Source organism: Arachis hypogaea, chromosome 1 (genome assembly GCF_003086295.3).
Source record: "Arachis hypogaea cultivar Tifrunner chromosome 1, arahy.Tifrunner.gnm2.J5K5, whole genome shotgun sequence".
Taxonomy (NCBI): domain Eukaryota; kingdom Viridiplantae; phylum Streptophyta; class Magnoliopsida; order Fabales; family Fabaceae; genus Arachis; species Arachis hypogaea.
Genome location: NC_092036.1, coordinates 102484581 through 102772938, shown reverse-complemented (window position 1 = coordinate 102772938; position 288358 = coordinate 102484581). Strand labels below are relative to the sequence as shown.

Sequence of the window (288358 nt, the reverse complement as noted above, 5' to 3'; positions counted from 1 at the left end):
TTTGTTCTTCGCCTTTGTAAACTTCCTCTGTGAACTTCCTCTGTGAACTTCGACTTCCTCTGTGAACTGACTGAACTAAGATTTTAGTTTAATTGTGAACTTCCTCTGTTTGTTGGTTAGCATGACTATCAAAAAAATCTGTTTGTTGGTTAGCATGAGAAATAAATAATCTGTTTGTTGGTTAGCAGATTTCTGGTTGTTGGTTAGCATGAGAAATAAAATAAATAATATGAAAATTAACTGGCTGGTTTACAGATTTCTGTTTGTTGGTAACTTGGTTTACAGCTCAATTTTTGATCTTCTTCTTCAGTCTTCTTCTTCTTTACTGATGGCTCGTTCCCTCTGTTAGTTTATTACTCTGTTTTCTAATTGCTCAATGGCTCGATTGCTCTGTTAGTTTACTGATGGCTTTGTTAGTTTGTTACTTTGGTTTACTAGTTGCTGATGGCTCCTAATTTTTTTGTTCAAATTTGCTAATGGCTTTGTTTTGTAGTTGCTGGTTTTGCTGGGTGAAGATTTAGTGTTTTGGAATGTTTCATAATGTGCTAAATGCTTAATGGTGTAGGCAGATTTTAGTGTTTTGTAGTTGCTGGTTTTGTTGGTTTTGGAATGTTGAAGGCTGGTTTTGCTGAAATGTTTTGGACACTAGAGCTTCTTTGATAAACTTCTGCTGAGAATATGCTAAACACAAGTCTATGATCAGAGAATCATGACTTCCCATGAACATAAGATAATTGGTGAATGCCTCTCCCATGCCATAAGATTCTATCACACCTTGAGAAAAAATGCATGCATTATTTTGATTGCTTTGTATTTCCATTAACCACTTATCTGATTGATATAGGTGATGGTGGTAAGAACTAAGAACACTACCATGCTGGAGTTCTCTTTTATTTTGAATGTCTTCTATCTCTTGCATATCTGCCTGAGTTGTTTGAATACTTGTATGGTGGAGGGAAGTATATTTTCCCTTACTCGACCTTGCCTCTGCTCTATTCGCAGCTGAAAGCAAAAGATATCAAATGGTAAGGTAAGTTTTGAGAAAGGAGCAAAAGGGAAAAAGAAAGCAACATACTTGGTCATTCTCTAACAAGTCCTTCCAAAGACTAATGATAGATATCATAGAGGTGAAGAGTTACTCATGTTCCAGAATTGTCTGAGGTGAATACTGGTTGCTGGTGCCTTAGACAAGGGAAAACCTTGTCTTTCTCAGAAAAAAAAAAGAAACTCACAAGAACATCTTGATGTTTTGATAATTGATAAATCTTTATGTTGACATTTAATATTTGAGTTTTCTTTATACTATTTAACTTGAGTTTGTATATTAATAAGATTATAAGAATTTGATTGATGACATTTAATGTAGTTTTTTAAATTTAAAAATTATTTTAATATTTATATTATACTATAATTATATTTTAAGATGTTTATTTATAATTTATTTATTATTTTATTTTAAAACAGTTTTTTCGATTGAACCACTAGTTAGACTGGTTGGACCAGTGAACCAGTGAACCAGTAGTTAGAGCAGTTTGATGACCGGTCCGGTTTTTTGAACCTTGGTTTTTCAGATGCAGGTCCTGGTGCTCAATAGTAAACTGGATTCGTCTGGAAGGCGGCAAAGTTTATTTGACTCTGTTTTGTACTTTTAGAATCTCTCCTGTTTATTTTGAAAAACCTTCAATACGATGTATATAAATGTTTATTTTGTAATTTGCCTATAGAGGCGATAATGTATCTTTGAGAGAGATAAGAAATACTATTGTCAAACTAGTTTTAAATCTGAAACCTAACCGGCCTAAACTTCGTAGGTCACGACTAATGGCTATTTACTTATGTTACCCATATATATATATATATATATATATATATATATATATATATATATATATATATATATATATATATATATATATATATATATATATATATATATATATATCTTGGCTTTATCTTATTCTTATCATTTTTAGAAATGCATTTTACCTTTCGTTTGTTATCTATATACGGGAGTGTTTTGCGTTCACGATTTTATTTTATTTCTTTTCAGGCTTTTGTTTACTAATTCTTTCATTTAAACACACACACACATATATATACTTACTAATATTCTACCTTGAGTCGTACCACTGTAATATCATTGACTTATGACTCGAGTATAAGGATTTGTACACACACACACACACACACACACACACACACACTTACTAATATTCTACTTTGAGTCGTACCACTGTAATATCGTTGAGTTATGACTCGAGCATAAGGATCTGTATATTAGGGTGTTACACCGCTGGCAAAGAACGACCACAACCGTAGACGTGATTCTTGTAGGGCTTAGAGGTGGTCTTGTGCCAAACTCTAGCAGGATCTACGTCTAAGACATCAGAGCCAAGATCGTCCCCACTAGGTTGAGATTGCTGGATTGCAGCCTCCAATCTCTGCTTGTAGTCTTCCTGTATAATACACGTGATTAGGATGACAGTTAATTGACTTTAAACCGAATACATTTCAAATTTAGAATTAATTGAAACTCACATAATGAGTCACATACCACTCACCTCTCCATATTAGCCTTCAATGTATGAGTATACTTGAAGGTCTCCGCCAATGTCGCATCATGCTCCAACGACTTAGACTGCACATATTGAAACCAACTAGTAAAATAAATCGAAAAAGAATTAATTCAAGTAATAATTAACAAAGATGAGCAAACTACATACCATCCCACTCTTCGTCTTTATGAAAGTCGTCGACCCACCAGTATACTTTGATGACCTCAACGATGCCCTATTAGTTTTGTTCGTCAGACAGCAATGCTTAAACCTCTCATCAATACTAAAATAAATGTCTAGCTCTTTCTTAATATCTAAACAGAGTCAAATCGTGAGGTGGTCACGCCCCTCACGAACGTCCTGTATCATCTGTTGAAGTCATCTAGCTATCTGGTGGTCATAGATCTTCTTGATCAAGAGATCATGTTTCCTATCCCATATAAATTTCTCATGCACAAAGTAATTCAACATTATTAGTTAGTCGAAATAAAATATAGTTAAAATATAGTTCATTCATCAACAACATTGGGTTCTTACTGTCCACTTCTAAAACCATCGCTCTTTGGTCTCAGCAGGGATCTTTGTATAGCTCTGCCATGGGTTGTCATTCATGGACTTAATCACATTGAAGATCTCCTGTGTGCATGCATTATTGTTTGGTACAAACATATCAATAAAAAACTTAAGAGTAGCAAAGATATAAAAATACATAAAACTTAACAAATTCAAAATAGATTGCGAATAAAAGATATTAAATTAGTACTCAGGCCTACATGTCATCATGCTAAATCCTCATCCGTATGACGGACGGTGGTAGAGGAGTATTGATATACTCCATTTTGAGGGTTTATCTTGTGTTGATTTCAGGGGTTTTATCAATAATTCCACACGCTTTCTATATGAAAATACAAGACTTTGTGTTCCTTTCCTAATTTTGCCTCATGGATGAAAACATGCTTATTTTGCACTAAATTAGATACATTTCTAATCTTCTCTTGGTGCCATTCGATGCCGTGACCTGTGTGTTAAGTGGTTTCAGAATATAGGGCAGGGATGGACCGGAAGAGAGAAGGAGGACGGGTGCGAAAGAAGGGAGCATGAGAATTGAACTTTGGAAATCTCAGCATGGGCGCGTGCGCGCACTTGGCGCGTCCGCGTGAATCGAGCAGCTAGAAGTCGAAGCCAAGAGCCAAGCCACGAGCCGGCTTGTGTAGCGGCTAGGCCATGATCTTCATGGGCGCGCACGCGTACATTACGCCTCCGCGCACATTACAAGATGTCTCGGTGGCGCGCACGCGTACATTGCGCGTGCGCGCCGATGTTCGAATGTGATTTTTTAAAGAGCCACGTGACTTAGGCGTGGAGGCAGTTGTGAATCCCATTTTGGGGAAGTGCCCTGGCGGGAAAAGCTTAAGAAGACCAAAGGAACAAGGGTTAAGGGACTTTTTAGCTCATTTTCTAGATTCTAGATATTTTTTGGGGAGATAGTTAGTTACACTCTTGGAGAAGGAGAGAGATTCCAAGCTCTCACTAGGGTTCATCTTCATCCAATTTCTGAATTTTCATTCACTCTTGGGTGAGATCCATTGCAATTCTCAATTCATTTTGTTCATGTCATAGATCTTCTTCTCCAATCTCAATTAGTGTTTGTAATTTCTCAACTTTCATAGATCTTAGATTCAACTTGTAGTTTTGGATTTAATCAATTCCTTTAGAATTTCATTTCCATTGTTGTTCTTTGTTAATTGTTGTTAGTTCCTTGTGTTGGAATACTTTTAATTCTACTTTCTTCTCAATTTTACTATGACTTTTACTCTTGCTCACCAAATGTTTGATGAAATACCAACACTAGTTATGGAGTAAAAGTTTCTTACTTAGCATAGGGTTTAGGCCATTAGAAGAAGTTGAATAGTTGTGTCAATTGTTGATTTGGAATTAGGGATTGCTAATTGACTTGGAGTGCACTAAAGCTAGATTTCCATAAGGTAAAGCTAGGACTTGTGACTTAAGTTGACTACTCTCATTTGACTTTCCTCTATGCCTAGGGGTTAACTAAATGAAGCAAGGCCTAATTGTTGTCATCATTGAAGGAACTATAAGGATAGAATTTCTAATGCCAACCCTAAGCCAAGTCTTTTAAGGATTGATTGTTTGTTTTCTATTTTGCTAAAACCTTCAAAGAATCATAACAAGGCTTCCTAATCAATAAGATGCACACTCTAGCAATCAATTCCAAGGGAGGACGACTCGGGAGACTAGTACTCTCGGTTATAGATTGTAGGATTGTTTGGTGCAAAGTTTAAGTGTCGATTAGACTATACTCACGATCATATTCATCATTGAATTCTAAGTCGACATGCTAAATTTCGTTTATCAAGTATCTGGATAGGACACATTAGAGGAAATTACCAACTGCAGTCTCTGTCACTGAAGTTGGAGGGGGCGTGGCAGAACTGCAGAAGGAACCACGTAGTTGGGGTTCGGGACCATAATGAACTGTTGGTCCGGTGGACCCGCCTGTGACATCACAAGGTCAACAGAGTAGTCGGGGCAGAGGGCAGGACTGAGAAGTCACTGGGGTACCAGTGGAAACCCTCCACGAGACTGACTCGTGACACCTCTGCTACCTGTTGTCATGTTTGCAAAGAGAATACCAATTAACACTAATAAGTATATATACAACACAAATTCTTCAATATTTATATTATTTCAAAAAAAATTAACATCACCTCCCTTAAAATTAGACATATATCTACCTTTACGTCTTCCATAAATCTAACTAATCTCAATCCACAATATCAGTCAAAACTCGGTTAAATCCACAACATCTTCAACAGAATTTATGAACTTATTTTTACTATTGTATATATTTATAAGGACATTATATATATTGATATTTAAATATCAAAGAATGTTATTATATGTAACGTTAATTATTATACATTTATTTGAAAATACAGGGAATTAAGTTAAATTTCACCAAGATTTACAAAATGAGTGTTAATTGTTGCCTTAAAATAAATAATTTCTTCAATAACTATACATATGAATGATAATAATCCTAAAAATAATGCACTTACATTGACATAGTAAATGTGTACAACCTAAAACTTTAAATCTAACCTATCTTAACAATTTAAATCCCAAAATTAAATCTAACTCAACCATAATACCAATTATCAACTAAAACACAAATTAGACATAGAAGCATATAATTGAGTACTTAGCGTGAAAAATCATCAAACAACAAAAAATTGTACAACCAAATATTCCTTCAACATCAATTCACACAAATCAACATTAATGACACAACAATCAGCAACACATTGCTGAAATTCAATAGAAAATCAATCAATTCAGTCAAAATAAATTAAAATTATATATAAACTAACAGTAATTCTAATAAAAAAAAATCCTAATCCGAATCTAAATCTTCTAAGCGCCAGAAAATAATGATAACCAATTTTACTTACTAACTAGAAATTGACATATAACTAAATTCTAAATTAACTAAAACAAAGAAAAAGAATGATAATGGAACCTGAGCTTCAAACTGAGCAAGAAGAACTCAGGGGAGGGATATGTAATGCCAACGATAGCCGTTGCTGGTGGAGTGCCGCGGCAGTGCTAGAGGAAGCTCTGACGGCATTAGAGGAAGCTTTGACGAATAGAGAGGGAGAGAAGGTTTCGCAGCTGATGCTGGGTTTTGAAGGGGAAAGAATGAAAGAAGGGGTTGGTTTCAGTGAGGGGGAGAGGAGGCGGCAAAAGGTGGTTGCAAAAGCGCTGCCGACGGCGGCGGGTCTGACGAAGCAGTAAGGAGAGAGTTAGAGAGAGAGAGAGAGAGAGAGAGAGAGAGAGAGAGAGAGAGAGAGAGAGAGAGAGAGAGAGAGAGTGTGTGTGGGGGGGGGGGAGAAGAGAAGGTAGAGAGAGAGAGGGAGATTCGAAATTAAGAGGGAGGGGGTTCGTGCTTTGAATTTTAGGGCTAGTTACCGTCGGATTTACTAGCCGATAAATCCGACGATAACATTGTGCAGGTGACCGAAACACTGCGTCACACTAAATTGAGTTACTGTCGAATTTATCCGCCAGTAAATCTGACTGTTACTAATTCACACCAAGTTTCCTATTTTCCCTTCAATTATTATCAGCGACTTTACCATCGGAATAGTGAATCTGACGATAAAAGTTTGACACGACAAAATAGTTTGCATTTTTGCCTGTAAATCCAACAGTAACACACGACGCTAAATCTGTTGATAAATCCAACGGTACTCAGCATGTTTGTTGTAATAAAACCGGTTTGATGATTTTCTCGGATTCCAAAGAATATGTTACAAAGAGGATACGAATTCTTCATAACTCATTCTAATGCCCAATAACTCAGTTTTACGAGGTTAACTGTTACATTTTAACCATCATTCTACTATTAAAGGAGAATGTTACAGCATTGACCATATATAAGCCTAAGAGTATCATGTGAAGGGGAAACCTCAATAAAACATCAAGCATCTTATGATGAGGGTAGTTCATGAAAAGAGCAACCCGCATAAGAGAACCTTGTAACATCATAACCTCATAATATATGCACTATACCAAATACGTGCACTCATGTATGATCTCTAACTTAGTTTTTCTTGTGACCCAAACTAACTTGAGCGTTGGAGTCTTTGCAAGAACACCCCCACCATTGAGAATGACGAACTCGGAATAGGAGGATGACGGCAATATCGTGTCTCCAACCTACTCTCTATAATTTTGTTTAGGTAACTTCTAAACTCGGAAGAGAAAAAATACTTCTGAAAGATACTGTTAAAAAAGATAACAAAGACTTGTAGAAAAAATATTTGTATATATTCGAGTTGTATAAGATAATACAATATATAAGGATATTTATAGATATTAAGAAAAATGAAATAACAAAAACATCATATCCTATAATAAATATTCAGATACGCTAAATAATTTAGTGAATGTTAATTGATCTTAATATATTCTAACATTTTTCTGACAACTTGAGTTTGAAACTTATTTAAAATAATGGAATAAGGAAAAACTGCAGAAGCTGATAGAACGGGTGCATATAGTACTGTTAGAACAAAGCACAGATAGAACTGTCAGAAGGAGCACAGACAAAACTGTAAAAAAGAAATACAAACAGAACTGCTAGAAAGAAGTATAGACAGAACTATTAAAAGAGTGACAAATTGCTAAAAAAATGACGAATTATTGAGAAGATGGTGAACTGCTGAAAAAATGTCGAATAAGTAGTAAACTATGAAGAGATGGCATATTTGCTCATTTGGCTCTACTCGACACAACAAAGAGGATGGAATGGTTGCTGATGGATGAAAGCGTCAGAAACTGACTCAAAATGCAACTGAAAGAAGCACGCTAGTATTGGAGATAGACATAATTTTTGGCGGCGTGCGAAGGCACATGTAGCGACGGATGATAATAGTGTTTGCTTCATTAGACTTGAAAAGACAAGACAGATTGGAGAGGATGGGATATAAATCCAGTAAAATTAATAAATAATTAGCCAATAAATCAATTATTATTCAAAGAAAATAGAAAAATTAATTTTTATAATTTATAGGATTAGAAATATTAAAAATACAAATTTTGACACTAGTTTAAAGATTTTGGCCTAAAACCGGGACAATGGACTGAACCAGTTGGACCAAGCCCAAATCAGCCCAAAGCTCAACCTATAAAATATACATCGAAGCCTTCTCTTTCATTTTTACCCAGGTGATGCACTGAATGAGAGAAGAGCTTCGATAAATACCGTAACCCTCGATCCAATTTTAATTCCACATAACTTTCAATCCGGAGTTCCAATTGACAAGTCGTCAGCGATCACGTGTTCATCTCAGAATCCTCTTCAATTCTATTTGAACAAAGTGGTAGAAAATTATCATTTCTCCCCCAGTTCTCCCTCTCCTCAATTTTGTGATTTTACGGTTTGGGTATTGAGGAATTGAATGATTTTGGTGGTTTAGGTGAACTCTAGCAGCGGATAATAACTGGGTTTTATCCAATTGATTTGTGGGTAAGGTAAGAAACTATTGAACCCTGGTGAAATATTAAATTAGTGAATCCTATGATGATTAAAGTGATATTGTGTGAAATAGATTGTGTTCTAGTTGATTTGGAGTTTAAATGGGCGGTTTGAAACGAAATTCGAGTAATTAGGTTTGAGAAATTGATGTTTGGAGGCTTGGAGCTTGTGAAAGGAGAGGTTTTTGAGGTGTTCCAAGTTTAGAGAGGAATTGGCAAAGGTATGGTTTTAGTTTCTCCTAGTTAATGTTTAATGCAATGTGAAAGATTAGGCTAGAAGGTCTTAAGATAGGAATGAACTGAATGAATTATTGATGGATTGTGAAAATGTTATATGATGTGTGATTTGATTTTGTGAACAGTTTGTTATTAGAGTTTGTTGATTTTTTTAGAAAATATTTAATATTGGAATTAGTTTGGTTTTGAAATAATTTGATACTGGAAATTATTTGAATGACTGAGAGGTGTTTAGTTTGGTGGTTGGGACTCTTAAAGGGTGGCAAAAGTTTGAATTTTAGAGGAGGTGCTGCCGAAGTTTTTATGGAATTAGAGATTTTATTTGAAGTGGTTATTTAGAAATATTTGGGTTTAAGGATTTTATGATTTAATTTTTGAGTTATTAAGAAAATGATTATGTTTTGAGTTTGATTTATTTAGAAAAGAATGAATTAGGTTTTGAGTACGAATTTTTTATAAATGATGATGATATTGAGACTATTTGTTGACTCTCTGTCGCAAGATGTGACCGGGCACTTTAACTCCCCGGATTCTCCCATGGACATGCGTATATATATGGATATTGAATATTACATTTGAGCTTGGAGTTTGACTCAATGGAATATTATTGAACTTGGAGTTTGACTCCATAGAATATTATGTTATTGAGCTTGGAGTTTGACTCCATAGATATTATTTTTGAGCTTGGGGATGTGCACATAGAGGGACTGTCCAATGGTTAACTACCAGGACATGTCGGGTTGGCTGTATAATCGACAGATAGGGGTGCACATGGGGCAGGGTGAAGCCGTGTTCGCCGTGACCTGAAAATGACCCTAAATAATGACCGGGTCTATTTATAAGACCCTTATCCGGCCCTAGACCCGATAAAATTGTGTTACTTTCGGGCCACACTAAAGCCGGGTCTAGACCGAGTGAAGTCCGGGTCTTAATCAACTTTATCACGACATCACCAAAGGTTGGATTCTACATCTTTTGAACCTCTAAATTTTGAAAAATAATTATTCCATAAAAGTGCAACACATAATAATAATTTAGAGTCTAATACTAATAATTTAAAATTTCACAATAATAATTATGTCAATTATACACTAAACATTCAAAGTTCAAAAAACAATTAAAACAAAGTTAACAACCAACACAAGATTAACCTAATAATAATTTATAGTGTCATACCAACCAATAACAACAAAATATTAAGTAGCAAACAATTACAGAACAAAATTCATTTGATTCGTAGCTTGCTCTTAAGGTTGTGAACTTGATTCTTGTTGTGTGGATGTCTTAGTAACATCTGCAAAACATAAAAATTAGTCTCTCAAGATTATTATATGAATTAAATTAAATAATAAAAAAAAGAATAAAGACATCATAAAGTAAATATACCATTAACAATCTTGTCACTACCGTCAAATTAATGAAACTCAAGTTCTTCAAATATCTGCTTAGAATGATACAACCAACTTTGAGTGCAGATTAAAGCTTCTGCCATTTTTGGTGATAAAGAACTGTGGTAAAGATCAACCATACGCCGACTGGTACTAAAGCATGATTCAGATGCAACAGTTGAAATTGGAATACCAAAGACATCACGGACTATGGGAGAAAGAATTCTATATTTTGATCTATTTAATTTCCACCAAGCCAATATATCAAAATTCTCATCTTCCACGTCCACAGGATCTTCGGCCAAATATTTCTCAACATCTGATTTGCTATATGTATTAGCTTTTTCCTTCTTTTATTTTTTCCACAAATTCACTCTATTTGCAACAACACCCTTAGCACTAGACTGACCACTATCTTTATCATCCAAAACAGCTCTAGAGGAACCGCCACCATCATTAAGAACTTTATCATCTACAATTTCTTTTGAATAAAATTTGTACAATATCTCCAATGTAAATTTCACAAAACTAGTCATACTAGTAGCCACTTCCTTATCATATACATCCTCCAAACACCAAAAAAGATAATCAAGTTTGTATCGAGGATCTAAAACAATGGTAACAAGTATCAAAGGATTAAACTTGTCAACTGTTCCCAATATTTATCGTATTTAGTCTTCATAGAGCATGCCATAGTTTCTAATAATTTATAATTGTTGTGGCTCCAAGATGTTAGTTGAGAATTTATAGATGCAATTTTCATGAAAGCATTTGTTTGAAGTAACATGTAAAGAAGATGAGAAACACAGTAATCTCATAGAAGATTCTCAAAAAATCAATGAATAGCCTAGCATGTTGCCCATCAAGTGCCGTGGGTAGACCAACTTTCTTTTTACCCCCACTATCCTCTCCAAACCATCTAAAAAAAATTGGTTTCTTGATCATAAAGTTTAGCTTTTTCAAAATTTTCAGCATGTTCCAACATTAGATAGGTGAAATTCCATCTAGTTAATTGGAACATCCAAACAAACAAGACTTTTAGACTCTATCAACTCAACCTCAATGCATTCTTTAAATTTTTAATTCTTTGGGGAGAAGATCTAACATACCTAATAGCATTTTGAATTCCTTCAATAGAGGCATGTTGCTCTTTAATTCCTTCATTCATTATCAAGTTGAGAACATGAGCACAACACCTCATTTGCAAATATTTTTTTTCGCACACCAATCTACCCCTTACAGCTAATTTTCTTTGAAGGTAAGTAATAGCCGCGTCATTTGAAGATACATTGTCTAATGTTATTGTGAAGACCTTTTCAATTCCCCACTCTCTCAAACATGTCTCAATTTCTCTCCCTATTGTTTCTCCCTTGTGGTTCTCAATCAAGAAAAAGTTGAGAATTCTCTTTTATAGCTTCCATTCGTCATCAACGAAATATGCAGTTAGACTCGTAGCTAAGATTTTGATTTGATGTCCAACAATCTGATGTCAAACAAACTCGAGCACATGACTTTGCCAACCAAGCTTTAAGTTTTTACTTCTCATCTAAATAAAGCTGAAAGTAATCTCTTGACATTGTCATCCTGGATGGTACAGTGAATCTTGGCTCAAATCGATTAATCATTTTGCGAAACCCAATCCATTCTACCACTTTAAAAGGGTGTTCATCAAGTATAATAAACTCAGCCATTGTCTTCCTACAATCTTCCAAGCTATAGCCATTGACTTTGAAAGTTTTGCCGGCTTCACCTTCTTCACCAACCTTAGGCATATAGCCATAAAGTGTCCCATTTTCGTCTACTTTTGTAAATATCCACTTGTGAAAAATTTTCAAGTGTTTATTCAAAGAATTTGTGCCATGTCTAGTTGGATGACATAGATATACTTTTCGATAGTGATTACATTTGGCCTTATGCTCTCCATTGGTCTCGCTAAATGGAAGCTGTTTAAAATGCGTCCAAACATAAGACTTTTTCCCCTTGCGAGTAGTCTGCTGTCCCTCGTTAGCCTGCTGTCCCTCGACAGCAGCAACCTCATGCTCTATGTCCATAGTTTTGTTGTCCTCGTTACTTTGAACTGCAATACAACTAGGATCTCCTTTTCCCATTTGTGTTTATCTAAACATAAAAAAGTTTCATATAACAATATGTCTGAAAAAACTAAACATACTTAAACAACTGAGCATAAATACAATATATCTAAATAAATCTGAGCATACTTAAACAAGTGTTCAGTCTCATCATTTAACAATAACAAATGAAAAGAGAATTAAGTGTTTAATTTACTAATCCAAAAAAGAAAAACAAAACAAATAAGAAAGATTCATAAGTATCTCAGTCTCATTCTTATTCTTGTAAGACTTAAGTGAAGTAAGGCATAGATAATAATTGAATGTAAGTTGAAATGCACGTGAAGATAAAGGCAAAGCAGCTAGCATTACTCAATACTCACTAAAGTATTACTCACAATAACATAAAGTGCACAAATCAGAAAATTAGATTTTTAAATGACAATCAAATTTAAAGTGGAAGGGATCAATTGGCAGTGCAAATTATAAAAATAAAATTATTGTTCCTACTTCCAATAATTTGCTAAGGCAGCCAATAATTATAATTGCAAATTATTGTTCCTACTCCCAATTCCTATGAATTGTTAATTCCTATTTCTAATCAACAACTTCTTCCTACTTTCGTGTAGTCCGTAATTCTCATCATTGAAATATTCAAAATACAAACCAGAAAATTAAACACAAAAAAAATCAATTTTGTTAGTTTTTTCAAAATTAAACCAATTATGGCAAGAAAAATATCAACAACTTCATTAGTTCTCCCTAAAAAATAACAAAACAAACAAAATAGGTGAAATATTTAGCACCCAATAGGCCAGTAGTTGCAAGAAAAAAATAAAAATCAATGGTTTTTTTAGCAAAAACAAATTAGCTGCTCTGCGTCTTGCGATGAACATTGCGTTGATGAGAACTTTGAGTCTCTGAGAGGTGATTGAAGGCGAGTTACTGGTGCGCGCGGTGTTTTACGGTCAGCAGTTGTGGTGGTTGATCAGACTTGGTGGAGAAAGAGGAAAAAGGTGAAAAAAGGGACAGCGAAAAAATTAAAGAAGATTGGTGATAAAGGAGAGAGTGAGGTAAGATTAAAAAGCACAAATGGCATGGAGGTGTGAAGGAGGAGCTCTCCACTAGTCGTTGGGGTTGTGGCGCTGCGTCTCAGAAAAATGAGTTTGAGTGAGAGATAGTGTGTGCTGTGCCCTAGCCCCTGTATATTGTGGGCTGCGAAGTGTGAAGCCTGAAAAGTGAAATTGTGAAGATTAAACAGAAACACAAAGGCAAGAAACATAATGCATATTTTTTATTTTTTTTGCTACACGCCTACACGGGTCCAACGGGCCAAGGCCGGGTGACCCGAGGCTTGGTCCGAACCCGATTGAATAAATAACCGGGTCCATCTATTAAAACCTCGGGTCTGACCGGGCCATAACAAATCCAGGCCAAATTATCCCCGAAGTCACCGGGCCCGGTCCGGGTCTTCGGACCAGACCGGGTCTTGTGCACCCCTACGATAAGTGAGGCTCATCAGCCATAGGACATGTATACTGCATACATCATATGCATTTGTTTGTTTTGTTTGAGTGTGCATTGTTTTGGTTTGCTTAACTGTTTAACTCTACTTATCTGCTACTTGTTCTATTTGTCGTAATTGCATCTCTATCTGTGTTTTTCTTACTTGAATTGTATATGTATATTTTCTGAGAAATTCCTCTTGGCAGAGGTGTGAGGGGGGGGAGTTGTTCCACTGGTGATTTGGAGGGTTGAAGGAGACAGAAAGTGAAGTGTTAAGTTAAAGTTAGATTTAGAACTTAAATACATTAGATAACTCACCTAATTTCTGGTTTAGTTGGGCCTTTAAGCTGAAATCTGAGTGTCGGAGTTCTACGAATGTCTCTGGCTTTTCCGGGGCCTTTTATATTAACTATGTGGGCACCTTTACCATACTGAGAACCTCCGGTTCTCATTCCATACATATTCTATTGTTTTTCAGATGCAGGTCGAGAGGCACCTCACTAAGCATCTGGAGTTTTCTGTGCAACCGAAATTTGGTTATTTTTGGGATGATGTATTTTGTATTTATGCTATGTATATATGTAAATAGATTCTCCTTTGTATATATTTTAAGTTTTTCCCTCCTAGAGGTGACTTGGAGAAATAGGTGTTTATTATGTAGTTTGAGTTTTATTTTGGGTTGTATATATATAATTATATACTCTGGCCGGCCGTAGCTTCGCAGGTCGAGTCTGGAGCTTGATATATGTGTTTTTGGAACTCTTGGTTTGTATATTATATTTTTAGCCTTCTTTTGATCTCACCTATCCGTTTTACGATTAACCTTGCGAATGTGACACAATTTTCTGTTTTCACTTTTGTTTAACTTATTCTTCAAGGCTCCTAAATATGAATTCTTTCTACTATATTTATGTATGTATTTTACTTTTAGAAGTTGTAATACCTCGCCACCTCTACTTTACGACTTAAGCGTAAGGCTTTGCGTGGTAGGGTGTTACATAGGCTAACCAGTAAAGTGAAAAAACATCAAAGCATTGATAAAAAAAAATAACACGAAAAGAAATGTAAAAAATATAACAATTTTTGGGAAGAAAAATAACCTATCTTTTCCAAAGTGAATAGTAAAATACCATGACTTTGATATTACATTAGAAATAATAAGATATATATATATATATATATATATATATATATATATATATATATATATATATATATATATATATATATATATATATATTCCATCATTCTCTAAAAAAATGTTGAAAACACACGCGCGCGCGCGCACATATACAAATTAGATATTTATAGAGTTAATATTCAAAGTGGTCTCTGAACTTGCAATCGAATTTTAATGTTGTCCCTGAGATACTTTTTGGTGATGAAATGATAATGTGGATGGACGCTAGCCACACTGAACTGGTAAAACATCACCGTTTTATTTTTGGCGCCCAAATAAAACATAAACGACATCGTTTAAGATATTTTGAGGGGGTTTAACATATTGGAGTTATTGTTCTTCACCTCTCACGAAGTCTCTTCTTTTTCTCCTTATTTTCTTCAATAATGCCATTTTGAAGTGGGTTTTCTCTGGCGTTTTGTCCGAAGGAAAGCAATCACACTAAAATCTATTCCATCTCAATCATCATGATATTCATCATAAGTATCATAAACCCTAATAGTAGGACTAGAGTTTGCCAGACCTAAAGAAAAGCCACTTTAAAGCGAAAAAAATAAAGAAAAGAAAAAGAAACTTTGTGAGAGGTAGAGAATAGTAATTTTAACATGTTAAAATTGTTCAAAATATCTTAAATAATATTGTTTATGTTCTATTTGAACGTTAAAAATAAAACGACAACGTTTTATCAATCTAGCGTGATTTCTAGCATAATTTTTGTTTAATTACGTCATTATTTCATCATCAAATAGTAGATTAAAAACAATTTTTTTGTTAAATTAAACAACAAATTTAAAATAATTTTAAGTTAAAAAATAATATTAAAATTTGAGTGTAAATTCAAAAATTACTTGGAGTATTAACTCATGTTTATATGAAGTCGTATCATCATTATTTTTATTTTAATGACAACTGATTTAACATTATCTTGGTAGAAAACAATGAATGTTTTATTCATTATTTGGTGGAGCTTGACATTTTATATAAAACCGATGCCCACCAATTTTAACTTTTAGTAGCATATGTACTGAGAATATCTGTCCTCTGTATATCAGTACTATAACAATTAATTTCAATTAATATTATAATATGATGCATGAATGTGTAAATATACAATAATGCTAAAATATCAGTACTATAACAACTAATTTCAATTATTATAATAAACTGTTAAATAAGTCTAATTTAAAATTATTAAAAATGAGTTTTTGTTAGATTTAATTTTTATTTTTTAATTATATTTTGGATGTTCTTATTTTAAAAAAATTCAGATTTTTTTACGTTAAATATTAGTTATAATGCTAGTTCTTAAATTTTTTTTATAAATATTCATAGCAATTTTCAATATCACGTGTATTCGACTTGTTTATTTGTGTGATCGATAGAAGTACCTTCTTAGAAGTAATAAAAATAGAAACAGAAACAAAAATTAATTTGTATTTTTATATATTCATAGAAGTACTTTTTATTAAAATCACAAATAGTTAAACTATATATTTAGATACAACAAATATATAAACATTGTTTTGTATAGAATTATAATTACATTCATGAGTAAAAAAAAATTATTCTACATATAACATGGTCTTTTTAAAAGGTATAATTATTTTATTATATATTTACTTATTGGTAGAAAATAAAATAATGACATAAATTTTTAATAAACAAATAGATATGTTATTTTCTAATGTTATATATTTTAAATAAGAATGTTTTATTTTAATATAGTGATTAGGGCTTTATATTTTTAAATAGATATATTTATCTTTTTAAATAATATGAGGATATATAAATTTATAACATTAATTTTTTGCAGATTTTCTTCCTCTTAACTGCTTATGTTCTACTTTTTCCCCCTAAAGTTACAAACATATAATTCAAAAAACAAAATAGATTATTCTTGAAAATATTGGTGAGTCAAACATTTTTTTTTTCAATTAATTAACTTATATAAACTAGCTAGTGATCATAAATTCATATTGTTCGTTTTTTTTATCAACATAACTTTACATATTAAGAAAATAATTCGCATGTTTCATATGGCTAGAAAATTTATGTCCAACTTTGTCATACTAGCCCATAAAAATTGATTTAAAATAAACAATGATTTATTTATAATCATTATTATTATTGTGTTTTTTGCTAAGTCGCTAACAGTGCCCCAGGCATGGCTGGCCATCACGTGGTTTGCTTGCAATCCCCTGAAAACCTTTGTTCCACATGCACATATTTCAATTTTTTTCCTTATATATATTAAAATTAATTATTGAACTATATATATACAAAAATCAAATTTAGACACTAGCTAGCTAGTTTCATTTTTTATTAGTGATTATTGGAACACATGCACGCTACATGTTTTTATTATTATAAGATCAAGTGAAAGAATTATTAGAGAACCCCGCTCACTTAATATGTATTTTTTATAACGAAAATATTTGGCAGAAAAAATTAGTAAAAAATAGTCTACAAATTCTTTTATTAATTTTTTTTAATTATAACACACATATTTATTGTTTTTCTTCTTACTCTCTTTATTTCTTTTATTCCAATAATAATAATAATTGAGTAAGATATGCATTAATTATTATATTAATAATGATAATAAAAAATACATTAATAATATTCAAATTGCTTTATCAACTATTATGGCAAAAATATTATCTACTATTAATAATGCTACTAGATTTGGTGGCCATATCTCTGCCAATTTTTATCGTTAGATCCTGTTATGCACATAATTTTTTTAATTTTTTTTTATTGTTTTCTTTTTTTTTTTGGTTTCTATGTAGTGAAAGTAATTAAAATATTTTTAATTTAATATCTATAATTTTACACATAATATTTATAATTTCATATTTTACATCTATATTTTTATGAATAAAATTTTACATTCAAATTATAACACTAACTAAGTTCAACAAAGTATTTTAAATTTATGCACGTATGTTTCACTGCCGTTACTGCTGCTTCTTCTTCTCCTTTTTTCGTTATTTTTTCCTTTGTTATCGTCATCATCAACAATACCAACATTTTGCTAACATCTTTTTTTGTTCTGATTTTCTCTGGTGGCATCATTACATAATTTCGGTTCATTTCTTAGTTTATTTGAGGTTCATTTGGATCTAGAAATGAATTCGATGTATTTTTGTTGATGATTGAGTCTTTTTGACCACTTGTTCAAATCTAAACTAATTTCGATTCATTTGTGAATTAATTGAGGTTCACTTGATGCTGCTGATAAATATTGACCAAAATTTTTATTCCTTAAATAATTTCGATTCATTTTTTAGCTTAATTGAAGTTCATTTGGATCCAGAAATGAATTCAATGTGTTTTTGTTGATGATTGAGTTTTTTGGCCGCTTATTCAAATCTGAACTAATTTCGGTTCATTTGTTTGTTAATTGAGGTTCACTTGATGATGTTGATAAATATTGACCAAATTTTTTATTCCTTAAGTAATTTTGGTTCATTTCTTAGTTTAATTGAGGTTCATTTGGATCAAAAAATGAATTCGATGTATTTTTGTTGATGATTGAGTCTTTTTTACTACTTGTTTAAATTTGTATGTTAATTGAGGTTCACTTGATATTGCTGATAAGTATTGACCAAATTTTTTAGCAAAGAAGAATGAAATTATTCATTATCACTTTATTCAATTGCATTAGATTCCATTCAATTTGTCTTGAAAGTCATCCCAATTTTTGGGACAAATTATTTATTGACAACACATCTAGACTGGAAATGAACTGAAATATTATGATAACAACACCATTGTGTAATAACAAATGAATAAAAAATTGTGCATTTTATAAACTCAGAAACTCCTGTAATTTCGGTGCATTTCTGAGTTAATTGTGTCGCAATCACTACGTAATTTTGGTGCATTTGGTCTCGTTATCCTGCATAATTCAAAACTCTTCTTCCTCCTCCTCTTCATTTTCTGCTTTGTCTTCTTCTTCTTCTTCTTTTTTATCTTTTTTTTTCTTCATCTTCTCCTCCTTATTTTATTTTTTTAAAATTCCTTTTTGTTTACTGTCTTGAGAAAAATAAAACCAACAAAAAATATATATATAAAAAAGAATAAATAATTGCAATAATATGAAAGAGGAGGAGAAGAAGAAACAAAAACAAAACGCAACAACAACATCACTAATAGAAGAAGAAAGAGGAGGCGCACGAAGAACAAATGCAAAGTAAGGCGGGATTTTGTTTGAGTTAGTGAAGCGCGTGTGTACACGCTATGTATAATAAAAATAATTTTTGTTGAGTTAGGCTAACTTGGTTAGACTTAATTGCCAAAAATATTTGAATGTGTAGCAGCTCTCTACTTTTATACATATAATGTTCATAATAAACGAATTTTTACTATTAATATTATCCAATTTTGAAATATATATTTTTTGAATTATCTTAATTACATTGCTTTAATAGATAATAATTTTAAATTATTTTAATATTTTTTAGTTAATATATATATATATATATAAAAATTTTAATATGATCAGTTAATAACTATATTTAATAATTTATTTCATAATTTTTTTATATTTTATTTTTATTTTTTATTTTATAATATACCATCTATATATAAAAATGAGTTATACAAGAAATTATTAAAATATTTTTAATTTCATATCAATTATTTTATATATATGATATTTATAGTTTTAAACATATAACACGATCCATAATTCACAAATTGAAATTGATTGGTTATTATTTATTTTTTATTTTGCAAGTTATAAATCAACTATTTTTTTTTATGTTTTTTACTTTTAATAAATTGAGAGTAACAAATTGAAGGTTTTAAATTGTTTATGTAATAAGTTAATAATAACGCTTAGATTTTTGGAATTTAATGAAGTCTTATTCTCTCATAAAGTTAAGGGTTGCTAGTTTTCGAGTCGACATGTGGATCAGTTTGCCAGCTTTTTAGGAGATAGTGCTCTATTTAATTTAAAGACTATAGGGAGACGTTTTACTTAGTATAGGAGAGTGAAAAATAGTATTGAGGTGGCAAAAAAACTTGACCGAATTTGTATTAATACTGGATGGCTATCTCTTTTTCCTGAGGCCTATATAAAATTTTTTGAATAGGCTGCAGTCTGATCACTGTCCTATCTTGTTGCGCTGTAAAGGCCCTCGCAGCTAAAAAGGAACAAACTATTTCGTTTTATGGCGGCGTAGACAATTCATCCTAGGTACAAAGATATTGTGAAACAGTCTTGGTGCTTTGGTTTTAGAGGATGCAAAGCAAGCTCTCGGAGGTACAGAAGAATTCTCTTGAATTTAATTCTAAAGTGTTCGGTAATATTTTTGTTAGAAAATATAAACTGGAGCAACAAATTAATTATCTTAAGAAGTGTTTGGAAGAGAGGGAAGACTCTTACATGTGTCAAAGGGAGCAACAGTTGATTGAGGATTATAATAACACTCTTGTGCAAGAGGAACTCCTTTGATTTCAAAAATCCAGAGAACAGTGGGTGAAATTTGGGGACAGAAATACCAGCTTCTTCCATGTTCAGACTCTTGTGCGAAGGAAGAAGAATAAGATTCATGGTCTTTTTCTTAAGGACGGCGTGTGGGAGAGTGACCCAAAAATTCTTAGCAGGGAAGCTGAATCTTTTTTCAAGAGCTTATTTTGTCAGTTGGAGAATGTTGATTTAGGGTGTATGGATGAAGTTCCACTTCCTTCTTTGAATGAGAAATCCTGTTGTAAGCCTGTAATCTTACTGCACCTGTGACTATGAAGGAAGTTAAGACAGCTATTTTTAGTATGAATTCCTTTAAGGCTCCGGGTTCAGATGGATTTCAAGCTTACTTCTTCAAGGAATACTGGGAGATTATTGGGTCTGATGTTTGGAATATGGTTAGGGAAGCTTTTTCAGAGGGTACTATTGAGTCGAGGATGATGGAGACTCTTTTGGTTCTAATTCCTAAGGTGGAGTCGCCGGTATCAATGAAGGATTTTAAACCTATTAGTCTCTGTAATGTGATCTACAAGGTCATCACTAAAGTCCTAGTCAACAGACTCCGGCCTCATCTCTCAGATATTGTTGGCCCTCTCTAAGGGGGTTTATCCCAGGAAGGGAAGCTCCAGACAATATCATTATAGCATAGGAAGTTCTTCATTTCATGAAAAAGACGAAATCGAAGAAAGAAAATCTGGCGTTTAAGATTGACTTGAAGAAAGCATATGACAAAGTCGATTGGAGGTTTCTGAATCAGATACTCTTGAAATTCGGTTTTCCTATCCCTACAGTCAAATTAATCATGAGCTGTGTCACTTCATCCTCATTGTCTATTCTCTGGAATGGTGATAGATTAGATAGTTTTAATCCTCGTTGGGGTCTTCGGCAAGGTGATCCTATGTCACCATATCTTTTCGTGTTGAGTATGGAGAGATTGTCCTGCTTGATTAGCCATCAAGTTGATATGGGCCGGTGGAAGCCAGTTGCTATCTCTAGAAGGGGTATGAGAATATCACATCTCATGTTTGCCAATGATTTGCTTCTCTTCTGCAAAGCAAAGAAAAGTCAAGTCCAAAATGTGATGGCATGATTGGAGAGATTCTGTAAAACTTCTGAGATAAAGATTAATTTGGAGAAATCTAAAGCGTTATGTTCCTGTAATGTTTTCATAATAAGAAAAAGAAACATTTACTGGGATGTCATTCATCAGATTTGTCCAAAACTTAGGCAAATATCTTGGAATTACTCTTAGTCATGCTAGGGTGACCCGAGCATCTTTCAATGAGGGTTTGGATAAAATCTAGAGAAGGATAGCCAGTTGGAAAGGGCGTTTACTCGACAAGGAAGATAGGCTCTGTTTGATCAATTCGGTGGTGGCTGCTATTCCTACATTCTGCATGCAAGTCTCTTTATTTCCCAAAGGAATAACAAACTCTATAGCATCCATGATGAGAACTTTTCTCTGCAAAGGCCATGCCAATGGTCGGGGGCTAAATCTTGTTAGCTGGAAGGTGTTGGTCACCCCTAAGAAGTTTGGTGGTCTGGGAATTAAAGATCCGTTTTGTGCTAATGTTGCTCTTCTTGGTAAGCTAGTTTGGCAACTCTTTCATGACCCTCACAAGCTTTGGGTTCAGCTGCTGGCAGATAAATACCGTTGTTCTTTGGTGACGAATTCAGCCAGGCGTCTGAAGGATCTATTGTTTGGAGGAGTCTGTGTAAAACTTGAGATATTCTGAAGAATGGGTTTGAATGGTGCATTGGAGATTTGGATCAGAATTTTTGGTATTCTAAATGGAGGAAAGAGGGAAAGCTTTGTAATGATATGGATTATGTTTACATTTCTGATTCAAATTTTCGGATTTTAGATCTTTGGTCGGCTGGAAAGTGGTAGCTTGAGAAGGATTATTCTCCTCTTCACCAAGTTTTGCATGATAACATTCTCTCTTACAATTCAGATGAGCAAGCGGTTCAGTGGTAGACTGGACTTGGTCTGGGGTGATGTCTAAGGTTTATGATGCTCGCAATGGCTACCTTTGGCTCTGCAAGAAAGTGTTTGGATGGGAGGAGAGAGGGAATTGGTTTTGGCTTTAGCGTCAGCCTATTCTAGAAAAGATCAAATTCTTGGCCTGGCTTTGTCTTAGAGAGGCACTGCCTACTGTTGTTTTTCGTTTCAGAAGAGGCTTGACTCTTTCAGATAGTTGCCCCAATTGCTTGAGTTGCCAGGAAATAGTTTTTCATTGTATTCGGAATTGTCCAAAAGTCAAGCTTGTTTGGCAGTCTCTGGAGATTTTCTGTCAGTCTCTGGATTTCAAGAACTGGTTCTTGATCCACAGCAAAGAGCATCCTTTTAAATTTTTTTTCTAGTCTTTGGTGGATTTAAAGAGTTAGGAATAATGAGATTTTTAATCATCAGTAGCCTTGGACACCCTTTAAAGTGGCTCGTATGGCGTTAACCTTGGAGAAAGAGCTTCGGAATGTTTTTGAATTACAACGAGTTTCTATTCCTTCTATGATTAGTAGCTCTTGGGTTTCCCCTTCGTTGGATACTTTTAAGATCAATTGTGATGCTAGTTATCCTGGTTTTGGTGATTGGATTGGTTTTGCCTGTGTTAGCAGGGACTAGAAGAGAAACTGGCAAGGTGGTTGCTTGGGAACAATTGAGAACTGCAATATTCTTCAAGAAGAGTTGTTTGTTATTTCGCGAGGATTTCTATTAGCTTGGGACTTAGGGCAAAGAGATGTGGTTTGTGAAACAGATTGCCTGGAGGCTTACAATCTTGTTACTAATTCTCATGACACTGCTGGTTGTATAGATCCCTTGGTACTTAAAGTCATCGATATCATGGCTTGGAAGTGGCGTATTGATTTTCACTTGATCCTGAGAGATGTAAACACTGTAGCAGACATTATGGCAAAGACGACGATGAGATCACACTCTCCGCATATCGAACTTTCAGTGCCTTAGAAGGAGTTTGAATTGAATATTCAACAAGACCGTCCTATATCTTTTTAGTCCTTTAGGACTTTTTCTTTTCTTTTCTTTTCTGTTTGTTTAGTTTTCTTGTTCAGTCACAAAAAAAATTTAATTAAAGAAGAGTGATCCATATTTTGTTAATTGAGAATGTTATTAAGTATATACATTTTTATATATTATTTATATTTTTTTTGTAGGTGTAGCATTACTTACTCTTTTTGTAAGCTCTAGAACTAGTTACATTGTTAATGTAGGGAATGATCCTTTCAATTTTTTTTAATAATTAAAGAAGTAAAATGTAATTTTTTACTATTAATTTTATAAATGGGACCAAAAATAACGAGAGAGAGCAATGAAAGGTTAAAGATTACACTTTACACTCTCAATTTTTTTTAACAATTAAAAGGATCCATTCGCCGTAAATATATGCAGATAGCACTCTTGAATATAAAGAAAATCTAGGGCTAGCACTTTTATCAAATTTTGGCCAGCATTTAACCATAAAAAAATAAATAATTCTCCACCATTAGATGTAATCTCATACCTTTAAAAATACTATTAATAACTAATTGAGAACTACAAATCACAAAATTTGCTATAGCCTAGGAAGCACCGATACGACACACAATACGGACACGACGCGATACGGATATGCCGACACGTTTTCTTATAAAGAATTGGATACGATACGTTTAGGATACGTTGCGAATTAAAATTTAAATAATATGTTAAATTAATAAAATATCATATTGTAAATATAAGAGTAAATATAGTTGCATAAAAAAATCTTAAAATTATGCAATTATTAAAAAAAATAAAAAACTTTAATCTACTCTTGCCATCTCGCTAACAGAAAATGTATCAATTTCTTCTCCTCCAAGTCCATCATCCGCAAACACCACAGCTTCAAGTCCATCATCCTCTGTATCTTCTATTCTTCTTCTTCAATATAACGCAGAGAATCAAGAACGGCTAAGCTAGTGAGTAGGAAAAGTCTAGGGGCCAGCAACTTTATTAAATTTTGGCCAGTATGTAACCAGCAAAACAAAAATGAGTAATTCCACACCATTAAAAATATCATTGATGGCTACAAATCACAAAAGTTGCTGATCCCCTAACACTCATCAAGTGAGTAAATAAACCACCAAAAACAAGCGGTAAATAGATTTAGGTTTTGATTTATTAATTATTTTATTTTTAAATTTAAATTTTGATTTGTTTTAATTTTAAAATATTTTAAAATAAAAAATTAGGTTAATTGGGTATAAAATCACAAAATCAATTACAGATTTACAGCCCAACAAAAATATTTGTCTGCACCGCAAAAGGACACGCCGTCGATACGCTCATTTGATGTATCCATCGCGTGTCGGCGTCGGATTCGCGTCCGATACGAATACGCCGGCACCATGAGCAAATCCGTGCTTCATAGGCTATAGCTGACACTCCTCCTCAGGTATATTGGAAATCAAGCCGGTGCAAGCTAAGCACAAGAGTGCGATTAAGAAAGACGAGCACGGAACATTGGTGTCAGCAAACAGCGTGGGAATATACCATGACCACTTCTACATTTACCATCTTGACCTTGACATTGACGGCGTGGAGAACTCTTTTGAGCAGACTAACTTGAAGACAGTTAAGAGTAACAGACAGAAGCTCCAAGGGAAAGAGTTATTGGACCGTTGAGACCAAAACCGCCAACACCGAATCGGACGGCAAGATCACCATCGGTATGGCCCCTGCTGAGCTGGCAATTGTGAACCCTAACAAGAAGACGGCAGTCGGAAATGACGTGGGGTACCGTCTGATTCCGGGAGCGACAGCTCATCCCCTTCTGACGGAGGATGACTACCCACAAATCAGAGGCGCTTTCACAAACCCCAATGTTTGGGTCACTCCCTACAACATATCCCAAAAGTGGGCCGGTGGACTTTAGGTTGACCAGAGCCGTGGAGAGGACACCTTGGCTGTTTGGACCCAACAGTATATAAGCCTTTTCATTATCATTTTATTATTAATTTCCCAGTATGAATCGATAATCTTACTCCTACTCTGTTCTTTAATTGCAGGAATAGAAATATTAAGAACATGGACATTGTGTTGTGGCACGTAGTGGGAATTCATCACGTTCCGGCTCAAGAAAACTTCCCAATAATGCCATTTCTGAGCACCGGATTTGAGCTGAGGCCAACCAATTGCTTTGAGAGGAATCCGGTTCTTAAGACCCTCTCTCCCAATGATGTTACATGGCCTGGCTGCCCCAAGTAGAATTGAAGAAGCACATGCTAATTGAAGATCTCAATTACCGTGCTAGCTATAGAGCCTAGGGACACATTGTTATGGGAAAAAGTGTGAAATCTTGTTTGTTTGTTTGTTTTGCATGGGAAAATATTAGAGTCACTAAATATCTTTTAAATATTGTCTTTTTTATTCAGTTTTCACAAGACATAGAGAATAAAAAATAAATAACTTTTTTAATTTTTTAAATAATCGATACATAAAAATAGATATTTAAATTTACTAAATAATAATAAATTCTTAAAAAGGTTAACTAAAGGCTGAAAGTTAAACCACAACTATTATTTCGAAAAATAACGCTTACTTAATAAAGTACTCTAAATTGAATATCTTTTTCGAATTGAGGTATTTTATCAAATATTGTTTCTCTTTGAAAGGTCATGTGTTTATGTGATTTTAGAGATTAAATTGTCAATATCATCACTAAATTGGTGGTTTATACTTCAATCGTCATGCATATCCTCGAAAATAAGTTTTTAAATTCTAATAAATGTATGTTGGGTAAGCATAACCAATAAGACAATTACCATCAACAAATACATACATCATCAGCTAGTTCACGGAAACTTCTTAAACCAATTGGCTTCCAGAGTTTACTTGTTACATTTAACTATTCATAAAATTACGACTTTGAAACCTTCAAATTTCAAAGTCACCGAGAACAAGTTTCAATTGAAGTATGTGAAGCCTTGATAATGAATTAATGATCATAACTTCTTTGCTAAGTTTACTCCTCCAACACAAATCCTTCTTGCTCCTTCTTTACTCTGATAATGTTGGTTCTTCTTCTTAAACTACTTGCATTCTTGGTAGTAAATATATGGAGTTTGTTAACGCGTTTGATCTTCAACACGATCGCTCACACCATCGTGCTTTTGATCCAAAGTCTCAAAGAATCTGGTGAGGACTCACAAGGAATATTTCAACAAGTTGCAGAGGTCACTAAGGCATGTTTGGATTTCATCCTCAAGCAGATGGTGAATTCAATAAGTTATCTAATTTCTAAAGCATTCGGTATTCTCAAAGATAGCGTTGCAGGGTCAGTGGCAGTTACCGGATCCGTGGCTGGAGGACTTGGAGAGAAACTTAAAGAGTCACTGATGAAACAGGTTCAAGAGCTAATTAAGCAAATTGCAAACATGGTTTCTAATATGGTTACTGATTTGTGGAATAATTACAAGGATGCTGTGGGATATGTTGCAGAGAATGCTTGAATCTTCATTGTGGTTCTAGGATTTGTCGTTTTGTAACCGTGTAAGTAAGTATCTTTTAAATATAAAAGAGAAAATAAAAAATAAGTAATTTTTTTTATTTTTTGAATATTTAATAGATAAAAGTAGATATTTAAATTTATTAAATAATAATAAATCCTTAAAAAAGTTGACTAAAAGTTAAAAGTTAAAAGATAACTAGTATATTTTGAAAAATAATTATTGCCTGTGCTTAATGCTTGTGTGTTTTTTTTATAATTAAACATGTTTAATGCGTGTGTTTGAATATACTTCACATGATTCCATAATTAACAAAAAAGTATCGTTAGACGCGATTTTTCTTCTTTTCTTTTTTCGCACTTCTTCTTCTCTCATGCACTTCTTTTTTCAAATTCCTCCTCCTCCTCCTCCTCCTCCTTCTTTTTGTTCTTTGCGCACGCAGATTTTTTTTATGCTTTTCCCCCTCCTCCTCCTCTTTTTCTTCTTCTCTTTCGTTATCGTCATTACCAATAACACTAACATTTTACTAATGGATTATTTTTTCAATCGAATTGAATGGAATGCAATTGCTAAATTGAATTGAGTTGAATTGAATGGACGCAGGTGTTCTGAATTGAATTGAATTGACAATCTCTAAATTATAATCACAGGTGTTTTGAATTTGATTTTATATAATGGATAATGTTCCGTTCATTTAGTACTATACAATTGTTTCACCTTAATGAATTGAATTGAATTGAATTGTTTTAAATTGAATGAACGCAATTGTTCTGAATTGAATTGAATTAAATTGATAATCTCTAAGAAGGGAAGAAGAAGAAACTGCGTGTGAAAAGGATAATAACGAGGAGGAGGAGAAGGAAAAAGAGAAAAGCGCGTGATTTAAAAAGTTGTTACAACAACTTAGATAGACTTAAATAAAGATTTTGCTTGGATGTAGAGTTTTATTCTTAACAAAAAAAAAATCATATTTCAGAAAGTAAAAATCAAAAGGACTATGTTCTTTATTAATGTTTGGTCTTGGTGTTTCAACTCGTGCACTTTAGAATCCAATTACACTATTGATGTTGGGCCTAAGCCCACACACTTTTCTAGTTGTCGAAAATGAAAAAGACTACTTTGCCCTGCTGCTTAATAGTTGGCTACTCAGTTTAGTCGGTTATAATAACTATCCACATATCTAGTAAAATAAACATTCAGTAAATTTTATTATATCTACTTAAATCCAATTCAAATTAAATAAACATCCACTTTAGAATAAAAATAACTATCTACATACTTAGTAAAATAAATATTCAGCAAATTTTATTGTATATACTTAAATCCAATCCAAATTAAATAAATATCAACTTTAGAATAAAAATAACCATTTGTATACCTAGTAAAATAAGCAACAATTCAAAGCGACAGTCCTGGAGTCGTGAACAATTTATTCACTCTGTCTTATGTTGCAATATTTGGGAGAAACCAATCAATCGATCTCATTAGAAAGAAAAAATCAAAATAAAAAAGTGAAAGCTTGTTGTCGTCGTTGATCAATAGCGTCGAATCAGCAGTAGGAAAGTGCGAAAAAATCGGCAAAGAATAAGGTAGTGTTCACTAAAGTGGATGGGCGGGTGAGTAGAAAGTGCGTTGGGCTAAACGCTGGAAGGAGAGACACAAGTGGAAGCTTGTTGCAGTCGTTGATTAATGGTGTCGAATCAGTAGCAGAAAAGTGCAGAAAACTCGGCGAAGAGAAAGCCAGTATTCACCAAAGTGGATGGGCGAGTGGATGAAAGACGTGTTGGGTTGAGTGTCGGAGAGAAAGGCGCGTCGGGCTAACTGATGGAGGTGTGTCAGACTGAACGACGGATGAAAGGATTATCGGGATGAATGACAGCGTGAATGAAAGAGAAAAAAGAGAGTTGAGATAGAATAGAAGAAATTACGTTGTCTAATCCTAATAATTTAAATTAAAAAATTAATTATTTTAATAATTTAAAAATTTAATTTTAATAATTAGTTTAATTTTTTTGTAAATAGTTATTTAGGTTGTTTAATATTTACATTGTTGACATGTACCATATCTCATGTCATGTCCTCAAATAAAGGTTAAAAAAGTTAAAGGGATGTGATATTTATAGTCCCTGGATGAAAATCATACATTAGACAACCAGTTGTTTTAAGACAAATAAACAAGGTGCGGGGAAAGAAAAAACTGAATGCGGCCGAAAATTCTGAAAGCAAATTCTAGATTGGATTTTTTTCCTCCTCATTCTTGCTTTTGTCGTATGCTCATGGAACTTTTGAGGTTCTCACAGGATCCTCGCTTGATACATGTATTTCTCTCAGCTTATCCAGAGAAGAAAAATGAATAAAGAAAAGAACACTGTGGCATAACTGTGTTGGTGCTCAATGATGCATGCTTATCTGATCTGGTATACTATATTAGTAGCAAATTACCAATGCTTGTCATCCTCTAGTGGATGAAGAGTCAAATAGTGAGTGATTTGAACAAATGGCATACTCGGTCACCGCCACTCAAAACATCGAATTCAGTTAGTGGATAAGTTTAACTTATCTCATCCATTATCACAGAAAAATAATCCTCCAAAAAAATCAAAATTGTTGCTGTTTTTTAGTTTGATATTATCATTATGTAGTGTGTATCCAATTACAGTTCATTAGGTCATGATGGGAATATCCCTTCCTCTGTATATTTAACCTAATCTTTATAATTCCTTATTCATCTATAAATATGAATCTCTCAGTGATAGAAAAGTGTAGAAAAATGAACTCATGGCATTGATCAATGATCACTAGCTCATCCCAACAGTAGAGTCTTAATTACCAGCATTATCACATTAAGAATCAAACTATGTCTCATTCACCTAATCAAGTTTCACTGCCACCACTACCTTTCATCCCTGATGAACTCATTGAAGAGATTCTCTCGAGGCTCCCTGTGAGGTCTCTTCTACAATTCAGGTGCGTATGCAAGTCATGGATGTCACTCATTTCTGACCCTTACTTCGTAAAAAAGCACCTTCAATTGTCAGCACAGAGCACCAACCTCACGCGCCATAGGATCATACTCACTGACACAACCGCAGAGTTCCACCTCAAGTCTTGCCCTTTGACTTCTCTGTTCCATAACCCATCAACCATATGTGAGGACCTTAACTACCCAGTTAAGAACAAGTTCCGCCATGACGGAATCGTTGGTTCCTGCAATGGCTTGCTATGTTTTGCAGTTAAAGGAGACTCTGTTCTTCTCTGGAACCCTTCAACTAGAGTCTCCAAGAAGTCACCACCTTTGTGTAATAACTGGAGGCCAGGGTGTTTTACCAATTTTGGCCTTGGTTATGATCAAAAGAACGATGACTACAAGGTGGTGGCTGTGTTTTGTGACCCTAATGTGTTCTTCGCTGAAACTAATGTGAAGGTATATAGCATGGCCTCAAAATCTTGGAGAAAGATTCAAGACTTCCCTCATGGTGTTACCCCCTATCAAAACTCGGGAAAATTCGTGAGTGGCACTCTCAACTGGGACGCCAATTATGCTGTTGGTAATTCAAATTCTTCTTTGTGGATCATTGTTTCATTGGATCTACACAAGGAAACATACAACGAGATTCTGCCACCTCATTATGAGAAGGAAGAATGTTCCACACCTAGTTTGGGTACGTTAAAGGGATGTCTGTGCATGAATTATGACTACAAAAAAAGCTATTTTGTGTTGTGGCTGATGAAGGACTATGGAGTAAGAGAGTCTTGGATAAAAATGGTGACTATTCCTTATTTGCCTAATCCTGAAGATTTTTCATATTCTGGGCCATACTGCATTTCTGATAATGGTGAAGTCTTGTTAATGTTTGAGTTTGATTTAATTTTGTATGACCCAAGAGACCAATCATTTAAGTATCCAAAAGTTCACAGTGGGAAGAGTTGGTTTGATGCAGAGGTATATGCTGAAACGCTGCTATCACCAATCAAGCATTGAATGTGTGCCAAGTGTTTTAAATCGCTGCTCATATCCTATCAATCAATATTCATGTATAGATGGTCATAAACTATAGATTCAATAGTAGCTTTCATTTCCACTAAGAGTTGAAGCATATGCTTTCTTGTGGCATATTAAGGGTTAATAAACAATAAATATAAACATAAATTTAACATTAAGGATAGAAATATTCTTAATATATAATATATAATGTGCATCTCTGAAAAAAAAAATACATATATATATATATATACATATGATAAATAAGTGAAGATTTGAATCAAAATCTTCTCTTGTTCACAAGAAGCTAATAATTTAATTTATTAATAATATATAAATAATATTTAATATTATAAAATATATAAAAAAAACTAAATATTATATTTAAGTAAAAGTAAATTTATTTTGTAGAATTAGATAAGATTGAATTGAAAAATTTAGAGTACAAATAGAGTTTAAATTGAAAAGTTTAAATCTACAAAAACAAAGATGTATGTAAATTTAAATATATATTTTTTAGGTTATAAATATGAGTTTAATTTTGATGTACTGACATATAGTCATACAATTACAATTGTTATGTTGGATAATAATTTAGGTAATTGATATAAAAGATAATTATTTTTATTAATATGACTTTACGTAATTAGATGTACGTATAAAGTTACTTTGCAATAACTAAATTGGGTTGGTCTAGTGGTTAGCTCACTAGTCCGCTTAAGCAAGTGTGGGAGTTCGAATCCTGCCTGCTGCATGCAGCAACCCATTGGCCAACGACAAACTTTTAAATGGAGTTAGTATTGCAGCAGATTAGTCCTTGATCTGTCAAGTCCAAAAATACCGTGGAAACAAAAAAAAGTTACTTTGTAATAATAATACATCAAAATTAAATTCCATGAAATGTATGAATATGATGAACCGTATAAGATTGCATTGGCGGACTAGCATCAGTAGTAGCATTAGCTTCCAGTTTGTTCGCTTTGTTTTTTTTTTTGGACGTGGTTAGCCCATTTTTTATACACTTGTTGTTGCATGTTGGGCTTAATGAAGAAACAATAAAAACCAACAAAAACGATTTTTATACACTTGTTGTTGCATGTTGGGCTTAATGAAGAAACAATAAGAACCAACAAAAACGATAGCGACGTGAGCAGGCATAGTTACGAGTTATGACCGTCGATTATGTTGGTAATATAATCGAACGTGTTGGAGGCATCGAGAAGTATAGAAGTAAACGTCGGTCATCGCTAGCAACAAACTTTCCGTTGTGTTGATCCTTTCATTCGGTGGAAGAGTAGAAGAAGAAGAAGAAATCCGAAATGCGTGGTGAGCAAGAGATGCACGGTTACACGGCGGTGAGCACCGGCAAGCGGGAGGATTACGACGTCGAGTCAGGGGAGACTCTCTACCCAGGTCTCAGTGTCGGCGAGAACCAGCTCCGCTGGGGATTCATCCGCAAGGTCTACGGGATCCTCTCCGCGCAGATCGTGCTCACCACCATCGTATCCTCCATCACCGTCTTCTACACTCCCATCAGTGCTCTCCTTAGGGGCAGTCCTGGCCTCCTCTTCTTCGTCATCTTCCTCCCCTTCATATGTACGCTTCTCTCTCTATTTTCCACTTCAATTCTGATTTTAGGGTTTAGAATCTTCTATTCTGTTCATTATTAGAAGCTTCGGGAAAACAAATTAGAAAATAGATATGCTGATCTAAGCTTTTGTGATAAACATGAAAGGGATCTGTTATTGCAATTTGTAGGACCATGTTCTTTACCTATGTTTCTGTTCTCTTGCTTGGATTATTTTGCTGATCTGTTGTTGCAAATCAATTGGGAATTTTGTTGCAGTCTTGTTCCCTCTACTCAAGTACCAGCAGAAGCATCCCCACAACTACGTCTTGCTTGGGCTTTTCACCGCTTCAATAAGTCTAACTGTTGGAGTTACTTGTGCCAACACAGATGGTTCGTATCATTCTCCTCCATTCATGTAGAATAACATGTTTCTATGCCTTTTTTTCCCCTTTGGTTTCATATTTGTGTTGAGTAGTGAGGGTTTGTTTGTTGACATGTGCTGCAGGTTACTTTTTTATGCTTTGTTTATACTGATAAAATTATATCTTTGACTGAATGCTTGCAGGAAAAATTGTCCTTGAAGCTTTGATTTTGACCTCAGCAGTGGTTTCCTCTCTAACTGGCTATGCCTTCTGGGCATCCAAGAAGGGCAAGGATTTCAGTTACCTTGGTCCATTTTTGTTCACCTGCCTCTTCACTCTGTTCCTGGTTGGCATGATGCAGGTTCGAATTCTTAATTCATCATATGATAAAGCACTACTTTCTTATCTAGTTTTCCAAATTTCAAGATAAGTGCACATTAATATATCTAGGACGTTTGCAAGATCTATCTTGTTTAAGACTTGCTATTTTTTCATGCAGATGTTCTTCCCCCTAGGCTCAACAGCAAATGCTATCTATGGTGGAGTTGGTGCCATTATTTTCTCTGGTTTTGTTGTCTATGACACTGAAAATCTGATCAAGCGATTTACCTATGATGAGTACATTGGAGCCTCGGTCACTCTTTATCTTGATATACTGAACCTGTTCCTGGCCATCTTGAGGGTGCTGAGACAAGGAAATAACTAATTTTTCATACTCCTGTAAATTTGATATTTGAGTAAAATCAATGAAAATAACTACTTTTACTTCTCAGTAATACAGTAAGAAGCTGGTATATGAAAATACCCTTGTCCTTTGACAGTAATGTGTTGACAAGGAAGATGGTTTGTTTACTATTGGATAATCAATGTGATATTATTATGTGTCTTTTATAGAATTGTGTTGCTGCTGCTACTTGCTTTCTGGTTGCTACATCTTTTGACTTTTGAGTGTATTATTTCCAATTAAGAGCTTTCTAATACGGAGTTGTATGCTGCATGATCTCGGATATCATTTGTTGTTCACTCAGGGAGGATGGAAGGCTTTATGGTTCGCCTGCTTATGCTGGTTTTGATGGGATTGGTATCAGAAGAGCATTGGTTGTTCTTGCTCGATTTCCAGTCATCTTTGTGATAAATCAATCCTCTTTTCGCTATTGTATTTGTCTTTTGTTTAAAATCAGTATTATTGGATTGGAATGTCCCAATAACAGGCACGTTGAGTCGATTTGAAATTGACTAAATATCTTGGTTGATGGATTGATAAGGGGGAGGTTGTGATGGCTAGATATATCAGTTACCTATGGTGCTAGGAGTGGAGAAGAAACTGGAGTGGTCTTGACCTGATTAAGATGATGTTTGTTTGAATGTATTAGAAGAGAAGGTTGTTACTAATTTTTGCCGTGATTAAAATGTAGTGTTGAATGAATTTAACATTTTATTTTGTTAAAAAAATTTAATTCAAAATTAAAGTATATTTAATTAGTTAGTAGTTAAAATAATTTACGGTTCGGAAATCATCTCCGAGTATAGGGTTCTTGTTGGTTCGAAGGAGAATTCAATATTCTTTTGTGATTTTCTTTCGATATCTTCTCTTTAAGAATTCATAAATCATTGCATTTTAATTTTCAGTTACCTTGGTCCATTTTTGTTCACCTGCCTCTTCACTCTGATCCTGGTCGGCATGATGCAGGTTCGAGTTCTTAATTCATCATATGATAAAGCAGTACTTTCGTATCTAGTTTTCCAAATTTCAAGATAAGTGCACATTAATATATCTAGGATGTTTGCAAGATATTGAACCTGTTCCTGTCTATGTTGAGGGTGCTGCGACAAGGAAATAACTAAAATGTTGATATTTGAGCAACTCCAAATGAAAATAACTACTATGCTTCTCACTAATACAGTGTGAAGCTGGTATATGTAAATACCCTTGTCCTTTGACAGTGCTGTACTTACAAGGAAGATGGTTTGTTTATTATTGGATAATCAATGTGATATTGTATGTCTTTTATAGAGTTGTGTTGCTGCTGCTGCTTGCTTTCTGCTTGCTACATCTTTTGAGTGTATAATTTCTAATTAAGAGGTTTCTAATATGGAGTTGCATGGTGCATGATCTCGGATATCATTTGTTGTTCACTCTGGGAGGGAGGGAGGCTTTATGGTTCTCCTGCTTCTGCTGGTTTTGATGGGATTGGTATGAGAAGAGCATTGGTTGTTCTTGCTCGTTTTCCGATAATATTTGTGACAAACCAATCCTCTTTTTGATATTGTGATTGTCTTTTGTTTAAAATCAATATTTACTGGACTCGAATCTCCCAATAACAGGCACGTTCAGTACATTTGAAATTGATTAATGTCTTGGTACTTGGTTGATGGACTGATAGTGGGGGAGGTTTGTGATGGCTAGATAAATGTTACCTATGGGGGCTATGGGTGGAGAAGAAACTGGAGTGGTCTTGACCTGATAAAGATGATGTTTGAATGTATTAGAATTTAGAAGAGAAGGTTGTTATTAATTTTTACTGTGATTAAAATGATGTGTTGAATGAACATTTTATTTTGTTAAATAACTTGTGAGAAAGCAGCTTGGGGGACCAAGTCTCCCAAGTATATGGGGTTCTTCTTGATTTTGAATGGGAGGATGAATTCAATATTTTTTTTCTTGGTTTTCTTTGTAGATCTTCTCTTTGCCTCTTAAAAATTCACAAATAATTTTATTTTCAGTTTTATTCATTTAAAAAATTTCCAATATGAAAAACATACAATTAATTCAAATTACATCCGAAGACCCTTTTACCGTATAGAAACTAAGAGAGAAAGCGACCACACAGCACAAAACTCAAGATTTTTCCCCCAAAGATTAAAACACATGTCAGGTCAACTGACGGGTGGCACCACCCACATAACAAACAAATACTTAAGATTTTTCCCCCAAAGATTAAAACACATGTCAGGTCAACTGACGGGTGGCACCACCCACATAACAAACAAATACTTATTGTGATAAAGATGATAATATGGATGAGTACTTATGACTTGGACGGTTTAACTTTTTTATAGTAAAATGTTATGTTAAGAAGAAAACTTAAATTTAATAAAAGAGGATAAAAAAGATTTTGTACATATATAAATAAGAATTTATTTTAAAGTAATATATATACAATAATAAAATAATTTTCTCTTTTTATGTTATAAATGTATTGAATACTTCTTTCTTTTTTTATATATATGTACATTATAACATATAATATTAATAAATATATATATGAATTATCTCTATTATATTTAGATAGTAATTATGGTGAATATTAATACTAAAATTATCTAATTATACGTTTTTATTTTATATTTATTATATCTTTTTTATTTATTTATTTTACGACACGTTATCAATATAAGACTCTGATAAAATTTTAGAAAGACTCAGGTAATAAAATTTTGTTATGTCAAAACTCTCATCTTGAATTTAATACTCTTGATATATTTGGAAACAGCTACTTATTATGGATACTAGATGCTGAAATCCATCTTGATTCAATGGATCTTGGAGATACCATTAAGGCTGAAAATAATACATCTTAGAAGGACAAAGCCAAAGGCATGATCTTCCTTCGTCGTTATCTTAACGAAGGATTAAAAAATGAATATTTCACATTAAAAGATTCTGCAGATCTGTGAAAAGACCTTGAAAAAAGTTATAATCATCAAAAGACAGTGATACTTTCTCAAACCCAATATGAATGGATGCACTTGCGTCTACAGGATTTTAAATCCATAAATGAATATAATTCAGCAATATTTCGAATCATCTCACGAACGAAATTATGTGGGGAAAAGATAACTGATAATGATATGTTAGAGAATTTTCTCGACCTTCTATGCCTCGAATGTGCTCCTGCAGCAGCAGTATCGAGAAAAATGATTTAAAAAATAGTTTGAGTTAATTTCTTACCTTCTTGTTGCTGAACGCAACAATGAGTTGCTTTTAAAAAATCATGAAGCACGCTTAACTGGTGCAGCTCCATTCCTGAATCAAATGCGGCAAATCATTACCCTAAAAGAGGTAAATGGTAAGGTTTTAGTAACAAGAAAAATTATAGAAAAAAAAATTATGTTCATAAGAAAAGATCTCACCAGAAGTGGAATAAAGAAAGAAATACTGCCGCATTTACCTCTTCCTTCTATTAAAAAAACTCATTATTAGTCAAAAGAATTGGAGGTTGATAAAGCAGATATAGCTGCTAGGATAAAAGAATTGGAGAATGAAGTTTATGAAATATTTTCTTAAAAATTTGGCCGAGCTGTTAGTCAAATTAGACTACTTGAATTTAAATTACAACCCTTAGTTAAAAGATCACTCAACCAATTTAAATTAGCATTATTCTTATCTATAAATGACATAATATCTCTTAAACTTTTATCAATTGCTTTAGTACTATAGGCGCTTCATTTCATATGATAAGCTTTGTTTACTTTAACAACTTGGCTAGTTTACTATTTTGTTTGAAATTACATACAGAATCTTCATGCATCGTTAATGGGCTAGCTGCTCAGCTTTTGGATATCTTTACTTGGCTAGTAAGAGGATTTTGCTGACAAAGTAGACTTGGTGTTGAGTCGTTCTTGTTTTTGTAACAAGAGCCGAACTTATAGCATGATTAGAGACAGATAAATACAAGTAGAGAGGTTTACCGAGTTCAGGTTTTTGAAGTATTGGAGGTGTCGATAGTAGTGTCTTCAGTTCCTAAAAAGACCTTTCACAATCTTCATTGCATTGAAATTTGTTTCTATTGCGAAGTATTTAAAAAAAAATTGTATGATCGGTTTACTATAGTGGCTAGGAAACGTGACAGAGCTGCTAGTCTGCCTGTTAATTGTTGGACTTCTTTTGTTGTCTTTGGACTTGCATCTATAATATAGCATTGCATTTTTCTGGATTTGCCTGTATACCTCAGGAGGTCAAGATAAAATCGAGGAATTTTCCTCCTTGAACGCCAAATGCATAGTTTTTAAGGTTTAGTCTCATATTGTATCATCGTAGTTGTGCACATATCTCGGCTAGGTCAGAGTGATGTGAGGCTCCGTTGGGTGTCTTGGCGACCATGTTCTGTCCTATCTATTGTTGGAAAACCTTGTCCATCAATCGCTTATATGTGGCACCTGCATTCTTAAGGCCAAACAGCATTATTTTATAACAAAAGTTTCCAAACTCAGTTATAAAGGCCGTTTTATCCTGGTTAGCAGGATGCATTAGGATTTGGTTATATCCAGAGTATGTGTCCATGAAACTCAAATTGTTAAAACTAGATGCATTATCTACGAGCTTATCTATGCAAGGTAATGAATATGCATCCTTAGGGCATGCTTTGTTGAGATTATTGAAGTCGATGAACATGCGCCATTTACCTGGCTTTTTCCTCATCATTACCACATTTGAGAGTCAAGTGGTGAATCTAATTTCTTTTATGAGTCCTACAGCAAGTAATTTTTTCATTTCTTCCATGGATGTTGTTTGCTTCTCTATTCCCATGTTGTGCTTTTTTTGCGCTATAGATCGGATGGTAGGATCGATTGCTAGCTTATGGCATACAATCCTGGGGTCAATGCCTAGAATGTTTGCTAGTGTCCAAGTGAAGAGGTCGGCATTGGCTTGTAGTAAGGAGATTAATTGTACCTGATCACCTGCAGGGAGAGCATTTCCGACATATGTATAACAGTTTGGGTCATTGGTTGGAGGTACCTTTTGTAGGTCATCCATGGGCAATGGCCTATCACAGAGGTCAAGTTCGGGGATCTAGTTCCGAGAGCAATGAAGCTTCTTCTATATGATATACATCCTGAACATGTTCTATGTGAGTAGCTCTTTGGGTTTTGTTTGAGGCTCGCATTGTAGCATTGTCTGACTTCTTTGTGGTCAGCGTATACTATAGCAATTATACCGTCCTGCACAGAGAATTTAACACACAAATGAGCAGTAAATATTATTGCACCAAAACAGTTTAGTGATGGTTTGTTGAGAATTATGTTATAAGGATTGATGCAATTTAAAACCAAATATTGAACGTCTACTATTTTTTATTCAGGTTGATCACCTAGTGTTGTTTTCAGCCATACATACCTAAGGATGGGTACTCGTTCTCCCAAAAATCCTACCAGTTCACCAGATGAAGGTTGCATGACCTTGTCACTTAGCTTCATTTTGAAAAGTAGAATAAAACAATATGTCAGCACTACTACCTAGATCTAATAAAACCTTTCTTACCAAAAGGCCGCTAGTTTGTATTAAGATGACCACCGGGCCATCTATGTTCGGATTGGATGAGAGACGGTCAGATTGAGTGAAAGTTATAGTAGTTGTGTCACAGTTCATCGTGTTTGTCAATTTTGTTCCCTCTACTGGTAACATTGCTCAGTAGCCTCGTTTTCTAGCTAGCTTGTGCTATCACCACCTGTGAAACCTCTAAACATACAATTTATTACTCCTCAGGGTTGTGATGGCGGATTAGGGTTCGTCCATTTGCCCTTGTCTTTAGTTGAATTTGATTGGTTATTTCCCTCGTGTAATGCCATGTCTTCCTTTTTTTATGTGTCCATCTACATATTTGTCCAGAAGCCCTTGGCGAGCTAGCCTTTCAAGTTAATCTTTTGCAACTACACACTCATTAGTGGTGCGTTTGAACTTTTGATGAAAGTGCAATTTTTTTATTTATCCACATACTTTTGATCATGATACATTCCTACCTTAGTCGGAGGTTTAATTAGCTTGGAGTATAGGATTTCTTCTATGATATCTTCTCTCTTTGTGTTGAATGGTTTTCTGTTGTCTCGGGCATTCTGGGTTTTGTGATATCTTTCGTCTTCTCTATGAGGTTGTTGTTGTTTTTCTGTCTTTCGAGCTTTACGGAGTTCTTTGATTTTGATTTGACCTGCGGATTTTTTCCTGAAACTCATCTAAGGTCTTTGGTTTTGCCATTGCTATGGTTTCTTGGAATTTCTCAGGTTGCAAATCGCTCTTTAGCACATGTAAATGAACGTCCCGATTGAGACCAGGTATCTTCATGGCTTCTTGGGCAAATTTGGTCATGTAGTCCTTCAGACTCTCGTGATGGCCTTGTTTGATAATGTTGAGGTAATTGGAGCCATGCACGTATATTTTATAAGCAGCAAAATGGTTGGTGAAAGCTTCGACAAATTCTTCAAAACTCGAAATGGAACCTGCAGAAAAGTTAGAGAATCAAAGCAAAGCAGCTCTGTCTAAAAAGGTAGGAAAAGATCGGCAAAGTATAGGATCAGAGGCTCCGTTCAAAAACATTATAGACTGGAATTTGGTGATGTGAATATGTGGGCCACCAAGTCCTTTATATAGCTTTAGCGTGATGGGTAGAGTAAAGCCCTTTGGCATTTGAAACTTCATGATATCCTCGGAAAAGGGGTTGGATATTGTCAAATTCATTTTCGGAAGGGTTGGATGATCTTCCGAGCTTAGGCTATTGGCATTCTTGTGGTTTTTTCCGTTGTGCTTTCCGTTCTGGTGTTGAGCCAGGAGTTCAGCCATTCTTTAGACCTTGGCTTCAAGTTCCTCGTTCCTCGCCACTAGTTGAGTCGGTGACATCCGGGGTATACCGTACTTGATGCGTGAGCATCTTTTCTATATTTTCTTAGTATTTTAGATATAGATTTACTAAGTTTTTATGAGATTTTAGTGTTTTAGGCCTGTTTGGCTGCTATTTTGATGCGCATTGTGGTTCTATTGATTTTACAAAAGATTCAGGTAAGTTTGACAGAGTTCGTGCAGAAGAAAAAGGATATAGGATGCTGTCAAGCTAGCGATGCTGCTACTTGGCGTTTAACGCCAGGCACCTCGTACTTTGTGCAAGCTTGTTGTCAAGCTGACGCTAAACGCCACGACTCGGCGTTTAGCATTAGGTGCATCGTAAAGCGTGCCCAGAACCACATGCTAATGGCATTGAACTCCAACCCTGGCGTTTAGCGCTAGGAGGACAGTAACTTCAACAATGCAGCCCAAACCTGGCATTTAGCGCCAATAGCACGTTTTGGAGTTCCAAGGAAGGCTTCGTAGCTTTAGTTTCTTTTTAGTTTTTATTTATTATTTATTTTTTATTATTATTAAACAAAACACAATCTTTTAGGTTTTAGAATTTATTATTTTATTTTATTTTCAAATGAATTAGGTTAGATATAAAAGGAGAAAAGATTCAACCCTTCGGGCTCTCTTCTCCTCTTCTTCCTCATTCCGCACTTTACAAAATTTTAGAACCCTAGTTTTTCTCTGAGCCATGAGCAACTAAACTTCCTCTGTTAAGGTTAGGAACTCTGTTTATTTTGATAGATTAATACTATTATCATTCTACTTTTATTTAATGCATTGATTTAAATTCAAAGATTGCTTTTGTTCTTCATCCTAGGAATTATAGTATATTAAAAGATAACTCTCTTTCTACTTGAATTCTTGTTGAATCTTAAAAAATTTAACTCACTTGAATAACATCTTGAAAGTAATTCCTCATAATTCTCTAATTACATGGACTTAACGTGATATGTGACATATAATCATCTTATCTCTGGATATTTAGGGTTTGTGTGGCTAATAAATTAGAATTGGACTTAAACCTTTAATCTAATTTAAGAGAACAAGGAATTGGCGGTTGATTAGGTTAGAGGAGATTAAATCACTAAGGAATTAAGGTTTAATCAAATAAAGTTTGACATGAATTGAATCTTGCATGATTAAAGTAGTTAGTAAGAATTGTTAATCTGGAAAAGTAAATATCTCCAAAACCTTAACTGTTTTCCCATATAATTTTCACAACCTCTTTACTGTCTGCTTTCTTAAATTCTCTGATTACTGTTTTATGCAATTTTGGACTCAAAATACTCCTTTTTGCTTGTCTGATTAAGTTAATCACTCAATTATTGTTGCTTGATCCATCAATCTTCATGGGATCGATCATCATTCACTTGAGGTATTACTTAGTACGACCCGGTACACTTGTCGGTTAGTTTGTGGTTTTCAAAATTCGCACCAATATCGTTATCAATCATCTCGACTGCACCTACAACAGAAAGGTGAGAGAAAAAGAAATAATAATGGTGAGATAACTTCCATGCCCCACGGTGGGGGCCAAATATTCTGGTCATGGAAATATGGCCGAGCAATAACGCCTCCTCGCTAGTCACTGATGGATCATTGAAGAGCTATATGTTGGCCTGGATGGGCACATGAAGCCGAAACACTTGCAAAAAGCACTCCAATGGTCAAGTCAGTGTATCAAAATATATTAAAAAGGAGCTTGAGATTATTAAATTATTGTTAGTGATCGACTTGACTTGCTTGTGTCCTCTTCCTTGCTTTTATAGAGAGGGATTGAGTTTAATTAATGGACTTAAGCTTTTTCCTTGATTTTTGGTAGGTTCTGTTACTGTGAATATTGCTTATTCCCTTCTAGGTTACAGTATCGTTTGTTTTGACCTAGTCCATTTATGCTCCTTATATCCGAGTTTGCTGCGCTAGTGGCCGTTGTGATAGGGATAATGGCCGAATTATAACGCCCATATCACCACTCAATGCAACAGTAAGATTAATAATTTTTTGTGACCTTAAAAAAGAAGTCAAAATTGTCCAAAGATAGGTCTTACCTGTTCTTCCATGGCTATATACAAAGAATACTCCACCATTTTTTTTAGAAATTGTTTTCATAATTTTCTAAAAAAAAAATATTATTAATGCTTCTATTAAGGATGAGAATAATTTTTGAAATTCATTTTTTAAGGTGTTCTTATCATAATTCAGCTACTTAGAAACTAAACTATTTTAAAATTTTAGCCTCACAAATACATGCTGAAAAAGGCATAGGAGGATATTCCTTTAAGCTCTTGCTATTACCTTACAATATCATCTAAATTTTATATGAGCATCTTGTTTTTAGCTGATCATAATTCAAAAGTAAATATGTAAACAAAAAGAACAAAAATATAAGGACAAATAAAAAAAAATATAGAAAACAACACAATATGAATCATTGAAAAATAAATTTTTATTAGAATCAAAGAAGAACCTCAATTTTTAGATAATTTTTTTCTCATTATATAAAATATCATCAGATAGAAACCTCTAAGTTTTTTCTTAAACATATTCTGGTCTACTCACACTATTTGACATCAACCTCATGATACAAAGTTTTTTTAGATAATCACCTAAATCCCAACTTGAAACTTTTTTGATAGCTTCAATATATTTTCATTCATCCTTCAGTAATCCCAAAGTAAAATAAGCATCTCTAAAACTATTGTGAATACCATCATTAAATAATCCAAAAGCAAAGCAAAGCATCATTGGATATGTATAATGGATATGAGATACTAATTACTACCTGATTCTTGGCTATAACATGGTCCAGGTAAAATTATAAATCGAAATTTGCTTAAAACTAAATAAACACATGCTACACCAAGAGTACGTGGAGTACATGTTTTGATCTTCTAACGGGCTTATTCTATAAAGTCAAACATCACTGAAGAGCCATTATCATATAAATAGGCTAACATCCTCAACAGCTCCGCAATATTAGGCCTACTGAGTAACCGCCTGTAACTAAGGGTGTAAACAGGCCAGGTCAGGTCAGGCTTTGCTCTTAACAGGCCTAGCCTGTCATGTAGTTAATTGGTCTGGACCTGGCCTACAACCTGTTATAGGCTTTTTTCAAAGTACTAAGCCTGGCCTGTTATTCAATCTGGCCTGGCTAGTAGCCTACTAAAAGAGCTGAGAATTTTTTTTTACAAAAATAAAAATATTATTTTAAAAAATTATTTTTAATAAAAATATTTATATGTAATATGTCATATTCAATATTTATAAGATTTTTTAAAATTTTAAAGTACTTAAAATATACAAAAGTATTTATGATAAAATATAATAAATTTAAAATATCTAATAATTGTGTTAATAATAAAAAATAATTTATATATTTAATTATGTTTTAATAGAACAGGCAGGCCTGATAGGCCAATAAGGCTAATTAGTGAGTTTGGACCTGGCCTATTAACATATTAAGACTTTTATAAAGGACAGGCCAAATACAGGTCAGGCTGCAGGCTCCTGAGAAGCCGCCTGGCCTATTTCCATCTCTACCTGTAGCATAACAACTCTATAAATACAAAACCTTAACTGCGCAAAGAGATACGTTATTTACTTTGAATAATATCTATATCATCCTGTATTCATTCTGACTTGAGCGTTTGGAGTACCTTTGCAGGTAGTCACCGCTGCAGTTCTTGGAAGAACCGACATATACTTTATCCCCTCCAAAGAGAAGCGAGTTCAAGCTCTGAGTAGAACGAGCTATATCTTAGAATCGACTACCCACACAGGAACATTTGATGCCCATCGTGGGGCCGAGTAAACTAATTTCTGCCCCACCGAGTGAAACAACAAAATACAAAACTACTTCTTATTCATATTGACATGTTAATAAGTTACATTTTTTCTTATTCTTTCTCAATTGTTTTAATGTATTATTGAAAACTTTCAAATACATGGTTGAACGCACCTTTATTTATTTATTTACTATTTATTTATATATTTTGCTATCTATTGAAAGTTTATAGAATTTTAATAAGATCTCATTCAATTAGGTGATGTATGTCAAACCCAAACTGCTACTTATTATATGTTTTTAGCGATTATAGCTCCATTTCACACATGAAGTTTTTTTCGATTTTAAAAGACTTTTGCATATATGAAATTTTCAATTTTTCTCTTTTAACTTTACTTGTATGTAAAACTAAAGTATTTCTATTGCTTTATAATGTAACCAAACAATTGAATCGACTAAATTTTACGATGATTTTTAACTTTCTTGTTCCATTGCTTGTTTTGTCTTTAATTTATCCTTTATGTAGAAGAACAACAATACTACTACTACTACATTACTTTGTTATTATACTCAACCATATTTCTCGTAGAAGAAATCGTCATTATCATTCATAATGCCATAAGTTGGAACTTACCTAATCCAAATCTACGAAAATAAATGCCCGACTTTAGCGTTACCCCACATTTTCTTTATCCACTTGTTATTTTCTCTTTTTTATAGGACATCGATCATGGGTGGTGAGCAAACTTAACCTCCTCCTCTACCAACTCAGATCGAGTTATAAATTATGAACGTTGACCTATAAGTCGAGGTCCAGATGATGACCAACCTATTAGCTCAGCAACAGAATGCAATGAAAGGCAAATGACCTCAACAAATTAAATTACTAAGTCATTTCTACCTCGCTAAAATCATGTATATGCATAATCTAGTTCGCTTATATAAACTTTTTATGTCAAATTTTAATACATTATAACTTCTTATGAGATATTTATTACTTTATATACTCGAATTGCTTCACATTATTTATGTATCTTATCATTTCATATATCAAAATCAATCAATTAATCAATCCAAAAAAATAACTTTTTACCAATCCAAAAACAAACTCAATTAGCAATTATCGTTACTTGATATATGGGTGATTAGCGGCAAACCCTTAAATGGAGCTCAGTACCGCGACGGATTAGTCCTTGACCTGTCGGGTTGGGGAATACCGTGGGAAACCAAAAAAAAAACTCATTCTTTTTATTTTTATATTTTACAATAATTTATGCATGTTTACTTTCAACACATTTTATTTATGTTACAACATCTTTATTTTTCACTTAATATTCAATAATTAATTTCTTTGAGTAAGAAATTCGTCAATAAGTTGTTGTGGATTGGAGAATTCTCAAGACAATTGATCATTATATTCTGTCAAATAAATACATATTTTCGAACTTTTCAGTTCGCGTCAATCAAATACTATATGCATGCCATAAAAAATTATTGTTGAGCGAAAAAGTATCTCCCACACAATTATATTGATCGAATAACTCTTACTATTCAATTGGTTTTTGAATAAGTGTCAATGTAATAATTGACTAAGTTTGGGGGGCTACCACTCATTTCATAATTGATTAACATATGGACATAACTATCTCACTTTCTAATCTTTTTTATCCATTTTATTTATTTATTTGTTTATCTATTTTATCTGTTCGATCGTTCACAATATTTCAATATAACTTTTTCACTACGAATGTTTTCCTTTTTATTCTTTCTTTTCAATCCAAAAGTTGAGTTTGGGGGCTATTATAATCACAATTCCCATTTATAGGTCGAAAGCTCAACATGTTTAATTGAAAACTTTCACAGGTCAAGCTTGGGAGCTGTGATCATTGGCTATAACCCGGCCCAGGTAAAACTATAAATCGTAATTTGCTACATCAGGAGAAAGTGGAGTATGTGGAATACGTATTTTTCTCTTCTAACGTACTTATCCTATAAAGTCAAATATCACTAAAGAGCAATTACCACATAAATAGACTAACATCTTCAACAACTCTGAAATATTTGGTCCACTGAGTAATCGCGTGTAGCACAACAACTTTATAAATACAAAACCTTAATTATGCAAAGAGTATTATTCACTCTAAATAATATCTATATCATCTTGTACTCATTCTGACTTAAGTGTTAGAGTACATTTGCAGGTACTCACAACCGTCGTTCTTGAAAGAGTCGGTGTATACTTCATCCATTCTAAGGAGAAGCGAGTTCAAGCGCTGAGTAGAACAAGTTATATCTTGAAATTGGCTACCCACACAGGAACACCAATGACGAGGAAGGACATTGTTCCTATTGAATACTTCAAACAAGTGAAGCTCTACCATCCCTAGTTTATGCATCATTAATTTTGTTTTCTAAATGATTATTTTTAGCCTACTGCCAATATAAAATAAATAAAAGAACAAAGCAGTAATTTATTTTTGAATTTTTTTTAAAGGAGAACGAGAAAGAAGTGCATGGTGAAATGATTGGATGATATGAGTAAGATGTTTATTACGGTTTTTAAAAGTGTAGTGCTGAATTATTAAAAAAAAGTTAAACAGTTAATATTTTATTTAAAAATATAAAATTTAATAAATTTTAAATTGGTTCATCCCTATTATCTCGGACAACAATGTTACACTTTAGAACAACTTTTTTTATTTATAAAGAAAATCTCGGACCTCAACGGAAGGGACCAAGATTCTCGGAACATAAACGCTAAGATCGGTTCCATCACAACAAGAAATAGAGAACAAACATAAGTAACCAGATCATTAAATACCGAGAGAGATCCCCACTTGATAAGTTTGGTTTTTTAAGATTTAATACTGACTTGAGCTTCAGAGTCTTTTTTGTAGATCTCTAACTTCGGTTCCAACGTCAGACGGATAGACTAAGAGATCATAGCTCAACTCATAGCAGGAAGCTGGATAAAGAAATGCCCTCTGAAACGAGCTATATCTCAGAATCTCATATCAGGCAGGAACATTAGTGCCCACCGTGGGGCCCAATTTTGAATAACCCCACATCGAAGACTATATAACCCGATTCGCTAAAGTCACCATGAAGATCCCGGACCTTAGTCTCGATGTGCACCTACACGCACTTAAAAGCGGCCTCCGCCCCAGAAAATTTCAAGAAACTATAGCCGTTACCAAGTCGAAGACATTGGCAGAATTCTGAGAAAATGCCTCAGGACAAATGGAGATCGAAGAATTTGGTGAAGCTTGGGGTATGAAAAAACAACAACCGCGTCGAAATGAAGAAAGGTAGCACATGTCTCAGTGTAATAAGGACCTTAAAAAGTCGTTCAAGCTGACACCAAAGTTTGACTCCTACACCAAATTCAATACGAAGAGAGAAGACATCATCAAGGAGATCCTCTATACAAAGCTTATCAAACTACCCAGTAAGGCAGGAACCTACCAGGATCAAAATGTATGTTGACAGAACAACCATTGTGCTTTCCACCAGAAGTTTGGGCATATCACTAACGAATGTATGGTGGCCAAAGACTTACTGGAGCACCTAGCACGGCAATGATTGTTGGACAACGATGCGTGAATATCTTGTACCCCTTTTCCCTTTATTTTCTAGTTGCTTTCAGTTAAAATTTATTAAGTTTTGTTATGTTTAAGTGAAAAAATTCTCTTTGAATGCTACTTTGAGTTGTGTTAGTGTTTTTAGGATTTCTAGCGAAATTCGGAACAATTTAGCAGAGTTTGGAGAAAAAAGCTAAAGATTTGAAGTATCCCTTTGGGCGCTAAACGCCAGCTTAGCGTTTAGCGCCATCAACCCTTACAAGACAGCAACGCTCCTGCCCTCATTGGGCGCTAAACGCCCAATTGGCATTTAGTGCCAGGCAGTCCGAGTTGAAGGCCCACTCTTGGACTATCTCTAGTAGGATTTAGCTTTTATTAGTTATCTTTTTATTCTTGTAATTTTTATTTACAAACAATATATTTTAGTTTCAGGATTTAATATTTTATTTTATTATCAAATCAAATTAGACTAAATATAAAAGGAAAAAGATTCACCCTTTAGGGGGCATCTTGAACCTTCGGATCTTCTCACTTCCGCATTTATGCCTTTTTCAGAATTCTTGTTTTTGTCTGTAAGTCATGACCCACTAAACCTTCTTGTTTAAAGTTAGGAGCTCTGTTTATTTCTATGGATTGAGTCTATTATTCTTCTATTTTAATTTATGTACTTGCCGGTTCAATTGTGAACATTCTCAAAATTCGCACCAGATAAATATGTAAGCGGTCGGATACAAAAAATGTTATAGTCTCGATGGTATGAGATCCTCGGCACACAACCCTGGTTACCAATAAAGAGCAATGGCCCACCTCTAGTCAATCTAATGCAACATGAAAAATAACTACATATCAGGAGGATTCGCATGTGGTGGAGAGACAAGCTCAGCAAGAAAAGGAGTTATAGGTCCATGCTCACATTAGAAGGAGAAATAACACAACAATAGCCGACTTTTACTACTCCTAGCATAACTTTTAAGAGCTCGGATCTACAATCACAAAGTGCTAACCTCAACGACCCTGTAGTAATTTCAATAACAAATGGAGACATGACAATCCGAAAAGTACTTATGGACCCCGGGAGCAGCACAGACGTACTCTTCTTATCTAATTTTAAGAAGATGCAGTTAAACGAAAAAGCACTCTAACCATCATCTGGGGAGCTAGTCAGTGTCTCCGGAGAAAGAGTCCCAGTAATAGGTTATGTATGGGTGTGGACCACCCTAGGGGAGTATCCTAACTCTAAAACTTTAGACATTCAATATTTGGTAGTTGATTGTATTAGCCTGTATAATATCATACTAGGGAGACCCTCCCTGAATTCTTTTGGGGCTATTGTCTCTACTGTTTACCTGTGTGTTAAGTTTCATATGCAGGATGATGTTATTGCAACTATCCATTTTGAGCGAAAGGAGGCAAGACAGTGCTACAATGCAGGACTTAAGATCAAATAAACCGATGGACCCATTTCGAGGATTAACTCGGTCTACAATACAAATGACATGCCAAAGATAAATGACCTAGACCCGCAGCTAAATGAAGAAGAACGACCTTCACCGATCGATAGCCTTCGAAAGGTAACACTAACTGATGATGAACATCAAAACACTAACATCAGTTACGTTTTGAATGTAGATGAAACACGGAAGCTTATTACCTTGCTCAGAGAAAATTCCGACCTATTCGCCTGGACTCTAGCTGATATGCTTGGAATAAGTCCAGATGTGATATGTCATAAGCTCTCCGTAGATCCAAGAGCTCGTCCAATCAAATAGAAGAAGCGTAGTATGGGATGGGAAAAGAAAGAAGCTACCAACAAGGAAACATAGAAGCTGCCCAACATAGGTTTCATTCAAGAAATAAGGTTCACATCATGGCTAGCAAATCTAGTAATGGTCAAGAAAAGCTCCGAAAAGTAAGGAATGCGTGTGGATTTTACAGACTTAAACAAAGCATGCACGAAAGATTCCTATCCTCTATCATGCATTGACAAATTAGTGGACAACATGTCAGGCTTCAGAGTGATGGGTTTCATGGATGCCTACTCAGGATATAACCAAATAATGATGCACCCCGACGATGAAGAGAAATATAAATTTATAACCGACCAAGGGAATTTCTGTTACAAATTAATGCCTTTCGGCCTTAAGAATGCAGGAGCAATTTACTAGAGGCTTATGGACAATGTTTTTCAGCAATAAATCAAGAAAAACATGGAAGTATATGTGGACAACATGGTGGTCAAAGCGGCGAACGGAAGAAAACAGCAAAACCGATATTTTGGAAGTCTACGAACAATTGAGAAAGCATAGTATGAGACTCCAAAAAATTAAGGAGTTTCATGCTAACACACCGCGGAAAAGAAGCAAATCCAAAAAAATGTCAAGCCATAATAAAAATGAAGTCGCCCACGATGATCAAGGAGGTGCAACAGCTAACAGGAAGATTGGCAGCCCTATCACAATTCTTGCCAACATGGCAGCAAGATCATATCATATCTTCAACAGCTTAAGGAAATCCAAAGATTTCACATCGTCAGAGGAGTGTGAAAAAGCTTTCATCGAATTTAAAGAACTCATCGCCTCTCCACCTATATTACATAAACCGATGCACAGTAAGCCTTTATATTTATACCTATCAGTATCTAATCATATAATTACTATTGTACTTGTCACAGAAATAGGCAAAGAACAACATCCGATATACTTTGTGAGCAAAGTCCTACAAAATGCATAAACATGATACCCAGACATTAAGAAGCTAGCTTATGCCTTTATCATAAAAGCAAGACGTCTTCGCCACTATTTCAAAATCCACGAGATCATTGTCCAAACTCAACAACTATTACAACAAGTACTGACGCGTCTTGACCTAGCAGGGAGATTAATCAAATGGTCAATCGATTTATTTGAATATGACATCTTATACCAAGTTTGACGATCATTAAAGTCTCATATCATTGCCGACTTTATTTCAAAATTTACTATGGTAGATATACCTTATCCGAAATGGGAATATACATCGATGGAGCCTCCAACGAAGACGGCAGCAGAGCCGGGAACATCCTTAGAGACAACTCGGGAGTGTCAACCGAACAATCAATAAAATATGCTTTCACGGCAAGCCATAATCAATCCGAATACGAAGCTTTGTTGGCCGGACTATGCCTAGTTGATGAAATTAATGCCAAACATTTGAAAGTGTGCTGTGACTCATTGCTAGTCGTCCAACAAGTAAAGAAAAATTTCCAGGTATAATATCCTTTGCTAGAACAATACTTAGATAAAGTAAAACATTTAATACAACAATTTAAATATTTTCAAATAATACATATACATCGAAAAGAGAACCAGAGAGCAGATATTTTATCTAAATTGGCTACCTCAAGAAAAATAGATATTGCACCAACATTATCTCAATTAACATTAAAAGAGCCTAGTATATTTGGAATGTTTGTTTTGAGTTTGTCACAGAAAGAAGAATGGAAAACACAATTCATCATTTATTTAAGGCATGGAAGCATACCACCATCAGAAAGCAACCCGAGGCTTTTTCGAAAAAGGGCAAGCCTTTTTACCTTAACTGGAGATGACTTGTATAAAAGAGGGTTCTCCGAGCCACTTTTAAAATGCCTTAGGACAGAAGAGGCTGGCTTAGCAATATCTGAGGTATATGAAGGTATCTATGGCACAAACATTGGAGGATGTAGCCTGGGTGCTAAGATTTTACGAGCAGGGTACTAATGGCCCTCCTTGAAGAAGGATTGCATGGACAAAGTCAAACGTTGCGACAAGTGCCAGAAATGTGCACCAACAATTCACAACCCAGTAGAGCTATTACATACTACAGAAATCGGATGGCCTTTCCACAGATGGGGGCCGGATATCTTTGGACCGTTTTGTGTTTCAAAAGGGCAGGTAAAGTTCTTGCTAGTTGCAATCGATTATTTCACAAAATGGATAGATGTACAACCCCTTGCAAAAATCACCTCAGACAAGGTAAAAACTTTCATTTGGAAAGCTATTATATGTCAATATGGAATACCCAGAGATATCATTTTTGATAATGGTAGGCGATTCACTGATAAGAAAATTGCATCTTTCTTAGAAAATTTAAACATAAACCATCATTTTTCATTGGTAGAGCACCCACAAACTAATGGGCTTGCCGAAGCTTCTAACAAGGTCATTTTACAGGCACTAAAAAAGAAGCTAACAGTAGCCAAAGGTCAATGGGCCGAGGGGTTATAACACAACACCCCGCTCAACAACCAAAGAAACCCCCTTTAGGTTGGTATACGGAGCAGAGGCGATGATCCCAGTTGAGATCTCTCAAGGATCATTGCGGACCGACAATTTTGACAACAACATCAATGAGAAAGCACAAAATTCCGAACTTGACATGATAGACGAGGATCGCGATAGCGCCAAACTTTGCCAAACAGCAATGCAAATTGTCATTCAACGCAAGCGCAATAAAAAAGTGAAACCACAAAGCCTATGTGCAGGCAACCTTGCCCTACAAAAGATCGAAGATGTCAAGAAGCCACAGGAACGGGAGACGTTAGCTGAAAACTCTAGAAGGAACCGACCTACCAAACACTTAGAATATGTCATCGTTACAGACATATCATAGCTAGTCAATTGTAACAAGTGAAGGATGGGGCGGTACGCTTTTACCTACCACCGGGATTTTTTCCCACCATGGGTTTTACTCGGGAGGTTTTAATGAAGCCGACCACTTCACATCATGCACAAAACGTCAAAAATAAATCAAAAGTTGCATGTTCACCTCTATTATCTACTTGTCATGAACAGAATTTGGACAAATTTTTTAAATTTCAGATGAAAGTATAAAAAAACTACAACCGAATATCAACTGTTTAGCAAAACAACATAACTACCAAAGTTCACAAAATAAAAATACAAATCAAGGCATTATCAGCCTTTCTTGCCGGCTTCTGTAACGAATCAACTTATAGCCTGTCATGACTAAGGCTAGCAGCCAGGCACTAACATTTAGCTGACTTTAGATACTTTAGACTCTATATTAAGTGTATACATATGAGCTTGTAGCGCTAGTCGAGAATCGTGTATCTAGTTGCGCATATTGGAATAATTATAAATTAAGCAGGTAATACAAAAAATGAAAAAAAACATAGCACAGCATACTCATATCATACATGAAACTCCCGCCGGCTTAATTCATCACAAAACCCAAGTTCATACTTAATTACAAACTTCATCTTTAATGCTTACAGGCCCCGACTCACAAGAGCCATCCTAAACTGGGACCCGATCTACATTATTAAATAAATAAAAGAGCTAGCTTTCTAAAAAGACTATTCAAAAGCAATGACAAGGACCACTATTATTAAGACTACTACCATTACTACTACGAGTACTACTACTACTGCTGCTGATACTGGATCTCTAGAAACTGCTATCACAATATGCTGAAGTAAGGGAATTACTCTGACGTGCCAGTGATGTTGCTGCTCCTTGCATCCTCTATGGAGTCCTCTTTTTCGGTCTCAAAAAAGTTAAAGTACAGATCTGCCATCATCTGGCCAAACCAGGCCTCTGAGCTAAACTCGGTTGAAAATGCAAAACCAGAGCTTTCAGGAATCCCGAACCCGTCTAATCCTGGCTCGCCTACAGGGGATGGTGGTAGAGCGTCGGGCATAGGTATGTCAGGAACTACTTGGTCCTCTTCAGGGTTGAACCATGGTAGATACTCGGGTATGTCAATGATCAGAGACTCCGGTATTAGCTCTGCCATGTTCAGAGGGTAAGGCTAAAAAGGGTAATGGCCTCTATCGGGGTAAAGCTTGGATAGCAGTGTATCGTAAGGCATGTTAGGGTCAAACTCTTGGCTGAGAAGAGGGTAAGAAAAAGGACGGTTGGGATTTGGGAAGATAGAAGGAGCGTGTACGCGGACTACCCCAAAACACCGCACTCCCAGCTGCAAGATCCACATATCTGCCGTGCACCGGGTACTCAAAGAAGATCACGCCGGTACCCATCTTCGAAAATGGGAAAAGAGGTGAGAACCTAAGGTTCCCAGTAGCATACTATATGAAAAACCTAAGGAGGTCTGCAGCCTAAATCTAATCGTTTATAATGTCACAACAGTAATCAATCATACAAATAGATGGAATCACAAGTATATAATATTATAACAGTTACATATACAAGTAAACAAACACAAGCAAGGAAATGAAGCAACCAAGTATGATGCATGACTAGTTCTACGCAGGTCATGAGCTCATGCGTCGGTTGGCTACCCGCAACCCGACGTTACCCAGCCCAAGTCCGGATATGGCTACTACACTGGGTCGGTCGCGCATCGGTGCCCGAAATACAATCATGGCACTAATAAAGAATGGCCCAAAAATACAAGGTACTCCTAGTGAGTAGCAGTCCATATGGCGGGCGTCCCCACATTAAAAAGTCTCTGGCCAGGTGGGATGGAAGTCCGCTCTGCCAGGTACTTCTTAGCACCTTGGGGTTTACAGTTTCTTCTTCCACGGAACATCTCAATATAATTTATTTCTAAAGGCCTTCTCCTCACTTCTTTTATATAAACTTGTGCCCGGCTTTTTCTTAAAATGTCTTAGCCTTGTCACATTTTACCATTTTGCCCTTTTTATTTAACTTTTTTTTACCATTTTCATTAGGTTTTTAATGACGCTTTCACCCATAATATTATTTTACCATTGTATCTTCATATTTTTTCTAATATACCTTTTCTCTTTGATTAAGTTAATTATTCATTTTTAATTTGACTTTATGCCTGAAATTACTAATATGCCCCTAAGTACTCTTGTTTTACTGTTTAACCTTATTTAGCATTAAAATTTCACCGCATTAGTCCTAATAGTTGCCTATGATTAAAATTATTCCTAATATTTTTATTAAATGCCAAATTTTACCATAAGGAATCTAAAACCAAATTTATCTTTTATTAATTTATTTACTTATTCAAGTTACCGCTTTTTACCGTTTTATTTTTAACTTTTACTAAAACTTTTATTTAGGACTGAAATTTTTTTATAATTATAATCTTGACCCAAATAATTTATATAATTACTATTTTACCCTTAATGATACTAAATTTAAAATTTTACTTATTTTTTATTTAAATTATATTTTTAACTCTTTTTTTATCCAAAATGACCATAACACCCTTTTTACCTTTCCATCTATGTTCCATAGGATTAAAATTATTTTTCTAACTATTTTTTAACTCTTTTCTATCATAATTTTTGTACTCTTAATGACTGAAAATTTCAGAGGTGTAGTTTTTATAATTTTCTTCACTTTTTGTGACGTTTAAAGCTTGAAACTTAAACCCCAAGCGCTTCTATGCTTCCGGCTGTTTTCATACAAAATTCAGAGGTAATACAATAGTATATTACACATATTTAGCAAGCCAAAACAGTGATAACTCACAAAATTTCCAAAATCAAAACAAGCATAAATTTACCACAATGTGGCTCACATAAGCACAAAAAACAAGCACAACCATACTCTAATTAATCCTAACCCTTACCTCTTAGGTAATTCAGTTAGTAAACCTTTCTCACACTAGAAAACGTGCATACACGGGCAGAAATACAGCTGGTGGAGGTGAGTTTTGTTTTTGGGCCTAAAGTGTCGCAAAACGTCGAAATTCAACCACTGTGAGCTCGAAACTCCTTCACTCCTTAGGCGTACTCCATGGGTGCTTCAAGAGGAGTTCTCTATACATGGAGGAGAGTAAGGATTCATCATGGCAACTATTTTTTTTTAAGAAAAAGAAAAAGAGAAAGAACAAGAGTTTACCTAGCCGAAATTCGGTATAAACGCAAAGATTGGCAAAAACGGACAAGAGTTTGTGCTTGTAAGGTTTGAGTCCTTGAAGAACACTTGAAGAATAGTGTATGAATGGTGATATAAGGGGCTGAAAATTGAGGTAGTATGTGTAGAATTTTCTCTGTTTCTCCTCTCTCACTCACGGTTCTTATCTCTCTCTTTATGGTAAAATGTTATTGAATTTTTGCTAATTGTCTTAATTCAAATTTGAAGTCTAACCTAAATAAATGTGGTAAAAAAAGGCTGGAAAAATTAGAGAGAAATGGGCTGATACCAACAGAAAAGGGGGCGTGATTTCGAGAAAACACAGTCAGCATCATAATGACGTGTTTATCTACAGTTAACCGCGGTTAATTACTCGTCGTTAATTACCCTCCTAAAGCCAAGTTTGACCTCGTAATTCTCTTTCTCTTTTTAATTTTTTTTCAGCCAGAAAAATCTATTTACCGAAAATCTGGTTCTTACAGCTTCAGCCGCATTCTCATCTTCAATTTCATCAGCATCATCATGCACAAGTTTCCGCCTACAACAATCTTGGTAACTTCAAGTTTGTTGACATTGAAATTCGGTGAGAAAATGACAACCTAGTTCTCACAACGGTCAAAACCCGCGGTGAACATTTCTGTTCTGACCTGTTAATGCCGGGCTTAACCTTGTCCTCCGGAATAGGTCGGATGAACTTCTTGTAGTCGAGCACAAAACACGGTGGTTGGAACCGAGGAGGTGGGTACCTGCAGAGGCACTCCGACGCTCAAGTCAGTAAGGGAGTCTTTTAAGTATCTCCTTATTCTCGGATTGAAACGACTTACCTTTTAAGTTTCTGTTTTCCGCCTCTTATATGGTCGGCCGCAAATGACCGTTCTTCAGATAACGTCTGATCATTAATTCGTATATCCGACGTTATGAGGGTGAAGTAAATGCCGACTTAATTAGAACGGTTAGCTGTGATTATGAATATACGTTACCGATCTACAGGAATATGCGTTACCGAGCTATAACTCGTAACCGACTTTTTATCCTGTTCGTACCACAGCCCCCAAGCTTGGCCTGATCTGAGAAGAACAGGTTGAGCTTTATTTGGCGAGTAATAGCTCGGTGACGTCAGCCCCCAGGTCAACGTGTCGTATCAGATTTGCCGCTTGGCACATGAAAAGTTTTATTACTGATATATATTTTTTATAAATGAGTAACGGTTTGCTTTATGGGTAAGTGAGTTGATTTAATGTTTCATTTGGTTCAACTTCTAACGCACATCTTGGACCGTTGGGGATTTTAGGAAGTTGTGGTTTGGATTAAAAGTTGGAACTGAAAAGTAAATTAAACTTGTTGAAGTTGAAGCATTCATAAACATTTTGCTTTAAGTTTGAAGGCAGCAGTTTTTAAGCAGGAAATGAGTAAAAGAGGTTAGCGCTGTTCTTTCTTCTTCCTTTATTTCTTGTGATTTGCTTTTTCATATCTGTAAAAAGGAGAATGAGTGAGAAAAAGAAAAGTGTGTTACCGTCGAACGAGAGTTCTGGGAAATATGACTGGGTTGATAAGGATGTTCAAATACGTGCGTCTCTATTTTCTGATTCTGAGAGTGTGGGTAGGATTAATCTGGGTAGGGTTGTGAGGAATGGGTTTCGGATAGAGTTGCTACCATGCAGTCGCTCAGACCGCGTTTTTCATAGATTGGATGATTTTGAATATTTCTATGTTTATAGCTGTCTGATTGAAGAGCTGAGAGTGAAATTACCGTTTTCTGATTTTGAGTGTAGCGTGATGAAACAGCTGAACTGTGCTCCATCTCAAATCCACCCAAATGGGTGGGCCTTTATCCGTTGCTTTGAGGGTTTGATGGACTTTCTGGAAATAAAGCCTGATTTAGAATTGTTTTTTACTCTGTTCCAAGCTAAAGGTGTTTGGAAAGGTTTATGGATAAATTTAAACAGTACCCCTGGGTTTTCTATTTTTAAACTGTACAAATCATCCTTCAAGGATTTCAAAGAAATGTTTTTGAAAGTTAAATCTGTAAATGAGCAGTTTCCTTTTTACCTAGACGAAAATTTGGGAGAAAAATTCCCGCTCTATTGGTGTTGCCACCCGCAGCATATTCTGGGTCCTGAATTTATCAACAGTCGCAATGAGTGCATAATCTCATTTTTGATTGAAATGGTCGACAAAGGGGGATTAATTTCTGTTTCGGACCTTCTCTCGTGGGAAGAAAATAAAGCTGTAGTGGTAGAGTATTTCGGTGAGGATTTTAGTGGTTATCTGTTATGGAAAAAACTTGTTTTAATTTTGCTAACTAGTTTTTTCATGCATGTGCTCAGGTGGTAGTTTTCCTGGAGTGACTGCTTCTAGTTTGAGGTCTCGGTTCAAAAGTAAGAATTTTGAAGGATCCTCTTCAAACGTTGAAAAAGCGGATGGTGGGGGGAGGTGGATCAGCCCCCCAAGAAGAAAAGCATTGTTTTTAAGAAGAGGAAGTCGGATGCTGTTACAGAAAATGAGGGACCGGAGGAGGAAAGATTGCAACTTGACGACTTGCCGAACTTAGTTTTAAGGCAGGAGAAGTTGCATTCTTTTGATGAGGATGAGGAAAGCTCCTCTGTTTGGTGTAAGAAATTTCCTTTTACTGCTGTTGCCGATGAAGTTGTTCAGTCTGAAGTGGATAAGAATCGTATTGAAGCGGTGGGGGATCTGGGTGTTGATCAGTATTTGCAGGTGATTTTCGTTTTTGTTTGTTGTGTGTGTGTGTTTTTTTTTTTTTGTAATGATGATATTTTGATGTATTCAGGTTTTAGGGTTTCGATTGGCGTGTATTGGCCGTAGCCAGGAGAAGAAACATAGGAAAAGTTCGTCCGAGGTTTCAAGTATTGCCAAACTGAAGGAGGAATTGGCCTCGAGTGAGGCTAGTGCTAAGGACTTGAAGAAGAAGTTGAGTGACATGGAATCTGAATTTAAAGTTGAAAAAGAACGCCATGAAAGAATTTCCGAGCTTTTAAAAGAGAAGGAAAACGACCTGTCAACTGCGAAAGAGCGGCTTACCGACTTATCTTCAAAGATGAAAAAGTTTGAAGAGAACAAGCAAGGCGATATTTTAGATGCCTTTGCTGAAGGCTTCATGCGAGCTGTTAATCAAGCGAAGTTTCTGTTTCCGGAGAATGATTTTGGTGCCATGGACCCTGCTAAAGTGATTCGAGATGGTAAACTCGTGGATGACGAGGAAGTGTCTGAGAATGACGACCTTGCGGACTGACTTTAGTGTTTTGTCTTTTGTTACAAGTTTTTGTATTTTCTGGATTTGGACTGGTTTTTTGAATTTGTGAACTTGAAAGAATTTCGTTTGAAATTGGTCGGTTAGGCCTTTTATTGCCTAATTAGCTTTTTTGATGCGGCCGATTTTAAGGCTCGAGCGACTGTTATTTTTGCGCATTCGTTTGATAATGCGACTTATTGTTTCCGTCAGTTACTGCTTGTCAGATAGGAATCTTATATTTGATAAATGGTAAATAAAAGCATGTATGAAAAAAGATTTGCATTTAAAGTGAATGATACCTGTACAGGTTTGTTTCAGTTTTAACCAGCCTCGTTAAAACCCCCTATGAGCAAAAAACCCCTTACTGGGGAAAAAATTCTCAAGGTGGGAAAAAGAGTACTGGCGAGATACTTTTCTTACTTAACTGAAATATTGTTTCAAAGAGTTTACGTTCCATGTGCTTGGAATCTCTTTGCCGTCCATTTGCTCGAGCTTATAAGCTCCTCGGCCTAGAACTTCGGAAATTCGGTACGGGCCATCCCAATTGGCAGCGAGTTTTCCGTGAGAAGGGGGTCGTCGAGCTTGTTCAGTTTTCCGAAGTACTAAGTCTCCGTTGTTGAATGTTCTTGGAACCACACGCCGATCATATCGTCGGCCCACCTGTTGTTGCAGGGCTCTGTGCCGAACTGCTGCTGTTTCCCTAATTTCTTCAATTAGGTCTAGCTCTGTTTGTCTTGATTTGTCATGGTCTTCGGCTGATGTCCGTATAGAGCCTTGAGATATTTCAATGGGAATCATTGCTTCTGATCCATAGACCAACCTGAATGGAGTTTCCTTGGTCGTTGAGTGGACTGTTGTGTTGTATGCCCATAGAACTTCAGGAATAAATTCGGCCCATAAGCCTTTTGCGTTGTCTAGTTTTTTCTTTAGTGCCTGCAGGATGATTTTGTTTGCTGCTTCTGCTAGACCGTTGGTTTGCGGGTGCTCCACAGAAGAGAAGTGGTGCTTTATTTTTAAGTTCTGTAAAAATTCTTTGAAAGTACTGTCAGTAAATTGCCGACCATTATCTGTGACGATATGGCCGGGTATACCAAACCTACAAATGATATATTTCCATACGAAACTTATCATTTGTGATGAGGTGATTTTTGCAAGTGGCTGAGCCTCGATCCATTTAGAGAAATAATCTATTGCGACTACCAGAAATTTTACCTGCCTTGGAGCAGTGGGGAAGGGGCCGAGTATATCTATTCCCCATCTGTTGAATGGCCAACTTACCTCTGAATGGTGAAGATGTTCGGCAGGCATGTTAATGATCGGTGCATGCTTCTGACAGTTGTCGCAGGATCTGACCTTATGTTTACTGTCTTCCCATATTGTTGGCCAGTAGAAGCCCGCTCGTAGAGCTTTCTGTGCCAGGCTTCGAGCCCCTGAATGTATACCGCAAATTCCTTCATGTGCTTCTGCTAAGAGAAGGTCGGCTTCTGCTCTGTTTAAACATTTCAACAATGGTCGAGAATATCCTCGCCTATACAAAGTGTTATTAATTAATGTGAAGAAAGAAGCTTGCCTTCTGAATTTAGCCTTATTCTCAATGCCCTCTGGAATAGCTCCGTTAAGGAGGTATTGAATATAAGGTTGTTGCCAACCGTCTTTAGTGAGGGTGTTAAGAATCTGTTCTGACTCAATGCTCGGCTTATCTAAGGTTGACTGTAACAGTGTGGCCGTGTGTGCTTGTGTTGTTGCTAGTTTAGATAGAACGTCTGCCCTATGGTTCTGTTCTCGGGGTATGTGAGCTATTTCTATGTGAGAGAATTTGCTTAATAAACTGTGGACGATCTTTAAATATTGTGAGAGAACTGGATCTTTTGTTTGAAAAGTTTGATTTGTCTGCTGCACAATTAATAAAGAATCACAGTAAACCTTTAGATCAGAAATGTTTAAATCATCAGCTAACCTGAGCCCAGCTATGAAGGCTTCGTATTCGGCTTGATTGTTGCTGGCTTTAAATGTGAACCTGAGAGAGTGTTCGAGGATTACACCATCCGAGCTTTCTAGTAGTATTCCTGCTCCTGCCCCTTTAGGATTTGAGGCTCCATCGACGTATAACGTCCATATCTGACCTGTTCCTTCTGGTGGAGTATTTGTAAACTCGGCCACGAAATCGGCTAGGGATTGAGACTTGATGGATCCCCTTGGTTGGAATTGTATGTCGAACTCAGAGAGTTCGATTGACCATTTGGTTAGTCGGCCCGCCAGCTCGGGCTTGGAGAGGATTTGCCTCAGCGGATACTCGGTGCGGACGATGATGGTATGACTTTGAAAATATGGTCGGAGGCGTCTTGCCGAGAATACAAGTGCTAGAAGGAGCTTTTCAAGCTTTGGATATCTGAGTTCTGCATTCTGTAGTGTCTTGCTTACAAAATATACTGGTTGCTGGTCTTTTCTGTCTTCTTTAATAAGAGCCGAACTTATGGTCAATTCAGTGACGGATAAGTAGAGGTATAAAGGTTCGCCGAGCTTTGGTTTCTGCAAGATTGGTGGCTTGGATAGGAAGTTTTTCAGTTGCAGGAATGCTTCTTCGCATTTTTCGTCCCAGGAAAAGCTCTTTGTGGTTTTCTTTAGACATTGGAAGAAGTTGAAGGATTTTTGAGCCAAGCATGGTAGAAACCTTGACAATGCTGCTAATCTTCCTGTCAACCTTTGGACATCTTTCGCCGTCCGTGGACTGCACATGTCAAGTATTGCTTGACATTTTTCTGGGTTTGCTTCGATTCCCCGACTTGTTAGAATGAAACCGAGGAATTTTCCCCCTTTTACTCCGAAGGCGCACTTTTCCGGGTTTAGCCGCATGTTATACAACCTGATTTGATCAAATATTTCCTCGAGGTCTTGAATGTGTGACTGGCCGACCTTAGTTTTTGCGACCATATCGTCGACGTACACCTCGATATTTCTGCCTATCTGTTTGTTGAAAATCCTGTTCATCAATCGTTGGTATGTTGCCCCTGCATTCTTTAGACCAAAAGGCATAACATTATAGCAATAATTTCCGTATTCAGTTATGAAAGCTGTTTTTTCTTGGTCAGATGGATGCATAAGGATTTGATTATAACCCGAATATGCATCCATAAAACTCAAAGTATCATATCCGCAAGAATTATCTACTAGTGTGTCTATGCAAGGTAAAGGGTAAGCATCTTTTGGGCATGCTTTATTTAAGTCAGTAAAATCGACGCACATGCGCCATTTACCGTTATTCTTTTTTACCATAACGACGTTGGCAAGCCAGGTTGTGAATCTGATTTCGCGAATGAATTTTGCCTCGAGGAGCTTATTGACCTCGGCCATGGAAGCTTCTCGTTTCTCTGTGCCGAGGTTTCTCTTCTTTTGGGAGATTGGTCTGGCCACTGGACTAACAGCCAATTTATGCGTTATGACTGATGGGCTGATCCCGGGCATGTCCCCTGAAGTCCATGCGAAAAGATCGGCATTTGCATGTAGAAAATTTGTTATTTGCATTGTAGCTTCCTCGCTTATTGATGTTCCGATGAATGTGAATTTTGATGGATCATCGGTCAAGGTGACCTTTTGGAGCTCTTCATTTGGCGTAGGACGTTCGAGGAAATCGGCCCTTGGGTCCAATTCTGTCAGGATTGGTTTCTCAGACTGAATTGAGTTGATCCGAGCTTCGGTGTTTCTTTTGATAGGCTTCAGGCTCATATTATAGCATTGCCGAGCTTCTTGGAGGTCACCGTGTATGGTTGCGATTCTATTATCCTGCACAGGAAATTTAACACAGAGGTGATATGTTGAAACAATAGCAGCAAACTTATTTAGAAATGGTCTCCCTAAAATAACGTTATAAGGGCTGAAACAGTCTACGACTAGGTATTGGATATCCTGTGTTTTGGATAATGGCTCTTCACCCAATGTAGTTTGTAACCATACTGAGCCCAGGACGGGGACCCGCTCTCCTGAGAATCCGACGAGATCTCCTGAATATGGCTGCAAAATGTTAGTGCTCAGTTTCATTTTTTGAAATGTTGCAAAAAAAAGTACATCGGCACTACTCCCTGGGTCGAGCAATGTTTTCCGAACAATGAGGTCGCCTAATTGGATAGAGACGACTACAGGGTCGTCGTAGTTGGCGTGTCTGGAGTTGAAGTCTGCAGGGCGAAATGTCAGCTCTGGAACGTCCGGAACTAGCTCGGAGCTTTGATCAGCGCTTTCTACCATTAGCATAGCTCGGTATGTTCGCTTTCTGGCCGAACTTGAATTTCCACCACTGGCATAACCTCCGGAAATACAGTTTATGACCCCTCGTGGTTGAGCGGGGGTTTTATCTTTTTCTTTTGATGATTGGCCCGCCAAGGGTTGGTCGGAACGCGTCGCTGCTCTTTTTTCCATATGACCTGTGATAAACTTGTCGAGATGACCTTGGCGAGCTAATCTCTCGAGGAGATCTTTGGCAATGACACACTCATCGGTTGTGTGCCCATGCTTCTGGTGAAATGTGCAGTACTTCGACTTGTCAATGTTTTTGGGCTCGGGGTAATGTCCTGCCTTGCGGGGCGGTTTGATCAGTTTAGAGTTCAGAATTTCTTTAATGATGTCGTCCCTCTTGGTGTTAAACTGAGTGTATGATTCGTAACGGGGGACCGGTTTGAAACCCTTCTTGGTATCCCGAGCTTTTTCGTCGTCTTTAAAGGTAGGCTTCTCTAACTTGCGTGCCTGGCGAAGTTCTTCGATATCTATCTGCCCCTTGGCCTTTTCGCGGAACTCAGCTAACGTTTTGGGTTTAGCCACCGCAATAGTTTCTTGGAATTTTCCTGGTCTGAGGCCGCTTTTAATGGCGTGAAGGTGCACTTCTGGATGGAGATCTGGGATACTCATGGCGACCTTGGTGAACCGAGTTATGTAATCTTTCAGGCTCTCCTGCGGGCCTTGCTTGATGGTTGTCAAATAATCTGAATCATGGAGGTATATGGCCGAAGCTGCAAAATGGTCCTCAAATTGTTTGGCCAGCTCCTGAAATCGTGAGATGGAATCTGCAGGCAAAGAACAGAACCAGTCAAGTGCAGGACCATCTAAAAAGGAAGGAAAACATCTGCATAAAATAGGATCAGAAGCACCGTTGACGATCATGATTGATCGGAATTTTTTGACATGCTGTTTAGGGTCTCCCATTCCGTCGTATGGGGTTAGTGTGGTCGGCAGGGTGAACTGTCTCGGTAACTGAAAATTCATTATCTCGGCTGTGAATGGTCCAACAGAGTTGTCGGGCTTTTCCCCCTTATCCTCGGGGTCTTCATTATGTTGCTCTTCGTCATCTCCATGTTGTGGTGTGTCAGAAACGTGGGTGGGTAATGATCGTCGTTCGTCATTCCCGTGTTCGCGGTTATCATTATTATGCTCCAAACGAGCTTGTTCCAATTGTGCGATTTGATTCTGCATACGCTGGTTTTCCTCGGCCATTCGCTGGTTTGCTTGTTGAAGCTCAGTCACCATCCTCAGAAGTTCGGATGGGGTAGGAGGAGGAACATCAGCCATATGGAGACTAGACGGCCTTCCTTCTAGCGCCAAATGTTCTGACCTGTTAATGCCGGGCTTAACCTTGTCCTCCGGAATAGGTCGGATGAACTTCTTGTAGTCGAGCACAAAACACGGTGGTTGGAACCGAGGAGGTGGGTACCTGCAAAGGCACTCCGATGCTCAAGTCAGTAAGGGAGTCTTTTAAGTATCTCCTTATTCTCGGATTGAAACGACTTACCTTTTAAGTTTCTGTTTTCCGCCTCTTATATGGTCGGCCGCAAATGACCGTTCTTCAGATAACGTCTGATCATTAATTCGTATATCCGACGTTATGAGGGTGAAGTAAATGCCGACTTAATTAGAACGGTTAGCTGTGATTATGAATATACGTTACCGATCTACAGGAATATGCGTTACCGAGCTATAACTCGTAACCGACTTTTTATCCTGTTCGTACCAATTTCCATGACCTTCGTTTCAAACTCATGAACACACATTTTTCCTTTATCAACATCTGTCTTTTTAATTTGCCCTTGCAAGACCCGAATTTGATTTCGTAAAGTCTCCACTTTTTCCTCCTGGTCCTTCACCTTTTTTGTAATTTATGTGATCACTGTATCCTTCTCCGTTAGAGACTTATCCAATCCTAAAATTTTTTTAGTTTCTTTTCTTTCTTCCACCCCCAACAGCTCCGTGGTACGACCTATACATAGTATCCTTGCGGCAATCACCTACACAACATCGCTAATAGTAAGGCAACAACCACACAAAAATCAACGAAAATAATATACAAATTATTTTACCTACAAAAATTGCCCAACGGTCTCCTTTCCTACACCCTTCAGTAAATTCACATCATCTAGATACTGAGCTACTTTTTCAGCTAATTCCGGAAGTGAAAATCGGTTACTCCAAATATATCTCAGGTCGAAACTATGAGCAAACCCATATAATTGCATTTGTTTCGGTCTTTCATATTGAACACCAGAGCTGAGATCGACATTCGCGGCAGATAGCACCTCCAAAAACTTCTCCGACCCAACCTTTTTCTTTTAACACTTCCAGGGCAAGCACTAGACTGAGCCGCCTCAAGGATAATAGTCTTCTAGGAGCCATCTTTATCAATTTTTTCTTTTCCAAAAAAGACCTCATATGAGCTGAAGACAAGCTTGGAACTTTACCACCTGCAAGGAATAAAGGATGTCCCAGCAAACAACACTTAGAACGAAAAGTCTACACAAATGTCAAAAAACACTACCTATGTATCTTGCCAAGGATTCCTTATCAAACTTATTGTTTAACATCTCAGGAATCGAAAGCAACTTTCCAGATGAAAAACAATCAATGAGGTAATCTAACACCAACTCCTCATCGTGAGTCCTAACCACAGCATCCAAAATCTGCATGGGCTCCGGACACCAGTACAGTGAAAATTTTTCCGATAGTTCTTCGTCCAAGTAAAAAGGATATTCAGTCTCTTTGGAATGAACTTTCATAAACATCTCTTTAAAATTTTTAAAGGAGGACTTGTACAAAACAAATAAGGAGCTACCTGGGTAACTACTAAAGTTTACCCACAAACCATTTCGCACCCCTTTCAATTGGAATAAGGAGAAAAACAAGTTAAGTGACAGATTAACTTCAAGAAATTTGATAAGACATTCAAAGGCTCAAAGAAAAGCCTAAGAATTAGGATGTAACTACGACGGAGTATAGTTCAACTGAGTTAACACTTGGCACTCGAAATCAGTAAAAGGAAACTTCACATGAAGCTTCGTCAATACACAACTTTAAAAATAAAAATATGCTCAATCCCTTCTTTTTTTTTTGCAAACTCTCTCTTAACCATTACAGGGAAGAAATTCAACCCCGATATGATTCTCTCCCTTATCCAACTAGGCCTACTCAGCACAGCTAACGACTCCATATTCTGAAACAAGGACGCACGACACTTAACGTCTGCATGAACTTGATGGTACCGGTCATCTTTTACCTCAACCACTTTGTCTTTTTCCATTTGAAGCTAAGTAAAATGAATACGAAGTGAAAAGAGAAGGAAGAAGTTACAAACCTTTGGATGTCATTTTCTTGGATAAATTAGAAGCAACAGGGAGGTGGTGTTTTTTCCTAAAAATAAAAGGAAAAAGGTAATAACCAAACCAAATAGTTCCACTACTGCACGATGGAAAATGGAGAAGCGATCAACACCATTTGATCAAACAAACGTTTCAGTTACAACTCAAAAATCAACGTGCAAGATGCATTCTTGAAAAAACCAATTGACGGTAATTATTACACGAATTGCGGTTTTCGAAACACATCTTCTAAAAGCATTAAAACTTTTTCTTAACCCAAATTCGAAAAAGATGCCACGTCCGCAACTTAAGCTTTGGGAGCTAGCAGGACACAAACCGAAGTATAACATTAATGTTCCTAAGGAAAGCTTAACTTGCTTTCACGGCATCTATATCAAGTCAAGCTTGAGGGCTCTGGTCCATCTCTATTATCTCGTACCACAATGTTACACTTCGGAATAGGTTTTTGATTTGTAAAGAAAATCTCGGACCTCAGTGGAAGGAACCACAATTCTTGATACACAAACACTATGATCGGTTACATCACAATAATAAATGGAGAATAAACATAAGTAACCGGATCATCAAATACCGAGAGAGATCTCCACTTGATAAGTTTGGCTTTTTAAGATTTAATATTGATTTGAGCATCAAAATCTTTTTTGCAGGTTTCTAGTTTCGATTCTAACGTCGAACGGACAGAGATCATAGCTCAACTCATAGCAAGAGGCCAAATAAAGAGTTGCCCTCTGGAACGAGCTATATCTCAGAATCTCATATGAGGCGGGAACATACATATTAAGATAATTTAGATAAAAATTAGACATAAACTAATATATACTATAAAATTGACGTATGATTAATCAATACAATATATTTTACATTAAAAATAAGCAACTAAACGAGAGGTATGGATATAAAACTAAATATTAAAATATGAAAGTTCATATTAATAAATAGATAGTGATAGATTTGTGGATTAATTTCTTTTAAAAAATGCTATTAATACATCAAAATTAATTATTATACTTGGTTATTAATTTATTTATATATAAATATATGTATGATTTAATTTTTTTTATATTTTAAAATATATTTTATATAAGTGATTGATTTTGATGGTTAATTTTAGTGTACCTATCATTCCCTTTATCTGCTTTGATGATCAATCCTCATGCTTGCAATCTCTCAAACGTTTAAGCTCATCAATCAAGGCTGTGAAATTGTTAAAGGATGAGCCACCTTCTTGAACAGCAACTCTAGCCTTCTTCCCAAGCTCTTGAGCGCGCACTCTGATTTCTTGGGATTCATTGCCACCATCCATCAACCTCCTTATAGCCACCTCTATGCGACCTCTTCCCACAACCTTCTCTCTTTGGCCATAGCCAGTTGACCTCCATTCGTCTACACCAACCTCCACTCCAACCCCGCGCACCTCAGTTATCAGTTTTTCATTATAGAACTGTTCCGAGTGCATTGGCCACGTTATCATCGGAACCCCAGCACTGATGGCTTCCACAGTAGAGTTCCACCCGCAGTGAGACAAAAACCCACCCACGGCGGAGTGCCTCAATATCAAAACCTGTGGGGCCCACCCTCTTATGATAATTCCCTTCTTTGAATTCCTCTCCTCAAACCCCTTTGGCAGCCACTTTTCTTTCATTTCTTCCTCCTCCTCTTTCCCCTCCTTCTCCCGTACCACCCATATGAATTCACAACCCGATGCTTCCACCGCGCATGCTATCTCGTACAGCTGGCAATCCGGGAAGCAGCATAGACTCCCAAAGCATATGTAGACCACAGAGTTTGGATTCTTAGAGTCGAGCCAGCTCATGCACTTCTGAACGCTCAACACGCTCTTCTGTCCTCTCTCCGCTTTTTCTTCAGCGGTTCCGTGAAGAAGACACGCAGGGCCAAGATGCCAGACCTTGTGCCCCGTTGTTCTCTCGTAGTACTGGACGTACTCTTCTCCGTCGAGCTCCACGAAATTGTTGAGGATGATGCCGTGGCTTCTGAGCTCTGCCTCAAGCGTCGACTCTAGGACCTCCCTTAAAAGCGTTGGTGGGGTTGCGTTCATGGTGACAGTGTGAGGGAAGTCATGGATGAGAAACGGAGGGGAAGCATCGGGTGGGACGGGGTGTGCCCTGAAGGACTCGACGGCGCAGATGGCGAAGAGGGAGAAGCCATTGAAGACCAACCTTGGGACGCGGAGCTTGTTGGCCAAGTCCTCCACCCACGGGAACATGAAGTCAGCGACGATACAATCGGGTGGGTGGCGGCCCAGAAAGTGTTCAATGGGCTCACGGAGAGTGTCCATACCGTTGAACACCTTCATGAAGGTGTCGTCGTCGAAGGTGTCTGAGAGGTTCTCGATGCCGTCGGGGAGTCCTAGTTCTTGGGAGGGGAAGGGGACAGTATGGAGGAGGAAGTTGGGATGGTGGGGGGTGGAGGTGCGAATGATTTGGGCGTTGGAGGGGGTAGTGATGATGGTCACGTGGTGGCCACGTGCGGCGAAGACTCTTGCTATGTCGCTGAGAGGGAGAATGTGACCGGCTGCGAGGAATGGGATGAAGTAGATTCTTAGTGGCTGCTGCCTCTGTTCATCAAGATAAGGAGAATGACTTTCCATGGTGAACAGTTGAAGCCAGCAATACCCACCATGTAGAAAATGCAAATAAAGTACGTTATGTTATGAAATAAATAAAAGATATATAAAATAGAGGGCAACGGATTTCTTGCTCCATATTTTATGTGAGAGTATCATTAATCCACTTCAAAATAATTATAAATTGAACCCCGTTTTTTTTTTGAAAAAACTAAAAATTAGAAATTGACCTCTGTATTTATTAAGTTTTACACTCTTCCCTTTTTAATTTTGATCGCAAATTCAACGTTGTAAACCATTTGCTCTGATAGGGTTTTGCCCTCTTTCAATAGTGATTGACATGGTCTCTTCCTCTTCCTCTGCCGTCTCTCTCATCCGCTCATCTTCGCCATGTAACCCGCTTCTGCAGCTGCCTCGCAACTTGCTTCCGCTTCTACTGCGCCGCGCAACCCACTTCCCCGCCGTCGCGCAACCCGCTTCCCCGCCGCCGCACAACCCGCTTCCCCAGCTTTCTATCAGGTAACATTTTCACCCTATCTCTTGTATATATATATTTTCTTACTTCTTTCCAAACTCAGATTCTATTTAGTTTATTTTGTTTTATTGCTTTTTCTATGGTAAGTTTTTGGTAAATTTGAATGAAGTTTAATTTCAATTTGTGTTTGATATATGTTAAAGGAAACTTTGTTTCAATTGTTTATCAGTGATTCTATTTTTCTGGTTCATATGTGTTGTTTCTTCTTATTTATTGGTAACAACCTTAATTTGATTGACTCTGTATGTGCATATTAAATTTGATTTCTTACTAGCTAGCTAGCTTGCTATAGTGATATGACATTATTATTATGCACAGCTTCTTATTTAGGGCTTAAAGAGTTTTTACCACCATATTTGGATCCAAATCTCACAAATCAAGAACTCATCACAGGAGTCAACTTTGTCTCTGATGGTTTTGGTTATGACACACTTACACCAACTCCTCAGTGTATCTATAACACTATTCTCTTTCTTTATCTACATCTTATTTATCACATGCATGAAATGGTTATAATTTTTTTTTTTCCTCAAATATATGTTTCATGCCTAGCTTTAATTTGTCAATTTGGTTAAAAATATTTTTGTACAAAATTACTTACCTAAATCCTCTTTATGTATAGATATAGATGGATAGAAGTATTAAGTATACATAGATTGGTTAATTTTTTTGAATTTGCATTAGTCTCTCTATTCATTGCAGAATGTAATTTCAATTCGAAAACAGTTGGAACATTTAAAAGAATACAAAAATAGGTTGGAGAGGATTCTTGGTAAACAGAAGATCATATGAAGAACGCTATATTTTTCAGAAGTGCAGGGACAAATGACTTTGTTATTAATTATTTTACATTGCCAATACGAAGAAAGACAGAGGATAAGTTATTGTTTGGAACGGTGTAGAATTGAAGGAAGTAATTGGTATCCAGAGGAAGAGAAAGAAGAGGACAGAGGATAAGTTATTGTTTTGCAGCATGAAGCAGCAGCTACCTGGCGTTGATGCTAAATTGCAGAAGATTACAGAAGATAAGAGAAGAGAAGAGAAGAGAAGCATTTCTGCTAGGGTTTTTCATTCAATTTCATTCAGCGCCATTCTCTCATCCTCTTCCTCTACTGTATCTCTTGTTCGCCAATCCTCGCCGCCACATCACGCTTCAGACGACGCCGCAACCTGCTTCCACCGCCGCCGCGCAAGACGCTGCCTCAACGCTTGGAGGTTAGTTAATCATTATGCCTTTTCAATTCATCATTTCGTATGTTTTTTTCTTTTTTGGGTGATAATAGTGATGATATTGCTGTGCTACTCAGTAGTTAGGAGGAATGTTATTGCCATGAAAATGAAACAAAATTGAGGTAAAGGCCAATCAAATCTGAACTTTGAGCATAAGGGGATCAAATCCTTGTTGAACCATTCCCTTTTCAACGTCAAAACCTCAACTAGCAAAGTAGATGACTGAATCAAAGAATTTTACCTTTATAACAATAATGATTTCATGTCTATATAAATTTGTTTCCAGTAAAGTTATAATTAAATTCTTGTGCAGATGTGTGAATGTGATTCCATACAAAATAATAAATTTTCTTTGTATAATTATGGCCTCATGTCCATTTTAACCCCCTTCTTGGCTTTTTGCACTTTGCTATTCCTTTTTTCTTGCCTTTATTGCAAGTCCATAACCATATGATATGATATGAATGTCATTTGATAATGACTTGGATGATCACATGAACATTGAAGATGACTCACTAGTAAGTATTTTTACCAATGAATTAAGACAAAGTCTTAATTGCTGCCTATTAGCTAGTACTATTGATATTATATTGCTTATATTGTAGGTATATGATGAGAATGCTTCGTACAGTAGCAATGAAGTGGTGTAATATGGTATAGTATTTTGGTTTAAGGTTGTGGAATCCTTTATTTCTGGTTTAAGATGCTAGTTAGGAATATTTCATGTAGATTTATTTACAAAGGCCATGTGAAATGCGAGATTTAACTTGAGCATTAGACCATACATTAGGTTCCAAAAATTGACTCCCATAGAATTCATTGTAAACATTTTCTCCCTTCCCCCTTTCCTTTTTAAATCCTGTTGTAATTTCAATTAAAATTATTCAATATGATATGGTTAATTTTGATCTTACCTGTAATTGTGTGACAGTTCTGATCTGAAATTAGCAATAGCCTTGCAACAACAGGATATCACTACATTCCAAATATGTATAAGTCACTGTCTTTTCACTTTCATCTTTCTTTCTGGTTAATTTTTATGAATCTAAGATGAGTTTGTGTTGTGAAATTGGATTCTGAGTTTTCAGATTCTAAGTTTTCAGATGGCTTTAAGATCAAGGAATGCAGGACTGTCTACTAACAGCAATAACGCAGAATGGATTGAACCATGATCTTTAGGGCAATTGCTTTTAATGCTATATCCTTTGGTGTGTCTTGTTGGATTTATCTTAAACTAGGCTAATATCTTTGGTCCTATATGAAGTATTTGGTCAAGAAAACTACTCTTACCAACATTTTTAATTCTCCCAGTTGCCCTTACTAACATTCATCTTTCATGTTCATGTCATTTGGAGTTGGTTTTTACTTTTTACCATTAAAAAAGGAAACCGGCATTCCTTCTGAAACCATCTACACTCACATTTTCAACGTCTCTTTCCTAACTTTTTTTTGTATGGAATTTCTAAAAAATATTTTTTAGGTGAGTACTATTGTTACTCTTAGAACACTAAAATAAATATAATACAGATCCTAGACATGGAGTGCTTATCAGTTTCTAGTATTGAGTGGTGTTTGCATCTCCCTGATTATTATCAGTGCTGTTTTAATTCATCATATTCTATATGTAATCGATGTGGTGGTGAATTAAATTGACTTTCAGCAAGGAAAGATTCGGACTGCGTCAAGCAGAGACTTGATGGTCAGAGAACCGGGATAAGGTATACAAAAGGTACAATGTTCATAGTAGTGCAGTCAAGTCTTCCAACCAAGCAGGGGCACCGCATAGGACAGAAGGTGCTGGTTCTATTGAGGGACACCGCACAAGGATTCTGTTTAAGAGCAAACTATAAAAAATATTGATTTTATTTTATAGTGTTAGTTTGAATCACACTTTTGTTTCTTATAAAGGTTGATAATGCTCCCGTGAATCGCACTCTTCTGTCTATCATTTAATTATTTTTCCTTTATAATATCCCATTTTTATATGGAGGGAGGAGGATCCAACGTGGAAGTAACATGGAAGCATTTTTTATATTCTTTCTTTTGCTTCTTTTCTTTTAACTTTTTCTAATCCAAATATGTATAGCAAGAGCCATTTTACTGCGTGATAAGAGCTAAACACGAGCTCATCTCTCTTTTTTTGTTTTCAATAATTTTTTCTTCTCTCTTTGATTCGGTGCCTATCAAGAAAGATTTTTTCTCGATTGCAAAAATGTAAATATATTAGTTTTAAAAATATTAAAATTTAAAATTTTATTTAAAAATGAAGAAGATAAATTTAAAATTTTAAGAGTAAAATTTTACTTCGGTCTTTAACCATTTACGGGACATAGTGTAATTAGTGAATAGATCATTATTATCTAAATTTCAAATAATTTTGTACTTATAGTTGTAAAATATATATTATACAGTTTATTTTTTTACTTTAAAAAAGATGAGTTCATCATAAAAAAAATTTAAAAAAATAAGGTAAATAAAACTGATGATTTTTAGTTTTATCCAGAATTATAAGTAAGTTTTTAATAGGATAATGTAAAAGTGATACACAATGAGAGAGATAAAAAAATAATCATACAAATAATTGATCTATCTTAAGTTATATAATACAATATACTTCATACAAATAATCATATAAAACTACAGAATACAACATCAATCATAAAATAAAGTAACACAATTATTATTCACTTGAGGGAGGAGGAAGAGGCAAGACTTTTTTAGAAATATTCTAATATTGCATCACTGTCGTGCACATATCATAGCATATTGGTCTATGCTACAAGGATTCGCAAAGTCTTTGGATAACAGCTTATATGCACTCTGGTTGTAATATTTAAGACAGAATTCATCATTGTTGACATTGAGCCTACAATCATCCATTTTCCTTTAAAAGAAAATAGAACTGAAGTATAATCTAGCCCGTAGGTACATTCATAGAACTGAAGTATATCTCATGAAAAGTAAGAAAAGTAAGAATAATAGAAAAGACTCAAAGAAAAGTATATCTCATGAAAAGTAAGAAAAGGCTCAAAGTGGTCGCAGCCTTGCAGGAATAATCTAAGCCCGGAGGTACATTCATAGGTTGAGGGATACGTTACCTACAATCAAATCATAACCAAACTTAGTATAAAAAAGGCTCAAAGTTTGACAATAATGTCAATTTGCTTATATAACTGGAATATACAAGTATCAATATATAGGAAGCAAATTTTATCATAAGTGCTGATAAGTTGTCCTTGTGAGTTTCTGCGGCCTTTCTCAACTCTGCAATGTTAATGTTACCCTTAGGGTTGCTGCACATCATAGTTTCCTAATGCACATCATACGTTTGATGCTTTAATTCTAGTTATGCAATTGCCTAAGACAGCTGCATGAAATGAACCATTAGTTGACACTCATTCCTTTTGATATCATCTTTGAACTTTCTACTATTAAGCATTACTTCATACAGACTAATTTATAATAATAGAACAGAAGTAAGCATTATGCCATTCTAATCACTTTACTCTATCTAAAGTACAAAAACCACCAACCAGGAGACAATGATATCATATTTGATCTACTTTCTGAGAAGAAACTAATGCCATCTCAACAGATTTATTATGACAGCAAAATTAACACAGACTGAAATTCGAGACAGAGCAGATGGTGAGAATTTAATTACCTTTGATTTTTGAGTAATGTTCAATGACATCATCAACAAGACCATCAAAACTAGGGATATAGCCATGGAGGCCTTGTGAAAGGCCAAATCCAGGATAATCCATGGCAAAGACCCCGTATCCAGCTAATGCTATCTTCCTAGCTATGCCTGAAAATAATCCCATGACACGTTTGAGTTGCTAATTCACAACATTACTGCTCTAGTTAATTGCAGATACATGTTACTAATACCAGGAACATGCCTTCAAAGAAAAAAGTGCAGATGTCTCCATATCCATCACAGAAAAACACTGTTGCTTTTGGCTTGGATGCCTCAGGAAGCCAACTCTTACAGAATATTTCAATGCCCCTTGAATTCACCTCGTATGACTGTTAAATTGCATATCAGATAACCATCAATCATCTGATGACAATAACTAACTTCGTAGAATCTGCAATCTTCTGCAATTTAGCATCAACGCCAGGTAGCTGCTGCTTCATGCTGCAAAACAATAACTTACCCTCTGTCCTCTTCTTTCTCTTCCTCTGGATACCAATTACTTCCTTCAATTCTACACCGTTCCAAACAATAACTTATCCTCTTTCTTTCTTCGTATTGGCAATGTAAAATAATTAATAACAAAGTCATTTGTCCCTGCACTTCTGAAAAATATAGCGTTCTTCATATGATCTTCTGTTTACCAAGAATCCTCTCCAACCTATTTTTGTATTCTTTTAAATGTTCCAACTGTTCTCGAATTGAAATTACATTCTGCAATTAATAGAGAGACCAATGCAAATTCAGAAAAATTAACCAATCTATGTATACTTAATACTTCTATCCATCTATATCTATACATAAAAAGGATTTAGGTAAGTAATTTTGTACAAAAATATTTTTAACCAAATTGACAAATTAAAGCTAGGCATGAAACATATATTTGAGGGAAAAAAAAGAAATTATAACCATTTCAGGCATGTGATAAATAAGATGTAGATAAAGAAAGAGAGTAGTGTTATAGATACACTGAGAGTTGGTGTAAGTGTGTCATAACCAGAATCATCAGAGGCAAAGTTGACTCCTGTGATGAGTTCTTGATTTGTGAGATTTGGATCCAAATATGGTGGTAAAAACTCTTTAAGCCCTAAATACGAAGCTGTGCATAATAATAATGTCATATCACTATAGCAAGCTAGCTAGCTAGTAAGAAATCAAATTTAATATGCACATACAGAATCAATCAAATTAAGGTTGTTACCAATAAATAAGAAGAAACAACACATATGAACCAGAAAAATAGAATCACTGATAAACAATTGAAACAAAGTTTCCTTTAACATATATCAAACACAAATTGAAATTAAACTTCATTCAAATTTACCAAAAACTTACCATAGAAAAATCAATAAAACAAAATAAACTAAATAGAATCTGAGTTTGGAAAGAAGTAAGAAAATATATATATACAAGAGATAGGGTGAAAATGTTACCTGATAGAAAGCTGGGGAAGCGGGTTGTGCGGCGGCGGGGAAGCGGGTTGCGCGGCGGCGGGGAAGTGGGTTGCGCGGCGCAGTAGAAGCGGAAGCAAGTTGCGAGGCAGCTGCAGAAGCGGGTTACATGGCGAAGATGAGCGGATGAGAGAGACGGCAGAGGAAGAGGAAGAGACCATGTCAATCACTATTGAAAGAGGGCAAAACCCTATCAGAGCAAATGGTTTACAACGTTGAATTTGTGATCAAAATTAAAAAGGGAAGAGTGTAAAACTTAATAAATACAGAGGTTAATTTCTAATTTTTAGTTTTTTCAAAAAAAAACGGGGTTCAATTTATAATTATTTTGAAGTGGGTTAATGATACTCCCACATAAAATATGGAGCAAGGAATCCGTTGCCAAAATGGAGATGTATAAATAGAAGACTCTATTATTAATATAATTAGTTCAATAATAATTTATATATATATAATAATATTATATGTTGTAATGTGTATATATATACAAAGATAGAAAGAAGTATTAAAAATAAAGAGAGAGAATTGCATTTGTTTATTGTTACTATCTCAATATAATAAAGATGGTTAATATTGCTATTAATATTATATGTAAAGAGTAATAGAAAATAGAATTTAAAATACTTATAAAATAAAAGAAGAGAAAGAATTGTAATAGTAATATAAGGAGAAGGGTATTTGATTGCAACATAAAAGGGAATCGATTTCTTATTATTTGGTTGTGTTGTTGTTGTTTTTGTGTGTGTTTCTTACTGAGGTTTAACCTCTATTTATACATGCAATGAGGTTTATTTTTCCACGTATCATTAAATGCAAGAGTTTTGGTAACATAGCATTTCAGCATGGAAAATATGAGCCACTCATGGTCATTCATTTCATACTTATCGTAACACTCCCCCTTGAATAACCATTTAGGATTATGCCTCGTTAAAACCTTACTAAAGAAAACACAATGGGAAAAACTTTAGTGAAGGAAAAAGAGTACAAAAATCCTTTGTGATGGGGACTGCCTCATTAAAAACCTTGTCGAGGAAAACCCAATGGGGAAAAAACCTGACCAAGGAAAAAAGAGTACAGTCTCCCCCTCTTGCCGACATCATTTAATGTCTCGAAATCGGCGCATCCCAATCTCATGTACCAATCTTTCAAAGGAGGATTTTGGGAGTGACTTTGTGAATAAATCTGCCAAATTGTCATTTGAGCGAATCTGTTGGACATCAATTGTCCCTTGATTTTGAAGGTCATGAGTGAAGAAGAATTTGGGAGAAATATACTTTGTTCTATCACCTTTGATGTATCCACCCTTAAGTTGAGCAATGCATGCTGTATTATCTTCAAACAGGACAGTTGGAGCTATCTTATGATTAATCAGTCCACATGATGATAGAATATATTGAATCAGACTCCTCAGCCAAAAACACTCGCGACTAGCTTCATGAATCGCCAGTATTTCAGCATGATTAGAGGATGTTGCAGCAATCGTCTGTTTCGTGGACCTCCAAAATATAGCTGTACCACCATATGTGAACAGGTATCCTGTTTGAGACCTCCCTTTATGTGGATCAGACAAGTATCCAGCATCTGCATAGCCAACTAGTTGTGACTTGGATCCATAGGGATATAGCAATCCCATATCAACCGTCCCATGAAGATATCGAAAGATTTGTTTGATTCCACTCCAATGTCTTCTGGTTGGATAGGAACTATATCTTGCTAGTAAATTCACAGCAAATGATATATCGGGTCGCGTATTATTAGCAAGATACATTAGTGCCCCAATGGCACTAAGATATGGTACTTCATGACCAAGGATATCCCCATTTTCTTCTTTAGGACGGAATTGATCCTTTTTCACATCCAAAGATCTTACGATCATTGGGGTACTTAATGGATGTGACTTATCCATATAAAATCTCTTCAAGATCTTTTCTGTGTATGTTGTTTGATGAATAAAGATCCCGTCTTTTATATGCTTGATCTACAGGCCGAGACAAAATTTAGTCTTTCCAAGATCTTTCATCTCAAACTCTTCTTTTAGAGTTTTTATAATTGTTGGAATCTCTTCAGGAGTCCCAATGATATTTAAATCATCAACGTACACAGCAATTATAATGAACCCAGATGTAGTTTTCTTTATGAAAACACATGGGCAGATGTCATCATTTTTGAAACCGTTTTTGGCCAGATACTCAGTAAGACGGTTATACCACATTCGTTCAGATTGCTTTAGACCATATAAAGATCTTTGCAATTTGACTGAGTATAACCCTTGCGAATATTCCTTGGATGGTTTAGATATCTTTAGTCCTTCAGGGACTTTCATGTAGATATCCCGATCTAATGAGCCGTATAAATAGGTTGTTACCACATCCATTAAATGCATATGCAGTTTATGATATGCAGATAAACTGACCAAATAACGCAATGTTATTGCATCCACTACAGGGGAATACGTTTCTTCATAATCTATACCGGGCCTTTGTGAAAAACCTTGTGCCACAAGTCGGGCTTTATAGCGCACAACTTCATTTTTCTCATTTCGTTTTCTCACAAATACCCATTTGTATCCAACAGGTTTTATATCTGTAGGTGTACGGACTACAGGTCCAAAGACTTCACGTTTTGCAAGTGAGTCTAATTCACCCTTCATGGCTGCTTCCCATTTTGGCCAATCATTTCTTTGTCGACATTCTTCAACTGATCTTGGCTCAAGATCCTTATTTTCATGCATGATATTCAATACCACATTATATGCAAATATTTCATTGACAATTGTCTTATTTCGGTCCCATTTCTCTCCTGTAAAGACATAATTTATCGAGATCTCGTCATTTTCACAATTTTCAGGTACCTGAACGTCTTCTGGCGTTAATATTATATCAGAATTTCGGACAACTGCAGGTGTCTCTACTATGTCTTTTTTAACAGGAATATTATTTACCTCTTTTCTCTTTCAAGGATTTTTGTCTTTGGAACCGACAGGCCTGCCACGCTTCTGGCGTGAATTTGCTTCAGTGGCTACTTGTCCTACTGGGACATTAATTCGAATGGGGGCATTTTCCGCTGGTATATAAGATTTGGTAATCCTCTTTGTATCGAAAAATGCATCAGGCAATTCATTTGCTATTCTTTGCAAATGTATAATCTTTTGAACTTCTAGTTCACATTGCCCTGATCGAGGATCTAAATGCATCAATGATGATGCATTCCAGTTAAGTTCCTTTTCAGGAAGCTTATTCTCTCCCCCTAATGTTGGAAATTTTGATTCATCAAAATGACAATCCGCAAACCGGGCTTTAAATACATCTCCAGTTTGTATCTCAAGATACCTCACTATAGAGGGAGAATCATATCCAACATATATTCCCAATTTTCTTTGGGGTCCCATTTTGGTGCGATTAGGTGGTGCAATGGGAACATATATCGCACACCCAAATATTCTTAAATGGGAAACATTTGGCTGCTGGCCAAAAGCTAATTGCATAGGAGAGAACTGATGATAACTCGTTGGCCTCAAACAAATAAGTGCTGCGGCATGTAAAACAGCATGCCCCAAACCGAGGTTGGGAGATTTGTTCTCATAAGTAAGGGTCTAGCAATTAATTGGAGTCGTTTAATAAGTGACTCTGCTAACCCATTTTGTGTGTGAACATAAGCTACTGGATGTTCAACACTTATTCCATTAGCCATACAATAAGCATCAAAAGTTTGGGAAGTAAATTCACCAGCATTATCAAGACGAATTGCTTTGATTGGATTTTCTGGAAATTGTGCTTTTAATCGAATAATTTGAGCCAGTAATCTCGCAAACGCTAGGTTGCGAGAAGATAATAAGCAAACATGTGACCATCTCGAAGATGCGTTTATCAGGACCATAAAATATCTAAACGATCCACATGGTGGATGAATAGGTCCACATATATCACCTTGAATCCTTTCTAGGAATTCAGGGGACTCAAATCCAATCTTTACTGGTGATGGCTTTAAAATTAATGCAGCACAACAAAATTCACTAGTTTTAAGAATCTTCTGGTTCTTTAGTGAATGTCTATGAGAGTTTTCAATAATTCTCCTCATCATGGTTGTTCCCAGATGACCCAATCGGTCGTGCCAAGTTATGAATTCATTTGGGCTAGTAAACTTTTGGTTTACAGTGGCATGTGATTCAATTGCACTAATCTTAGTATAATACAACCCAGATGAAAGTGAGGGTAATTTTTCTAATATAACTTTCTTATTTGAATCATGAGTTGTGATACATAAATACTCATGATCTTCCTCATTCATTGTCTCAACATGATATCCATTTTAGCGAATATCTTTGAAACTCAACAAATTCCTCAGAGACTTGGTAGATAATAGTGCATTATTTATTATAAATTTTGTTCCTCCAGGAAACAAAATTATAGCTCTTCCGGAGCCTTCAATCACATTACTTGAGCCAATAATAGTATTAACATATTCCTCTTTTGGCACAAGATGAGTAAAATATATATCACTTTTGAGAATAGTGTGCGAACTTGCACTATCCGCAAGGCATACATCTTCATTACATATCCTTGCCATTTTCTTCAAAAAACAAATAATAATAAAATGAGTAGTATGCACAGTTAAATTGAATACTTGATCAGAATTATTTTTCTAAGAAATACTATACATAAAATAATGTCATATACTAAAATTTTATTTTAAAACATAACACATTTAATGATTTCAAAATTCATAAACATTAATATTTCATTATTTATGTACATCACATTTGAAACTTAAATACATAGAAAATAAAACTTAACAATAAGTTCTTTACATTATTTATTTACATAGATACTTCACAATCCCACATATTAAACTATTCCATCATTGATCAAATGACCAATATTTTCTTCAGGATCCTCAAGGAAATCAGATACATCATAATGAGTGGTGGAGTTCTCAGCCTCATTTGAAACAAAATTTGTTTCCTTTCCTTTGTCGTTCTTTTTCAAAGATGCCTGGTAAAGATCGACTAGGTGCCTTGGGGTACGACAGGTACGAGACCAATGGCCCTTTCCACCACAACGGAAATATTTCTCCTCGGTTGATTTATTCTGCCCGATATTCCTTTCTTTTTCCCACTTCTGGTGAGATCCTCTCTTTTGAACATAATTCTTTTTCCTTTCATAATTTTTCTTGTTATTAAAAGCTTGCCATTTACCTCTTCTGGGGTAATGATTTGCCGCATTTACTTCAGGAAATGGGACGGTGCCAGCTGGGCGCGCTTCATGATTTTTCAATAACAACTCATTGTTGCGTTCGGTAACAAGAAGGCAAGAAATTAACTCAGAATATTTTTTAAACCCTTTTTCTCGATACTGCTGCTGCAGGAGCACATTCGAGGCATGGAAGGTTGAGAAAGTTTTCTCCAACATATCATGATCAGTTATTTTTTCCCCACACAATTTCATTCGTGAGGTGATTCGAAACATTGCAGAATTATATTCATTTATAGATTTAAAATCTTGTAAACGCAAATGCGTCCATTCATATCGGGCCTGAGGAAGTATCACCGTTTTCTGATGATTATACCGTTCTTCAAGGTCTTTCCAAAGATCTGCAGGATCTTTTAATGTAAGATATTCATTTTTCAATCCTTCGTCAAGATTACGACGGAGAAAAATCATGGCTTTAGCTTTATCCTTCTGGGATGCATTATTTTCAGCCTTAATGGTATCTCCAAGATCCATTGAATCAAGATGGATTTCAGCATCTAATATTCATGATAAATAATTGTTTCCAGATATATCAAGAGCATTGAATTCAAGATGAGAGAGCTTCGACATAATGAAAATATTACCTGAGTCTTCCTAAAGATTTGATCAGAGTCTCGTGCTGATAACGTGTTGTGAAATAAATAAAAGATATATAAAATAGAGATGTATAAATAGAAGACTCTATTATTAATATAATTAGCTCAATAATAATTTATATATATATATATATAATAATATTATATGTTGTAATGTGTATATATATACAAAGATAGAAAGAAGTATTAAAAATAAAGAGAGAGAATTGCATTTGTTTATTGTTACTATCTCAATATAATAAAGATGGTTAATATTGCTATTAATATTATATGTAAAGAGTAATAGAAAATAGAATTTAAAATACTTATAAAATAAAAGAAGAGAAAGAATTGTAATAGTAATATAAGGAGAAGGGTATTTGATTGCAACATAAAAGGGAATCGATTTCTTATTATTTGGTTGTGTTGCTATTGTTTTTGTGTGTGTTTCTTACTGAGGTTTAACCTCTATTTATACATGCAATGAGGTTTATTTTTCCATGTATCATTAAATGCAAGAGTTTTGGTAACATAGCATTTCAGCATGGAAAATATGAGCCACCCATGGTCATTCATTTCATACTTATCGTAACACATTATATTGGATAAATTAAGAGTGATGATTACTGCCCGAGTGCCCGTATAGTTTAGGGAACGGATCCTCTTCCGTGGAGAAAAAAATTCACACTGTCCAGTAGAAGATTCCAACCTTTAATAAAATCAACGGTCCTAATTAGGAAACGGATCTTTTTTAGTGGAGAAAAAAATTGACACTATCCAGTAAATAATCTCAACCCTTAATAAAATCAATGTTACTTTCCCAAATTTTGTAAACACTTCTTCTCTTCGATTTCACTTTTTACGAATCTATTCTCTTCTTGCAGTAACAACACCAAAAAAAAGCTCTCTCTTCTCAAATTTTTTAAACTCTTATTCTTATCTTCACTTCCACATTTCACTCGTCCTATTCTCACTCGTCCTATTCTCTTCCCCAACAGTAACAACAAGAAGAAGAACCTTCATTCCTCGTCTTCTTTCTCCTGCTTCAACAGTTTTGCGAGTACAATTTAAGGTTTGAATACCTTTTCACGTTCTTCTTTTCCTCTCTCGATCACTAAATTCCTAAATTAATAATTCTTATTAATAATAATTGGTTTAAATTTGTGTGGTTGGTCATTTGAGATATAAATAGTCTTATTACCGATGTGGATGACAAAATGAAAAAAATTAGTTTTATTTTTCTTTGAATTGCAATAGTTTGTGTTTGCTATTTTACACAATTTTACTCAATTCGTTTGATTTTTTTTCTTATTTGTGTTTGCTTCTAAAAATGTTGTCTTTTTTTTTTCAAACAAAATTATTTTTAATATTCTGTTTTTTGAATTAAGCATTTAGTGTCACTTTAAAATAAGTAAAAGAGAGCAATGAGGTTCTGGATGATATGTGTTGTAAGTTCTGCAAAACATAAACAATTTTATTGTTCCTACAATCATCTTATGGTTTAATAATTTAATTTATAAAAAATTTGAGGACTTTACTTATCTGTAATGTTAGCCATTCAAGTAGTACCCTGTTTTCATTATTTAGACCTTAATCATATTTAATGGTGATGATTAATTTTGATTATATTATTTTGTTATGTAAAATACCCATTGCTTTTAATTGGTATGACAGAATCTGAGTCTGTAATTTTCAAATTCTGCAGATAATTGTCAATTTTGTAGATTATTGCCAAAACAAATGAGTTAGCGAAAATCCAATCAGTTTAAGCGAATGCTTTTGTGAAGAGTTCTACCAAAAAATTATAACACTTAATTATCCGACTCTTATACAAATTCTGATGTTGAATATGAAAAGTATGGAAAGAAAATATCTGTTCAAAATTATAATAGGATATTGAGTACAAATTGATTTGGAGATAAATTTATTGTGCATAAATTTATTGTTCAAAGTAATTGTATATGTTCTGTAAATATCAAGGTTGCGAGAACCGAACCGGTCAATGAACTGGCCAAGTGACTGATTCAATAGTTCAATGGTCTAACCGGGATCAGACCGGGGTCGGACCGATTTTATCAAATATACATTAAAATTATTAAATATTTAAATTCAATATTTTTAAACTAATTTTAATTCAATTACAAATTTCAAATAAGACAAAATTCAATTCTATTCAATTACAAAACATAATTGTAACACAACAAAATTCAATTCAATTACAAATTCCTAAATTAGCTGAATATAAGACCGCCAAAGTATATAATCATATTTTTTTTGGAATTCTAATCAATTAGTTTCATCAACATGTTCTCATTTTAGAATCCAAACTAATCTAAAAACACATCAATAACAAAAGTAATTGAATGAGTTCGAAGAGTGTGAGACAGAGTTACCTAAAATTAAATTCAAAACCAATACAACATTTAGCAAATTGAATTCAGAATCCATACTCAGAATCACATCAACATTCAACAAATTAAATAATCCAATTTCAAATTCAGAATACAGAATCAGTTCAGAGAGCTCAAAGAGTGTGAGACAGTATTACCTAAAAATAAATTCAGAACCAATTCAAGATTAGGCAAATTGAACCAGAATCCATACTCAGAATCACATCAATATTCAACAAATTAAATAATCCAATTTCAAATTCAGGATACAGAATCAGCTCAGCATCTTCAAAAATTGGAAAAGAGATGAACGAGGATGACAAAATGAGCTCGGAGGGTGTGACACAGTTCGTAAAATTAAATTCAGAATCAATTCAACATTCAAGTAAGTAATTGAGGAAATAACATTTGCGAAATAATTGTTATCAATTTGGGGTAAGAGTGAGAACCATATACAAGAAAATCCAATCCCCTCTGTAGTGTCACTGTTGCGGCGGATTTAGACGGAATTTCAGAAACAAATTCCATTGACTCCACCAAATTTCTGGCATTCCATAAACCCTATTCTATTGAATTATAAGTATAGTTTACCGTGACAGAGCGCAAATAGCTTGTCTTCAATTCAATAATCCTAGCAGGTTTGGTTTAACATTCAACAAATCAAATACATAATCCAACTTCAAACTCAGAAGTTGGAAAAAAGATGAATGGTGAAGACAGAATGAGCTTGGAGAGTGTGAGACAGAGTTACCTAAAATCAGAGGAGAAAAGAAGGGGCGACAGCCAAAACGGCGAGGGAGCAGCAACGACCCACGGCGAGGGGTGGAGCAACGACGACCCACGGCGAGGAGTGGAGCAACGATGACCCACGGCGAGGAGCGAAGAACAGCGACGGCGAGAGAGCTCGAAGAGGGATCTTGAGCTTGAACAAAGACAAAGAGAGAGATAGAGAGAGAGAGCGCTTGAAGACGACACCCACGGTCTGTCCCGCCGGCGGCCAAGGAAAGGAGATCAATGATGGAGAAGGTGGTGGCTAGGGCTTCTAGTAGGTGTTTCTCTGGTAGGGTTCAATTTGGGATTTGGGTGAATAGTGAGAGAGAAGGGAGAGGGGGTGCGTTTTGCTTCTGCATATGGGCTCTTTTTTTTTTTAAGATCAAAACGACGCCGTTTTGTATCTTAATAGAGAACCGGCTCTCTAAAAAAACCGGCCCGGTTCATCCAGTTCACCGGTTAACCACCGGTTTAACCGGTTTTTAATCGGTTTTTTGCAGATTGATTTTATACATCAACCGGACCGATTAGTTGACCGGTTTTTGGTTAATCCGGTCAAACCGATCGGTCCGGTCCGATTTTCAGAACCTTGGTAAATATCACTACTCCTCTAAAGTGATTAAATCCTGCAAATACAGCCAAAGGACTACAAGCATTATAAGTACTATATGTAGTGTCAAGAGTAACCACATCACCAAAATATTCATAATCCATGATCATTTTTGCATCAGCCCAAAAATTATTCGTTATTTATTCTTCTAGATCTAACTGAATAGCATGACTGAATGATGAATTTTTTAGAGATTCTTGTTGAAAATATGCTAACAAGCTGTCTGCCTCCCTGTATGCCATGCTTTTCATTCTTTTGGTACGAAGATATTTTTTTGGTCTAAACGTGTATAACCAATATTTTCTCTTCCACCAACTTGTCTACTCATCAATTCAAATGAAGCCCGCTCTGTGATTCCTGAGTCATCTGCCATTTCAATTTCTTGAGCTTGAACCTGAGATATTTTTTGTTGACATGCTAACATGTGAGTTGTCTGTGGAAGATGCAAAGGATGATTATGCTCACTGAAAAATCATGAATCTCATATTTTTCAATGCCTTTAATATATCTGATTCCTAATTTTACATCACAATTAGTCCTTGTTTCAAGTCTAAGAATGACCGTCAAAGAATCCCTTTTGTCTGATTTACGAACACCTTCTTCGACACAGATGAACCTAAGACTTAGAATTTTTCCATCTGCATTTTTGTTAGAATATTGCTTGCGAACACCAAATTCCATCCTCCCACCATAATCAATCCAAAATTGCCATGCTTCTCCGACAATGTTAAAAGTTTTGCCCAATGTAGGTAGCCAATCAAATTCTATATCCATATTTCGGGCATTTAAGAATCGTTGCACATCCTAAAATGAAAACCAGAATGAAAAGAAAAAATATTTAAAAAGTACGTTTTTTAATTGTTAACAGAAAAACTAATTTAAAGATTCAATTACAAGAACATGAACATTAAAAAACAAAAGTACTCATATAGCACAATTTGTTAATTTTCAATCAGAAAACTGAACGTATTATCACATGATTGGAAAAAAAGACTTGAGTAAGGGAATTAGATAAAAGAGAATGAGAATGAGAATGAAAGCACAAAACCTCAATGTTAAGGAGAAGAACTGTTATCTTCAAAATGAGTCTGTAATGACCTTCTATTAGCATCACAAGACATTATTAAAAATCAACTACTTAAAAAGAAGAATATAATAGAAGTTCAAAAGTTTAATTTTCCAGAAAAGATGGTGAAAAGAGAATAAGCGCGGGAAGATAATAAAAATGAAAGAAGTTGGAACGTGAGAATACTAGAAAAATAAAATAAAATTATAATTATAATTATAATTAGGACCGTTGATTTTATTAAAAGTTGGGATCTTCTACTGAATAGTATCAATTTTTTTTTCACTAGAGAGAATCCGTTCCCTATAGTTTAACCCTTAATTGTATTTTTTTAGAGAAACATTAAGTAATTAATATCAAATTTACTTTTATTTTTAAATCTGAAACGATAAATTAGTAATATTTACTGAGATATTAGTTAGTTTGAAAATTAAATTAAATTTAATTTGAAAATATTTTAATAAAAAACTTAATTTAATAACTTATATGTAATTATATATATAATTTTTTTAATTAATAACTTTTTAGTAGTCATAAATTTCAAAATTTATGTTTTTCTAATAATTGGAGATGAAAGTTTCAAGTATTAAACTACAATTAATAAGGTAATAATTAAATAATGCCATAAATTCAAGTGGTGAAGTCATTATGATAAGAAGAGGTAAATAAATAATTATATTTTTAATATATTTTTTATAAGAGTTTTTTGTTTTTATATAAATTTTACATAAATATTTTGTTGTCTTATGTTAATTTTTTTTAAATTAATAAAAATTAAATTTTGAATTTTTAGATTATAAAAAATTCTTATATTATATTATGATATTCTTTTTTTTACAAATTTAAGCTCATAAGAGAAATTATCTTAAAAGTTATCAATGGATAAAAGAATAAGGATTGAATTTATGACGATTTTTAACTTGATCACAAAAATAGATTGAATTTTAGATGTTGGAGTCTCTCCTAAAATAATTATACAAGAGATATTTTATTTTTGTCTCACAAAACCAGAATAAAATTAAGACAGAATAGAGAAGAAAAACTTGTCACTACAAGAAACACACTGAATATCGTCGGATTTAACGGCGACTATTGCCCTCGGATTTAGTGGCGTTTTTGCATTAGATACAAGCAAGATTTAGTTTCTTAAATTAGTTACCGTCGGATTTTATGTTCCGACACTAAATCTTACGGTAATCATTGGCGCGAAATTTTATTTCAGTAGCGCCAACTTTACCCATGGATCTTCTGTCGAATTCGGACGCCGATATATCAATTTAATGAAACGTTGTGTTTAGGCAATTTACAGCCGTAAATTTTTGCCAATAAATTTGACGGTGAAGTTGGGGTAAAATTCAAATGTGAACCCCCTCTGCCTCACTTCTACAAACTCACTATCTCTCTTCTCTCTCGCTCCTCTCGTCTTCTCTCTTCATCCTTGAAGCTGCTAGCGTCACCGCCACCTGCTAGAGTCTCCACTGCCGCCGTCGTTGTACATTGTCACTGCTGGAGCTGTCGGTCACTGCTGGAACCGTCGGGAATGCGGTCGCTGTTCGCGTTTGTGGACGCTGTTGTCGGTGATGGTGATGTCGTTGTCGTCACTACCGCCTCCTGTCACCACCACATCTCCACCATCCTACAACTACTATCAAAGGTAATTTTGGCATAGTTCTTTTAATTTATTTTAAGATTTTTTTATGAGTTTAGGATTTTGTTAAGTAGTTTATAAAATTATTGATTAAATTAGTGTAATGAAGTTTGTTATTAGGATTTGGTATAGTCTTTTTATTATTTTCAGATTTTTTGTGAGTTTAAGATTTTGTTCGGTGTTTTATCAAATTATTACTGATTAAATTAGTATAATGAAGTTTGTGATTAGGGTTTGGTTTAATTTTATTATTTTTTCAGATTTATTTGTGAGTTTAGTATTTTTTTAGGTATTTTATTATTAAATTATTGATTAAATCAATGTAATGAAATTTGCGATTAGGATCTCTTATGTTAGTTTAATGTAAATAGAAATTAAATTAAGTTAAGTTAAGTAGGGTGAGATTAAGAGTGCTTGAGCTCTTGGAAGATTTTGCTTAGTTTGTTGAATTAGTTTCCCCTTACGAATTTAATCAGTTTTCTTTTTTATAGGAAGGTACTATTTTTCTGAGGTCAATTGGAGTTTCCTTCTTTCATATTCTATGCATCCGTGTTCTAGGTAGGTTTTCTATCTCTAAATATAATCAAGGGTTAAGTACGATTTTGGTCCCTAAGGTATAGCCCGAAATTTTTTTCGTCCACAACCTTTTTTTGCATACAAAATTGTCCATAAAATTTAACTTGGTTATAAAATCATCATTACCTTAGGGACCAAAATCGTACGAAGGTAGCAGCGGAAGTAGAGGCAAAAGTGGATCGTGGATAGCTTCTTCTTCTTCTTCTCTTTTCCCTTCTTCTTCGTCCTTTTCTCTTTCACAAGAGTAGAAACACTCTCTTTCTCTTTTTTTTATTTTATAACTTTTTGGTTATAGGTAATTTAGTTTAAAATATTAATATCTAAGTAAAAAGGACCATTTTAAAACTTAGTTTTAAACCTTAGAGATGATTTTGTTGCAAAAAAAGGTTGGGGACGAAAAAAATTTTCAAGCTATACCTTAAGGACCAAAATTGTATTTAACCCTATAATCAATTGTTTAAATTTTATGCCAAACTTACTTTTCTTAGGATAGCATTTTAGGACGAAAGTGGGAGAAGGTCGCGTAAAGGCGCCTTCTTAAAACCCTTGTTTGTTGAAAAATTGTGGAGTCATAGGTTGTGCACTAGAATGGTAAGGATTTGATATGTTATTAAATTCATGTTTATTCTAATTTACGTCTGCATGCCTTTTGTCTGTGAAAACTGTTACATTTATTTGGTGAATATTTCTGAATTTAGAAAAAATTCTGCTAAATTTTGTTTAAATTATTTAAAACATGTTTGGTTTGTGAAAAAATGATAATCGAATTTGGTTAGAGATTCTAATTATAGGAAATGTCCTGCTGAATTTTCTAAAAATTTTAATAAATTGTGTTGTAGGATGAATTCTAGGGTGTTTGTTGAAATATGATTCCAAGTCATCGTATGTGGATGTATGATAGGAATAACAATGGATGGAAGGTTTAAAACCTGAATTATTTGAGGGAGTTGATACATTTGTTGCTTATCTCTTTAACATAAAACCATTTAGGTCTTAAGGGGTATCTAGATGTCCGTGTTATAAGTGTTGGCTGACTAAGTAAAGAAGTTAGTTTTAAAATTGGGTCTAAATTCGATAAAAAGTAATTGTTATTTTGTTTTTGACGTTTTGTGTTTAAATTTTAAGTTTGTACTTAAATAAATTTATAAGCCTTTGATTGATGACCATTTTTAATGTTTTAAATTTAGTAGACATCTTAAAATTTATATTAGACTAAAATTATATTTTAAGATATTTATTTATTATTTTATTATAACAGTTTTTTAGTTGAACTACATTGAATCGATTAAACTAATAAATCAATAAATCAATCTAATTAAAACGGTTCAATAATCAATCTAATTTTCAGAACCTTAGGTTTACCAGAACACTACTATTAGGTAGCGTTTATTTTGCAGTACTGGGACAGAGACTGAGAGACTAAGACACAGTATTATGTTTGTTGGTTCAGAGACTGGTACTAAAATTTCTGTCTCTGTTCCCAAAATTTCAGTATTTCAGTGCCTCCAAAATGTAAGGACACAGGGGACTAATATTTTTAGAAACAGAGACTGAAACTTTAATAATATTTTATATCTAAAATACTCTCATTTTAATTAATTAATTCCAATTTTATCCTTTGTGCAAATTAAATTAGAGTTTTATTCTTGTTTCAATTTTTGTCTCTCACTTGGCACCAAACAGAATACTAAAACTTATTTCAGTCTCTGTCTTTTAATCCCTGTCTCTCAGTCTCAGTCTTTAGTATCTGTCTCTCCACCAAACGCTACCTAAACGGATCAGATTTATGAGTCTGGCAACCCAAAATACCGTGGAGCCCTTAGCTCCATAGTAGGCCCAAGGTCGAAAACCTCCTATCAACTCAACACAATTTTATCATATTTTTAAATTCTTAAGATTCCTCATATTTTAACTAACTAGAAGATAGGGTTAATGCTCAAATTCGTCCCTTAAAGATCACGCGATATTCATTTTCGTTCCTAAATGATTTTCTTAATCAAATTAGTCTCTGAAAGATAAACTGTTAGTCAAATTAGTCCTTCCGTCAATTGAATGATGACGTGTCACATTAAGTGCCACGTGGCATGATGACGTGACATGCCACGTGGCAGAACAGTGACAGGTCAGTGACACGTGGCATGTCACGTGTTACTTGACATATAAAAAAGTTTTCTATTAGTCAAAATAGTCTTTGAAAGTTCAGACGTAAGTCATTTTCATCCCTTAAATTTTAAAAATTAGTCAAACTAGTCCTTATATAATTTTTTTTTCTTCATAAAATTATCTCTCTCCTTTAATTCTTCTCAAAATTGAGAGATGGGGCACAATATTGCTTTATCCTTTTAACAAATGAAACCCATTCCTTTGATCATGTTACTGCATGCTTCAACGGATATCACTTTTACTCTTTGGTGGAATCCAAATTTTATTAATTGGAGTTATTGCAGACCTTGGAACAATAAGAGAGAAAGTGTGATTGACATGATGTTGATCATCAATGCTACACGCTACTCAACCAAAGGGAAGTAAAAGCAAATCATTTTAATTAATTTATTCAAACACATTTAATTGGTTTTCTTTCTTCCTCTCACTTCTCTCTCTACTTGCTTCTCTTTCGGTCATTTCACTCAGCAACCATGGAAGCTACAGCAAGCTACCATAGAAAAGAAGAAGCACGCCTAAAGATCATCACTATGATGGCACAAAAAAGAAAACATAAAAAATATAGTGGCTGAGATTCTTATCACTTATGGTAAGATATGGTGATGAGATCTTGACTTCTCCATACCAAAAATGGTTGAAGAAGATTCGGCCAGTAAGGTGAAGATCCTTGGAGGGATGGCTTGTCTCTGATTCTGCTCAACCACCACAGGAAGTAGCTAGGGTGGCTACGTGATGGAAGAGGCGAAAATTGAAGTAGATGAAGCTATCATCATCATGAAGCATCAAGGGCCAGAAATTCATCTTGGAGAGCAAGTCAAGGATGGAGCGCTCGGATTGATGAAGACTGATGACCAAGGAACGACTAGAGGTAATTGCATGTTGGGTTTTGCATGGGTTATCCTGAGCTAACAGTTTTTCTTCTCCTTCAATGTATTCTGTGGGAATCTCCTTGTATGTTGGGTTAGCACTTTATAGTCTGTAATCAAAGAAGATTATAGTGAAATTCCATCATTGTTGTGATGGAGACTGGATGTAGGCTGCACTGCACTTAACAGCTGAACCAGGATATATCTGGGTGTAATATTCTCTCTCTTCTACTTTATTTTTGTTTCTACTGCACAGGAGATAAAAATGAAAAATATCTCGTGCTAAGTGACGAGACAAAAATAAAAGTCTCGTGGCTAGGGACAAGACAAAAATCAAATAGTCTCCAAAAGTTGTTTCAAAGACCAGCAAGTGTTCAGAGTACGAAAAAGGGGCTAAGATTCAATCCCCATTCTCTTAGCCACTGAAAATCATCATATTCTAAAACATTTTTCTTACATTACTACTTTTTGCTAGAATATACATACATACATATATATATATATATATATATATATATATATATATATATGGGTTAATGCTCAAATTTATTCCTGAAAGATGTAGTAGAAAAAAATAGTGGTATAACTTTGTTTAGGTTAATAAATATATACATTTCAATTTTGAATATATATATATATATATATATATATATATATATATATATATATATATTCCAACAAAATGTAGTAATGTAAAAAAAATGTTTTAGAATAAAAAAGAATAAGAGAGATTTTGAGAAGAATTAAAGGAGAGAGATAATTTTATGAAGGAAAAAAATTATATAAGGATTAGTTTGACTAATTTTTAAAATTTTAAGGGTTGAAAATGACTTACGTCTAAACTTTCAAGGACTATTTTGACTAATAGAAAACTTTTTTATATGTCAAGTGACACGTGACATGCCACGTGTCACTGTCCTGTCACGTGGCGTGTCACGTCATCATGCTACGTGACACTTAACGTGACACGTCATCATTCAATTGACGGAAGGACTAATTTGACTAACAGTTTATCTTTCAGGGACTAATTTGATTAAGAAAATCATTCAGAGACGAAAATGAATATCGCGTGATTTTTGAGGGACGAATTTGAACATTAACCCCTAGAAGATAAGATAGATGACCAAACTTATATAAAGGAGAGCCGAGTACGTTTTTGGCACACACTTATTTCTATAAATCCTATTTCTCATATTCATTCTGATTTAAATGTTAAGAGTGTTTTTGCAAGTCATTCTAAACTGAAAATCATAAACTTATCAATTCAAAAAATATCAAATCTTAATATTTCAGATTGGTCACAAACAACTACTAAATACAATATTTTTTTTTGTCTTTTTGTACTATGTGATCTGGTGTATTAAACGTACTTAATTTAGTTATATAAATTTCATAAATAATTGTTACAAATTTATCTATTAAAATAGAAACAAGGAACATAAAAAATGTTTTAATCAAGAAATAATACACTTACATAATAATATCATTAGTGGCGGAATTTAACTAAGGCAATGAGACTATAGTCTCCCCCAAATGTTTTATAAAAAAAATTAATAGTAGTTTTTAAAAGAAATAAAGAGTAGTTCAGATATTTTACTTCTCATTCTAAAATTAGGTATGTTTATTTATTTAATTTAATATTATTTTATATATCACTATTTATTTAATTTAATTTTTTGTATGATAAAAAATATTAGAATATTTAATAAGTATTGATATTATTGTATTTGTATAAATTGATAAAAAAAATCAATCAATATTATAAATTTTAATATTTATCCTTCTAATTTTTTTACATATTTTACAGGATATATATTCAAATTTTTATACAAAATAATGATAAAAAATCAAAAAATTCATGTATTTTTTAAGAAGAAGACTAATATTTAAGAAGGAGAACATATAACTTCTATAATATCAACACATATAAATAGTTCTTCTACTTTAATGAATCACAAAAAAAGTAAGATACAACTTTCAAAAATTTAAAGAATTGTATTAAATGAATTTGACCTTAAATTTTTATATTAAATTTTTTGCCTCCAAAATTTTATTTCAAGTTCCGCCACTAAATATCACTGTATTACTCCAAACCTGTTGATCCAAATAGACCAAGGAAGACTTGTTTTGACTTTGGTTGGTCAATATCCTTGCTTCGACTCTACTAACATTACAAGCAGGAAAAGGAAAGATCTGCATGGAATCCACTTGCTTCTTGACTAGCCATACAACAATCCGAGGTGACAGAGCACATATTGGATTTTGCTTCTTAATGTGTGGTCCTATTAATAATGACAAGTTTTTGGACTGATGAGTGGAGAAAGAGCACCTTGGTACCTATCTACAAGAATAAGGGGGATATACAAAGTTGCGGAAATTATAGATGGATTAAGCTTATGAGTCATACTATGAAGTTATGGGAAAGGGTGATAGAACGGAAGTTGAGAAAAGAGACACAAGTAACAGAGAACCAATTTGGATTTATGCCAGGCAGATCTACCACTGAAGCGATATACCTATTAAGAAGGATGATGGAGAGGTATCGTAGTAATAAAAGGGATCTACACATGGTGTTTATTGATTTGGAAAAAGCGTATGATAGGGTACCAAGGGATGTCTTATGGAAGGTTTTAGAAAAGAGGAGAGTAAGGATCGCATATATTCGGGCAATTAAAGACATGTATGATGGGGCCACAACTAGTGTGAAGACTCAAGGTGGTGTGACAGAGGAATTCCCTATTGGTATAGGATTACACCAGGGATCATCCTTAAGTCCATACCTTTTCACATTAGTCTTGGAAGTACTCACAGAGCACATCCAAGAGCCTGTGCCATGGTGCATGCTTTTTGCCGATGATATCGTCCTTATGGGAGAGTCAAGGGAAGACCTAAATAAGAAGTTGGAGTTATGGAGAGAAGCTCTAGAAGTGTATGGTCTGTGCATAAGCCGTAGCAAGACGGAATATATGGAATGTAAGTTCAGTCTGAGAAGGGAAAACTCCAATATAGAGGTGAAAATTGGAGAGAACACCTTACGAAAAGTTAAAAGTTTTAAGTATCTTGGGTGCATCATACAGGATAATGGAGAGATTGAACATGATGTAAATCATAGGATCCAAGCAGGTTTGTCAAAATGGCGGAGTGCATCTGGTTTTATATGCGACAAAAAAGTGCCTTTAAAACTTAAAGGTAAATTCTATCGCACCGCTATAAGACCGGCTATGCTGTATGGTACGGAGTGTTGGGCGGCTAAAGGAGAGCACGAACATAAGCTGAGTGTGGCAGAGATGAAAATGTTGAGATGGATGAGTGGTCACACGCGATTGGATAAAATAAGGAATGAAGATATAAGGGAGAGAGTTGGAGTAGCACCCATTGTGGAAAAGATGGTTGAATCGCGTCTCAGGTGGTTTGGACATGTGAGAAGAAGACCGATAGAACATCCAGTCAGGAGGGTGGATGAGATGGAAGATGGACAAAGGGCGAAAGGCAGAGGAAGACCTAAGAAGACCATCCATGAGGTGGTCAAACGAGATCTACATGTAAACGGTCTCTCTGTAGACATGATACATGACAGAGCACAATGGCGTCGTTTGATTCATGTAGCCGACCCCACTTAGTGGGACAAGGCTTTGTTGTTGTTTTGTTTTGGACTTTAAAACCCAATCAAAAATATATTTATCATCATCAAAATAATGTTAGTGTTTCCTAAACTCAACGTACTTATATTTTTAACAATATATATAAGAGTAATTTGATAATGGTTTTGTTGAATTAAGGAAAATATAATAATAATATAAAAGGGAAAAATTAGAAATGAACATTTTTTTGCTAATAATATATATTTTTTTCTTAAGTTTCTTTCTTCTTAATTTTGTTTAACTAATACTTTGTTGATTGATTGTTAGTTGAAAAAATTAGTTCTATGATAAATTTGAATATATAATTAAGAAGATCAAGACACACTAGGTGAAGTTATTATAGCATGAACCCAAAATATCGTTTCTATATTGTTTATTCCCGTTGCCTCTAAAAATTGCTTGTCTCTTAGGCGTCAGGTGAGTGAACTGCTCTAATTGATTTCTCGATAAATAATAATTATTTTAGGTCAATTGGTATTTGATTTACAATTTTGTTTGACTCGCTTGATACAGTTTGAAACTAGCATCTGAAGATTTTGATTATGAGACAAAATTTTATATGTTGTTTAAATTGAGTTATGATGCAATAGTTACATAATTGGAATAGATATATTGTCTGAATAAATATAAAATCACATGAACAAAAGAAGAAAAAGGTAAGAAATAGACTGAATTCAATTCTTTTACGAAGCTCTTAACACTATTCAAAGATAGTAATATACACTGATTTTAGACTCAGAATGTCTGTGACAGTGACAGACATTCACACTACTGTGTTATATAATATCGAAGGTGTTGCTTTCAGACCAGACGTACCTAACTACCTATGCCTTGATGGAGCTAATAATGTGTACCCATGCTTATGAAAATTGGATCAGACCGGTCGACCGATTAGACCGGTCTGATCATGAACCAGTGACATCAACAGTTTGATTCATCATTTGAAACTGTTCATTTTAAAATTGAATGTGAACCATTGAACTGGTCAAACTGAAATTAAAATCGGTTGGTTTTATTAAAATGACCGGATTAATAGTTAAAATAGTTCTTGAAAGAAAAGGTATTCTTCAAATTCATCATTAAATGATTTTTTCAATCAAATTGATCCTTCCAAAATTGCGAATTAATCATATTTGTCCTCCAGTCACTCTAATAACAATTTTCTTCAAAGATTGATGTTGTAACTATTAACTTATCTTTCAAGGATTAATTTAACTATTAACTCTAAAATGACCCGTTTCAATAAGCTTTTAAAAAAAAGGGAAAGAAAGATGCTAGCCTTGTGCCCCAGCCCCCAACCTCCAGCCCCTTCCTTCAGATTTGAGATATCAAAAAGCAACAAATATGAGCTACCCGCAACCCTAGCCTCCATCACCGTTGTCGCAAGGAGTGAGCCATTGTCGCCGTCCATTGCACTTGGGCTTCTCTCTTTGTCCTATCGGCGTTCTCCAAGTCTCCAACCCCTGATCGCTCTCAAACTCACCAATTGCAGGCGCGCAACGTCTTCCTCGAGCGTCCGTTGTCTTCGTCTGCTCGTCGTTGTCTTTGTCTGCTGACTCTACTCACTATCATGTTCGTTGTCTCAGACCTCTTAATCAAGCCAGAAGTGAGGGGCCAGAAAGCATTGATTTCCAGGTCTATTATACGTTATTTCACCGATGCAAGTGCCGAGTTGTTTTGAGTCTCAAAATGGAGTCTAATACACTGGACAAGAAAGGGAGAAACTGGGCCGACGAAAGAATACCGCCCGTCCGATTTTTTCGTCCGATTTTATTTTACTTTTTATAGATATTTTGTTTCTAAGTAGTTTGACTTGGGGCAGTGGTGATTTAGTAGCAGTGGTGGGCAAGGTTGTTGTGTTACCTATTCCATTAGGAACTGCAAATTTTTTGGTTCATCACATTCATGCATTTACAATTTATGTAACAGTATTGATACTCCTAAAAGGTGTTCTATTTGCTCGTAGCTGGGTGCCTAGGTATCCACCATAACTCTTTCCTCGTTTGAACCTCGCCCTTAACTTGAGAGAAGTAGCAACCGTGGACCTAGCTCACAGAAGAAGGGGACTGATTGCGACAGGAAAGAGGGAACACTGAAGGTCAGTGCTCACTGCTCACTTGTTTGTTTTTTTATTATTTTTTTAATGTTCTATTCGAAAATCAAATTACATGATGATTAATTAATTATTGAATGTTTTGTGATTTTATTGATTAATTAATTGATTATTGATTAGTTCTGGCTATTCTACTGTATTGTTGCATTATTGTGCTGATATTTTGTGATTTCTTTGCGTAGTGATATACTGCTGAATACTGAATTACTGCTATTTTGTATGTGTTTGTGTTTGCGTTTTATTGTTTTGTTACTTAATTATACTTAGATGGTAACTGTCTTCATGATTTATTGATTTCAGTTATGTAGGATTTTGTGATTTTCTTGCAATTTACGTAGTGATGTGCTACTAGAAATTAAATTGCTATTTTGTGTTTGTGTTTTATTATTTTGTGACTTAATTATGCTTAGATGGCGACTGTTTTCATGATTTATTGATTATTTCAGTTATGTAGAATTTTGTGATTTTTTTCTTAGTAATGTGCTGTTGGAGACTGAATTTATGTTTGTGTTTTACTATTTTTATGACTTAATTATGCTTAGATGATAACTGTCTTCATGGTTTATTGATTTTAGTTATATAATAATGTTCTGTAATTTTTTTGCGTAGTAATATGCTGCTGAAAATTGAATTGTTGTTTTGTTTTTGACTTTTTGTATTTAAATTTTGAATTTGTACTTAAATAAGTTCATAAATTTTTAATTGATGATATTTTGTATAGTATTTTAAATTTAGAAGACATCTTAAAATTTATATTAGACTAAAATTATATTTTAAGATATTTATTATAATTTATTTATTATTTTATTATAACGATTTTTTTAGTTAAACTATATTAAATTGATTAGACTAATAAATCAATGATATAATAACTAGAATAATTCGATGACCAATCTAATTTTTAACACCTTAGGTTTACCAAAATACTACTATTACGGATCCGATTTCCGAGACTGACAACCCAAAGCGCTGTGGAGCCCTTAGCTTCATAGCAGGCCCAAGGTCTAAAACCTCCTGCCAATTCAGCACAATTTTAACCGATTTTTTAATTCTTAAGATTTCTCCTATTCTAACCAACTGGAAGATAAGATAGAGGACAAAACCTTTATAAAAAGGAGCTAAGTTGTTTTTTAGTACAACTTTATTTCTAAAAATCCTATTTCTCATATTTATTTTGACTTAAACGCTAGAGTATTTTTGTTAATTATTCAGAATCGAAAATCATAAAACTTATCAATTTAGAGAATATCGAATCTTAATATTTCAGATGAGTCACAAATAACTATTAAATATAATATTTTTTTGTCTTTTTTTATTATGTGATCTGTTGTATTAAACGTACTTAATTTAGTTATATAAAATTCATAAATAATTGTTACAAATTTATATATTAGAAAAAGAGACAAGGGAACATAAAAAAATGTTTTAATCAAGAAATAATACACTAACATAATAATATCACTATATTACTCCAAACCTTTTGATCCAAATAGACCAAGGAAGACTTGTTTTGATTTTAGTTGGTCAATATCCTTTCTTCGACTCTACTAAGTACTAACATTATAAGCAGGAAAAGGAAAGATCTGCATGGAATCCACTTGCTAGTTGCTTCTTGACTAGCCATACAACAATCCAACGTGACAGAGCACATATTGGATTTTGCATCTTAATGTGATGTGTGGTCCTATTAATAATGAAAATTTGGCACACAATAATTAAGGTGTTGTCTTACAGCATCTCAACCGTTTAAGTTCATCAATCAGAGCCGTCAAATTATTGTAAGACGATCCACCTTCTTGAACGGCAACTCGAGCCTTCTTCCCAAACTCCTTTGTGCGCCCTCTGATTTCTTGAGCTTCATCGCCACCGTCCATCAACCTCCTGAGGGCCCTTTCAATGTCTTCTCTTCCAACCAACTTCTCTCTCTCCCCAAACCCAACAGTCCCCCACTCATCCGCCCCAACCTCCACGCCGATTCCACGCACATCACTTACCAGCTTCTCATTATAGAATTGTTCACCATGCACCGGCCACGTTATCATTGGCACCCCAGCACTAACGGCTTCCACGGTGGAATTCCACCCACAGTGGGTAACAAACGCTCCTACAGCAGGGTGTTCCAATATCAGAACCTGCGGGGCCCACCCTCTTATAATCATTCCCTTCTTTGAATTCCTTTCCTCAAACCCCTTTGGCAGCCACTTCTGTTTCTCTTCCTCTTCCTCATTCTCCTTTCCCTTCTTCTCCGGCACCACCCACACGAACTCGCAACCCGATGCTTCCACCGCGCATGCTATCTCGTAAAGCTGGTTATCCGGGAAGTAGCAGAGACTCCCAAAGCATATGTAAACCACCGAATTTTGTTTCTTGGAATCGAGCCAGCTCATACACTTGTGAGCGCTCAACACGCTCTTCTGTCCTCTCTGCGCTTTTTCTTCAACGGTTCTGTGAAGAAGACACGCAGGTCCAAGATGCCATGCCTTGTGTCCCGTTGTTCTCTCGTAGTACTGGATGTACTCTTCTCCGTCGAGCTCTGCGAAGTTGTTGACTATTAGTCCATTGCTTCTGAGCTCTATCTCTATCATCGCATCCAACACCTCTTTTATGTTCGTTGGCGGCGCTGTTTTTAGAGTGACAGGGTGAGGAAGACCGTGGAGGAGAAACGGTGGAGAAGCATCGAGAGGAATAGGATGAGCTTTCAGTGATTCAATGGCGCAGAGGGTAAAGAGGCAGAAGCCATTGAAGGCAAACCTTGGGATGCGAAGCTTGTTAGCCAAGTCGTCCACCCACGGGAACATGAAGTCGCCGACGATGCAATCCGGTGGGTGGTTCCCCACGAAGTCCTCAATAGGGTCGCGGAGCATGGTGGTGGCTTGGTAGACCTTGTAGAGGTTGACCATGTCGGTTACGGTGGAGAGGCTCTCAAGGCCGTCGGGAAGGCCTACCTCTTGGGAAGGGAAGTGGACGGTGTGGACGGCGAAGTTGGGGTGGTGAGGAATGGAATTGCGGATGATTTGGGAGTTGGCAGGGGTGGTGAGGATGGTCACGTGATGTCCACGTGAGGCAAAGAGTCTTGCTATGTCGCAGTGAGGGATCATGTGACCGGCGGCCAGGAAGGGGATGAAGTAGATTTTGAGTGGCTGCTCTTCTTCCATTATTTTCGCTACGGGAAACTTCTTCCAAGCTCTCTTAGTTTCTCGTTCTTTTTTCAATTTCGCTTTCCCTTCAACTTCAAGTCGAAGCAACCTTGATGCTTAACAATTAACATATATACCATATGGATTATGGAGGATGACGTTTTTATCGAGATTGGAAAATTTTATATTCTCAATTATTTCCTATGATTAGTATAAGATTTCATATATCTATATATTTTTGTTCAACATCATTTAGGGTACAGCATTTCGGTGTTCATTATTATTGTTGAATAATTTTATAACAAAGTAATGTGTAGTAAAAAGGAGGGTTACCAAGTCAATAAGTTTTGTAATTTATAGTATTTAATTAGTTATTATTAATATTTTTAATAATGCGACATTATCTCTAATAATATAAAATTGTTTATTTTTTTTTACTGCTGGTTACATCAACTTTTTCATGTAATAAATTTGGCCTTCGTATTTTTTAAATCTACATCTCAAATTTACATTTCTACCTTGTTGTTTTCTATTTTTATATTTTGGAAGTTAACAGAAAGACAAAATGCATCATTATTCATAGCCTTTAATAAGCAACATAATATAGTGTTAATTATTTTACTAATTACTATTATTTTCTACAGACAGCAGAATCTGAAAAAAACAAAAGCAACAGCATAAGTTTGAAAAATGTGTTGTGTTCAACGCCCGTCACAAAGCATGACAATTTTGAATGTGAAAAGACAGAGCAAATTAAAACGTATCAATTTTAAAGTTGGTCTGTCGGGGATTACAAGAATGATTATTCTAATTGCCTAATTGGTAACGAAGATTTCTCAGAAGTAAATTAAAGTGTAGCATCCTAAAATTGTTAAATTAAAGTGTAGCATGCAGCTAACAACAATATTAGTGTTGAGGTCGGCTAATTCAGCTAACATAAGACTTTATTAAGTCGGAAATTTAATACAATCAGTTATTCAGTTTTTTTGTTTATAGTTTAAAAAAAATGAATGGCTACTATGCATAGATTATTAAAGGTTTAATTATTATGTTACTTTCTATAGTTTTGTTAAATTTTTAATTAAATTTTTGTATTTTTTTAATTAAATTTTTATATCAAATTTTTTTTAATTGGATACTTACATTTTTTTATTTGAATATTTATACTAAATATCTTTTTTTAGTTAAATTTTTATAAAATTAAGTTAATTACTATCAAAAGGACCTAATTAAAAAAAATTAGTGTAAAAATTCAATTAAAAAATATAAAAATTTAATTAAAAATTTCGCAAAATTATAAAAACGAACAGAGTAATCAAACTATTATTAAATTAACTTTCGATTCTGATCTTTTGCACGTATATGTTTGACATCCAATTGGCGGCAAAGAGTTGAAGCACGGTTTAATTTGAAGCATATGTCTCCCTCGGCGGCACTTAAGTAATTATTTGTTTAATTATACGACGGAAACAATATTTTACCATCCATGGATAATACAAATCGTTAACAAAAAGTAAAGCTAGCGCGGTTCCAGTGAATCAAAATATTATAATCAAGTTACAAACATGCTTGTGTACTCACTTAGCTTGGATAAGAGCGAGAAAAACAAGTCATAAAATTCAAATTAAATTACAGGAGGGTGTTACATTACTGTTTGACATATTTTTAGTAAATTTCATTAGTTTGATATTTTAATAGTCTGAGAGTAAAATTTATTCCTGTTGTGAGTACTAATTTTTAAAAGGAAAAGTATGAGGAGCTAATAGACGATGGAGGTTTAGGGAGTATTAGAGATATAACTATTAGTGTTATTTTTTTCTATTAGTTGAAGTTTTGGGATGAGTGGTATCATGACATGGTATTAAAATTTTAGATCCAAAAGGTTAAAAATTCAATCATTGGTGAACTCAAAAATTAGTTTAAGATTTTGAGAAGATATTTATTATCTTTAGTACTCGGATGGTTATTCTAGATAGTATTCTCTCTAACAGGACTCTTTTTAAAAATACATCAAAGATTTTATCAAATGACTTTAAAATAAAAAATAAAATACTGAATCTTAAAAAAAATTAAACTTGTTGAAAAGATAAATTTGCAAAAAATATAAAGATTACAAAAAGTTTTAAATGAAAAGTAAAGATAACGAAAGAAAACCTATAATAAAAAACTCTAAGTAGACTTATAAATTCACTGAAAATGTAAGTGTGCAAGAATTTTTTTGATAAGAGATTCCAACTCCTGTTTTTTCAATTAGCTTTACTTATTAATTTCTTTATTTCTTTAATTACTTCACTTTTTTCAATGAATCTTCATCAATTGAAGTTCACCCTTTTGTTCGATACGCCATCTTCATAAACCCTATAGAACAAATTCTTACTTCAAAGCTTAAAACTTATTTATTTTTGACTAACAATTACAATTTACGAATTTCAATTTTGCAAACAAGTGACTGAACGAGTATATTGATATAAATGTTTTGTTTAATTTCCACAAAGTTAAAAAAGATGCTTGCTTTCTTTGTGTTCCTGATGTTAACATGATGTATAAGACTAGTAAAATTGTAAATATATAATTTTATTGGACCCATTTCAAGTGCTCCAGGTACACCAGTTGTTTTAATTGTTGATTTTAATTAATATATATTATATATATTTTTTATAATTTAGATCAACAGTTAAAACAATTGGTGCACCGATACTCCTGGTGCACTTGAAATGCTTCCAATCTTATTACTTGCTATATGTCAATGTCATGCCTATGCTAATCCATTCAATTTGGTGTTTGGTGTTTAGTATTTGTCATCTCTTCCAGTATCATATCATTCCATTATTTCATACCAGGAAAAAAAACTGTGCACTACTGCAAGTTGGCCCATTATTAAAATTTCAGATTGAAATACTGTATATTATATATCTTTTGAAATTATATTCCATGTGTTACTAACCCGGTCGGGTCAAATTGCTCATCATATATTTTTCCCATTTTTAAATTTGGATCATGCATGCTCCGCGACTGTATTTCCTTTTTTGGTCGTACAACATGCTCACTCACACATAAGACTGGAAGTGAATTAAATTAGCTCGTGAGCTAATCGAATTCGATTCGTTAAGAACTTGTTCGATAGGTTGGGTACCGGACGGTTCGGGAGGATCCTTGGGTTGATAGGTGGGGTGTAGTCTGGAACCAGATTATGAGAGTGAAGCTGGAGTAGCTGATGTTCCAAGCTCTCGATGTGAAGGGGGGTGTCACCTGCAAAGACACTTCGACGCTCAAGTTAGTCAAAGGTGCAGGCGAAAAAGAGAGTAAGGTAGTGTGTGTCGTACCTTGGGGAAGGGCAGAACTTTCCCCATATATACCTTGTCAAAGGTGGGCCCATCAAGGACAGGCCCACCTGCCTTGATGCTTCCTTTACACAGTTGCAACGCAGCTATCAGGGACGTGTGTCTGGGTCGGAGATCGAGCATCTCGTCCCGAACTGTCCGGGTCGGGTGGTATTCGGGTCGGCCCAAACCGCTGGTGGTTTGGGTCAGGCCGTAACAATGCCCCCAACGCGCTAACAATGATCATGAAGGAGGTTGGTAGCGCGTTATCTCTGATTCCGTGTGTTGTCGCCAGGTCGGCCACCCGTGGAGGGGACGTGCCTCTTGTGAGCGTGTCTGTTTGTTGCTGAGGTGACCGTTTGTCGCTTCGTTCCTCGTGCGGAGCATTAAATGCTCATAATGGGTTGGAAAACCCTGTACGCAAAGATCATTTTGCCCCCAGCACTTTCGCGCTCCCTTTACGGGAGTTTTAAACAGTTTTTGTATTGGTTTTTATTTCTCACTCTTGCTTCTCACATCTCCTCCTTCTGCATTCCTTAACATCCAAAGTCTCATTCCAGTATTCATGCGCATCTCTTTCTTTTCCAAGTTTTCGCAGTCAATCCAGGTAAACATCGATCCCTTCTGTCTTCTGCTTCAATGCTTTCTTACCTTTACTGTTCCCTTCCTTGTATGTTTGCTGTATGTGCTTGCTGCTTGCTGTTTGTTTGGTTTTTGTAGGATAGATACCTTTTTAATGTTAAGTAGGTGCGTTAGGGGGGTTACCATTTCGGGATAGGCTTTGTTTGGGTTTAACTTCAAGCATGCTTAGTTTGAGTTGTAGAATAGGCTAAGTGTAGTTTCTGGGTTTTTTCGAGCTCCCGACCTCATAGACTAATCGGGTGGTGCCCCCACTGTAGGTATGGCTCGTATTGTCGCCGGGGCTTCTACCTCCGACGCGGGTTATGACCCGTATGCTTGGGTGGTTTCCGACCTCAGGGACTCCCCGAACCAAATGGGTGAGGAGGAGCTCACCGAGTTCCGTCAGGTCGAGTACCTATGTGGGGTTACTGACGAGGAGGCCAATTATGACGTTTACGTTCCTGCTCCTCATGAGCGGTTATACGAGCTCAACTTTCATGCCCCCCGGGTTGCCGACTGGATTTGGTTTTATAAAGCCATGTTCACCCAGGTGGGGATTCGCATCCCATTTTCTACCTTTCAAATGGGGCTTCTTGGTCGGATCTATGTGGCGCCATCGCAGCTGCACCCGAACAGTTGGGCTTCAATCCGTTGTTTCGAGATGATGTGCGAGTATTTGGAGCTGCCAGTGTCCGTCGACTTCTTTCTTTACTTCTTCAACCTTACGAACCCTTCTAAGGAAAGGAAGGCGAAGAAGGGGTTTATGTCCTTTCGATCTGCTCAAGGGAGGAGGATATTCGGCTTGTTCGAGGACTCTTACCATAGGTTCAAGGACAAGTATTTTAAGGTTCGACCGGTTAAGGGTCGTCACCCTTTTTGGTTATCGTTGGAAGGAGAACGCCTCATCCCGACATATTAGAGTTTCAGGGCGAGATCCAATGCTTTTATCAAGGTTACTTACAAGGGGATGTCGGCTGTGGACCGAAAAATAGCAGACGTATTATAGGCTGTTTTTGGGAGAAACCATGTGAATCCCCACCTACTCATGGGTAACCGGGAGGTCGCCCGGGATTATATTCGCGAGTCATCTACGTCGCATTATTTTTTTATGGTTGCTTGTTTTGCCTATGCTGATTACTGATTAACTTGTTCATTTCTTGTTTGCAGTGGGGATGTCTGTCAAAGTGACCGATCTCGAGAACTTGTTCAAGACTTTTTTGGAGGAAGATGTTGGAGAGAAGGCCGAGGAGCAACCAGTGGTGCCTCCCGGGAAAGAGGGGGAGCAAGCGGCGCCCACTCCTCCTGACGTCGTTATGTCAGATAAGCTTGTCAGTGCGACGCGTGATTCCTCTGTTCTTGAGGAAGTGGCGGGTACCGGGCACTTCTCTTCTGCTCATGAGGCTGAGGATGAGGAGTTGAGGGTCATTCCGATGCCTAAGAGACAAAGGTCGCATTCTAGCCCAGAAGGGGTCCTTACCGTGATGGAAAGGAACTTCGATGTCGGGACGTTTATAGACTCCCAACTACTTCCCGGCACGGAGGAACATTTTCACGGTACTGACCTTTTGGGACAAGCACGATGAATGTATCGCAATCTCCTTCGCGGCGCAGCCATAGCCCGGAAAGCTGAGTTCGAGTTGTCGGGAATGGCGTCATTGCGTCGGAAGCTCGAGTCTGCCGTCACAGCCAATAATAAATTCAAAGTTCAAGTTGAATCACTCCAAGGGCAGCTATCCGAGGCGAAGGAGAAGATTAAAACTGCCGAGGAGAAGGCCATGATTGCTGAGGAAAAGTTGAAGGTTGATGATGCCTCCGTGTCTCGCTTGACTGAGCGGGAGATGACCCTGGAGAGTCAGCTGAGTGTCGCGCAAGGTCGAGTGGTCGCCCTGGAGAAAGAACGGGATACGACTGTTGCGGTTGCTAAGACTGCTCGGGATGAGGCTGAGGAAATCAAGAAGAAGCATAAGGAGGTTAGAGAGCAAGGAAAAAGTGCGATCTTCATGATCGAAGAGGCTCTCAAGGCTCAGGTAAAGATCGTTGCTCCGGATTTCGACACATCAGCAATCGGCGTTTTTAAGACGATTAAGGACGGCAAGATTGTTGACATGCCGAGGAAGTGATCTCTTGTACCTTATGCTTTTTGTGGGTTTGTTGTACTGCTTTTTGAAACTTTGTCATACATTATTAGCCGTTTGATCGGTTTGTGGATATATTTTCCGTTTATATAGTATGTTGCTTCCGTTTGCCCGTTGCTCGTTTGTTCGTTTTACCGTTACATTGGTATCTTTGGCGAGGTCGCGTTGTGCCTTTATTATTATCGGGGCCGTTTATTATAGCTTTCTAGCTTGTTTGGCTCCCGGGATGATCAATCCCAGGGTGCCATGTTGTTGTCCCGCTTATTGTTCGTTATGAGGGACGTGTTGTCGTCAGGTGCACAGTTGAGTAAAAATGGAAGAATAGATTTGTTAAGTAAACATTAATCGGCATTTAAATAGAGATATAGTCATGGTAAGTGCTTAAACGATAGTGAATCACTAAACTCGTCGAGCCGCCAAGTCGGCGTGCTCGAGCTAGGAGTAAAACCTTCTCAAGTTACCTATATTCCAAGTTCTCGGTATATCCCTACCGTCGAGCTTTTCCAACTTGTATGCACCTTTGCCGAGCACCTCTTTGACCCTATAGGGTCCTTCCCAATTCGCCGCGAGTTTTCCTTCCCCTTGTGTCGTAAGCCCTATGTCGTTGCGTCGCAGGACCATGTCGTCTTTTTCAAACTCCCTTTTGAGCAATTTGGCGTTATAACGCAGGGCTATTCTTTGCTTTAGTGCTACTTCTGTCAAGTGGGCCATCTCCCTTGCCTCCTCTAACAGGTCTTTCTCCACCGCTTCTTCTACTCCCTTCAGAAGTAGTCGCAGGCTCGACTCGCCAATTTCTACGAGTATCATTGCATCAACTCCATACGTCTGGCGAAAGGGAATTTCTCCCGTGGTGGATTGCTCGGTCGTACGGTAAGACCAAATAACTGAGGCGAGTTCGTCAGCCCATGCGCCTTTCCTATCACCCAGCCGCTTTTTTAAGCCCTGTAAGATCACCCTATTTGCGGACTCGACCTGTCTATTTGTTTGGGGGTGCTCTACTGAAGAGAACTTCTGTTTTATACCCAGGCCGTTGAGGAATTCTATGAACTTCTTGTCTATGAACTGCGTTCCGTTGTCTGAGATGACGACTTCTGTGCCGAATCGAGTTATCACCTGTCTCCACATGAACTTTCTGCAATTGGCTGAGGATATGCTGGCTAGCGCTTCGGCCTCTATCCACTTGGTGTAGTAGTCGATGGCGACTATGAGGTATTTAACTTGTTCCTGGCCCACTGGGAAGGGACCGAGGAGGTCGACTCCCCACTGGGCGAAAGGTCGGCAGGTCGTGATTAGGCTTAGCTCGGAAGCTGGTGCTTTGTGAAAATTGGCATTCTCTTGACACATGGCGCATTTCTTCACAAACTCCTTGGAGTCTTTCATCATTGACGCCCAGTAATATCCAGCTCGGATGAGCTTCCTTGCTAGGGCTTTGCCCCCGATATGGTGGCCGCAGCACCCTTCATGGACTTCCCTGAGTACGTAATCCGTTTGCTCGGGATGTAAGCACTTCAATAAGGACTGACTGAGTCCCTTTTTGAACAGTTGTCTCTGTATGGTTGTGTATTTGGCTGCCTCTCTTCTCAACGCTTTAGCTGCTTTCTCTTCGTCAGGGAGTCTGCCGCTTTCGAGGAAATCGACGATTGGATCCAACCAGGAGAGGTTTGCCTTTGTCAGGTGGAGGGTAACTTCCGGTTCTTTTAACATGCCTTGGATGAGAGATCGGTTGCCTACTCCTAGTTGTGCTTGCTAACTTGGATAGGAGATCCGCCCGTGTGTTCTTTTCCCTTGGGACGTGTTGGATCGTGACTTCTTCGAACTGGTTACTCAATTCTCTGACTTTTTCCAAGTACTTTTGCAACAGCGAGTCTCTGGCTTGGTAGCTCCCATTTACTTGCGAGGTGACGACATGCGAGTCATTGCACAGCTCAAGCTTTGTCGCCCCGACTTCACGAGCTAGGGTTAGGCCTCCCAAGAGGGCCTCGTATTCTGATTGGTTGTTTGATACTGGGAACTCGAATTTAATCGATTGCTCGTATACGACCCCGGCAGGACTTTCCAAGATCACCCCAGCTCCTCCGGACTTTTGGTTGGAGGCTCCGTCCACGTGGAGTCTCCACCGTGTACCCGGTTCTTCGGTGGGGTCCCCCGTTACTTCTACTAGAAAGTCGGCCATTGCCTGTGCCTTGATTGCATGCCGGGGCTCATACCGCAAGTCATATTGGGAGAGTTTGATGGCCCAAGTCATCATCCTTCCCGCTAGGTCGGGTTTTTGAAGTACTTGGCGGATTCCTTGATCTGTTCTCACAACGATTTGGTGGCCTTGGAAGTATTGCTTTAGTTTGCGGGAAGAGGTCAAGAGTGCCAGTGCCAGTTTCTCTAGTTTGCTATACCTCGTTTCTGCTTCCTGTAGCGCTCTACTCACGAAGTAGATTGGCTGTTGGGTCCTTGCTTCTTCCCGTACTAAGACTGCTGCGAGCGCTCCTTCCTTTATGGCCAGGTATAGGTAAAGCGGTTCCCCGTTTTTGGGCCTCCCGAGTACGAGGGGTGCTGCTAGGATCTCTTTGAAGTGTTGGAATGCTTCTTCGCACGCAGGGGTCTATTTGAACGCCATTCCTTTCCTCATTAGATTGAAAAAAGGGAGGGCTTTTTCTGCCGACGCTCCGAGGAAACAGGATAGCGCGATGAGTCTTCCTGCCAACCTCTAGACGTCTTTGATACATCCTGGGCTTTTCATTTGTAGTATTGTTTGGCATTTTTCAGGAGTGGCTTCAACCCCCTTTGAGTGATCATGAACCCCAGGAATTTTCCGGCCTCTATGGAAAAGGCACATTTGAGCGGGTTAAGCCTCATGTCGTTTTGTCGAAGGGACGCGAACACGTTTCTCAAGTCGCCCAGGAGATCCTCTGCTCGGGTGGTCTTAGCAAGGATGTCGTCTACATAGACTTCTACTGTCTTACCTATGAGATCGCTGAATATATTGTTCATTAGTCTCTGGTATGTGGCCCCCGCGTTTTTCAAGCCGAAGGGCATCACCTTGTAGCAGTAGATTCCTTTTGGTGTTATGAATGCTATCTTGTCCTTGTCAGGCCGGTGCATCGGTATCTGATTGTAGGTGGAGTAGGCGTCCATGAAGCTCAGATATTGGTACCACGCCGCCGCATCGACAAGGGCGTCAATGTTGGGAAGGGGGTAGCAGTCCTTGGGACACACTTTGTTGAGATCGGAGTAGTCCACACACATCCTCCATTTTCCATTGTGCTTTTTTACCAGGACCACATTCGATAACCAAGTCGAGTAGTCCAGTTCTCGAATAAAACCTGCTTCTAGAAAGCTGGCCGTTTGCTTGGCCACCTCCTCTGCTCTTTCTTGTGACATATTCCTTCTCTTTTGAGCCATCGGTCGGGACTCAGGTTTGACGGCCAGGTGGTGTGACATGAGATGAGGGTCTATGCCTGGCATATCGGCTGGCGTCTAGGCGAACAAATCGCCATTAGCCCTGATCATTTCTACCAACGGTTCTTTCAATTCGTGCGGGAGATTTCTATTCACGAACGTGAACTTTTCCTCCGTGTCTCTAACACTGAACTTTTCTAGGATCCCTTCTGGTTCTTATCTGGGGTTATCATCTACCCGGGCATCCAGGTCGGCGAGGAACACCCCTGATACTTCTTTGGACTTTTTCCTCAAAGAGAGGCTGGCATTGTCGCAAGCGACCATCGTTTCCAACTCTCCTTTTATGGACCTTACAGATCCGTTGTCCGTGACGAACTTCATCACTAGCAGCTTTGTGCTGATTATGGCTCCGACATCGTTGATGGTCTTTCTCCCTAATATGATGTTATAGGCCGTGGAGTCTCGCAGAACTACGAACTCGGCCATGACTGATCTCCGTCCCTGTTCTCTTCCAATGGAGACCGGCAGGGAAATTATCCTGTCAGGCTTGATGAAGTGATCGTCTAGCCCTACGACACCGTGCTGGTGAGTCGTCAGGTCGGCGTCCTGCAGTCCTAATGCATCGAAGACGTTGCGAAACATAATGTTTGAGTCTGCCCCTGTGTCTATAAGGATTCGTTTGACGAGGCCGGTTCCCACCCTGGTCGTGATGACCATGGGAGGGTTTTCCAAGATCTCGTCGAACCATCGGTCTTCCTGGCCGAAAGAAATGGATGGGGCCCTCTTGGAGCTTTGTGAAGAGGAGGAGGAGGAAATCGCCAAGACTTTGGCTTCTTTTCTGTATGCTGATCTCGATCTTGGGGCTGTGTTCCTCGCGGTCACTACATTCACTATGGTAAGACCGTGGTCCCCGTCCCTTGGCTCTTGCCGTCGCTTTGCCGTTCGGGACTTGTCTTCCCCATCTTGGTCGCGACCCCGTCTCCTCGATTCCTTGATGAGGTGAGAGAATTCAACTAGTTTCCCATCCCTAATTGCTTGTTCCAGCGCGTCTTTTAGGTCGAAACAGTCTTGCGTTTTGTGTCCGTAGCCCTTATGGTAATCGCAGTAAAGGCTCTTGTTACCGCCAGTCCAGTCCTTCAGTGGACGGGGCTTCGACAAGATTTTCTTCTCAGCTATCTGTTGGTAGACATCTATGATGGGGAGAGTGAGGGGAGTGTAGTTGGTGAACTTTCCCACACAAGGAAACGGTCTATGTGTCTTGCTTGGGCCGTCGTCTTTGGCGTGCTCCTTCTGTCTTTCTCCGTTGCCATGTTGCCTGGGCTGAGTATAGGAGGGCTGCTGCTTGTTGGCAGCCACCACTCGGCTGACTTCCTCATCATTAATGTATTCACGGGCTACCGTTTGGATCTCTTGCATCGTCCAGACCGGCTTCGTGGTGAGATGCTTTCTGAAGTCCTCGTTAAGAAGTCCGTTCGTCAGGTAGAGACTCGCCATCGAATCTGTTAACCCCTCTATTTCCAAGCATTCATCATTGAAGCGATCTAGGTACTTTCGGGTCGTCTCGTTGGCTTTCTGAGTGACGTCGAGTAGATTGATCGGGTGTTTGGCCTTCACAATTCTGGTGGTAAATTGGGCTAAGAAAGCGCGGCTGATGTCCGAGAAACTGGCCACGGAGCCCTGCGGGAGGCTATTGAACCACCGTATCGCAGGGCCTGCCAGGGTGACCGGGAAAGTGTGGCTCCTTACTTCGTCTCCCACTCCCTCGAGATTCATTCGGGCCTCAAAGTCCGTGAGGTGCTCCTGCGGGTCTTGTGTCCTGTCATACCTCATGTCCGTTGGTTTGTCAAAGTGTTTTGGCAACCGGACCTCGAGGATAGAACGGTGGAATGGGGTGGCGCCCATAATGATGGGTCGCCGTGTTCCCCGAGACCTCTCTTCTCTGTTTTCGCGCTCTCGTCTCATGACGCCCGCCCGTTTGCCCCGGGCATAAATGATTATGTTGTTTCGCCTCCTGGGGTGTTCAATGTTCTCCCGGCTACTCCCTGATCTCGGGACGGAAGTACGTCGGGACCGACTACTTCGGTAGGAGGTTCTTCCCTGACTCTTGGGAGACTGAGAGTAGTCGGGGTCGGAGATCTGCTGACGATGCTCCTGATCTGCTAGTTGACGCTCCAGGTTCTGCATCCTGTGGTGTAGCTCCTGCATTATCCTGGCGCTGTCGCTACCAGTTCCCCCGAAGGGGCGCCTGTCTTAAGCTCTCGACTGCACCTCGGTTCGTCGTGGAGGGGATCTTAACCGCTCGCGGGGGGAGGCGACGGAGGCCGCCCCCTCGGGGCCCGCCACGCGGCCGTGGTCCCCTGGACCTGGCGCGATCTCCATTCAGTCCCCACAGACGGCGCCAAGGTTCGGTAGGTTGGGTACCGAACGGTTCGGGAGGATCCCTGGGTTGATAGGTGGGGTGTGGTTTGGAACCAGGTCGTGAGAGTGAAGCTGGAGTAGCCGATGTTCCGAGCTCTCGATGTGAAGGGGGGTGTCACCTGCAAAGACACTCCGACGCTCAAGTTAGTCGAAGGTGCAGGCAAAAAAGAGGGTAAGGTAGTGTGTGTCGTACCTTGGGGAAGGGCAAAACCTTCCCCATATATACCTTGTTAGAGGTGGGCCCATCAAGGACAGGCCCACCTGCCTTGATGCTTCCTTTACACAGCTGCAACGCAGCTATTAGGGACGCGTGTCCGGGTCGGAGATCGAGCATCTCGTTCCTAACTGTCCGGGTCGGATGGTATTCGGGTCGGCCCAAACCGCTGGTGGTTTGGGTCAGGCCGTAACAGAACTCAATAAGCGAAATTCATGAGTTGGTAAGCCAAGCTTAAGTCTAAAATTGAGCTGAGCTTAAATTTGGATAAACTTAATTCATTAGTTCGTGAGCTGACTCAATTATATATAATAAAAATTATTAATACACGTATTCTATATGCATTTAATCTATATTTTTAATATTATATATATACATATAAAATAGTAAAATATATATTAACGATCTTAATTATTTAAAATTTTATATTTATTTTTATATATAATTTTAAGGTAAGACATAAATAAAAAATTTATAATTTATTGATAGATAAATAATATATAAAATTGATTCTTTGGTGTTAAAAATCTGAGATATCATGTCTTGAAAATGGCGTGCTAATCTCCGGTTGATCTTGAGAGATGCAAACACAGTAATAAATATAATGACAAAAACTACAATGAAGACCCTTTCTCCTCAAGTGGAGCTTTCCTTGTCTTGGAAGAAGTTTAATAGTAGTATTCAGCGAGTTGTCTTTCTTAAACACTTTCTTGTTTATTTTTATTTCTTTTTTTGTTGTTGTTTATTTTTTTTAAGTAAAAAAAATCGAACATTTTAAATATTTTTTAAAAATATATAAGTTATAATTTATTAATATAAAATTATAGATTATATTGTTATTATTTGAGTTGGCTCGTAAGTTCGAGTAAGCTTGTGAGCTTTTCGGGTTTTAACTTAAGAAATATGCTAAATTATTAATGAGTCAAGCTGTGAGGCAAATTCAATTTTTATGAGCCAAATTTAAATTTGGTTTAACTCGACTCATCTCGATTTACTTTCGGTCCTACTTACACACACTACCCTAGTCACCACTGCTAGGATTTGAACCTAGGGCGTTGGGCTCTTCTTGTGGGCGTATTGCAGGCTATGGTGGCCTACAGCCCTACACTATTTTATTATGGTTATTGGTTTTTCACTTTTTTGAATGATAAGGCTTGTGAAAGCAATTGCCATTTGCCAAATCATTTGCAGTTTTGCACCACTGCCATCTGGTAGTAAATTTTCCTACCTAGTATTTTTCCCACGGTAAAAATCAGACTTACAACTATAAATTAAAGAAAGTCTCGGTAAATTGTGTTTGCATACATATTGTAGACATACATAGAATAGCTGAATAGAGAGTGAGAGGAAATAAACATGTGGGTCACTCTTTTTTGTTTTCCCTTTGCAATGAATATATCTTTGTATTTTATGCATGGTTAAAATATAAAAATATTATTTATACATTAAAATTAACTATTAAAATTTATATATAAATATATATATTATTTAATTTATTTTTAATATATTTTATATTTTAATATATATTTTATTTAATGACTAATTTTATAATTAATTGTAGTATATTGCTAGTATAATTGGTTTAAATATATATGTGAGTCTTTCTCATTATACAAACTCTGCGTGCTATTTGGCAACAAGCATGAAGTAATTGAGATAAGATTTGTGTCCCCAAATCCGTTGCCCTTGACCACTAAATATTGGAATTGATCATGTTAAATTGTTTCCGCCAACATATAACTCAAGAAAGTAAAAGTACATATTAGCCATGTATGTAATGATATTTCTGGTATCAAGCATTCAAGCATGCTAGGTTAGCTATAAGTTAAAATTAGTTATTAGCATAAAATATATATTAAAATATAAATATATATTAAACTATTTGCCATGTATGTAATGATATTTTTGGTATCAAGCATGTTAGGTTAGCTGTAACTTAAAATTAGTTATTAATATAAAATATATATTAGAATATAAATATATATTAAAAATAAATTAAATAATATATATTTATATATAAATATATAATAATTAATTTTAGTGTATAAAGAATAAAGATCACTTTTATTCTAATATATATGAAAGATCACTTTTTGTTTGGAAGGATCGTAATCGAACATGAGGGAGAGCGTCCTGAAGCGATAGTTGCTGCCTCTATCCATCTATTGGAAACTTCGTCTACGAATTCCTAAATCATGACTTTCTTTTTTTTTCGCCGTTATTAGAAATTGGCTTACTTTACTTCATTATGAGGTTAATTGGGAGACCCCGGCTCTTTTGTTTTGCTTGTTAGTCCTTAACTTTGGACATATTATATTATTTTCTTGATGGAATAAAATTTTTGTTTATTTAAAAAAAAATAAATTTGAAGGATACATATGATAGGAATCTATGTTCTGGACTAGTTTTATCTGTGAATTTAAATCTCTTAATTTTAACATTATTACATCCAAATCTTTTAATTTGATTCACCCTCATTTGACCAATAATCTGTAAAAATTAAATTTATTCTTACTCAAATTCAATATTTATTTATTTTACATTTGATAATATGAAATATTATTTACATATTATTAGCAAATTAAATTATAACTTTGTGACACTAAATACTTGTTTATCATTTATTTATATATTTTATGAATATACATATTATATATTAAAGATATAAATTGAACCAATAAGTCCTATTGCTAATTATTTATTTTTATACTAAAATTAACTATTAAAATTAGTCATTATATAATTATATATAAATATATATAATATTTAAATTTATTTTTAATATATACTTTATATTAATAATTAATTTTATTAGTTAATTTTACTATATATCTTTTGTTTAGTGTTTGAAGTATCAAACACGTTTATTTTTTTTTGAAGTTTTATTTTTTTGTTTGTCTAATTTTTTTTCTTTAAAAGCAAATCGTGACTTTACCCTCTAACTTATAATTACCTAAAACTAAATAAATTATTTTTTTCTATATTCTATCATACTTATTATTATTTTTTATAAAATTTTTATTTTTTTTGTTTATATAAATTTTTTTACTATTATTATTATTTTTGTGTATAGAATATTTTTTTAGTTTGTATTATGATTCTATTAATTTTATTAAAATATTAAAAAATACTAAAAATATATTAAAATTTATTTAAATTTATATTTTTTAATAATTTTTATTTAAAAATAATTTTAAATAATATAATTCAAACAATATTTAATTTATTATAATATATTTTAATATAAAAATTACCAAACATAAATTATATTACTACCAAATCATTCCTGATCGAAATCAATTTTATACAAATTTTGTTTACAAACTTTAATTCATACCCACTATATACCTTTATTGGTTTGGAAACATTCATTAACTACTACCAATTTAAGCACCACGTTGCAATCTATGAGAAAGAAATCACTTTACTCAAATTCGTGTAGCTTAGAGTCTCTTAGCCTTTTTATTTCATGAATAAGAGACGTTAAATTATTGTAAGATGACCCACCTTCCTGGACAGCTTCTCTAGCTTTCTTCTTGAACTCTTGAACACGCCGTCTGATTTCCTCGGCTTCATCTCCACCGTCCATCAACCTCCGCACACCCTTCTCTATTTCTAGTCTCCCTACTACCTTCTCCTTCTGACCGTAACAATAAACGCCCCACTCATCTGCACCAATCTCCACCCCAATTCCTCGTACTTCACTTATCAGCTTCTCATTGTAGAACTGATCACTGTGCAACGGCCATGTTATCATTGGAACCCCTGCGCTTACAGCCTCTGACGTCGAGTTCCACCCACAGTGCGTTAGCATGGCACCCACGGCGGAGTGCCCCAATATCAACACCTGCGGGGCCCACCCTCTTATAATTATACCCTTCGTCTTGTTCCTCTCTTCGAACCCCTTCGGCAGCCACTTCTCCTTCTCCTCCTCGCTCTCACTCTCCTTCCCCTTCTTCTCCGGCACCACCCATATGAACTCGCAACCTGACGCTTCCACGCCGCATGCTATCTCGTAGAGTTGATTATCCGGAAAATGGCAAACGGTTCCAAAGCTGACGTAGACTACTGAGTTGGCTCCTCTCGAGTCGAGCCAACTCAGACAGTCTTCAACATTCAACACGCTCTTTTCAGGGCCCCTCTCTGCTTTCTCCTCAGAGGTTCTGCGAACAAGACATGCAGGACCAAGATGCCAAGCTTTGTGACCTGTGATTTTCTTGTAGTATTGGACGTACTCTTCTCCGTCAAGCTCTAAGAAGTTGTTGACAAGAAGTCCATCGCTTTTAGCCTCCGTCTCCAACAGGACTTCGAGGAAATCTTTGGGAAACTTGGGCGGTACCGCGTTCATGTTGATTTTGTGAGGAAGATCTGGAATGAGGTAAGGGCCGGTAGGTTGCATACGGTGTAATCTGAGGGACTCCATGGCGCAGATGGTGAAGAGAGAGAAACCGTTGAAGGCGAACCTCGGGATTCTGAGCTTGATGGCGAGGTCATGGAGCCACGGGTATAGAAAATCGCCCACGATGCAGTCTGGCGGGTCCTGCTCGATGAAGTTGGTGAGGGGTTCTTGGAGAAGCATGGTTCCAGAATAGAGTTTGTAGGAGTCGTCTACGGTTGTGATGCCGGTGAGGTTTTCGATGCCTGCGGGAAGGCCTACTTGATCGGAGGGGAATTGAACGGTTTGAACCCGGTAGTTATGGTGGCGGTAGGGATTTGATTTGAGGAAGAGTTGGGCGTTGGAGGGAGTGGTGAGAACTGTCACGTGGTGGCCACGTGAGGCGAATAATCTTGCTATGTCGGATTGAGGGATCAGGTGGCCAGATGCTAGGTATGGAATGAAGTAAATTTTGAGTGGCCGTTCTTCGTTAATAAAGTTAACGGACCCCATTTCTAAGAACTGATGTAGTTATTAGAAGAGAAATTATAGTGTCTTTATAGTTATTAGAAGAGCGCTAAGTATTTTAATTAGCAGATTTTGCCTGCTATTGGTGATTTGCGACTAGAGGATTTGCTTCTGTATTTGTATGGATAATGATAAAATGGGGACGGCAGATGCTATGACTTCCTAGTTGCCGCCACCATAAACAGAATATCTATCTATAAATTTGACTAAACACTAACGTTCTAGAGTGAGTTTGGAGTAGCGTTTTAAACTTTTAATTATAAGAATGACATTCAAATTTTTTGAAGAATTTTTGTTTGACTATTTTTGTTTATCTCAAAATACAGATAAAATTCTCACTTATAAAGTTAAAAATTATAGATTATGCGGTAATTTTTTACGTTATACTATTAGTTAAGAAATATTTTTATTATCAATTATACCCTTTATTTTTTTTTCTCTTAAGAATTATTAATCTCACTAAAAAAGATAAATTAAATAAAAAAATTAATCATCAAGTATTAATAATTGATAAATTTGATTAGCTTTTCGTATAATTTGTTATTATAATTTTTGTGTATGGTTTATTATTGTAATTATTTTATAATATAAATAGTTGATCTTATTAGAAAGAACAAATTAAATAAAAAGTTAAGAACAAATAATAATAAAATCATAATTAGTAAAAATCTATAATTTAAAACAGAACTAAAAGTAAAAATATCAAAAGTACTAAAAATATACTATGCACAAAAATATTGAAAAAAAAATACAAACTAACATTTTTATGTATATACTTAAAAAATAATAGAATAATACAAAAAATTATTTTTAACTATAATATTGTTGATCCTATTAGAGAGAGTCAATTAAATAAAAAATAACTATAAATAATAATAATAAATTATAGTGTAGTAAAAAAAAATTAAAAGTATATAAAAAATGAGTTATTATATATTAAAATAAATGATAAAAGATTAGTGTTCTCTTTGTCACACCTATTTTAGAATTGGACAGAGCTCTTAATCATTAAATTTATTCTTTAAGACTTTTTTTAGATACCATTAAACTCGATTCTTAGTATTGGTTTATATTCTACCCGTCAATACAATAACTCATAAAATAATTACAAATCTAAGGAACAAAATTTATTATAATATTTAATTATAATTTTATGTGATTTTATAAATAAAAACCCAAATTCTGTGTTTTTTTTAATTTTTTTGATAACTTAGCGGCGGTTTTTAAACCGCCATAATGACTAAACACGTTTGACATTTGTATGGGGGATTGCGGCGGTTCGGAACCGCCTATAAACATGTAGACAAACAAGACATATATTGCGGCGGTTGTACCTTAGCCGCAAAATACATCCAAATTTGTACAAAGTCACTTGAATCGCGGCGGTTTTTAAACCGCTGATAAACAAGATGAGAATTGTAGAACATTGATTTAGTGGCGGTTTTGTAACAAATGCCGCGAAATAACTATTTAGCGGCGGTTATACCAGCGGTTGCTGAAAACCGCCGCTGAACTCACTCCAGCGCTCATAACTAGGGCGGTCTCCATAACCGCCGGGGATCTATATTGCGGCGGTTTAAAACCGCCGCTAAAGGGAGAAAAAACCGCCGCTAAACGCCGCTTCTGTTGTAGTGTTAACTAATAGAATATAAAATATTATTTATATATTAAAATTAATTAATTATTATATATTTATATATAAATATTTATATTGTTTAATTTATTTTTAATATATATTTTATATTTTAATATATATTTTATATTAATAATTAATTTTAGTAGTTAATTCTAATATATATTTAATATAATTAAATAGAATATTAATTTTCTAGGTATTTTCAATAATATATGATATGAAGCGTAAGATACACACGCACTCACATCTGCACGTACATACATACATATAAAAGTCATCTATTTTTGTTTATTATTTTATTATTAGATGGCTTACAATAATATTATTTATATATCAAAACTCTTAAATTTATATAAAATTAATAATTATTAATGAATTATATTTATAAATTATCTTTTAATTAACAACACAAAAAGAATGTGTTTTTTTTTTAAATACTTAGATCAAAATAATATCTACTATAAAATAATATAGATTTAACTTATAAGCCATAATTAAGTCTATCATTGGAAATTTTATCCTGGCCACGAAAAGAGTAATAAAAATTATTATTATTTAATTTAATAAAATTTTTATTTTTTAAAAATAGTTTATAAAAATTAACTTTTTAAAAATTATAATATCTATATTTAGTAAACTAAATTAAAAATAATTTTTAATAAATATAAACAACAACAAATATATTTGATAATAATTTTTAAAAATTTAAAAATATTATAATAGACAATTGTTACGGTGGGTAACCGGAGATTAATGGATTGGGTGGCGTTGATTGGCCCAATCGCTTGAAAGAGGAAGCCTTCGAGTGGGTCTGCTCCTCGGGGGCCTCCGTCCGACTTGCTCGTATGAGGAGAAGGGGGTGGTACCTACAAAGACACTCTGATGCCTAAGTTAGCAAGAGTGTAAGCAGGTCTAGAGAGTATTGGGCTTAGAGATACCTGAGGGGTGTCAGTGTATTTATAGTGGTGAGCCAATAACCACCGTTGGAGTAGTGCCGTATCTTTAGGGTGTTAACCGTCCCATTATCTTGGGGAGGTTAAGATATGCTTTATGAAGCGGTTAGAGAGATTTTAGGGGCGGTTACTCATTTGAATGAGTGTTTATCTGCCAGCTAATCTCATGCCCGACTTCTTTAAGGCAAGTCGTGGTTGATACCGACTTCTTATGTGAAGATCGGTACTTAGCTAGGCTTAATCCTTTGGACTAGGCCTTTTATTTGGGCCTGGACCTTTGACATTGGGCCAGGGTATGAACAGTGCCCCTACTTGAGCCCAAAATCTCTTTAGAGCTTGGGTTCAAGTATATAACTCGGGTTCGTAGCCGACTTGTCTGGAGAAACATGGGTCTTATAAACCGACGTGATTTTCGCGACCTTTTGTTTCTGACAGTTACGTCAATTCAAGCGTCGTGTCCGTTGGGGAAGTATTGAGGGCTTTGGTAACGGTGCAATCTCATTAATGACTGCCCCGCTTTTACTATTATGCCCCTTAGCATGTTTATAAGTACTTTCCCTCTCTTTCCTATTTCCGTTTCTGCAATCTTTCAAACTTCTTCTTTCTTTGTTCGTGCTGTGTTTACACGTACTATACTTTCGTGCCCCTGGAGACTTCTGCTTCTTCCTATCTTCATTTTCGGAAAGAGGTTAGTTTCTTTCTTCTTCTTTGCATTTTTCGCGTGACTTTGCTTTGTAGAAGAATAGTTTTGTAGATTTTTGCTCGGCTCCTCCTCTCTAGAGACCTTTTTGATTTTTCTTTTTCTTTTTTCCTTTTGTAGGTTTCCTTCGTTTTCCTTAGAGAAAGAAAAATGGCCTCCGTAGATTGGGTTGACGTTACTGTTCTGGGGGAGGAGCCGTTGGTTGATGCGGAGTTTATTACTCACCTTCGCACCCACCATCGGCTCTGTACCTCGGATGAAGATGAGCCTAAATACGAGTTGCTTGTTCCCGGTTTAGAGGACCGGGTTTGCCATGGGAGAGCCAACGAAACGGCTCCCCATTTCTTTTTTATGTACGAGTGTATGATCACCCGTCTGGGCGTCTTTCTGCCCTTTTCAGATTTTGAGATGTCTGTTTTGCAGCATTGTCGTGTTGCCCCTACTCAACTTCACCCCAACTCCTGGGGTTTCTTGAAAATTTACCAATTTATTAGCCATGCTCTGGATTTCCCGACTACTTTGAAAATCTTTTTCCATCTTTTTCATATGACCAAACCTTTTAGTGGGCTGAATAATAAACAACAGTGGGTTTCCTTCCGAGCCATACAAGGTCGGAGGATTTTTACCCTTTTTGATGAATCTTTTCATGACTTTAAAAACTTCTTTTTCAAAGTGCAAGCTGTAGAGGTCTGGATGATAATTCTCTTCCTCGCTTTCCTTTATACTGGCTGGAGGCCTCCCCTTGTGAGAAATATGGTTTGGATGACCTGGACGAGGTAGAGGCTGCCGTCGTGGGGTTCCTCCGAGAAGTGTGGGGGAGGGCCCCCTATTTGGATACTAAAAAATTTCTCCAAGGGTCTCCGACCTTTGTCCAATCACAACTAGGTAGTTTTTTCTAGTATGCTGAATTTCCGACTTGTTAACTCAATATTCGGACTTGTTTGATTCTTTAGCTTATTGTTTTCTTTTTCAGAAATGGCAAAGACAAATGCTCAAGAATCTTTTCAGAGGGTCCATGCATGAGGCTAAAGCTAAGTCTCGCGCTCGGTCTGGTGGTGCCAGGGTTATTTCTCCTCCTCCTCCTCCTCGTAATGTTGGAACTCTTTCGAATCCTATGGTGATTTCTTCTTCAACTCCCTCTCAGCCGTCCTCCGTCGTCCGACCTTCTCCTGATCCCAAGAAGCGCAAGCTCTTAGAGTCTGGCTCTTCTGGGGAGGTTAAGGCGGACGCTCTTGCTTTCGTCCGAAAGAATATCTATCCTTATGCCCGTATAGGCATGGATGATATGTCTGTTCGGGGCCACCTTACCACTATGGTGGAGGAGAGCCTTAAGGCGGCGGGGGTCTGCGGCAAGCTCTTAGATATTTTTTATAGGGCTCCTCTCAGCTCTTTAGGGGCGACCTCGAGGGTCGAGGAGCTGGAAGGGAGGCTCCGTGTATATCAAGAGCATGAGGGAGAGTTGAGGAAGGAAATTGCCAAGCTGAAGGAGGAGAGAGATATCCTCCGGGAGAAAGGGAAGGCTTTGCAGGCCCAATGCAACATGGAGACGGAATTGAGGAAGACGGCATAGGCCAGCTATAAAAGCCTATTCAAGGATCTTGTGTCCGTGAAAACTGACCTGCTTAATTCTCGGAAAGCATATAAGGAGTTAGAGGACTCCATTGCCGATGGCGCCGAGGAATCTTGGAAGGTTTTTCTGGAGCAGGTCAGAGTTATTGCTCCTGACTTGGATCTGTCTCCTTTACATCCTGACAAAGTTGTCATCGACGACGCCATTGTAGATCCTCCTGTCCCCGAAATTGTTTCTGAGTCGGAATTGAAGACTCGGGGGCAGAGGATTATTGAGTCTCCTCCTCATTCCAAAGATGCTCCGAGTTCTTCCGTCGTCCCTCCGACTTCCTCTTCAGCTTCTCTTCCTGGTCATGGTGGCGCTCCTCCTGGCTCTGGTGGTGGTGATCCGTCTACTCCTCTGAAAAAATGACTTTATTTTTCATGGCTATAAGGGGGCTCGGCCTGTGAGTCCCCCCTTTTTTAGACTTATTTATATGTTGTTGGGTGGTTGTGTGAACAATTTCTCTTGGCCCTTTTAGGCCGTAAACAAAATATTTCGGCGAGTACCCTTTTTGAATAAGGGTTTAGATTAACAAAATAAATGCCCTTTTTTGGACAAGGGTTTTAAGTTATCTTATGCGTGCATGCCTTTCAATATTTTAACGCCCTTATGATCTTTTCTCTGAAAACCTTTCCTATTGGCTTGTCTTTGTTTTTCCAAGCCTTTTCGTTTAAGGGCTTTTATGCAGCCTTTAAACTTTTTCTCGGGTTTTTCAATCTCTTTTTGCTATCCTTTATACTCAACTTTGCTTTTAGCGAGTTTTTATGACTTAGGTTATTTTTGTGATGCGTTTTTCGTCAAGCTCGGAATGTTTCCGAGCTTGTTTTACCCGGGTTCTCATTTCGACTTAGGAATCGGATTGTTCCCGAGTTTTTCACGATCAACTTATACAACCTCTTTACGCCGACTTGTACCTCGTCGTTTTATCCTGACGACCATTTAGGTCGGTTCATGGGATTTTCACGTTTTGTCGAGCTTAAGTCGGCGCGTTTCGTAGAAAGAAAGAAAAACGAGAAGGAATTTATAAGAGATAAAAGATCTTTATTTATTTGCGAAGGTACTTTCACTGCTACTAAGGGTTTTTCACTATCTATGATCCCTTAGTCTCTACTATGATGCCTCGTTAAAAACCCTTCTTCAGAAAAAATCCTTTAATTTTTGGGAAAAAATCATGAAGTTGGAAAAAGAGTATATCAGGGAGTAGAGTTCGCTTTTAGCTATAGTACCTTTTCATGTTTCAAGCATGCCACGACCTTGGTAGCTCGGTGCTGTTTAAGTCGGTCACCTTGTAATAACCTTTTCCTAAGATCTCAGTAATCTTGTAGGGTCCTATCCTTTTTGTTGTCAGCTTTCATTCGCCCGAGCTCAGTAGCCTGATATTTTTTCTTATCAAGATGAGGTCTTTTGCGGCGAATCTCGTAGCCATCCTTTGTCTCAAGAGCTCTTTCCTTATCTGAGTTTGCTCTCAGGTTTCTGGAAAGGGGTCACGTTCTTCTTTCGTGCTCTAGCATCATTGTAGAATGTTGTCTTTAGTTTTTAATAATTTTGGACTTAGCTTTCATGATAAGCCAGTGCCCCTACTCGAGGTCGAGCTTCATAAAGTCAAACTCGAGTATTCAGTCATGCCATTCTTGAATCTTACTATTTGTTGCTATGTGACTTTTACAAGTTATTTTGGACTCTCTTTTTGGGAGGTCGGATAACTTGTTTTATACTTGTTGTGTCAACTTAGTAAGGTTGGATACTTATCTCTTGGCTTGAGGAGGCATTCTTATAAATCGCCATCCTTTCTCAATTTGTTTTAAACAAATTGTTGTGACGTCGGGTTTACATCCTCTTCGTGTTGATGTTTGATTATGATCACGTTGTCCTTAAGTTATTTGTGCAATTCGTTTTAGGCTTTGCCCCTTGCCAGTTTGATTTAGTACAAGTGGCTTAATGAGGTCGGACCACGATTTGCATTTATAACTTCTTACGCCACTTTGGATCTCATCACTTCAAGTCAAAAAAAGTGTGCATTAAGGAGTAAGGTGCACTTTGTAGTATCCCTTTTGTTGTAAACATGGCACAATCTAGGTAGATTGTTTTCGAATAAGTTGAGTATGTTGTAGTAGTTCTTTTTCAAGTCTTAAGTGACTTTGTTGGATCTTTTCATTTTGGTGTTGGCTTTTCTTCGTCCGCTTTTGGTCCAATGTCATTTTGGATCAAGACGAGGTTGTCAGTTGAGAAATTTCTTCGTATGACCTTCTCATGGCCATTTATGCTTGGGATCTGGTTCTCGAAGTTGTACCTCAAGAGAGAAGTCGGACTTTTCTTTGTAAGCTCTTAAAGGAAGTCGGATTTTTATTTGTAGACCTGAATCCTCAGAGGAGGTCAAATTATCTTCATAAGCTTGGATCTTTAGAAGAGGTCGGATTTTTCTTTCTAAGCTTGGAAAGAGGTCGGACTTTCTTTCTAAGCTTGGAGGTTTTCGACCTCATTGTAGACTCTGATCTTTAAAAGAAGTCGGAATCTCTTTCTGATATTCTTCGAGGTTTTTGACCTCATTGTAGAGTTAATCGTGAAAGAGGTCGGATTTTTTACAGACTCCAAAACGAGGTCGGATTTTTTCTTTGTCGGATCTAAAGAGGTCGGATTCTTCTGAGCAATGAGGTTTTAGACCTCATTGTAGAGTCTAACCTTTAAAAGAGGTCGGACTTTCTTCATGGGATCTAAAAGAGGTCGGATTTTCTTTGTGAGCTCCCAACTCATCCGACCTTGTTGTAAAGTCTAACCTTTAAAAGAGGTCGGACTTTTCTTCATGAGCTCTCTAAAAGTGGTCGGATTTTCTTTGTGAGCTCCCAACTCATCCGACCTTATTGTAAAGTCTGACCTTTAAAAGAGGTCGGACTTTTATTCGTGAGCTCTCTAAAAGAGGTCGGATTTTCTTTGATGAGCTCCCAACTCATCCGACCTTATTGTAAAGTCTGACCTTTAAAAGAGGTTGGACTTTTATTCGTGAGCTCTCTAAAAGAGGTCGGATTTTCTTTGATGAGCTCCCAACTCATCCGACCTTATTGTAAAGTCTGACCTTTAAAAGAGGTCGGACTTTTATTCGTGAGCTCTCTAAAAGAGGTCGGATTTTCTTTGGTGAGCTCCCGGCTCATCCGACCTTTGAAGAAGAGTCTGACCATAATTCCCTCCAATGAAGATTGGGCCTTTGTCACCCCGACTTTCTTTTTTTCTTTGGATCGGATTCCAGTTTTCTTCCTGGAAGACATCCATCTTTATTGGTGTGCAAACAACATTAAATTCTACCACAGGAATATTTCTTTCCATATTCATTGGCATTGATGTAATTTGTGAGCAACCAACGAAAGATGTACCATGAGAATTCTTTGTGTTATTCACTGTTGTAATTGACAGGTGAATCCACTGAAGAAAAAACTGGATTCATCACTCCGTTGTCGGATTGGGTTGCATTCAAATTGGCTGATGCTGTGTATTTGGAACATGCAACTGTTCCATTTCATGAGTGGGTATCATGGATTTTTCCGAGATTGTAAGTTGGCACATATGTCATTGTCCATCTTATTTCACGAAGAAGTTGGGATTAGTCACGTTCCCTTTTTCTCTTTTTTTTTCTTCACGTAACTTCTTTTGCCAATTGAATTTTATGAATTGAAAATTCTTTTATTCAATTGGCTTTCGAGTTCGTCTTTTTTTTTCACGTAACTTCTTTTGCCAATTGAATTTTCTGAATTGAAAATTCTTTTATTCAATTGGCTTTCGAGTTCGTCTTTTTTTTTTTCACGTAACTTCTTTTGCCAATTGAATTTTCTGAATTGAAAATTCTTTTATTCAATTGGCTTTCGAGTTCATCTTGGTTTGCTTTCTACAATGGCCTTGGGACGGTGCTTTCTTCTCTTTTAATCCAATTTAACTGTAGAAGTAGAATCATCATCCCTATTTGATATCCTCTGCCAATTGGGAGAAGTTTTTACGGGATTTCTGGTATCCATAGAAATTGTATTCCAGCTTCTTTTTAACATGCTTGCATCTTATTCATGTCGAGTGGTTGTCTGACTATGTTATTGATCATCCGCCATTATCAAGAGTTGAGCTCCAGGTCCCCGGCAACGGCGCCAATGTTACGGTGGGTAACCGGAGATTAATGGATTGGGTGGCGTTGATTGGCCCAATCGCTTGAAAGAGGAAGCCTTCGAGTGGGTCTGCTCCTCGGGGGCCTCCGTCCGACTTGCTCGTATGAGGAGAAGGGGGTGGTACTTGCAAAGACACTCCGATGCCTAAGTTAGCAAGAGTGTAAGCAGGTCTAGAGAGTATTGGGCTTAGAAATACCTGAGGGGTGTCAGTGTATTTATAGTGGTGAGCCAATAACCACCGTTGGAGTAGTGCCGTATCTTTAGGGTGTTAACCGTCCCATTATCTTGGGGAGGTTAAGATATGCTTTATGAAGCGGTTAGAGAGATTTTAGGGGCGGTTACTCATTTGAATGAGTGTTTATCTGCCAGCTAATCTCATGCCCGACTTCTTTAAGGCAAGTCGTGGTTGATACCAACTTCTTATATGAAGATCGGTACTTAGCTAGGCTTAATCTTTTGGACTAGGCCTTTTATTTGGGCCTGGACCTTTGACATTGGGCCAGGGTATGAACAACAATGATATAAAAATTAAATTTAAATATTAATTAATGTACAAAATTATATTAAATTTTTTTTATTTTTCATAAGTACATAAACCTCTTTTAAAAAGCTGTGCCTTTAAAAGCATCTTTAACTTTTAAAAATTATAAATATAAAGGCATAGACTTTTTAATTTATTAAATAAAAAAAATACTTATACTTTTAAAAAGCACAAAACACTCTTTCAAAAATTTTACTACCAAACTTTAGTTGGCCTTTAGCTTTTCCTTCAAAAATAGAATTGTTGAATACATTGAAACATGAGAATACAATTTCTGTCTTATATAGTTATCCCGATTTTAATTAATCCTTCAACTTTTCCTGGATAAGCTGTTTGTTATTGTTTGACATCAAACGCAGTTAAATCTTATATTTTTGTGATGATATTTACGCTCTTTGTCTTGATCTACTTGTCTTACGACAGCCACTGGTTTGTGATATGAACTGTATGATGCTAAATTGCTAACTGCTACCCAATTTTTGGCTGTGGCTAAAGGCTTGGTCTCATTTCAGTTTTCTGTTATTTATTTAACTCGTACAGGGAGTTTAATTTCTAATAAAGGGAATTCACACGTAATGTTTTTTATACTTTATAGTTGGAATTGAAATTTGTAATAATTATAAATTATAATATTATTAGTTAAGGCTATTTAGTAATTATAATTTTTCTCTTCTCAAGATTATTACAATTAATTTTGAGAACAGGACAAAATAAATTATTAAAAATAAAATATATATAAAAGATAAAAAATAAAAAATAATATTTTTATATTTAATTTAGAAATAAATTAAATATATAAAAAAATAAATTATAAAAATTTGATTTATTTTTTTCATACAAATAATTTAGAAAAAATATAATGAAAAAAATTAATAAAAATATTAAAAGAAAAATAAGAAAATAAATTATATTTTTTTTATTAGAAATTAAAAGACACAAAATATATTAATATAATATTTTTTAACATAATATTTATATTCATATTTTATAAATTAAATATAATTTTGTATTGGATTACTATTCTGTGTCTATAAATAAACACGGACTAAGTTTTTATTATTATTATCAATTTATCATCATCATCAATCAATGATATTAAAGTCTGGGGAAAAATTATAAAATTTATGGAAATAATTTGACTTTCTTATAAGCTATGACCTATGGTTCTTAAAATTATTGCCCAATAGTGAAATAACGGGTAATGTCTCTTTTTCTTATAATTTAATGGAGAAGGAGAAAAAAGCTGTACTTGGAAAATGAATCACAATTTCTCAAATATGTTAATTAAATTTCTAATAATATATTTTAGATAAGGGGTGCAACTTCTGCAGTAAGTGGTATGTAGGAGACTAATTCTCAATATATAGGCTGCCACATGAATTGATTCTATTTGGTTTGATTCCCAGTTTAGCTGGAGTGTAGTATAAAAATAAAACAGATTTCTTAGTGTGTAAATGGTGTAATGTATGACTAAAAAAATGTTTGATCCTCCACAAATAAAATATAGATATGAAGGCTACTAGGGTGTTTGTGGCACTTGTGCCATTTACTGCATGTTCTAATGAATCATTGCTAAAAAATTGACACATCCAATCAAACTTAAATTAAAATAAAATAGATATAGTTTTTACTGTTCATTTTATCAAATTGTACAATTAACCGATAATATGTGGATATTTTTCTTTATTTTATTTTTTTAATTATCTATTTTGAGAACAAAATTTAGATGACATTACTTAATTTGTGATCTAATTGAAAATAAAAATAAAAGCTCAGCTACATGTTAGGGTAAGTGTTATTCTTAAGCTCAATAAAAATATATCAACAAAATAAAAATCTGAGGATATTTTAAAAGTGTGTAATTTAAGGATTAGTTTTTATTTCTAAGAATATTATTTTTAAGAATATAATATTTAGGAATGAGATTAATTATTTTGAAAATTTTAATGCTTTAGAATATTATGTAATAATTCTAAGCGTTATAGGAGTTATTTGAAATTGGGTTGCTTTTGGGTCTGGACGCGAGGTCTATACTTCTCTTTTTAGGCAGCGTTTGACTTCTGTTGGTAATGAGGTGCCGTTATCCAAGTTCCTCATGAGGAGGTAGGGATATTACCTATAAGGGACTCCGATGCTTAAATTAGCAAGGGTTTAAGTAAGTTTTTTTGTAGATTGGGTTTGAAGAATACCTGAGGGTGTTCGAGTACTTATAATGGTAGGTGTAGATTTTGTAACCACCCCTTTGAATAGTTTCACTTTTGATGGTGAATAATCATCCCCTTTGTTGGGGAGATTGTTGGGATCTCCTTTCTAAATGAAGCGGAGAAATTGTATGAGTTATTTTATTGATTCAAGTAGATAAGGTCAAGATTGGGGCTGTCGAGGCTGATCTGCATGGGGTCGGGTATGTGCCGATGAAACCCTGGTATGTAGATTGCGCTTTGCTCACCTTGGGTCTGGTTGTATTTTGGGTTAGGGTATGAACAGTGCCCCTACTTAAGACCGAGTTTCATTAGGTTGGATTCGAGCATTTATAGGTCGAGCTGGTCTTTTTGTGGTGTCAGTTTATCACGTCTGGTATACTGCCCTTTGGAAGGTTAGGTCGAGTACTCAACGTGTTTTTATGAATTTGAAACGTTGTATCTTTTCTTAATCATTTGCATGTTTTTTTACCGTTACTTTAGTAACCGTACACGTCATAAATGAGGGGGAGTGAATTTACTATTGTGCCCCTAGAGTCTTATAAATACCCAACCCTTTTTCTCTTTCTTTTTTTTTTTTGCTTCTTCTGAAATGTTTTCCCTTCTTTCTCTCTTAAAGCTTTTCATTTTCTTTGTTGTAACCCTTTTTCGCTTTCAATATTTCTCCATCTTGAAATTCTACTTTGAGTTTTTTGCTTGTGCTTTTCTTGAGAGGTTTGGAATATTTGTGTGTTTGCTGCTACATGCGCTCCTTCATTTCTCATTCAATCAAGGTTGGTCTTGTCTTTTTTGTTTTATTTTTTGCACTCCTGTTCTTTGCTAGATAATGTGCTTCTGGATACAATCATTCTTGATGTTTGTGTGAAAAAAATGGTTTCCTATTGATGGTTATTGATGTTCTTTTGAATTTGTATCTTCATGGTTGTTCTGAACTTCTGCATTCTCTTCTTTGAAAATTATTCCTTTGCTATGAATTTGTATATTGAATGTGGAGCTTTGCTCGTGCCCCCAAATGGTGCCTTTTTACTTCTAAAAACGGCATCATTTCAAGCTCTAATAATGTGATTTGATTGCTTAGTTTGCAAGAGGTTTTAAGAACTATGGAATTCTTTTATGTTGTTGAAGATGATCTGACCTCATGCGGATTTGTCTAAATGTTTGTGCTGTTGTACCCAGCTTTTCGACTTGTTGTGATGATTTTCTATTGCCGTGTTGTAGGTATAACTTTATGTCACATTCGGTAATACTCAACATGTCTTCTAAAGTTCCATCCGATCTAGGCTAGGTAGATATTACCATGTTTTCTATTGTCCCTGTAATTGATAATGAGTATGTCGAAACTTTTGGTAGACAACATAAGCTGTGTAGAGATCGAAGGATAAGGATAAATATGAGATTGTAGTTGCTAATCGCGAGGAGAGAACTTGTTTTTCCCGACTTGACAAGTCGGAGCGTCATTTCATTTACATGTATGAGTGCTTTTTTATTAGGCTGGGGTGAGTCTCCCTTTTTCTGATTTTGAATTTGAAATTCTCCATCTCTATAAAGTTGTTCCTTCTCAAATCCATTTCAATTCTTGGAGTTTACTGAAAATTTATCAACTAATAAATTGAGAACTCGACTTATCTTTATCCTTCAAAGTCTTCTTATCTTTTTTTAACACATTAAACCATTCAGTTCCAAAAAAAAATAGGGCTGAATTTTCTTCCAAGCTGTTTAAGGAAGGAAGGTCTTTTCCATTTTTGACAATTCTTTTCATGATTTTAAAAATTATTTTTCAATATTCGATCGATTGAGAGTGACCAACCTTTCTTTTTGAATGAGCGAGACAAAGCCTTTCTTAGCCTGTACTGGGAGGAGTTCTCCCTAATTATAAAATACAACTTTTAGGATTTAGATGAGGTACAGGAGTGTGTAGTTTTCCTGTTCCAAGAGTGTTGGGGCCGAGCTCCTATCCTTGATACCAAGAAATTTCTGGTAGGAAAGTCGAGCTACATGCATACCGAGCTAGGTAGTACTTTCTTTGCATTTTGTAGATACCTTTTTGTTAGTATTTATTATGCTTATGTAATCCGACTTTGATATTTGGTTTTACAGTAAGGATGACTAGTGGAAAAAATTGACTTTACGAGGGTAATTAATCTCCATAAGTCAAGTTTGACTAGTAAATAATGAATATTAGCTTACCATTGGTTTATTTTCCTCACTAAAGACTTTTTGAGCCCGGAATTCACTTTTAGTGACGGTTTTACGTACATCGAGAAAACTCTAGTAATCGAAAATCTCGGAATCAGTGGTCAAAATAATTTCTACCCAACTAAATGTGCCTCAAGATTTATGTTATTCATCCATTCATGATTTACTCATTTAAGAATACATATCAGCCATTAATTATTTTACCATACGGTAAAAGTTACTCGAACTGAATTTTCGACTAGTATTCCACAAATGACTCCTAGAAGCCTCGAATCCTCTTTCTTGCTACCCAATTAACTCAGCTTCCCTCTCTTAGCCTCTGGGTTGAGATTATCTCAGCCTCTCACCCCCACTCTGCCGTGTTTTTAACCATAAGAAATTAACTGTAGTTAACTACAGATAAACATGTCGTTATGACGATGACTGTGTTTCCTCGAAATCACGCCCATTTTCTCTTGCTATCAGCCCATTTTTTTTGTAATTTTTCAGCCCTCTTTTACTACATTTAATTAGGTTAGACTTTAAATTTTTATTTAAGATAATTACCAAGCAAAAATTTAATACCATTTTACCATAAAGAGAAGATAAGAACCGTGAGTGAGAGAGGAGAAACAGAAAAAATTTTACACACACTACCTGCGTTTTTAGCCTCTTATTTTATCATTCATATACTATTCTTCAAGTGTTCTTCAAGGACTCAAACCATACAAGTACAAACTCTTGTCCGTTTTCACCAATCTTTGCGTTTATACCGAATTCGGCTAGGTAAACTCTTGTTCTTTCTCCTTTTCTTTTTCTTTTAAAAAGAAATAGTAACAATTATGAATCTTTACTCTCCTTTATGTATAGCGAACTCCTCTTGAGGCATCCATGGAGCATGCCTAAAGAGTTAAGGAGTTTCGAGCTCACAGTGGCTGAATTTCGATGTTTTGCGACACTTTAGGCCCAACAACGAAACTTACCACCACCAACTGTGTTTCTGCCCTTGTATAAACGTTTTCTAGTGTGACAAAGGTTTACTAACTGAATTACATAAGAGGTAAGGGTTAGGATTAGTTAGAGTATGATTTTGCTTGTTTTCGGTGCTTATATGAGCCACTTTATGGTGAATTTGTGCTTGATTTAAATTTCTAGAAATTTTATGAATTACCATTGTTTTGGCTTGATAAATATATATATAATACTATTATATTGCCTCTGGATTTTGTGTGAAAACAGCCAGAAATATGGAAGTGCTTGGGGTTTAAGTTTCAAGCTTTATACATCACAAAAAGTGAAGAAAAACATAAAAACTGCACCTCTGGAATTTCAGTCACTAAAAATACGAAAATCATGGTAGAAAAGAGTTAAAAATTAGTTATAAAACTAGTTTTAACCCTATGGAACAAAGGTGAAAAGATAAAAAGGGTGTTATGGTCATTTTTGGGTAAAAAGAGAGTTAAACATGTAATTTAAATGAAAAATAAGTAAAATTCTGTTTCAGTGTCATTAAGGGTAAAATAGTAATTATATAAATTAGTTGGGTCAAAATTATAATTATAAAAAAATTTCGGGCCTAAATAAAACTTTTAGTAAAAGTTAGAAGTAAAACAGTAAAAAGCAGTAACTAGAATAAGTAAATAAATTAATAAAGGGTAAATTTGTTTTAGACCCCTTAAGGTGAAAATTGACATTTAATAAAATTATTAGGAATAATTTTAATCATAGACAACTATTAGGATTAACCTGGTAAAATTTTGATGCTAAATAAGGTTAAACGATAAGAACTAGAGTACTTAGGGGCATATTAGTAATTTCAGACATAAAGTCAAATTAAAAATGAATAATAACTTAATTAAGGAAAAAAAGTATATTAAGAAAAATATGAAGATACAATGGTAAAATAATAACATTAGGAGTGAAAGTGTCATTAAAAACCTAATGAAAACAGTAAAAAGAAAAGTTAAATAAAAGAGCAAAACGGTAAAATGTGACAAGGCTGAGACATTTTAAGAAAGATCCGGCACAAGTTTTTATAAAAGAAGGGAGGAGAAGTCCCTTAGAAATAAATTATGTTGACATGTGCCGCGGAAGAAAAAACCGTAAACCCCAAGGTGCTAAGAAGTACCTGGTAGAGCGGACTTCCATCCCGCCTGTCCAGAGACTATATGAACGTGGGGACGCCCACCATATGGTATGTTACTCACTGGGAGCTCCTTGTATTTTTGGGTCATTTTTTATTAGTTCCGCGATTGTATTTCGGGCACCGGTGCACGACCGACCTGGTGGAGTAGCCATATCCGGACTTGGACCGGGTAACGTCGGGCTGTGGGTAGCCAACCGACGCATGAGCTCATGGCCTGCATAGGACCAGACATGCATCATACTTGGTTTCTGCATTTATCTGTGATTGTGATTTATCTCTACTTCCTATACTTTGTGTTTGTTTACTATTCTGCTATATACTTGTGCTTGCACTTGTTTGTGTGACTTACCGACCTAACTGTGCGAAGTCTTAGACTTAGGTTGCGGAACCCCTTAGGTTTTCCTGTGTAGTACCTTGCTGGGAACTTAGGTTCTTACCCCTTGCTTCCCTATTTTGCAGATGCAAATCGGCAGATCTTCTTTGAGTTTCCAGCCTAGGGACTAGCGAGTAGCAGTAGCATTACCGGAGGGTTAGAGTGACTTCTCTTACTTCCACACAGTACTTCCGTGTTTCTTTAGCTACCAGGGATCGATGACCAGCAATAGTTATAATAGTAGCAGTGGTAGTAGTTTTCTTTGCCCTCTCTTTGTATAGACTTTTAGAGGGCTAGGTACTTTTGTAAATACCTATATAAATAAGTTAGAATGGGTCCCAGACTAGAGTGACTCTTGTGAGTCGAGGCACGGTCACCTGACTGATAGCACGGTCAAAGCCCACCGCAAACGTCTCTAGCACCACATTCTCAAGCTTATGAACCCTAGAAGTCAACCTTCCTTTCTCATTATGAGCATCCTTGATCTGGCCCTGCAAGGTTCGAATCTGATCATGCAACTTTGACATCTCTCCCTCCATATTTTTCATTTTTGATGTCACATCAATGACAACTTCATCTCTTTCCTTCAAATACTTCTCCAAGTCTCGCACCCTGCTTGTCTCTTTCTTCTCTTCAACTCCGAGCAATTCGGTAGTTTGGCTCATACAGAGCATCCTGGCACCAATAACCTAAAATATAGCCAAAGATCTCAGTTACGAAACATCACAGCTAACTTAAACAAACTATTGAAACCTTCTTCTTACCACATATATTGTCCCATCGCGTCTTTTCCAACTTCTTTTAGTATTTCACATCGACTGAATATTGCGCAACCCCTAGCAAAACCATGAAGTCACAACCGCTTCCCAGATTCATTATCCTCCCCAAAGTCCAAATCAGCAGCAGAAAGGACTTCCAGGGACTTTTCTGAGTCTGGTTTCTTTCTTTTCACAGGACAAGCACTAGACTATGTAGCGTTCATCCCCACGTCCATACAAACACCGCATTCGTGCCGAGGATAGACTCGGAACTTTTCCACCTGTAACAAATAAACTACGTAAGTCTGAGAAATAAGTCATCCACAATACAAAACCCCCCACCTTATTATATATCAAAAGCTTACTTATATACCCTTTCAAAGCCTCTTTATCATTTTCAACCTTTAACATATCCGAAGTAGACCACAATTTTCCTAATGAAAAGCAATCTACCAAAAACTCCAGAATCAAATTCTCCTCCTCATCCCTCCTCAAAGCATCTAATATTTGTATCGGCTCAGGCCATTAATAAAGGAGAAAATTTTCCCCTAACTCATCAAAGAAAAAGGGGTATTTAGTTTCGAACAAATGTACTTTTACAAATATTTCTTTGAAACTTTTAAAAGATGACTTGTATAAAAAGAAGAGGGACCGTCCCAGGTAACTATTTAGATTTACCCAGAGACCTCTACGCACTTCTTTTGACTGAAACAATAAGAAAAAGATGTTTAGAGAAAAACAAGTCTCTAAGAACTCCAGCAAACACTCATAGGCTTGAAGAAAAGCCCATGAATTTGGATGTAATTGTGATGGAGTACAATTCAATTGTGTTAACACTTTACATTCAATGTCAGTAAATGAAAACCTAACATTCAACTTAGACAAAACACAAACATAAAAATAAAAGTATGCCCAGTCACCCCTTTTCTTGCATACTTTCTCTTCACCGCTACAAGGAAAGAACTCCACATCTACTGGCACACCAACCCGAATCCAGTTACCAGCGGCAAGTTCAGAAATTTTTTCTACGCTATGATAAAGGAAAGCACGACATTTAACATCAGCATGTACCCACACATAAAAGTCATCTTTTACTGCTACTACTTTGTCTTTATCTTTGTCTCTAGCCATGACAAGAAGGGGGGAGGAGACAAGAAAAGAGCAAGAAGACAAAGACACTAACCTTTCAAAGTCATTTTTTTTCACTTGGTAAACTTTTGTGCTAGTAACTTAGGACCTATTCCCAACGTGTGAATAGAGAAAAGGTAATATAAGATCTAAAAAACCCACTATCACACGATTTGTGCCATTTATAATTACTAGCCGTTTGATCAACAAAACTATTCACCTACTGTTAAAAGCGAATGATCCTAATTCACTTAAGATAACTGCACGACTGTAATTATTACATTAAGTGCATTAAACATAGCGCGCACCTTTGACATTCCCTAAAATATATTCAAAAATCCAATTTTGCCAAATATTAAACGACCGAGTGTTGAGCATGGGGGCTACTAGGACAAGCTTACAAGTTCCGAGGTATAAATGTCACGACAAAGCTCAACTTGCTTATACAAAAACAAGTCAAGCTTGGGTGTTGTGATCCGTATCCGAATATCTCGGACGCACAACGCCACACCTCGGAACCAACTTTTAAATATTAAAAACTTCGCTTAATCAAGTAACCATTTTTAAGACCTTTATAGCACTTGCGCACATCTCGGCCACATCATGCGCAGGTCAGTTACCACTAGGGGTACTCGATCCGCCCCTACACGCTTGGCGGGGTCAGGATAAACCTGCCCCATAGTATATATATATATATATATATATATATATATATATATATATATATATATATATATATATATATATGTTCATAGAGATTAGGGTTCTTTTGTTTGTGCCTCCATTAGACCCCAAGTCCCCAAAGTCTTCTTCTTCTTCAGAGAACCATAGTCACCACAGTCTTATTCTCCGCTGCCCAGTCCCCCAGCTCCTTGCCGTCACCATAGCTCAGTCCTGCAACTCCTTGCCGTCGCCACAACTCAGTCTTACAGCTCCTTGTCATCGCTGCTCAGTCTCGCAGCTTCTTGCCATCGCTGCAACTTAGCTCCCTCCTGCCATCACTGCTCAGCTCTCGCCTGCCATCGCTGCTTAGTCCCACTACTCCGTAAGACCGTAAGTTCCTCTTTCTCTCTTGCTCTCTCACACTCTCCCTCTCTCTCCTTCACATTGTGAGATCTAAGTTCTTCTCTTATTTTTCCACAGATTCATCGCTTGGTTACCGTCGTTGTGAGCTTGGCCATCGCTATTTTACTAGACAAAGAAACTGAAATTTTAATAATTTCTGTTCGAAAATACCCTCATTTAATTTTTTAAATTCTCATTCTACCCCTCCCACTATTTCCACTTCTCCAACATAGCAGTTTCCTCAAACTACATTCTCTCTTACATTCCATAACCACTGTCCTTTTGCCAGAATATTCACCAGAATCTCTCGTTCAAAAATTGCTTCATTGCACCACAACCACTGACAACTCCAGGTATTATGGGCTATGATGAAGAACTCAAATCATGTCAGAATAACTTGCTGGAATTTTCCAATCTCTGGCGAGTTGTGAACCTCCTTTCCTTTTCAATCTCTCCCTCCCTCTCGATTAGGATCTTTACTGGGAAATGACAACTTATTTGCAACAAGCTCAAGGAGCTCTACTCTTGTCTAGTCGACACCGACGACGACCCTTCACTCTGGAGTTTTCTTGGCTCACTGATGCACCGATCTGACATACAGCGGGAAGCTTCTTATGCAGAGCAACTTAGAGGTGGTTTTCGCGAAGCTCCATTGTCATGTGAAGAAGCTCTCTTAGATGTACATGGAGGGTGTTCTCACACACATCTACACTCTCAAGGTCTCAAAGCCTGGATTTGGAGCTTCTAAAGAGGACATGAGGGTTCAATTACGTATTGGTGATTGTTAAAGTCGGTGATTGTTGTTCATGTTCTCATTAATTTTTTGGGAGGTAAATACTAATTCGATATCCGAAAGATTCAAACATTGACAAAATAGTACCTAAAAAATATTATCTACAAAATAGTTCCTGAATGATTTTAAAATTTGACAAAAGTTTCATTGACAAAAAATGCTGAGTTGGACCAAAAAATGTATTAAAATTTCTAATTTACCATTGGTTTTATTGTCTCTCTCTTTCAAAAACTTGTATGTATTCCTTCTTTTTTTTTCTTCTTTACGGACGAAAATGGAGGATCATCATCATCAACCTAGCAACATCACTATCAACAGGCTAAACTCATTTATCTTTCGAAAAAAATATTAAAACTAGCAACTAAATGATAATCAAAATTCATAAATGAACCAAATTCTTTATCCATAATCACTCATAAAAATTCCAAGAATAAAGAGGTGAGGAAGAAGAAAAACGAAAGTAGCAACAATGTAACCAAAAAGAAAAATAAAAACAACAACAATCAAATATAATAAAAACAAAATGCATTAAAGCAAAAATAAAAAAGAAAAAGAAAATTAAAAACAATGCCCCATAAGAGCCTAGCGAAGCTCACCTAAACCGCACCAAAACATCTTCTCTGTCAATGAAAAAAACCTCCACTTACAAGAACACCACAATCATCACCATAAAGAAGGCGAAAAGAAGAAGAACACAAATACCAAATTTCAACCTCAAAGAACATGATGTAATGGAAACAAAGAGAAGCCCTAAGAAAAGCATGGAGATAGTGGCGTAAGGGTGAGCATTGTTGAGACGTAGTGGAAAATTAGCAGCAATAGCCTACCATAAAAGAAGATTAAGGCACTACAATATTCTTCTTCAGTAATCTGGTTCTCATGGTCTCATAGAATCTATGATTTTTTATTGAATAAGAGTAAAAGACATAAAAAAGAGTAATTTCACTAATAATCTCGGATTTTTTATCTCTCTCTCTTTGAAATTTTCATTATCTTCCTCCCTCTCTCTAGAATCTTTCTTTTCTTCTAGAACTATTTTTTTTTGTCCGTAAAAAAATCATTCTTGTTATTGCTGATGAAGAATAAGATGATCATGAGGTTGTGTGGCGAGAAGTTAAAATGATAGCAAGATTGGAATAGGGTGAGAGGTTGGTGACAATGGGAGTTGGGGGAGGGATTAGGAGAGGATGGTATTAGGATTTGTGTCAAAGGATAAATTAGGAATTTTATCAAATTTGTTGGCCAACTCAATGTCTTTCGTCAATGAAAATATATTTAAACGACAGATGGCCATTTTTATCAAATTTAAAAATCATTCAAAGATTTTTTTATCGATAACATCTTTTAGGTACGATTTTGTTCGTGTCTAAACATTAAAAATGAGAAGATTAATAATAAAATGTGATTCAACAACGTTGGAGAGATTATTGAATGCGTAATAGAATTTGACAAATCATTCATCTAGCAAGAAAAACTTTAAATATCAAAGATTTTTTGTTCTGAGATAAACTTCTCCCAGAAATAAGTAATATTCTTCTTGAGGATGAGAGAGAGATTATTTTATTGTAGTTAGTTTGTATCTGTTTAATTCTTTAGGTCTAGACTATATTTTAATTAAAAAAATGTAGAGTATCCTATTACCTGCAGTATATTGTTGTATTATTACTTTTATACTTCTTTGTTCGTTTGATACAGCTAAAGTTTGAATCTAAAAGATGGGGATGGAAGAAAACTAGGTTAGATATCTTGAGTCTGTTGTTTATTAAACATATTCTCATCTTATATTTTGATATTTGTCTAACTAAATTAAATAGACAAAAAAAATAATAATAAATAATTTAATTATTTTATTTATCGAAATATGTAACTTATAACGTATTTACTAATTTACATCAAATTAATTTATCTCGTTTTCACTGTAAACAAGATATATAGAATTTGAAAAAATATATATATCTCGTTTACCGTGTAAACGAGATAAATCAATATGATGTAAATTGGTAAATATGCTATAAATTATATACTTCAATAACAGTTGGGCTACACGTCCAAGCAATTTTTCATCCAAGTCTATCCAAGCAGGCTTAAAACCAAAAAAACCCAATCTCATTAAATGAAACGTGTATACACGCGTGGAAATCCTCCCCCCAAACGTTAGCATTCGCGCTTGAATATGAAACAACGTTCATTCTTCACTGTCGAAATCGCTTAGAAAATTTTCAAATCTCGTTCGTGTAATGTCTGTGAAAACTGCCGCTACGCCAAAATGCGTCAATCTTTCGAAAAGAAGAAGAAAAAAAAAACAAACAAACAAAAACAAGAATAGAGACTCCACAAGATATGAGACAAATTATTGTTATTATGTTCATTTAATTCCGCGCAAAACTCGCATTTCTCCTAGTTCGATTTAAGGTTTAGTAGATTGAGTTGGTGCATTTAGTAGATCGACTTATTCTGATTCTATTTTTTTCTCTATAACTAGGGCATACGAATGGAAATATGTTGTTATTTGCTTTCTGTGATATATAACTCGGTTCAGTGTAGTTGGTGATTTATATTCACTTGATTGTTAAGTGTTCACTTGAGTTCATTTGCATACAGGAATATTTTAGAGTTGGTGATTTATGAATGAAAATATGTTTATTACATTTTATTCAAACATGAAAGGAGTTTGGTTCATTGGAGTTGGTGATTTAGATTCAATTGATTGTTAAGTGTTTAGTTGAGTTCTTTTGCATGTAGAAATATTTTTCTTACTGATTGAATATTTTTCACATTTTATTCAAACATGAATGAAATTTGGTTCATTGGAGTTGGTGACTTATATTCACTTGATTGTTAAGTGTTCACTTGATTTCATTTACATCCAGAAAATATTTTTCTTACTGATTGAATGTTTATCACGTTTTATTCAATCACTCCTTGTGCCTGATTTTACTTTTTGTATCCTTTTTAGGGATTAATAATATCCCAAATGAGGATTTATACTGGGGCAGAACCCTTGATGGAGGACGGAGAGGGAGTCGAAGCAGAGTATATCAGACTCAGCGGTCAACGAACAAAATTAACAAAATAAGAGATCAAGTGATTCAGGCATCTGAAGCCATAAGACTTCCCAAGCCATCTACTGCTCTCTCAAGCCCTTTTTATAAATTCACATCTAGCGATATAAATAGTAAATAAGTTGTAGTTTTTTTTACTTGTTGTAATTAACACTAATTTGTTTAACTTGTTTAAAAAAGTAAACACTTCTTTTTTAATATATATATATATATATATGTAAATATTAATATAAATATTAATGAAAATCTAATGTTAATGTATATATGTGAATGTTAATGGAAAATCTAATGTTAATGTATATATCTATTGGAATTGTCTAGTCTGCTGTTTTGTTCTAGGTTCATAGTCAATGGATTTAGGGTATTTATCAAACATTAAGAGCCCAAAAACACAAATAAACTAAAATTAATACCCTAGATGAACCGAAAAAAGTGTATATAGCACTATTACATAAAGCTTATTTGAAAAAAAATGTTTATATCAGTATTCAATTTCAGAAATACCTAAACATCAAGAGCTCCTCTCTACTACATACGATTAGTTGATTTTTAATCTCATCTTCCTTTCGAGTCGTGTTCCTTATTTTGGTAGAAAAATCGGCAAGTTTGGAATAATCTTTGTAGAACTTTTTAACTCCTTCTAGTGTCTTAAAAGTCATCCCAATCATTGGGACAAATTGTTCATCTACAACACACCTAGTCTGCATAATGAACTGAACATATTATTAAAACGAAATCATTGTATAATACTAAATGAACGGAACATTGTCCATTACATAAATTCAAATTTAAACAACTGTCTGCATAATGAACCAAACACATTATTAAAGGGAAACAATTGTATGGTACTAAATAAACAGAAGAGTATCCATTATATAAATTCAAATTCGAACAACTATCTGCATAATGAACCAAACATGTTATTAAAGTGAAACTATTGTATAGTACTAAATGAATGAAACATTATCCATTATAAATTTAAATTCGAACATTGTATATATATAATTAAATTTAAAAGACCTACATCTAGAATTTAGAGATTGCATTCAATTCAATTCAATTCAATTCAATTCAATTCAATCCAAATCAGAACACCTGCGTCTAGAATTTAGCAATTGCATTCAATTCAATTCAATAATAAAAACCTAGTCTGCTTGATTCGATTTAAAAGAATAATCCAAATTGCTCTCATTCAATTGATTTGACGTTGAGTCATTCATTGTTTTGATAGCCTATTGAAATCTGAAAACGAAAAAGATAAATCCACATATCGAAAAAGAAAATGAAGAAGAATGACGAGCAACAAAGAAGAAAAATAAGAAGAACGACGAGTAGTAGAGCAGATCCGAAAATTGCAATCAAATCATTAACGTTGAAGAAAGTTTACGTTGAAGAAAAAGCTTTACGTAATTTTATTATGTTAATAGGAGGGGGAGGAGGGCGCGCGTGTATTTCACATAACTTGAGAAGAACGGGGAGGCGCGTTAACAAAAAAGTACTTGGATGACTTAGTTAGATTTTTTAAATGAAGGTAGAGTATTATTAACAATAAATAAAATAATTAAAATATTTATTTAAAAAAATCCCAAAAAAAGGGTTGACACTGGAAATTAGTGTACTTATCCATTGTCAAAAGTAATGGAAATTAGTGTACATATCCATTGTCAAAAGTAATTAAAGATGTGTGTAATCATGATCCCTGTTTTCCTCTCTCTTCTGACGGATGTATGAGAAAGATATTGTGGATGAATTGACTGGAAGTTGTATATACTGTGGAGGTTGTATATTCATCAAGTTCTACCAACAAGGTTGTTGGAGCTAGTATTTTGTTTGGGGAATATGCCATTCTTATTATTGGATGTGTCGTGCCTTTACTATGAAATATCAATGGTTGTCTTGTTTGCAACAATTCTGTCCTCGGTTGTTGTGTTAATGTCCTTCCCATTTGTCCGAAAGCCAGACAGCCAGTGCTATATATGCCATTGCTGTTGGAAGAGCCATTATTCTACTCACATTAGGTGTTGGTTTAGATTGGTTTATTTGAGAAAAAAAATTATTTTTATTAAATTTTAAATAAGTTTGAAAATATTTTTTAAAAAAGATATTTTTACTAAAAAAAACTAATAACACATTATTTAAAAAAAGCAAAAACAAAAGATATTTTTAATATTAAAAATAAAATAATTTCTGTTTATTAAAAAAATATTTTTTAAAGAAATAAAAAAATAAATATTTTTTTTAAATCAATCTAATTAACTGACGTTACATAAAATACCGATTCTATAAATATGGTTTTCTCCTTATTTGACATATATATATATATATATATATATATATATATATATATATATATATATATATATATATATATCCATTGTAAAGATGGTGAAGATATATAGTCTCTTCCTTTGAAGATGACAACACTTGGATAAGAAGAACTTGTAATCTAGCTATTGGATGCTACACACTTATGCCAACTTTTCTTTCATTATTTTCCGGTTGTTTAGTTAAGTTTGAGACTTAGATGTTTTGTTTCATTGATTATCACACCTCGATTCCAATGGCAGTATTTTTATAGGAGTTAACGTGTCATGCTCCTTTTGTGTTTATTTCTCTCTGGTGGATAAATGGAAGCATGAGCCGATTCTCTGGGAATGAATAATGTCTTCTTGCAAGTATGTATTTGTTTAATTTTGGTACAAGGCATATCCATTGGCGCTTAAATTTTAGTTTGATAAGAATCTATAATAAGAAATGATATTCACATGTGCACTTCACGAGTGTATAAATATCTTCACCCTTGTTCGATTAGATTCAAGAATTGGTGTTTGTAGATGGAAACGCCGGCTAATTTTTTTTAGTAATAGGAAAAGATGAGTGCTGAGAGAGACCAATAGATTTTGTAATTTGTAGTTGTTAATTAGTTATTATTAATATTTAATAATGTAAAATTATTTATTTTTTTATTAGTTAAGTAATTGCTAAATTTTAATAAAAATGATGACTTGATACTTTTTCATAGAAAAAAGTTGTATATAATATAATATTATAATTAATTGGTGTGTTTTTTTATATAGATTTTATTTTTTATTTTAAATAATAAATTCACCTTTCAGATTTTCATAGTGCACAAATCAAATAATTTAATTTGTGATGAAATAATAATTTTTTCCATATAAAATAAATCGGAAGATCCCATTTATATATTTAAAAATAATTAAATAAAAAATAAATTTAATCTTTAAATTTATAATATCTATAAAAAATACACTAAATTTTTATATTATTAAAAAATACCATCTAAACTATAATACAAAAAGTAAAAAAGGAAAACGGCCGCTATATTCAAGGGGGTGATCCACTAGTTTTTTTTTTTTTTTTTGTCATGATCAGTCATATTGATTTGGTTTAATTGAAATTTTCATGTTAGTTTAAGATTGAATTTGAATGTTAAAAATATATGTCAAATATTAAGATCGAATATGAATGTAACTAAGGTTAGTAAACTAAATTCGATCCATATACAACTATATTATATTACGTACATGTGGTCCATGGCTATGATGAAAATTTCTGGAGAAGCCTTTTGTAACATTGGTCATTATTAGCCGGAGGAAAATACTATAAATTTGTATTGTTCAAGCCGAAAAATTGCGTTAGTATTGGCTTCAAATGTAAAGTAAATACCAAAAAAAGAAAATGTTGTCACCTAATATTTTCAATTAAAAATACAAAATGCAATTGTACAACTAGCTATTAAGTAAAGAAAAAATAAAGGTATTTATTTAGAGAAATATTAAAGTATCATTAAAATTTATTATTTTTTATCATTATTTTAGTTATAAATTCAATTTATTTAATTTAATAATCTAATAATATATTTTATTACATATTTTTAAATATTAATGACTAATTAATAACTAAAAATAATAAATTATAATAATCTTTTAGCATTATTTATTTATTTATTAACAAAAATAATTTATAAACCCAAAAAAAAAAAGAACAACTAATCCTAATTACACCAGCATTTCAATTGACACTAACATATACGTTAGGTTGTTTTTTAATTTTTAGGTATTAATATAATTTATTAATAATTATAAAAATTGTTAATAGTATAAATTTTATTTTTTATTGTTTAATACTCAATAATGGGTTAATGAGATGATGAATTAATTAGCTTATAAAAGAAAAACAAAATAATTTTGTAATATGTAAGAAAAACTATGTCAGAAGGAGAGCAAGGCAGTCTAATAAATTAGAGTGATAGTTAGTGTTGGAAGTGAGTCGAGCTAAGTTGAGTTAGACCAAGTTTAAGTTCAACTCACGAAAATTAAATTTGGCTCACGGTTTGATTTATTAACAATCGATTGAGTCTATTTTATAAGCTCAAATTTGGCTCAACGAAAGCTCACGAGTTGGCTTAAATAATAGGAACATAACCTATAATTCTATATCAATGAATTATAACTTATATATATTAAAAAATATTAAAAAATAAATTTAATATATTGTCTATCTATCAATTATAAATTTTTTATTTATGTCTTACATCAAAAGTATATATAAAAAAATATTATAAAATTTTAAACAATTAAATATATATATATATATATATATATATATATATATTAATACGCATATCTTATATGTATTTAATCTATACTTTTAATATTATATATATAATCGAGTCAGTTCATGAGCTAATGAGCTGAGTTTATCTAAGCTCAAGTTCGATCGAGTCATTTAATTTATGAGCTCAAATCCAAGCTCAAACTCGACTTACCAGCTCACGAATTCAACTTATCAAGCTCTTAACGAATCGAACTCGAGTTGGCTCATGATAGTTGGCTTGACTCACTTCCAACTCTAGTGACGGTACACGTTATAAACGCTATTATAACTAAATCCAATTAAATTGACACAAGTAAAAAAAAACACGTATATATATGCGATATTATTTTTCTTTTTTTGAATTTTTTCAGGATACAAATTTTTATTAGAAAACATATAAATTTATTGACATAGCATATAAATTTTTACACACACATAAAAATGGTTTCCATATAGCAAAAAATTTATCAAATAACACATAAATCTTTATCTATAGCACATAAATTTTTATACATAATATATAAATGTTTGACGCCAATGTAATTTATTGGTGGGATGAGTCAATATTATAAACATGTGGTCCTTAAAAAATTTTACTACTATATATCAAAAATTGATGTGTTGTGCATTAAAAAAAACCTGTACTGTCCACCATAATTTATGTGGATTAGTATGTAAATTATTAGTCGGATGTAAATGTTTTGAATATATAAGTTTTTTAAAAAAAAAGTGTTAGGGGAAGTAATTTTTGTAATTTATAGTCATTAAATAGTTATTAATGGTGTGAGATTTTATCAAATGGTGTGAGATTACTCATTTTTCTTTTATTAGTTATATACTAGTCAGAATTTAATAAAGTTGTTGGTCCTTAAACAATTTTTATGCAATGTGTATTTTATTAATTGGGTATTAATGTTTTAAATATATATATAGTCATTGTATATTCAAATTTTTTGTATTATGCATCAAAATTTATGTGTTGTGTTATAATTTTTGAACATATAGAAAAAGATGAAAAATGCGACAAAGACGACGACGATGATAATGAAGTTTGCGAGAAAAAAAAGGAAAAGAAAAAATCAAACAAGAGAATAAGAAGACATTGAAAAAGAATAAAAAGACGAAGACAACAATGAAAATGATGACGACGTTATTGGAAAAAAAGATGATAATGACAATGACGACAACAATAAAAGACAAAAAAATAGGAAAAAAATTAGCAACAATATATATATATATATATATATATATATAATATTATTTGTACACTAAAATTAGTTACTAAAATCAACTACTAATATATTTGTGTATAAATACATGTGTGGTTTAATTTATTTTTAATATGTATTTATATTTTAACATATATTTTATACTAATAACTAACTTTAGTAATTGATTTTAGTGTACACATAACATCGTGTGTATATATATATATATATATATATATATATATATATATACACGCGTTTAAAAAAGTGTACTGTAATTCAATTGAGTACTTAATTTTAAAAAATTTAGACGCCTAATCTTATTGAACATATTACACGAAAAAATAAAAAAAATATTAGAGATTACACAGCTATTAAAATTTGGTGGATACTACAATGAAGATGGCAAAAATATCTTCTCATGAAGATGCTTTGGTTAAAAGTGTGGTTTATTTATTTAGCCACACTTTAAACAAAAACAACACTTTTATAAATATCAAAATCTAACCATACAATCCATCATCCAAAGGTCAAAAAGAAATATACTCATATGAAGACAATTATGCCATCTTCATTGTAGTATCCACCTTAAAATTTACTCATTTCTTTTAATAATAAGTACGTAGAAGTATAGACTTATAATAGGTCCAAATAATATGTATAGATTACATTTCTTTATTTTTGGCATTATGTATAGAAGATTATATTGTTACTGTAATAGAGTAGAATAAAAATTAATATATAATTATTTTGACATAAAATTAATAATTAAAAATTATTAAATAATAATATAACCAAATATGTCCAATTATATAATAATTTTTAACCATCAACTTTCTGAAAGAAATTTGCATGGGAGTTTTAGCCTTGCCAATGGATTGTTACTTAGCTTGAAGAGTCTCTTAACCGTTTGAGTTCATCAATGAGAGACGTCAGATTCTTATGTGACGATCCACCTTCCTCAACCGCTGCTCTAGCCTTCTTCCCAAGCTCTCTTGCACGTCGTCTGATTTTCTCCGCTTCATCACCACCATCCATCAGCTTCCTCACAGCTTTCTCTATGCTCTCTCTTCCCACCACCTTCTTCTTCACCACAAAACCAATGACATTCCACTCCTCTGCACCAACCTCCACCCCAATCCCATGCACCTCACTTATAAGTTTCTCATTATAAAACTGTTCATCATGCACCGGCCACATAATCATCGGAACCCCAGCGCTCACTGCCTCCACGGTGGAGTTCCACCCACAATGCGTAAGAAACGCTCCCACTGAGAGGTGGCCTAGTATCAAAACCTGCGGGGCCCACCCTCTTATAATGATCCCTTTGGTCATGTTCCTCTTCTCAAAACCCTTCGGCATCCACTTGGCCTTCTCCTCCTCGCTCTCATCCTCCTTCCCTTTCTTCTCCGGCACCACCCAGACGAAATCGCAACCCGACGCTTCCACCGCGCAGGCTATCTCGTATAGCTGCTTATCCGAGAACTGGTTAATACTCCCGAAGCATATGTAGAGTACCGAATTCGCTCGCTTCGAGTTGAGCCAACTCAGGCACTTATGCGCGCACACCACGCTCTCTTGACCCCTCTCTGTTTTTTCTTCGGCGGTTCTGCAGATCAGAGACACAGGGCCAACATGCCACGCCTTGTGCCCCGTGGTTTTCTCGTAGTGTTGGATATACTCTTCTCCATCCAGTTCGGCGAAGTTGTTAACGATAATGCCATGGCTTTTGAGCTCCATCTCGAGCAGTGGCTTTGTTGAATCAATCAACACTTTCGGTGGTGTTGCCTTGAGAGTGATACGGTGTGGCAGGTCACGAACGACGTTGGGATCGGAATTGGAATAGGATTCGATAGGGTTAGCGTAGATGGAGTGCATGGCGCATACGGCGAAGAGGGAGAAGCCGTTGAAGACAAGCCTCGGGATACGAAGCTTGGTTGCCACGTCATGCACCCATGGGAAGAAGAAATCTGCCACAATGCAATCGGGTGGGTTGCGCTCCAAGAAGCGCTCCATTGGTCCGCGGAGCAGCATGGCGGCTTCGTGGACCTTGACGGAGTCCTCAACATTGTTGACTGCGGCGAGGTTTTCGACGCCGTCAGGGAGTCCGAGCTGGCGGGAAGGGAAGTGGACGGTGTGGAGGCGGAGGCGGTGGGAGATGAATTTATGGAGGGTATGGGCGTTGGAAGGGGTGGTGAGGATGGTCACGTGATGTCCACGTGAGGAGAAGAGCCTTGCTATGTCGCAGAGAGGGATCATGTGGCCCGGTGATGGGTACGGAATGAAGTGAAGCCTCAACGAACCTTCGTCAAGATCAAAGGCACCCATATCATCAGAGGTGAAACACACAAAACGCAAGCAATGGATTATTCAATGTTCAAGACTAATTTCTTGTATTTATAGTTGAAATGAGTATTATTTTAATATCTTAGTACAAGTTGTTCCTATGGTTTTGGGGGGGGGGGGGGGATTCAAGTTAATTAAACTGCTCAACTTTAATTAGTAGCTTGTAGTGTATGTCGCATGCCAATTAAGTTTCACTTGGCCATATATAATCATCAAAACAAACTTTTAAGATATTATTGATCTTCATTTCCTATTCTGTCTTGAACTTGCAAGGTTTCAATTAGAGTGCCGGGTACAGATATTTCTACTTTTGTATTACAAGACAAACAGATATGGCTCTTGATCGGTTTTAAATGATCAGAAATGAAGATTTAGATATTTATGTCGTGCTGATGATGATTCTGATGCTGCCCTAAGCCTTCAGTATAGTAAATAACAAAATATTATAAAAAAATTTAGAAAGATTGATATAGGTGGATTTATCCAACAAATGTCATATTTTCGGAAACAGGCTTTACATTTGAATGGACCATATAACAGCCCAGTATGAATTCGGGTCTAAATAATGGAATCCCAACAAAAAACAGTATGAATAAAGCAACCAACCCAACCGCTTTCGGCTTTTGGCACAAAGTCTTAAGTCTAAAACGGCACCGCTTCTTCTCTCTCTTCGCTTTTGCCGTAACCGTAAGATCAGAGATGAGAGTGATAGGTATTCGGTAAATGTAACACGTTTCGTTCATTGTGTATTAAGTATTGTAGGATAGAACCCAATTGAATTGAACTAAGCACCGAGGAAAAATGAGAGGCCACGATTTGATAAACACCTTCCTCCCCGATGAATTGATGGTCGAGATTTTCGGCCACCTCGCCACCAAATCCAGCCGCGACGCATGCTCCCTCGTCTGCCGCCGCTGGCTTCGCCTTGAGCGCCTCTCCCGCTCCACCCTCCGAATCGGCGCCTCCGCCTCCCCTGACATCTTCCTCCACCTCCTCCCCTCCCGCTTCTCCAATCTCCGCAACCTCCACATCGACGAGCGTCTCTCCATTCCCCTTCCCCTCTCTCTTCCCCTTCCCGTTCCCGCTAGAAGGCGCCCTCTCAAGGTGCATTGTGTTGCCGACAACACCTCCTCGGCCGAGACCAATCCCGATTCGCTCTGTTTATCCGATGCCGGCTTGGCCGCTCTCGGCGAAGGCCTTCCTAGGCTCGAGCGCTTGAGCTTGATCTGGTGCTCTAACGTCTCTAGCGAGGGTTTGAAATCCCTTGCTTACAAATGCACCCTCTTAAAATCGTTGGACTTGCAGGTAATTTCTTACCCTGTTTTTCTTCAATTCAATTAACGCTGATTTGATTCCCCTATCAATGCAGTTTATAATTTGCTGAGCATTTTTTAGGGTTGTTTTATTGGAGATCAAGGTCTGGCTGCCATTGGACAGTGTTGCAAGCAACTTGAAGACTTGAATCTTCGATTCTGCGAAGGCTTGACCGATAGCGGTTTCACTGAATTTGCATTGGGTGTGGGGAAATCCATGAAATCTCTTGGTGTGGCAGCTTGTGCCAAGATAACTGATGTCTCCATGGAAGCTGTAGGATCATATTGCAGATCACTTGAGACGTTGACATTGGATTCCGAGTACATACACGATAAAGGGGTGCATGCTGTGGCTCAAGGATGTCCCCATTTGAAAGTTCTAAAGCTGCAATGTGTTAATCTAACAGATGATGCTTTGAAGTCTGTAGGCGCTGCTTGTTTGTCCCTCGAGTTATTGGCACTATATAGTTTTCAGAGATTTACTGATAAGTGAGCGCCTCTCACTTGGAAATTTTCTTCGTTATTTTTGGCCTTGTATTTTTTTTTGTTTCCCTGGATTTTGCTTCATTTTTTTATTGACTCCATTTTGTTACATCTGTATTATATACCATGAGTTAGTCCAAGGCTTACTCCATGTTGGAAAATTCTTTTCCTGATTTATGAATTGATTAAAGTTTTGTAGTTGATAATTTAGAATAAGGGAACTGAGGAGCTCCATTATAGCAATTTTCTTCTTGTCTATTTTGTGTTGATAAACTTAGGACTTGTTCTGCATGTGGCCATAATCTCTTCTTGCATGGGTCTGATCAATAGTTATGCATTCTCCTTATGATCATGTCTTAACATTCAGGGGCTTGCGTGCCATTGGGAAAGGATGTAAGAAGTTGAAGAATTTGACTTTAATTGATTGTTATTACCTAACTGACAAGGGTTTGGAAGCAATTGCTACTGGCTGCAAGGAGCTTACACATCTTGAAGTCAATGGATGCCACAACATTGGAACCATTGGACTAGAATCCATTGGGAAATCTTGCAAGTAATTTTTTATTTTATTTTTTTCCTTGACATAATTTATGTATGAAATGTTCTAAATAATATGCATGTGTTGTTTAACCAGCATGCTATAATCTTTGAGAAATTGTCTGACTGGGGGATTTTGTGCTTTTTTTTTCTATCAATCTTTTTTGCACTTCACTCAATTAAACTTATTGCCCATCCTTCTTTCTGACAGATGTAACCATGGTGTGGATCTCTCATATGTATATGAATGTTAGTTCATGATGTTGGCATTATAGTATACTTGATGGCACAAGTTAGAAAAGAATTGGTAAAAAATTAGTAGAATTGATCCTTAACCTGTGATGTTAATCCAGCTTTCAAAATGCACAGGCATCTCACTGAGTTAGCATTGCTTTACTGCCAAAGAATTGGCAATATTGGCCTTCTTAAGGTTGGACAGGGTTGCAAATTCTTGCAAGCCCTTCACTTGGTGGATTGCTCGGGCATTGGAGATGAAGCCATTTGTAGTATTGCTAAGGGCTGCAGGAGTTTAAAGAAACTTCATATTCGTCGATGTTATGAGGTAATCTGTCTTCGAGATGTAGATTTTTAAATCTGGCATGGATGGGATTTTTTTTGGGCTGTCCATACATGGTTATAACCGATTCCACTAGATAAGCAAAGTCTGACCCTGCCATTGTAAATTTTAAAGACCATGATATACCTTGTTACTTTATTTGTAGGCTAATAAGGTTTACCATGTTCTAATTCATTTTTACTCATTATTAACTACAGGTCCTCGTCTAGGTTATTATATGGTTAAACTTTGCACATTTCGATGATTTTATTCACATGTAATGATTTACTTCTATTTTTCCTCCTAAGAGAAAATGAGGAATATAGGAGAAGCATTTTGAGAGGTAGTATTTGATCATGAATGTCAGTCCCAAATAACTTCTGTTGTTGAACGAATTAAACTTTTATGAGTTTTATCAAAGAAATCTTATATGTTTGTTTATTGCTCTCTCTCTCTCTCTCTCTCCTCACCATTTTCCCTCCCCCCCCCCCCCTTTTTTTTTCTTTCTTTACACTGTGATTAGATTGGGACTAAAGGAATCATTGCTGTTGGAGAGCATTGTAATTTGCTAACTGATCTTAGCATCCGATTCTGTGATAGGTAAAACCTTTCTCACTACATATCTATCGCTCCATTTTCTACTGAAAATTTGAAATCGTTTTCACCTACACTAACAATTTTGTCTGGTTGTTTTATTGTGTTGATAACTCATGTACTTCTTTTCTTATATCATCGGTACTATTGTGTAGAATGTCTACATTAATCATGTTTGTTAAATTACTAGGGTTGGGGATGAGGCTCTTATCGCAGTATCTGAGGGTTGTAACCTTCAGTATCTCAATGTTAGTGGTTGCCACCTAGTTGGAGATGCTGGAGTGATAGCCATTGCAAGGGGATGCCCTCAACTCTGTTATTTAGATGTGAGCGTGCTGCCGGTATGTGCTCATCTCTGTCTCTCTTTCTATATCAAAAGTACATATAGCTTTTTTAAGTTTAATGTTTCAACTATTTGCTTTCTAATTTTCGTGGTCTTTTCCAAGATTTTCTTGATTCCATCATTGTTGTTCACCTAAAATAGCATTGATGAACTACATTCACATTTTTAAGTAGTGCATAGATTTTTTAGTATATTTGGAGATACTTGATGCCAAACCCCTGCTTTAGGCATATATGTGGACATTCACTATACCAGTCTCTGCAACTGCATTGCATAATCACTTAATATCTATGTGAAAGTTGAATATTTCATATAGTACTTTTCTTGTTCAATTTTTTGTTTACGTTTCAATTCATTTTTTTCCTCATCACAATTGCAGAAGTTGGGTGATATGGCGATGGTTGAGCTGGGAGAAAACTGTCCCTTGCTTAAAGAAATAGTACTTTCACACTCCCGTCAAATTACTGACGTTGGTCTAGCACATCTTGTGAAAAGTTGCACGATGCTGGAATCATGTCACATGGTTTATTGCTCTGGTATAACATCAGCTGGTGTAGCCACGGTTGTTTCTAGCTGTCCCAACATAAAGAAGGTACTTGTTGAAAAGTGGAAGGTTAGCCAGCGGACCAAGCGACGCGCCGGCTCAGTCATCGCCTACTTGTGTGTGGATCTTTAGAGACCTTTGGTATATATTTGCATCTTTGGGAATTTTTTTCAGTCTGATATATTAATAAAGCTGCTGGCAAGTTGCAGCCTGAATTTATTTCTAGTATAAAAGAGGAGGCAATACTAGGATATGCATGGGCACATATGTTGTAAATTAAGCAGCTCTTTGGTCCCTTACAGGATATGTATCAAGAGTGTAGAAACCTTGGTAAGAGAAATAAATGTTATTGATACTTTGATAGTAGCATGATTTATGGTTAGATACATATAAATGGATATTATGAGATATGATCCTGATGTTGCTGTAATACATAATAGAAGAATCTTGTCGAGCAAACTAATGTTAGGTACTGATCAAGTATAATTCGAGAACATAAAATGTTAGGGCACAATTTTTTCGTTGTATTTGAACCAGCTCTAGCGAGTGTTTTTTCCCTCCAAAAATACTGGTCCCTTGGTAAATGGTAATCTAGCATTCTCCAGAATATTTTTTCTTAAAAAAAGATGCTTGAATTTTAACAAACGAAATTATGTGATCGAGTAAATGTAAAAAGAGTTAAAAGCAAAGTTATTGGATCTTTTCACATGAAATAATGAGATTGAAAGTTGTTTTTGGGGCAATATTTGGTGGATGAAACTTAATTTCTATATGAAATGACATCATATACTCGAAGGTTAATTTATTAGACAAAATATACTAGATTTGGAGAAATATATCTTTAAAAAGTTTTATAAAAAAAAACTTTTAACGTGATTTTTTATAAGTATATTTAGAAAAATGTAATATTTTATCTTGCAAATTTGATAATTTTACATTAACTAAATTATTTCTTTATAAAATTATTACAATTGCTTGAAAAAAGTAAATGGTGTTTGAACATCGAATTTTGCCCTATTTTACATATACACCATCTATATAGAAGTATACAAATGTTTCTAAAACAGAAGCATTGAAAAATGTTATACATTGATGAAGTTTTAGAGAATCACGATGTCATTTATCAATTTTAAGGATTTTTTTGGTTGGAAATCTGAATATTTTGGAGTCAAACGTAATTTACTTTAATATTCATGTGTTAGAACCTGGGTGGTTTGGTAATATAATTAGTTGTGATTTTCAAATGTATGAGCTAATATTTTGTGTGATAAATAAAAAATTTATTATGCATGTATTTTTAGATTTTAAAAATTAAGAGTTTTTTTAATACATTTAAAACTAATTTGTAAGTTTTGAAATAAAAAAAGTCCGGTGGATTTTTTTATTTAATTTAATAAAATATAATTTTTTGTAATGGCCAAATATTTATCTATATATGTTATGTACTCTGTGTCCTAAAATATATATAAAAAAATCATCTCGGATGAATAGGGAAGTTCTATGGAAACATCCACACCTGTGGATATTATGTGCACTTTATTTGATAAATATATTTTGGTTGTCCATGTTCACAGGTTCAGCTGATGGAGAGAGTAGCAATAGTTTTGCAGATGACTGCACAATGTAAAAAAATTAATAAATATAATTAGATGCTAATTATTTTGGGCAAGTTTGTGCCAATGGATAAGTTGTATTTTTTTTTTTGAGGAGTGCTAAGGGGCCAGCAGAAATTGTGATATATAGTTATTAATTAGCCATTATAAGTGTGTTTAATGGTGGGAGATTACATCCAATAGCACAGAATTACTCATTTTATTTTTTATGGTTAAGTACTGGTCAAATTTTAACAAAATTGCTGACCCTCTAGACTTTCTTTTTTTTTATATATGTGGTGATGACTGGATTTTGGATTTGCACACCATATTTTGTGTAAGTGTGCAAAAACAAGTTTTCTTGTGGATAATCTGAGTTTTAGGATTGGATTACCATATATTTATGCTAATGTATTTTTGGATTTGTTTGGATAATCTGATTTTTTAATTAGGAAATATTGCTAAGCTTCTCTAACTTTTTTTTTTTTTGTCTTGTGAAAGGAATTGTATATTGTTAAATGGATAAAGAAAACAAAAGAATACAGTACATTATTTTTGATATTTAACCTAAAAAAAAGAAATAAATAAATAAACATGTGATGTATGTTACTAATAAGATAGAAAAATAATATTTAAGACAGAAAAATAATATTTTTATTATTTTGTGAATATTATCTTTTATTATGTTGTTACTAATAATTATTTATATAGCTTAAATTTTTATAGTTTCAGTGAACTATAAAAATAGAGAATTCTTTTAAACATTACATATGTCATATTAATAATGTAAATCAAATCTTTATGAGTACGCAATTTATTATAATATTTATGAAAGGCGTTAAAAAATAAATAAATAGATATTTACCACTTTTTCTCATTTATATTTTTATTCATCCGAATAAAGATATTAGTTTGTATATTATTTTTTTTGTTATTGTTCTTATTTTTATTAATATTTTTAATATTTACAATTACTATATTATTGTGTACAGAAATGGACACTCACATGAGATGTGGGTGAAACTCGTGCAAGTGTAGGGATGTATCTTACAGGAATGGTATATAAAATGGCTTTATAATGAATTAAAGTCAGATGTAAGAGAAGATATTAGTGGTGTCAGTGTTGCTTCCTCCACTCCTCTTCGAATATACATTTTTCCCTCTAGAGTTTACTTTCTATGGTGGAGACAGAAGGGGGGATAACGAGTGCAATCCGTTTTTCCCTTTCAAGAAAGGAAACGACGTCATTTTCTGTAAATCGGCTGGGTTCAGATTTGGTTTGATAGACCAGTTCACTTTAGCTAGTCTTAAAGGGTTTTCAAGTAGACTATTTTTGTACAGTGGACCGATTCGGAAGAATTTTCAGAACGTTGAGAAGTTTAGCCACATTTCCTGAAAATTAAAAAAACCAAATTACCCAAACAAATCCAAAACACACATTAGCCCATTTCCTTTTTAATGCTATCTTTGACTTGTTTTTATCCAAAAAAAATTTGTTTCTGCACGTTGCATAAAAATGGTGACCCAAGTCCAAAACCTAGTCATGGCCACATACACAAAAAAAAATACAACTTGCCCATTAGCCCCAACTTGCCAAAAATAATTAGCATCTCATTACACTTATTAATTTTCCTACATTGTGCAGTAAAACTGCAAAATCACTACTACTTCTTGACATGTTGTTCCATCAACTGAACTTGTGAGCATGGGCAATCAAAATGTGTTCATCGAATAAGGTGTCCACATAATATCCACAGGTGTGGATGTTTAATGCCATCCACACCATAGAACTCCCATCGGAATATGGCACACGCTCAATGTTACTAAAGCCTGAAACACTTAACACACAGATCACGGCATCGAATGGGATAAAGGAGAATTAAAATACCTAATTAAAAGTCTCTAGGAAGTAAATTTTCAATCATGTAATAATTTTAGGAAGGAACTATAAATGCATGCTAATTATATGAATAAGTGGGCAAAGATCATAATAAAACCACACAATTAAACACATTATAAACCATAAAATAGTAGTTTATCAGTTACACATCTTAGGTGCATTCCGAGATGTGATATAAATATTGAAAACGAATATTCGGTGTCCAAAATATGTGTGTAATAATTTGTAGTCTCAGTGTTCGAGATATATTGAGTTCGATTGTATATAAAGTGCATTTGAGATGTTTGTTCATTTGAGTAATTTTGTTAATTTTAAAAGCATATACGGTTTAATGTCAGAATTATATGCGCTCAAAAAATATTAACAGACTAAATACGACGTGACACGTGATCGAGATATTGAATTTTAAAGTTGGTTTGTCTATCTCTTATTTTAATTAGTTAATTAATTGACATGTTAAGATATTTTGACTTATTTAGTTTTAGTTGATGTGTTAGAATATTTTAATTTAATTAGTTAGAAAATACATTAGAATAATGATACGTTGGATTAATTTGTTTTAATTAATCAGTTTTCATGTTAGGATAATTGAATTTAAGTAAGGGAAAGTATGAGGAGTCAATATAATACTTGTTCAATGTGTATAATAAAGGTTTATGGAATATTAAAGATATAACCATTATTGTTATCTTTTTTCATCAGTTAAAGTTTTTGTTGGAATGAGTGGTATCATGTCATGGTGTTAGAGCGCTCGATCTAGCGAATCCTTTAAATAATTTCTCCCTAGCAGATCCTTTAAGTAATTAGAATACGTGTTAGACATGTTTGTATGGCCATATTCCAAGTGCAACCAAGTTTTTTTTAATCTGGATCATATCCTAGAAACACACTTTTCAATTTATGTACTTAATAGTTTTTTTTAACTGTATTTGAAATGTATAACGGTTATTTAAAATAGTAATTTATCTACACATTACACAATTCAATAAATATTATATTTTATTAATTTAAATAAAAAAATCCAAAATTTCGTCTATTAGAAATAAGAAAAGAATAACTATTTATACTCATAAATTTTACAAAATTAATAAAAGTATTTATCAAACAAAAAAATTGTTATATCCACAAAAAATGAGTTTTGTGTAACAAAAATTTGAAATAATGTTTATGATTATGAGAGTTTCTGATTGTTTTGTTATTTTTTTCTTCTATTAATTTTATATGAAATTGGATTAAATTTTGCTTATGGTTGATTTTATTGATTTTGGAATAACGTCTATCAGGATTTGCTGCTGGGAGATGGTTGTTGAGAGAGAAAAAGATGACAATAAATAATAGAGACGTTGATGTCATTGCTATTCAGTATTGTTGCAAGTTTCAACTTGCTACCAAATCTAAGTTTTGCTTTCTTTTGTTTTGCTCTGCTTCAATATAACCATAGATTTGTTGAGGTAGTTGATGTCAGCATTGTCATGGTACTAGAGATGGTGGAATAGTAAAGAAGAGAAAATATGGTTAAGATGGTGGCAATAAAGGGTTGTGAAAGTTTGGTATTTAGAGAAGAAAAAATGGTGTTGAGTTGATGTTGAAGATAAAGGTAGGAGTAATTTAGAAAATTTATTAAAAAATTAACAAAAAATTAGAGTTTGGGTACTTTTATCACATATAATCTATCTTTTATGGATATAACGTTAGTTTTCTTATTTAATAGATAATTTTATCAGTATAAAATTCATGAAACGAATAATTGTCTTTAAAAAAAAAGAGAATAAATAGTCATTTTTAATCATAAAAGATTGATGCACTGACAATACTTATGACTAATTTAAATAAACTTTGTAATCATGAAAGATATTATATCCATTTGACATTTCTAATCAAACGTTAGTTTACGAGGACGCCTTTAATTTTCAACCCTAAATAGCTTATTGATGTTAGTAATGTCATTCAAACCTTTTATTTCTCTTTGAATTCTCTCCTTCTTCTTCTCATCTTTTTTACCAATCAAAATTCTAAGCCTCAATTTAAAAAGACGAAACGAGACAAAAATAAAAAAATAAAATGATATAATTAACATGAAAATTTAGTCAAAAATAAAAATTTAAACAAAATTTTAAATAGTTCAAACCAAAAGGACTGATTTTCATTAATTAAAAAAAATACAAAAAAAACATAAAAATACCACAAAAATAATAAAAAATAAATTTGATGATATCATAAAATAAAAGAAGGAAATGAATTAGGAGCTAAAATTTATTGTTTCACTTTTAATTTTATTTTTTTTGGACTGACACCTGCTCCTCTTCTTCCTTCCTTCAACGCACATGCACTAAAATGCACTGTTTAAAGGTAAGGACTTTCACCTTCGTTATCTTTGTTGGCTTCATTTTATCGAGGATTAGTTCATTAAGATAGTGAAAATGGTGATGAAAAAAAAAGGTAACTTAAAATTTTGATTTGATAAAAAAATGAGAAGGAGAGTATTAAAAAAAAAAAAAGAGATGACATTACTAACGATCTCATAGACCAAAGTTTGGTTAGGGTTTGAGATTACAAAATTTATTTAAGAAAAAGTTTAGGAAAGCATCTTCAGCTTTTTTAACCAGCACTTAATTATTAAAAAAAAATAATTTATAAAATACTAAAATTGTTAGTCCTTAAGGTAACGTTTGTTTTGAGGTATTGAGACAAAAACTGAGAGATTGAGATTCAATATCGTGTTTGTTAGTTCAGAGACTAGTACTAAAATTTCTGTCTCTGTCTCTAAAATTTCAATATTTCAGTACCTCCAAAAAGTAGGGACACATAGGACTGAAATTTTTAGAGATGAAGACTAAGTGTGTGTTTGAATTTTTTTTTTGGTGACTAAATAGAAAAGAAAGAAAAAAGAGACAAAACCAAATTAATTGGCTAGGGTCATATCTAAATCTATTAGATATTGAAGCTCACTCCATGGTTGGCTCCAATTCGAGTGAATGTCCGCGACAGAAGCAGCTGCTTTAGCCATACAATCTGCAACACTATTTGCAGTCCTCTGAATTAAAAGAATAGAGACTCTCAAATTCCAATTCATAACCTCCTGAATATGCTTTGCCAAATCCCATTCCGGAATATCCTTACTAAGCATTCTTTGGTTTACCAAGAAAAGAGCTTCTAAACAGTCTGTTTCACAAATAACCTCACGAAATCCACTCTCCCAAGCAAGAAGTAAACCTCTCCAAATTGCATACAATTCAGCAAAAAGAACACTGCACACTTCGACTTTTCCAGTGCAACCTTTCAACCAACATCCATCAGGATTGCGAATAATACAACCAAAACCAGCATAGCCAGAAGGAGCAAACCAACTAGCATCACAATTCAATTTAATAGAATGAACTGGAGGTGGAACCCAATGCAAACAAAGTGAAAGAGGAGACAGAGATTGATGCATAGCAAAAATAGTGTGAAACTCCCTTACTGAACTACGAATCAAACTCACCACTTTACTAGCACTCCATGAATCATCTATATTAAATAAGTCATGATTTCTGCTTCTCCAAATCCACCAGATAGTCGAAAAGAAAAGAAAAGCATCTCCACTCCTTGCACCTCTGTAGAGCCAATCATGTAAATTCGAGTTATCTGAATACAAGCCTAAAAGGGTCCAGACCTCCTTGGCACTAGGGCACTCCCGAAGACAATGAAGAGTGGATTCAGAACCATTCTGACACCGATGACAGGTGCTAGATAAAGCTAAACCACGACCCAAACAAAACTCTGCTGTAGGAATAGCATTATGGAGACTGAGCCAAATCAAGAACTTATACTTCTCAGGAATATGCAGACGCCATACCCACAACCAATTATCATGCTCATTCCAGTCAAACTTTCTTTTGGCTAGCCAACTGTACCCACTCCTAGCTGAGTAGAGTCTAGAAGATGCCACACCCCACGACCAACCCGAACTCTCTCCAGCATTCAAATCCGGATTATAAGCATTCAAACGCTGTTTGACATCTTCTGGAATGATAGAGAAAATATCATGGAGATTCCATTGACCATCTTTCCAAACGTCTCTAATAGTTAAATCAGAGTCAGATATATGTACAAAAGGGACATCTTGAGCAATTGGGCCCTCAATACTCCAATTGTCAAACCAAAAAGATTGATCAAGTGACCCAACGCACCAAGAGAAGGCATCCTTAAGAGCACCAAAAGCCTTTGAGATACTCTTCCAAACATGAGAAGCATTGCAAGGGACAGGGCCATCTAAAACTCCCTCATTCCTCAGATACTTCGCCCTCAATAGAGCAACCCAAGGCTTGTCCTGACAATGAAAAAGTTGCCACACCAATTTACCAAGTAAAGATATATTAACACACGCAGGGTCTCAACACCCAGGCCACCAAATTTTTTTGGAGTGATCACGGTCCTCCAATTAACAAGAGAAAGACCTCTACCATCAACTTGACCCTTCCAAAGGAACTGTCTCATCATAGAAGATAATTTATCGCAAACCCAATTTGGAAAAAAGGATACCTGCATATGATAGACAGGAATGGATGCTGCAACAGAATTGATCAGGCAAAGTCTCCCTGCTTTATTTAGAAGCCTTCCTTTCCAATTAGCTAATCTTCCCCTCACCTTTTCAATCACCGAATGAAAAGAAGCCCTACTGGTACGGGAATGATTAAGGTTAACTCCAAGATATCTTCCTAAGTCCAAAGCAAAACGTATTGAAGAAACACTAGTAAAAATATCTCTTCTACGAGCAGTCACATTTTTAGAACAAAAAGCTTTAGACTTTTCAAGATTCACTTTCATGCCAGATGCCTTGCAAAAAATATTAAGAGAATGCATGACCATTTGGACCTGACTTTTTGTTGCCTGGCAGAAGAGTAAGAGATCATCTGCAAACATCAAATGAGAAAATTTTGGGCCACCCCTAGTGACAGAAACTGGTTTCCACACACCCTCGACCACCTTATGAGATATATAGCAGGCAAGTCTTTCCATACAAAGCACAAATAAGTAAGGAGACATTGGATCGCCCTGTCTAAGCCCCCTTCTAGGAGCAAAACTATCCAATCTATTCCCATTCCACATAATAGAAAGAGAGGATGCACGGACACAAGTCATAATCAAATTAACAGTGATGATAGGAAAACCAAAAGCAATGAGAGTACTCTCCAAAAACCTCCAATCCACCCTATCATAAGCTTTTTCAAGATCAATTTTAAAAGCAAGAGTACCTTTCTTGGATTTTGTGTGCTTCATGAAATTCAAAATTTCTTGGGCCACAATAATATTATCAGGAGCACCACGACCCAGAATAAAACCTCCTTGTAAAGGACTAACAATATCTGGAAGAAAAGGCCGAAGTCGGTTAGTCAATACTTTGGTGATAATTTTATAAACAACATTACACAAGCTAATAGGCCTGAAATCCTTCATAAAGGTAGGATTATCAATTTTAGGAATAAGCACAATCAGAGTTTCCATGATGCTAGGATTTAAGAACTCTCCCAAAAAAGCGCTCCGGACAATATTCCAAATTTCAGTGCCTACTATCTCCCAATATTCTTTAAAAAAATAAGCTTGAAAGCCATCTGGACCAGGAGCCTTAAAAGGGCTCATACTGAATACTGCTGACTTGACTTCCGCAAAAGAGACAGGGTCAATTAACCTAGCACAAGCCTCAGTGCTTAGAGTGGGCATCGGAACATCCCCTAAACAATCAACCTCAACCTCTTCCGTTGTACCAAAGAGATTCTTGTAAAAAGAGAGGGCTTCTTCCTGGAGAATATCTGGATCAGTAGACCAAGACCCATCTCTAACATATAATCCATGTACTCTATTATGGTTTCTACGCACCAAAGTCTGAAGATGAAAGAATTTAGTGTTTCTATCCCCATACTTGACCCACTGCTCTCTAGATTTCTGGTACCAAAAAAATTCCTCTTGCAATAAAAGCCTATTATAATCTTCCCTCAGTTCAGCTTCTTTAATTCTCAGAGATAACACATCGGTAACCTCCAAACGCCGTTGAATCTGATCAATCTGATATTCCAGCTTATTTTTTCGCACAAAAATATTTCCAAAAATCTTTGAGTTGAAGTCCAAAGAAGCCTGTTGAACCATCTTAAGCCTTTCAGTAACGCCTCCAAACTCTTGATTCCAAGCCTTACTAATAACATGTTTATAAGAAGGATGTGTTGCCCACGCAGCTTGGAACCTAAAAGGACGAGAACCTTTCACTCTGGGACTACCATGACAACGAACTAAAATAGGACAATGATCAGAATGAAGCCTGCTAAGAATTTCAGAATAACCCTCAGGAAACATTGACATCCACGCCTCATTAACTAGAGCTCTATCCAACCTTTTAGCCAAGTCCCTGCTAGCCTGAACTGCTCTATACCAAGTATATCTCCTACCAGTCACTCTAAGATCAAAGAGCTCACAGTCATCTAGAGTAGTAGCTAATAGACTAGCTCTGTGAGAAGAAAAATAAGCACCTGTACTCTCATCTGGTGCCACAATCTCATTAAAATCACCAATGGCCATCCATGGTCTATTATGGCCTGAATTAATAGAACGCAAATGATCCCAAAGCATACATCTTTTTTCGAATTGAGGACTCCCATATACTGCACTACAAAGCCAAACCAAGTTACCCACACTCACTTTCACTGTGATACATTGGTCAATTTGATCAATAACCACACAAGAAGAATTAGCAATAGAAGATAGAAACCAAATGCCACCCCTGTGTCCTACTGCTTCCTCAATACCAACACAATGAAAACCCAACTTATCCCAAAAAATTTTTAAATTATTAAACATGGTATGAGTCTCAAAGAGAAAGAAGAAAGATGGTTTATATATTCTCACCAAATTTTTGCAATGCACACGGGCCATCTTGTTAGACGCACCCCTCACATTCCAGGCTATGATATTGAAACTATCCATAAAAAACAGCAAAAAGGGAGCTCCAATAACAAACCCGAGACTCAACATGTTGTCCCTGTCTTCGACAATCCTGCCTTTAATGGACTCTCAAGTGGCAGCCCAATTTTCTCCGTCGAAACTTGCACCATACCTGCCGTCGATGCTCCATCCTTATCTACTGGTGAATTCTGCAAAGAGTTTGGGCGAGGACGCTTTCGCACAGTGCCATTTGTTGTCTCACATTGCTGCTGATAATGAACATTGTGCCGAGTCCCCAAAGAAGCCACACTAACCGATTTTCCAATATTGATGCCCCTGCTTAATTTTACTTTGGATCCAGTAGCATGTGTTGTACGTTGGTGGTTAGGCCTTGTCCAAGTACTGGTAGGCTTGTTAGTGTGTGTTTGGATTGTGGTTGGGCAAACTGAAGTTTGAATAAAAGTGATTTTATAAAATTGATTTTGGATAAAAGTAAGTTTGTGTCAACATAATTTATGTTTGGCAACTCTATACTAAAATTGATTTTGATAAAATAAATATTGTTTGGATAATATTAGTTAAAATCACTTTTAGATAGATAATTACTAAAAAAGACATGACATTAAATTATAATGTTATTTTTTTATATATATTTAATTTTTTTTATATTTTTTTCATATATGTTTTTATATAGTATATTTTTTATATTTTTAGTACTCTTTTTTAGTAAGCTATAATTTTTTATTATTATTATTATTTATGGTTAATTTTTTTGTTTAATTTATTTTACCTAATGGGTCAATAAATTATATTATAAAAAGATAATAATAAATATAATGCACAAAAATTACCATTATAAAAATATATAATGTCAAATAAAAATTAGTAAAAATATAAATAATAAATAATAAAAAAAAGAACTCATGTAAAGAGAAATAATATGTATAAAGGATAAAGTTGATAAAAGAAAAATAAAAGTTAAATGTCAATGGCTAAAAGCCAGTTAATGCAACGCAGAAGCTAGAAATTCTTACTTCTTGTAAACGTGGTTTTGTAACCAAAATCACTTCTGCGTTTATAGATAGAAAACTTAGCCAAACAAAAAATAGAAGCGTTCAAGAAGTTGTAACGTGCTTTTCCTCTTTCAACGTGATTGCCAAACACACCCCAAAACTTTAATAACATTTTATATCTAAAATACTTTCATTTCAACTAATTAATTCCAATTTTACCCTTTATGCAAATTAAATTAGAGTTTCATTCTTATTTCAATTCCTGTCTTCCATTTTGCACCAAATAAAATATTGAGATTTATTTCAATCCCTGTTTTTTAGTCTCTGTCTCTCAGTCTCAATATTTTCGTCTCTATCGCTCCACCAAACGCTACCTTAACATTCTTCTTTATTTAAATTAATTATTATCATTATTATCAACTCCTCAATCTTTTATGGTAATAACTAATAACTAATAAATAGTAAAAAAAAAACACATTTTAAAAACCATAAGCACTACCGTCATACTCATTGGTATAAATATGAAGATTCACTCGGTTGTCTGAAACTTGGTTCGTTCATTCTCTCGTTCAGGTTCTATTTTCTTCATCCTTGGCAATTCATCAATCTAAGTCGGTTCAGTGCGAATCACTGATCGGAAAGAAGAAACCGTTTTAAAAGAATTCGAATTAAATTAACAAAATTTTCATACCCTAATCTAATGGGACAACACGGACACGGTACTTTTGCCCTTCGTTCTGAATTTCTGATGCACCCATCTAATCCAATGAAATGCATGTAATCAAGCTCTTCCTATTTCGATTGCATATTTGCAGGTGATAAGGGCCGACCCTTCAAAAAGTTCAAGCCCTCTAACAAATTCGTTAGTTCACTTGCGAAATCTTCGATTTTAGTTCCTCTTTTAGTTCGTTTATTTTCGTGCTTCAACTCCTCTTGATGTTGTTTGCTTCAGGAAGATAGCAGCAAAAGAGGATTCGATGACGATGACGTTTATGGCGGCGACGATGCACACGACGAGGATGGTAATCTTCGTTTACCATCTAATTAAATTGCATGTAGGATTAGATTTTGGAGAAGGGGGTTAGTTGAGTTTTTAGGATAATATTGGATTGAGTTTTTTGTATGAATCAGATGGCAAAGTCAAAGATTTTAGCAAATTAGAGCTGAAACCGGATCACCTCAATCGTCCTCTCTGGGCCTGTGGCAATGGCCGCATATTCCTTGAGACCTTCTCTCCTTTGTACAAGCAAGCTTATGATTTTCTTATTGCCATTGCCGAACCCGTTTGCAGGTTGCTTCTTTTCCTTTTGAGTAATCATTTTTATATAGATTTAGATATATGAGGAGGATAGTTGCAGGGTATGTTGTGTTATTAGATTTTTACTTATAAGTTTGGTGTGTGTGATGATACTGATGGATAGGCCGGAGTCTATGCATGAATACAACCTTACACCACACTCGCTGTATGCTGCTGTTTCTGTTGGTCTGGAAACAGAAACTATCATATCCGTTTTGAACAAGTTATCAAAGACCAAGCTTCCCAAAGAGATGATTAGTTTCATACATGATTCCACTGCTAATTATGGTAAAGTGAAGCTGGTGCTCAAGAAGAATCGCTACTTTATTGAATCTCCATTTCCTGAGGTATGGAAATGTTGCTCTCAGCCTCTCACTGACCCATTGTGTTTCCCTTAGCAGTCTATGCAAATCCTTTGTTAAGATCTTGTTTGTTTCATTATAACAAATTTTATAGGTATTGAAGACATTGCTTAAAGATGAAGTCATATCTCGAGCAAGAATTACTTCTGAGGTTTGTGATCACATTTTTTTTTCTGCTAAAATGCATATTTTTGGATGTAAAAATTTGCAAATGTTACTATATGTTCAATACTACACAGTGTGCATTCCTGTTACTACTACTTCCCGTGACGTGACTGAATCAGTGAATTTCAAATTCCATATTGTTCTTTCTCTTATAGGGTACAAATGGGGATGGATTTACAATTAGCAAAGCAGCAGGTGAAATTGAAGGCAGACATGACGAGTTGCTAAATGAAGCCGAGGTGGCAGCAGCTGCTGAAGAGAAAGAAACTCATGCTTTTGAAATTAATCCTTCTCAGGTAACTTAGTTGTGAGCTTTTGAAAGAGATTGTCTTACTTTCACTCTAAAGCAAATCCCTTTGTTTTCAGTTTCGCATCATGATACCTAGACTGACACCACAAATTTGAATCAGAGTTATGTTATTTCTCATGAAAAAATGATGCTGGGTTTGGTAATTCAGGTCCCAAATGAATGGATGAGTTAATTGACTCGAATCCAAGGAGAAAATTTTTAATATATATACACTAATTAGAAGAAGTAGATAATATTAGCAGCATATTTTTTATTACTAGGTTCTTTTTTCTCTATGCTGTGGCTCTGATATTGTTCTGTATGCTGTTTCGATTGCCACAATGACAAGTGTAAATACATTAAGTGGATTCCACACTAAATCCTGAATTTTACACAGTTGATCGTCACCCAAATTATATAGTTCATCTTTCCATCTTTTTGGCAGTCAACTTTGTTACTTCAGTTTGCGTGAGTATCTGTTTGAATTCGCTGATAAATAATATGATGTCAAAATGTTTTTAATTTGCAAGAAAATTGAGATTTATCTGTTGGAAATTAAAATAGTGATTGCAATTGCTTTACATACATTCTATTACAGGTTGAAAATGTAAAGCAACGGTGCTTGCCAAATGCATTAAATTATCCCATGTTGGAGGAGTATGATTTCAGAAATGATACAGTGAGTTTACATAATTTTTCTTCCAAAGAAACCTTTAGGGTTGTAATTATGTTTACTGATAGTACATCTTGCTAATTTACAGTTATGAGCTTTGAATTGGTTATCTTGCATGCATTCAGTTGTATTCTGTTAATGCTGCAGGTGAACCCTGACCTTGACATGGAACTAAAGCCTCAAGCACAACCACGACCTTATCAAGAGAAGAGCCTTAGCAAAATGTTTGGAAATGGTAATGCTGATATCTTAAACAAGGACTTTATCTCTTGCAATTTACTAAATTTAGAGCACACATCAACTTTTGTTTTTGAATTGATTGAGTTTATTTATTTATTCATTTACTTTTTTTAATTTGGTCTTAAACTTGGGTCTACAACACAATTTTCAAGTTTTGCATATTATGAAGACTATAATTTTCAGCTTCATTAAACCATAACATATAGTTTAAAAACCGTATGCATTAGTATGATTAACATTAATTTTCCTTTGGAATTTGTGTGTTAATATCATAACATATAGTTTAAAAATCATGTTAAGGATATTTCGCTAGTGGTGTGGCTGTTGTGACTGGTTTTGGATTGGCATGACTTCAGCAACATTAAATGATTAATGTTTCTATTCTGTAAATGCCTATTGAAATATAAATTATTTCTGAGTGCAACTCTTTTTTTCGCTGCTCAGGTAGAGCAAGATCTGGTATAATAGTCCTGCCTTGTGGTGCTGGAAAGTCCCTGGTTGGTGTATCTGCAGCTAGCCGGATCAAGAAGAGTTGCCTTTGTTTGGCAACAAATGCTGTCTCTGTAGATCAGTGGGCTTTTCAGTTTAAACTATGGTCAACTATCCGAGAGGAAAATATTTGCCGTTTTACATCTGATAGCAAAGAGAGATTCCGTGGTAATGCTGGAGTTGTTGTGACAACATATAATATGGTTGCTTTTGGTGGTAAACGGTCTGAAGAATCTGAAAAGATCATTGAAGAAATAAGAAACAGAGAATGGGGATTACTCCTTATGGATGAGGTAATCCTAAAACCTACTCTTTCGTTATGATGAAATATAGCTCGTTATTTATGCATGATATCATTGCATAATAAACAGGTGCATGTGGTTCCAGCCCATATGTTTCGAAAAGTCATTAGTATCACTAAATCTCACTGCAAACTTGGGCTAACAGGTATGCCCTTTTATGTTAATTTATTATCACGTGGACTATGATTCTAGCCTCTTTTTTTTTTTTTTTTTTTGGGGTTGGAGTGAGATCTTGACCATTAATATTGCAGCTACACTTGTGAGAGAGGATGAAAGGATTACAGATCTCAACTTCCTAATTGGTCCCAAGCTGTATGAGGCAAATTGGTTAGACTTAGTAAAAGGTGGATTTATTGCAAATGTTCAGTGTGCTGAAGTATGGTGTCCAATGACAAGAGAGTTTTTTGCTGAGTATCTGAAGAAAGAGAATTCCAAGAAGAGGCAGGTAAGGCTTCTCGGAATGTTTGTGGATCTTTTCAGGAGGAAGCATGTAGAGTGATTATGATTTGTTGGTTGTTTCACATGATATATTGTATTACTTTTTTTGAATACTTTCAACTACTCGGAGTTCACTTGTTTTGGATCTACTCTTCCTAACTGATGAACTTTACATGTGCAGGCACTTTATGTGATGAATCCAAATAAGTTCAGAGCTTGTGAATTTCTTATAAATTACCATGAAAGGGCACGTGGCGATAAAATTATTGTCTTTGCTGATAATCTTTTCGCTCTCACTGAGTATGCCATGAAACTCCGCAAACCAATGATATATGGTGCTACAAGGTGCTGTTGACACGTTACTCTCTCTCTCTCTCTCTCTCCCCCCACCCCCCAAAAAAAAAAAAACACGCATGCACACACACACAAGCTGTGTTTTGGGTTCTTTTGCACCATCTATTCTAATATGTGTTGTCTTCAGCCATGTTGAGAGGACGAAAATTCTACAAGCATTCAAAACTAGCAAAGACGTCAACACTGTTTTTCTTTCGAAGGTATCTTTTGTAGTTTAGTTCACTTCTATTTTTGAGGCTTATCTGCTATTCTGATTTATTTTTCTTTGGATTTGTCAAAACATGTACTAATCAATCTTATTGACATTCATCAATGTAAACATTTGAATTGATATATATTTTTAGTTTTGTTGTGTTAGCTTGGGTTTGGAAGGAGTGTGTTTTTTTTTTTTGCGTCGGTTCTTTATGCTCTATTGTGGATATTATCAGGTTTTAACATCTTAGTAAAAAATATGATGGTTAATAATCTAATATTCTCAGGTGGGTGACAACTCGATTGATATTCCCGAAGCAAATGTGATAATTCAAATTTCTTCGCATGCTGGTTCTAGGCGTCAAGAAGCCCAGCGTCTAGGTCGTATTCTTAGGGCCAAGGTCAGTTTCTGAATTTTAAAGCCACCTTACAGAGTAAATTCTAAACTTAAAATGATGGTTGACGGAAGTTTGAAGTTCTCTGCCACTAATATCTTAATATCATCTGTCAGTAATGCATTGTGCCAATGCGGTGCCTGATATATTCAAATTATATCAATTAAAATCGCAGGGAAAGCTTCAGGATAGGATGGCAGGCGGTAAAGAAGAGTATAATGCATTTTTTTATTCCCTTGTCTCAACTGATACCCAGGTATATCATCTATTATGCACCATGGCCTGCACTTATACAAATTATTCATGGTTTAATATACATCTATCATTTCTTGGCTTTGCAGGAGATGTATTACTCGACTAAAAGGCAACAATTTTTAATTGATCAGGGTTATAGCTTTAAGGTATGTTCTTTAATTTTATTTTTGCTAAATATTGCACGTGTTGTTATTTCCTTGAAGAGACACATCAATTGCTCAGTTGCTTTATGTATTCCAAGTGGTTGATGTGTTAGATGAAGTTGTTATCTACTTTATAAAGGAAATGGAGAGAAAGGAAATGAACGAGCTAATGTATTTGGAGTCAATCAAACCCTAAATATAAATACAGGGTTGCTTCACTGTCTTCTTTTATCGATCTTCTTATACCAGACATTGCATCAAGTAGATTTCCCGATTTTGTTGAGCTCAGTCGAGTAAAAAAAATTATTACTAACAGTATTAGGAAGGCCATGCTTGATCATGTGTTATTCTGGTTGGTCACCGAAACTGCCTTGACAAGATCTCCAATCAAACATATCCTAAGCTTTTGCTGGTATTTGACAGGTAATTACAAGCTTGCCTCCACCTGATGAAGGGCCGCGATTGAGCTATCATCATCTTGATGATCAACTTGCACTTCTTTCAAAGGTTTCCATCTTCATCATATCTTGACTTCAGATTTAATTGTTGGTTGGAAAATGAAAATAACTGGTGTGCCGTGTATGTGTATTAGGTATTGAGTGCTGGTGATGATGCAGTGGGGCTAGAACAGCTAGAAGAAGATACAGATGAAATAGCTCTCCGCCATGCCCGTCGTTCTCAAGGATCAATGAGTGCAATGTCAGGTGCAAAGGGGATGGTTTACATGGAGTACAGGTTTGTACTTATAATGATCTATGTCAAGCTGTTACATTGCCTCTTGGGAGTTCATAGATCATTGATCTTCTTATAACTAGATATCAAACTAAACAGATTTGTGATCATGATTTGCTTTTTCTTTTGCTTGCAGTACTGGCAAAGGCAAAGCACCTGTTAAGAGCAAGCCAAAAGACCCATCAAAGAGACACCACTTATTCAGAAAGCGATTTGGTTGAAATCGAAATAGCTGATGGAATGGGAGAGAAGATGGCGCTTAGGCATGAAGCACTAAAGTATGTGGGTCTATCTTAATGCAATAGATCACTGAAAGAATAGTGATGAGCCAATTTCCAAGTGTAATGTAATAAGTAATAACAGCAAGCACACGTGTTATAGTATATTTACTGTCTTTCTGAATAGATGTGTAACAATTTTGAAGATTATGATATATTTGGGAGGCCCCAATATATGAGTGTGGATTGTGTCTTCTCCCTAAAACACACTTGTAGCTCGAAAAAATATCGGACCAAGTTTAGCGAAATCTCTTGTACGGTTGATAATGATTTTGTTAAGTAATAACTAATATGGGTTAAAAAAGGTAAATGCTTTAATCTGAACAAGATAAAATTAACATGGAAATTTTGTACAAAATAAAAGTTGTGCGAGTGTTTTACCAGAGGCAAGGAACTTCCACGATTTGAATCCTTTCATTTTCCATAACAAGATAATGGGATGTTGTTAGAAATGCTAAATCAAAAGTCAACGGGTTACAATATTTTAGATGTTATTGTCTACCAAAAAATGATTATCTTCATCACTGAAGTACAGTAACGCTTTTATATGAAATCGAAATTCTCTCCAAAGTATATTTGGTTTTAGAAAATATAAAACTTGTTAGTATTTCCTTGTGTTAATTTTTTAACTAAAATTATTTGTAATGTCATCAGTTCTTTTGCTTCAAATTTTCAAAGGTTGAATAAAGAACAATATTTAAAAGATACTTAATTCCATTGATTTTTTAATGTTGACTAAGCACATATTCGAAGTGAAATTGAATAATAATTACTTAAAATTTAATACTATTGGTGATTATTATTTTAAAAATTGAGTTTTATTTTATTAATCACAAAAGACTATAATTTTGGTGAAATCTTTTTCTTTTTCGTACATTTAGCTCCGTTGTTCATTAAAATAAATTAAAGTATTATTTTTATTCTTAATATTTGAAATAAATTTTAAAATTATTTTTAATGTTTAAATTGTGCTATTAAAGTTTACAACGTTTCAAATTCTTAATATGTTAAGAAAAATTTTGAAAACAAAAATAATACTTTCTTCTTAAAAAAAAACCATAATTTATTCTAACATTTTATTTATATCTAAATTTAAAATATTTAAATACAAAAAATACACAGAAATGGTATAACATAAAAATAATAAAACAAAAAGCAAACAAACATACACATGCATTTATATTAGATTATTAAGTATAAATTTTTAAAAAACAACTCAAATTATGTATTATACATTGTTGTGAGTCTAACGGTTTTTTATAATTAAAATAATATTTTTTAATAAAATGTTAATTTTTTATAGTTATTTTTTTAATTATAAAACGGGACAATTTACTATAATAAATAAATTGACATCTAATATTACTAGATTATACAAAATGCAAAGTAGATACCAAAATGCATTTTTTTTCATAATTTATGTAAACTACGACAGGGATCCCGCAGATTACGTTATAGGAAAAATAAGCATAATCCGCGATATAGGTGTTGCAGTTTATGTGTGAATGACGAGTGTGCATAAACCGCGATAGGGGTCTAGCGATTTATGCGTTAATGAGCAGTTTGCACAAACATAAAATAAAATAAGTGTATGGTAAACAAAAACATATATAACACACACACAAGTTCATGGAAATAAACTAAGTACCATCATATAATACAAAAGTACACGATAAATCTGACATACATAGGTATCATGATGAAAACATGAAATAAACAGCTACGGCTCATGCTTGTCCTCATCCTCTTCGTGAGAGTCATGTCTAAATAAGCCTAGGAGATTAGAACATGTACCACATCGAGCAGCTCGTCTCACTCTGACTGGCCTCTGGCGCTACTGTGCTGGAGGATCGATGGGCATGCCCACGCCAAATGCAGATGGAGGCGTCCCTCCCATGCCCAACCAACTGTCATATGGGCTACTAGCAGACTCATTCAAGTCTACATGAAACTGGGAGTGGAACCCCTGAGAGTCAGACATGTGGAGCTGATACCGCTGCATATCCTCCATATCTGGGCGGTACCCCTGTGCAACGTCCATCTGGGCGGGGTCTCTGCATCTGATCCTGTGGGATATGGTGCTGAAAATGCGAAGGGTCGTCATCTCGGATGAGATCTGCTTTCCACTCTTGTCACCGAACAACTGAGTGGAAAGCAGCATCATAATATAAGCCCGTGCATATATGCGTATGGTCTCTTCCATAGCATTATCCGGCAGCACCCTGAACCTCTCATGAAACTAGGTGAAGTGGATTGTATACTACTTTACCTTATTCTGTGGTGGAAGCTCTCGAAACAGTTCCTGAAAAAACAACTCCCACGCCGGTTTGCCTTCTTCTATAAGCTTTTCAAAATCTATTAGGCACCTGAATACAGGTAAACCATCCACGGACAGCTCCAGCTGGTATGATACATCCTGCAGCGTAATAGTGCACTTTCCAAAAGGCATATGAAAAATATGCGTCTCAGGACGCCACCTCTCAATGAAAGAGCTGATGAAGGGCTCGTCCAACTAGAACCACCTAGCGTTGAGCCTCACCAGGTGATATAAACCAGCCTTCTCCAGATAGGGTACGATCCTGTCATGCAGAGACATGTTCTGCTGCCTCCGAACTCTATAAATACACCTAGTCAGCTGGAGCATGTGACAGAAAAAACCAAACATATAAAAAATCCAACACTAATTTAAAGTAATCTAACACTAAAAATAAAATATTAAAGTTTAAACAGGTAACATACAGTTCCTATTTTCTAATCACAAAATTTAATGAAAGGCATAAACGATTCAAGACCTTAATCTAAATTAATTAAATACAAAATTTTATGATTTAAAATAATAATTTAAATCTAAATTTAAATACCTAAATTACAATCATTGAAAAAATATTATACGAAATATATTAACTAAAAATAACCAAACTAACATCTTCGTTTATGCTGCCAGCAACGTGCGTAACGCCGTTGAGCATGTAAAGATTACGTGCTTCCGTTATAGTCCCGGCCTGATCTCAACTCAACCAATCCACACTTTTCTCTCTTTTTCTCTCTCTAGAAAACCTCTCATTCTCTCTCTAAAAAATCTTACAACCACCTTAAATGTAATCCGCGAGACTCCTAAAGTGTATTTATACTAATGCATAAACTGCTCTGTCGCGGATTATGCTTATTTTTCCTACAACGTAACCCGCGACACCCCTGTAACGGATTACGTGTATTCGTAAATCGCGGGACTCTTGTCGCGATTTACATAAATTATAAAAAATGCATTTTAGTATCCGTTTTATATTTTATGTAATCTGATAATATTAGATACCAATTTATTTATTATAGTAAATTGTCCTATAAAACGTGAATGATATTTTATAGGCTTTGTTACTATAATAGTATAAACAATTATGATAAATATATACTAAAATTAGCTATTAAAATTAATTATTCGTATAAAATACATGTTAAAATATAAATATATTTATATATAAATATTTTAATAATTAATTTTAGTAGCTAATTTTAATACACGAATAGTATTTTTGTAGTATAAAATACTAAAATATTCCAATATTGTTGTCTTGCACACTAAAATCATTCATACCTCAAACATTTAGGCCACTTAGTGCACCTAAATCTCTATTTAAAATAATCTTTGACAAAATATTTAAAAAATTTAGTTTCTTTTTTTTTTCTCGAAATTAAATTACTTGCTTGTATTTTGTGTGTGCGTCAGTGGTGGTGGTGGTGGTGGTTCCCTAACCGCAACGCATGGCCGGTGGATGCAGCATAAGAGCTATCTGGATTCTCAACAACCTCGACGCCGTCGTTTTCTCCAGGTCCTACTCTCTCTCAATCTCTCAGCAGATATATTGAACTTCGAATTTACGATTCCATTTTCCTTTAGGAGATTCCCTGTTGTAGAAAAGCGTTGGCGAGCTGCTTTGAACTTCGAGAGCGATGAGCTCTTCACTTCAATTCCCAACGACTCTGAACTCGCCGATGCTTTCATGGACAGAAAGCAAAGGGAAGGATCTGCTCGCGGATTCGGCGTACGTAGAACTCATCAATCCTCTCCGGGATCTGATTCTTGGATCGATGATCCTATCACTCGTCATATCGTATCCCTTTACATTACCAAAGAGGAGCAAAAGAATCTCTTGTGGCCTTTAATATTGCACATAAGGGGCCTTTTCACTATTCTTGTTCTGCCATTCGTCGAACCTAAGCATTTAAAGGCTTATGCAAGTTTGTGTAAGAGACCTGATTGTGGAAGTGCTCTTGGCCTTGACCATGGTTTGTCTTCGCTTTTGATCCAACTTCCCTCAATAACAGGGTATGGTAAGTTAAGTTACTTGCAAAATTTGAACTAACATTCAGGATTATCATGCTTTATTGATTTATCAGGTTACCGTCCATAAGAGCAATTTGTGAAACAAAAATGCTATGTGCACACCAAAAATTAGCTACCAAATCAGCAGTTCAGCACCATGTATTTGCGTATGCATACATGTATTGTTTCACTCATTTTCAATGTGTATTTCGCATTCCAACAAGCATTCTATACAAGTGTCTGATCTGGTGGCTATTTTTGGTGTAGGTTGTTTTCGAAATGTTTGTTTGAAAGGTTACCACATTTACCATATAGAATAAAGATTTTCGTTATGTTTTCCTTGACGGGATTGATTGTGGTTCATTGTTGGTTCTTATACACTGAATTGATTGGCCACAGTCCCAGATAATGGTAGTGGACTTTTACTTCCTTTTATGAACTTCTCAACAGAGATATCTTATCGCTTTTCCTTTCGTTTTACAGGGCATTTATGATAGCTCACGCCATCGGTGACATAATTACAGGCGACGTAGTAGAGCCTGAAGTGATTGTAAGTTCAGCTCCCTCTGTTGGAGGGCTGTTTGATTCACTAACTGGTAGTATAGGCATATCTTCCAGGCCAAAACCGGTAGCTCCATCAGTTGCTTCTTCTGCTCCATTGGGTGCAGCTGTACCAGGATTAGCTACAGCAGATAGTCAAAAATTTGGGTCTAGGCCTTTGGATAAAGATGCACTGAGAACATTTATTAGTAGTTCAATGCCATTTGGTTGGTACTTTTTATTATGGTATTTCTCATCTCATAGTTTTAGTGTTTCTTCAAGATAAGCTTGCAGTTACTTATTGCTTGTAAATTTAATCCATCTGTTTATTTTGCATACAGGCACTCCTTTGGACCTTAATTACTCAAATATTTTTAATATCAAGGCCAATGGCTTTTCTGCATCAGATTTGCCTCCTGCTGACCAGAAGCAACCAGCTTGGAAGCCATATTTGTACAAGGGAAAGCAGAGAGTATTGTTTACAATTCATGAGACTGTTCATGCAGCTCTGTATGATAGAGATGAGATTCCGGATATTATATCAATTTCTGGTCAATTGAATTGTCGTGCTGATCTGGAAGGCTTGCCAGATGTGTCATTGCCCTTGTCAGGAGTGAACACAGCCAACCTTGAGGTTTCATCCTATCACCCTTGTGCTCAAGTTTCAGATCAAGGTCTGGATAAGCAGGGTGTGATGTTTTCTCCACCATTAGGTAATTTTGTGTTAATGCGCTATCAGGCAACTTGTGCCCTCGGACCACCGGTTAGCGGATTTTATCAGCTGTCAATGGTTTCGGAGGACAAAGGTGCATTTCTATTCAAGTTGCGTCTAATGGAAGGTTATAAGGCTCCTTTGACAATGGAGTTTTGTAGTGTGATTATGCCCTTTCCTAGGAGAAGGATTGTATCTTTGGATGGAACTCCTTCTGTCGGAACAGTTTCAACTTCTGATCACTCTGTAGAGTGGAAAATAGTGCCAAGTGGACGTGGACTGTCTGGAAAAAGTATTGAGGTGACTTTCCCAGGAACAGTCAAGTTTGCACCATGGCAAAACCAAAGGGTGCCGTCCTCTAGGTCTATTGGAGCCACTGCTGACGAAGATAGTGATAATGAGGCAGAAAATGCTAGCAACATGGTCAATGAAGAACATTTGATGGAGAAAATGAACAAGGATCTTCCTCCAGTTGATCTAGAGGAGCCATTCTGCTGGCAGGCATACAATTATGCCAAAGTAATCGCATCCCTTTTTATAATTATCTTTTTGGTATTTTATCGAGTTGATGCTATCTTTTCTGTTTGCATAAAATGCAGTTTGCTTCATTTATTATTTTGGGTGTTAGATTAGTATATTATTTTGATAACTCTGTCATTATTTCATCATATTCTTACCGTGTGCCTGATATGATATGGGTGTAAATTTCTTGTAATGATGATGATGACAAAATGAGGAGCATCTATTTGTTTAGACTTGCATATTTTTGAAAGTATGACAAGATTTTTATTATATAACAATAAGGTTTTCTTATATAGTTATTTGCTTGTTTTGACAGGTATGCTTCAAGATTGTTGGGGCATCTCTATCTAGAATTGCTATTGATCCTAAATCTGTGAGTTTACAAGTCTATTTTAGCCAAAAACTCGTTTCAGATAGATAAACAAACAAATAAATAAGATCCATATCATTGTGTTTCAGTTCTGCAACATATTCTAGTTTAGCATCATGAATAAATTAATCTATGTTTCTATGTCTTTCTGTTGTTTGGAAGCCATTCGCATGGTATAAATTCATCAGACAACCTATCCTTGTTACTATGGTATCTCTTTTAAGCCTCGCTTTGGAGGATGTATCAAGTCATACTGTCATGTTTTTAAACTGTCATTCTTTTGCTTTGACTAACTGATAACTTGTGTACTTTTCAGGTGAGCATCTATCCAGCTGTTAAAGCACCTGTGGAGTTTGCAACTCAGGTATGTGATTCCAATAATTGTTTGTGTAAGATCAGCAAACACCGTCGAACCCTGTATGATGGAAATAAATTTCCTGCTCTTTCGAGTTTGTTATCATCTGCTCATATTTTTGTATTATTTCTGGCATAACCAGGTAACTTCTGGGGACTATATTTTGTGGAATACTCTTGGTAAGTGCCCACATGTAGCCACAGTAAAGACGTAAGTATGATTGGCCATGGGGAATATTTGAAATTGCTGGGAGATATCTGTTGGGAACTCAAAGTTTTATTAATTTTTTGCGGAGTAGCTAGACAGTGCATGATTGTGTCTTCCTAGCTATTTTATTAAGACAATACCTGCTATTATTGCTTCTAATTATTTTAAATAGGAAAGTCTTGTATACTTTTTTTTTTAAATTGTTTAGTTGTTTTTTGTTTTTTATTTTATTTTAAAATGTAAGCAATGCGTTACTGTTAGCAGATTCCTTTCTAGACATTTGGGATTACAATAAAAAAGAAGTTTCACTTTCAATCTTTTTCCCGGTCACTTGGGGTAGGTGGAGAAATATAAATTCACAAGGCTCATTATTAAAGTTTCATAGTTTCAATAGAAATAATCTACCAAGCTTTGCTGATCCAAATTTCAGAACTCGCCCAAGGGAATCAGTTTCGTAGAAAGTAGCCTACGAAGATGTTGCATGCTACGCATGAGGCATGTATAAACGTTGTATTGTTCTTATCTTGTATAGTAAAGGCTGAGGGCCAAACATAATTGCAGAAAAGTTAAATAATTATATACAGTGAATGAAACAAAAATTAGGTTACACTTTTGCGAAGAAGCTGAAGCTCTTCGTACTTACCCTGTAAACAAATACATGATTTATATCTGCATATTGTTTGTTATGCTTCCTACAATAATGTAACTACCAAGCCAAAGGCAAGGCATAAAAAAATACTACGACAAGGAAAGGGAAAATTGAAACAGAACTTACAACTCTCCATTGCTTGCCTAGAAAACTAAAAGCTAGCTGGAGATATCAGTTCCCTTCCTGTCCGCCAAATACGAGTTAGAAAACTATACATACTCAGATCTCTCCATCTCACCTTTTTCTTCATTAATTATTCTTGGAAACCCATTTTATTAAGTGTTCCCCTTCTTAATTTCTCCTTATATTCTTTAATTCTTTTTTATTTTTTTGCTTTTTGTTTTTTTGTTTTTTTATTTCGTCATTCTTCAAAGAAATGATGTCTAGAGGACCAGAATAGATCATAAGGAGCCCATAAATGGTCAACAGTGCATGGCTTCCTTGAATCTAACCTCAACCATGGCTTCCCCTTACCACTCCAATGCAACAAACTTATAGGACCAGGGTGCAGGCCCCTACATTTACCTTCAAAGTTATCCCCACCCAATCCATGTTGGTTCCATCTGTGGTCCACCGCTGTGATATTACCCGCCAGAACCAGCAAGAAGGGTGGTAGTGACCCCAAATGATAGATCCTCTTCTGTAGCTTCTGCACCGCCATCCATTCCTCCACCTTCTCTGTGTACCCTTCACTCCTCCATTTGTCCACGTCCATCACCATCACCCCTGTATTGAAATAACACGGCCTCCTCCCCTCAAATGTCTTTGACAAAACAGGGTCTAACCAGAACTTGTCAGTGAAATACAAGGAGAAGTTTGCATGGCAATATTCCGGTGCAGCCACCACCTTTTCTTCCATGTCAGTGGACCAAAGCTTAGCTATATCATCAACCACTACAAGGTCTGAGTCCAGATATATCACGCGCTTCACGTCGTCTGGTATGGTGTCCGCCAGGTATATCCTTGCATAATTCAATGGCTGATCCAATGCTTGTCGAATCGACTTGGATATCTTGTCACGGACTCTATTGGAATCAAAGCGGTAAATCTTCATGTTGAGATAAGGGAAAGTTTTTCTGATGCTGTAGAATAGTTCAGGAGCATAGTGTGCGGTTAGGAAGTAGAATGCCAGGTTCTCCGGGCACGTGGAATGTTGCAACATGGACAAAACTGCAGCCATGGTGCCACGGAGGTAGTTTGCATCGAGGGTCATGGCTACATTGATGCGTTCAGCTGGGGTGGAGCCACATTCTTGGCCGTTCCTGAAGGCGGGGGCTTCCCGGAAAGGGGGGATGTCAGAGGTTTGTCGAAAGCCAAAGCGGATGGCAACGGCAGGTTGGAGAAGGAGAAGGACAAAGGACAGGAGGCCAAGGAGTGCATGAGGATTGGTGCTCCAAAAGACCATCCTGTCGTAACAAGGTTTATTGATTTGTTTTGGTTGTGGTCAGAAGAATATGGGTTTTGGAAATGGCAGAGAATATAGGAATGAGATTGCGGAGAAGAAGAAGAACAGCAACAACTAACAACAACAAAATCTGATCAAGAGAGGTGCATTGGTTTTGTGGTTTGTTGAGTATGAACCTTTTTCGGTTGGTGCAATTTGTGAGGATGAGAGCAACCTTCGGGCTATCTTTTACTAACTATGGACTAATTTAGAAACCAATTGAAGCTAATTTATGTTATACGGCGTTTAGAAAACTAAATTACACAAACTACATATTGAGTTTATCCAAACAAATTAATATCTCTATCTTTATAAGGGTGTCTTTGTATAACTATCATCATTATATATATAAGAAGTGATTTTCCTTCTAACGGTTTTGTTAGAGAACTAATTAGGAGGGAAGCCAACTTAACCAACTAGCTAAAAACCAGATTCGTTACAAAAAATAAAAACTTACCCTAATTTTTCTAATTAAATCAGAAATAAAAAAAATTGGTTTAGTTGGCTTATATTATATTGTAGTTGGCTCCTAAAATTTTTCTTTTCCGCATCATATACTACGTGACAAAAATGCATGACTGCATGAAACGTTGCAAAATTAAAAATTGTTTAGCCTGGGGAAAGAATTGATTTCGGCTGCTAAAGTCATGCACATACGGAAATCACCATCAAATTAAACTTGATTATAACTAGATGGGTTCAAGGCCAATCTAAACACAAACTAAAATCTATAATCTATACAATACTATTTACATGTGATCTTCTGAGTGTTCAAGTACACAAAATACAAAATGAGAAATGTTAGAAGTCAACACTTTTGCTGTAAAATAAGAGAAAGAATTGACTAATATTGATTAAACTATAAGACAAAAATGAAAAAAATATTGGTCACTTAACATTCATAAGACTACAAGGACGAAGAACGTGTAGGCATTAAGAATATATGAAATCTATAGTGTGAAGAGTGTAGTGTAAACATCAACCTTGAGAAGAAGCTCCGTTATGACCTTTTTCGTGATCACAATCTGAAAGGTCCTACCACTTCCACTTTGAAAGAGTTGCAGCCATTGGAATAGATGGATATATAGCTGTTATCTAACAACCCTTTCACCATATTACAGGCTTCCTTGTCCCCAGAGAAATGCTTCCTCTGCCTCTACACATCTTGACAACATTTTTTAAAAGCTTTTTCTATCCGAAGCCTTTCACCTATTGCTACTCTTGCCTACCATGGCATGGACTAACCAAATTACACCTTGTTTTTAAAGAAAGAGAAAATGAGAATCATATAAACGTATAGATTCTTCTATGTAATTTTACTTTGTTTTATGCTTTTATTCTTAAATAAAAAGATTGGTAAAATAATAAAGTGATAAATTAATCATTATTAAATTTGTAACTTTTATCGTACTGAGTTTTACCATCTAATTGTAAAGTAATTAATCATTCACTTTACTATTTTATCAATTTTTTTTTCAAAAGTAAGGAATCTCGAACTCGCGACCTTTAGATGGGTATGGAAAACTTATGTCGTTTGAGTCATAACTCGTTGGCATTCTATCAATTTCCTTACTTTAAAAGAGTTTGATCTGTTTGATAAATTTTTTTTAGGATAAAGTACTAAATTAGTCCCCTACGTTTTGACGTAATCCTATTTTGGTCTTTAAGATTTAAAGTATCCTATTTGAATCCAAAAAAGTTTCATTGAGTTTCAATGTAGTCCCACCGCGAAGTCAAAGTCAAATAATTAACGGAATGTCTTATATGACAATACAAGAACAAGGTTAATAATATAGAGAATAAGCATAAGATCCAGAGGTACAAAATCAACCGTAGATGCATCAATATATTTCTTACAATTTAAATGAAATATTTTTATAGAACTAAGGAGAATGATAAATAAATATATTGATGCATCCACGGTTGATTTTGTATCTTTGGAGCTTGTACTTGTTCTTCAGATTATCAACTTTGTTTTTATACTACTGTTATATAAGACATTCTGTTAATTATTTAACTTTGACTTCATGGTGAGACTACATTGAAGCTAAATAAAACTTTTTTCGATTCAAATAAGACACTTTAAACTTTAAAAATCAAAACAGAATTACGCCAAAATATAGAAACCAATTTAATATTTTACTTTTTTTTTTATTTTGTGCAATAAATAGGAGAACCAATAAAATGTGTACCATGTCAATGCCACATCACCTTCTTACATGGCCACTGCCACCTCATTTGTTAGTAATTGGTCCTTTCATGAAAGTTGGAGGCGACATTGCTCCACTAGAAGCTAGAGAGGATTTGAAATTAGATTATTTTGGAGGCAGAGCGTCAACATCAAAAGTGGAACATAACTAACATCTTTAAGAAAACTTTGATGATGGTAAATTGAAGCAGAAGTAGAAGTAGGGGTGGTCATTTTTTTGAGGATGAAATTTGAGTAAACTTAAAATAAAAATGAAATGATATGATATGATATGATATGGGGCTACATGAATTTAAGTGAAGGCTAATAAGGGTGAAAGAGGGGCATGATTGCATTGGGTGCGGAGTAGTGCATACTTGTATAATACGGAAAAGTGAGCCAATGAGAAAGAAGCTGCCAAACAGGGTCACTCAGCAGAATGATGCTCTATGGCTGGAGCAATCAACACAGATTCCTATTTTGCAAGAAAATATAGGACAAGGACATGCACTTCCATTCAAAATGTGTGTGTTTGTGTGAGTGAGAAAGAGAATGTTTGCTTAAAGCACGAGAAGAATCATGTGGCGTGTATGGGTAGAGGGAACTTAACTTATCATATATCATATGAATCAAAATCACTTGTCTACTATTAAATGCAACTTGTGTTTTAACTTTTAATATCAACAAAATACTTGAGTTATACACTATAATTTGGCTATTAACATTACAAATCGAAAATTAATATTGATATCACATAAACTATTTTTAAACGTCTTTATTTCTTATTATTAGCATGATTATAACTAGTAATAGCTAGTGACATACACGAAGCTTATAAAAGGATAAATCTAAAGAAAAATAGGTAAGAGATTGATCTAAGATTATTTCTTAAAAAAAGTTCATTATTCTCAATCTACGCAAGAACAACTCCAATAAATATTATGTCAATTTAGGAGACATAAATAACTCTCTTCAAATTATATAATCACTATATTTGTATGTGTGTGTTCGGAATCCATTATCTACAATTTTCGAGATAGATTTAGCCCTGGCATTGGCAGGGCTCGAGGTGTGACATTATGGATCACAAAGGAGCCACAATTATTTGGTCACCTTGGCTTGTATGTATGTGGTGATGGACCATCTAATTCTAAGCAACTCTCTCTCACTCACTCACTCACTATTTGTGGGGACTTCCCTATGAGATTGGCCACTTAAAAAGTTCACAAAATAAATCTTAAGCACACCTACGAGGAATGATTCTTGTGGGAGCCATCTTTTGTAGTTCTAGATTACTACTTCTCCCTTTGATTATTAAATACTGCTTTTTCAATACTATCCTATATGGACCAATTCATTATATGGTCTCCTCTAAGTTCATTTTCATGTTTTAATAATAAAAAAATACTTAATCCAACTCAGTTTAGGATGAGACCTCCTTATTTTATATTTGCATGGTTAATCTTCCAAAAACATTTAATTTCCTTAATATAAGCATGTTCATACAATCATCAAGATCCTACTTTCTTCATAATTGTTATGTCGTAATGGTAGTCTCACCATCACTTATCACCTGGGGTATAATGAAAACAATATTAAATATTAAATAATAATTTATCACAAATAACTAACGTTATGCCCATTACAACTCTCTGTTCATTTTCCTCCAATAGTTCTACCACTATGTTCACGGGATTAAAGTCTCGTATATTTTATCCTTTTGTTTTTCAATAGAATAATAGAAAGAAAAGTCAATGAACTTATCAATGAGACCCACAACAATGAAGCTCTCCCATACTCCTCAAGAGCTTGAGAAGAACATGCCTAGATACAAAGATAGACATGAATATGTATTTGAATAATGAAGCTGCTTTAATTGTTCTCCAGACTCCAGAGCATGCACTAACTCATAAGGAAAAAAAATATTAATTTGATTTAGAGTTAGAGAAGGAGCATAGTGGGGTCCCTAAGAAGCATTTGGGCAAATACTTGGTGCGCATGATACAGTAGCACTTGTGTTGTGTGATGGTGTGATTAGGTAGAGTGCAGTGCACACTCATGAAGTTAAATTCCCATATTAACCCTGAGGCAAAAATGGCACATGTGTGTGCCAAACTCTGCGCGTGCTAGCAACTATGGCGGCTTAAGCCACCAAGTAATGAAAAATGTCTCGCAGGGTAAGGGCATAGTGGGGACCACATGTTACCCAACTCCAACATTAACACTTGAAACAAACTTGGACCCCCTTTTGTACCATGAACTTGGGGACACATGCTAGATGATGGGTACCCACTGTGGGCCCATCCACGCTGCCTGTCGGAGGGGCATGTTACTATTTAGTGGGCCCATCTATGCCTTTAAGGGAGTAGGAGGATGTGGCATCCAGGTTAGAAGAGAAGCTCCTCACTACTTTTAGTGGGCTCAATTTTTTGGATTAAACTTACTTTCAACTTTCAACCCTAGCTAAAACCATTTATCGTTATCATTATTATTATTATTTTGAAATATCCACTTTCTTTGTCTGACTAAATTACCAATGTGTATGTGAAATGTGTATGTCTTGACCAACAATTAGCTCTAAGACTAATAAGAGGTCTAAGTATTAGATGTGTGTTTGAATTTTAGTCTGTAAACAGAGTTTTCATAAAATTAATTTTGATGAAAAGTAAGTTTCGATTAATGTGATTTATATTTGGCAATCTTTATATTAAAATTAATTATAGTAAAATAAATATTGTTTGGATTATATTACTTAAAATTATTTTTAGATGAAAAATTATTAAAAGAGACATTCATTTAAATAATTTTTTTATATACATGCAAAGTCAGAAAACTAACAAAAATAATATAAAAAATATTTATCATATAAATAAAATAAATATAATAAAAAATAAAAATATGAAAGAGAGTATTATAAATTTTATAATGTCAAACAAAAAGAAAATATTCTATAATTTTTTTAGTATTGTCAGTACTTTTTAATTTAGTATTATTTTGGACTATAAATTTTTATTATTTATGACTCTATTATTATTTATAATTAATTTTTTATTTATTTGTCCTTTTTTTATAGGATCATAATTTATATTATACAAAATTTTGATAATAAACGTAGTATATAATAACTACAATTACAAATATTACAAAGTCAGAATAAATAGATAAAATTAATACAAAACAAAAATAGAGTACATCAAAAAATAGAAAAAAATCATAAGAAATAATAAAAATTTCATAAAACCAACAACATATATCATATGAACAAAAAATTACAATAAAATCAAATAAAAAAATAAAAAATTTCATACACAACATAAATATAATGCAAAAAAAAGATAGAAAAAAATTTATATGAACAAAAAATAATAAAAATATCATAAAAAAGTCAACAACATTTGTCATATGAATAAAAGAGCACTGCACAAATAATATAAAAATATTTATTATATAAATAAAAAATATAAATAAAAAATACAATAAAAAATATAAAAATTAAAATATAAAAATGAGTATTAAATATAATAAAAAATTAAAATATTCAATTTGCTGGTAATTGAAACAAATCTGAACTATTTTGACGGAAAAAATGTTGTAACTAAGAATTATGAAGAAGCAGGAAGAACTACAAAGAACTAATCCTTTTTATAGAAGAAAATGGAGGGTATAGTTGGTAAAAAAGAAATAAATTTTTCATCTAATTTTTCAAGGGTGATCACCAACCATGAACGTGAAACGCAGAAGCTACGAATTTTAGCTTCCCCTGAACGTGCGTTCAAAGGCAGAATCATTTCTGCTTTTAGAAAAACAAAAATTGCTAAACATAAAAGTGAAGCTTTCAAGAAGTTCAAACGCACTTCTATCCTCTCCAACGTAGTTGCCAAACACACCCTATATAGTGTGTACACACACGCTTTAATAACATAAATATATCATTTTTGTATTTTTTTCCTTCTTTTTTGTCGCGTTCTTTCTTTTTCTTTGTGTGTTTTTTTTCATCATCGTTCATTTATTATTACTGTTGCTGTATTTTTTTCTTCCTTTTTTTTCTAATAATTTTGCAACATTGATTTTTCTTTTTTTTAATTTTATTCCTCTTAAGAGAGTGAAACAAGAAAAATTATAAAAAAATAAAATAATAAGAAGATGATAATAAAAAAGAAGCAGCAACATATGACGAAGAGGGAGAGAAAGAATTTTGAATTATCCAGAACTTATCAGAATAAAAAATACATCAAAATTTTTTAACAAATACACATAAATTTTTTAGTTTTTACACCGAAATTTTGCTAAAAAAACACAAAAATGTCTTTTTTAATGCTGTATTTTTTTTCTTCTTCTTTTTTCTTCTTTCTTTCTTTATTTTAGTTGAATGAATATAGGTTCATCCTCTTCCTAATAATTTTGCAGCATTATGTGTTTTTTTCTTTATTTATTTATTTTTTTGTTAAGAAAGTAAAACAAGAAGAAACTTGAGAAGGTAAAATAAGAAAAAAAATATTAATAAGAAAAAAAAGATTATGAAGAAGAAGATGATGATGATGAGAAGGAAAAGAGGAAGAATTTTAAATTATGCATAATTTATTAGAATAAAAATATACCGAAATTTCTTAACAAATACACATAAATTTTTTAGTTTTTACACTGAAATTTTTCTATAAAAATACAAAAATATCTTCTTTAATGCTGCATTTTTCTTTTTTTCTTCTTTATTTATTTCTTTCTTTTAATTGAATGAATGTAGGTTCATTGTTTTTATTCTTGTTAAGAAAGTAAAATAAGAAAACATTTCAGAAGGTAAAACAATAAAAAAAATATGAATAAAAAAAAGAAGATGATGATGATAAAAAAGAAGAAGAAGAAGAAGAAGAAGTAATTGCAAGACCTAAAGTAATTTATCATGGCCTAACACAAGTAGTTATAGTATGATTAACACTTTAGTACTGCGACATCTCATTAACAAGTTAGTGCACAGGAATAATCGAATAAATTGTGTGCTTTTTGGTCGAGTTGTAGATAATATTCTCCCTCACCTTGAAGAAGGAAGGATTAGACACTTCATTATTGTGCTGTATTTTAAATTATACAAAACTTATCAGAAAAAAAATACACATAAATTTCTTAGTTTTTACACCAACAAGATTGAATCATAAACAAAAACACATCCAAATTAATTTTAGATCAGACAACGTCATTAATATGACAAAAATTTAATGATAATGATAATAATAACGACGATAACGATAAAGAAGATGACGATGACGATAACGATAATGACAATGACGATATAACGATAACGATGATGATGATGATGATGGAGAAAAAAGAGGAGAAAAACCAATGAAAAGAATAAATTAAGTGAAAAAAGGAAAGAGGAGGAAGAGAAGATAGTGATGGTGGTGAGGATAATAACAAAAGACAAAAAAGACAAAAAAAAATAGCAACCGAGATACTAGTAAGAAAAAGAAAAAGAGAAAGAAGAGGAGGAGGATAAAAAAAAGAAACAGAAAAAAAACAGAAAAAAAAATACGTGATTTAAAAAACAATTATAACAATATAGTTAAATTTAATTAAATATTTTATTTGAATATAAAACTTTATTAACATAGTTAAGATTTGATTTTTTAACATGGTTGACCATGTTTTCTTTTGCTTGATGATATATGTGGAATGAGAATGACTCTAAACAAAATTGTAAGGATGTGATTGATATTAGCATATTAAAAATTGAATAAACAACTAAAACTAATTCTAAAAGATTTAAAAGCCGATAAATCTAATCCTAAAAGAAAGAAAACTAATTTATAATGCATGAATATTTTATCATTTTTATTAATTTTGATTTAATTTTAAATTTAAATATTCACGTCACAGTTGATATGTATTCAATAAATAACACGTAGACTAAATTACTTATGCCATTCATCTTCATTGACGTTTGGTTAGTTTTAACAAATAGAATGAATCATTCAAGATTATAAATTAGTTTTTTTTTTCAAGGTCAGATTTATAGCTTTTAAATTTTTTAGGATCAGTTTTGGTAATTTATTCTTAAAAATTTGATAAAAATGTAGGCATAGCTAATTTTATTTAAAATCGATAATTTTAAAAATCGTTAGATGATAATTTAGTTAAATTTATTAAATTATTTAATAATTTTTAGCTATTAACTTGATATAAAGGTAATTGCATTTGAGTTTTTCAACTAAAAATTTAGAATTCGTGCATATTAAATATGATATGAAGATGAGAATAAAATTATCAAAATTGAAATATAATAAAATAGATATATTAACATGCATTTGGTATGTGTTGTTGGGTTGGGTTGGCTTGCGTGTAAGGGTGAGAGTGAGAGTGAGAGAGTGGAAGTGTGGGTGCGCGTGCTGCGTGCATGACAAAGAGAAAGAGGTGGCTGCCACCCACATTCATGACGCCATACATTCCAACATCATTTCTGCCTCTCTTAACTATCTCCTTATTTTCCATTCCGAACTCACAATTTTTCATCATTGCCTTTCTCTATATTTTTATTCTTTCTCTTTCTAAACTCACTTTTATTTCTACTTATCTTTATACTATACATACAATAAGCGTGATTCATTATGCTTATGAACACAATTCTCTTCAATTGGAAGTCAAGGAGACCATGTATGTTTAGCTATATGATGATATATTCATGAAGATCAAAATTAACATAGTTTTGCCCTTACTAATTACTCCCTTTTACTTCACAATTACTGTTCCTCCCTCCCAGTAGTTAAAAACATTATGATCCAAATCTACTTAATGTCCGACCAAATTGGAAGAGTTATTATACTTGAACTGGGTTTTAATATATGGTCGTATTACTTAATCAGAAAACATTATAATAAAAGAAGTTAGAATGAGATGCATGTATACGATGGTATTGGTAGTATAATCATTATCATAACACCACTAAACAAAAATTCTTTTAGTATTTAATTGTTTTTTGTAACCCAATCTTTTTGAAACTAATCACTTGGATGACATAGAGAATCCTTTTTTAATTCCGATGCTGATACGGTTAAAAAGTGTGCATGCATGCTTTGATAAATACAGGAGGAAAAACACAAACAAGTTTGATAAAATAGATAAAATAATGATAATGCCACCTAGATACATGAAATTGCATGAAGAATAAAAATGATCGATGTGAGTGCTTTTCATTTCACGTACGGGCCTCCCCTCATTCAAAGATATTCTCATTATTTACATGCCACGCCTGATTCCTTTTGATTTTTTTTGTAATATATGTAGTTTTCTTCTTCTGCATAATAATAATAATAATAATAATAATAATTAATTATTATTATTATTCTAACCCAAATATGGATGACATTCTGGGCACGTCAAGTTTGTTGTTAATTAACGCTTGCTCTCCTAGGAATAGACAATGTTGTCTCCATCAACTCACCTTTCCATCATGCAATAGCCATTATCACCATTAGAGAGTGCTCATTCTCAAACAAAGTCCCAAGTGATTGGTACTTTTATTCCCAATTTCACCACTTTTTGGTTGCAATTTAATTTAATCTAATGAGTTTGTGCCTTTGTTTTTAACCTCTCTATCTTGGCTACTAATGTAGCTCTAATTAGAATGGTCTCTCACTCATTCCATTACCCTCTCTCTCAGAGCTAATAATAATAATAATTGTTTGTCTTGCAGCACCACAAATACATCATCATCTTGGTGTGGTTTATGATTATGTTTCTATTTTATTAGAACTATCATTGGAACAGTTACATTGAATGCTGAATTTTGACTCACACAATACAAACACCTTAATTGACCATGATCTCTATTACATGTCTCTCTTTACTAAGTTTTCATTTTGAGTTTTGAAAAGGAATTTTTTATATGATTTTCAACACAATTATGTCCGACATTTCCCTGCATAAGTTCTAGTCAAAACAAAACAGTCCTTCATCCTTCAAAGCTTGAAATTCTATTTAGTTTCCCCTGCATTAAAATTGTAATGACGAGAAAGAAATTCACCATGCATTTTTCTCCCCCATCCCCCCTTCCCCCTCCCTAAAACCAATAAGTAAAGTTAGTTTTTTTTTTTTTTTGGTCAAATGGATTAGTTAATAAATAATAAGCTTAGGCTGCTACATCATGGGCAAGTAAGTTAGGGAACTATTTGATGTGATGTGATGCTTGACAATCTTTAAATTATTTAAATGAGATAACAAAATCTACTTAGGTATATTGGTGGTATTTGTGAGTATTAGTTGGAATAGTTAGAGAGAAAAGAGACTATTCATATAATAACTAAATTTTATTAGACATTTTTTAAAAATAATTTGATACTATAAAAACTCATATATATATATATATATATATATATATATATATATAAAATTAAAAATTATTTGATGAAAGTTTAATCAAATATATTAAACTATAGTTTTTAACTATCATATTTATATAAAATAATCGTATGTGAATTAATTTGATATATTTGACTAGAGAAATGAGAATTAAAAATTTAAGGAGAGAGAGAGATTAAGATTAAATTAAAAATTTGACAACGAGGAATTGATGAACATGGCCATAAATTTAAAAAACAAAATTGAAAGCACTTAAAAAAGTAAATTGTGGAATTATATATAGGTCCAGTTTGAATATAATAGAGTGGTAGAATAACGAGAAAAACTACCAAAATAAAAATATATACAATAGATAATTCAGATAAAATATTGTGTATGTAAAAATAATGGTGTAAAGTGAATATTTTTAGCAAATAAAATATTACCTAAAAATAATAGTAAAAGGCCAATAATCTCTTATTTTAAAGTCAATTTTTTTAACAAAAATAATAAAATAATTTTTAAAAATAAAAAATTATATTTTTTATACTTTTAAAAAATTAAAAGTATTTTTCAAATAACAAATACAAAGGTGACTTTTTATAATTCAAAAAAAAAAAAAAAAGCTTTTGCTACTTCCCATACTGCTCATACTCTATGACGATCCTATTCACTTGATTATGGCAAGAATGATGATTCTTGGTTCCGTCACCCGCATGCTCTTTCTTCTCTTCTAAACAACACACACTTATAAATCCCATTCACCCTCCCATTCTTTTCTTACACACACCTCCACCTCACTCTTCCACATCTCTGTTTTCCTCTGCTTTCCTCTGTTCCATTCTAAACTCCAATGGCCGTCTCCGGCTTCGAAGGCTTTGAGAAACGATTGGAGCTTCATTTCTTTGGCGATGATTTCCAACTTGGTCTCCGAAAGATAGACTTCGAATCAATACAATTAGTCCTCGAACAAGTCCAATGCACCGTCGTCTCCGCCGTCGGCAACGCCTACTTCGACGCCTACGTTCTTTCGGAATCAAGCCTCTTCGTATACCCAACAAAGATCATAATCAAAACATGCGGAACCACCCAACTCCTGAAATCAATTCGACCCTTGATCTTCTATTCACGCCTCATAGGCCTCACACTCTGTTCATGCCGTTACACACGTGGCACCTTCATCTTCCCAAAGTCGCAGCCTTTTCCTCACACAAGCTTCAAAGACGAAGTCACTTACTTGGAAGACACAATTCCTTCCAACCTCTGCTTCAGAAAAGCTTCCATCATGCCTTCCATGTCTTCTTCTCATTCATGGCATGTTTTCACTGCCACCATTGACCACCATGACCAAGACAATGAACTCTTCACCATGGAGGTCTGCATGACTGACCTTGACCCCATCCTCGCTAGGAAGTTCTTCCGCCGACCGGACGATGGAAAAACCGGCCACTCTGCCGGAAAAGAGATGACGGAGCTGACAGGGATCAACGACATAAACGCCGACGCACTCGTCTGCGATTTCGCCTTTGATCCCTGCGGTTACTCCATGAATGGCATGGATGGTGATTGGTATTCCACCATCCATGTCACACCTGAGGATGGTTTTAGCTATGCCAGCTTTGAATGCGTTGGTTCCGTTAACGCCAACAACATAGGACATGTTTTGAGGAAGGTGGTTCAGATTTTCCGACCGGGTACGATGTCGGTTTCTACGACGTGCAGCGGTTACAGCAATGAGATGTGGAAGCAGATGGCAACTGCGGTTGAGCCTTTGGGATTCAAATGCCGGAGTTGCGCAATGGACCAGTTCCCTGCAGCAGCTACTGTTGTCTTTCAAACGTTTACGCCTCGCCGGAAAAGTACTTAGAACAAGATCAATATCATGCGGCGGCCGGCGACGGTCACAATGGTGGTGGATGACAAAGATGGTAGGTTAGGAAGTTAGAGTTAGTTGAAAAAAATTTAGAGGAGTTGGGATGGGGTCGTGACGTGGCCAAATCTGATTGGTTTATGACGGTTGATGTTGGATTTTGACTTAATTTGTTGGTTTTAAAAAGAGAAATATTATATGCTCTATTTTTGTGTATATCTTCTATTTTTTTTATACAAAAACAATTGATAAAATTTAAAAGAAAAAAATAGAAGATATTGTACACAAAAATATTATTTCTCTTTAAAAAATGAATTATATAAAAAGTGGGATAATGTTATGACTTATGAGTGATGTATCAAGTTAAAAAGCTAAGATAGAGGGTGGGTTAGGGAATTTACTGAATGGAATTGAATTGATCTGAACGAATAGTATCATGAAGAAATGGGAATGGGAAGGTAGAGAGAGTGGGATGGGGTTGATCATGATAATGCACCCCACTTTGGCTTGTCACGCCTAAAGATTTTTGAGACCATATGTGTAGTGGGTGTAAAAGTGCTCTTGTTTGAGGTTATATTCAACCTTTCTTTTCTTTTTATTTATCTTCTTTTTTTCTCTCCTGCAGTCCTGCTTCTACATCTTGTAGTTTTCATTGACTTTCCTCTCTTGTTTTTTATGCTTTTTTTAAAGATTATTAAAGACCAAATTCATACTTTCCAGTACATTCTCTTCTTATAAAATTGTTGTGCATTTATCATTGCTCCATGCTCAGTTACATTACACTCTGCTCGGGAACTTAGCAATTAAAAATTGTTGTGCATGCAAAAGAGTTGCCATGTGTGTATGAATTGAAAATGTGTAGAATACTATGCTCACGTACACTTACTACTATTATTACCTAAAGTGTGAATCCAGTATAAAGAAGAATCATGTGTTATCTAACACAGGTGAATCCGAGGAATATATTATGGGAAAACTTTTAATACCGGTACACTGATATATCGATGGGTAATACTAGGTAGAAAAAAAAAAAACAGTCAGAACTTGCCTTATTTAATATTCATTAATTGTTATTATGGTTGTTTTTGTCTGATTTTCTTTGGTTACCAAACATTTTCAATACAGATATACTTAAAAATTTTCCTAAATACCATACCTTGTATATCACAGCATTTATTTGTGGTCAGAATTATAGGATTATGCCTAATTAAGTTTAGGTTATCTTGTGACGTTTTATTTTGCATGGCTTTTATCTCGTGGAACATCTAAGTTATAACATGTTCCCAAATCGGGCCGGGTTTGGATAATCCGTTTTAAGAATATGACTCAATTTAGGTAGTGAGGCCTCGCCTAATTGTTGGACCTAAATCAATTTTTTGGACTTTTAATTTGTTGGCTTTCTCCTAGTGATTTTTTCATGGGTGGTACAAATATCGGATAAAAGCATTAGAGGACTTTTTAAGCGGTTTCGCTAAGTAAAAATTTGAACAATATAAATAATGGAATAGAAATTTAGCTTAATAAAATTAAAAAATATATATTCTATCTAAATTATTTAATAAAAAAATTTTATTCAATAATTTAAAAATTTTAACTATTCATTATCCTCTTTATTGTCACTAGTTCGTCAACAAAGATCCTCATCAACGTTATTCTCCTCCAGACCGAAAACGAACGGCGCTGTCGGGTTCCTCCTCGCCGTCGCTCACTCTTAGTGAAAATAACCATTCACTTAAGGATAAAAATAATCATCTGCATGTTTAGTGAATTGAACATCTAGCATATTTTAATTGTATATAACTAAACTCAATCTAATCAAATAACTACATAAGAATTAAAATAACTGTCCGCATACCTACTAAAATGACCATCCTGAACTAGCCATAATTGAATACCAAAACTTAAACTCAAAAGACGGTGAACGAAGGGACAGAACTCATCGGAACCCCTGGTGGGGAGAGTGGCACCGTCGTAGAATTCCTAAATTTCGGAACTCAACACATACATTAACAATGTTGAGATCCGTATGTATCATGCGTGGCATATGAAGATAGTGCAAAAGATCCTCCTTCCCCATATGAACATTCCTAAGGGTGAGCACGGATCGATTTGGTTCGAGTTTATGGTAAAATTAGAATTGAACCGATCAAAATATAATTAGTTCGGTTTGGTTCAGATTTGCGATTTTTTGTACATGTACCCGAATCAAACCAATCCGATTAAGAACGGATTGGTTCGGGGTACCCGATAACTTTGAAATTCATAAAAAAAAACCAAATTTTTATCTTAAAAATTTAACAAGTACAATAAACGTGTAACATTAATAGAAATAATCTAAACATGTATGTTAAACATCAAATACATTTAAAAACTAAACTCATTAAAATCCAAACATATTAATAGTGAATAATCATTGTCTAATAGAAAAGTCATATATATTTTTAATTTTTTATTTAATTAATATATGATCGGGTTTGTGGGTTGGTTCGGGTTCCACACCTCCAGAACCGATATCCGAACCAATTATTAACGAAGGCCATCGGTTTGGTTCAGATTGGACCCAATTATCCATTGGTTCCAGAACCAATTTAATTGGTTCGATTCAGGTTCGGACGGATAATCAGATACCCACTACCCGTGCTCATCCCTAAACATTCCATATCGGCTTCCCAACCATTTTTTTGGCTCAATTGATTCCCTATTCACTAGCCTTCAGCAGCGGCACCCCCTAACGGATTGTGAACAGCAGCAGTTTGGGACTCGTGAACAGCAGCAATTCGGGGCTCGTGAACAACAGTGGCGGTGGCACTGTGGTCGTGTACAGCAACAGCAGCAAGAGACCGTGGTCGCGAAACAGAAATAGCTGCAGCGGCTCGTGAACAGCAGCGGCGGTGTGCGTGGTACTGTGGTCGTGAACAGGAGCGGCGGCGGGAGAACATGGTCGTGACCCAGCGGTAGCAGCAGCGATATGAGTACGGAGGTGCGATGGGATGAGATGTTCAATTAAGGGGTGTGAATGAGTTTAAGAGGTGTATTGGAGGTTACAGTGAGATAAGGAATAACTGTACGAAATGTGAATGTGTTTAAATACTAATCCTAATTTTTAAAATTTTAAAATTTGAAATTAAATAATTAATTAATTATCTAATTTTTTATTTTAATTTTAATTTTACTTTCTTTTTTATATTCATTGTTCACAATTATTATTGTTTTCCTATATTTTTTTAAAAAATTATATTTGATAAATAAGACATGAATAGAGATATTGTATCCAAAGATATTGAGTTAATATATTTTACGTTCTTTTTGACATAAATGACATAGAAATACTAATAAAAGAGATAATTTATTTTTTATTTTTTTATTATTTTTATCAAATTTTCATAATTATATTTTTTCTTAAATTCTTTTTATATAAAAAAATAAATTAAATTTTTATAATTTATTTTAATTTATTATCAAACAAAATATAAGAATATTAATTTTTATATCTCTGTTATTTATGTCTTGTTCTCAATATTCTATTTTATTATATTCTCAAAATCAAATGCAGTCTTAAAAATATTAATATATTATTAAATGTGTATAAAAATAATAAATATGAAGTTACTAGAGAGAGTAAAGTTTTTATATTATAACTACTAGTATTTTATTTAAATTCTTTGAAATTCCAAAATGTATTCTTTATAAATATATAGGACAAAAGATATTTTAGAAATCAATTTCGATAAATAACTAACAGGAGTCTAACCAATAACAAATTAACAAGTATTTTTAAATTATACTTCATATTAATTAATTGTTATTAATTTATAATTATTTAAATTTTATTTTTAAACAAATATAAAATTAATAATTATTAATTATAGTTGTTTAAAATTGATTAGTTAAAAATTATTTACTTATATATTTTTTTAATAAAAAAATTTTACATCATAAATATCCTATTTTTTATACTATAAAATAAAATATTTAAAATTTATTAAATATTATTTATTTGTTTTTTTAATAAGTTAGGCATAATGTTATATACACTGTAGCATTCACCTAAATCTAAACATGTAACACGCCAAGCTAATAATTGAATTTGGGTGACACGATTGAATTTAGGTGACACGACAAACCAAGGCAAATAGGTGTGATTTAGGGCACCATCAGAGAAACCATAATAACATGTTTAAAAAAATTCTCGGTTCTCCTTTCACAAAACTAGGAGATATTAGAGAAACAACCACCACCACCACCCAAAAAAAAGGTTTCATAATTAGTATACGGAATACAAGTTATTACTCTCGTAAAGAGTGAAGAAAGGCATTATACAATTCAAAGTTAGGTTGCAACTATATATGGCAAATAACCTATTGTTTTTGTAGTTTAATGATACCAACAATATATATGTGAGCCATGATGAAGTATAATTGTATTTAACTATTTATTCAATTTAACTCACAAACTCTTACTAAAAAGATTTAATAATGGAGCGTGAAGACGGGCAGAAGAGACACACAAGACACAATAAGCACAAAATGAAACCAGCAGAAAACCCCCACAAATTAAGTTACCAACATAAGACTAGAATCTATGCTCAAAATTCGGTGGTTCCATAAATTTTGGACCACTTAATGGTCCCATTAAAAAATATGTTTTTAGAATATTTTTAACAATTGCTATATAGTCATTGAACTAATTTTAATTACAAACTAGCAAGATACCCGCGCGATGCGCGGGCGACACATATGCAGATTAAAATAACGTATATGTAAAGAATTGTTAGTTATTTAATCTGATGTTAGAAAAAGATGGATGATCTTTTTAATTGTAAAAGTATTTGTAAAATATAAAATAAATTATAAGCATTTTAGTAAAGGAAAAAGGATACATGAAAAAGATTAGACTATTTTCGTGTTGTATGTAGATGCAGAAATTATATAAATAGTAACTCAAAGCATTTGAAATATAATTCCATAAAATTGATTGAATAAGGTTTGAATTGTATTAAATATGAATGTTGAAAAAGTACTGTATAGGAAGAAATAATGGTTTAAGCATAAGATAAGTACTTGTGAGTTAATAAGTTATAGTTGCTAACAAATGCAATGAAAAACGGAAAATGGTAAAAATATGAAAAGGATGTAAGATTGTAGCGATAAAGTTATAGATAAATAGTTAGGGTTGGATAAGCGAAAATGAGTGTATAGAGGAATTATGTAATAATAAGAATATTCGTAATGCTGAATGTGTTGTCATATATTTCTGAAGACTTCAGGGTAAACAACATTCTCTGTCTTGTTTGTGTTTTCGTCATGAGCAATTACAATTTTCAACCCTTTTTTGTTTGTGACTCTTGAGATGGCAACATAAAGTTGGCCATGAGTGAAGACAGGTCTTTTCAATAACAAACCCACGTGATTCAAAGATTGTCCTTGACTTTTGTTGATTGTCATTGCGTAAGATACCATAAGAGGAAATTGTCTCCGTTGGAATCTGAATGGTAGCCTGGCGTCTGACGGTGTGAGTGTCATTCTAGGAATAAAGACTTTATTGACACAGTTGTTGGAATTTAACAATTTTGCCTCAATAACTTTATCTCCTAGTCTTGTAATTATCAACCTAGTACCATTGCAAAGGCCTGATGAGTGATCAATATTTCTAATAAGCATCACAGGGCAACCAACCTTGAGCTTCAATTCGTGATTTGGAACCCCCGAGCACTTAATTGTTGCTAAAAACTCTGGTGTGTGCATAGCTTGAATTTGATTGCTACCTCCCTCGGACAGACATTTGTTGGAACTAACATATGTCTTGCATTCATTGCTGTTCATTGCAGTCATGTAATCATTAACCTCATCAACAGCATTAACCGTAGGAGCTAAGATAGCGCGACCTTTCAAGTTGCTTTCATTAGACATGTCAGCAATGTAATCAGAATAGATTGCCTCCACAATTGCCTTAATAGGATCACTATAGTTAGTGATAAGGAATTCAGGTGGTATGTTAATGCTATTGCAGCCATCACATGATCTGTCAGATATTCCGTTGCCAACTTGAAGTATCCATTCAGCAAATTGCTTTAGACCCTCTACCTCATCATCTGTAGTCATAGATTGCAATCGCATGTTTACAGTGAGCTTTAATACTTCACAATGTTGCCAGAGGTATGAAGAGTTTAAAGACGCATTAACAATGTCTTGTCTTGTTCCTTTTGGAATGACAGGCAAAATTTGTCGAAAATCCCCACCAAAAACAATTGTTTTACCTCCAAACAGCAAGTGCTGGTTATGATCATCTTTGAATCTCATCAAATCCTTCAATGTCTTGTCCAATGCCTCAAAACAGAATTTGCTCATCATGGGAGCTTCGTCCCAAATAATTAGCTTAGCTATTATAATTAATTCTGCTAATGGACTTCCTTGCTTAATGTTGCAAGTAGAGAACTCATCTGGAGTTAATGGTATGGCAAACCTAGAATGTGCAGTTCGACCTCCAGGTAACAGTAGAGACGCAATGCCGCTAGATGCAACAGTTAGAACTATTTGTCCACGTGATCTAAGTGCTGAAGCTAAAGTTATCCAAAGGAAAGTTTTTCCTGTACCCCCATGGCCATACAAAAAGAACACACGTCCATGTTGACTATCTGTAGAGCTCATGATTTTATCATATACCCCCTTTTGCTCGGCAGTTAATTTTGAGAGGCAGTCATTATGTTGCTTTTCTAACAGAACACGATCATAATTTAATTCGTCAAAGATCATTTTGTTTCGCGTCCTAAGATGGTCGGTATCTCTTGATGGAAATGGCATGGTTGGATAATCGCGCAATGTCTTTCCGTTACTGTTCAATATTTGTTCAATGTCAATCAAGGTTAGATCCTTTAATTCTTCCTCACTGAAAAGCAAATCTGAAATGTTTAGAAAGTAATATATATATAAGTGACCGTTGGAGATAGAAACATGTGTTAAGTAAAACAAATAAGATAAAAACCTGTTGTTAACAATTTAAGGATGAAAAAATAAATTGAGATGTCATGGATCGTAATTTGTTAGTTACCATGTAGGCCAAACATGACTCTGTGATCATGCAAAATTCCATCAGTTAATAGGATGGCAGTTTTTTCCCAGACAACTTCCGGTCGCACCATTGAATTAGACCATAGTAGTGTCGCAAACAACCTCCGCAAATAATGACCTGAGCCCCAATGACTTGCTTCTTCAATGGCATCTATATATTCTTTGTCGTCGTCTAGCAAACCACGTGCATAGCATGCATCTCGAAATGATGAGTAGATTACACCATTGTAAGTCCTGATATCCGCATAGGTTGTTGGTCCTTTTACAATGTTTAACAACAACCTTAAATAATATAGCTCACCGGATGATGGTGGTACAAAGATCATCCTTCCAATGACCTGATGACTTTTCTTGGGTTCCCAAGCTCTCAGAGATGATTTCCAAACAAACTTGCTTGGAAACTCATTATAGGTTAGTTTTCTAGCTTCGGCATTTGTTTTGTTTGCTGCAAACCAGCCTAGAAACATGGACTCTTTAACAGTTGCCTTTGCAACAGCTTCAACCAATGATTCATTATCCGTAAATACAACCGGTTGTTGATCCGGCAAATGAAAGCTTAGCCTCTCAACCGATGGATTTCTGTAGTGAATGTCATAGCAAAAGATCCTCCAAGCAGCTTCACAAGGAGATATATATCGACAATCGTAAAACATTTTCACTTCATCAACTTCTAAACTTGCCTTACCATCGAGGGACTTTGTAGAAAAACAGGCTGTGACGCGATCACTTCCTTTATTTACATATTTGAACAAATACTTGATAGATCTTGACTGGTTACACCATTCGACGTTAATGTGAGCACGGTATTTTAGCAACAACATTTTATTATGTGGCACGACATATCGGTTGTCTAGATGAATTCCTGAAACTTCCACCGTGCGTCCATTGTCTCGACGCCTATATACTGGGTAACCATCTTCATCAACTGTAGTCCTGTTGTTGAACTTCTTAGGGAAATGACGGATGCAACGACCTTCCTCCATGCAAGGCGAAGTTGGTTTGCTAAGACCACATGGACCATGAAGCATAAAACTCTTTACAGCCTCGTAGTATGCAGTGTCAACATCAGCATCAGGAATTTCAGCACATATGATTTTGTCTATGTCTGCAGGGGTTGGGTATTTATCTTGTTCATGCAAGAATAATAATATATGTGCATGTGGGAGTCCCCTCTTTTGGAATTCTATTGTGTAGATAACTGGAAAAAATAGCAAAATGCATATGGTATTAACATACATTTAATTATGAAAAATTATGGAACATGGTAGGGATAAATACGTGAAATATATATATATATATATGTAAGTTTCAAACCTGCTTTTGTAGCACCAAATAATTTGTTGTATCTAAGATCTTTAATCATCATGTCCAGTTTAACCTTGAATAGTCTGCAAATCATGTCTGGCCTGTCCTCTGGTTTGACTTTATTCATTCTACAATATCTTTGTATTTCGTCCCATTGCGGATTGCATGTAAAAGTGATGAATAAATCTGGATAACCAACGCACCTACATATTGCCATGGCATCTTGATAATTTTGAATCATGTATCTTGGCCCACCAGTAAATGTTGCTGGCAGTATAATTCTCTTACCCTTTGAGGCAGCATTGGTCTCGCCATTGAAAACGGCATCCCGAAGTCCATTGTAGATCTCTGCTCTAAATTCGGTTTGGTGGGTGTAAATAAATTTCAATCTAGCACTCTCAACCATTGAGAATGCATCAACTATGAATTGTTGGAATAACCGGTGGGAATGTAACAGGACACCGTTGTGCGAAGGTCGGTCTTGGATTCGAAATGCGAAAAAGTCGCGCATTGTGACATGCTTGTCTTCATCTGTCGATTTTTTCTTAACTTTGTTCAAGATAATATCTTCTCTCCATCCATCTTCACCATAAGGGAATAAAAGAGGATATTGCAAGCCTAGATAAGCCGGGTGGAGTTCTGTTATTCTTTGAAGCGACCTTGATTTGGTCTCAACAATAATATCTCGTTCTTCTGTGGATCCATCAAAATCACCGACAATTAAGGCAGCAACCTCAGATACTGAAGGCAAATTATACCTCCTTCCATCTTTTCCTCTTTTGCCAATGAGTCGAAGGCAAACAGAATTATTGCCGTTTGCTGTGAGTGCATCGCGAGCAAGTCGGAAAGACTTTGCGAGGACATTATGATTATCCAACGTAGTTTTGATGGTAGAAACAATATCCGCATGAAGCTTGTTCAAGTGATCATTAGAGCTGGAAAAAATGGCATAAAACATGTAAATATGATGTCTACAACCATTATGAATTAAGTGAGATAACTATGTTTGAGTCTTTAATAAAATTGTATGCAAATGACCTGACAGCGGTGATTCTATTTCGAATCTCATTTTCAGTGTCGTATATATATAATTGTGCAAATTTTGCTACTCCGCCTTCTGGTGGAAGCAGGCTCCCCATTAAATGGTAATTTTGTCCGTGCAGAATAAAGGTTGGGGGCCCACGGCTTTGGTTAATTGTTCTTTGTATCTTACCCCCGAATGATGTGAAAGCAAACATACTATTGTAGCTCCTAATGTTCGATCGAAAGTGTTCCGCTTTTTTGGTGTTGTCAAAGTAAAGCTTCCTCAATGAATCGGGAGGTTCTTCAAGCATAGGAAGTTGGACTTGACCTTGTCGGCAACATAGACTAAACTTTGGACATTTAGGCTTGTAGTGCTTTTCTATGCGCTCTTCGTACCAGAATATAGCTTTGCAGTGTTGGCATGTAAAAGTCGGATCTCCAATATCCCAATAATCTGTGGAAAGGAAATAAGCATTGGCGAATGTGTGTTTAGCTCGGAAAAGATACGACAGTTAAATTAAATATAGTAAGATTCAATATACCAACATTATAGTAAGATTTAATATACCAACATTACAGGTGATTTGATAGATATTCAAATCATGCAATATATACATGTTAAGAGTCTCGATAAAAAATGTTTTTGTCATATGAATTCAGGTTGCATAAGACTATAATTACTATTAAGATTTTACGATGTCCCATGAAGTATCATGTTGTGGATCATAATGTTTGCAAGTAATTTTAAATCTCACTTAGGTTTCACATTAGATAAGGTGGAGATGCGAAAGAAGAATGAAGTGGGAGATTGGGAAACTGTTACTTAAACAACCTCTCTCTCTATATATAAAATGTATGTTATGAGAATAGAATTTTAATATGAAAATATGAGAATGCATTTGTAGTCATTAGATTAATTTAAATGACTAAGATTAAATTTACCTAATTAATGGTATGCAACTAATGCATCTATTATATTAATTAAATTCAAGTGTGAATTAAATTCAAGTGTGAATTTATTGATAACCATTACCTCTATAACCATTGCTTTTAATTTCTATTAAAATTTACCTAATAAATAAATTAAAATCATTGGATTTTGTTATCTGAATAAAATTTAAAGTATTTTTCATAAAATAATCTATTTTTTAAAAATCTACGAAAATATCGAGTAGACGTCCTAAAAAAATATGTGCTTCAATAAAATGAAAAAATAATTCAACCGCGCTTACGATGCTATATTTTTTATCCGCTTTTGTTTTGTTTCCATCTTAAATAACATAAAAAAAATTATTTAAAAGAAATTTTTTTAGGAATTTTTAGTAAAAAGAATTGTAACCGAATAACGTATCCTTAGATTTACGTTTAAAAAATGATTTTAGATATATAAATTCAGTTGAATTATTATGTAAAATTATTTATGTTATTAATATATCAAAGTTAATTTAAAAAAACATTAAAAATATTTTTACATGTTTAATCCGTTGACAAACGTACTGTTAGAATTTATTAATGATACAAAATTTCTTAATATATTTTAAAATAAACAAATAACAAACATAAATATATTATTTACAAATAATAAGTAATTCATGTAACAAACAAATTATTTGTGCATTTAGTCGTTGTTAGTTATATAAGTCATTTGCTATTTGTAAAAAATATATTTATTATTGTTATTTTTATTATGTTGTTAAATACATTTATATTTTTTATCGTTAATAAATGCAAAACGTACTTTTAACAAAACATTGAATGCTTTGTCGTTGTTGAATGATATTTTTTTGATTATTTTTAAAAGTATATTTTTTTGAGAAGTTCTATTTCATATTTGCATAAAATTTTGAAAATATGGATGAAGTTATAAAAAAAATGCCTGTAATTATAAATGTATTCCGACATTCTTATATAATGATAAAGTGAATTGAAAGGAATATTATAAATTCAAATAATAAGCATATTTTATGAAACCAAACAAATTGAAAGCAACGTATTCTAAACCTTATTTTGTATCAAAGACTTCAGTTTAAAATGAGTTAAGACATTAGTTAATAAATCTTCAAAGGATATAATGGTTATTAAGATACAGTATACAGCGCAGATGATGATGGGCAAAAAAAATTTTAAAAGTTGGATAAAAATATATATCTAAAAATAAATTTTATTGAACATTGCTAATTATATTAAAAATATATTAGAGATATAAAAATTAAAAAGAGTTAGTGAATATTTTCATTCTTAAAATATAATTCATTATATATAATTTATAGAAATAAGTTTCTTTTTATTTCTAAAATTTGAACTTAAAATATTTTAATTAAATTACAGATAATTTGTCATCCTAAGTAATTTTATTTTTATTTATTTTCATATATATTTAATAATCAAAAAACTGAATTTACTGGCATGTTAGCTCCTGTTGACATTATCATTTATAATTTGAAACTATAATTGCATTTAAATATCATAAAAAAAATAAACTCATATATGAAAAATATGTTTATATCAAAGTATAACAAATTTAATTAATAAAGTTTTTTTAAATTACTAATATTTTTATATATTTGTAATTTATTTTTGATATACTATTAGATTAAGGAATTTCTGCATCTATTTAATTAAGTATTATAATTAAAAAATATATTTAACATTCATCACACAAGTAATTATCTAAAAGAATAGATATAATCAAATAAGTATATAGAAAAATATACATATTTTAATATATCAGGATTAACTTCTATGCCTGTAAATAATTGTTCTACTATTCATTATAAATTTTAAATATTAATTATCTCATATTCAATTAGAAATTTTATTTGTTATAATATTTATGATATAAAATAATTTTTAGTCCAAAATGGTTATTATTAGCAAGATTACTTAAGAGATAAAATTAAAAAGTATAATATAATTTAAAAAAAATAATTAATAGATAAATATTAATTTTTCTAATTTCAATTAATGTTTGAAGACAAAAAAATACTGATAGATTTATTTATATTTACTAACCTGGATTGACATCATCGGTGGCAATCCTGTTCGATGGTTGAGTCCGTGTTATGCTTGGCTCTGTATGTTGTGTTGTCAATTGTAAATCTGCTAAATTGAGAACATTCCATGAATCATGTGCCCATCAACCTATATGTTGCCGTGCCAGATAATGATATATCAAAACGCTGTGCAACTTTGTTACCTGGAGGAGCTTCTCCTGGATTCTGATTTTGGTTGAAACTGAAACCGGCACTGGAGGTGGTCTCATAATCATGTGTATCATCTCTAATGACTTTCTCAATATGATAAGAATGTTCTGCACAGACAATTTTGGCTTTTATCTGAATGTTTTACATGCATTTGATCTCGTCTTTAGGAAGGCTTGAAAAAGTTTGTGTTAATGAATTTGTTTATGATATAAAACATGAAGAAGAGAAATTTTGTACGAAGTCGGTCTTTAATGTTACCTTGGTTGGCTTTGAATGGAGGGTAGATTTGCAGATTGCTTGGTTCAAAGTTGGGTGTGTTGTTTGCAGATGCGTTAAGCACATCAGAGATGAATGGTACATGCCTCGAAGACGTTGTGAAAATGATACCCGTTCCGAATTTGTTTGGAAGAAGCTCTTGCGACGTTGCTCGACCTAAAGGAGGGAAAATTGTGTTATCATCCTGTTCTTATTTTAGATCGTTATAGTTATACACTAATATATGTATGCATAATTTAGTTGCATGAATTGTGAATAAGAAGGGAAAGAGATTTGTATCTCCACCTGAGAACAGAACCGAGTTTGTTGCAAGCGTAGTTGATTTCACATTGCTATGGTCATGTGTTGATGGAATCAGAATGTGGCGTCCTGCGCTCACACTTCTTGAAGGCTTTTGAGCATAGGAGGAAGGATGAGTTAGACATGAGGTTAGTTGCATCATGTTCTCTCCTCCTAATTACAACAACAAATGTATACGATATGGTTAGAATAAGTCTGTGTGTCAAACAATCACAACTTGCATGATATTGGAAAGAGTCCAAAACTTGAAGTGTAATCATTTTGATAGATGAAGTTGGATGCGAGAAGTTGATAATGGCATTAAAGAAATGTTTACCGAGTGATTGATCAGTCGTGTGAAAACTACCTAAGGTCCCCAACTGTGTTGAAAAGTTATTTGTGATGCTGCTGCGGCTCGATGCATTTGGAGGACTTGCCTTGTCATGGTTATAGCTAGAGCCTGAAACATGAAGGTTCCTATTGTTAGCAATTATTAGCTAAGAAATAGCTTGAACCAAAATCTGCACTGAAGTGGTCCCACAGAACTTCAATCGTAGGCCAGTTTGCTATAACTCAAGGTGATAGGCTCCTCTAATTAGTGTCGTGATGTTATCGCTACCACAATAAAGAGAACTTTACAATGTAATTTGTTGAATTTGTGAGTAATATAGTATGGTTTAGACAAACGTGTAGGGCGTAACTTAACAGAAAATAAGTTCTTCCTATTTTTCATTCAGATATCTTCACCTATATGTGTCAGCCATCTACATAACATACCTTGCAAGAAGGCAGCTGACAACTCCTTCAATGGGGTTCTATCTTCACACGGTGGTGTACAATTGCAAGGCGTATGCATTATGCCTACATGTTGCTTGGGTGGAAGTAGTTGTGCTATCTCAAGATTTTCTGCAAAGGATTAGAAAGGATAAAATAATGCTGATTAATACAGGCAGCACAAAGATAACATGAAATTTGTTTCGTATGACCTAAACATATAGTTTGAAAGCACCTTTGTGGTCGGAATCAGTTAGCTTTCTTTTTTTCGCAGATAGCTTTGCCAATCTATACTGCCTTGCTTCTTTCGCATTTTCACCCGATTGTTTCATGCTAGTGTTGCAATTTCAGGTTAGGCTGATGAGGGGAATCTGGGTCGAGAAAATAAGAATTACTGGTTCATGGGTATTGAGGTTAAGTGAGATACTATGTATTTGCAATTTTAGGATCCATATGCAAATTAAATCTTCAAGTTGTGATTCACACATACCTGAATAGTAACCATGGTGTGGAAGCCTCGAAAAAAGATCCTGCTCTTTGATGCACAATCTTATAAAAGCATAAATAGATCTTAGAGAGCCAAGTTGACTTTGTTAGATTTTTTTGTACACCTATTTATATTGTTTTCCTGTAATTGTTTACAAAGTATCCTATGGTAGAGAAAAGTTTTGGAAGCTATTGACAGGAAATCACAGGAAAAGTGATATTTTGCTGGTATAGCTTTACGGCCTTCTCTGCACAACGTCCCAATTATACTGCTCTGACTTGTCATGTAAAGTGATGCGAAACAAATACAAAAATAATGGAAATTTTATAGTTAAACCAAACTTTCTTTCTTTAGTCACAACATCAAGTTGTAGGTATATATTTCTTTCTCATGCAATTGGCAAGTAAGAGTAGTTGAGAATAAAGTTCATATTTAGTCATGATACAGGGAAACCAAAAATCTATTCATGGCCATCCTTTGGTTTCAAATTGACTGTAGCTTGAGATGTCACAATTGTGCTATTTTAATTATGTATCAATTTAATAAATTGAAAACTATATTTTAATTTTGTTTCCTATAAGAAGTGACAATTTTTTTGTTGACAGGTTTAATAATTTAAAATGAGAACTTTCGTAAAAATATTGAACAATAAAGTGGAAAAGTTAGCCATAGCTAATATGTATGCCAAAGACTCAACTGAGACTGGTGTCATGGCTAATGTAATGACTGCTATCCTTAAGAGCGCACATTTGAAGGCAATGTTTACACAAAGCCCTCTAGGCCTTGGTTCCTTATCACTCGTTAATCTGTATGGTTATACCTTCAAGTCATGAAAAAATTATTTTATTAGGTGTAAAAGTAAAAGAATAATGTAATGAAAATTCGGAGGACATAGGTCCAAGTATGCAGTGCAGCCATAAAGGCAAGGTCTAGAGGGCCATGAGAAACTAATAATAATAAGGGATGCAAATATTTATATGTTGTTTATCAGTAAACTATAAGAACAACAATATGTGCAACTAAAGTGATGTAAACCAAATACAAAAGGAATGTAATTTTTCTAATTTAAACCCAACTTTGCTTCTTTAGGCATAACAGATACGTGTAGTTATATATATATTTCTCATGCATTTGGTAAATAACAGTAGTTGAGAATAAAGTTGATATTTACTCAAGCTCTATATGCACAAAAAATCTATTCATTGGTATCCTTTGGTTTTAAATTGAGCCTAAATTCAAATGTCACACTTGTGCTATTCTAATTATCTATCTATTTAATGAACTGAATATTATATTATAATTTTTATTCCTACAACTTCACGCTAAATTTTTATTCATAGGATTAAAAGTTGAAAATTATATTTTCCCAGCAAAATTGAATTATAAGTTGGAGTGATGTGGTCATGGCTAATCTCTATAAGCTGAAGAATCAAGTATATTATGCAGGCATAAAGACAACGTGTACAGGACAGTAAGCTAACAACTTATGCAGAGTTAATATCCCCTGAACTTTATCTGTACCTTTTTAGCAAATGGAGCACTATATGATCACGGGCTAAAAGCATGGATTTAATTTATATTAGGATTGTAAAAATTCTTGTATTGCTTCCTTGATTATGATGGAGTATAACAAAATTGACCTCAAGCAAAGATCATTCATACAGAAAAAAAAAGAAAATCATGATACATAGGTTGACGTTGCAAACACGATATCCATTATATAAGTTATAACATCCAAAGCAGAAAAGTACATAATATTCTAGTAGATGTGACCTACCAAAGATGCATTACCTAAATACAGCATAATCAGATTTAACATAAATTTTTTTCCACCAAAGATAACGACATAGAAACTGGAATTAATCACTAATAGCAGACTCCAAAGCTAGGATACAAAGCATGCACCAAACTTAACCTTAAAACTAAGTTGATTACAAATACCAGAGGTAATCCAGACTAATCATACTATGTGGCTCCTTATAACCTTCATCAAACTTAATTCACTCTCAGATCTCGACTTCAAACCGGGTATAACGTCTCATGATACACATGCAGTGACCTAATCCTTACGTTATCTTCATACTCTACCCAATGAAGAGTCCTCCTAGTCTTTTCCATGGGAGTGTATCGACATATGTGAAAGTGTGAAACGTGTGAATCATCGACGCCATCTTCTTCAAAATGCCTCTCCTTTATTTCTATTATATCTTCATCAACAAAGATGGCAGGAGTAAAGAGAGGGGCAATGCCATTGTACATGAACAACCTTGTCCATGCTGGCTCCTCCTCAGTAACAGCAACATGCCAAATAGAGGTGCTGAATACTTCCTCGTCATGAGTAGATGAGGCAAGGCAAACCTTTTGGTTCAGGAGCATGAGCATGTAGCAATGAGCCAAAGCCTGCCGAGGAATGAAAATTTGCTGAAAAGTGTTAGATAATAAGGAGAAGCATACAATATATGGGGATCTTCTTTCATCATCGTCAACTGAGCATGTTAACCAATAAATTGATCCACCAAGTGTAACATACGTAGCATCTAAGGTTACAACATATGGTGGACATGTTATGATCACATTCCAGTTTCTTTTGAAACTTGTATAAATTGAAAGTGAGCTTGAAGGACTTTCTGATGTTTGTTTGAAAATATAAAGGATGGCATAATCCAGAGTGGATGGAAAGTACACCAAAGCATATAAATACACCAAGTCAGGCTGAAAAATATAAACAGGATCCTGGATAATTTTTGATTTTCGGCTAACAGGATTCCAAGATAGCAAGTAAGACTTCTTGCCCATTGAACTGTATCTTATGCAGAGGATCCCATTTTCAACGCCAATAATGTGGAACCATCCTTCATATGTCAGCAAAAAAGGAAAGTGAAATGGCATAGTGTAACCACTCGAAGCATCCATCCTCATAACCCAATCTACAGAGTTCATCAGAGAGGATGGATAGCAAAAATGCATCAGGAGTGAGCAGCCATGATGTTTCCACCTTTGAGCAAGTGTTGTCTGGAAGTCATAGCTGCTTAGTTTGACTCTCCAAGAGCGACAGGTGCTGCGAGCATTCAAAATGGTTGAAGCATCAGCACGGTGGAAAATGTCAAGCATAAGCTCGTCCGGGAGCTCGGGCAGGGGAATGGAAATAGGAGGAACATCACTCATTGTGTCTAAGATGCGAGGATTGCAGAAGTAAGAGATCAGGGAGGGGAAAGATATGCAGGTTAGGAAAATGTGTTTTCTCAGTGTATGACTTGTGTTTATATGCTCTGAGTATTCCTCATCATTTATAGAGGAGTTCATAGGAGTATATAATTAATGCCAAAATTACTTTACTATTTTTTTATTTATATTTAGGCATCCTTAATAAATAGTACTTGAAGGAGAACTATATTGCTTAGTCCTTTATGGGTAATGTTCAAGGTTGACAAATTCAGAAGATCTCACAGTTTAAAGGGGAACAACTTCGATGGATACAAAAGTATGTGCTGCTGAAGCTGACCTCGAGGCTCGCAATGAGAAAATCCCTGGAGAGTAATTAAAGGTCAAGTAGATACAATAGGAAGAAGCTCATATGTCAGCATATGCAAAGCATGTCACAGTAAAATTAAAGCAAGTATTAAATCAAGCAACAAAGCAGGAGAACATAATCCTGCAGAAGATTCACTATTAATGCTGACTTGACTAATAAATCAAGTTTACTCAGCTGCGTGTATTCTCCATTCTAACCCCATGCTACATTTGTTTATCTAATAAAATCTCCCATTTTGGAATGAGTTAAGTCTGGATTTTAAAGTAATTTGCCCTTGCCATTTGCTTCATTTAATAAAACAAAGCAAGCCCCCAAGTTGTAATGCGACGGCAGGCAGCCAAATTTAATTGTCGAAAAGACTTGCTAGAAATGACAATAGATAATGATCATGATTTTTCCAAATCTGATTGCAGGATATTCACATCATTATCTCTGCCATTACATTGGCATAAAGGAAGCAAACAGAATGGGATCCAATATGGCAGTGGCGTTACTTCTTCTTCCCATTCCAAGTGCATTTTGATTGAGTTGCTTTAGTGATTGATTGAGCTAGCATGCGGCAAAATGCAACTCGGCTAGCTTTGCAAGGTATTAAATTGAAATTAAAATTTAAACCTCATTGATGAAATGTATTGTAAAATCTTGGAAATTTCGGTTACACATGCAAACCTAAATTATGATACATGCCACTAATTATTTTAATGAGGATGCTGTGTTCTGTAACTTGTTATTCCTAAAAGAAAAGTGCAGTTTTATACTTGTATAGTTCAAAATAGAATTTCTTTTTCCTTCATTGGCACAACAGTTGCTCAAAGTATGAGCTATGCTGCTATGCTCCCATTAAAGATTTTCCTAAATGTAAATGAATAGCTGGAATATGCAAACAATTAGTGAAGACAGAACAATTTGGATTTCTTTTGTGAACAATATCTCATTCATTGTATGTACGTAAATATAAACTGAGTAAAGAATGAGATAGGTGATTATCACTATTGATAGCTATCCTTATAGTAGAGTTTTGATATCTAAAATTGAGTTTGCATACATACAATCAATTGGTCACACGTTTGTTGCAATGACAGATTTACAATGGTTTAATTAGTATACTTTTCAATGGAGGATTGAAAAAATAATGTGAATGTGTGATAAGGAGAAAGAGTTTTGTGGCGAATGGGATAATAAATAAGATAACTTACAGCGCTTAAAAGGTTGGCACAAAGCGCTCTAGGCATTGGTTTCTTATCACCAATTAATGTATATCGTTACACCTTAGTCCCTGAAGAAAGTATTTTATTGATTGTAAAAGTAAAAGAATAGTCTTATGAAAATTCCAGGGACAAAGGTCCAGGAACACAATGCAGAAATAAGGGCAAGGTCTAGAGGGAAGTAAACCATGGCATGAGAATAATACACATTATACTGGTCCAATTTGGAAATTAAGGTAATATGAACCAAATACAAAAGTAATTTTCCTAATTTCATGTATTAAACCCAACGTGACTTCTTATGCACAAACTTAACTTGTAAATATATGCATCTTGTTCATACAGTTGGTAAGTAACAGTAGTTGAGAATAAACTTGATATCTACTCATGCTCCATATGCACAAAAAATCTATTCATGACTATCTAGTAGAAATAAAATGAGTCAAACTTAATATATCACAATTGTGCTATTCTAATGATGTATACAGAATCATGTTTTGAATATTATATTTTAATGATCATTCACACAACATGAAGCCAAATTTGTGTTGACCAATTTAAAAATTTAAAATGATATTGCCACAAAAATATTGAATTATAAAATCAAATTGTTGGTCACGGTTAATCTTTTAGTTTTTGGCACAACAGTTGGTCAAACAATGAGCTATGGCCCCATTAAAGATTTTAATGAGAATAAATAATGTTGCTTGAATACCCAAACAATGAAGAGTTTTATGATAAAGGAAAAGAGTTTTCTGGCGAATGGGCTAATAAATAACATAATTTGTAATTCATAAAATCTGGGACAACATTACCAGCTGCATGTTTGCTGCAGATAATTTACCTAAGAACTTAACAAACAAAGACTCCTAAGAACTTAACAAACAAAGCAACTAAGTTGAGAAGACATTAAACATCACAAAAGGAGGAACATTCCAAGGACACACAATGTATAAACTACAAACAGTTTGAAAGGCTAAGAAAACATTAAGCTATAATGCTAACAAAAGAATTGTCTCACAACAAACTTAACCAAACCAACACTTTAACTTCCATACAAACTTTTCAATCAATCTTTTTTCTTCCACAATTCCTCTTAAATGTTTTGTTAGCGGATGCCTGAACATCTGGAGATAGGGCTGCTGTTGCTGGGGAGTCATCAACTGCATCAGAAGAGGTTCTCTTGGCTGGAGTTTGACAGGAGCTATCACAGTTGCTCTCAACGGCAGAATCCTAAGTTTCAGACAAGCTCCACAATCAGAAACTACATACTTAGCAGCCTTTTCATCACAGATAGTTATCTACATTTACCATAGGTAACAGAATGATGTGACACGCATGAACTCTTTACCTTAGACAGGGAAACTGCAGCATGTCCATTGCTATCTTCGTCTGTTTCGGCTATAGGGATATTAGGTAGCATCTGCAAACACTTCACGAAGTAAGATAAAGTTAAGAATCATGTTAGCTACAACAATACAGTGAATAGCAGAGCAGAGTTTTAGGCCTTAGCATAAGATCCTACACTTACAGAAGTATCAGAAGAAGAATTGGGCACACCATAACTGGACATGAGGGACTCGTCATCCGAAAGTTTTGTGACGCTGTACACCCCTTCCACGGAATTGATATTCTTGTATGTGATGTTAAGCTTGAATAAGAACCTTTTGTCAATCATATTCTCTAGGTATTTAGGGTATGAATCTCCTTTATCGCATTTCTTTACATGGAAGACAAAAAGCAATTCACTCAGCCGCATAAACACATTCTTTATGAGGAATTTGTTTTAGCTCGAATAATTTCACTTACAGATAATTCCTTAACTTTCTCAGCAGCCTGTCCTATCATTTGCTCTGCTTCTTTGTTCCACACAATGAGGTTCAGACAACCACTTCCATCAGTCACAATTAGTTGGAGCCTATACCTGCATTAACATCTCAGCAACACATTAACCGTAACCCGTAAAGATAACTACATGCAACTACACTATATTTGCCAATTGAAGGTATAAAGCACGCATTAAGAAAATTAGCAAAATTTTCTGATCTAACAACCAACCTTAGCATAACCTTGAAGCCTACACGCCTACAATTATCACACCAATACCTATCTTTGCTTTGCACAACCTTCTTAGGACATGTCTTACACGACATATAGGACCAATCATCTTTACCAACTTCTAGAGAAACAATGGTCCCAACAATCCAACATGACGTTTCCTAACAAAAATGGTGATAAGTCAGTAATTCATTATGTACGGCTTAAGTTATCAGATTGCAAGCTCACCTCAGTGATATTAAGAACCTCTTCTATAGTGCGCACTGGTACAATGCCGGCACTGATCTCATCTCTAACTGAGTATTGAGGTTGAGCTTCCAGCTGACTAATTCGTTGTGAACAGGGAACAAAATCTGTTGCCAAGCTGTGCAAATGGCAAAAAAGTTAACGTAAGCTAATATCATTTTTAAAATCTGGAATCTAAATGTAGAATAAACCAAGTATTTGTGCCCCAATGACAAACCTTTTCTTGAAGTCAATAACCTCAGGAATGTTTGGATTGAAGTAACATGTGGACACATAGTAGGTACTTTGAATATTGACAGAATTCAAGTATATGTTGGACTTAAAGAGCTGAACCACCATTATGAAAGGCTCCCCATCATCTCGCTCGAGATGTGGAAGAACTTGATCGACCAATTCCCCAAACAGTGTACATTTAATTTTGTGCTTTCTGGAACAAAAAACAGAACACCACACACCTTAACTAATTTGTCCACTATTAGTTACTAATCACATAAAGTAGTGCATCAAAGTTATATAGTTTGTATAATATAATTACCAACCTCTGCTCAGTCATGATCTATTAGTTACTAATCACATAGGCAATGTAAGCACAATCTTATTCATGACACAACTTTTTTTTTAGTATATAAAACTCACAACATAAATCAAGTAATGGCATTTAGAATTTAGCTCATGATATATAGAAATATTTTGTTAATAAACTTTGACATAAACAAATATTAACTTGAAAAAAAAGAAAAGTGTACAGAAAGCCAATCTAGAGTATCAATTTTTTTTTCACTTTTCAGCTTCATTGAAAAAAATAATGTTCATGTGTTACATTTCCTTCAGCTTAGTCGCCGAGATATTTTTTACGGTTGACAGAGATCATACTTCTAAACTTTTGCCTTCTAAATTGGTCACAATTTTTATCAGTACATCAAAAAAAAAATGAGTTGACAATAATCTAAAATCAGCACATAAAACTCAACATGCAATGTGATGAATTAGAAATACAAAACTCTTTAACTTTCTCAAAAATATCGATAAATTTAGGAGTTCAAGAACACAGTTTCTCGCAACTATACTCTATGACTCATTTGTTGTTATAAACAGCAAAGCATGAAGCTTAATAAGAATACAAACCCACAATTTAATAAGAATACAATTTGAAAAAGTATTTTTCACCAACATCTCTTATATAAAATAATCAAAATTAGAAAAATCAACCATGGTTAGAATGAATTAAACTGGGGTCTCTTACGGCTATCAGGCTCAGCAGTGAGACATTGCAATACAACCAAGAGCACAACTTTTAAGAGTTAATGTTGAACCCAACAGATAAATTCACAAAACTTAGGTCATAGTGAAAAAAATTCAATGAATTATGACATTTACATACATCAATTACAATTCTTGCATACTATAACACCTCCATATTTGGAGCTCCACTATTTAGTCACCGAAATGACTACTAAGATTCATCCTATTAACTAAAACTATTTTGTAGCCAGAATTGAAACAAATCCATAGAAATGGCAAATTATAGTATTAACATATATAACACTTGCACCGAAGAGAATAAGAGGATTGAACAATTTCATTATCTATCTTCCTAAAGCAATACTTCATTTTTCAAAAAAAATAAATTGGGAAAGAAACGCAAGAAAGCAAGAAACTAAGAACCTAGAAATCAAAATTTTTTTAAAGATCTATAAACTTATTTAGAGAAAAGGATGTCTAAAAAAGAAAATTAAAAACAAAAAAGCAACAGGACTTATTTGCAAAGATTGCATTAGCTGCTAACTGATTGTGCTTACATTTCAATTTACTTAGTTTGTACACCTTAACTAATTTTTCCTTTTTCTTTAGTGCATGACCAGAGTCAACACCCAAAGTAAGCCTTAGTTTAAATGATTCAAGACTGATACTAAATTCAGAGCTGACACATATCGAAAGCAATAAACATTACTCTAGATCTTCCAACTGAAGTGTAATAAGCTTCGTTTCATCACCAGTGCGCGTAATCAGCCCTCTGACCTCCTCCTTTCCAACAACCTCTCCTATGTAATCTACATTTCACAATACATAGCGTTAAATCTAAAAGTATAACTTCCCAGTCTGATCAAAGAATGACTAAAAAAAGCTATTTCAATTAAGCTTACCAAATAATAAATTTCCGTCGGTTGGACCATTTTCATCAAGTTCATGAAACGGACGGAATTTGAATGGGTTAAAAGCAAAAGTCTCAATAGGTAGGGCTGCCACCACAGTCTTTGTATAAAAGTTAAGCTTGTACTTGTGAGGAGTTGTCCTAACCTTTCCATTGTTAAGCTTGACAATAAAATTTTGCATACTATAAACACAATGCTCCTTTATCCTATTTTTGAACAACTCCAACCCAGGCTTACAAACGGTTGCATGAATTCTATCACCCTGTAAATTGCATAAAAACAACATGAACAGAACTTATTAGTGCACACCTAAGAAAAAGCTGCAAAGTATAAGTATGAATGGAATAAATACCTTCTCATCTTGTAAAACCAACTCCAAGCTAAACACCTCATTCTTGTTCCACTGACTTGGAAACTCATACAATCGAGCAACCCCCACAACCAAAGACCAGGCAAGCTTGGTTGGATTGATATCTCCGACGAAATCCTTCCTCGCAGCCATTTGTTTGCAGCAGAAAATAATAGCGACCTCAACCTATAGCAGATAGCAGATCCAAATAACAATACACATATATATTTTCTATAAGCGTTGGGGTTCTCATATTTATACACAGCTATATTTGTCATCATGACAGTGGTGGGCGGGAGAATCTGTAATTTTTGAACACCGAACCGAGCCCGCCTAACTGGGAAGTACCAAATCGATCGCTCTATTAACCGCAAGTCACCGGTCAGGTGTTGCAGAAGATTCTTCCTTTCCAGGACCTATCACCAAGCAAGCCGGTCACGTAAGTGCCGTTCTTGAAAGTAACAATGGTTGCCTCGTTCACTGCGTTGGAATTTCGGCGAGATGCCCTGTTGAGAGGAGGCCAGTTTCTTTTCATCAACTTGCCCTGTTTCTATAACATTTTAGTTGGTTTAGGGTTTTGGTTGTGGCATTAGTTGTCACCGTACCCGGCCCACGTGTTTACATCCGCCTTGCCTCTCATTTGAAGTGCCATCCAGGGAGTTATTTACTTTAAGTAATAAAAAACTTATTTAAAGGACCCAACCATGTCACTTTCCCTGCAACGTGTTATCACCCAAGCATATGCTTAATTGGTGGGAACACTGTGGATATACCTCGGTGACTGAACTGCTTAAGTATTATATTTAGAATAGATTAATTTTATATATTTTATTTAATTATAAAATTTATTTTTTATTTTATAAATTATTATTTTATCAATTATCTATTATATTTATTAACAATCAAATACAAAAACAACAACCAATTATATCCTCCATTGATCCTAATAAAGCTTTTGGCCATTCCAATCGATTAAAATATTAAATTTGATCTCGTGACATTCGTCCATGGCTTCTAAATCGTGTTTCCTTGAAATTAAATCGATTGGTTTATCAAAACAATCGATTGAATTGTAACTCAATCGATTGAATTACAGTGTATCACAAAACAATCGATTGAAAGTTGTAAGGTAGAATGGTTTTCGCTTAAACCAATCGATTGTTTATACTTTCTAATCGAATGAATGCCCAAAAATAATCGATTGTTTTTGTTACTCAATCGATTGAATTCACGAAAACAACATGGATTTGCCAAATACAATCGATTGGAAAGTGGTGACATTGAAGTTTTAGCCAAATTCAATCGATTGGTAATGTAATCCAATCGATTGGAAGGTGATGAAGTCGAATTTTTTGCCAACTTCAATCGATTGGTAATGCTACCCAATCGATTGAAATGTGTCCTGCACCTATTTCAATCTTGTTATCTTTTTTAGAAATTATCTTATTATTCATCTATCTTATCTTTAAAATTCTATCTTCAATTTTTGCTGTTTTATTTTGATGTAGATAAACTAATCTTATCTTTTCTTTAATATTAATATAAATTTTAAAAAATTGAATAAATTTATATTTATTTTGATTACATTCAAAAATGAATTATATGTATTCTTATAATCAAGAAACATACTTAACTTCTTTTATAATAAGTAAGTTTTTCAATAATTTAATTTATTAAAAAAATCTCATCTTTTTATTTATCCTACAAAATAAAATTCATATTAATAGTTTTAAATAAGACAATTAAAATAAAATTAAAAATAAAGCTTGAATAAAAAAATACAAAGTTTTCAATTTAAAAATATAAAATAGTTAAAAAATAAAAAAATTATTTAAATATGATTTTTCAAGACACTCTATAACTTAGATGAATAAATATTATTTTTAAAATAAATCATGATATATTGATACAAAACTTATTGTGTGTAAATTTTTTTAAAAATTAATAAACCTCTCTCGTTAATAACAATATTGGAACTTAAATTTGAACGCTAATTGATATTATATATTGTGTAGGTACTTAGAGTATATTAGAAAAGTACGTTAATAATTTGAAAAGAAAAATTATTAGTGTAAATTTATTTTTTTTAAAAATTAATCCTTATTGAACTATTCTACTTTTATTCCTTCAAAACATATCTTAATAAAAATATCTTAATGAGCAGTTACATCATTCTGTCATGGGTTAATGCAAAATTTACAGAACGTGAGTACGTGATTGAGTATGTTGTTTTAGATTATAAACATAGGGGTAAAATAAGAAAAAAATAATTGACACCAAACCCTCTGTATTCCTAATATAAATTATTATAGATAAGTATAGTTTCTTAAAATTTTGGGGTGTCCAGGCCACTACTCGCCCCTTTTAGGTCCGTCCCTGATTACTAGCTAATTAATTAATAATAAAAAATAATAACATCTATTTACTTTTTAGTATTTCTCAATTTTTGTGAATTAATAAAAGATAAAAAATATTTTTTTCTTACACAATCAATTTCACAAATAAAGTATCGAAACGAATAATTGCAAAATTAGAGATTCTATTCACTGACCTCGATTTTGTAACCAAAACGATGGTTTATTTTTTGAACACTATAATGAAAAACTTGATTGGACCTTTGCTGATTACTGCAACGGTGATTAACAATGAAAAAATAGTGGATATTAAATAGACGGATAAAAAATTAAAAAAATTGGATATTGAATAGATGGATGTTCCAAAGAAAAACAATTTAATTTTTTATAATCAAAGAAAATGATACACAATTTCAATGGTGGGATTGAATAATTAGTGATGGATTATTCACCAATTTATAATGTTAATATTAAGAAAAAGATAAGATTAGTTTATCTACATCAAAATAAAACAGCAAAAATTGAAGATAGAATTTTAAAGATAAGATAGATGAATAATAAGATAATTTCTAAAAAGATAACAAGATTGAAATAGGCACAGGATACATTTCAATCGATTGGGTAGCATTACCAATCGATTGAAGTTGGCAAAAAATTCAACTTCATCACATTCCAATCGATTGGATTACATTATCAATCGATTGAATTTGGCTAAAACTTCAATGTCATCACTTTCCAATCGATTGTATATGGCAAATCCATGTTGTTTTCGTGAATTCAATCGATTGAGTAACAAAAACAATCGATTGTTTTTGGGCATTCATTCGATTGGAAAGTATAAACAATCGATTGGTTTAAGCGAAAACCATTCTACCTTACAACTTTCAATCGATTATTTTGTGATACACTGTAATTCAATCGATTGAGTTACAATTCAATCGATTGTTTTGATAAACCAATCGATTGAATTTCAAGGAAACACGATTTGGAAGCCATGGACGAACGTCACGAGATCAAATTTAATATTTTAATCGATTGGAATGGCCAAAAGCTTTATTAGGATCAATGGAGGATATAATTGGTTGTTGTTTTTGTATTTGATTGTTAATAAATATAATAGATAATTAATAAAATAATAATTTATAAAATAAAAAACAGTTTTTATAATTAAATAAAATATATAGGGTTAATTTGTAATTAAAATTAGTTCAAGGACTATATAACAATTGTTAAAAAAATTCTAAAAACATATTTTTTAATGGAACCATTAAGTGGTCCAAAAATTCTGAGACCACCGAATCCTGAGCATAGAATCTATTCACAAAAATTTGTCTCTTCTCTTTTCTTTTTTCTTATTTTTTTTATGACTTATAAATCCATGACATTACCTGCGTTGGAGGACCCTTACCCTTTTAAAGCTCAAATTTCGACATTCATCTTCACAGGAATATAGATAATTAGATATATCCTAGTATAATTGTTATATCAAAAATAATATTTTCGATAAAAATATTATTAAACTCTTTGACAAGCCAATGTTCAATAAGAATAGTTTCGATCATTTCTAAGTGTTAAAAAATATTTCAATTAATTTTCAAATACATCTTAGAATTAACTTTGAATTGGAGTCAATTAGGTACTCCTTAAATACTTTCTATTAATTGATTGACGCAAATGTGAAAATCGAAGAGGCAGACTCGACGGAGGTCAGGTCTATCAAAGAAGAGGTTACTGGTATCGAAGATGGTACACAGAAAACTGAATCGAAGGCAAAAGCTTCAATATCTAAAGCAATTTGTCGGTTGAAAAAAGAAGTAAAGATTAACCACATAGGATTTATTGAGGATGGTCAATTGATGAAGGAGAGGATTTTAATCGACTAAGACTCGTCAAGAAAGAGCAAAGGAATCGAAGAAGTGAAAAAGTTAATAAGTGAAGATGTTTAGTGGTAGTTGCAGACGGCACTCGAGGAGAGAGGGAACAGTTATTCAAGGATTGACGCACGTGGAAGTTATATATGAATATGATTGGTCGAAAACCTCTATAAATACGTGAAAGATCGAAAGAACAAAAGTTGGAATCTTTTCAGAGAAAACACTCACACTCACTCACATCCCAGCGACTTTCTGAGTCAGTCAAAAGTCTTTTTCTTTGAAGAGTTACATTCCTTCCATGTCTTTACTTTTCATTTAAATTCCCTGCAACTTTCCTTTTCATGCAATTTATCTTCTTTGCAATGTCATTTTGATTTCTTTAAATTCAGCAACTTTTATCCTTTCCAGTCTTTACCTTTCAATTTGTCCTTTATTTTTTCAAACACTTTTTCTTTATTTAATTTGATTTTTCTTTTATTCAAGACGTTTAAATTTTATTGTTACTTTGAATTTCTACAAAGCTTGGTTCCTCCTACTTCATCACTATCAAATGCATGAATTTTGATGCAAAATAAAAATGTTACTCACAAAAAAGAGTAGGTTTCGCTCCCAGACCATTAGATATCGAACCACTATCGATTTGCTAAAAATCGACAAAACAAATTGGCACGCCCGGTGGGACAGTTTTAAAATTTAATTGTGTCAAAATTTGTTGCTTTCAACTGTTGCATTGTGCATGCAGTGTTGATATTTGGTGCATGCGATTAAGAAGTGGTAGAATTGTTACAATGTCTGATGAAGTTTCAAATGACAATGCAGAAATAATTATTGATGCAAGTGTTGGTGGTAGTGGGTGAAATTCACGCCCTAGGATCACCTCAGTGTAGAATCAACCGCAAGTAACCGCAGGTTGGCTTCCATTTAGTCTTCCTTCTGGTGATACGCCTCCTATGGGCAGTTACACATTTCCAGTCAGATTTGAAAATGTGCCAAGTACGGTTTCTAACCAACCTTTTTCTCATATCCCGATGTTAACTGAGATTACCAAGTGGGCACCTCGTCGAATAATTCAAGATCGATGGTTGAGTTTTGACAATATATTGATGAAAGTCATCATAATTTAGTCAACCTGTTGACTCACCAGATGACTACTATTCTGAATCCTATCCTGGCTGACAATGAGTTAAAATATGATCGACTGGTTAAATAAGTCGAGAGAATTGCTCGAATTGTCGATTATGATGAGGGGCGGCTTATTCCCCAAGAATTGGTAATAGACCAGGAGAACGTAGGATATAATGAGGAGAATGTATTTAACAATTCTGAAAGGGAAGAAAATATCCCTTATTTCGTTTGACCAGATCAAAATGCTGATGATGTTTTAAATAGACTTCACACACAGCGTGGATATCATTACCAGGTGACAAGGATTGTCGAGGATGTCCTCAATGGAATGGGTATCAACGTGTGTCTCATGCATCGACCATATTTTGTTTCTGCTTTTTCTTCTGCAGTGCAAATGACAGAAGTGCCAATGGGTGTAAAAAATCCTAAAATAATTACAAAATTTGCATGAGAGGTTGGAAAGTCAACTGTCGAGCATATAGCTCACTATATGGTCGAATTAGAAAATTTGGTAGATAATGAAAATCTGAGAATGAAGTGTTTTCCTGCTTCATTAACAAAAAATGCTTTTACTTGGTTTTCAAATTTGAGACCCAGTTCGATTTTAGCGTGGGCACAATTGAAAAATGCTTTTCATACTCAATTTTATAGAGCAGAATTGAATGTCTCATTGACAAATTTGCTTACAATAGAACGAGATGATGGAGAATCGATAGATGACTATATAATTCGATTAAAAAATACTCACAATCGATGTTAGGTGTCGATTCCTGAAAGCGAGATCGTTAAAATAGCCATCAAAGGTCTTGGCTTGTATATGCGTCGAAAATTACTCCATATGCATATTCCTGATTTAGCCTATTTGGCTGAGAGAGTTCGACAAGTTGAAAAAATAAAAGAAGAAAAGAAGAAAGAAAGAGAAATGGTTGAATATGAGTTTGTCGAAAACAATATTCAATGATGATAAGTACTTTTTCTTTTGTCCATCTAGCAAAAAAAAATCTTCAAAAATAATATTTTTGACAAATTATTATTGAATTCTTTGACAAGCCAATGTTCGACAAATTTAAACTTTGTCAAGTTATAGGTGCATATTGGAGCACTTTGAAAGGAGTTGTGTACTCTATAAAGGTATGTATAAATATGTCTGTAAAAAGAAGTTCTTGAGAAGCGGTTATTGGCAGTTGTTAGATATAACTGTGGAAAAGAGAAAAAAAATTTTATTCAACTTTAAAACTCTATAAAGTTGATCAAATTTCAAATAAGAAAAAGCTTCTCAGTTCACTTTGAAAATTGTAAAGTTGGAAATTTGAAAAAAAATTTGATTATGATATTTTTGAATCATCAAATATGACAACTCTCTGACCACAATGATTCGAGAAGAAAAAGAAAAATTACCATGATTTGGATAATATGTTGTCATAAAAAATTCAATAAGGTATCAAAAATGAATACGGCTGAAAATATTCAACAAAATGTTGAAGATCCAATAGTTCGACAAACAGCCACTTTGCCTCAAGATGTCAAAAACAAATATTTGGGGGCATTTCTTATATCGAAGATAATTTTTCTTCGATAGATTGAAAAAAGAAAGCATCATTGACATATGGAATATCTTTATCCGTTTTATTATTCTTGACTTTTTAAGAATGACACAATGCTTTACTAATATTTTGTCATGTACTACGTAAAAAATATTTGTGAAAATTTATACAATATATAAAGTTGATCAAACAATTATTTGGAGTCAGTTTCGAATTGGTCAAGCCATCGAAGACCAATTTCGACAAAGAAGAGTAAACTAGACACTTAGGCTCAATTTTTTCAGAGTCCACAGGATAATTATTCACCTTCGTATCGTCGATCCCATGCTATTGGGGTTGGATGGATCAAGAATTGGCAAGAGTTTGGTGAATGAGAAAACGAGAGAATACCGACCGCAACATACTCGATGTAGTTATTTTTTATCGAGACCGTGGAAGAGATACCATTTTTCAAGATCAAATTGGTGGTAACCAAAGTGGTCGACAGTTGAGTCGTGTTCCTTCTACTTCAACCGATCGAGGTAAAGTAGTTGAAACTCCATTCCTAAAAATGGATTAACTATGTCGAGGAAAATTTTGAGGAAGAAGATGAAGAAATGACTGGTACCATTGTCGAAAATATTGAATAATAGTAAGTATTTATACTTTCTTGCTTCTAGTCGAAAAAGTAAATACTTAGGCGGCATTTGTTATATCGAAAACAATATTTTCGATAAAGATATTATTGAACTCTTTGACAAGCCAATGTTCGACAAAAATAGGCTTCGATCATTCCCAAGTGCCAAAAAATATTTCGATCAACCTCCAAATACACGTTAGAATTAACTTTAGATTGGAGCCAATTAAGTACTCCTTTAAGCACTCTCTATTAATTGATTGACGCAAATGTGAAAATCGAAGAGGCAAACTCGACGGAGGTCAGCTGTATCGAAGAAGAGGTTACTGGTGTCGAAGATGGTAGACAGAAAACCGAATCGAAGGCAAAAGTTTCAATCTCAAAACAATTTGTCAGTTGAAAAAAGAAGTGAAGATTAACCACATAGGATTCATCGAGGATGGTCAATCGATGAAGAAGAGGATTTTAATCGACTAAGACTCATCAAGAAAGAACGAGGCAATCGAAGAAGTGAAAAAGTTAATAAGTGAAGATGGTTAGTGGCAGTTACAACACTCAAGGAGAGAGGGACCAGTTATTCAAGGATTGACGCACGTGAAAGTTATATATGAATATGATTGGTCGAAGACATCTATAAATATGTGAAAGATCGAAGGAACAAATGTTGGAATCTTTTCAGAGAAAACACTCACACTCACTCACATCCCAGCGACTTTTTAAGTCAGTCAAGAGTCTTTTTCTTTGAAGAGTTACATTCCTTCCATGTCTTTACTTTTCATTTAAATTTGAGTAAACTACCATTTCTACCCATAAAAGTTGAAAATGCTGACATATCTACCCATAGAAAATAGAAATTACCATTTGTACCCATAAAAATAGTTTTTACAAGCAAAATTATCCAAACCCTAAAAAATTAAATAAAATTCCTAAACTACCCTTCTCTCCACCATTACCACTATCATCTCCTCCCCTTCCCCCCTCTCCTCTCTCTCTTAATGTTCTCATCTTCCCCACCACTGCCACCACCACCACTAACCCATCCTCTCTCTCTCTCCTTCCATTTTCTGAGCTCGTCACCATCGCGATAATCCGTCAACTCTGCCAACTCCTTCCTCTTTCTCTTTCTCTCGCTTTCCTTCTGTGTTTTGCTTCTCTCTCTCTTCTGCTTCTTCAAATTCTCAACCCAGAAAAAGGCTTCACCATCATCAACAACAACAGAACCATCTTCAGATTTCTTGCCCCATACTCTCTCTTACCTGCAAAATCTCTTCGGGTTGACTCATAATCTATTTGCCCCTCCTCCTGGTGTACCCCAAACCCTAACCCCAATTCCCAACTCCAATATTGGAATCAACGATCTCAGGAGATTAGAGTTTCCAGTTGAAACTGCCGCTACTACTACTACTACTAATATAAGCAATAACAACAACACTATAGTTGATACTTTTGTTATGCAGCAGGAGTTAAAGCTAAAGTTCGGGTCTTTGTTTAAGGAGGTTGATGATTGAGTTATGGAAAGGAGCGAGAAGAAAATAAAAAATAGGGAACTCAAAGTGGTGAAGGGCATGGATGAGTTGGGCCATGGCCTGCCACCTCCGTCGTCGCCATCACTGTCAGCAATGAGTACCTCACCACCACCGTTGACACGGGTACGGCGGCGCTGGTGCTGATGGAGCGTTTGAGTGGCTACACGAAGTGAGGATCGTCGATGGGGTCCATGGAGGCGCACTTTTGTTTGAGGGTGGAGTTCTTAATGGCATTGTCGGTTCTGCTGGAAAGGAGTCGAGCTATGGTGGCCCACTTGTTGCCGAACCGAGCGTGAGCTCTGATTATGGTGTCGTCCTCTTCAGGGGTAAAGGCCCGATGCTCCACGGGTAGGGAGAGCTAGTTGCACCATCGAAGCTTGCAAGACTTGCCCTAGCGGAACATTGAGAGAGAGAGAGAGAAGAGAGGGGGGAGGGGAGGAGATGATAGTGGTAGTGGTGGAGAGAAGGGTAGTTTAGGAATTTAATTTAATTTTTTAGGGTTTGGATAATATTGCTTGTAAAAACTATTTTTTATGGATAAAAATGGTATTTTTATTTTCTATAGGTAGATGTCAGCGTTTTCAACTTTTATGGGTAGAAATGGTAGTTTACTCTTTAAATTTCCTACAACTTTTATTTTCATGCAATTTATCTTCTTTACAATGTCATTTCAATTCTTTTAAATTTAGCAACTTTTATCCTTTCTCGTCTTTACCTTTCAATTTATCCTTTATTTTTCAAAACACTTTTTCTTTATTTAATTTGATTTTTCTTTTATTCAAAGCGTATAAATTTTATTGTTCACTTTGAATTTCTGTAAAATTTGCTTCCTTCTACTTCGTTACTATCAAATGCATGAATTTTGATGCAAAATAAAACTGATACTCATAAAGAGAAATAGGTTTCACTCTCATACCATTAAATATCGAACCACTATCGATTTGTTAAAAATCGACAAAATAATAATGATAATGATATATATCTAAAGTTTGGGTGTTGTTCCTCCTCAAACATTTTTGACACATTGTCATGTCCAAAATATAAAAAAACACTGACACATTGTCACATTCACATGCAACGCAGTAACAAATCTAGTAGTTATAATTTGGTTGTAACTAAAATTTTGGGCAAAAACGTTCTTCTTAAATATTATAAGCCAGTAACTGCTGAATTATTGATCTCGTTACTGCTATTTATTCCTAATTCAGTAACATACTATTTGGAATATCAATAATTCATTACTTATAAAAAAATAAATAAATAACTATTTTTAATCATTAAAAATTTGATCACTAATAAAATTAATTATAAAAAAATTAAATTATTTTTATATTTATAAAAAATAAATTATATCTGACAAAAATATTCAATAAATAAATTTATATTAATTTTATTAAAAATATATATTAAATACCAAAATTATCATGTACGATTATCACCTTTAACTTCTTGATTTTGACAAAAGAAAGAGAGAATATCAAAAAATAAAAATGATCAAGTTCTTTCATTCTAGAAAAAAAAAGGAGATTTTTGTTTTTTAGAAAATAAGTAGCATTATTAACAAGCAGAATAAAAATCAGTAATAATATAAAATTATAAAATATGACTTAAAGAAATCAAAATATCATGATAAAAGAAAATAGATTTGTTTAAAAACATTGAATAATAAGTCATAGCTATTTGCTTTAATCTTAAATCGACCGAAAAAAATACACATACAAAGAAAAAAAAACAAAAAAGATGAAAAGAAGAGGAAAAAAGAAAAAGACTGACGAAATGAGTCACTACCGTCTTAGTAAAGAAGAAAGAAAAAGAGAAAGAGATGAAGGGAATGAAAGCAAAGGGAAAAATAAGGAGAAGGGGAAGAGGAGAGGGTGACGACATAGAAAACCATGGCCGCCACGTATGGTCGTCCAACGAGGTCTCTCTCTCTCTCCTTCCCTCGCTCCATTTCTGTCGGGTGATGCGAGGAATTTGCCACTAATCTTTAATGAAAAAAGGGCTTCTTCCATGTGATGTTAGTTTTATTTGTTGAGATCCTGTTATTAGGGGTGGCAAAGGGGGCCGGTCCGCCCTAACCTGTCTTGCCCCACCTAGGCCAGTCCCATAAACGGGGCCCGCCCGCCCCACCAACTAAAATGAGTTCAAAATATTAGCCCGCCCTACTTTATGGCGGATTGGCGGGTCGACGGGTTAGTCCGCTTAACTCTTTTTTTCTTTTTGAAAAATAAAATTCATTAAAATTAACTAAAAAATAATAATTAAAAAATTAAATAAAAAATAGTCAAATTTATAATATAATTTTTTTACTATCTTTTTTTAACTTCAATAAAATTGTTTAAAATAATACTTGTAAATAGAATTATCTTTATTTTAAAAAATAAGTAATATAATTCGAACAAATATACAAAATTGTAAGATAAAATAAATAAAGTTAATAACTAAAAGAAGAATAAAAACAAAAACAAAACAAAAAAAGTGTTTGAAAATTCTATAATTATTAATTTTATAATAGTAATCAATCTTTTATTTAATAAAAAAAGAAAATAAAAATCTTCGACCCGGCGGACCGACCTGCCCTGCCCTGCCAAAATCCACCAATTTGGCGGTGCGGGTTTGGAGGGTTTTTATAATTTGGCGGGCTCCAAATCCTAATTCAACCGGACTTTTTTAGCGGATTTAGCAAGTCGGCCCAACGTGTTCAATCCGTTTTCCGCCCCCACTTATTATTATTATTATTATGGTCTATCATAAAATTTTTGGGGTTTCTAATAACTATATGAACGGCTGAAACCAAACATGGTTTAAAATTGAAAAGAATAATGAAACGTCAATGAATAAAGGTTTTGTTTTTTTTACTTACTACATGATATCTACTTTTAGAATATTTGGTTTTTGTTCAAAAAAATATGTGGTCTACTTTGGAATGATAGGCATGGAAGTGGAAGAGATTGAAGGGTTGGATTGAAATGGATTAAGCACTAAAAAAAAGTTGAAGATGATAAAAAAGATCATTTAAAATTTTTTCAAAAAAATTAATGAAATTAATTTTAAATTTGACTATTGGATATTTTTGTTTAATGAAATTTATCTTTTATAGATATAAAGTTAGTTTAGTTTTTTCTGTTAGAGAATCATTAGAATTAATTTAGATAAATTAGTATCGTTTATATTTATATAGCATATCTGTATATTAATTGTAGGATTCTATGCCTTTATTACTTTGATTCATTTAGCACCTATAAATACCTCTTGTATATTGTACTTTTGATCAGATTGAATATACACAAAACACTTTCTTTAATTTGGTCTCTTATTTCTAACATGGTATCAAAAGTTTAGGTTATATTTTTTCAGAAACAATTGGTTTCTACCTCTTTTATCTTGTTTCACCGGCAGTAATTTGTCCTTCGTTTTCGACTTCTTTCCGACGCCTTGGTTTGTCACCGTCGCCACCTTCGTCTTCTCCTCATTGCAAGCTTTCGAACGCCGCCGGACGCGCCCTCATGCGCCGCCAGAAGTCCGGTCACCGCTTCAGGTTCTCACTCCCCAGACGCCATCCAGAACCGTTGGATCTACGCCCAGGATCAACGGTCCCAGACAGCGCTACGTGTCATTGCCAGCACCCACGCAGAACTGCCCAGCACGCGGTCGACCCGACCCGGACCGACCCGCATTCTCCGACCCGTTGCCAGCTCTATGCTCGCGTCAGTGCTGACGCATCTCCTTCCTCCTATCAAGTGTTGCCACGTGTTTTGCTCTGCTGACGAAGCAGCTGACGTGACATCTGACGTGGCCGCTGACATGTCCGACAGTGGGACCCTCCCTAAGATTTTTTAGTGGGTTCTTTCCGATTTTACCATCTGTTTCCTCATTTTCTGCTCCAAAATTGTAGTTTTCTCTCCTTTCCTTGATCTCTGTGACTACTATTATGAAAAAGTCAGATGTTTTTGCTGCCACAGACAGAAAGGGTAAATTCTGTCGAAACTGTAACCATTATGGGCACCTCTTCTCTGACTGTCCTTCTGTTGAATGTCGCACATACCACTAGAAAGGTCATATTAGTTACCATTGTTCACAGCTGTTCTGCCGTTACTGCAAGCTCTTGAGACATTTAATTACTGCCTGCCCTACTCGCCCACCACATCCTGATCCACTCAACCCGTCTCCTGTCTCTCTATCTAATATTGCATCTCTTCTTCAGCGTCTTTTCTCCATTTCTGGTAATACCCCTGCTACTTTTTCGACCTCTCCAGGTAATTCTAAATGGTACTTTAACTCGGGTTGCTTTAATCACAAGTCTCCGTTGCATAATATTTTCTCGTCCCTGTCTACCACTACAAATGGACCTTCTGTCAATACTGCAAATGGCTCCCTTTTGCACGCAACACACAAGGGTACTATATTCCAATCAACTCTTAATCTTCCTGATACTTATTATATTCCCAAATTAAACTTTAATCTTATTTCTGTTGGCCAACTTGTTGATCTAGGTTTTGAAGTCACTTTTTTCGTTTCTGGTTGTCGTGTACAGGATCCTCGGACAGGACAAATCATCGGGACTGGATGTAAGGTCGGAAGGTCGTTTGAACTTAAGAATCTTCATATTCCTCCTGTACCAAATCTCTGTGCTGCTTCTTCTCCATCTACCCTTCACTTATGGCATCAACGTCTTGCCCACACCTCCTTAGGAAAACTGCTGTTCATGTTATCAATAGACTCTCTTCTTCTATTCTTGGTAATGTTACTCCCTTTGAGCGTCTTTATCATACCTCCCCAGATTATAGTTCTCTTCGAGTTTTTGGTTGTGTATGCTTTGTTCTTCTTCAGCCTCATGAACATAGTAAACTTGAACCTCGGGCTCATATGTGTTGTTTCCTTGGTTTTGGCACTGAACATAAGGGTTATCGTTGTTGGGATCCTCTCTCTAAATATATTCGTATATCTCGTCATGTTGTCTTCTGGGAGCATCACATGTTTTCTCGGTTCTCATCCTTTGAGTCAATTCCTACTATTCAGTCACCTTTGTTTACTAACCCCAATGTTGATCTTTTTCCTAGTGATGCTTCTACAGATTCTATCTTGAGTGACTCTCCACAGCCTCCTATTCTTTCACCTTCTCCATCTCCCGATGATTCCAGACTGGACGATGATCCTGCTCCTACCTTCATGCCTCCTCCTCCTACTCATTCTTCTAGGGTAAGGAATCTACCTCCTCATCTTCTTGATTATCATTGTTTTTCTACTATCCCTCATCAACATGAACCTAAGTCATTCAGAGAAGCCTCTACAAATTCAAATTGGCAACAAGCAATGTAGGAAGAAATACAGGCACTTAAAAAAGTACACACTTGGGATTTGGTTGATCCTCCTTCTGATCAAGAAGTTGTGGATAGTAGATGGGTATACAAGATTAAGACTCGCTCTGATGGATCTATTGACCGTTATAAGGCCCGCTTGGTTGCTCAAGGTTGTACGCAAGAGTATGGTATTGATTATGAAGAGACTTTTGCTCCTGTCGCTCGTCTTACGTCTGTTAGAGCTCTTCTTGCCATTGCCGCAGTTAAAAAATGGTCTCTTAGTCAGATGGATGTGAAGAATACATTTCTTAATGGGGATTTGAAAAAGAAAGTCTATATGAAACTACCTCTGGGATATCCTTGTCCTGCTAGTAAGGTTTGTCTCCTTCGTAAGGCACTTTATGGACTTAAGCAAGCTCCTCGTGAATGGTTTGACAAGTTCAGCACTACCATATGCAGTCTTGGTTTTACTTCTAGCCCTCATGAGAATGCTCTCTTCATTCGTAAAAGCGAACGTGGAGTTGTTCTTCTACTTTTGTATGTTGATGATATGATCATTACTGGAGATGATGTTGATAGTATCTCTAATCTCAAGGCCTCACTTTATCGTACATTTGAGATGAAAGATCTTGGTTCTCTCAGCTATTTTTTTTGGTCTCGAGGTCATCTCCACCGATGATGGTATCTATCTATCTCAGGCTAAGTATGCTTCAGATCTTCTTGCTCGTGCTGGGATTACAGATAGTCGAACTGAGTCTACTCCTCTTGAGCCTAATGTTCGATTTACCCCTGTGGATGGCACTATTTTGGATAATTCGACTCTCTATCGACAGTTAGTTGGGGGTCTCGTTTACTTGACTTTCACCCGACCAGACATCGCCTATCCGGTTCATGTACTTAGCCAGTTCTTGTCAGCTCCTCGTACTACTCACTATGCGGCAGTTCTTCGCATTCTTCGCTACATCAAAAGCACTCTATTTCATGACCTTTATTTTTCTATCCATTTCTCTTTGTTTCTTCAGGCTTACTCCGATGCTGATTGGGTTGGTGATCCCACTTATCGTCGTTCTACTACTAGTTACTGTTTGTTTCTTGGTGACGCTCTCATTTCTTAGCGTGCTAAGAAGCAAACGTTCACTGCTCGCTCAAGCACAGAAGCTGAATACCGTGCCCTCGCTGACACCACTGCTGAGGTTATCTTGGTTCGTTGGCTTCTCGAAGATTTGGGTGCTCCTCAATTGTCTCCTACTGATGTTTTTTGTGATAACCGCAGTGCTATTCAAATTGCACATAATGATGTGTTTCATGAATGCACCAAACACATTGAAATTGATTGTCACTTTGTTCGACAACGTATCCTTATTGATGATGTTCGTCTCATTGCTGTTGGAACACTGGATCAAACTGTTGATATCTTCACGAAAGCTCATCACCCGACTCGTTTCTGAACTTTGTTATCCAAACTCAAGCTGGTATCCTTAGCTCCCACTTGAGTTTGAGGGGGGATGTTAGAGAATTATTAGAATCAATTTAGATCAATTAGTATCGTTTATATTTATATAGCATATATGTATATTAATTGTAGGATTCTATACTTTTGTTACTTTGATTCATTTAGCACCTATAAATACTCCTTGTATATTGTACTTTTGATCAGACTGAATATACACAAAACACTTTCTTTAGTTTGGTCTCTTGTTTCTAACATTTTCATGGTTAGTTTTGTCAGCGATAAAATCTTTGATGGTTAGAAATGATTACTTATTCTATAAAAGAAACATTTATATTTTTGAAAAAATGTATGTTTTGGATTTCATTTGGTTTTGCTCCTAAAATATACAATAATATTAACTTGATCATCAGAAATATCTTTTTCAAGTACTAACTAGACATATATGGGTTGAGTTGGTTTAAAATTGGGAGAAATGATAATCGAACTGATTAAATTTTAATTTAAGAGATAATTTGTATATATATTATTAGATTTTATTTATTTTTAATTAATATTAAACTAATCGGATAGTCGAATTGATTCGGATTTCGCGATTCTAGAACCAATACCCAAATTAATTAAAATCGGGTTTGATAATGTTTCACCCAATTATACCTATTATCCATCGGTCTAGAATCAATATAATCAGATCAATTTTAAATGAATAATCGAGTTATCTGTAACCATAAATACCTTTAGTATCCACACTTCATGTTCTTAATTGTGAAAATATATATACCTTATTTATTGAAAAAGAAACATTTTCAACCTCAATAGAAAAAGTTATATAACAGAGAGCTTAACTGCACAAGAACAATAGCCATAATTGAATTTAAATTTGAAGTACTCAACAATTTTAATTATTTTATAACGTAGCATCTACTTTTAATAGAAATAGAACATAAAATCTATTGTCAACTTCTATACTATCTTTGATATTATCATCAACAACTGATAGAGTTGACAGTACTCCATTCTTTGTAATGCTTAAGTGATATAGCAACCATTTTCGCAACACTTGAAACTCTATTTTAAAAGGCTATTTGATTCCGTTCTAACGAAACACTCCATATGACAGAGAAGAAAGTCATCACCCACTTCTTACATTCCTTCTTTCTCGTGGTCACAGAAATCCAACTCTCAATATGTTTCTTTAAATTACCTGGAATGTTCCAACAACGGCCTGCATCATAAGTCCAGACACACCACACCTGCATCGTAAATTCATAAGACAAAAATAAATAATGTGTACTTTCAACATCTTTTTTACATATCGCACAAACATTATCATTCTCATCTATAATACCTAATTTACACAATCTATCCTTTGTATTAACTTTATCAACTAGTACAAACTAAGCAAACAACTTAATTCGTAGTGGAACCAAATCGCTCCATATAACTGTAGTAGTGAAGCTATAACTAGCAATGTCATTTGAAACTGATTCTGCTTGCAAAATTTGTACAAAATAATTAGTAGAATAAACACTTTTTTAATCAAATTATGGAAATGATTTATTATTTATTTGTTTAAACAAGTTCTAAAATTAAAGTATTTAATTTACTGCCGATAGATAGATAACTGTTGAAAGCATCTAATTATTAGGAAGGCTTGCTCTTTTCTATAGCGAATAGAACTGTTCATACTCTGGCCCAGCAAATAAAGCCAGACCCAATAAGGATAAGAGACCCAATATATAAAGAGGGTCTCCAGTCTATATCCGACCTCTTTAAAGAGGTCAGACACCGTAAGAGGAGTCCAATTTTACTTGACTGAACGAGTAACTGCCTCTGCGAATCACTCCCACTATCTCTATCTTTCCTTAAAGAGAGGTTCCAACAAACTCTCAAGACAAAGAGAATAGTTATCCATCAATAAAAGGTGGAACTACCCCAACAAAAGATGGTTATCAAATCTACTATAAATACACTGGCACCCCTCAGGTATTATTTATGTTCTAATCTACTAAAAACCTGTCTAAAGTCCTTGTTAATTTAAACATCGGAGTGTCTTGTAGGTACCACCCCTACCTCCTCACGAGGAACTTGGATAGACGGCATCTCGACACCAAACAAGTCGGACGTTGCCACACAAAGGGATCTGGACCTCACGTTCAGGCCCAAATCAACATTTCAGGTAACTCTCGAAACATTCGCACCATTGTTGGGGACCTGAAATTCAACTCCTAATAATGGCAGACCACCATTATGAAGACGGGCATACAACATCCGAATCTGAACCTTAACCCCAACCAGAGGGCCATGCCATTATACTTTCTCCACCACCACAAACGCATGTTCCTCGCAGAGAAGGGACATCGAGAAATCCCAACCAAGGTGGATCCAATTAGAGGTCTATCCACAGGCAGAAGAAGACCCTCTATAAACAACGGAGCTGCTGGGGTTGGTTCACGGTCAAGGAGAACGACTAGAATAACTTGAACATGATGCTGAGCATCAACGAGAAGCAGAATGAGAGCTGTGAAGAGAAGTGCGACGAAGAAGGGAGTTAGAAGAAAAGCTCTTACGACTAGAGGCCAATCTCCAAAGACGAAGCACCAGAACAGATCGAGAAGAAAGTCCCCTCAGGGGAGAAGACCCATTCATAGAAGAGATCATGCGAGTTAAAGTTCCTAGGAATTTCAAAACTTTTAACATGGATCTCTATGATGGAACCTCTAACCCGAGACACCATCTTAGCAACTTTAAAAAAGTCAGATATATTTAGCTGACGCCTCTGATTCCACCAGTTGTAAAGCCTTCCCGACCACTTTGCCGCTTCGACAACTTACCCCCCCAGGTCAGTAACATGTTTCGACGATCTAACAAGGAGGTTTCTTACCAGATTTTTCATTTAGAAAGATAAGGTAAAGCATGCTTCGAGCTTGCTGGAGTCAAGTAAGAGGTCGGAGAAAAACTCTGAGACTACATGAAAAGATTCAACAAAGCATGTTTGGAGATCTAGAATTTACCTGCTAAAGCAGTGATAATAAGATTGGTTAATAGTCTTAAAGAAGGATCATTCTCTCAATCCATATCCAAGCGAATCCGGCTTCCTTGTATGAAGTACAAGAGCAGGCAGAAAGGTACATCAATATGGAGGAGAACTCTCAATTATGAGATCCACTTCCGAGACCTAGCTTGCCTTACCCACCCCGAGAAAAGGAAAAAGAAGCTAAAAATAAGGAAGAGTACAATCTGGAGAAGCTTTGCAGATATCATAACTACACCCCCCGCTGGGTCTCCTTGGTAGATGTTTACAGAGAAATATGTCATCTTGAGAAACTTCCACCTCTTTGACCAATCAAACACAAAAAGGGTAGAAGGGGAACATCACAAACTCTATGGACATTCTACTAATGACTGTTACAACTTGAAGAATGTCATAGAAAATTTGGCCAGAGAAAGTCGATTAGACAGATACCTAGTGGATAGGTCAAGAGAGTCGTGGAAAAGAAAGAGAGATGAATAGAGGAAATGACAGGAACATTCACCTCAAACTCCTTAGCAACACATACACATGATTAATAGAGGATTCGCTGGAGGAGGAATGTCAAAATTATCACAGAAAAGGCATTTAAAAGAGGTGTACCAAGTCGAGAAAGACACTAAATTTCCCGACTTGCCCACCATCTCGTTTACTGAAGAAGACACAAGGGGTAACACTTGACTATGATGATCCCGTGGTTATAACCATGATACTCGCCAACGCCAATCTTCATAGGACCCTCATAGATCAGGGAAGCTCGACCGATATACTATTTAAATGCGCTTTCGACAAGCTCGGATTAGAGAAAAAACATCTAAAGGCCTTCCCAAATAACCTCTTCAGACTGGGGGACGCGCTGATCCGACCTCTCGGGTACATCTCCCTCTACACTACCTTTGGTAAGGGCACAAGGTCGAAGACATTGAACATTGATTATATCGTGATTGACGTAGCCTTGGCATACTGATGTGAGGAAAATCATTGGTTCAGAATTTTCATGAAATAATTCTGTTGAAGTATAGATCCAAACCAACAGATAATTCTTAATCAAAGTTTAATTTTTTTGTCACTTAAGTCAAACCAATAAAAACCAAGAGTATTTAAACCTCAAGTTGTCTCTCAAAAGAATTGCAAGAAAGTGTGCATATTATTGGTTATGAAAATTTTTGGAGGTTTTTGGAATGATGAACAAGAAAGTATAAATTCTAAAAGACATCCTGGAAAGGATTAAGAGTCAAGGTTTCCTATCTAGATCATTGAACACAACATGGTAATTACAAAAGGTTAATTCCACTTAGTTATCCTCTAACATCAGAGGGTTAAGTCAAGTGAACATAGTTGATCCTAAAACCAACTAACAACCCTAAATTACCAATCACACTGGACTTCAATGACATCAAGGAACCCAAGTCCTCAATCTCAAGCCAAGAGTGCTAAAAATCTACCATAAAACCAAATAAAGTATTTTATCAAATACTTGGAAGGCATAAAATGAAAGCATGGTAAAATTGCAATAATAATAAAATCTAAAGCTACCAAATGCAAGATAACAATAATAACAACTCAATCAAACATCAATAAACATAAAAATATCAAATTGCATTAAATGAAAATCAAAATCAACAAGAGTGCATAAGAACCAAAGCACAAAATAAAGGAAATAACAAGTAAAACTAAAAGAACAAGGATGAAATAACAAGAAATTGCAAAGAAAACTTAATCAAGACAAGAATTAAAACCTAAATCTAAGAGAGATTTTAACCTAAATCTAACCTAATTCTAGAGAGAAGAGAGAGCTTCTCTCTCTAGAAAAAACCTAAAACATGATTCTAAACTAATACCTAATTGTTCTCCCTTTGATCCTTCTTGAGAATTGCATGAAATACTTCAGAAATGAGCTGGATTGGGCCTAAAATTGGCCTGAAATCGCAATCTACGTGTTTATTTAAGTAAATCACGTGCTGACAGTCACGTGTACGGAAGGCACGCGTACACGCAAATTGGCGAAATTCCAGGTCATGTGTACGCGGAAGCCATGCATACGCGCAACGGGGCAGATTTTCAAAACTTTATTTCTTCATGATTTCTTCACTTTTACATGCTTTTTCTTCATTTCTTCAAGCCATCCTTTCCTTCTAATGCCTAAAATCACTTAACAAATATATCAATGCATCGAATAGAATTAAAGTGAATTAAATTTAGCAATTTAAGGGCTTAAAAAGTATGTTTTTAATCATTAAGTACAATTATGATAAATTCACAAAAACATATTATTTCAATGAATAAATGTGAGATAAATTGATAAAATCTACTTATTGTAACAAAAAATTTACCATAAAATTTTGGTTGATCACATACAACACCCTAATAGGTCGGACCACCTTGAATCGACTTACAGCTGTTGTCTCCACACCTCACCTCTGTATGAAGTTTCCTACGGCTGAAGGAATTACCACCATTAAGGGAGATCAGAAACTAGCACGTAAGTGCTACAACAAAAGTCTCAATCTAAAAGGAAGTCCTGGGAAAAAAGAGGTCAATGCCATTGAGCTTGGTGGCGTTCAAACTCAAGAAGAGCTACGCCCCCAGCCTGAATGCAAACTAGAAGAAGTGTAAATTGGAGACAACCCTGAGAAAACAACAAGCATAAGAGATAACTTAGAGGAAGGCCTCAGAAGATGAGACTTCTGTTTTTCAGAAGGCCTCAGAAAATACCTTGGTTCATACTCATATCGAATGAAAGAAAAGACTTCTTCAGCATCCATATCATAATCTTCTTCAGGGTTGCCTTCACACTCACCCAAGTATTCAGTTGGAATAATCGAAATAGTTCCAACCATTTCATCATCTCCCTCTTCAAAATACTCTTCATCTAAATCAACATCCTTGTCTTTGTCAGCACCTGGAGTATTAACTACTGCTTTGCCTTTGTCCAATTTCGTAGGAGAAGAAATGCCATTTGAGTAAGATTCTCCATCAGATGGGAAGACTACTCGAGAGTGCACTGAAGGCGTTTTTCCTTTGCCTTTATCAGTTTGAGGCTTCTTTATTTGTTGTTGATTCATTCTTCCTCTACCCCTTGGGTACCCTCTAGCTTGCCCATGATAATAGGGATACCGACCTCGAGGAGGTCTTCGATGTCCCCACTGTGGGTTTCGCCTGTATTCAGCATCTCGATTTCAAAATTCTCGACAATTCTGAATCCACTGAACTCCTATAGCCTAAGAACGGCTTATTGGTGCGGTAGCATCTTGTTGAGGAGCCTTAGAGCTTTATCCCTCTACTCATCGAATTGGTTGCGTCTGACAAGCCTGCTCCTCTCTATGAGCCAATCCTTTCTTCATCCTTTCTTTTTCAAAGATTACTGTAGCCTCAGCGTCAAATATACCATTACATCGAAGACACAGAGATACATCCCGATCTATGATCTTTTGCTGCACCAAGAAATCTAACAAACCATCCCCCACTCGACAATATATTGATCGGACTTGTGATTCGAAATCACCCAAAGCCACATCAAAGTCATAAGAAATTCCAACCATATTCACACATAAACATGGCTCAGCAAAACTGGCTTCAACATCAAAAGGATCAGCATCAACCTTCATCTCCTTTTTTCCATCATCAAATTTCAAACGTCCTTCCATGATGGCCTCCTGTATAAGATCCCTAAAACAAACACAGTTGTTAGTCGAATGATTAGTTACTTGGTGAAACTTACAATAAGGTTTTCCTTTCAAATCTTTCATCGAAAGCAAAATTCTACCTTCGGGCAGAATTAAATGCTTATCTTTAGGCAACACATCAAAAATCTGATCAAATTTTGAGATATCAAAACTATATTTTTTTCCACTCTTTAGTTTTGAATCATTCGACTTTTCATTATTAGGGAGCTTTTTAAGCAAAGAGCAAACATATGGAGGACCCTTCTTAAGTTCGGCCAGATCAACCTCTACTTCAAAATCAGACCCTTCTTCCGAGGATTCCATGGCCACATAAGCCACTTTCTCTTTTCGAGTAAAGGGTTTACTCTTTAACCTTCTTTCATTCTTATGTTTCTCCTTTTCTTTCTTTAAAAGTTCGACTTGACAAACTCTCTCAACCAAATGGGCTAAATCAGGAATATGCACATTAAGCAATTTTCGACGCATATAAAATTTTAACCACATAACTGCTATTTTCACCACTTCATTCTCAGGTAATGACACATAACATTTACTTCTAGAATTTTTGAAACGTATCATATAATCATCGATGGTTTCACCATCTTCTCGTTTCAACGCTAATAGATCAGTAATTGCTACGTTCAATTGCCCTCGATAAAATTGAGCATGAAAAGAAGTTTCCAACTGAATCCAAGTCGTTATCAAATTTGCTCTAAGATTCGAAAACTAAGTAAACGTATTCTTTGTTAACGAATAAGGAAAAAACTTCATTTTCAAATTCTCATCATTGGCTAGATTCCCAATCTCGACCATATATCGAGCGACATGTTCAGTGGTCGACCCTCTAACTTTCCCTGCAAATTTTGTAATTATTTTCGGATTTTTCAACCCTCTTGGCACTTCAGCCATTTGAACAACTTGAGGAAAAGCAGACACAAAATGGGGTCGATTCACAAACTCCACATTCAAACCGACTCGATTTAGTACATCTTCCACAATCCTTGTGACTTGATAATGTTCACCACCATGATTAGCACGTAATCGGGCCAGAACATCATCTACATTTTGACTACGGAAAATTATATGAGGATTCTCTCTGTTTAAAACATTATTTTTATTTTGAAATATATTTTCGAAACACTCATTATTCCCCCTGGCATCATGCCTTTCTCCTTCATCATAATCAACGATTCGGGCAATCTGTTCAACTTGCCTTGCAAGACGTTCAAATTTCGATTCGTGATCAACCATCATAGGATTTAGAATTGTAGTCATTTGTTGAGTCAATAAGTTGACCAAATCATGATGACTTTCCTCTACATGTTGTCGAAATACTGCTATAGAATTAGAGGCATTCGACGTAGAGCCCACATTATAATCACGAGAAAATTTAGAATATTATTGTAGATTTTGAGAATTATCTACTCCATTCACATTTCCAAAATGAATGGGAGGAACAAAACCACTCATCGGTGGAGCATAACCGAGAGGAATGCCATAAAGAGGCCAACCAGTAATTACTGGAAGCTGGACTGGTGGTAAGTTACCACGTGGATGAATATTATGCCCATTATTTTCAGTTTGTACACTAGTAACCACTGTACTTTCACTTACAATCAAACTTTCTAAACGTGAAGTAACGTCCGAAGATTGCACAGTTACTAGTATGCTATCATTGGTGGACGAACCACCATTCATATTTGACACTTCATCAGCCATGTAGATAATCCTTCCACTTCTCAACTGCATACATCAAATGACACCAAAAATCTTTTGACACACTTCAGTTTCAAACTGTCCCACCGGGCGTGCCAATTTATTTTGTCGATTTTTAGCAAATCGATGGTGGTTCGATATCTAATAGTCTGGGAGCGAAACCTACTCCTCTTTTGTAGGTACCAGTTTTTCTATAAGTGCATCAAAGGTCCTCGAATTGGACAAGTATTAAAAGGGAATAAGTTCAAAAGGTGAAAGAAACTAAAAAGTGTACAATATAGATTTCGAAAAGTAAAACTGATTGAAATCGAAATAGTTTGCATTAAATTTTAAATAAAACAATAAAAATGCCTCCAATTGGGTCAAAGGACTTTTGACATGAAAAGTAAAAGTATTGAAATGTAAATTTGACAATGAAATTAAAATATGCTTTGAAGATAAACTGAACAGGAAAAGATAAAGTTTGTAGAAATTGTAAAATTGAAAAGTAAAGACAATGAAAGGAACCCTACAGAAATCGAACTCGAATACAGACTCAGAAATTTGCTGAGGATGTGAGTGTGTTTGAGTGTATTTCTGAAAAAAAATTCCAACCCCTGGGCCATACTACTTCCTGTTATTTATAACCCTCTTTCCATAACTGATCATTAAAAAATTCGTGCCCTTTTGTGTGCGGAGATTAAAGTAACCATTCCCGCCCTTTTGAAACTCTTCGATCTTTCTTATTTAAAAAACTTGTTCGAATCACCATGTTAATCGAACATATGCTGAACAACTCCCTACTCGATGCTTTCAGCACGTGGGCCTCGTTCTCTGCTCCACTTCAAGACCTTACTAACATCTCGAATTACTTCAGTCTTCGATTACAATTCATTTGTAGCCAACACAAGCTTTATCAACTATTATCTATTTATCACGAATCTTATCAAAACAGGTAAAGTTTCACTCCAAAAGTTATTATTTGTGTGACAATTTTTCATAAATAAACACGTCACAATAGGTAACTGTATATATAAACACTACTATAAAATTTTACGTAATAAATTAATAGAAAGACATCACATATCTACTGTTTGTTACATTAAAAATTAAATTAATATTTTTTTTAGAAACTAATTAGTTAAAAATCAAATATTTTAGAGACTTAATTCTTAATTTACCCTATTCATAAATTGTCTGTGATATAATAATAAGTGGTTAATCTCTTATTTGTTATTAAAATCTCGTCTCCTTTTTCTACCATGCTTCCTTAGAAGTGATTCTTAATTTTACCTTTTCTATACTAAAAAGTTGAAAGAAAAAAAAAATATTTAACATAACATGTCTACACTTTGCCACTATTAATTTTGATATGCATGTCTTTCAAACACTTCCATGTGATGCAACCACATGCTACATAGTCATGTTTTAGAGTATGTAGATAGATAGATGGCAACATATATAAATTAACACAATTTTTTTTAAATTAAGATACAATTTTATTTTTGAGTGGCAGCTTATGCTAAATGAATGAATGTATGAAAAATAAAATATTTATTTATTATTATTATTATTAATTTATTAACTTATTCTTATTTCTAAGATGGAGGAAGACCTTGAATACATAAAAGCCATCAAGCTCCCAAGGCCCTCATATCAGCACAAATAAAATAAAAGGAAACTAAAAAAAAAAAGAAAAAAATAGGGAAAAGGTGTAGATTTTCTTTGTGATTGTCCGATTGTGTAAGATCGATCGTACCATCGATTGTTCGGTAATTTGCTCCAATCGGGTACGTATCGATCGTGTAGTACTGATTATAACTCATGTATTTGGGATCTTCTTCCTATCACTGCCTCCGTATGCTTGGATAATCTTTCAAAAACATGTTTTTTTAATCGTTTTTGTGATCTGTTGCTGTATTTGGAGTACCGATATTCGTTTGGGTATTTTTAATTTCCAATTTTTCTTTTCCGGGTATGTTCTGCTCGACGAGATTACTGCGTATATGTGGAAGCTGATTGATCCGTCATCAATTATTCTCTGAATTCTGAACCTTCTAGAATTTTGGAAATCATCGGTTCTTAATAGTTAAATCCAGAAATGATTGATTTTCTGGATTTAATGCATACAAATATGATATCCAGTGCTAGTTGTATTACTTTTTTTTTATGCACAATGTTGTGGAATTGCTGCTGAATTTTCCTCATCAATGATGTTATTCATATTGCTTTTGAATTCATGAAACTTGATGTTGGAATTGCGGTTGTGGATAGATACTAGATAAAACTTGATAAGTGTGTTCATATTTTTCATCTGTTTCCTTTCTTTTTTTGGTTGTTTATTTGGTTTTGTCTGCAGCTGTCTAAGAATGGTTTCATTGGTTGCCAGTGGCAGCAGTCAAATGTCTCCTTCAGTTTCTGTCCAAGAAAAAGGAAGTAGAAATAAGAGAAAATTCAGGGCTGATCCTCCTTTGGGGGAGTCCAATAAGATTATTCCTTCACCCCAAAGTGAGTGCCTTGGTTATGAATTCTCTGCTGAGAAGTTTGAAATTGCCCCGGCTCATGGGCAAGCCGCGGCTTGTGACCTGTGTAGTATTAGCCAGGATCATTCTGCCGATGGATTGAAGCTTGACCTTGGGTTGTATAGTCCTGGAAGTGCATCTGAGGTCGGGCCTAGTCATCCAAAGGAAGGACTCGAGGCAGATGAATTCAACGATGCTGATTGGAATGATCTCACTGAAGCCCAATTGGAAGAGCTTGTCTTGAGTAATTTGGACACCATTTTCAAGAGTGCAATAAAAAAAATTGCTGCATTGGGATATACAGAAGAAATTGCAACTAAGGCCATCTTGAGGTCTGGCATCTGCTATGGATATAAAGATACTGAGTCTAATATAATTGATAATGCTGTAGCATTTCTTAGAAACAGCCAAGAGATTGATCCTTCACGCGAGCACTATTTTGAAGATTTAGTGCAGCTTGAGAAGTATATCTTAGCTGAATTGGTTTGTGTACTTAGAGAGGTTAGGCCATTCTTCAGTATCGGCGATGCAATGTGGTGTTTGTTAATTTGCGACATGAATGTGTCACATGCTTGTGCAATGGATGGTGACCCTTTAAGTTGTTTAGGTAGTGATGGCACTATGGATGGTGGTTCATCTAGCCAAATGGAATTGCAATCAACAGCAGAAATAAAAGTTCCTGAGTTCAGTTTTCCAAATCCTTGTAAATCGATTCCTGCAGGTTCTCATAATTCTCAATCCAAGAAACCCTTCGCAGTGGGAATTCCTGGCATGAATAACTCAAAGAATTCTCATGTTCTTGGTGGTGGACTCTTAGAGAATGGGGGTACCACTTTTGGATCTGATTGTGTTAATAAAGCTTTTACTACTGTTGCAACATCTCAATCTCCCCTGGTCGATGAAAAATGGGGGAATGTTAGGAAGTTCCATTCTGGCAGCACCAAGAGGGACTATGTTCTTCGACAAAAGTCGTTTCATGTGGAAAAGAATTATCGGACTTATGGATCCAAAGGGTCTTCAAGAGGAGGGAAGCTGAGTAGCTTTGGTAGTTTAATCTTGGATAAGAAACTTAAATCTGTGTCAGAATCTTCTACGATAAATTTAAAGAGTGCATCCTTACAGATAAGTAAGGCAATGGGGGTTGATGTGATTCAAGACAATAATGCTAATTTCTCATCCCCTGCCGGACCATCTGTCTCGACTTCATTCCGGTTGGATTCTGCTCCTGATCTCATCTCTAGATCGACCAATACTTCGTATTCAGTACATGCAGCAAATACTCTACCTGCATTCAGTAGTCCAGCTCCTTTATCAGCTACAGATACTGATCTTTCTCTTTCATTGTCTTCAAGAATCAAGTCTTCTCCGGCACCTGTCTACGTCAATAAGGAGGCACCTAGTAGTAGCCATGTGGGTTTATCATCTGACAAGCCCCTTGGTCAACGGGTACCACAAGATAGAAAGGATGAAATGATTTTGAAGCTGGTTCCAAGGGTTCGTGAGCTGCAAAATCAACTTCAAGAATGGACTGAATGGGCCAATCAAAAAGTTATGCAGGCTGCTCGTCGGCTGGGTAAGGATAAGGCTGAGCTCAAGACACTTCGACAAGAGAAAGAGGAAGTTGAGCGTCTTAAGAAAGAGAAACAATCTCTGGAAGAAAACACTCTGAAGAAGCTTTCCGAGATGGAAAATGCCTTATGCAAAGCAAGTGGACAGGTAGAGCGAGCTAATGCTGCTGTTAGAAAGCTTGAGGTTGAGAATGCTGCTTTAAGGAGAGAGATGGAGGCTGCTAAACTACGTGCTGCAGAAACTGCCGCAAGCTGTCAGGAGGTCTCAAAAAGGGAAAAGAAAACCCAAATGAAGTTTCAGTCTTGGGAGAAACAGAAATCCTTGTTTCAGGAAGAGCTAGTTACCGAAAAACGTAAATTAGCGCAGCTGCTGCAGGAACTAGAGCAATCTAAGGTGCAACAGGAACAAGCTGAGGTATAGTACTTTAATCTTGTTCCAAAATTTCTCTAATGTTCCCTTATATTTTTGTAAACAACACCTGGTATCTTCACTGTTGTAACATAGTTCGTGCAGTATTAATGTACCACGGTGTCTCCAATATGCAACCTTTTTTCTTAAGAAATAAGGTTGTATGAAGGTGTGATTAGTGGGTTTTTCTGTTTTGAAGATCCTCCAGTCTCATTTTTATTCTCAGCATAGACCAGTAAGTAGATAGGCTTGTGTTAACACCTATTTTAGATATCCATTTGTTTGCATGAGTTGACCATTATCATGTTTCCATGTAGAGTGGGTGAGTACTGCATGTATATTAAATGATATGGGTCTGAAACAAATTTTCTTCATGCCATCATGTTAGCTATCGAGGTATCGGCTTTTCTCCATTTAGAAGGTGAAGAACGGATGCGTAGATTTTAAGATGACTCCTTAAACTTGTGTTTCCTTGCACCTTGTTTGTTGTCCTTTTCCTTGAAGATCCTGTTTATCTTGTATTTGTGATACTCATCCTTATTGTCAAGTGAAACATGATCAAATTGTTTTGTACACATGAACCATTGCGAGGTTCCACAATGCAACCACTCTTGACTCTTTATGGGTGTTGAATGAGTTTATTTCTTGTTATGTTCTCATCGTAAAGGGCAAATATCACACAGGCTAGATGGCAGCAAGAAGCGAAGGCGAAAGAAGAACTTCTTCTACAGGCCAATTCTATAAAAAAGGAAAGAGAACAGATTGAGGAGTCAGCAAAGTCCAAAGAGGATATGATCAAATTGAAAGCGGAGAGAAATCTGCTCAAGTACAGAGATGATATCCATAAACTTGAAAAGGAAATTGCACAGCTGAGGTTGAAGACCGACTCTTCCAAGATCGCTGCACTGAGGATGGGCATCGATGGAAGCTATGCTGGCAGGTTCGCAGACCTCAAAAATGTTGCAGCCATGGGAGGGCCCCGGAATTCTTTTATAAGGGAGCTAGTCAGCGACTACTCAGTGACACCCGGTGGGGTTAAACGCGAACGCGAGTGTGTGATGTGCCTTTCGGAGGAGATGTCCGTGGTCTTCCTTCCCTGTGCACATCAGGTTGTTTGCACAACATGCAATGAGCTCCATGAAAAGCAAGGTATGCAAGATTGCCCTTCTTGCAGGAGCCCGATCCAGCGGCGTATCGCCGTACGGTATACACATACATAATATTTATTTATTTATTTATTTATACTTTGAGCGAGTTGAGAGTTTTGAATAATGTCTATGGGACTTCAGAATGAATAAAGCATTCTAATCATGCATCTCAACAGTTGGTTGATACATTAAGCTGCTTTCAATGGCAAGGTTGATTTTTGGTTGGTTCTGTTTTTTCTCCTCTTCTGTTTTGATGTTATTCTTGAGAAGGTGCACTTGCCTTCCTTAGCTTGTTACTGTGATATGATGCTGAAGTAAATAAATATGCAGAAGAAATTATACCTATTGGTTATATATATACACTATTGTTTTCTCAATCCTAATTTGTTCATGTGCTATTTTATTAAACATAAGAAGGTGAATATAAGTGATTTAATCATATCTGCTGAATGTAGGAATATTTGATCAATGATCATGACTTCCTATTGACAACATTAATAGAGAATATAGCCACATGTGCCACCCAATATTTTTGTCTACATGAATGGCCTTCATGATTCAAGCAGCGATCATAGAATGTGGACTTCAAAATTAAGATTATGCATAATTGCATATTTCACACAAGCCATCATTTTTTGACTTAACTGTTATGTTTTATTAAGTGATGCATAATACATGAAAACTTTTTTCCTTCACTCTAGAGTGTCTAAAAAAAATTAACGGACTCGTGAAGCTCAAGAAATATAATTAAAAGGATGCCACATGGCTAAGGCCAAAGACACATAATTATAAATTATAAAATCTTATAATATGTCCATATTATTTATTTTAAATTTCTTATAACATTCATAACAGTGAAGAAAAGTGGCTAATTTTTTTTATATGAGGTTGATATGTGAGTTATGCTGAGTTATGGAGTATTGGGAAGATATACACGGTTGTAACGGCGTTCAATTTTTTGTTTTGGTGGGAAGAAATCGGACCGTCTGATTTCATTGTAGAGAGAGGGACACAAATTGGGCCGTCCGATTTGTGTGGAGTAGAATTTCGTGAATACTGAAATCGGATCCAGGATTTTCTGCCGGTACACAAATTAGACCCAGAATTTTCAGTACCTCCAATCGAATAGTCTGATTTGTCTTGCGCAGTATATAAAATTATGTTTGTTTATGCCATAGTTTACCAACCATTTATTTTCACTGCTTCCTAGGCGTTTTAAAAATCTACAAAACTATTAATAATAAAATAGAATTAGAAAACAAATAATTAATAAAGATAAATAGAGTAATAGATGTGGATGGAAATATTTGGAGAAAAATATAGAACCCATTCCTGTCTAGAAGGTTCTTTAGGGAAATTATGAAGTGATACGAGAGATGTACTCAGCCACATCTATTCACATTATTTTAGAAAGGAAATTAAACATTTAACCATTCCAATAATATTATTAGTTTCTCGAAGTTGATTGTTTGTTAATATAAAACAATTTCCTTCTTTATCCAGCTATATTAACTTCCGAAAACAGTTGTAATTTATATATATTAAGGCTTTAAAATAAGAGTAAAAATCGAATGCTTTTACAAAATTTTGCAAATATATTAGAATTACATTTTTAGTTTCATTATATCTACTGCAAGATGTTTGTGGTGTCAAAAGTTTCAAATCGGAAGAAGGTACGTGAAGAGCTGAAAAAACATAATTTTCATAGTAGTATTTTGTTTTTGGAAGAAACAAAAAAGGAGGAGAAGCAAAGAAGTAGGAGAAGAGGGTAGCCATTGAAACTTGAAAGGGACAAGTTGTATGATTTTCTAAGAATTGTCCATATGTGTGCCATAAACCGCGAGACGGACCAAGAAAGGGTAAAGTTGGTCATTCAATAAAATAAAAAATCAAATAAATGACACATACAATTATATTGTATCTATACTAAAATTAATCACTAAAATTAGTCATTAATATAAAATATATATTAAAATATAAATAAACGTTAAAAATAAATTAAATTATATATATTTATATATAAATATATTAATAATTAATTTTAGAGGATAAATAATAATTTTGGAACACAAAATAATAACGTTAGTGTTACTATTAAGTTCAATTTGAAGGCGACTTAGCTCCAATCCGGAATATCGTCCACTCATTTCTCATCATACATTATAATTTTGAATTATATTACATTCTTTTTGTTATTGAGTTATAATTAATAAAATTGAACACATAAATAGCGAGGAAAATAAAAAAACACAACTGACATTTTTCATTTTGAGAAGCTGCTATACTAATTACTCAGCTCTCAACTACTCTCTTTTTTGTTATTCATTCATTCTATCTTCAGGTACGTGAATTTGATTTCATGATATAATCAGTATGCAGTAATATATGTATTTACATGCATATATATGCGCATGAATGCAACAGAGAAGGAAGGGGAAATTGAAGTGAGAAAGATCAGAAAAAGATGTGTTCCTCAGTAGGCATAGGGAAGGGAATACTGATAAGGAGCACACCAGACGTTTGCAGTAATAACAATAAGAAGAAGAGGGAGTTACTGTTCTATGGGAAAAGAAGCATCAACAGAGGAGTAGTGCTGTGGCAGGAGGAGTTGCAGTTGTTGTGCTTTGGATCCAACTCATCATCATCATCATCATCATCATCATCATCATCAACAGGATCATCACGTTACCCTGCAATACGTGGACAAGTTATCCTTACCCCACCCACAACCAAAAAGGTACGTAGTACCATCCATTCATTCTTTCCTCTAATTACCACAATTATATTAATTATCAATATTCAATTGCTACTTTAATACCTTATTCAATTCACTAACAACTAGTATTAGGTATACACCAAAATTAACTACTAATATAAAATATAGTCAATATATATAAGAATTTAAAATATGTATTAAAAATAAATTAAATTAGATATATATTTATACACAAATATATATCAACTGATTTTATTAGCTATTTTTAATGTGTAAATAGTATTTTTGATTTACTAATACTAATAATAATAACAATCGGTGTCTTTTTTTTTGTTCCAAAACATTTTTTAATTAAGTACTAAATTATTTTTAAGATTTGAATAAAACACTGCTGGTTAAAAGATTAAGATACTAATGATCTTGACTACTTTCGCGTTATTTATTATATATTTATATTACATCACTTTAATGCTTCTTAACTCAGAAGTACCATGTAATAATTTCTTAAATAATGTTCCACCTTTTTACATTTGTGTAATGAAAATCGCACCAGTGGGAGTTGCCCAAACTGCGGTTATTTGGTCAAGTGATTTTCGTGACTAGCTGAGCATGTAATGTTGGGTTTTGGGACAATACCGCAATTAGTTGGCCAATTTTCCCTCTTTACCACAAAATATCCTAATACGAGCCCCAACTTGGTCCGTGAGGCTGTGAAAATTTTTGGCTACGTCCCTTGCTATTAACAATTTTCTTTTGTGTGATGTAGATTTTAAATATTCTTAAAATTGATGTTGTCTGAAAAACTGTTGGTCATCTAGAATTTTTCTAATTTTTAATATCTTGAAAATGCTTAATCATTTGGAAATAACCTTAAAAACTACTTATTTTAATTAATATAATTGAACACTGACACTGAGTCAGAGTCACTGATGTTTATATATTGACATCATATAAAAATTAAACTCATTATGTACTTACACAGTTATGCTGATATTCGATTTATTTAATTAAGCATTGTTTAACTTTGACCAAGCTTCTCAATTTTTGTTTTAACCGAAGAGCATTATACATAACGGATTCAGTAACTAATCCTAACGGTCATAACTGCCATATGCAATGTGCTATTCCCTTACTCTCAGACAATAATCAGACACAGTTTGAAGTTGAAAACTTTTAAGAATGTCAGATCACGTATACAAAGGCAAATTGTCATAAACCTTTTAGAAGTTTTCACACATTACTAACAAGTAAAAAGAGGTATAAGAGTGGTGTTCAGCTATGATTTTCCCTAAGCATTTAGAATGTAACATCTATTTTTTACTGAAGCTGGAGTAAAAATTTTCTGTGCTATTGTTTAAACAGCGTGTATTCACATTTGGCAAGGGCAGAAGTGAAGGAAACAAGGCCATGAAATCCTTGGCAAGTATTCTTTGTCTTCACATTTGTTTACATTCAACAAAATAGGGATGCCTGCTTTCTTTTTTCCATGACTGATTTTGTTTTCCTTTGAATTGATCTGCATGTGTGTGAATGATATGCAATAGTTGGGAGGAAAGGGGGCAAACCTGGCAGAAATGGCAACCATTGGATTGTCAGTTCCTCCGGGACTAACGATATCAACGGAAGCTTGTCAAGAATATCAGCACAATGGCAAGAAGTTACCTGATGGCCTCTGGGATGAGATACTTGAAGGCCTCACTTTTGTGGAGGCAGAGATGGGGGCCTCTCTTGGGAATCCTTCTAGACCTCTCCTCCTCTCTGTCCGCTCTGGCGCTGCGGTAAATATCATTCTTTTCTTATACTTGCTTTATTCTTTTCTCATGCTGTGCTAACAAAACATAACTAACTAGTTTCCTCCACCTTTTCAAGATTTCCATGCCTGGAATGATGGACACAGTTCTCAATCTTGGACTCAATGATGAAGTCGTTGCTGGCTTGGCTGCAAAGAGTGGAGAGCGCTTTGCTTACGATTCATACAGACGATTCTTAGACATGTTTGGAGATGTTGTGAGTAGTCAATTCTTTTACACTCTATGTATCAAAATGCACGTTGTTTTAGCTTTCTTTATAGATTGCTAACAATGCTTTAGCAACTGAAGTCCAAATTACAATATTAAAAGCTAGTATCAATATCCTTCTCTAAAAGTGGAACAAGAAGCATTGTGTTTTTCCATATTTTCTAATTGTTCTTTTGTGTTATATTGAGGTTTTGGGCATTCCGCATTCGTTGTTTGAGGAGAAGTTAGAAGATCTAAAGAACAAAAAAGGTGCCAAACTTGACACTGATCTAACAGCATCTGATCTCAAAGATCTGGTTGAGCAGTACAAGAATGTCTACCTTGAAGCCAATGGAGAAAATTTTCCCTCAGGTGCTGAATGCAACTCCATCACGATTTGTTTGTTATATATCCTCATGGTCTTCACCTTCATTTCAAACTCCCTCTCATCATAAAGTTTTTGTAAGAAAAAACTATATGCGCCCATCTTAAGTTTTGATTAACCAATTGCAGACCCGAAGAAGCAGCTCGAGCTAGCCGTGAAAGCTGTTTTCAATTCTTGGGATAGCCCAAGGGCTATTAAGTACAGGAGCATTAATCAAATAAATGGACTAAAGGGAACTGCTGTGAACATTCAAACTATGGTGTTTGGTAACATGGGGACGACTTCCGGAACTGGTGTCTTGTTCACTAGAAATCCAAGTACCGGAGAAAAGAAACTCTATGGAGAGTTTCTGATTAATGCTCAGGTACATGATTTATGATATGATACACTAGTTATGCGACTTTCATGCACTTATTTTGCTGATTTTTTCGACTCCCCAAATAGGGAGAGGATGTAGTTGCTGGAATCAGGACACCTGAAGATTTGGAGACTATGAAAAATTGCATGCCAGAAGCATACAAGGAACTTGAGGAGAATTGCAAAATTCTGGAGAAGCACTACAAGGATATGATGGTAAAAATTCACTCTCCATAGATAGGTCATTGTTTTGCATGCTTCTCTTACTTCCTGGAAATTTTATGGAATTGCTTTAACCTACAATTCAGGATATTGAGTTCACAGTTCAAGAAAATAGGTTGTGGATGTTGCAATGTCGAAGTGGGAAGCGTACTGGCAAAGGTGCTGTTAAAATAGCTGTAGACATGGTTAATGAAGGGCTTGTTGATATTCGGTCTGCAATCAAGATGGTAGAGCCAAGGCATCTTGATCAGCTTCTCCACCCACAGGTATATACTTAGTTGTAGTTACAATTACTAGATTCACATTTAAGATGATGATCAAGTGTTCTTAATTGATTTTAGTTTGTCTGGTTAGTTTGAGGATCCATCTGCTTACAAGGACAACGTGATAGCTACCGGCTTACCTGCATCCCCTGGAGCTGCAGTAGGGCAGGTTGTGCTCAATGCTGATGATGCTGAAGAATGGCATGCACAAGGAAAGAGTGTCATCTTGGTATCCCTCTTTATTATCACGCAATCATTTTTTTTATCTATCAAGATTATGAAAAGTTTTAGGTGAAATGCTTCTTAGTGTAAGATTGGAGTTTCATTCCTATTTTATTTATTCAAGGTGAGGACAGAGACAAGTCCAGAGGATGTAGGGGGTATGCATGCAGCTTCTGGAATCTTGACAGCTAGAGGTGGTATGACATCTCATGCTGCCGTTGTAGCTCGCGGATGGGGAAAGTGTTGTGTGTCTGGCTGCTCTGATGTCCTTGTAAATGATATTGAGAAGGTAAAGGCTTTCCTTTGGTATAAGCATATTAAATGGCCATCATGCTGTTGGTATAATCTCTCAACTGAAAATGCAGGTTGTTGTAATTGGTGATACAGTGATTCCGGAAGGTGAATGGATATCACTGAATGGATCCACCGGTGAGGTGATACTAGGTAAGCAGCCACTTTCGCCTCCAGCACTAAGTGATGACCTTGCAACCTTCATGTCTTGGGCTGATGAAATAAGGCATCTGAAGGTGGGTGCATAGTATGCTTTACATGCTTCATTAGTTGAGTTGAATCAAAGAATCTCCTTTCTTGAATATTCTTTATTTGCTGTTGTCGGTCAGGTAATGGCAAATGCTGACACACCGGAAGATGCATTAACAGCAAGACAGAATGGTGCTCAGGGAATTGGACTATGCAGGACAGAACACATGGTACATAAAATATTCATATATGATTTAATCTTTTTAATTTTAAACCTTGTTTTTGGATATTCATAACAAATTTTACTCAAAAGTAGTAACAAATGATATGGTTTTCTACTGGTTTTGGTGAGTTTCAGTTTTTTGCTTCGGACGAGAGGATAAAGGCTGTGAGAATGATGATAATGGCCATCACACCGGAACAAAGGAAAGCTGCACTTGACCTTTTGCTACCTTATCAAAGATCAGATTTCGAGGGAATTTTCCGAGCAATGGATGGTCTCCCGGTGACAATCCGATTGTTGGATCCTCCGCTCCATGAGTTTCTTCCGGAGGGTGACTTGGAGCACATTGTCAGTGAGCTAACTTCTGAGACAGGCATGAAGGAAGAAGAAATCTTCTTTAGGATTGAAAAACTCTCAGAAGTGAATCCCATGCTTGGTTTTCGTGGCTGCAGGTTTGCATTTCCTTCTTGTGCATGACAAATTCATATTGAAATGAACTCTAGAAAATGAAGTAACAATGTCCATAGTTTATGGATTGATTTTACAATAATTTGTATGTGACCATTGAGGTTCTGTCAACAGGCTGGGAATATCATATCCCGAATTAACTGAGATGCAGGCACGTGCAGTCTTCCAAGCTGCTGTTTCAGTGAGTAACCATGGCATTAAAGTCCTTCCTGAGATAATGGTTCCACTTATTGGTACACCTCAGGCATGATCCTTACTCCACCTTATCTCTTTCCAGTTTGCATGTTCTTCAGTTTTGTCTACATGCATCATTAAGCCTAAAATTTATGAGGAAACTTCCATAGTTCCATTATCATCTTAATCATATAAGCCCAGATTTTATTTTATTTTATTGGCAGGAATTAAGGCATCAAGTGAGTTTAATAAGGAATGTTGCTGAGAAAGTTTTCTCTGAGATGGGTTCCTCTTTAAGCTACAAGGTTGGAACAATGATTGAAGTTCCCAGAGCCGCACTAGTTGCAGATGAGGTAAAAACAAACTCCTTTTATGTCTCTACTTGAAGAATCACATTAAGATTCTAACATATAGTAGTTACTTGTCATTACTTTAGATTTTAGAATGTGGGAAAGAAGCATAGTTAAAGAGTATAATTTGTTCTGTTTAATTATTTATTTAAACTTGCTAATTTTATTATCCATTCTTCTAGATTGCTGATGAGGCCGAGTTCTTTTCATTTGGAACCAATGACCTTACCCAAATGACATTTGGGTACAGTAGAGATGATGTTGGAAAATTTCTTCCAATTTACCTATCTAGCGGCATTCTGCAGAGTGATCCATTTGAGGTTAGTTGTCTAAAGGTTATTTGCTCATTGATGATATATGAAAGATGGTTGCTGAATTTTTGAAACTGTTGACAATAATATTAGGTACTTGACCAAAAAGGAGTGGGTCAACTCATCAAGCTTTGCACAGAAAGGGGTCGTGCTGTCAGACCAAACTTAAAGGTAGGTCTAGGAGTAACTGACTGACAGAGATTTTTGAACTAGAAGCATGTAGCTGTTCTATTCTATGAATTATTAGACCTCATCAAATTGCTGCAGCAATTAACACCTTGAGTTGGTTTATCAGGTTGGAATATGTGGAGAGCATGGTGGGGAGCCATCTTCTGTTGCATTCTTTGCTCAAATTGGTCTTGACTATGTCTCATGCTCTCCTTTTAGGTCAGATTTTTAGTTCCATATTATCTAAAAATAAATTAGAGATTTAGATTCAATCACTAAACTGAAATTTGAGGACACTTGCAGGGTTCCAATTGCTAGGCTTGCAGCGGCTCAAGTTGCAGTTTAAAAAATTTGTTAATCTGGTTTAAGAGAGGGTTGAATGGCTAACTTTCAGGGCATGACTCTCTTATAACTGTAAATAGTTGTTATTTATTGTTTATAATAGTGAATAAGTCCATGTACATCAAAAATGGATATCTGTATATGAGGTCAGATAAAATGGCCACTGACATACATATAGAAGTAGAAAGAAAAAGGAAATATGTTTTTGGAAAACGAAAAAGAATGAGAGAAACATTGTGTACAAAGATTCATACAAATTACAACAATGTTTCTCTCAGAATTTGATTGCAAAATGTGCCTACAATATATTTGGTGCACAAGACAATAGTACTGACAAGTAGCTATATGTTGTCATAAAATAAGAGTGATTCTGTAAAATTCTTGTACATGTTCGACTGTATCCATACTAATAAAATCTCTGATAAATTCTTGTGTATCTTGCCGAATGAACTCCAAATAACTAACTTGTGTGTTTGGATTGACTTTTGCCATATTGGAATTGAATAAAAGTGATTTTATAGACTTAATTTTGATTAGAATGAGTTTGTATCAACATAATTTATGGTTGTTAATTCTATACTAAAATTGATTTTGATAAAATAAATATTATTTAGATAATATTAGTTAAAATCACTTTTAGGTAGATAATTACTAGAAAAGGATACGCCATTAAATTATAATATTATTTTTTAAGTATATTTAATTTTTTATATTTTTTAAATTGTTTTTGTATAATAATTTTTTTCGAAAACTCTTAGTACTCCTTTTTAGTATGTTATAATTTTTTCACTACTATTATTTTTTATGGTTAATTTTTTTCTTTAATTTACTCTATATAATGGGATCAATAAATTATAGTATAAAAAGATAATAATAAATATAATACACAAGAATGATAATTATAAAAATGTATAATGTCAAATAAAAAAATTAACAAAAATATAAATAATAAATAAAAAAAGAAATCATAAAAAAATAAAAATTTCAAAAATAAAACAATATGTATAAAGGGTGAGGTTGGTACAAGAGAAATAAAAAAATGTAAAAATTATAATTTGTTGTTTTTTTAAATGTGGGTTTAAGTACAAAATCACTTTTACATTTATAAGAAGAAAAAATAGCCAAACTAAAACTTGAAGTGTTCAAAAATTTTGAATGTGCTTTTCACCTTCAAACACAAAAACAAACACACCCTAAAATAGTTATAATTTCATATTGAGGCTTGTTACCAGTTAAGCGACATAAAATAAAGAGAATTTCTTGAGTGAGAAGTAATGTTTGGTAAAAAATAAAGACTAGTTAATTTTTGACAAAAGTGTACATCTATTTGTAATATAATAGTTAAGTAGTACAGTACATGAAGTTTGAACAGTGTTTCCACTAAAAACATCCAACTCTAAAGCTTTGGAGGTGATGACACATCACCCGTCATGAATAGTATTTTCTTTATGAGTGTTTATGGCTCGGGTGAAACCGGGTTAAATGTAACTTAGACCCAATCCAAAATATATATTGGGTCTATTTGTTAGATCCAAACTCGGTCTTAAACCCGATGAAACTTATACATTTTTGGGTCACGATTATACTAGGTAAAAACCGGATAAAAATTGAGCCGTTAACATTACATTACCTTGATACCTTCTTGTAAATTAGCATGTAAAAATATCCAAATTTCTAAGACTCTAACCATTATTTGACATGGTAAAATTCACTTAGAAAAATATAACAAGAACCAACCCTTCTCTAAAATTAAAATATAACCATAATCAATACTAATATTGTCTAATAACACCAAATTTTTAAATCAATACAAATAATACAATATTATGTCATTAGTCTAAAGTCTTATGCATTTTAAACATAAAACATTAACTTATAGTCTTATAATGACTAATAACACAAAGTATTAAAGTTTACAATAATTAAATTTCACATAAAAATAGTCATCATCCATCACTAATAACACAAAATATTAATTGTATATGATGACCGGGCCGAGTTCGGGTGACCCAAGTTATGACTCGGATCCGACCTGAAATAATGACTGAGTCTATTTTTTAGACCCTTACCCAACCCTAGACCCGATAAAATCACACCAAATTAGCCCCTAAAGTGTTTGGGGTCGGGCCGGACTATATACACCCCTAGTTCCCTCCATTAGGATGAAAATACAAACCCACAGCAACGCATCGGCTTATGCATAAAAAAGCCTCCAAAAATTGTCCACCAACAGTGTTACCATCCAAAAAAAATTGTCGTCCTTTCAGTAGGGTTGGTCGCCAAAGTAACATCCCAGTGGACGAGGTAGCTATAGTGTTCCATTCGAAAGAAGTGTGGAGGTGACGGTTTCGTTGGTCAGAGGTCCTGACGAAATTGAATTTCAAATACAAGTAGCATAGTTTTTCGCCCATGTGTAAGGATTTACGGTTAATAAATGATTGAATTTGGGACATCCCACTTTGACGCTCACTGGCTCTTTAAAAATCTCATTTTTCTTGCTCATTTCATTCATTGATAGAGGAACAACTCTATATAAATATTAGAATGGTACAACTTATATAAAAAATATAAATCTATTGTTAATTTTACTTAACAAAACTTTTGCTTAAAGCAGACTTGATCAAAGACATCAATCCAACCAAGCTTGCTTGGTCGTTGGTCGTGGGTGTTGCCTGATTGTATGAGTTTCCCAACCAGTGAAACCAGAATGAGGTGTTTAGTTTGGAGATGATTTTGCAAGATGAGTAGGTATTAGATGAGTGATTGTTATACGTTGCATCTTCTTTTTTAATGCCTTTCTAATAAGTTTTGGTTTTTTTGGGTTTCAAAATATTTTGTAGGGTGATAGAATTCATGCAACGATATGCAAGTTTTAGTTGAATTGTTCAAGGAGAAGATAAAAAAAGCATGCCGTGCATAGTATGCAGAATTTTATTGTGAAAAATAACAATGAAAAGGTAAAGACAACTGCTCATAAATACAAGCTTAGCTTTTATACAAAGACAGAGGTGAAAATCTTTTTCATCGAGACTTTCGTTTTTAATTTATTTAAATTTTATCCTTTTGCTGAACTTGAGGCAAATGCTCTAATGGATAAAATCTTGTTTGACATGTTACATCAACATACTTCTTATTTTGTTAAGACATGATCTTAAATTTATTACAAGTTTAGATTTAAATGGTCTTATTGTAACATGAAGATTATATAGGAGAGGTTGTTGGAAAGGAAGAAGCTATGGGATAATTATACACATGGGTGAAAAAAAACAAGCATATTACACTACAGTTAGAAGACCTAGAATAATATTTACTACTTTTTCTCTCCTTTCAGCTGTATATATGCTGAATATGAAGTGTCAAAAAATATTGTTAGAGTTGTATTATGCCTTTTATTCCAGGAAGCACAAAATTAAATGTATGTTGTTTGGAGAATTAGTGGATTAAATACTTTCACAATTCGAACGAAATTATAGTAAATCTTTCATAATGGTTGTTCAACTCTTTAAGTCGAATGTATATTTAAATTCTGTGAATGTTCAAAGCACTTACTATATCTCTAAATATTACTTCCTTTCAAATATTTTCGAAGTTATATTGACTTCAAAAGAAGGTGTGTCTTTAGAGTGGTCAAATTACTGCTTTATTATGAGTTCATAAAACATAACTTAAAAATGCTATTAAGTTATATAAAATTTTTTTTGGACTCTCTATAATTTTTAACTTAAAAACTCTAAATATCACTTTTTTTTTCACTTGATATTTTTTTTACCATAGTTTAAAATATAAAATCACAGTTTGTTTAATTAAAATTAAAAAAAAAATATTTTATTATAGAACATGTATAAGAATTTGTTTCCTAATTAAACACATTTTTTAAATATTTATTAATGTATTAAACTGGTGAATAACATAAAATTCATTCTATGTTTCGGTGAATAATATTTTTGTATGACAAAAAATTATATCAAGAAAAATATATAAAATCCCATAAATAATGTTAAGTAACTATTTTTTTCAATTAATATTATTTATTTTTTTAAATTATTTTATTTATCTTAAATTTTACACTCTAATCTTTAATCATAAATTTTAGATTCTAAATTCAAATACTAAAATTAATTAATATTAACTAATTAAAATATAATTCTCACTAATTTTTCAATTGTAATAGAATCTCCTTTCGAAATTTTCAATCTTTCATTTTGTTTTAAGAAAAAATAAAATAAACAAATACAATAAAATGACCTTTGTTGTTGAATACTGGAAAACCCTCTCTTTCAAAGTGTCCCTCCCAAATCCAAAACCCCAAAGTAGAGAACATCCTACTACTAGTTTCGGGTGGTTCATTCTTTGCGAGTGGCAATAATTTCGATTTTCGAGAATGGGATTTGAGAGTTACGTGGTGGTTCACAACATTGCCAAAAGGCACAACGTTGGCACGCTTGCTCGAAGCGCCACTGCCTTCGGTGTTTCGGAGCTCATCCTAGTCGGTCGCCGTGATTTCAACTCCTTCGGCAGCCATGGCTCCTCCGCCCACCTCCGCTTCCGCCACTTCCACTCCCTTCACGACGCTCGCCAGTTTCTCAAGGTCCCTCCTTGCTTTCTCTTTCTACCTCCCAAATCAGTTGCTCTTTCCTCATTTCTTTCTTTATCCGAAAATGGTTTCTTTTTTATGAAAATGAATCGGGTTCTGTTATTACTTTTCACAGGAGAAAGACTTCGATATTTGTGGAGTGGAGATCACCGAGAATGCCATGCCCGTGAACCAGCATCCTTTCAAAAAAAGCACGGCTTTCCTACTCGGCAACGAGGTTTTTCCTTTGTTGTTGATTTAATTGGTTTTTAGAACTTCACTCCTTCATGGAGCATGAGAATCACGTTAGAAATTTGTTTGATTCCTGTGAAAGTTGCTGTGTAGGGTACAGGCCTTTCTGCTAAAGAATGTGAGATATGTGACTTCTTTGTATATATCCCACAATATGGAGGTGGCACTGCTTCTTTGAATGTTACTGTTGCTGCTTCAATTGTTCTGCATCATTTTGGAGGTACAAGCATATGTTAGTTACATATGAATGTGGGAGTGTTAGGATGAAGCTTTCATTATTGGTCATTTCATCCAAATCCCTAGAATTTTGCAGTAACTCACAAATTGTGTTTATATCTGATGTTTGATACTTCTTATATCTGAAAGGAATATGCACATTTCTTTTTTGTAATATTTAAGTATACTTTTAGTGATGATGATGATTGAAAATTTGTATTTTTCATTACCTTCGCAGTATGTGTTGCTCTTGCATAATCACTTTTTGTTTGTGTACATGTGTGGTTTCTATACATTGATATACAATGAGAAACATTCCAGTGGATTAGCTTCTTGGAAGTGGGATTTATTATTGAATATAAATTAAAGCATCATTGTTCATTGGTGAAAATCGTGTTGACTGTTTCTTAAGATCTAACTGCTTCTGCGTAGATTATGTCCTTGATGTATTCATTAAACTTGACTGTTGTTTCTGAACTATTATTTTTGCCAGTCTGGGCAGGTTTTGGAGAGAGATCTCGTGATGGGAACAAATTTGTTGTGGCTGAGAGACCTGTAAAGCAGGTTCGACGAAATTTCTGCACTGAAACAGAAGATGATATCGTTGAAGAACGTAAAGCTAGAAGAGAAAATGCTGCCAATGGTTTCTTTGATGAGAACGAAAACAACAATTCATCTTCAAACATGCTTGATGCATTATTTGTTGATGGCTGACAAATTGGTAACAATGATCTTTCCTCTTTGGGATTTAGATGCTTCAGTTGTGGCAGAGCTGAACCGGCACCTTACTCGTGTGTGTGGATTCAAGGAACTGACTGTTCGCTGCTACCATTGAAAGGTAGCTTGATATTTGGGACTCTCAGAAGAACAGAAAAGCCATTAGCTGGGGAAGGTTTCTACGGCATTAGTTATACATTGTGTACTAATTTTATGGTGTGTCTGCTGTAACTTCCTCTGGTTACAGGGCAATACTTCTTAACAGTAAAACCACTGTTTCACATTTTATTTAGAAATCATAAATGATTGTTTTGTCCTATTTTACCAAACAGTAATAAATAATCAAAATTGAGACCGGGGGCATGTTAGCAATTAGTATATTGGTATCCATACTGATCCAAAATCAGAAAAAAAAAATTGGTTATTTTTATGGAAAAAAACGGCCGGGGTCAAAGTTCAAACCCACTAGACAAGCCCCTGGTTTAGCAGCTGCTGGGAATATATATATATATATTGGAAAAGGTACCATGCAAGATACTTATCCGTTGGAGTAATCACTAAATGAAGATAACTACGAGGCCTCTTGCTGTAATAAATAGGATAAGCTTCCCCATTGCAATTTGTTTTTGATGCATGATGCATGATGCATGCACCGCTTGACGCTTTGACAGCTCCATCCCTCATTATTATTATATGTATATAAAGCCAACGTTAAGTTTATGTCTTGCACCTTAAACTATCAATTCAACGTTTTTATTATCAACCCCTTTAAACTGAAGCTGGAGTAAAAACTTGTCTATGGCGATGTCTAGACAGCGGGTATTCACTTTTGGCAAGGGCAGAAGTGAGGGAAACAAGGCCATGAAGGCCTTGGTAAGGCATTCTCTAATCTCTACATTTACATGTGTATGTATGTTATTAAGGCATGATTTTCATATCATGAGTGCTTCTGTTTTCTTCTGATTTGCAATAGTTGGGAGGAAAAGGGGCGAACCTGGCGGAAATGGCAAGCATTGGGTTATCAGTGCCTCCTGGACTGACCATATCAACAGAAGCTTGTCAAGAGTATCAGGACAACGGCAAGAAGCTACCTGATGGCCTCTGGGATGAGATTCTTGAAGGCCTCACTTTTGTGGAGTCAGAGATGGGAACCTCCCTTGGGAATTCTTCTAAGCCTCTCCTCCTCTCTGTGCGCTCTGGCGCCGCGGTATATATCATTCTTTTCTTCTTTTCTCATGTTGTGCTAATAGAACATAACTAACTAGTTTCCCCCACCTTCACAAGATTTCCATGCCTGGAATGATGGACACAGTTCTCAATCTTGGACTCAATGATGAAGTCGTTACTGGCTTGGCTGCAAAAAGTGGAGAGCGCTTCGCTTATGATTCATACAGACGTTTCTTGGACATGTTTGGAGATGTTGTGAGTAGTGAAATTGAAATCTAAAATCTTATTGCATGCAATATTTTAGTTACATAGTATCATTCTCTAAAACTGGAATAAGTAGCATTGTGTTTTTTCATAACTTCTAACTATCTTTTGTGTTGTATTTAGGTAATGGGTATTCCACACTCATTGTTTGAAGAAAAGTTAAAGAATCTAAAAGGTAGAAAAGGTGTCAAACTTGACACTGATCTAATAGCATCTGATCTCAAGGATGTGGTTGAGCAATACAAGAATGTCTACCTCGAAGCCAAGGGAGAAAGTTTTCCTTCAGGTGCTGAATGCAGCGCCACCAACTTCTTGACAAGTATTCATGCCTTCATCCAACTGACATTTTTCAATTTACCAATTGCAGATCCAATGCAGCAGCTAGAATTAGCGATTAAAGCAGTTTTCAACTCTTGGGATAGCCCAAGGGCCATTAAGTACAGGAGTATTAATAAAATATATGGGCTAAAGGGAACCGCTGTGAACATTCAAAGCATGGTGTTTGGCAACATGGGCACTACTTCAGGAACTGGCGTCCTGTTCACGCGAAATCCAAGCACCGGCGAAAAGAAACTCTATGGGGAGTTTCTGATTAATGCTCAGGTTACATCTGATACCATATAATAATTTTCTAATACTACTTGTTTAGTGTTGATGTGATAGAGTAGAGCTGCTTTTTAAGAAGCATCATTGTTTTATTATTATTATTGATGTAGGGAGAGGATGTAGTTTCCGGAATCAGGACACCTGAGGATTTGGAGATGATGAAAACTTGCATGCCGGAAGCTTACAAAGAACTTGAGGAGAACTGTGAAATATTGGAGAAGCAATACAAGGATATGATGGTTAAATTCCAATCTCATAGATTCTTATATATTCTTAATCCTGTGTAATATTTGTTTGTTTACAGAAGCTGATGTTTGCTGCTCTGCATGCTATTCTGGCTTCAATTTGAATGGATTAAGACAAAGCTTCTGAAATTTCTTAACCTGTAATGCAGGATATTGAGTTCACTGTTCAAGAAAATAGGTTGTGGATGTTGCAGTGCCGAAGTGGAAAACGTACTGGTAAAGGTGCCGTCAAAATAGCTGTTGATATGGTTAAGGAAGGACTTGTTGATATTCGTTCTGCAATCAAGATGGTAGAGCCACGCCATCTTGATCAACTTCTTCACCCTCAGGTATATATTCTGTTGTAATTGCCAGTATCTCTATGACCAGTACCAGTGTGTCGTGTGCCAATAGATTCCTTTTGTCTCTTATTGCATAGAAGGAAAGTAGCAACTAGCCAACTAGTTTCAGCTTGAAAGGACTTGGAGGAATTAAACTAACTTGAAAAAATAGTATTAAGTGACCAGTAATCAGAACCACACACTCGGTTGTAAGATTTTGAAATAGTTATAAGTACGGCTTCACTAGACTATGCTTGGTGTTTTTGACTTGTTTTAATTGTTCGGTTAGTTTGAGGATCCATCTGCTTACAAGGACAAAGTGATTGCCACGGGCTTGCCTGCTTCCCCTGGAGCTGCAATAGGGCAGATTGTGTTCACTGCTGATGATGCAGAGGCATGGCATGCAGAAGGAAAGAGTGTCATATTGGTATGGCAATAATCCCCCTTGCTCTAGTTTTTTTGTGATCAGTAGATCATCCATTATTGCTAAATGAGTGAATTATTAGCTGATCCAGTCTTGCATTGTTGAAAGGTGAGGACAGAGACAAGTGCAGAGGATGTTGGCGGTATGCATGCAGCTGCTGGGATCTTGACAGAGAGAGGTGGTATGACATCTCATGCTGCCGTTGTAGCCCGCGGATGGGGAAAGTGTTGTGTGGCTGGCTGCTCTGGTATACTTGTAAATGACACCGAAAAGGTGACTGATTATTCATTTAGGTAGTACAAACATGCTAAATGGCCATCTTGCTATTGGTAGTAATTCATATAAAAAATAACCAAGAGAGTATAATCTCAATCAATGAAGCAGGTGGTGGTAGTTGGGGATAAGGTGCTCCGGGAAGGAGAATGGATATCACTTAATGGGTCCACCGGTGAGGTGATACTAGGAAAGCAACCACTTTCTCCTCCAACTCTAAGTGATGATCTGGCAACCTTCATGTCTTGGGCTGATGAAACAAGGCATCTGAAGGTGAGTGTATGTCATGAGTCTTACCTACTTCATAGTTTGAGTTGAATTAAAGCTTCAAAATATTGTTTTCTGAACATTGTGAATTCATATTGCTGTTGTGAATCAGGTAATGGCAAATGTTGACACACCTGCAGATGCACTAACAGCTAGACAGAATGGTGCCCAAGGAATTGGACTGTGCAGGACTGAACACATGGTAAAAAAAAAATAAAAATTTCAACTCCTTGGTCATAATTAAATGAGAAGTGTGCTCTCAATATTCCTCAATATATATATAGAGGAATAATGCATGCTCAATTGTTATGGCACTAAATATTTAAGAATTGTATGATTCTCTACTTTCAGTTTTTTGCCTCAGACGAGAGGATAAAGGCCGTGAGGTTGATGATAGTAGCCATTACACCAGAACAGAGGAAAGCCGCAATTGACCTGTTGCTACCTTATCAGAGATCAGATTTCGAGGGGATCTTCCGCGCAATGGATGGTCTCCCGGTGACAATCCGATTGTTGGATCCTCCACTTCATGAGTTTATTCCCCAGGGTGAGTTGCATCACATTGTCAGGGAGCTAACTTCGGAGACAGGTATCAATGAAGAAGAAATCTTCTCTAGGATTGAAAAACTATCAGAAGTGAATCCCATGCTTGGTTGCCGAGGCTGCAGGTTTGCATCCCCCCCCCCCCCCCTCTTTCTCTCTCTCCTTAGTTTATGGATTGATTCACGGCATTCATATCTGACTGTTGAATTTTCTGTCAACAGGCTAGGAATCTCATACCCGGAACTAACTGAGATGCAGGTTCGTGCAATCTTTGAGGCTGCAGTTTCAGTGAGTAACCATGGCATTAAAGTTCTGCCGGAAATAATGGTTCCACTTGTTGGTACACCTCAGGCATGATTCTTATTCAACCTCATTCCCTTGCTGCTTTCTTGCTTCACTTTTTGCTCTACATGTACCATTAATCATAAAAATTATGTTATAGCTTTACCATACATTCTTTGAGCCAAGGCTTCGTAGTCTTTTTAGTTTTTCCTAAACAGTATGTACCAAGTACAACTACATTAGCTTCTTGTTTTGATTATTTATAATCTTTCCTCTTTTATCCTTGGCAGGAGTTGAAGCACCAAGTGAGTTTAATAAGAAATGTTGCTGTGAAAGTGTTCTCTGAGACGGGTTCCTCTCTAAGCTATAAAGTAGGAACCATGATTGAGGTCCCTAGAGCTACTCTGATTGCAGATGAGGTATAACTTAAATCCTCTGTTATTTATCAACTCAAAGAATCACATTTAAATTCTAGCTTTGCATATTACTACTTTCGAATATGATAAAGCCATAAAGAATGGCAATCGACTCCACCATTTTGCTTAGGCTGGAACAATTAAAGTGTCATTCTATTCCCTTTTGGTTTCTCACACTTCAGAATTTTATTATCTGTTCATGTAGATTGCAGAGGAAGCAGAATTCTTTTCATTTGGAACCAATGATCTTACCCAAATGACATTTGGGTACAGCAGAGATGATGTTGGCAAATTTCTTCCTATTTACCTGTCAACCGGCATTCTGCAGAATGACCCATTTGAGGTTAATTGAAAAACTTCACTTTGTTTCTTCATGGAACATGTATGAAGAATGCTTGCTGAATTTGAACTGTTGACAATATTATCAGGTACTTGACCAGAAGGGTGTTGGTCAACTCATCAAGATTTGCATAGAAAAGGGACGTGCTGCTAGACCAAACTTAGAGGTAGGAATAGATGCACAACTAATACAAATAATTTGAACCAACCGAATCTTCATACACAATGATATAAAAGCATTTGTTATATGCATGATATCTCAGGTTGGAATATGCGGAGAGCATGGTGGTGAACCATCCTCTGTTGCATTCTTTGCTAAAGTTGGTCTTGACTATGTTTCCTGTTCTCCTTATAGGTCAGATTTTCAGGCCCATTAAAATGAGTGATTTTGTTCTAACAATCACCAAACTGAGATTTGTTGACACTTTCTTGCAGGGTTCCAATTGCTAGCCTTGCAGCAGCTCAAGTTGCAGTGGAAGATGGGAATTGACACTCTAACTCGCTCTGAATATTGTGGTCTATAATAAGTCCATTCATGTAAATCGGAAATGGATATGAAACAGAAACTTGGCCTACAAATATCTGTAGAGACATGTATGTATATCTTAGTCATAAAATAAGAGAGATTCTGTAGAAGTTCTTGTACATTTTCCACACTCTCTTTTGCTAATAAAGTCCATTCATGTAAATCAGAAATGGATATGAAACAGAAACTTGGCCTACAAATATCTGTAGAGACATGTTTGTATATCTAAGTCATAAAATAAGAGAGATTCTGTAGAAGTTCTTGTACATGTTCCACACTCTTTTGCTAATAAAGTCTTCCATAAATTTGTGTATCTTTCTTTTAGTTAATTGATGATGCTCTTTCTTGCAATATGAAAGATGAAATCAATGCCTATTGCCAGATGAAATGAATCATATATGACGATGATTTAATAGATTATCTTTATCATATACATTAAAATACTTTTTATCCCTAATACTTTTGAATTTTTTAAAAATACCCTTACATTTTTAATTCAATTCAATTTTGTCGAAAAACGCTGAATAAGTTTTTATTTTACCCATTTTAACCTCTGTTAATTTTATGACGGTCAATTATTAAATCAATTATTTTACTAATTATGGAGAGAGTGTGCTTTACAACAGTGTGGGATCAGGTAAAGACAGATCGGACCGTCCGAATTTTTCATTACAAATCGGGCGGTCCGCGTTGCTACCACAGATCGCAGGGTCTGATCTGCCCCCTCCCCCGCCACGTGTCGCGTCCCCGTTATTCCCCACAGCGGTGCCCCCTAACCCCAGCTCCTTCCCTTTACTGCATGTATTCCCAGTCCCACTATCCGAATTGCTCTTCTTCTCCATCCCAGCACCAACCTTTCTCCCATTCTCTTTCAGATCTTCTTCTTCCCAAAGTGAGCAAAAAAAAGAAAAAAATTATAATGTCAAAAATACAAAAATCTAAAGATGTTAATTGTCTTGAACTTCGTATTATAAGATATCTCAACCATTCTGATTATGTAAGCTTTTTTATTATTTTTTAATTTTTTAAGAAATATAATTAATATTGTCAAAAATTTAATTATAGTTGTTGTTATTAGTAGATCAAGTTAAGTATATGTTAGTAATATTATTATTATTATTGTCATTATTTTTATTTTTATTATTATTATTATTTGAAAGTTACGGTAGTTGTTGTTGCTGGTTTGGGTTGAACGTTCTAATTAGGATGTTATGACTATTATAATTATTATGATTGTTAATTTTGTTGTTATTATTAATTTAGAATTATAATTGTTGTTGTTAATTTAGTTATATTATAACTGTTCTTGTTAGGTCGATTTAGGAACAACCTATGTCAGTGATATTATTATTATTATTATTATTATTATTATTATTATTATTATTATTATTATTATTATTATTATTATTATTAATTCATAATAATAATTATTATTATTATAAAAAATTTAATTATAGATTGTTAGTAGTTTAAATTTAGGCTCTGAATTATTAGAATTATTATTATTATTATTATTATTATTATTATTTCATAATAATAATTATTATTATAAAAAAATTAATTATAGATTGTTAGTAGTTTAAATTTAGGCTCCGGACGGTAAAAGTAATAAGGAATATGTTTAGAAATTTTTGTAATATTTTTAGTAAAAAATATATATTTAAAAGATACGTTTTTGGATTAATGTTGCTGATTTTGATCAATAATTAAGTTTTGTAAAATATAATAATACAATGTATTTGGTTTTTGATAATAATTAGTTGTTTATTGTTATGTTTTTTATTGACTTAAGCATGCTGTTATATTTAGGTATATAATTTATAATTTGTAATTTATAATTTATGTTTTTGTAGAGTTTACAAATGTTGAGGTGTAATCACCCTGTCCCTCCGGATCGGTACGATAATAGGGTGGCGGACCATTTACGATTTATCGGGTTTTATCATGCATCTCAAATTGGCATAGTCCAGTGTCAGAAAGCACTCGTAAATGCTTTAGTCGAAAGGTGGCATCCAGAGACACATACCTTTCATCTTCTGATTGGTGAATGTGCTGTGACACTCGAAGATGTGGCTATGATACTTGGTCTTCCAACGGACGGTCTTCCAGTCACAGGGATGACTATCAGCAATGTTGACGCCTTAGAGGCGGAGTGTTTGCACCAATTTGGGGTTACACCAAGAAAATCAGAATGTAGAGGAAGTGGTATAAAAATAGGGTGGCTACGGAATCTAAAAGAACGGCAACAGTTGATTGACGAAGAAAGTAAACAGAGGTACGTGAAGGTCCACATTATGTTGTTGTTCAGTACAATATTGTTGGGAGACAAGTCGGGGGCATCTGTGCACTGGAAGTTTTTGCCTTTACTTCGTGAATTTGGCAGTATCGTACAGTTCAGTTGGGGATCGGCTTGCCTTGCACATCTGTACAGGGCGTTATGCAGGGCATCTCGTTTTGATTGTAAGGAGATCAACGATTCGCTGACACTGCTGCTCGTTTGGGCTTGGATGCGCCTGCCATTCCTAGCTCCGATTCCTAGGAAATCTCGTAGTTTTTCGCTTGCGAACAGGTAACGTTATCTTACATTTACTCCATATCTTCATATTTAGAATCTAGTCCTATTAATGAATTAAGCGATATTAGTTGGCGTAACTAGGAGCGTGGAGACCGACGCTTTAGGTATATGAAACTTGCTGATTTTAGGAAGGCTTTCGATGATCTGCAGGAAGGCCAGGTATATTTTCATTAAAGAAATATTTGGTTTAGGGGTTGCAGTGTTATTGTTATTCCGATTATAATCACTAGTGTCGTTTATCTTTCACAGTTTGCGTGGGTTGCTTATTCTATGGATCGAGTGGATCCGGACATAATTCCTGCAGATATGTACATGCACTCAGTTGTGTGGAGTGCTACGGTCCCGTTGGTATCTTTTGAATGCATTGAGTGGCATGCAACCGATCGGTGTAGGCGACAGTTTGGTTTTGTGCAGGGAGTTCCTCATCAGCAACGGAATATAGACAATGCACACGAAGAAGTTCCGATTATATACTTGTTTGCTCACTTGATTATAATATGTTCATATGTGGTATCCATGATGATATGTTTGTGTTTGATGTTAATATAATCATGTTAAGATGGTCTGTCTAATTAAGTTGTATCTAGGTGAGGGACGCACTCCAGATGATACAGGAAAAGGTTACAATCTCAGGGTTGATCCGCCTCGTCGTAGTGCTAATCGATTCACTCCGTCCATGTTCAAAAAGGCCGCCAAAAAATGTAAGAGTTTTGTGAAAGATGTAAAGTGGACAATGAGAAAGTAGATGCTTGTATAGTTTACATTTTCTATATGGGAATTAACTTATTAATCGACTATGTATGAAGTTATCAAATTAATATGGGCTATGTATTAGTTCAGTTTTCTATGTATTTATTAGCTTAATTAGTTATCAAGTACTATGTATGAAGTTATCAAATTAATATGGGCTACATTTGAAATAGAGTAGATTGAAATAGAAATCACATCTGCCATAGAGCAGATTAATACAGAAATCTAAATACTTGTTTCAAATAGCATAATATATAAATCTAAAGACGCGCAAATCTTATAGTAGATTAATATAAGTTACAAGGTTTCAAATAGAATAATATATGTGGCTCTACTGAGCATTATCTCCGCCACTTGCACCAACTGTTTGACGACATCTACAACGGATGTGTCCCTCGACCCCACATTGCCTACATCGCCGTGGACGACGTAACATTCGCGTGTCCATCTCATTCAAGAAGCGCGTCATCCTGGGCCGACCTTTGGTTACGCGCCTGAGGTACGGATTTTGTACGAACCGCGGCCCATTGTATGCAGGCCATATAGTTGGGTTTCCCAAGGGCCTAAACCTAGCACGGTAAACCCGTCGTACTTGGTCCATCTTATACACATCATGGACGTACACTTGCTAATCCAGTCTTTGATTTGCACAGCATGCAAACACATGCCGACACGGAATCCGGTCCACTTGGAACTCACCACAGTCACATCGGTGCCGGCGAAGGTCAACGGCATACTCCAATCCACTTGGCATCTCACGCATTTCAAAGACCTCATTCTGCCTGTCGAAGCAATTAACCTGGATGTTCCCTGATGCAAGTTGGTTTGCATGCAATTTTGAGGTCACAAGCTCAGAAAAAATATGACCAGCATTAATCCGAGCCTCCGCTTCGGATCTTTTTCGGGTGAACAACTCATTAAACCTGTAGAATGTTGCTTTGACAAGTGCAGTGATGGGAAGATTACGTGCACCCATCAAGACTGAGTTGATGCATTCTACTAAATTCGTCGTCATGTGACCCCATCGGTAGCCACCATCAAATGCTAACGCATACTGCTCGCGGGGGATTCGATTTAACCAGTTAGTGTAAGCCTCGCCCCGTTCTCGTAACCGCTGGTAACGCACTTCGTACTCGCGCACCGTCCTTGAATATCCTGCATAATAGCGAACAAAAAAAAAAGGATTAACAAACACTAATTGTTGTTATCTCTGTTCATAACAAACTTTGAATTACTCAATGTTACCTATATTGACGACAAGTTTTTGCAGGTACGGTGCCTTGAATTTTCTCAGGAAGTTCGACTCTATATGCTTGATGTAAAACATATGGAAAGCTCTAGGAGGTGACCATGCTCCGTTACTGTGAGCCACAGCTGCATTGATGGATTCGTGTTGGTCGGATATCAGCCCCACACCATCCGGAGTCACAACATGTTGTCGCAGGTTAGTAAGAAAAAAGTGCCACGCATCAGATGTCTTTCCCTCCACAATAGCAAATGCAATTGGGACGATATTGTTGTTACCATCCTGTGACACTGCCACTAACAAACAACCCTTATACTTTCCGTACAAATGGGTCCCATCCACCTGGACAACTGGCTTACAATGTCTGAATGCTCTAATGCATGGGTAATAACTCCAAAAGACCCGATGCAATACCCGAATGTCATTTACCAAGTCATCGCCTTGGTATGCAGGCATAGTCTCAAAATGGACGATAGCTGATGGCTCCTTATGACACATGGCCTCAAACCATATCGGCAAAACTTCGTACGATGCTTCCCAACCTCCAAATATTTTTTCTACTGACTTTTGCTTAGCCAACCATGCTTTCCAATAACTGATGGTGTAATTTAATTTGGATTGCACTTCTGCAATAACTGATTTTACCTTTAACAAGGGGTCAGCCTCAACCAACGGCTTTATTGCTTCTGCAATTGTGTTATCCAGCTTCGAATGATCCTGAGATATGGTGGCTCTGGTACAGGTGTGACTACCATTATACCTCCTAATAACCCAACAGTACTTTCTGCTGATCATGCTAACCCTGATAAGCCAATCACACCCTCCCCATACTGTGTACACTTGGCATAAAATGTCAATGGCTCTGACTCATACACCCGATAGTCTACACTTCTTTGGATGGCATACTCTTTCATCGCCCTAATAACAGCTTCCCTTGAACCGAGTTCCATCCCCACAGCAAATTCACCATCTGCAACAATAGGTACTTCTGCCACGACGGCAGCCATACGAAAATTTAATAACCGAAATTAAAGGTTAATCAACACTCAATACATTTATGGTCATATTATTAAACTCTACATCAGGTTAATATCTCAATCTTAACAAAAAAATAAATAAAATACATAAATACATAAATAAATATTGATTAACAAATAATAATTAATATTTAACTACATCAATGACTAACCAAAAATTTTTATTGCCTAACATTTAACTACATAAACACCTGCACAAGTGCTAATTGAATATATTCTCACATGTCACTTAACTATTTACTCCATCAATAACTAACAAAAAATATTATTATCATACACTTAACTTATTCAACACATAAACAAATGCTAATTAAATATACTTTCACATGTAACTTAATTATTTGCTCCATCACTCAATATAATTTATTACGGAATTCTAATCCATCTTTCTAAAAATAGGCAATTACGTACCGGTGCTCGTGTAATCTGGAAACTCTGGAGGATGCATGGCTTCCAAATCCAACACTCGCATCAAAGATGGCTCCTCAAACGGCACTTCATTTGCCAGTGCATTTGCCACATCTGACACATTTGGAGTCATGGTGCCATCACCTTGATCTTCATCTCTATTTGGATCCATAACTTCATAATTGCTTTCGAACTCTTTCTCACTGTCACTATTGTAATCTTCTCGTATAATATTTCGGTCGGCCTCAGATTGTTCGAATTCAATGTACAGCTCGATAAACGACACCTGGCCACGACTTTCAATATACATTGAAAACATATCTTGCATACTCGCTTCGTCGGTTATGTATTTGGTTTGATATAGAATGAATCCACCAAATACTATGATCGGATATCTGTATAAAATACATGATATCTTCCTTGACATCGCCAAATCTATCTTCTCATATATGACACCTTTCAGCTCTTCAAATGAGATTGTGAAGGGAATAACAACATCTAATGGATTTTCACAAATAAATTTTACTCCTTCAAATGTTTCTAATAAAATCTAACCAAAATAATATACCTTTAAAAGAACTCTATCATCCATTTCCCTCAACAACCTAAACAAAAATAGAACCCTCACAACCAATTTTTTTGAACCTCATAAGAAAGAAAAACGAACCAGGAGAAATAGAAAAACGTAGACACGGTGTGAGAAAGAAGACGCTCTCTGCCTAATTTATGAGTTACACATTTTTATATACATATAACCTCACAGATCGGACCCTACGAGTTGTTCAAACTCGTTCAAAATAATCTTATAATAATCAAATCAGACCCTACGAATTGTTTTTTCAATTTATTAAAAAAAAAAACAAAATGGACGGTCCGAATTGCACCATCCAAAATTCAAATTTTCGCTCCTTGCAAATCGGACCATCCGATTTGCACCATATATTTTATTCTTCAGCAATTCGAATGTCCGAATTGCTCCTGCCTAATGTCACAAAAAATTGCCCACACACTGTGGTTAAGCACCCCCAATACCCCATAATAGATGACTACACACTTATTAGTTCCATAACCATAAAAATCAGCCCCCAAAGTCACTCTTTTTCCTTTTTCGTCATTCATCTGTTCATCATCAACCTGCAACCACCATCCCTAGCTGCCAATACCACCATTGTGATTTTCTTCCTCTTCTAATCACCATTACTATCATCAACACAACCAATTAAACCTTCCCCTCCTTAATAATAAGGAAGCAAGTTTCAACAAAAACAATAATAATTATCACTCATGTCCACCGCCACCACTCCAGCCACCACTACCACCGCCACCACCTATCAGCCTCAGCCACCTCCCTCTCACTATCTCTCTATCTCTTAATTTCTATTTGCCCTCTCTCACTCGATCTGTCTCTCTAATCCGGCGGCAGAGGCAAGACATAACGGCGACTTCACTTCGTGCTCTTCCACTTCGCGACGGTGGAAGACAGCGACGGGGTCGTTCTTCTCACCATCGTCGCCCGCACCCTCTCCCCCTTTTTCTTTTTGTTGTTCTTCTCCTTCTGTTGCCACCTCATGATGTTGTTGGTAATTGAGTGAAGAAAAAGAAGAGGAAGAAGAGGAGTTGATGGGTTTTAGTGAGAGTGAGCTTAATAATAATAATAGGAATAAGGTGAGAGCCAATTTTATGGAAAATTACAGCCTCTTTGGACACCTTTAAATGATGAATTAGAATTCAATTCCATCAAGAAATGAATTCTTAAAGAAATAAAATTCAATTCCATAGTTTGGAACAACTAACTCATTTAATGAGATAGAATTGAATTTCATTGTTTAAAATGACTTATTGATGAATTATATTATTTCTCTAAGATATTTTTACCCCTCAATAAATATTAAGTATAATTTTATTTATCAATTAAATTAGATAATATAATTATGTAAATCACTTATAAATAAAATTGGTCTAACACAAGAGCTCAAGTCCTAAATTTCTTTCTCTGCTAGAAACCTCAAAACATCGAAATCGAAAACAATACAACTCTTATTTTTCTTCTGAATATCTTCTTCTCTAGGAATCTCCAGTGCACAAGCCGAATTCTCCATGTTTTGATCTTCTTCTCCACACATCACTTCATTTTCTTCATTCTACAATATTGAGATTTCATTGGCCCCACACACTTGTTCCTCAGCAGGAACAACTTGCAGAAGTTCAACATCAACCATACAATTTTCATTACTCTCTTGGGTTTCCAGAGATTCAATCCCCAAATAAGCCCTAGAAAAATCACTACCTGATTGTGGCTCTGAAATTTTCGATTTTTTAACCTGCAACTCATCAGTATCTTCATCAACACCATCTCGTTTAATTCCCAGTGGGCTTCAAAAGACCAATTTCCTTTCATCCCTTTCCGTCAATTGCACCTCCGAAAACCCTAAATTAGAATCCGTCTCCAAATTGACGCACCCCGCTCCTTGGGAATCACCAAAATTGACGAACTCCAGCGACTTGTTGAAAGTCGTGTAGTGGTCCAACGGCTTCTCGCAGGAGGTGGAAAATGACGACTTCTCAGGCGGCGTGTGAAAAACGTCGTCTTGCTCCTGAGTGCTTCCACCGGCGTCAAAGTTTTCAGAGCTCTGAGTCTCCGGCAGCGAAGACATGAACATGACTTCACGGTTTGCAGTTTCAATCCTCCAACAAATAAGCAAAATAGGGTTTAAGAAAGTGAAGGGATTATAGAATATTATAATTTGGACAGGGGTATTTTTGATATTGCACAGTTTAAGTGAGATTTAGGTGAGAATTGATTTTGAAATCAGACCAAAGTAAGTCTGATTTGTAAATGGGGATAAAATGAGAATTAGAAATCTCACCGAAATTCAACTTCATGTTTTTTTTTCTATTCCAAAGCAAGGAATAGAATTCAATTCATCTATGATTTCAAATCAGATGCATTTCAAACAGGCTGTTAATAATGGTTAATAGTTAAAAATTGTTAATGTAAGACCCAGAACTTTTGAAAAGTCTTTTATGATTAAGTCTCAAATCATATGGTTATTTATAGCCTTAATTTCAGAAATTATTTTATTAAAGATAATTAAGGCAAGTTGTGATTTATTGAATTTGAAACGAGTTATGATTATTATCCAATTTTATAATTATTGGATTATTTTCTATATTTAAATTATAAAGCTAGCAGTTTTGAAATAATAGGGATTTTATATGATATGGACTAAATAATCAATATTTTAATATATTGATATTGCTATTTTGGAAAATAAGGAAATTAATTATATTATTTCTAAATTTTGGATTTGGACATTTTATTGAAAGTAATTTGTGAAATTGATGAGCAAATAGTATTTTCTAAATACAATTAGTGTTGGATTTAATTTGGGTTTCAATTATTATATTATTCACAATCTTATTTGAAATTACCGAATTACCCCTAACCCTAATTTTCGAAATAATGAAACCCTAACCCAGTGACCCGTTACCCGACCCGGTTCCCTTTCACCCACACTTAGCTCCCAAACCCAGCCACCACACTTGACCTATTTTCCTTCCTCCTTTCATTCACGCCACACACGGTTTCCTTTCTGTTTCCATGAAGGAAAGAAAAGAGGAGCAGAAAGTGGGAGAAGAGGAACAGGAAGGAGAGGAGGGGGGGAGGATGGCGCCGGCGGGCATTACTGCCGCCGTGCCATCGCGTCGCGTAGAAACGAGAGGAGTGAGATCTGAGGATGAGACAAGGATCTGCGCCGGTGGCACTAGGGTTTGCCGCCACCATTTGATGCCGCCAAGGGGAGGAGGGTCACAACCATCGCAAGGAGCCGGCCGACGTCACCCTTGCGAGTCACCATTCCCGAGCAACAGCACCATGGAGCCAGCCTCGTCGTGCCGACACAGCTGCCCGCGCTATCGTCGTCGCCGCTGGTCCACCAGGAGTCGTCGTCGAAGCTGAGACACGGAGAGAGAGGGTACGCGAGCGAGGAGGGGCTAAGGGCCTAAAACTGCCGCGCCTGGTCTCGTCAGTGAAGCCATGGCCGCCGTCATAAGAGTAGAGGGCGCGAGAGAGAAAGATAGAGAGCTCGCGGTGGGGGAAAGGACAGGCGCCGCCGTGCTGCATGAAGCTATCGCCACCGTTCCTGCAAAGGTAAGCCTCGGTTAGCACCGCCGAAGCTCCGGCCATCACCGTCGTTGAGGAAGCTCACCGGAGTTGCTGGAGGTTGCCGTCGCTCTGCCTGGTTCTATGTTGAGTCATGCCGCCGTGCCTGGTCGCCAGAAAACCCCGCTGCTGTCACCGGTAAAGGTTTTATTTAAGGTTTCTGCCTTTTTAGATTTCGAGAAGGTTTTAATGTTGCGCGGTTTTTATAGTTGATCCACTGGAGCTTCTGGCCGCCGCCAGAGCTGTTGCCGGGCCTGTTCAAAATCGCAGCTGCCTTATCTCGTTATTCCGGTAAGTAAGTGAGTTTCGAAAAGCCTCGCGTTAGTATTTTGTTGTGTATGGTTAATGAATATGAGTTCTGATAGCGTGGGGTCCAGTCCTGGTTATTGTATGTTGCGATTAATGTGGCTATGGTTATTGCGAATGTGGCTTGAAGCTGAGGTTGCGGTTGTCGTTGATTTCGGGTTGAGGTGGAAAGGACTCGGTGAGGCGTTTGGGTTATGGATTTGCGTTTTGAGGTAGGGGCGCTTTCCGAAAACTATATTTTATATTGGAATTATTACATATGGATATTGTTGTGAGACAATTTTTTATTTGGTGATTTTATCAGCGTTATGTATTATTTGATGGTCTCGAATGATTATGAATGCTTGTTTGGCTAGATTTGTTGTGTGGCTTTGTGGAACGAAATGCTTTTGAAGTTGATTCTTTAAAGCTTTGAAATCGAGTTTAATCCGTTGAGAATTGATTTGAGTTAATTTTCTTGGGAATTTAAAAAATAGAATACACTCTTGAATTTGGCCTTGTTAGCTTTAAATGATCTGGTTTGATAAACGATGGTTGTTGACCGTTTCTTTAAAGCTTTAGAAATGAGTTTATTCGGCTGATAATGATTTGATTTTGAAACGGTTTTCTTGAAATATGGAATTGAGATGACTGTTGGATTTTGGCTTGCCTTGGACTGATTTTGAAATTTGGACTGTTGAAAAGGATTGTAAAACGGTTAGTTGGGACTCGAACCGGGTGGCAAAGTCCAAGTTTTAGGGGAGGTGCTGCCGAAATTTCTATAAAATCTGAGTCTTTATTGAATGTTGTCTGGAAAAATGATGAGTTAAAGACTTCTACTCTTTTATTTGAATTATCAAGAAAAGGATGATTCATGCTTTTGAAATGAGTTATTAAAGAGGAAATTGTGATTTAGTCTTGCTTCTTAAGAAAGGCATTGTATCTCTTTCAGGAGAAAGTTATTTTGATGAAACTTATGTTTTAAAGCTGTTTTAAATGTGACAAGGGCAATGCCTTTAAAATTTGACTTGGGGGTTTCAATTAAATAAGTTTCAATGACTTTGAAAGAACCTGAATGTCTGTTGACAAGTTTCATTTTGAAATATTTTGGGAAAGATTTTGAGTACTCTTTGAATTCTGAATTCTTGCAAGACTAAAACAATTTTGAACAGTTGAAACGCTTTAGAATTCATCATGTCTAAGTAAAGGAAATGGCTTTGAAAGAAGTAAATGATTACCTGACTCGATTTGTCTTAGATCCTATTTTATTACTCAAATCGGAAGCCAAGGTTTTAATGATTTTAAATGAAATTGGTGAAATGAGTTATGTTATTCTCCCCTAAAGACTTGAGACTCTGCCGAGAAATTTTTGTTATAAAATTCCATTGTCGTATGGATGATTTTGAATATTCCAAAATAAATCTTTAACTTGCCATGGTTATGGAAGTTTTGGAAAGAGGATGCCGAGAGTGGCATTGTTTTCAAAGGGAAATTTACCTTGAGTAAAATTGACTTGTGAGCCTGACATGATTTGAGAAATGAGATCTTTAAAGCCAATGCTGAAAAGAGTTGAAACTTGATTTCAAAGTGAAATGATTTGAGAAAAAAGTGATTTATGGCTTAAATGCCGATTTTACGAATTGATGATGTTGAATGTGGAAGTGCTGTTTTGTTGTGAGCCGGAATGGCTGTGTATGATTATGAATATTGGCTGGTTCTGGATTGAACCGTGAGCCGGATGGCTGAGATGGATGTTGATCCATGGCTGAAAATGAAAGCATATATGCTGAGATATTGATAATTTGTGATATTGCACTTCCACTATCGGAGATAAGAGTTTCCCTGGGAGAAAACAGTGGCTAGCCACCACGTGCTCCAGGTTGAGACTCAAAACTCTTTTGACCCTATGTCGTCAAGGTGGCCGGACACTGTGAAAGTTCTGGATGAGCTTACCCCCATAAATATTCACCAGTGAGGGTGATTGATATGGATCATGATTATGATCAAGTTTATATTGAGTATAACTCGAGTTAGGGAGACACGACAGAGGGACAGTCCAATGGTTAGCTACCAGGACTTGTCGAGTTGGCTCTATAACCGACAGATGATATCATCAGCCACTAGGGACAGGCATGCATCATATGCATCTATGCGACATTGTTTGGGTGTGCATATTGTACTTGGTTTGCCTATGTGATTAACTGCTAATTGTTCTACTTACAATAACTGTTTGTTTGTGCTTGCATCTTCGTATTCGTGTTTGCTACTGAGACTCTATTAGACTGTGGTGATTGGTTGATGGTTGGATTGTTTGGGCCTAGGGCCGTGGTTGAAATGAGATGGACTGATGGTTGGATTCGGTCTTGTGTTTTTGGTTTGGAAAAATATGAAAGGCTATTTTGGTTCAACATAGATAAACTTTTTTGAAAGGCTTTTGAGTTTTTGAGAATTAAACGGTTCCTCTTTCAGAAAAGATTTCTGACTTTATTTTATTGTAAACCGTTATTTTTGAAAAGAGGCATAAGATGGTTATTAATCACTGGTATAGTTTACCTTCACGTATCCTATTACAGTAATTCCCAAAAACCGTCTACTGAGAACCCTTTCGAGGATGATGTTCTCACCCCCTACATTTTTTCCCTTTCAGGATATAGGCGCAGAAGTTACGAAGAGTTTATTTAGTTGTTGTTGAAATGCTCTGTATTGCTTTAACTTATTATTTATTGTACCCTCGCCTTTATCTTGATATATTTGGTAAGAGGGATAGAAATTGTATTGGTTAATGCTTGTAATATTATATATATGTATATATGGATATACTCTTTATGAGTTCTTTGTAAGTTGTATGGTATCTATGGATGTACGTTATCGAACGAAAGTAATTTTGGGAGCGGTATTGCGGTTTAAAGTTTTAAACAGGCTCATATTTTAGTATTAAATATTATAAGTGTCATCGTAATGTCCGAGCTATCAGAGTTGCGCAGCCGGAAGCGTAAGCTTTGATAGTTAGGGTATTACAGTTAAAATATTTGATTAAATTTTGTTAAATAAACTTTAATTATCAATTTTATAGGTAAAGTTGAGTGTACATGAATTTTTACTTAATATTAATGAATGATTGTAGGTGAAAATTTCTTTACTTAAGTGACGGAAGAGAAGGGAAAGAAGATGTTACGGGGGAATGGATCTTCTTAATTTTTTTAAATAATTGAACACGAGTAAAGTATGATCTCTTACTATTAGTTTTATAAGTGGGATTAAGAATAAATATGAGAGAGAGTAATGAAGGGTTAAAGATCACATTTTATACTCTTAATTTTTTTAATTGAGAGGATCCATTCTCATACAATGGAACGGTAGTTAGAGGTGACGGTTGGCATTGCTGATGATGATGTTAAAGGATTAAATTCTCAAAGTGGTTCTTAGATTGACATTATGCATTAAAATTGTATTTGAGATTTTAATTACATCAATTACGTCTTTAAGATTAAAAAAATTATACCATATTAGTCACTTATCTGTTTTTCATTAACAACGTGCTGACATAACTTGATGATATAAGTGTTTGGTGACACGTGTCACCTCATGGTTTGGCCACATGTAACGATAGGATAATGTGTCGGTCAGTGACACGTAACATGCTGATGTGGATGGTTATGACACATGTCACAGTATTATTTTGCCACGTGTTGAATTATGCTATGAGTCATCCACTATGTCATTTACATATGCACTAAATTGGTCTCTTATTTTGCATCAAATGACTTATTTTAGTTGTTAAAATTGAATGTCGTACACCAAATTTGTCCCTTAATCATTTTTTCTTTGTTTTATAAATTCAAAATTTTTAATATTTTTAAATACACTAATTTTAATTTTATCATTTCACAAGTTGTTTAAATACAAATGCTTTCATAAAAATATTTTTAAAATTTTGGGTTTAATTACACAAATTTTTTTCTATAAGTTAAGAGTAGAATGATATTTCTTAATACAAATTTTTTTAATATTTAATAACTTAATAAATATTTTAAGAATACTTGTTAGGACACTTTTTGACTAATATGGATTTGTTATTCTCATCTATTTTAAGAACGTCTAATTTTCTATATAATTGACTTCTCACCAAATTAATAAGTTAGATTGATATTGTGGATTATAATAATCGATTTTAGGATAAAGTATTAATTTTGTCCCTAGAGTTTGACAAAAATTTCAAAAATACATCTAAGTTTTACTTTGTTTCAATTTTATCCCAAAAGTTTTTAATTTGTATCAAATATATCCCTAACGGCTACTTTTTCAAAAAATTTAAGACCAACTCAACAACAATTTGATAAGAGCAACCTTCAACACAAGCAAATCAAGTATAATTTTCATGTATTATTCCTAAATTGGTCTTAAATTTTTTGAAAATTTAGCCGTCGAGGGTATATTTAATGCAAATCGAAAATTTTTAGAGCAAAATTGAAATAAAACAAAATTTAAAGGTATTTTTTAAATTTTTACCAAATTTCAGAGATAAAAAATGTACTTTATCCTTCATTGCATCTATAACTTACTTAGGCGACCTTTTCATATATTACACTATTACTTAAATGTAAGCACTTAATGTAACCATGGCTTGAACAATATTAAAACATATACAAATAAACACAAGAGGCAATAATAAAATTTTGAATTTAGCTAACATGTGCTCTAATGATACAATTTAAAATTATTAATTAAAAAATTTATTATAAAAAATTGTATAATAAAAAATGTAATTAAAATTAGTGTATAAAACATATTAAAAAATTTTAATTTACAAAAAAATAACTGATGAAAAAATTAATTTGGTACACATCATTCAATTTTAGAGACTAAAATGAGTTATTTAATGTAAAGTAAGGGGCCAATTTAGTACACATATAATGATGACATAGTGGATGACATGTGGACAAATAACATTGTGACACATGGCATAACCATCTACGTCAGTATATCACGTGTTGCTGACTGACATATCATAATATCATTACACGTGGCCAAACTATGAGGTGACACGTGTCACCAAAGGTCTACGTCAACAAGTCGTTAATAAAAAATAGATTATAGACTAATATGGTGCAATTTTTTCAATCTCAAAGACATAATTAGCACAATTAAAATCTTAAGGACGATTTTAGTGCATAATGTTATTCTCAGAGACCATTTTAAAAATTTAGTCGATGTTGGAGAAAAAAAGGTGAATTGAGGTGGTGTGACCGATGAAGATAATATTATATTAAATAAAGGTAAAATTAAAAAAATAATTTTGACTTAATAGTTGGCTATTATAAAATGAATAGAAGAAGTAAAAATTAAAATTGAAAATTTATTAAAAACGTTAAAGATAAAATTGAATCAAATTAAATGTTAAAGATATTTTAAAAAAAAATTAAAAACATTAAAAATAAAAAATTTACTTTATCCAAATTATATCTTTAAGTCATCAATTACATTTTATTATGTTTATACTATTTAACAATGCTTTTTTAATTTAAAAATAAAAAATATTATTAAAATATAAAAAAATATATTTTTAATTTTAGCCATATTTATATAGTTATCATAGTTATTGAAACATATATTAAAAATTAACTTTTATCTTATAAAAAAGTTAAAGCTCAAAAGTATATTTAAAATAAAATTAGTTTTGATACATTAGTAGTATAAAATAATTTATACATTTATTTTTTTGAATAATCATTCACATAATTAATGTAAAAAATAATTATTTTTATTAATATAATATTATATAATTGAATACATACATAAAATTATTTTGTACTGACAGTGAATCAAAATTAAATTCTTTAAAAAAATTTGTATTTTAAGATATGTTCAACAACAATACTTCATGAAACTAAAATCCTCAGTAATTATATTTAAAGTTAATTTTAAAACAATCTATTTTTTATATAATATCGTTCAGTAGGTTATTTGATTAATACGTTATTCAATAAAATTTTGAATATCGAAAATAAAATACATTATTAAATAGAATAATTATACAAAAGATAATAAATATAAATACATGAATAAAAGATAATTAATTTGAGTCTCAGTTAAAATATTAGGCCAATACTTTTATTATTTAGTTTATTTTATTTTTTAAATTATATACCACTCTTAAATAGAAAAAATTTGCTATATTAATCCATGTAAATCTTATAATAAAACACATTGCTAAACTATTTTTTAACTCGCAACACATTAACACAATACAAATACATATTAACATATTAAAATAATGGTAAAAATTTAAGTACAATTAATTTTATTTAAAGTTGATAGCTGAAAGCCATTACGTAATTTTATAGAGTTGATTAAATTATCATCTCACAATTCTTAATTATTAATTTCACATGAAATTAACTGCATATGAATTTTCACCTAAAATAATAATAAAAATACTAATAACTACTCAAAGTTTTTTATAGGAGTGCACATTGTCCGATCCGACCCCGAATATTTTAGGAGCTAATTTGATATGATTTCACCAGATTTATGGTGGAGAGGGTAAGAGTCTCAAAAATAGATCCAGTCATTATTTCGGACCGAGTCTGGATCAATGTGAACCCGACTTCACCCGGTTCATGTGTATCCTAAGAAAATTAAAAAAGATATGTATGTTTTAAATTAATTTCAATCTTATGTTATATTAATTATAAGCTTATTGTTTTATTTTTAATCACACTTGTTAAATTAAAAAATAGATCAAAGAAGTATCAAATTAAAATTTATGGACAAATTAAAGTTCAAATATAGATATTAATTTTTCGGTAACAAATTTCTTTTGTATAAATAAGTGTATCATAAATAAGTATTTTTATAAATTATTACTAAAACCTTAAAGACTCGAGTTTTATCCGGTTTGGACCCGGTATAATTGTAGCTCGAAAATGTCTAAGTTTCATCGAGATTAGGACTGGGTTAAAATCTAAAAAATAGACCCGGTGTATATTTAAAGTCAGACCTAGATCAGGACAAACCCGATTTTACTCAATCCATGAATACCCCTAGTTTTTTATATATCTAGAATGAAAACTTGCATGCAATTGTTTTTATGTGACATTGATATTTAAAATTAGTAAATAATTTAATAAATTTAACTAAATTATCATCTAATGATTTTTAGATATGAACTTTAGATAAAGACAAATACAAATTATTTTTCACCATTTGTTAGTGTTGGAAAAACTCAACAAAGGTTCAAAACAAGAACCTGTCTAACAGCGGAAGCACCAGAAATAATTTTCCCACAACCTGTGCGATTAAATAGACAATACCAAAGATACTCCAAACAGCAAATATAATGGTAAAAATTAAATAATCATGCACCAGATTTTTAACGTATGAAAATCTCCCAAAAGAGGGACAAAAAATCCATAGAACCTAGTCCAGTAAAATCTTCCACTATCAGAATAATAGGTATACAAACAGTCTTCCTAGTAACACTAGGGCATCTTAATAATCAACAAAATATATCACCAAAACTGATGGAATCAACATAAACCTTCTACAAAGTAGGTATCTCAAATCAGGCAAAAGAGAAGGCAATACAACTAGCAAGTTATATCCTAATGTTTATTTCTACACCAGGAATAACATACTAAAATTTCATAAGAAATGGAACAAGTTTACTGGTTTAATAGGATCAAAGTTGGCTTGCCCTTTTCCCCCAAATTCTTCTCCTCTTCGGCGCCGATAAAAAACTCTCTCCTCTCTCTATATTTGCTTTTTGTTTTAAAATGAGGGACTTGCCTCTCATTCTCTCTCCGTGGCTATTAGCCACTTTATTCCTTTTTTATTTATAATATGTGAGCCCCACTTAGTTGGGGACCCACCAACAAATCTCCCCCTCACCAACTCAAGTGGGGATAGGCTGCTTCACTAAATCCGCCTTCTCTTTGCAGGAATCAAAATTCACTGCAGGTAAACTTTTAGTCATCATATCTGAACCATTATCATTAGTATGGATCTTCTCAAGTGCATATGACTTCATCTCAAGTGCTTGACATATCCAATGATACTTCACCTCTATGTGCTTCGATCGGGAATGAAATGTCGAATTCTTGCTGAGATGGATAGCACTTTGACTGTCACAAAATAACACAAACTTTTCTTGATTGATGCCTAACTCTTGTAGAAATTTTTTCCCCCACAAGAGTTTCTTAGAAGCTTCAACAACAGCAATGTATTCTGCCTCTGTAGTAGACAAAGCAACACATTTCTGAAGTTGAGATTGCCACGACACAGCTCCCCCTGGAAAAGTCATCATATAACCAGAAGTAGACTTTCTTGAATCAAGATCCCCAGCCATATCCGCATCTATGTAACCATCCAACATAGGTTGGCCACTTCCAAAGCATAAACAAACTCTGGAAGTACCATTAAGGTATCTGAGAATCCACTTCATTGCTTGCCAGTGTTCTTTGCCAGGATTAGAGAGAAACCGACTAACCACTCAAATGGCATGAGCAATATCCGGCCTGGTGCAAACCATAGCATACATCAAACTGCCAACTGCAGATGCATATGGAATCTTCTTCATTTCTGCTTTTTCTTTCTCACTTGTAGGACATTACTACAAACTCAGCTTAAAATGACTAGCAAGTAGAGTACTAACAGGTTTGGAATTACTCATGCTAAACTTTTCTAAAACCTTCTCAATGTACTTCTGCTGCGACAACCACAGTTTTCCATTCTTCCTGTCACAAGTGATACTCATGCCAAGGATTTTTTTTGCAGGACCCAAATCCTTCATAGCAAAGAATCTATTCAAGTCTTTCTTAAGACTTTCAATCTTCTTAGTGTCATGACCAACAATCAACATGTCATCAACATAAAGCAAGAGAATTATAAAATCACCATCAGAGAATTTCTTAACATATACACAATGATTAGAAGAAGTCTTACTATACCCATGACCTTCCATGAAGGAATCAAACTTCGTGTACCACTGCCTTGGCGATTGCTTCAGCCCATATAAGCTCTTCTTCAACTTGCATACAAGGTGCTCCTTTCCTTTAACTCGAAACCCTCTGGTTTCTCCATGTAAATTTCTTTATCTATGTCACCTTGAAGGAATGCAATTTTCACATTAAGCTGCTCAACCTCTAAATTCAAGCTAGCCGCCAATTCAAGCACAACTCGAATAGAGGACATCTTCACAACTGGAGAGAAAATCTCCTCAAAATCAATACCTTTCTTTTGCTCAAAGACTTTCACAATCAATCGAGCTTTGTACCTTGGCCGTGAGACATTTTCATCCGCTTTCAATTTGAACACCCATTTATTCTTGAATGCTCTCTTACCCTTCGGCAACTTCACCAATTCAAAAGTATGATTCTCATGCAAGGATTTCATTTTCTCTTGCATGGCCTTCAACCAATTTTCTTTATGCTCATTAGACATAGCTTCTTGGTAGCTCTCTGGCTTCCTAGTCTCAGTATTCATCACATACTCATGAGGAGAGTATTTCTGAGAAGGATGACACTTTCTAATAGATCTTCTCAATTCAGGCTCATCTAGTGGTTCAGGTGGAACTTCAACATCTGGCACCTCAGGTTGAGGTGTAGGTTCATCATGCAAATCATCACCATCATTATCAACTTGTACATCTCCCCCATCAACAGAAGGTCTAGTGGAAGGACCAGGTTCATCATCAGCAGAACGTCTAACAGTTATTGTTGGCTTATCTGTCTTCTCAAGATCTTCAATAGTTTGGTCTTCAAGAAAAATAACATCTCGACTTCTAATTATCTTCTTGCTCACCGGATCTCATAATCTATAACCAAAGTCTTCGTGAACATAACCCATGAAGATACACTGCTTTGACTTTCCATCAAGTTTAGACCTTTCATCTCTTTGAATGTGAACAAAAGCTCTACAGCCGAACACTCTCAAGTGACTATAGGAGACATCTTTTCCTCTCCAAACTTTCTCTGAAACATCACCATTTAGTGGAATTGAAGGAGAAAGGTTGATCAGATCTACTGCAGTTCTCATTGCTTCACCCCAAAAGAATTTAGGCAACTTTGCATGAGAGAGCATACATCTAACTCTATCATTGATAGTGCGATTCATTCTCTCTGCAACTCCATTATGTTGAGGAGTCTTAGGAATGGTTTTCTCAATCTTGATCCCATGTCCTTTACAATACTTTTCAAATGGACCTCTGTATTCACCACCATTATTTGCTCGAACACATTTCAATTTCCTTCATGTTTCTCTTTCAACACTTGCAGGAAAGTGTTTGAAGATACCGAGCACCTGGTCTTTAGATTTTAAAACAAAAGCCCACACTTTCAAGAATAATCATCAATAAAAGTAACAAAATATGATGCACCACCTAGTGTCTTAGCATCCATAGTGCAAATATCAGTGTGAACTAAATCTAGAACAGGTGATCTCCTATGAGGTCCAAAACTATGAAATGATACTCTAGCATACTTTCCAACAAAACAATGAGTGAAAGTATTTAAAGTTGTACCTTTCACGGGAAGTGAGTGCTTCTTGGCTAAGACGTTCAGTCATTTCTCGCTCAAGTGACCAAGACGTATATGCCACAAATCAAAAGAAGAATCATCAGCTACATTCATCTCTTCTTTGCACAACTTTGCTTTCAACCGGTAGAGAGTAGTAAGACTATTGTCTTCTCTAGCAACAATGAGAGCCCCTTTGGTAATCTTGCATTTTCACTACCAAAAGAAGTGCAATACCCCTCTTGATCCAATGTCTTCACTGAAATCAGATT

The 288358-nt window shown here is 35.0% G+C and overlaps 21 protein-coding genes and 2 long non-coding RNA genes across 31 annotated transcripts; 12 read left to right on the top strand and 11 right to left on the bottom strand.

Annotated features, from left to right (window-relative positions):
- Positions 1-29808: 29808 nt before the first annotated feature.
- LOC112705207 (F-box/kelch-repeat protein At3g23880) lies at positions 29809-31112 on the top strand. The gene has a single exon (XM_025756055.3). It carries the CDS (start codon positions 29809-29811, stop codon positions 30931-30933), a length of 1125 nt encoding a protein of 374 aa, XP_025611840.1. The 3' UTR covers positions 30934-31112.
- A 122-nt stretch (positions 31113-31234) lies between these two features.
- On the top strand, positions 31235-33778 carry LOC112705190 (BI1-like protein). The gene is made up of 4 exons (XM_025756041.3): positions 31235-32529; positions 32780-32893; positions 33069-33226; positions 33365-33778. Exons 1-4 carry the CDS (start codon positions 32253-32255, stop codon positions 33569-33571), a joined length of 756 nt encoding a protein of 251 aa, XP_025611826.1. The 5' UTR covers positions 31235-32252; the 3' UTR covers positions 33572-33778.
- A 327-nt stretch (positions 33779-34105) lies between these two features.
- LOC140174864 (uncharacterized) lies at positions 34106-35023 on the top strand. Its single transcript, XR_011864886.1, has 3 exons — positions 34106-34246; positions 34495-34555; positions 34880-35023. It is a non-coding gene; the product is annotated as an uncharacterized lncRNA (long non-coding RNA).
- A 32333-nt stretch (positions 35024-67356) lies between these two features.
- LOC112705183 (probable UDP-glucosyl transferase 73B6) lies at positions 67357-69493 on the bottom strand. Its single transcript, XM_025756035.3, has one exon. The coding sequence runs from the start codon at positions 69164-69166 to the stop codon at positions 67703-67705; it is 1464 nt and encodes a 487-aa protein (XP_025611820.1). The 5' UTR covers positions 69167-69493; the 3' UTR covers positions 67357-67702.
- Positions 69494-84459: 14966 nt separating this feature from the next.
- Positions 84460-85413, bottom strand: LOC112705178 (uncharacterized). The gene is made up of 2 exons (XR_003155458.3): positions 85024-85413; positions 84460-84903 (listed from the first exon to the last, which is right to left on the bottom strand). It is a non-coding gene; the product is annotated as an uncharacterized lncRNA (long non-coding RNA).
- A 13685-nt stretch (positions 85414-99098) lies between these two features.
- LOC112705172 (probable UDP-glucosyl transferase 73B6) lies at positions 99099-101372 on the bottom strand. The gene has a single exon (XM_025756025.3). It carries the CDS (start codon positions 100879-100881, stop codon positions 99442-99444), a length of 1440 nt encoding a protein of 479 aa, XP_025611810.1. The 5' UTR covers positions 100882-101372; the 3' UTR covers positions 99099-99441.
- A 9176-nt stretch (positions 101373-110548) lies between these two features.
- On the bottom strand, positions 110549-112537 carry LOC112762495 (uncharacterized). The gene is made up of 2 exons (XM_025808383.1): positions 111032-112537; positions 110549-110938 (listed from the first exon to the last, which is right to left on the bottom strand). Exons 1-2 carry the CDS (start codon positions 112535-112537, stop codon positions 110549-110551), a joined length of 1896 nt encoding a protein of 631 aa, XP_025664168.1.
- Positions 112538-116214: 3677 nt separating this feature from the next.
- On the bottom strand, positions 116215-118514 carry LOC112705163 (UDP-glucose flavonoid 3-O-glucosyltransferase 7-like). Its single transcript, XM_025756019.3, has one exon. The coding sequence runs from the start codon at positions 117850-117852 to the stop codon at positions 116389-116391; it is 1464 nt and encodes a 487-aa protein (XP_025611804.1). The 5' UTR covers positions 117853-118514; the 3' UTR covers positions 116215-116388.
- Positions 118515-147862: 29348 nt separating this feature from the next.
- LOC112762410 (UDP-glucose flavonoid 3-O-glucosyltransferase 7-like) lies at positions 147863-149305 on the bottom strand. Its single transcript, XM_025808278.1, has one exon. The coding sequence runs from the start codon at positions 149303-149305 to the stop codon at positions 147863-147865; it is 1443 nt and encodes a 480-aa protein (XP_025664063.1).
- Positions 149306-149948: 643 nt separating this feature from the next.
- LOC112705154 (uncharacterized) lies at positions 149949-154059 on the top strand. Its single transcript, XM_025756009.2, has 7 exons — positions 149949-150628; positions 150719-151125; positions 151487-151672; positions 152026-152218; positions 152736-152812; positions 152997-153147; positions 153529-154059. Exons 1-7 carry the CDS (start codon positions 150125-150127, stop codon positions 153823-153825), a joined length of 1815 nt encoding a protein of 604 aa, XP_025611794.1. The 5' UTR covers positions 149949-150124; the 3' UTR covers positions 153826-154059.
- An 11554-nt stretch (positions 154060-165613) lies between these two features.
- LOC112705145 (general transcription and DNA repair factor IIH helicase/translocase subunit XPB1) lies at positions 165614-171962 on the top strand. The gene is made up of 20 exons (XM_025756002.3): positions 165614-165829; positions 165926-165972; positions 166063-166132; positions 166242-166401; positions 166532-166754; positions 166864-166920; positions 167090-167230; positions 167822-167902; positions 168044-168131; positions 168581-168918; positions 168997-169072; positions 169179-169372; positions 169547-169710; positions 169847-169919; positions 170199-170312; positions 170482-170562; positions 170648-170707; positions 171128-171211; positions 171297-171439; positions 171573-171962. Exons 1-20 carry the CDS (start codon positions 165811-165813, stop codon positions 171655-171657), a joined length of 2298 nt encoding a protein of 765 aa, XP_025611787.1. The 5' UTR covers positions 165614-165810; the 3' UTR covers positions 171658-171962.
- A 3323-nt stretch (positions 171963-175285) lies between these two features.
- LOC112705127 (AP-5 complex subunit mu) lies at positions 175286-179056 on the top strand. 2 transcript variants are annotated; one of them, XM_025755989.3, is made up of 7 exons: positions 175286-175541; positions 175610-176038; positions 176519-176802; positions 176917-177806; positions 178126-178182; positions 178496-178543; positions 178677-179056. In XM_025755989.3, exons 1-7 carry the CDS (start codon positions 175474-175476, stop codon positions 178746-178748), a joined length of 1848 nt encoding a protein of 615 aa, XP_025611774.1. In that variant the 5' UTR covers positions 175286-175473; the 3' UTR covers positions 178749-179056. The 2 variants fall into 2 exon arrangements, with proteins under 2 accessions (XP_025611774.1, XP_072057465.1); XM_072201364.1 differs by having other exon boundaries at positions 175356-176038.
- A 240-nt stretch (positions 179057-179296) lies between these two features.
- LOC112705136 (probable galacturonosyltransferase-like 4) lies at positions 179297-181199 on the bottom strand. The gene has a single exon (XM_025755994.3). It carries the CDS (start codon positions 180793-180795, stop codon positions 179752-179754), a length of 1044 nt encoding a protein of 347 aa, XP_025611779.1. The 5' UTR covers positions 180796-181199; the 3' UTR covers positions 179297-179751.
- A 10753-nt stretch (positions 181200-191952) lies between these two features.
- Positions 191953-193926, top strand: LOC112705120 (S-adenosylmethionine decarboxylase proenzyme 4). The gene has a single exon (XM_025755982.2). It carries the CDS (start codon positions 192204-192206, stop codon positions 193215-193217), a length of 1014 nt encoding a protein of 337 aa, XP_025611767.1. The 5' UTR covers positions 191953-192203; the 3' UTR covers positions 193218-193926.
- A 4537-nt stretch (positions 193927-198463) lies between these two features.
- On the bottom strand, positions 198464-207479 carry LOC112762255 (uncharacterized). Its single transcript, XM_025808236.1, has 11 exons — positions 207383-207479; positions 207151-207279; positions 206711-206833; positions 206393-206547; positions 206077-206278; positions 205812-205925; positions 205628-205714; positions 202631-203069; positions 201602-202527; positions 200268-201485; positions 198464-200118 (listed from the first exon to the last, which is right to left on the bottom strand). The coding sequence occupies exons 1-11, from the start codon at positions 207477-207479 to the stop codon at positions 198464-198466; spliced, it is 5145 nt and encodes a 1714-aa protein (XP_025664021.1).
- Positions 207480-209653: 2174 nt separating this feature from the next.
- Positions 209654-210799, bottom strand: LOC112762095 (putative F-box protein At3g17480). The gene has a single exon (XM_025808225.1). The coding sequence runs from the start codon at positions 210797-210799 to the stop codon at positions 209654-209656; it is 1146 nt and encodes a 381-aa protein (XP_025664010.1).
- A 2637-nt stretch (positions 210800-213436) lies between these two features.
- On the bottom strand, positions 213437-217330 carry LOC112761934 (replication protein A 70 kDa DNA-binding subunit B-like). The gene is made up of 10 exons (XM_072232941.1): positions 217181-217330; positions 216820-217090; positions 216627-216726; positions 214893-215102; positions 214658-214793; positions 214430-214590; positions 214181-214295; positions 213903-214091; positions 213723-213794; positions 213437-213604 (listed from the first exon to the last, which is right to left on the bottom strand). The coding sequence occupies exons 1-10, from the start codon at positions 217328-217330 to the stop codon at positions 213437-213439; spliced, it is 1572 nt and encodes a 523-aa protein (XP_072089042.1).
- Positions 217331-242945: 25615 nt separating this feature from the next.
- On the top strand, positions 242946-247381 carry LOC112705095 (putative E3 ubiquitin-protein ligase RF298). 6 transcript variants are annotated; one of them, XR_011864874.1, is made up of 4 exons: positions 242966-243147; positions 243717-245862; positions 245953-246091; positions 246174-247381. XR_011864874.1 is itself a non-coding variant. In XM_025755962.3 (3 exons), exons 2-3 carry the CDS (start codon positions 243760-243762, stop codon positions 247074-247076), a joined length of 2640 nt encoding a protein of 879 aa, XP_025611747.1. In that variant the 5' UTR covers positions 242946-243147; positions 243747-243759; the 3' UTR covers positions 247077-247381. The 6 variants fall into 6 exon arrangements, 5 of the variants coding, with proteins under 5 accessions (XP_025611747.1, XP_072057457.1, XP_025611741.1 ...); XM_025755962.3 differs by lacking the exon at positions 245953-246091 and having other exon boundaries at positions 242946-243147; positions 243747-245862; positions 246540-247381; XM_072201356.1 differs by lacking the exon at positions 245953-246091 and having other exon boundaries at positions 242946-243147; positions 243747-245862; positions 246524-247381.
- A 1701-nt stretch (positions 247382-249082) lies between these two features.
- On the top strand, positions 249083-256118 carry LOC112705086 (pyruvate, phosphate dikinase 2). Its single transcript, XM_025755946.3, has 20 exons — positions 249083-249345; positions 249429-249741; positions 251083-251139; positions 251265-251498; positions 251590-251727; positions 251927-252089; positions 252231-252466; positions 252547-252675; positions 252768-252947; positions 253036-253173; positions 253291-253455; positions 253532-253693; positions 253787-253876; positions 254005-254321; positions 254452-254581; positions 254736-254864; positions 255044-255181; positions 255266-255343; positions 255468-255559; positions 255644-256118. Exons 2-20 carry the CDS (start codon positions 249469-249471, stop codon positions 255684-255686), a joined length of 2892 nt encoding a protein of 963 aa, XP_025611731.1. The 5' UTR covers positions 249083-249345; positions 249429-249468; the 3' UTR covers positions 255687-256118.
- Positions 256119-259919: 3801 nt separating this feature from the next.
- Positions 259920-261759, top strand: LOC112705076 (uncharacterized). Its single transcript, XM_025755938.2, has 4 exons — positions 259920-260270; positions 260392-260493; positions 260601-260727; positions 261217-261759. Exons 1-4 carry the CDS (start codon positions 260064-260066, stop codon positions 261435-261437), a joined length of 657 nt encoding a protein of 218 aa, XP_025611723.1. The 5' UTR covers positions 259920-260063; the 3' UTR covers positions 261438-261759.
- A 133-nt stretch (positions 261760-261892) lies between these two features.
- LOC112705061 (pyruvate, phosphate dikinase, chloroplastic) lies at positions 261893-267425 on the top strand. The gene is made up of 18 exons (XM_025755923.3): positions 261893-262313; positions 262414-262647; positions 262725-262862; positions 262995-263157; positions 263239-263474; positions 263588-263716; positions 263872-264051; positions 264332-264469; positions 264575-264739; positions 264851-265012; positions 265119-265208; positions 265358-265674; positions 265771-265900; positions 266122-266250; positions 266453-266590; positions 266676-266753; positions 266850-266941; positions 267022-267425. Exons 1-18 carry the CDS (start codon positions 262239-262241, stop codon positions 267074-267076), a joined length of 2649 nt encoding a protein of 882 aa, XP_025611708.1. The 5' UTR covers positions 261893-262238; the 3' UTR covers positions 267077-267425.
- Positions 267426-267633: 208 nt separating this feature from the next.
- On the top strand, positions 267634-270538 carry LOC112705069 (serine/threonine-protein phosphatase 7 long form homolog). 3 transcript variants are annotated; one of them, XR_003811084.2, is made up of 4 exons: positions 267636-268109; positions 268966-269681; positions 269756-269846; positions 269937-270082. XR_003811084.2 is itself a non-coding variant. In XM_025755930.2 (4 exons), the coding sequence occupies exons 1-3, from the start codon at positions 267714-267716 to the stop codon at positions 269797-269799; spliced, it is 1143 nt and encodes a 380-aa protein (XP_025611715.1). In that variant the 5' UTR covers positions 267636-267713; the 3' UTR covers positions 269800-269846; positions 269937-270538. The 3 variants fall into 3 exon arrangements, 2 of the variants coding, with proteins under 2 accessions (XP_072057439.1, XP_025611715.1); XM_025755930.2 differs by having other exon boundaries at positions 269769-269846; positions 269937-270538; XM_072201338.1 differs by lacking the exons at positions 269756-269846; positions 269937-270082 and adding an exon at positions 270275-270414 and having other exon boundaries at positions 267634-268109.
- A 527-nt stretch (positions 270539-271065) lies between these two features.
- On the bottom strand, positions 271066-272690 carry LOC112761667 (uncharacterized). The gene is made up of 4 exons (XM_025808205.1): positions 272557-272690; positions 272329-272446; positions 271683-272025; positions 271066-271592 (listed from the first exon to the last, which is right to left on the bottom strand). Exons 1-4 carry the CDS (start codon positions 272688-272690, stop codon positions 271066-271068), a joined length of 1122 nt encoding a protein of 373 aa, XP_025663990.1.
- Positions 272691-288358: the final 15668 nt, after the last annotated feature.

Coding starts and splice junctions, on each gene's coding strand:
- LOC112705069 (XM_025755930.2), top strand. CDS start 267,714: ATGGAGAGAGTGTGCTTTACAACAGTGTGGGATCAGGTAAAGACAGAT. Junction 268,110..268,965: donor ATCTCAACCATTCTGATTAT/GTAAGCTTTTTT, acceptor ATGTTTTTGTAG/AGTTTACAAATGTTGAGGTG. Junction 269,682..269,768: donor AGTTTTTCGCTTGCGAACAG/GTAACGTTATCT, acceptor TGGCGTAACTAG/GAGCGTGGAGACCGACGCTT.
- LOC112705207 (XM_025756055.3), top strand. CDS start 29,809: ATGTCTCATTCACCTAATCAAGTTTCACTGCCACCACTACCTTTCATC.
- LOC112705190 (XM_025756041.3), top strand. CDS start 32,253: ATGCGTGGTGAGCAAGAGATGCACGGTTACACGGCGGTGAGCACCGGC. Junction 32,530..32,779: donor CATCTTCCTCCCCTTCATAT/GTACGCTTCTCT, acceptor ATTTTGTTGCAG/TCTTGTTCCCTCTACTCAAG. Junction 32,894..33,068: donor TACTTGTGCCAACACAGATG/GTTCGTATCATT, acceptor GAATGCTTGCAG/GAAAAATTGTCCTTGAAGCT.
- LOC112705127 (XM_072201364.1), top strand. CDS start 175,485: ATGCAGCATAAGAGCTATCTGGATTCTCAACAACCTCGACGCCGTCGT. Junction 177,807..178,125: donor AGGCATACAATTATGCCAAA/GTAATCGCATCC, acceptor TTGTTTTGACAG/GTATGCTTCAAGATTGTTGG. Junction 178,183..178,495: donor TTGCTATTGATCCTAAATCT/GTGAGTTTACAA, acceptor TGTACTTTTCAG/GTGAGCATCTATCCAGCTGT.
- LOC112705154 (XM_025756009.2), top strand. CDS start 150,125: ATGAGAGGCCACGATTTGATAAACACCTTCCTCCCCGATGAATTGATG. Junction 150,629..150,718: donor TAAAATCGTTGGACTTGCAG/GTAATTTCTTAC, acceptor AGCATTTTTTAG/GGTTGTTTTATTGGAGATCA. Junction 151,126..151,486: donor TTTCAGAGATTTACTGATAA/GTGAGCGCCTCT, acceptor CTTAACATTCAG/GGGCTTGCGTGCCATTGGGA.
- LOC112705136 (XM_025755994.3), bottom strand. CDS start 180,795: ATGGTCTTTTGGAGCACCAATCCTCATGCACTCCTTGGCCTCCTGTCC.
- LOC112705061 (XM_025755923.3), top strand. CDS start 262,239: ATGGCGATGTCTAGACAGCGGGTATTCACTTTTGGCAAGGGCAGAAGT. Junction 262,314..262,413: donor ACAAGGCCATGAAGGCCTTG/GTAAGGCATTCT, acceptor GATTTGCAATAG/TTGGGAGGAAAAGGGGCGAA. Junction 264,740..264,850: donor TTGTAAATGACACCGAAAAG/GTGACTGATTAT, acceptor TCAATGAAGCAG/GTGGTGGTAGTTGGGGATAA.
- LOC112761667 (XM_025808205.1), bottom strand. CDS start 272,690: ATGGCTGCCGTCGTGGCAGAAGTACCTATTGTTGCAGATGGTGAATTT. Junction 272,026..272,328: donor AGGCTGACCCCTTGTTAAAG/GTAAAATCAGTT, acceptor CCAGTTGTCCAG/GTGGATGGGACCCATTTGTA. Junction 271,593..271,682: donor AAAACTTGTCGTCAATATAG/GTAACATTGAGT, acceptor GCTATTATGCAG/GATATTCAAGGACGGTGCGC.
- LOC112705145 (XM_025756002.3), top strand. Junction 166,402..166,531: donor ATTGCCGAACCCGTTTGCAG/GTTGCTTCTTTT, acceptor ACTGATGGATAG/GCCGGAGTCTATGCATGAAT. Junction 167,231..167,821: donor TTGAAATTAATCCTTCTCAG/GTAACTTAGTTG, acceptor ATTCTATTACAG/GTTGAAAATGTAAAGCAACG.
- LOC112761934 (XM_072232941.1), bottom strand. CDS start 217,330: ATGGCTGCGAGGAAGGATTTCGTCGGAGATATCAATCCAACCAAGCTT. Junction 214,794..214,892: donor GTTATTGACTTCAAGAAAAG/GTTTGTCATTGG, acceptor CCATTTGCACAG/CTTGGCAACAGATTTTGTTC. Junction 213,795..213,902: donor ATTCTTCTTCTGATACTTCT/GTAAGTGTAGGA, acceptor AAGTGTTTGCAG/ATGCTACCTAATATCCCTAT.
- LOC112705095 (XM_025755956.3), top strand. CDS start 243,727: ATGGTTTCATTGGTTGCCAGTGGCAGCAGTCAAATGTCTCCTTCAGTT. Junction 245,863..246,539: donor TGCAACAGGAACAAGCTGAG/GTATAGTACTTT, acceptor AATATCACACAG/GCTAGATGGCAGCAAGAAGC.
- LOC112762410 (XM_025808278.1), bottom strand. CDS start 149,305: ATGGGTGCCTTTGATCTTGACGAAGGTTCGTTGAGGCTTCACTTCATT.
- LOC112705086 (XM_025755946.3), top strand. CDS start 249,469: ATGTGTTCCTCAGTAGGCATAGGGAAGGGAATACTGATAAGGAGCACA. Junction 254,582..254,735: donor CACTTATTGGTACACCTCAG/GCATGATCCTTA, acceptor TTTTATTGGCAG/GAATTAAGGCATCAAGTGAG. Junction 255,182..255,265: donor TGCAGAGTGATCCATTTGAG/GTTAGTTGTCTA, acceptor CAATAATATTAG/GTACTTGACCAAAAAGGAGT.
- LOC112762095 (XM_025808225.1), bottom strand. CDS start 210,799: ATGAGTGATGTTCCTCCTATTTCCATTCCCCTGCCCGAGCTCCCGGAC.
- LOC112705120 (XM_025755982.2), top strand. CDS start 192,204: ATGGCCGTCTCCGGCTTCGAAGGCTTTGAGAAACGATTGGAGCTTCAT.
- LOC112762255 (XM_025808236.1), bottom strand. CDS start 207,479: ATGAAACAATCGGGTGAAAATGCGAAAGAAGCAAGGCAGTATAGATTG. Junction 206,834..207,150: donor GTCAGCTGCCTTCTTGCAAG/GTATGTTATGTA, acceptor TTCATGTTTCAG/GCTCTAGCTATAACCATGAC. Junction 203,070..205,627: donor CACCGATGATGTCAATCCAG/GTTAGTAAATAT, acceptor TCCTTTCCACAG/ATTATTGGGATATTGGAGAT.
- LOC112705172 (XM_025756025.3), bottom strand. CDS start 100,881: ATGGAAGAAGAGCAGCCACTCAAAATCTACTTCATCCCCTTCCTGGCC.
- LOC112705076 (XM_025755938.2), top strand. CDS start 260,064: ATGGGATTTGAGAGTTACGTGGTGGTTCACAACATTGCCAAAAGGCAC. Junction 260,271..260,391: donor ACGCTCGCCAGTTTCTCAAG/GTCCCTCCTTGC, acceptor TACTTTTCACAG/GAGAAAGACTTCGATATTTG. Junction 260,494..260,600: donor CTTTCCTACTCGGCAACGAG/GTTTTTCCTTTG, acceptor GTTGCTGTGTAG/GGTACAGGCCTTTCTGCTAA.
- LOC112705163 (XM_025756019.3), bottom strand. CDS start 117,852: ATGGGGTCCGTTAACTTTATTAACGAAGAACGGCCACTCAAAATTTAC.
- LOC112705183 (XM_025756035.3), bottom strand. CDS start 69,166: ATGGAAAGTCATTCTCCTTATCTTGATGAACAGAGGCAGCAGCCACTA.
- LOC112762495 (XM_025808383.1), bottom strand. CDS start 112,537: ATGCAGGAGCTACACCACAGGATGCAGAACCTGGAGCGTCAACTAGCA. Junction 110,939..111,031: donor CCATGGTCATCACGACCAGG/GTGGGAACCGGC, acceptor TTAGGACTGCAG/GACGCCGACCTGACGACTCA.